Source organism: Miniopterus schreibersii, assembly GCF_964146895.1.
Source record: "Miniopterus schreibersii genome assembly, chromosome: 2".
NCBI lineage: Eukaryota > Metazoa > Chordata > Mammalia > Chiroptera > Miniopteridae > Miniopterus > Miniopterus schreibersii.
In genome coordinates, this window is record NC_138102.1 from 119,724,063 (window position 1) to 119,967,855 (window position 243,793).

A 243,793-nucleotide genomic window follows, 5' to 3' on the forward strand; every position below is an offset into this window, starting at 1 on the left:
GGAAATGTACCAAGATATATACTGAGAATGTTTTTAGATATTAAACTACAGCTTATTTTTCCACCTATTTTGGCTTTCCTATGTTTAACTAAAATTTTGCTTCTTTGTGAAACAAAAACATGAACCTAAATTTCAATCTGAATTATTTTTGAATAAAGAAATGTCAATGAAAAGTAATTCAAACCTAAGTCTCAAACCTAAGTCTTGTGATTATAAAACCTTCGCTCTATTAATTAAACCACACTATGTCTCTCATCTAACTTCCCACCTTCACCTCTCACCAAAACGGCCACACACACAGATACAAATATAACAGAGACATACCTACAAAGATAAATCTAGCATAACTAATAAGATACCATTGAACATAATTTAATATGTTAAGCAAAGTAGACAAAATTTTTATTATGCCTTTTTCCTAGCTTTTTCTCCAAAATAATCTGAGAACAATGTCACAAACTACAATTTTGCTCTCTTTGCCAATCCCTCTATTAGCTACACATCACATTCATAAATAAACCATTTTCCATTAACACTCAGTAATTTGAAAATTGAATACGGTGCAGCCTGCTCAATTATCCAAAGGCCCATTATCTAGCTAATGTTAACCAAGCCCATCAGCTCCTCTTATTCTTTTTTGTTTGTTACTTGTCTTTTCCTCACTTTCTTGTGTGTTAACACATCTAAGAGAAAATGAGAGGCTGCACAAAGGGACAAAATTAAATTTGTTGAGTCTTTTATCTATTAAAGTATTCATTAGTTAGAGAATGGCCACTGCTCACCAAAATGAGAAGCTGTGTGCTCTCGTCACTCACATCTTAACAAAGGTAATTCTGAGCAGAGTTGACTGTAAAATAAAACAAATTTTATTAGCCATATATTCAGAAAATAATAAGCAAATGGTCCATACCACTCATGATTACTCTTCTATTAAATAGGAAAATGAAAGCTATCTTATTACAAGCAAAAACACTTTTTTTTCCTTTAATGTATGACATTGTTCTTCAAAGTTATACACTCTCTGGACTCTCAATCTAGCACCTGGATTAGTGCCTCCTGGATTAGTGCCCAGCTCACAGAAGACATTCAATAAACATTTGCTGAATGAACAAGAGAAAGAAGGAAAGAATGAATGAGGGAACAAATGAGTTAATGGATGAATAAATTCTAGAACCAGAAAACTTCATTTTTATAAATATAACAGGTCAAACACATATACATGTATTATATATATATGTATTATGCAAGCGGCTTGATTTTAAATCTGTAACACTGGTATTATGAGGATAAAACAAGATTAATGAGAGAAGAAATATGACACAATGAGAAGATGATACACTCTAAAGTCTTACAGATCTAGTTTTCATGCCAGATCTGCCACCTGCATGCCAAGTGAACACGAGCAAGTAACTTAACCTTCCCTAAAGTCTTCTTTAAGCAAGGATGTTCTTGAGAAGTTAAAAAACTGTGGTAAGTTATTACTGTAGTTATTACCATAATAATATATTTTGTATCCTGTAACACTGTAACACACACAAACACATACATGTGCACACACACAAATACGCACATATAAGACCATCCTTTAAGACTTAAGAGATTTAATGTAAGAGTATTTAGTAAGAAAAAGAAAATCTTCTTGATTGAAGGTATTTTCACTAATTATAAACTTTTAAATGTATATTAAATATTAAGTAATACATTAATATAAAAATTCATATTAAAATAAACCCTTTTATAAATTAATTTAATTAAGATAAAAGAAAATTTCAGCAAATTAGATTAAGCCTATAATTACAAATCATATTTCAAGCAGCTCTTGAACTATTTAAGTAAATAATGAGATGTTTATAGTAGACATATGTACAAGATCTTGAGCAGTCAGGAGCCAAAATTTTAAGCAGATTAATAAAATAAATTTTATATTTTCTTTTAATTTCAAGCTTTTGTCAGATTAAAGTCAGCTTTTACTCCAAATAACATAGGTATTAAGGTTGTTGTTATTTGTGGCAATACCATAAATGTTTCCTAAAGGAAATAATATTTTTGTTATCTGATTACTAACACTTTTTTCTTTTTTTAAAAATTGAGGTATAATTTTATAACATTATATTAGCTTCACGTGTAAAAGATAATGATTTAATATTTGCATAATTGCTAAATAGTCACCACAATAAGTCTAGTTACCATCCATCACCATACCTAGTTACATGTTTTCTTGTGATGAGGACTTTTAAGATTTAGTTTATCAGCAACTTTCAAATATGCAATACAGTATTATTAACTACAGTCATCATGTTCTATAGTACATTCCCATGACTTATTTGTTTTATAATTAGAAGTTTGAACCTTTCGACCCCCTTCATCCAATTCACCCACCCCAGATCCCTCTTCCCTTCTATCAATCACCAATCAGTTCCCTGTATCTATAAACTTATTTTTTGTTTTGTTTTGCTTTTTTCTGATTTGTTTTAGTTTTTAGATTCCACATATAAGTGAAATCATATGGTATTTGTCTTTCTTTGATTACTTTTAACCAATGATTTTTATTTGGCTAATAAAACTTGATTTGTTTGCTTAACATATTTACTACAAAATGACAATCTAGTAACATAACATTGATCCAACTTTTAAATTGAAATTCTTAGAGTCTGATATGTGCCAAAGAGACAACTTCTCCAGTCTATACTCACATGGGCACTTGGTCTGTACCACAGAAGTAAAGTATCTCTCTCCTTGCAGTATGCATCTCTTTGGCTTAGTGACTAGAAACCCATGTTGATGTAAAATATTCTCTACTACAACTTAATGATAAATGAGCTAAAGAGGAGCAAAGGGATCCAACTGCCTTGTAATGAAATTTAGACCCATGAAGACAAGAGAATTTCCAACCTTAACAAAGATTCATGGATCATTTTGGGTTCTGGTGGGATGGATAATTCAAGTAATATCTAGCTGCAATTTATGTACAAATCCAGATTAAGGAGATGGATTAAGAAGGTTAATCTGCATGTGCTGAAATTTAAAATCAGTTCAATTTTACATACACAGTTATGTGCATTCCACTATCAAGATAACAGAGGTGACTGAGACCTGATCCCTGCCATTCCATTACCTTGTGGTGATTTATTAAATTACTGGTAAGAACAAAGCATTGTGGAGTGTGAGTGTTTATAGTGGATGTACAGTGACAAAATGGAGATGAGTATTGCGCATTCGTTGCCAAACCAGCTTAAAGGGAAATAAGATTAGCCTGGCCAAGTGTGGCTCAGCAGTTGCGCGTCAACCTAGGATACAGGAGATCTCGGTTTCATTCCCGGTCAGGGCACATGCCCAGGTTTCGAGTTCGATCCCCAGCAGGGGGCGTGCAGGAGGCAGCCCATCAATGACTCTCTCATCATTGATGTTTCTCTCTCTCCCTCTCCCTTCCTCTCTCTGAAACTAATAAAGATATATTTTTTAAAAGGGGGGGAATAAGATTCAAGATGATGTTCTCTGTAGGAAAGACTCATTTGTCAAGAAGACATGTGCAAGTTGACTCTGGGAAAACCATGAGGACATATTCCTCTAAAGGAGAGGAGAATGGAAGACACATAGAATCATAGAAAATGAAGAGTAAGGAGGTTACATCTCTGATTTAAAATTTTTAGAATTCTTACATGTGTCTCATTCTTCTGTGCCCTGTAGGTCCGGACATCTAAACGGTCATAGGACAACTGGACAGAAGTTAAAAGTGTAGTTACAACTCAGTACAGAAATTAAGCTATACAATGTGACCCAAGTGGGTTGAAAAATTAAATCCACCACTATTTGACGAGTCAATCTCCCTCTGCTTTAGTTTACACGGTTATAAAAATGCATTTTAACTATACCCACCTCATCAGGTGTTAGAAGAACTGAAAGAAACATGTATATATAGTCTTAGCATAGGGCCTAACCCAAGGCAACTGCTCAGTAATTAGTAACTTCCGTTGTCAATGCCGTGGTTGTTACTGTTTTTGTCATTATCACTATTGAGAGACCAGGCATCAGCTTTAAAGAAAGGAATAATTTAGGCATAAGCTTGAGAATCATCACATACCAATTCCTCCTCAATCTAGTACAGATTCTGCAAATATCCCGAGTTTCATTGTGGCTGACCTCCTAAGCACTCAAAGGAAGCACTGAACATTTTCAGATTACTGGTTCCCCCCAATTTGGCAGCATCTATGGAATAATACAGGAAAGTGAGAGAGCCCACAACTCACTGTCCTTATACTGGATCTCAAAAAATGAGACGTTCATATTCGAACTAAGAAAGCTGGATGCAATAAGATTCCTAAGAAACTCATCTCTGCACTGAACATATGCAGCTCTGTCCACCTGCACTAAGATCAAGATGAAAAGCAGTGAAAGAAAAACATGAAAGAATACTATACACGAATGCATAAAAAAGTAAATAAAATCAACAACTTCCATAATTACAAACATGCAACAGTCCTAGTATTTTCTTTCGTTAAGAGGTTGGAGGAAAGGGAATTTTTCAAATATTCCTAATTAGATGAATTAATTAGGTTATTTATCACCATGTTCTCATAACAATAATACTAAAACATACTGCAAGCAATGAATAATGTGGCCATTAGAGATTTTCCTTAAGCCAGAAAACCAACAGAACATTTTCACAAGAGAAGATTAACATTCCTTTCTACTGTCCAGGAAACTTTTCTAAAGTAGGTAACAATTAATATAAAGCCTTCCTCCCCTCCCCTTTGGGACTATTGTACACATTTTAAACATTTTATGTATAAAATATAGTTTATTTTTTTCATAAAAAACATCAATCTATTATTCTATATCTAATTAAGGATATTTTCCAAATGTTACTGAGATGTAGATATAGATTTTTAAAATTACTTTTAGTGGTTTCAATGAAGAGTAAGAAAAGAAAGAAAAACTAATATTAACTGAGACTATTATTATAAAACAAAATAATGTAGTATTTAGATAGAATATAGATGCTAAATTCAGACAGGGTTCAAATCCTAGATCTGCTACTCAATAGTTTTATAAGTTTAGGCAAGTTTTCCAAAGTCTCTACACCTTCATTTCTACCCCTATTCCATGAGAATAACTGACCCTACCCCACAGGGTTGTTATAAATATTAAATCAATTGAAGCACTTAGTACTGTACCTGGCTCATAGCATGGATACAAATAAAGCTTAGCTGTTTTAACTATATGCTAGACACTACTTACGTCCATTAGCACACTTAATCATTTCAAATATTCTATACAGTTATTATTTTCTTCTCAGTCAATAAGGGCAGGCAGGATTCACTACAAAACTCTTTGTAACTCAAAAACATAAATGTTTATTTCTCACTTACGCAACTTCACTGCGGGTTCAAACGGACTCCTCGAAGCATTGTTATCTGCGCATTTCTGCTCAGCGACCCGACTGCAGTCCTGTCCGGCCTGTGCTTCCACGTGGCTGTGGCAGCCCAGAGGGGACTGAGGGTTGGCACTGACACGCGTGCTCCTCTACCCGCATTAGCCAAAGCTAACCACATAACCACGCTGTGCGGGCAAATCCCATCCTCCCCAGGGCCCAGAAGTAGAGGAGAACAGATATTGCTAAACGATAATACCCACCACAGTCTGCATTGAATAGTTCCCCAATTTTATGATTATTTGAGTCAAAGTAGCATTCAGAGTGGAGCCAACATTTTAACCCAGAAATCAGTTTCTTTTCTTCACAAATAATGATCCTCAACTTTTTTCTTCTACTCACCAAAATAGGGTATCTGACAAACTTCCATTGGTAATAGTGGCAAACTTCATTCAGCCTGATTAAGGGGTGAGCTGCGGGGAAGGCAAAGTCAGGGCATTTGTGGTTTAGAAAAGCACTTAACTCTCAATTGAGAATCAATGAAGTTCTATAAAAATGAGAAAAAGTGTAGAGAAAGCAAAGTGAGCTTAGTGCAAAAGTAGACTTTTCTAAGCTCCAATGCTTTCACTGACAGTTATTTAACTAATAGTCAATAATACTGATTTTATGTCCCTTTGCCTCCTAAACTTGTTTTTTACCAATCTATCATACTAAGGTGTTTGTTTGTTTTTTACAACTATCTATATTGGCCACGTCCACAGTAGATACTTAGCATTCTTTCTTTTTATTAATCTTCCCAAATTTATTTTACTTAACTGATGTATCAATTTAGGAGAGACATTTTTAAAGATTATACTTGGGAAATGTTGTTATTCTAACTTCAAAACCGCCCGGTAGGTGTGGCTCAGTGGTTGAGCATTGACCTATGATCCAGGAGATCCAGGTTCAGGGCACAGGCCCGGGTTGCAGGCTCGATCCCCAGTAGGGGGCACAGAGGAGGCAGCCTGTCAATGACTCATCACTGATGTTTCTCTCTCTCTCTCCCCCTCTCCCTTCCTCTCTCTGAAATCAATAAAAATAAAAAATAAAAAACCATCAAAACCTAAGGAGAAGGTGTTCCTATTGTCCAGAGTTAGCTCTTAAGTCAAATACCTTTTAGTTGCTTTTCTTGCACTTAGAGCAATTCGTGTTTTAAATTAGTAAAATCCACTATTTACTTAAAAGTCGTAAATTAAACTCTATTTAACTTAGAATTTGAAAGAGTTTATTTCTTAGCTATTCTAAGACTGTTGTCCGGACTATTTGAAACTCAAAATTCTTAAACTTCAGTTTTCCTAGATATTATAAGAATAGCAACTCTCCATTCTATGCACTGTCTCTTACCTCATTTAGCCCCAGTGAAGGCAAATATAATGAAATCTTTTATAACAAGTCCTCTATCAACATAGTTTAGATCAAGAATTGAGTTTCACATTCAGATGTGCTTCCTAAAACTGTAATTTTAAGAAGTTATTACAACATTCATATATATTATCACAGAGATACCTTAGTTTCTCACACATGTCTCTTGCAAATGTAACACCACAATGGAAAGTAATGCTCTCCTTCATGAAGTTGCTGCTTGTTGCTTATGAAGGTGAAAACTGTCTTTTTAAGAAGGGGGGGGGGGGAGAGATACTTAAACCGCTGGATTTTTTTCTCAATAACAGTATATGGTATGAACAAAGGAAAAGTAAGTCACCTTCCAGGAGATGCTCAGAGCCTGGCTTTTCCCCCACACCTAGTAGCAGATTGGTAGCAGCTGCTTGAATTTCCTTTGTTCATTGATTGTGCCATTTGTCAGGCAATCCATCCTTGCTTATGTAATTGCAGCATTCCTGTAGTTTCATTCTGTTCTGTCCTGAAGGCTCAGTTGCACAACAGACTGAGAAAATGAGATACAGCGCAGCACCAAGCTGCCGACCTTCAGAAATAAAATAGGGCCTGTCTTTTCAATTGGTCTTTTTGATGAGCTTATTTTGAGGAACCGTATTTCCAACAGACCATTTCATATTTTTTATATTTATAAAAAAATTATCATTTAAATTTAAATATACCTGTACTCTACACAATATTATGAATAAATTCATTTCCTTTGGAGTTTGTCAAAAGGGGACAAATTTTTTATCCTTAGATAAAATTCTCACCTATAAAAGAATTAAATATAACTATATAAAACCTGAGATATATAAAGGAAATTTCACAAATCTTAATAAGGTTTTAAAAAAATATTGAATTTCCCAAACAGTTTAATGTGCCTAAATAATTGTTTGCCAAAGAACCAAATTCAGTAGCGGAATTAAATGACTTCCTGGTTATATAAAATTCACATTATATTTTCCTTATTTGTTTTCCTTTGAAACAATGTCAAACTCATAGAAAAGTTGCTGGTACAAGAGGAAGAATTTATCCCCCTCTGAACAGCTTACCCACATGATGTCTGACAACCCAGAATAATTGAACAAATATCCCTTCTCAACTGTCTCATCTCCCGTCAACCTCACAGTCAAATGTTTAGATATCTAGCTGAACAGTATATAACAGGAACACAGAGATCTGCTGAGTGGCTCTTTATTCCCTCTTTTAAACCTTTTCATCTTGCTTCTTTCTTGAACTTCCAGTATCTAAAGAAAAAAAATAGGCTACACAAAATTCAACATGCGAAAACAGGGAGTCCTGCTGATGAGGAATATGTTTCAAATAAGCAGAGTTCCCTTATCCCCGTTTCACGGATTTCTTCACTTCTGCCTTTAAACCATGGGTTTCTCCTAAAGGGGGCAGAGCGAGGAAAGTGTCCTTCGGGAGCCTGGGCACCTTCCCGTGAGTCTGCCTGTCTCCCCTTCCGCAGGTCAAGCAAATCCGTGGAAGGTGTCTTTCTCTCACCCATTCATTGTGAAGGGTGTTGCTCTGGCTTTGTTCTTCACCTCTCCACTGACATCACATTACTAAAAGTCACTGAGGATTTCTCAGTCAAAACTGATCTTTCAATCCTCAGTAGCCTCAAAGCACCTCTAGAGCCCTAGACCTCTATTGACTCCCTATTTTTATCTCTTCTCTCATACTCCATGACACTAAAATATGCTACTCTTGCCCGGCCGGGCGTGGCTCAGCGGTTGAGCGTCAACCTAGGACCCAGGTGATCGGGGTTCGATTCCTGGTCAGGGCACATGCCCGGGTTGGGGGCTCGATCAATGCCTCTCTCATCATTGATGTTTCCATCTCTCTCTCTCCCTCTCCTTTCCTCTCTCTGAAATCAATAAAGATATATTTTTTTAAAAAATTTAAAAAATATAAAAATAAAATAAAATATGCTACTCTTCCTTCCCCTACTTCTTTAAACAAGTCCCAACCATTCGCACAGTATTTTCCTTTTCTACTTGTCTTTGAAGTTTACTTCTTAGTATTTTTCCTTTCCCTTCTCTCTCTCTTTCTCCCTCCCTTATCTCCCTCCCTCCAGCTCTTTCTCTCCCCCCTTCCTACACTCAGCATTCGCCAGGCTTTAACTCTCATCTCTGCCATTTATAGTCAAATCTATAATTCTACATCAAGCCCTCTCACATTTTCAACCCAATGTCTTTAATTTCACAATCAATTCCTCCACTTGGACATTTGACTCATGTTCTTGCAGTCACCCTGCAACTTTTCTTTCCTGCGCCCCATGGCCAGGCAGTCACTGTGTCTCACTTATTTTGGGTACAGCAGCTGCCCAGTTCCAGCCAAGTGCTGCCATGGAAGAATGCTGACCCACTACTCACAGATATTCTGTTTTTTTTGTGTGTGTTTTTCAGGAGAAGCCCCAAAACTGAATTTTTAAAGGAAATTTAGATTTTATTTTTATTTTTTAAATATGATTTTATTGATTTTAGAGGAGGGTGGAGGGAGAGGGAGAGAGGGAAACATCAGTAAGAGACAACCATCCATCAACTGCCTGCTGCATGCCCCCTACTGGGGATTGAGCCCACAACCTTCGCATGTGCCCTGACTGGGAATCGAACCAGTGACCTCTGTGTGCATAGGACAATGTTCAACCAACTGAGCCACAGTGGCCAGGGCAGGAAATTTAGATTTTAGCTGGAACCTTCCAATGTTTAAATACTGACAACTCATTTTTATAAACAAACCAAAAACACCTAGCACCTGGGTCAAACAAAACCTACCTGAAGTCTTTCAATCAGATTGTGACTTGTAGCCTGAAAAGTAAATGCAAATGCCTTAGCTTGCGATTCCAAGCCTTCTTAAATACTCAGAAACCTAAGCATATACGTTCTTTTTTACAGGCAAAAGAAACCATTATTTGTACATTTGATCCTGGAAAATATATGGAGTTTGTATGATGCTGTCTTTTAAATGCCGTCTTTTAAAGGTTAAACCATTCTGCAACTACCTTCTGAGTTCCAGTACCAGTAATTCAAAATAACCACTACAAGCCAACTGTTCTGCTATACTATCCTCCAAGCACACTTGGTTCTTTCTCACCTCCCTGACTTTGTTATGTTTGTTCCCCACATAAAAAAAAAAAAAAAAATGTTTTCGTAAGTCCCACTTTATGATCCAGTTCAAATGCTACTATTTCTCTGAAAACTTCCAGAACCATATTAGCTTATTAGAACATCTCTCCCACCTGGCCGGGCGTGGCTCAGTGGTTGAGGGTCGACCTAGGATCCAGGTGATCGGGTTCGATTCCCAGTCAGGGCACATGCCCGGGTTACGGGCTCAATCAGTGACTCTCTCATCATTGATGTTTCTGTCTCTCTCTCTCCCTCTCCTTTCCTCTCTCTGAAGTCAATAAAGATATATTTAAAAACAAAAAAACAAAAAAAAACAACAAACCATCTCTCCCATGTGCAAAGACACTCATACTGAGTACTATGTATCAGGCACAGTCCTGGACATTTTATAAGCACCCCACTCCATAATCCTAAGAAACTGATACTACCATTATTCTCATTTTACAAATAAGAATATTGACGTTCGCCCAAGGTAAGTGGGTTGTAACCACACAGAAACTCCATTTCTTTAACATGACCCTTTCTCCTTTCTGACTCCCACTCCCTTCCTTAATCATTAAGACCTTAAGATATCAGATTCTGCTCAGTATCAAACTGTCTTAAGAAGAAAGCCTCAGGTCTGTTGACCACAAAACAGAGTTTCCCCCAAAAAACATCTTTTTTGTTTTTGTTTATTTATTATTGTTCAAATTATTACAGACGTCCCCTCTTCTCTTTATTTATTTATTATTGTTCAAAATATTACTGATGCCCCCTCTTCTCCCCATTGAACCCTTCCACCCTGCACCCACACTCCTCCCTAGTCCCTCACCACACCATTGTCTGTGTCTTTGGGTTATGCATATATGCATATAAATTCTTCGATTAATCTCTCCCCCACAACTATCCACCTTCTGAGATTCGTCAGTCTGATCCATGCTTCCACGTCACTGAATCTATTTTGTTCATCAGTTTATTAAGTTCTTTAGATTCCACATATAAGTGAGATCGTGTGATATTTGTCTTTCTCTGCTGGCTTATTTCGCTTAGCATAATATTCTCCAGGTCCATCCATACTGTTCCAAAGGGTACGAGATCCTTCTTCTTTACAGCTGGGTAGTATTCCATGGTGTAAATGTCCCACAGCTAAGATAGTATCTTGACTTCAATTGAGTTTCAGTCTCAGGCCCAGGAACGCAGAAAGACCTTATCCTAAAAGACTACAGCTCATGAAACCATACAGAACAATGCCATAGCTGACACCAACACCTGATACAATAATCAACTCCTCCCTATGCTGGTCCCAACCAATCAGTAAAGCCCATGACTCCAGCTCCTTTAGCTCCCATGATTAATGATTCTTCCCCTATAATAGCCCATCCCCTGGAAGCCATTGGGGAACCAGACCTTTGAGCATTAGTTTACCTGAGATGCCAAGCTTCTCACCATTTCCTCAACTAATACTTAACTTTCTTGGCTATAAACCCCTGCTTGTGTTTGATTGCACTTTAATGTACTCAGACAAATGAACCCATTTAGTCCGGTAACAGGGTTGAACTAACACCTGTCTTGTTCCAGTGCAAAAAAAGCAGGACACACATGTTTTAATTGCATGTTATATGACATGTGTTACATGGGAAGAAAAAACTGTTCAAGTCCTTAACATGACTCATAAGACCACTCATAGTATGGCTCTCTTCTTCCATATCTTGATAATTTCCCTGCCATTCCTTAAGCCTCAACCACATTAGCCTTCTTTCAGTTTCTACAATTTAATGAACTACTACATAACTCAAGACCATTGCAAATGCTGTTTTTATTGCCTGGAATGGTCCTCCCCTCTTCTCACATCAAATCCTTATTTATTGTGATCTTATTTGAAAGATTCCCTCAAGGCTCCTTTTTTTAGTAGTGTTTGACTGTTAGTAGCGTTAGAATAATGTTATTTGACTAAATAATATCATTCAGTCAAACAACAGTATTATCGAATTTCACTGATTTACAATGTACTGAGTTTTTGAAATTACAAGAACCCTTTGGCAATATTTTTCACTAAAAACATTTTATACACACAATTTTAGAAAATTTAGAGATTAAGAAGAAAAAACAAGTTAGAGAGAAAACCTCCAGGTCTTAAATGTCTATTTGATGGACATTTTGTCTTCCACATTCTCTGCACACCCTGGGCGCTCCTAACCCCAACTAACCCTCCAGCAACCTGTCCTTTCTCCTCCATGTATGTTTTGCCACTACCTTATGTTTGGCCCTCACTGTTTTTTTTTTTTTTTTGTAAATCCTCACCCAAGGATATTTTTTCCATTAATTTTTTTCAAGAGAGTGGAAGGGAGGGGGAGAGAGAGAAACATAGGTGTGAGAGAGACACATCAACTGGTTGCTTCCCACATGTGTCCTAGGGCCAGGACTGAACCTGTAACCCAGGTACATGCCCTTGGCCAGGAATCAAACCCAGGACCCTTTGGTGGGCAGGCCAGCACTCTAGCCACTGAGTCACACTGGCCAGGGCCTACAATGGTTTTTATTTGGAATATCTCAGTGACTTCTTAACTGAGTTCTTTGCACACAGTTTTATGGGAGGGATGGTCACATAAATCATTTCAGTACCAAACTTTATGACAGATATGTAGACAGAGACCTTTGAGAACATACTCTTAGGAGAGGAAATAATTTGTGTTTTAATCTAAGAAACACTAGTAGGGTTTCCTGTTCCTAAAATAATTGTGGTATGAGAGTGGAAAGATAGCTATTCTTCCTCTAACTTTTTTAGGGCCTATTTCATTCAAGACATGGTCTTAATTCTTTACTCAGTTAATCCTCATACTATTTCTACATTTATATATATGAAAATTGAAGCACAGAAAGATTAATTAACATGCTTGTGAACACAAGGCCAGTAACTGTGAAAGCTAGGACTCAAACCCAGTATTCTGGTTTCAGTTCTCAATCATCATGATTCCCAAAAAGCAGGGGTCACATATTACTCATGGGTGTATACCTAGTGCTTGGGTCACTGCCAAGCATGTAAAAGAAGGTGAGTCAAACACTACCAACAGAAAAAGAACTGGCAGAGGAAAGGCACTCAGATCTAAAAGGAAAACCATGTAAACATTCTCAAACAGGACAGGACAGGACATGGTGGCAACACAAATTAGGCTCTGGTTGACTTGCCCTTCTCCATTCCAGGTTCCCTTCCCTCAACAAGGCAGGCATGGTTCAGTGGTTGAGCGTTAACCTATGAACCAGGAGGTCATGATTCAGGTCAGGGCACAAACCTGGGTTGCAGGCTCAATTCCCAGTAGGGGGCCTGGGGGAGGCAGCTGATCAATGACTCTCTCATCATTAATATTTCTCTCCCTCTTTCTTTCTCTCTGAAATCAATAAAACCATATTAGAAAAACAAAAAACACACACACAAAAAACACAGATGCAAACCTGACTGTGTCATTTTCCCCATCTCACTGCTGGGAACTTGAAAATGGGAATGGGAAACCTTATTGCAGTGTTTCTCAAATTTTTACAGGAAACCTTTCTCCCTAATGGCTAGCAGATGTGAGCAACCACAGTCTTAAGGGCCAGGCACATAGCCTAAAAAGCAGCCACAACTCTGAGTTCTCAGAAACTGTGTCTCACCCCTAATATTCTAGCAAGTTTGGCATTTATTTTATATGTCTGCTTGCTGTAATATAAAAACAATGTTTATAACTACTTATAATTGCAACTCTAGGAGAAAAGCCTTTATTCCTACCATGATTTCTAGCACCACCTGGTCTTTATGTGCATTCTCTCTGGGCATCCCCACACTCCAGCTTCATATACAGAACAGGGCCACTGACCTAATCCAAACTACTTGCCATGACACATAAAACCCTTCAGGACCCAGCCTCTGACTGACAGCCCCCTCTCCCACATATCCAGCTAACACAATTATTCACAACCTCAGAAACAACCAAATTTCAACCTGTTTTCCAGCTCCTGGCCTTTAATAATTAGGTCCTCCAGGACTCTGAGAAGACATACCCATCCTCCCAAAACCTACCTACTCGAACTCTTTCCGCTAACCTCTTCTTCCCCAGGTCTACTCAGCAATACGTCCCTAGTTTCATAACCTGCTTACATTGGTTTGCGTGGCTTTCTCCCATACTAGGCTGTGCTGTCCCTGGAGACAGGCCCTTGGCTTAGTTGGCTGAACACCCCAGGGCCAAGCAGAGCCCTGCCGTAGAGGTGAATCTCTGCCTATAAGAAACTGGACTCACAAGAGACAACCGAATCCGCCGAGAAAGCAAGAGAGCGGTGAAATTTAAATTCAACACAAGCTGAAAGATCTGAACACACATCTCCACCTCGATTTGATTCCTGGGGGAACTCCAGGTTCCCCGTGCAGGGGAAGTCGAGGCCAGAGGCCGGGGCTGGCAAAGAAGTCACTCACCAGCTGGTGGACGGGTGTCTGTTCTCCAGCGTTTTGGTCCAGGGCTTGTACCAGCTGATCTGCTCGGCGGCTTTGCCCCAGAACCTCTCGGGGTCGGCCACCGAGGCCGCGAAGTGGGTCTTGTACTCGCCCCCGCCGCCCGAGGACAGCGCTCGGCAGCCCCGGCCCCCGAGAGCGCCCCGCGGCCCGGGGGCCACGTAAGCCCTGCGGGCCGGGCCGGCTCCTCGAGCTGGAGAGGACCCGGGCAGGGGCCCCCCGAGTCCTCCGGCGCCGGTCACTTTGCGGCATTGCAGCCAAGACGGCTTCATCGCTGCCAGCCGCCCAACCCCCGCCGCGTCTGCGACCTGGGGCCCCCGAGTGGCTTCTCCGGCGAAGACTGGGGCGCTGGAGACTTCCTGGGGCCCCGAGGGGAGCAAGCCGGAGGCGGGGGCCAATTGCGCGGTGAGCCCAGAGCCTAGGAGTTTGGAAGGGACTCTAGAGTCGCCGGGAAAAACCGACCTGGAGCGTCGAGGGAAGCAACAGGCTGCAGTTGGGGGGAAGGGAGCGGAGGGGAGGGGAGGGGAGGGGAGGGGAGGGGAGGGGAGGGGAGGGGAGGGGAGGGGAGGGGAGGGGAGGGGAGGGGAGGGGAGGGGAGGGGGGCGGAGGGGGGCGGAGGGGGGCGGAGCGGAGCGTCTCCGCGCCCTAGCGCTGGGTGACTGTGGCCCTGCAAGAAGTTCAGCCCCTCCGTGCATGGCCCACCCCGCGGATCCCAGGAAAAGCGCCCTCAAAGTGCAGAGCGCCCTCCTTTCTCTCACACACAAGAACCCCTAAGACGAGGCCCGGGCAGTTTCCAAGCAAGCAAGTTGTGCGCAGCTTCCCCGCGTAAATCTTTGGAGAGGGGGCCTGCAGCGGAAACCAGCAGCCCCGGGTCCCGCGGCGAGGCCCCTGAAGTGTTCATTTCAGTTTTACGCATTTTTTAAACTCAACTCAATCCCTGATTATTAAAAACACAAGCGGCTCCGGGGCAAAGACGGCTCCGGGATTTCCTGAGAGCTGAGAGTAGGAGGAGTGGAAGGAGGTTTTGTGGGCAGACTTGGGAAATGCTTCCTGGGGGTGACTGACAGGCCTCTGGGGTAAGTAACCCCAGTGAGCGAGAGAAGGGGTTCACCTGCTGGCTGGAGTCCCCACAGGACTAGAGGCAGAAAAAAGAATGGACTTGTTACATTTCCTCCCTACCAATTTGCCTCTTTGGAGTTTCTGTGGACTTTATTTTGATGGGGGGAGGGGGGGTAGCAAACAGAAGAGGTGATGGGATGAGTCAAAAGAGGGAGAGGAAGCTGATGAAAATTAAAAGAGAAGGGCTGTACACATGAGTATCTGGGTTTAACATTCTTCAGGCTCTGTCCCTGGGCTTTATATCTTACTGAAATGCAGCTCCAATCTCCTTTGCCTTAGGAGTATGCCAAACACACTCTATTTTCGTATCTGCGGTTCTAAATGTAAAGATGTGCATTCCCAAACCTGACGTGAGAAACGGTAGGATGCCCCTGGCCCTAACCTGAGATGTTGTAAACAGATTATTGTGAAGGGAAAGAATAGTGTGAAGATAGAGGTTAAGCAGAACAGAGACAAATCTATTGCAAAACAAACAAAATTCTTTAACCACCTGGGCTGTTTCCTTTCAACTGAGAAACAAGGCACTACACTTTCCTGACACCTGCAGCCTACTTTATTCCTTCCAAGGGCCTCAAATCAAATGATTTCCAATAACAAAGACACTTGTCACTGCTGAAATCCAGAGAAAGCTATAAAGCCATTTAACCTCCCGGCTCCCTCCTTCATTCTGCCTAGCAGCTTAATACTGCTCTCTGGAATGCAAGATTCCCTGACCCCAGATTATTCCCCATTGCATTACAATGATGTCCACCTCAGGCATTTGTTTAACAAATATGTGAGCACCTACACAGCCAGGTGTGGTTTGTGGGGGGAGCTATGAAAGAAGGAAGCAGACAGTTATTGACCTACTGTGTGCACACCCTGCTTTCCCACTTTTAAATATGTTAGTCCCTGTGATTCTCAAAGGAGTACCAAGAAGTGGGAACTATAATCCCCATGTTTATAAATTGAGGTTAACCTGCTCAGGGCCATGCTGCTGCAACCAAGCCAAACAGGCAAACTTCACTGATGCTCAGAGCTTGGCTGCCCAACAACTTCGTGAGCCACAGGAGCCATGAGAGGGATCACCACTGCCTCAAGGTGGGGGCCTTGCTCCAGGACAGCCTACTTCAGTCCTATCACTTACCCCAGTGTATTATACAAATATTACCATTTTCTCTCTGTGCCCTGACTTGAATAAATGGGGAAACCATTTTCTCTGGACTCTGTAGTCCACAGGGGATGCCTGAAACCTTGGATGGTACCAAAACATATATGCAGTATTTTTGCTATACACACATACTTTTTTACTTAAAGGAAGCATTTTCTGGTTTCTCTTTGGCTTATCGGAATTGCCAGAATCACTGCTCTTGCACTTTGGGGCCATTATTAAATAAAGTGAGGGTTACTTGAACACAAGCACCAAGATACCAAAATCCTAAATATCAAGATGGCAACTAAATGACTAACGAGCAGGAAGCATATATAGTTTGGATACTCTGGACAAAGAGATGATTCATATCTGAGGCAGGACAGAGCTGGCCCGTATGAGATTTCATCAAAACAGCCCATAATTTAAAACATAATTTGTTCATTTTCCATGTAATGTTTTGGAGCTGACCACAGGTAACAAACTGCAGAAAGCAAAACCATGGATGGGGATGGGTGGCTACTGTCCATTGCCTTGTTTTAAATAATTGTACAAAATAGACTGATAGTGTAAGTTCCATTGCAGGTCCGGGAAGAGCATGAGTGAAGGCACAGTCCAGCCAAGGCCTGGGTGTAGTGTCAGGTAGAGCAGGAGTGGGCAGTAAGCCTAGAAACTTTTACTGGATGTGCAAAAGAGCGTCAAATGCAGTCCAGGGCCTGAGGGTGGGCCCTTGGCCTTTAAATTAACACATTAAAAGCTTGTTGACTAGTCCCTAAGCATATGAAAAGCTTAAAGCCATTATCCATTGAATATCTATTTGAATCCTAGTACCTAGTAAGTGGGAAAACTTGGAAAATATATTAATTTCCTTATACTGGAATTTCAGTATCTGTGTTCTGAGGCTGATACTTATCTCGCAGGATTGTTGCAAGGTGTAAACACCTGTGAACTGTTTAGCATCAGGGCAGTAGCAAACCACGCTAATTTAGGACAGCAGCAAAGCCTGTGAACAACCAATCCAAAAAAATCAACCCAAAAAACCTCCAGCTTTATTACCATACTTAAAATTTTACAATCAGATCATTTGTAAATAAATTAATTTAAACATGCATGTGTATCTGTACTATTTCAAAAAATAAAATTACATTTCTAACTAATTCGGGGGCAGATAATCACACTCTATTCAAAGTTTAAGCACTCTAAAACTCAAGCTTTTTTATACACAATATTTATTGTATTGTAAGTAAATGGTATGTATGAATAAGCTATTCATGATGACATTTTAAACACCTTAAACAAAAATTAATTATCTGAGAAGACATTTCTAGTATATAGAAAAAGCATAATGATGGAGAGGGGTTTAGAGAAAGTGGAGTATAAAATAAAAAGGTTTGAAGCCTACTTAGGAAAGAATGAGAGGAAGGAAGGAACCTGGAGTCAGAATACTCAATGCCTAAGGAAAAGTGCTGGGGGGAAAAAGAGGAGGAAGCCAGAGTGAAATTAAAATTGAAGGGGAAAAAAATAATACAGAAATCCTAAAATTTATTTTTTCTCACTTTACAATTTTTGGCTAGATTTGATCATTCTTAGTATAAGCAAACCTTCTTACCAGAGAGAAAAGAAGTTAGTAAAGAGTACACAATTTAAAAATAATTGTAGATTACCTTGCCATGTGTTTTGCTGTTCATGCAATTCATATTTTCACATAAATTTGTTAAGAGTCAAATGTCTGACTTGGGTAAGTAGATAAATATTAGAGCTACTGAGATTTTGCTTGTAACAAAAACAAGAATGTTCCTATACATCTAATTTCCTGGTTAGTGTGAAAATTTGTCAGGTAAACATGGAAACGTTTGCAAAAATACATTATATCTGCCGCCGAGGCATGCTGAGCTGAATTTCGAGCCTCCAGAAACACTGCACATTTATTCTGATTTAGCAAAGGGTTTCTGGAAACTATGCTGATTTTCATGGCTTAAAAAATATTTTTAAAACTTCTAAAGTGATACGGTGCATAGTAATGTAATTATAAACTATTTTAAAATTTTCTTTTTGCCCACATTGTAACTGCAATAAAGGCAAAGAGAAAGCAGATGAAAGAATTGTTTTAAAACAATCTACTTTCTGATAGATGCTCAGGGTTGCAGAGGTCAGGCTAGAAGCAGGTCTGTGTGCCACTGTAGATGCTCCCAGCTGTAGACTTCAACTTGAACAGCTTAGAAAATGGACTCAAAAAACACATATTCTGAGGAAAATAACGCCAGGCCTTTTTATTGCTTGGAAGGCATGGCCCAGCAGCCTTACCCAAATTTCTGGTACAGAATGCTGCCTATAATCCATTCTCAGTTCCTGTGGCAGGATTCAGAACTGGAAATCTGCATTTGCCATGCTTCTTGGTGCCCGGCCAGCATCCGGGCTTCCTGATGCCTCAGTCCCCATCGCCCGTCGCACCTAATCGAAAACCTATATTCCCTATGCGCTGTCATCCAGCAGGATCCCGGCATTACAGTGGCCACCGGGGAAAGGGGAACCACAAAGACCCAAACTGAACTTCAGCAGGTGCAGCACAAGGGGACTTCACAGAGTTCCTGTGAAAGTAGGGGTGCCCTCGATAACCCTCCAGGGGGTGAAGGCTGATCCCCTGGGACAGTGTATGAAGAGGAGGTGGGAGGAGAGGACAGCTACCCCCAGGGGCTGTGCCCTCCGCTGCCGGGTTGGCCAGGTTTAGTTTAACGAAGTTGGTGAAGCAGGCAGTGTGATACGAGCTGGTGGCAGGACGCAGAGCTCGAGAGGTCCCCTGAGTCACCACCAGAAGGGAGACGAAAGGGAACAGAGAAAAACTGGTGCAGTGTAGGAGCTGGATGAAGAGGAAGTGACAGAGCAGAACAGCTACTCCAAGGAGGCCGTTCTCTCTACTGCCTGGTTGGCCCAGCTTAACAAAGTTGATGAAGGCACCCCTCCCGCATGATAGGAGGTAGTGGCCGGATGCAGAGCTCAGGAAATCCCCTGAGCAAATGCCCTTGGTAAGTGAAGAGTCGGCACCAGACTGCACGACAGAGAAATCGAGGAAAGAGCCCAGGAATTGGAAATTAAACAGAGGTGACCAGGCCCAGAGCGTATTCTTTTTTTTTTTTTTTTTTTTAATATATCTTTATTGATTTCAGAGAAAGGAAAGGAGAGGGAGAGAGAGAAACAGAAACATCAATGATGAGAGAGTCATTGATCGAGCCCACAACCCAGGCCTGTGCCCTGACCGGGAATTGAACCCTGATCGCCTGGATCCCAGGTCAACGCTCAACCTCTGAGCCACACCCGGCCGGCGAGCATATTCTTAAATCGAAAGACTGTATTTGAAGAAAACTGCTGTCTTGAACATTGTGCTTGCCGATGATTCAGTTGATGATGAGTTGGAAGAGGAAGAGTCTGGGGTAGAGTGGCTCTCTGAGGAAGTTAATAGTCTGAGTTCTAAAGAAAGGCTTTATCATGAGTCACACAGGGCAGCTAGGTTGTCAGAGAGCTTTCTTTATCCCCAAGATGTCTGGACCTCCAGAAATAAGAACAACAGTAGAAGTAGGTATGCTGAATAGAAGAACATCCCTTTGATTTGTGTGTTGAAGAGAAGGGAGGACTATGAAATCATTTATATCAAGCTCCGAAAAGAACATACCATGGCCAAACAGGAGACACTGGAATCCAAGAGAGTGACTCAGTCTCAGAAATCATTGGAATGAAACAAATTACTGAGTTCCAGCTACAAAGAAGAGCTAAATTATGTTGCATCATCATGATGGGCTAGAACATGTGATGTTTTGAAGCTGTTATACTAACAAACAAGTTAAGCCTTTGGAATTACAACTTGTAAAAGTAAATAAATTGAATTGCATGTGTGTAAAATTTTTTTTTTAATAAAATAAAACAAATAACATTCCAATTAATGGGAAGACTGTACAACTCCAGTTCATAGCAACCAAATAAAATAAGGCATGGGATTCACCCACCAGATTTATTGTTATTTCTGAAAAAAAGTAACTAAAATTTATTTCTAGTTTTTTAAAAAAGTATTTAGCTGCTTCTATTTGGAAAAAAAACCCAACAACCAACTGGAAAAGAACAACCTAGGCAAAGATTTCCAATCATTTTCAAATGCCTGTGTGTTTTTTTTCTCTCTGCATCTGCATAGCAATTTACCATTAGGGGGAAAATATCTCATCAATGCAGTTGTAATTAAAAAAATCCAATAAAAATTCTAATACTTTAATCAGACCATCAAAATCCTTGAGAGATCACTTTAATTCTTCTGCATAAATAATTCCTAAGAAATTACCCTTTTTCTCTTTCATATTCCTAAACTAAAACCACTATGTGGAATTTAAATATTTGTAATACTACTTCAAGTTTAGCAAATGATCTTCTTATTAGGGAACAAACAATGAAAAATAAAAAGAAATGTTCTTTGTAATAATATTTTTCATAAAGTGTAGTTGATTGTCTAACATTGCCTTAAGTTGCCAATTTTCCTGTGTGTGTGTGTGTGTGTGTGTGTGTGTGTGTGTGTGTGTGGTGAAAGGATATTAAATTAAACTACAAAATGAAACTCAAAGCCAGTTTGACAAAACAAGAGCTGCTTTTATGTAACAAGGAAGTGAGCATTAATTTGGGGGTTTTAAAAACAAAACAAGGACTTCAACTGAAGCACTGTTGTAAAAGTACTATTGGAATAAAACGGGGATAAACACAAGACTTTAAGATGAGTGAATAAAAAAGCTGTGGTACATTTACACCATGGAATACTACGCAGCTATAAAGAAGGATCTCATACCCTTTGGGACAGTATGAATGGACCTGGAGAATATTATGCTAAGCGAAATAAGCCAGGCAGAGAAAGACAAATATCACATGATCTCACTCACATGTGGACTCTAAAGAACATAATAAACATAAACGAAAGAGATTCAGTGACATAGAAGCATGGAACAGACTGATGAATCTCAGAGGGAAAGTGGGGGTGGATGGGGAAAGATTAACCAAGGAGTTTATATGCAAATATGCATAACCCATGGACACAGACAATGGTGTGGTGAAGTCCTGGGGCAGGGAGTGGGTGTGGGGTGGAAGGGGTCAATGGGGGAAAAAGGGGACATCTGTAATATTTTCAACAATAAAGATAAATTTTTTTAAAAAAGACAAAACTTTAGGTAGATCATGTAACCAAGTGTCTCATTTATTTATTGGAAGCACTATAGACAAAAAAAAGAAAAGGCATGGAATATGTGTTGGGTATTTGGACACTTTTTTGCAAATGTTATTTTGAATGATGAGATGCTTAGATGACTCTTGTGGTACCTTCACGTTCTACATATTGATACAATTTCCTATCCGATTTTAGGTTTAAACAAGTACGTTTACACTTGCTTAGGATAGTTATTTTAAAAGAGATTTTTGAACATTTTATCAAGTGCTCCAGAATGTATTCAGAATTTCTGGTAAAGATATTTTGTGTATAGAAAATATTTCAATTGGCATCTCTTCGTTATTTGCTTGTACTTGCACTTTTGTTTAATTCAGATACTCCTATATCTTGATGGGAATATAAAGTTTCTTTCTTTATAGCTATGTACTTATAACTCTGTGCAGATATAGAGTTTCTTTCTGTATAACATTATATTGCTTATTCCCATTGAAACTTACATCAGCCTAGTATAAAGCAATTTATCACATTTTAAAAAGTGAGAAAATTTATTGGTTATTTATTTTTTTGTCTTTCTTTTTAATATTGCTGCTTTGAAACAACAAATTTCAAGTAATATTACTGGGCTCTCCCAAACTATTCCAGCTACTGGAATCTCCTCCTTTGACTTCTGCTTGAGACCTGTGACAACACCAATAGGCAGTACAAAGGTTTAGTTCTTTTGATAGATGGTTACATCTGCAAAATTGTAAATGTGTGTGTAAAATGACTAATTTCTGCTTTCTGATTCTTTAGCATCTCTAAAGTGCATTCCTTTGTCACCTCTCCAGTGAAGTCATATAATGGCCTGCTAACCTAACTCCCTTTCTGCAGGTTCACCTACCTCCTATCGTTCAGTTACTCACAAGTATTTCTGAGTGCCTCTCACCATGCTTAGTAGGTCTCCAGGAACACAAAGGATGGTTTATAAATAACTAAGACTCCGTCTCTGTTTGCAGGAAGCTTACAGTCAAAGCAGGAGAAAAACAAGTCAACGAATACCGTGTAGTCTGTTAGGCTTTTTAGAGGCAGATGAAAATGCAACAGTGGAGGGCCAAGGAATGGAGTGAAAGACACGATATTCAAGGCAAAAGGAATCATTCTAAAGCATAAGTAAAAATCTCTTGCTTAAAATGTATTCATGCCTCCCCACCTCATATAGTGAAAAGTCCAGAGTCCTTAGAATAGACCTTTGGTTTCACTTAGTATCTACACTGCACCCCCGGGGAGCATTTGGAAGTGAGTGGTGCATTCCTGCCTATTCCTGATAAATTACACCCTAATTTAGCAGCTTAAAACAACAAATGTTTTCTGGGGTTTTTTGTTGTTATCTTATATGAGCTGCTGTGGATCAGGAATCAGAATGACTTAGCTGGGTGGTTCTGGCTCTAATGAGAATAGTCAGGCTGTTGGTCAGAACTACTGTCATCTCGTGGGGCTGTTGGCGGGAAGTTGCAGTTCCCCAGGGCTGTTCACAGGACAGGCCAGCTGGCTTTCCCCAGAGTGACATGAGTGGTTGAGCTGTGCGTGTGTGTGTGTGTGTGTGTGTGTGTGTGAGAGAGAGAGAGAGAGAGAGAGAGAGAGAGGGAGAGAAACCAAGACAGACTCCACAATCTTTCATAACCCAGTCTCCGCAGGACAATTTATCATTTCTGCTTTATGCTGTTGGGCACACAGACAAACTCTCATACAATGTAGGAGGAGATTATACAGGGGTGTGGATAGCCAGAGTCTGGAGGATTGGGGACCAGTCATAATGACTGGAGATTGCTACTAGCATGAGCAGGGTCCAAGGATATTCAAGTCTTGCACAATAAAGAACTGCAACCCCTCACCAAGTTACAACAGTGTTGCCAAATAGCTCTTCTATACTTTGTGCACACTATCTTTTCCTGCATGCACACATCTGTGCTCTGTCTGTGTCTAGCTCCTCGCAATTCCCTGTAAAAGGCAATTCCTTTTGATCTCCACAAATCTTCCTTCTGGCTTCAGTGCCTTCCTTGCCTTGGCAACCTTTCAAACACTCTTCAGGATTTTGTGCAAATATCTTCCTCTCCTGGATGCGTTCCCTGGTCACATTAAGCAGATGAGCCCTTGCTTCTCCCTGCTCTATTCAAATCTTTGTTATAGCTCTATTATACTGCTGTGACCACTCACTCTTTTACCAACCCTTCTCCCCCAGGGAGACTGTGAACCCCTGCAGGCCTATATTTTATAATCTTAATTCACTCTCAGTGCCACATATTTTACACGGTCCCTGTACATAGTAAACACTTCTCAATACAAGCTAGTTGAATAAATAATCAAATTAGTGGCGTGCTGTCTGTGTTTGTGAGCATGTGTGTAAAGGATGGTGCCATTTAGGAGAGAGCCGTAGAATGTAAATGCTTGATCGGCTCTGTTTTAACCCAGATCCTGCTTGTTCCATTGTTTCCTGTTGAGGCATAAGTCCGTCTTCACATAACTCACATCTCAGAATAACTTTTTAAAATAAGTGAGTATTTCCTAGCACATTAGAACAGTAGATAAATATCCTTTTATTCTAAGGATGTGGGCTATGATGAAAATTAAACCAAGTAAAGGGGGAGTGAGTAACTTCCCTTAAGAGGTGATATTTAAACGAAGAGCGGAATTATGGGAGGAAATTGCCATGTGAATACCTGGGGGAAGAGAACCTGAGCTAGAGGGAGGGAATGACCAAGAAGTGCAAGGTTTCTGTGGCTGGAACAAGCTTGGCATATATGGGAGTTAGAAAGTTAACAAGTGATGCTGAAGCACATTAAAAGGTTGAGAGATTTAGAATGAGAGACAAGAGGAGCTAAATCATGAAGGACTTTATAGGCTATGGAAAGGAGTTTAGATTTTACTCTAAATGTAGTTGAGAGCACTTGAATGAATCTCAAAAACAGGAGTGATATCTGATTCATGCTTATAAAGTTTTGGAGTTTTGAACCTTTTATTCTGGTCTTTACTATAATCCAGCAATTTTCAAACGGTGTGCCTCAAGAATTTTTAGAACATGAAATACCTGACTATTTTGTCAGGGGCACTGACCTCTTTTCTCTTAGATTGTCAAAGAAAATGACAATAGCCAACAAAACAATAGCCGTCTGGTGTGAATGAATTAAAATTATACCTATTTTTTTGGTCAGATTAGCAAAAGATATATTTTTGGCCTGCTGCAGAATTTTAACAATTAGTTTATGTGTGCCATGAGACGAAAGAGGTTGAAAATCACTGCTATAATCATTAGCTCCTGAATCTGACATCTGTGACAAAAGGTCTTCTAAGCATCCAGATGTAGGGGTGGCTTGGGTTCACTAATGGTGCACTGGCTCTTTTATTTACAGTTTTAACATTTCATGGAACTTCAATATTGACACTTAGCCCATGATCTATGTTTTGCTTAAAGATTTAGCTTAGCCCTAAGCACTTTTGCTCAGTGGTTAGAGTGTCAGCCTGCGGACCTAAGGGTTCTGGGTTCAGTTCCAGCCAAGGGCAGGTATCTCAGTTGCAGGCTCAGTCCCTGCCCTGGTTGGGGCGTGCGTGGATGGCAACCAATCAATGTGTTTTTCTCACATCGATGTTTCTCTTTCTCTCTCTCTCTCCTCCTTCTCTTTCTCCCTTCCACTCTCTCTGAAAAACAATGGAAAAGGTATCCTCAAGTGAGGCTTAAAAAAAGAATAATAATAAATAAAGCTTTGACTTTACCCTGTGGATAGTAAAAATCCAGGGATTCTTTAAAAAAAAAAAAAAAAGTTTAGCTTAAAATGCCAAAATTTTCTTACACACAAACATTCTTGTCAAGATTAGATAAGCACTAATAGAAAAGTGAATAACTTTTGCCCCATATGCTTCTTTATCATCTACTATATGTGCATTGCCCATTGATTTTGACAGTGCTGCACGTTAATAGCGCTCCATAAGGCTTGATAGAAGGAAGATAAATTTAAGCCTCAACATTGTAAATGCATTTCTGATAATTAAAAAGACCAAGGCATTATAATTAAGGTGTAATTAAAATAAGTAACAAAACTCTTAAATTTCTATCAAAGCCAAAATAATTCTTTAGAGCAAAGCAGAGACTATTTTAGTAAAAACTTAATTAAATGTAACCTAGAGATTTGGTTATGTTGTATATAAATAAATAGTTACAAAATTTGATTCATGATTGTTATGATAACCCTCAAGTTGATTTGTGTCTTCACAAAAGTTACTAGAAAATAGTATTTAGGTGACTTCTTTTAATATATTTAAATTAATTAAAAATTAAAAAGCATGTGAATGTTTAATTGAACTGCTGCAGTTTTGCTTTTGGTAATTTGATCAAAATTTTGTACAAGCTCTAGACCTAAGAGAGTTGGGTTTTGTAGGCAATATTCTTCCTTCACCTCTCAGAAAATACATTTAATCAGCTTAGGTTAGAAAGAGAACAATCAGCAAGTTGCCAAGGAAAGGGCACGCACACTTCAAATTTCTCTTTGGAGGTGGAACGCAGGGTTAAAAAAGTGACATAAAAACATACACAATGATTTCATTGTCATACAGTCAAAACAGATTTATTAAGAACAAAAGAGTATGACTATTTCAACTCGACTTGAAACCTATCTATAACCTCACCTCTTATTTAAAAACCTAGCCAAGTGGATTTTTAACCATACTATAGAGTCAAATCAACAAAATTTGAAGTGCACACTTTGAAAATGCATCTGGTCAAAACACATGTGAGAATTAAAGGAAACTTAAGAACATTTAAAGTTGTGTGATTTTCCCCCCCACTCACTATTATAATCTTTCATGTGGACCAAACAAATTGTAAATCCCAGGTCATCAAAAACAAAAGAGAACTTAATAAACTGATGAACAGAAATGATTCAATGACATAGAAGCATGGATCAGACTGACAAATCTCAGAGGGAGGGAGGGGGAGGGAGGGGGAGAGATTAATCAAAGAACTTATATGCATATATGCATAACCCATGGACACAGACAATAGTGTGGGGAGGGGGGTGGGGTGGGATGGAATGGGTCAATGGGGAGAAAAAGGGACATCTGTAGTATTTTGAACAAAAATTTTTAAAAAACACACACAAAAGAGTAAATATAATAGGGAGAACCAGGGAGAAATTATTATAATATAGAGGTTAGGAGTTTAGGCTCTAGAGCCAAACAATCCTTGATTTCAGTCCTTGCTTTGTCTCATATTAGCTGTGTGATTTGGGACAAATCTTTTATCGCAAGATTCAGTTTCTTCATGTGTAAAATGGAAATACTATTGGCGAGCTTAAGTGAGATAATGCACAGTACTTGGCACTGTGCTTAATGCATACTTGGTACTTAACAGGCAGTTATTTTCATTCATTCATTCAACATATACATCAGACACCAGGTATCCCCCAGGAATCCTGCTGGCTAATAGAAGTACAACAAGAACAAGATTCTTGTCATGGAACTGGTAGTTTAGTAAGAAGGAGAGAAAATTAACAATTAATAATTAACTACAAGAAAGTACTTTGGAAAGGGTGGGGAAGGAGGTATGCCAGAGAAAGCTTCTTAGAGGAGATACGTTTTAAGCTTAGAAATGCAAGAATAGACAGGGGTTGGGCAAGAAAGAAGGTAAAAGAGTGTTCCACGCAGAGGAAACAGCATATGAAATGGCTTTAATTTTTTTCAGAGATTCAGATGGGCATATCCTCTTCTTCATTTCTGTGCATTCTCTCCATGCCTGGTTCTCACTCCCCTCTGCTTATACACCTTGTTTTCATTTTGCTGGAGCATTCTTATTTGCTTGGATAATTCCTCTACAGCCTTCAGATTTCTCCTTGCACATTGCATTTCCAGGAAGCTTTTTCTGAGTATAGTAGGCGCCTCTGTATGTTCTGTCACTTCCTTAGCACTTATCATGCTTTACCCTCTGCTTCAACTTGTGAGGGTAAGGACCTGGTTTACCTTTGCATCCAAGATATCTAGCATAGTACTGTTACATAGTAGGTATTTAATAAATATTTGGTGGAGGGATTGAGGAAAAAGAAAAAGAAAGAACTCATTGACAGGGACAATAGTGCAACTGTGTGATCACAGGGTGGAGGTGGAAGGGGAGGTGGGAGAAGGTGTAGGGAGGACAAATGGTAATAGAAAAGGATAAAATAAAAAAGAATAAATAAATATTTGGTGGAGACTGTGTCTGATTTGCCATTTACCTTCACGAGTGAGTGAGTGCATATGACAAAACAGACAGAAAAAAAATCAAAAGAAAAACAAAAAACAAAAACAAAAACACCTCACAAGCATGCATAAAAGAAAGAAAGAAGATAAGGACACTGTGTTAATGCTTTACACATAGTGTTTATAAAGAGTTTACCACTATTGCAACAAAAAAAATAAGGTACTTAGGAATAAATTTAACCATGGAGGTAAAAAACCTATGTTCAAAAAATTAGAGGATACTGAAAAAGAAATTGAGAAAGATACAAATAACTGGAAGCATATACCATGTTCATTGATTGGAAGAATTAACACCATTAAAATGTCCACACTATTCAAAACAAACTATAGATTCAATGCAATTCATATTAAAATACAATTGTCATATTTCACTGATCTAGAACATATAAAACTCTACTACAAGCCCATTGTAATCAAAACAGCCTGATACCGCCATAAGAATAGGCATACAGTTCAATGGAACAGAAAGGAAATCCAGGAATAACTCTAACACCTTTATGGTCAATTAATATTTGACAAAGGAGGCAAGGACATCCAATGGAGTAAAGACAGTCTCTTCAATAAATGGTGTTAGGAAAACTGAATAGGTACATGAAAAAAAAATGAAACTAGACCATACACAAGAATAAACTCAAAATGGATAAAATACTTAAATGTAAGTAGTGAAACCATAAAAATCCTATAAGAAAACAGGCAGTAAAATCTTAGACATCTCTCATAACAATATTTTGCCCATATATCTCCTAGGGTAAAGGAAACAAACAGAAAATGTAAATAATGGGACTACATCAAACCAAAAAGCTTTTGCACAGCAAAACAGACCATCAACAAAATGAAAAGACAACATAAGAGGACATACTTGGCAATGAGACATCTGATAAGGGGTTAATTTCCAAAATATATAAAGAACTCACACAACTCAACACCAAGAAGACAAAAAACCCAATTTAAAAAATGAGCAAAGAGTCTGAATAGATACTTCTCCAAAGAGGACATTCAGATGGCCAATAGACATATGAAAACTTGCTTAATGTCACTAATCATCAGAGAGATGAAAATTAAAACCACAATGAGATATCACCTCATGCCTGTCAGAATGGCTCCCATCAATAAATCAACAAGCAACAAGTGCTGGAGAGGATGTGGAGAAAAGGAGACCCTACTGCAGAGTTGGTGGGAATGCAGACTGGTGGGGCCACTGTAGAAAACAGTGTGGAGTTTCCTTAAAAAATTAAAAATGGAACTCCCTTTTGACTCAGCAATCCCACTTCTGGGAATATATTTTAAGAAACCTAAAACACTAATCCAAAAGCATATATATATATATGTACCCTTATGTTCATTGCAGAGTTATTTACAATAGCTAAGATCTGGAAACTGCCCGAGTGCCCAACAGTAGATGAGTGGATAAAACCTGTGGTACACTTACACAATAGAATGTAACTCAGCCCTAAAAAAGAAAACTTACCTTTTGTAACAGCATGGATAGACCTGGACATTATTATGCTAAGTGACATAAGTCTGTCGGAGAGAGACAAATACCATATGATCTCACTTATATGTGGGATCTAATCAACAAAATAATTTCATAAACAAAATGGATATATAGAACAGACTGATAGTTATCAGAGGGGAAGGGGTTGGAGGGCTGAGTGAAAAAAGGTGAAAAGATTAAGAAAAAAACAAAACAAACCAACAACAAATATATATATATATATATATATATATATATATATATATATATATATATGTATGTGTGTGTGTGTGTGTGTGTGTGTGTGTGTGTGACACATAGACACAGACACTCAGGGACAATAGTATGGTGATAGCCAGAGGAAAAGGAGGGTTTGGGGGAGGTGGAAGTGGGAAGAGTGGGGATAAATGGGGGTAGAGAGAGACTAGACTTTGGGTGGTGAGCATATATGATGCAGTATCCAGATGATGTTTTGTCGAGTTGTACACTTGAGACCTGTTAAGTTTTGTTAACCAATGTAACCCCAGTCAGTAAGTTAGATAAAAAATAAAAATGAAGACAAATAAAAATTTTTAAAAAGAAACTAAAAAATAAATAAATAAAGAGCTTAGCTCTGGCTGGTGTAGCTCAGCTGGCTGGAATGTCATCCCCTACACCAGAAGGTGATGGGTTCCATTCCTTCCGGCCAAGGGCGCATACCTAGGTTGCAGGTTTGGTCTCCAGTTGGGGCACGTATGAGAGGCAACCAGTCGATGTTTCTTTCTCACATTGGTGTTTTTCTCTCTCCTTCCCTCTCTCTCTTTCAAATCAATAAACAATCAATAAAATTAATAATAAAAAAGAGTTTACCACTCATTATTATCATCTTAAGTCTCACAAAACCTTACTAAATCCATATAATTATCCCTGTTTTATAGGCAAGGAATTTAAGTCTTAGAAAAATTAATGTCTTATTGAACACTAAACTGATAGTATATGGAAGAGCTTGGATTAGAACCAAACCAGAAACTGTAAGACTTTGAGGTAGAGTCTTACAAACTCTCTTTGAGGTAGAGAGTAAAGTGCAAATACAGAAATATTTTTGAAGGGCTGTAGAAGAAGATAGATGACTGGATAGACTCACTGGTATTGATATTTGCAGTGAAACAATTATGGGCATCTTTGATGTTAGTAAAAACTTTACTCATGTTCAGCAGTTTTATTGACATGATATAATAATTGCATTTTTTAATGCTTGAAAATTTGGGGGTAAAAGTATTGTCGCCTAACTAATATTTGAATCTCAGGTAAAGCATATGGTTTTCTGCGTGGGACATGTGGTCATGATATATTTCACTTTGGGGAAAGCTGAAAGCTGAAAATTCAGCTCCAGATACCCTGGATCTGCTGATAAGCAAGTATTAGCATTTGGAACAGCAGCCTTTGCACAACCTCTTTCAGAGAAAAATATTATTAGGAGTGAAAATTTAAAAATTTTAATCTCAAATGTTTAACGCAATATCAATTAAAATAAATTGAAAGTGACAAGGCCCAGGTTTGAATAGATAGAATTTTGAGAGAATAAGAAACTTAAAATTTTTGATATGAGTGTTTTGAAAATACAAAGCAATGGGCCAGGCTTTAACATTTGGTAAATAATAGAATAGAAGGTTCGAGAATAATTACAACTCAGGTACATTTGAAGACAATATAATATAACATTAGCAGGGTTTGGGTGATGTTTCTTTCTTGTTAGTTCTTGTCATCATAAGATTTTTATTTTATTACCCATAAAATAATAATTTATTTGTGAAAGATCAATGTGATTTTAGTTTTATGATTGTAGTTTTTATTATTAACCTCAAGATTTTGATGCTTGTTTACTTGGGTGTTATGTAAAACTGTACTTAATCTTTGTGGATTTTGTTTTAGAAAATTGGAATTAAAAGTATTCAAATTTGTCCTGGTGGCAATTATTTAATTGCTTTTGTTGTAATTAACTCCATTTCTTTACAATTGAATTAAGTGACTATGTATACAAGATTGTTCAGTCTCATGGAGTTAGAAATTAATGAATTAATGTCAGTTATGATTAAATAAAAGTGGTATGTGAATCTAACAAAAACATTTGCAAAAATAATGTCATTAACATATCAGCAAGAATTTGTGAATTTGAACCCAGCCTTCTGCATTTCTCTAAAGCATTGGCAGAGCCCAGCCAGTTGTTGACCAATATCTATGTTTTCTTCTTTTTTGGTGCACAGCTAACCTACATTTCCAACTCCTTATGAGGTGGGGGCGAAGGGTCCAAGTTCTGGCCCATTAATGTGGGCCTAAGTGATGTGTGCTGTCCTAGCCCAGACCTTAAACCCTTGGATGAGATACTGCAGATCTTTTTCTCTACTTCTCTGCTATCTGCCTACAGAAAACCCTGTGGAAGACTCCAGGACCTTAGAAGATGGTGGAGCTACATGTCAGGAACAAAGGTCCCTGGTAAACCGTAAAGAGCAGCCTGCCAATTCCTGAGTGAGATGTGATGTGAGTGAGAAATGAATCTCTATTGCCTTAAGCCAGTGAGATTGAGGCATAGTTTGTTACAGTAGACAGTCTAACCTGGATGAGACAGAGGATATGAGAAAATCCCCAAACTTGTCTCATGCTTTCCTCTCTTAAATACCACCCAAGACCCTCCCCCTTCCTGTTTATTAAATTATCATTAATTGTGTACCAACTGGCCTAAATAGAGGTGGTTTTGATCTGGATGTTACTAGGAAATCTGTTTATCAATTGCTTGCAGTATTTTTACAATAAGAAATATGAGTCTAAATTAGAAGTATACCGTGCTTACCACAAAGCCAAAATATGCCCCTTTGTTCCCACAAAACACTAACGCACTTTCATTAATGCTTAGTAGTATTTTCTTTTCCCACATGCTCCATATTTTCTGCTAAGGTATTTCTACTGAAAATTTCCTATCAGTAGAACACTTTGGGCTTCTGGGAGTTTGATTTAATGAAAATCTATATTGGTAGTTAAAACCCATTTTATCAAATCATGTCATGAATTACTCATTCCAATTGGAGTTGATCCTCATCGTATTTCATCTTATAAAATAAATATATTTTTTGCTTTCTACTTAAAAAAAAACCAAAGTTATATTCTAGCCACCAAACTAATTAGTTTATAGCAATATAAAGTTTCTCATTCTTTGAGTGCACAGAAAAATTTTGATCATGATGGCTAACAAAAGTACTGCAATTATTTCTGAAGTATTTTACCTTATTTTTATTTAATTATACCCAGAATCCAAACTTCAGAATTACAAGTAGTCCCTGTTATTCTGAAATAACATTTTTGGCTTACTGATTTTATGGGTGAATGAAGTGTTTCTCTTACTTAATTCAACCTAAGAGCAAGTGAGCATTTTATATTACATTATATTTCTCATTTTACAGATGAGAACATTGGGATTCAGAGAGGGAAAGAAACTGCCTAAGGATCCAGTTAGTAAGTGGGAAGCTGTGATTTGAACCAGATGAGACTGGCCCTGAGGGCCTAAATTTTTATTGTTGTTGTTAATCTTCACCCAAAGGTATTTTTTTTATTGATTTTTAGAGAGAGTGGAAGGGAGGCAAGGAATGGGAGGAATAGAGAGAAAGAGAGGAAGAGAGAGAAACATAGATGTTAGAGAGAAACATTGATTGGCTACCTCCCACATGCGCCCCGACTGGGGCTGGCAACCCAGGTACATGCTCTTGACCAGGAATTGAACCCAAGACCCTTTGGTACGTGGGCCAATGCTCTAACCATTGAGAAACACTGGCCAGGGCTGGTGGCCTACCTCTTAATAATTAAATCTATTCATCGGGTTTTCTCAGACCTGAGAACTTACACACTGTTGAAAATGTTATCTGTGGATCCCTAAGGGTCTATGGACCCTAGATTGAGATGTACTACAATTAATGACTGAACACAGTCTTTTTTTCTTTTTTTTTTTAATATATCTTTACTGATTTCAGAGAGAGGAAAGGAGAGGGAGAGAGAGAGACAGAAACATCAATGATGAGAGAGTCATTGCTCAAGCCCGCAACCCGGGCCTGTGCCCTGACCGGGAATCAAACCCTGATCGCCTGGATCCCAGGTCAACGCTCAACCGCTGAGCCACGCCCGGCCGGGCTGGACACAGTCTTATTAGGTTATATCTTGGTCTGATAAAACCATAAACAAACTGACATAGAAATTACAAGGCATGATTAATTAAATGTTGCATGATGATAAAAGAACGCATTCGATTATTTAAAATGTTTATACACACATGCATATCTCTCTACCCATCTATTCATTCAGTTATCCAATGGTCTGAACTTGGCTGGGTGCAAATAGAGAGTTTCCGTTTTCTCTACACACTGCCTTTACAATACTCTTTGGAGTAGCCTTTAAACCTGGTATGCAAACCATTATAACACCAAGACTTTAAAAGGAATAAAGGAGCAAGGATCGTTTAAAGAGTATCAATTTCCATTTACTCAGTTTCACAGGTGTTCCTCCCTGAGACCCATCTAGCTGAGAGTGAATCTGCCACAGAAGCCTAAAAACAGGCTCCCCCCATCCACCTCCCTCTCTTTTCTATCCTGCTTCAAGAAAGAAAGGTGCACACTTCAAAAATCTCTCCGAACATCAAACAGAGTGACTTCAAAATATTGGTGTAAGAAAACAAATCACTGTCAATAAATAGCCAAGGAAGCGTCAACCATCTTAGGACTTGTGTCTTTGCCTGTCTTACAGAATTTCTGTTAAAGGTCAAAAACTGGCACTTAAGACTGATATTTAGCATTGTGGTTTAAAGGCCTGACCTCTTCCATCTTCCCACTATTGTCAAATAATGCATGAATTTTGAGGGAGTTCCACAAGAGCAAAGCAAATAAAGTATAAGAAATATTGCATACTGAAAACAGATTTTTACATAAATTTAAATATTATTTAAACATAGACAGTTCCTTTCAGCTATTCTTAACACTCATCCTTGGAACTTGTCATTCTCTGGGGGGGGGGGGGGGGAGGCTTTGAAAAGTTGAAGCAGTATAGGTTAATGAATTACGTCCTTTTACTATGACTTTAATATTTTTTGAGCCCACCAAAATTTTTAAGATACGTTGGCGAAAACCTATGGATAGAATTTTTATGATTGTTTTCTGATTTGGTCTATATTATTCAACAAAGTAGTGAAGAAATTTTATCAAGTCATATCATGAAATACTCTAATTAGTCCTCTTATTTCATCTTATAAAATGACTATATTCTCTACTTTTATTAATAAAAATAAAAATAAAAATATATGCTAGCTGCCAGACTGCTCGATTTTGGGGTAAAGAGAGGTTTCTCTTTATTTAGATACAAGAAAAGTTTAATCATCATAGCTAGTAAAATTAATAGAGATCTTTCTGACTTTATACATTATATTAATTTAATTACTCCCAATGACCAAGTGCCAGAGTTTGATGCATGTATGTACACTCATTTAAGAAGAAAATTATTTCTGGGTAAGTAAATAATTTATGATCTGAGTTATGAATTACATGACATTATTAAAAATAAGTAATGAGAAATACCATATTGATTTATAATCTTGCTTTATATTATAAAATTGTATAAATTAATTAGGTCTTGATTAAGAGGATTCATTATATCTTCTTATTAGACATGTTCTATACTGTATTTCTTAGTGGGTTTTGTAATACTTTACAAAATGAATATTAGCATGCTTATTTATATAGAAAAATGAAGTTAGACTTTCCTTGTCAGAAAGTATTTTTGATAATGGCTTTTTGGCTTGACAATAAGAATTGACTTTACCAATTAAATTGCATGGTAATTAAATTTAGATAAATCTGCAGCTCCAAAATTTTTATAAATTAGATTTAAAGCCCATGCCAAGATAACAACATATTATTAAAAATATTATGTTGGCAAATATGTGTTGAAATTGAGAATGTTTTTTATTTTCCAATCCTTTCTGAGTACATTGGGATGGGGAACTTTAATTTAGTAGATAAGAGAACAAATTAGAGAGGCAAGACCTGAATTCAAATTCTGACTTCACCAGTTTCTAGCCAAGAGATTTTAGGCAAGTGACTTAACCTCTCTGTACTTCGATTTTCACCTTTAAAATGGGATATCAACAGGATCCAGCCATAAAGTTGTGACGAGAAATGAGTGGTTAATAGATAGGTTAAACTCTGTGACATTTCTGTGTGCAACCATTTTTGACCTATAGAGAAAGTAGTTTCATATGGTTCAAACTCATATAGAAAGTTCTTAGAACAAGTGGTGCCTGGCATATGGTGAAGACTGTACTGTATAATTCTTAGTTCTTGGTTAGTTAAGCTAGATGCCATTAAGGGGAGTAACAGTTACAGATAATAGTTGCTTAATAAGTCTTGGTAAAGCCATTTCAGGATACTTTCCAGACATGGAGTAAATGACTTTGACCGATAGGTAACAAATTCTTTTGCAAGTTAATGGTTTTTAAATTCTTTGTTCTGACGAAATTGAAGGAAGACTTAATTCAGCTACTAGTAAATAAGTTATTAATAATGCTTTTTGATGATAGATTCCTATGCTTTTACTTATAAAAGAAATAATTCAGCTAATTGAGTTTAAAAAAAAAAAATACTGTCATTCCTATCAAGATATTAATGAAAACAATTTTTTGGTGTGTACAATTCTAAAAATGAAAAATCAAAATAGAGGTAATTCTGAACTTGTTGCATTTTAGCATTAAGTAATATACATCTCTACATATATTAATATTTTTAAATAGTTTAATCTCATTAGGAGATTCATTTCCAATATACTATTTTATATTTCTAATAAAAGTTTACTTTTAGTTTTTTGGAGAACATTTATTGAATAATATTGTTTTTGATGAATTGTATTTCATATTGAAATAACTCAGTTGAGAAAAAATACATATTAAATCTGTAATTATAGGAAATTTTTTAATAAATCGAATTCAATTTATATCCATAATCTAATTCTCTTGCATCTGCACAGACAGACATAAATCAATAAGTATGCTGTGTAAGAAAATGCTCAGCTGGGAAATAAGATACCAGTGTTGACTTCTAATTTCTGGGGGCAGCACTTCCTCGGCCTTCTCTCTCGGATTTGCTGAGCACTATTTCTTTACTCTTAAAGCAAATAAGTGAAAAACCACAGTTTCTTCCCTGTGTTAATAATTTATAAGTTGGATAAATTCTGGGTCTCCCTAGTTCCTAAGTTTCTGCTTAAAAGGACTTGGGGCTGGGACAGATACTAGGACAGTGATCCGGAATGGCCGAGTTGTCTGTCTTGTGATCAACCGTCAGGGAGATCACGGCCTCGTAATTCTTTTCAGCATTCTTTAGAAAGTAGGGGATTGATCTTCCTTTTTTCCTGGTCTTAGGTTTTTAGCTGTTGAACTGAAAACTGTTAATAAGCAAATTGACACTCAGCCCCCAGACACAGAATGAAGCACAGATTTTGTAAAAATGGCAGAAAACATTCTCAAATTGAGGGGGCCGAGAACACAAAAATGAGGTGCTGTAAGCAGTATGCTTTCTAGCTTTTAGACAGGTGCCATCTAAATCCAAGACAGCCTGCCAGCTGGAGATTACATCAGCACCACAGAATGTTAACACTGCACTTCATAAAACCAATTTCACTGAGATCCACTTAAAAAATAAACATATATATTTTTATATTTCTAAAGTATCTGTCGTTTTACTTAGAAACTTCAGAAAAAAATAAAATGAAATTAAGATTGTTACAATCAACATTGTAATAATTAAGAACAATTTTTAGTACTTTAGTATCAATTCTTTAAAACTTTACTACAGAATAATTCTACCAAAACCAGAAGAAAAGACACAAAAGAAGAAACAGAATAATTGTACCAATGAAATTATATTTTTATAAGGACTTCCACCATCTGGATGTAAAGACTATTGCCCCAGTATCCAGATAATCTCTAAAAATGATTACCTAACAACATTGCTTCATTTTTTGTTTCTTTTTGATCACATTCTCTAATTTGCCACTGACCTAATCAAGTCAACATCACTGGGAGCTGGAGAGAGACTTGGAGTACATGAAAACAAATGAATCTTAGAGACAATCTTGGTTCTCTGTAATGTAGATGTAACAAAGTATCGATATAGTCAGCCCAGGAAATATTGGTAAGAATAAAATCACAGATGGCAGTTTGGGATTTTTAATAATAATGTACCTGGATAGTTCCCAACAGAATGCTCACTGATCTTGCAGTTCTCAATCATTGTCTTCTCAGGGTACTATAATTTAGGACCGATTCTGGCCTTACATGTGGAAAGACATCAGATTCTAAAGTTTAGCTGTGACTTTTCCTCTATATTATAACTAAATATAAAAACCACTTAAGGCAATGCTTATACTTGTTAACCTAATAGTATTGCCCAAGAACACAATGCATTATTATCTATGCCATTTGTCCATTGATAATAACATTGATTTTTTTTTTTTCCAGTGGTTAATCGTTTGGCAATTTCAACATCTAACAAATCCGAGGACTGATGATAAATGGAAAAGATTTTGATCCCTTTGAGTATCTAGTATTCTAAGATTCATGGATGTTGTTTATTGGCTAGACCCGTGATTCTACATTAGATGTAATGAATGCAGTTTTCCAACAAGCTTGAGTATCTTATTTCTCGGCCCATATCAACTTAGAAAGAGAAGAACTGAAAGCTTCATTTGAAAATGCATATATTCATTTCACAAGTATTTTTTTAAAAAACTTTCCATGTGCTCAGCGCTGCACTGGCAAACTAAAATGTTTTATAATTAGTACAATAATAGTAAGGGAAGACATAGAAAAATAACCATACTAGAGCCAGGAATAAAATTGATGATCATGAAAATGACTCTAAAGTGTTAAAAGAAGAGCTAAATTATGCTTGATGTTTTCTGTTTCTGAAAGCAAGTAGGTAAATGTGCTTATTTTAGTAGGGTTTTTTGTTTTATTTTTTCTTGAGTAGTATTGTATCTTAAAATAGATATTGTTGAAAATATTATCTTTGATACTTAAAGAAACAATTTATCTGAAATTCATTTATTGAAGCAATGTATTTTATAATAGTAGCAGACATATGGCAATAATAGCAGTCAGTGCCTCTCTGTTTCTTTAGAAACGTTTAGAATTTATTCTCATAAAAATAGTCATCTCTAAAGGCCAGGTCAGCAATTTGATAGGCTGGAGATTAATTATGATTGCATTATGTCTCAGAAAATGGACACTGTGTAATAAGGCACAGCTAGATTCCCCGGAGAAACCACATTGGTTATTTTCAGTTGGCTATTTCTATTAGATACAGGAATAGCAGTGAGAAGCTTTGAAAATTTAATAGTCCCTGTCCTCCCTAGGGGATTAAATCTGTAGATTGAAATAAAATGTTAGGCTGGATTTCAAAATAGAATATTGTGAATTATGTACACAAATTAATATTAGTGGTTAGTCAGAAAAACAATCAAACGTTTGCACATGATAAGCCAGCCATGTATAATGGCATGGGTTCATAAGTTCAAGGGCTTCTTGAGATACTCTTGTGGACAAGCAAACATTTCAATCAAAATTGAAAATAAACCCCTCAGCCCTAGCCGGGTTACTCAGTGGTTAGAGCATCTGCCCACGGACTGAAGGGTCTGGGCTTTGATCCCTGCCAAGGGCTCGATCCCGAGGGCAGCGGGCAACCAGTCCACGTGTCTCTCTCACATTGGTGTTTCTCTCCCTCCCCTTCCACTCTCTCTGAAAAGCAGTGGAAAAAATATCCTTGGGTGAGGGTTTGAAAAAGAAAATAAAACCCTCAGGTCCATGAGTGAACGCACTTCCCGGCCCGTGTTACATGTGCACTATCACATTTTGTTGTCATATAAAATAAGTAGGTTCCAAAAATAAGCACAAATGGTCACCTCCCATCAAGTTATTAACAACCCAGTGAAATTCCATTTGGCTAAAAACCAAAACTGGCAGTCTCCTGTCTGCTCTCCTGCAGATGTGCTTTCTTCCCTGTGCAATCAATCCTGTTCTCACCTATCAACATGCATCGATGCTAATCACTACCCAACGCGGCTCTGTGTGACCATCCATAGATTTTGGAATGTAAAGCTGATTGTTGTTCCTGAGCAAATGTTTCCTATTTTACTTGCCATTTACTGATTTCTGGGCTTTCCCCAGGAATGGCAGTTTTAAGGCAATAATCCTACATTGTCATTGTTATATTTCTATAAAAAGCATTCTGTTAACTGTTCTTCGCACCCCATTTTATGGGATTAGATTTATAAGTGCAAATGAAATAAAAATAAAAATTCTTCCAAATGTTTGATTCATCCATTTGTAAAGCAATTGAATCAAATGAAATCCTGTCATCTGTTCTATTATTCAAAATCCAAATGTTTACAACATGGTCTTTGGTAGCCTTTTAATAGTTATGATTCCAGCCCAGCCAGGCGTGGCTCAGTCGTTGAGTGTCCGCACATGCCCCAGATTCGGGCTCATCCCCGTTGGGGCCATGCAAGAGGCACCTGATCCATGACTCTGTCATCACTGATGTTTCTATCTCTCTCTCTCTCTTCCTTCCTCTCTCTGAAATCAATAAAGATATATTTTTTAAAAAATAGTTATGATTCCAGGAGAAATATATTAAGATAATTTTTGACAGCACTTCTCAAAATATATATTTTGGACTCAGCAACTTTATGGATTTACTATTTTTGATATGTGTTAGTTTTCCTTACTTTTCCATTACAAATCTATGGAGGTGTTTTAAATCATGAAAATAGCTTTTAACATATTTTTTGAATGCTAAAAAGAAATTAAAGAAAAATCTGTTTTCTTTCGCACAATCACAAAAACTCAAAAGAATGATTCTTTAGATGTTTTACAGTTGGGAAAAATAGAGCTTTTTTAATAGTAATATTGTATAAAATCACCAGATGGCATCTCCTAGTCCTTGTAGAAGATTTCTGTTGTCTTGTTAGACAAAACATTTAAAAGAACAAAACAAAATTTTTCTGTACAAAAAAGATGTTTCCAAGTACTAAATGCTTATTTTTGTATTGTATTATTCTCATTTAAGTTAGTCCCTTGCTTCCATTTGAACTAATATTTTAAAAATAAAAATATTTATTGCCTACATGAACTATATGGTTTATGAACAAGGAAAGGCCTAGAAGCAAGCACTAAAATTTTCTTCTTCAAATCTCTTTCCAAGGACATGAAGTCCAGGGTTGTATGTCAAATGTCTGACTGATGCTCATAATATGATAATGAGTCTTCAGATTCAAAGCGGTTTTGCTACAAAAGGCACAGCCCGAAAGGCAAAATTACATGTGCAGTTTCTAAACTGAGCTCGCTGATGGTTCTTGTTTTCCTCCAAGAACCTCAAGCTGTGGCTTACAAACAGTTTTCTTGCAGAATGTGCTGTGAAATAGCAAATGGATTTTAACTTATCTGTTACCTTGGGGCTTTGTTTACTTTCCTAAATGGAGAAACAGCAGGATATAAAGAAAGAATTCCAAAAAAGAATGCCTTCTAAAACTGTTTCCCAAACCCTCTTCTGAAGAAAAATATTGTCGTGGTCAAATGTGTTGTAGAAATAACTGATTAAACAAAGATAAATGTTTTTGTTTATCTGCTTGTTTGAGATGGCGCAGAGCTTTCCTATTCTAATGTGTGGCAAATGCCTCAAAAGGAAATATGGATAGAAGCGGCATACTCTGTTATTTCACCCCAGCATACATATTTTGTTTGTTGATTTCTTATAAAGATTTTATATTCAACCGAATGTACTTTGGGAAATCTTGGCCTAGTAGAAGCTAATGTTAATCAATTGTTTTAAAGCATCAATTATAAAAATTTCAATACCATAATTAATGGTCTATGTGTTTGTTTTGAGTGTTATATTAATCAATAAAGCAGATTTGGGATACTTTTTTATTCACTTTCTATTGGACAATAGTCTGTTCCATTTTAGGTGTGATGCATATCTTCACGCATTTTCCAAAGAAGAATGCCTATATTTTAAAATACCTGAGTAAATGACTGAATTTTTTTACACTTTTACATATGCGATATGTTGATACTAATTGTGGCATGATACAATAGTTTAAATAAATTATTTAAAAATTTCCTGCTGAATCATATAGAATGTTAAAGTATGAAGATGTCAAATGGGATCATTTGATAAATGTACCTCCCTCATTTTAAGGAAATTCCAGCTCAAGGTCGTAAAGTAATATGCTGAAGTTTGAGTATTGGTAAAAAAAAAGGCAAAAATTAAGATAAAACAATAATAAACAAACAGACTACCTGTGGTAGAAATCAGAGACACATTTATTTATCTCTCCCATTAGGAAGCCCAAAATTCCCAGCCGAGGCTCCTGTCTTGCTGACATGCTAAAGGGCTTCCATTCCGAAGGCCACCTCATGGCGCCTTGATAGCTACTGCAGTTTCAGCATTTCCATGCTTGTTCTAACCAGCAACAAGGAGGGAGGGGTGACAAGGATGCTCTTTAAGAGCATTTTTTGGAAGTTGCACACCCTACTGTCCTTATATTCCTTAGCTAAAATTTAGACATACGGTCAAACCTAAAGGCAAGGAAGTTGTGTGCCCAGCTAAAAATTGACAAGAAAGTGCAAATAGTGATTAGGAGCTAATTAGCAGCCTCTGCCACTCAGGAAGCTAGTTAAGCAGAACTTAAAGCTTAATTCAGCTCTTTAGAATTGCTGTCCATTTCTTCTTTATCACATTCCCACTTACTGTGTGAATATTCTCAAGTTCTCCATTACCAAATTTGTCATGCCCTCCTTCAAATCTTCCCTACCTTACACACCTTTTCCTAGCTACCCTACCTCAGAATGATGATTCAGCTCTTTGAATTGTGATGTGTTCAAGTCTAAACCACAAAGTCCAGCTTGCATTGTATTGCGGACACTGACTTCGGTTTGTATGCAGTCTTTCTGCACCTGCGCTGCAGATTTCAGGAGGCCAGAGAGCACAACTTTACTACAGGGTTGTAGCTGGTCCTAGTTTTTGATTTGCTAGATCAAATGGCCTTTGAGACTTCATCCTGGGTTTGCCCTGTATGACCTTGTTACACATTGTTGTTTACAAAAGCTTATCCCACCCTCTTCCTCCTGTGGTACAACACACCAATTGTTCTTATGAGTGCCTACCAACGTATTAGTGTTGGAACACTGTGCAGCCACGACGCACAGGAGAAGAAATCTTGAATTCTTATTCTTTCCTGAGTGTTCAATCATATGCTATTTTTAATACAGTCAAACTTTGCTCACTGTTGGCCTACAGACTGATTCTAGTTTCAGACATATTCTGTTTAGTTCATGCAAGGTCATTAAAAGAGCAATTTAGTAGCCAACATTTAAAAACCAGGAGATGCCATGTTTAAAAAATGAATTTATAGATCCTCTTGAAAAATTCAAAGATCTGGCAACTTGGCCAACATGCCCACATGTCATTAATAGGTATGACTTGAGTATCTGTCATCTGTTTGGAAGAGACAATTATTTCCTTCCTCCCTCCCTCCCTCCTTCCCTCCCTTCCTTCTCTTTTTTTTTGTCTGAGCACACAACCAAGTCACATTTCTCAATCAGTTAAGTATAGGCGTTTGATTGAGTTCAACAAATCAAATATAGTTAAAAGTGAAGTGTGTCACTTCAAGAAATGGCTGCTGAAAAAATTGTCCACATATGATGCTCAATGCTCAAGTTCTTACCTTGTATGTCTGACTGACACAGAGGATACAGTTGGAAGACTTCAAGGCCATAAGAGATGATGGAGGCACTGCATGGAAGAAGCCTGGATCCCTGAACTACTACATGGAGGAGAGTGCCGATGTTAATCTTCACTATAACGTAAACAATAAATAAAACTTTATTGTTTTACAACATAGGAATTTGGGGATTATTGGTTATATCATTTGACCTAACCTGACTAATACACCCACTTTACACAGTGGTAGGCAGTGGAGTTCATCATGACCTCCACCAAACCGAATTTATCTTCCTACTTTGGGTAAGGAGTTGACTTTTTGACTCAAATTATGCATCCAGACTAGTAATGCAGTAAATTTTGAGGACCAAGTTTAAAAGGAATTTGACAAACTGAAACACTTAAAAATTAATTTACCAAGGCCTGGATTACTTGTAATTAAAAAAAAAAATTTGAAGAAATTATGAATATACACCTTAGAAATGGTAGATTTAAAATATATTTTAAGCAATTTTCTAATATTTGAAAGAATTTGTGCAATGGATTTGAGTGTGCTCTGCATTGCTCTGGAGGGCATATTAGGATCAAATGGGTAAAGATACAAACTGAAAAACCATCATTCCAGGAGATTTCAGAGACATTGGGTTAATAGTTTGAACTAGAAGACCTCTGAATTCCAGAAAACTTCTTGGATTTTATTAAGTTGGTGGTATAAAAATTATTCATCTATGTGAGTGGCTTTGCTTTCCTTGAATATAATGTTTGTTTTGTTGTGGTTTGGTTTAGTTTTTACTGTTGCAGTGAGCTTATAATGCTTTGTTTTTTTTAAAATGAGCCTCAGATACTTTACAGATTGATTGGTTATGAATGTAAAATGAAATTGATCTGGTAAAGTAATTAACATTCAATAGGTATTAATTATGCTAACATTTTTACTTTTATAGTTCCTAAAATTGAATATTAGGTACAGGAACTTTTATGTTTTTTTTATTTTATTTGAACCTTTTTTTTTTTTTAATATATCTTTATTGACTTCAGAGAGAGGAAGGGAGAGGGAGAGAGAAACATCAATGGTGAGAGAGTTGCCATTGATCCACTGCCTCCCTCACGCCCCAGACTGGGGATTGAGCCAACAACCTGGGCATGTGCCCCGACTGGGAATCGAACCTCGATCTTCTGAATCCTAGGTCTGTGCTCAACCACTGAGCCACGTCCAGCTGGGCATTTGAACCTTCTTAATTGGTCCAATGACTATTCAATTGATAGCCATCTTTAAATTTTATACAGTTTTTTACAGAATCCCAGTTCATGCTAATATCATTAAAACACATTTAATGAGTTCCCTAAAAATAATTCCTTTACCTAAAAACACCAAGTATTTCATGTTTCTGCCCATCTCTGAACGTTTTTAACCTGTATGACCTAATATGAAATGACTGTGTAAAAGATACAGTTGAAGTCACCTGACTTCCCCCTCCCCAATTTTAACTTTATTATTATTATTTTTTAATCCTCACTCAAGGATATGTTTTTATTGATTTTTAGAGAGAGAGAGAGAGAGAGACATCAGTGTGAAAGAGAAACATCAATAGGTTGCCTCTCACAGGTGCCCCCGCCTGGATGGAACCCGCAACCCAGGTACCCATGTATGTGTCCTGACTAGAAATCAAACCTGCAAATTTTTAATGTACCACATGATCCTCAAACCAGCTGAGTCGCCCAGCCAGAGTCCCTTCCCTAATTCTATTCACCTCTTTCTCTTTTCAGAAATAATCATTAGCCTCAATTTGGAATTTATCATTACTATGCTTTTTTAAAAATTATTACTATATTATTGATGTTTCTGCATTAAAAACATATATGCACCACACAGAATTCAATTTTCTATTTTTATTCAACATTATGTTTTGGTTTGTTTTCAAAAAAGTGAATGTATTTCTAATATGTATTTATTTTCCCCTTTAAGCATTTAAACAATTAACAAATTTGTGAAATAGCTAATCCATTCACATGGCTCCAAAGTCAATAAGTGTAAAACACTACTTACAGAATTTAAAGTGTCCCTCCCACCTCTGTGCTTTAACCACCCAGTTTCCATCCACCCACCTCAGTCACCAAAAATAGGTACCCATGGTTACTAGTTTCTTGTGTATCCTTCCAGAAATGTTTTAAACGTATAAATAAATGGTGGCATGCTAGGCACTGTTCTGCACATCGCTTTTTAAATCTTCTAATAAATTGATTTTCTTTTCATATTACTGCATAAGAAGCATCCTTTATCTTTTCTTAGTGTGGCATCCTGTTCCACTGCACGAGCTGCTGGCTGGAGGCCTTCCTTCCTTTCTCGCCAGATGGGCCTCTCCATAGGGCAGCTTGCAGTATGGCACCTCGCTGCTTCCACAGCCACGGCTCCACGAGAGAGAGAAGGCAGTGTGCATAGAGTGCTACAAAGAATAAGAAATAAAATAATAGATGCACATGCATCGGTGTGAGAGAACACTCACAGATGCTCACTAGAAAGCAACAACCAGAACTGACAGTAGGACAAGTTCGGGCACATTCCAAATGGAAGTAAGTGCAGGGACTTGCAGTAAGGGAGCTTGAAGGACTAGGGACACACTGGCCCCCAAGGAGGCTCAAACCTGACCTGCCAAGGTCGATTCCCAGGGCAGGGTCACAGGGAGTAACTGCTGGTAATGGAATCCAGTTTAGCATGACACAGGTACCAGAAAGGAAGGAAAGGGGGTGTGCGGGCGACGTGCGGGAGAGAGCAGAGCCAGGAATATCAGGACGCACGTTACTATAGGCAGCTGCTAATAGTAGAGAAAGCTCTGTGAAATTAGAGAACACATCTGAATCAAATCCCCCTTTAAAAGCTTAGGAAAACTAATTTCACACCAAAAAAAAAAAAAAAAAAAGCATGAGAAAAATATTAAGGTTGAATCCCATAAGTAAAAAGAGAATAAAGAAAAAAGGCACATCCATACAGTGAAAGGACCTCAGAAGAGGCATGCTCTAAATAGATAGGTAGACAAATAAACAAATATGTATTAAAACCATACCTACTATCTCAAAATGAGATAAAAGGCATCAAGAAAATTACATAAGGAATCAATACATAAAAATACGACATAAGATCAGACTTCAAAAAACTCAGAAATGAGATAACAGAACTAAAAAAAAATGTATTTTATTTTTTAAATGCTCTCATGAATATTTTGTGCCTGTAACTGGGACCATATGTGCTAGAGTTTCACTGAGGTATGTGCCTAGATATAAAATTGCTTCATTGAAGTGTGTGCACATCTTTAAATTTACTAAATATTGCCAAGTTGCTATTTTAAATGGTTATGCTAGTTTACATTCACTCCAATATGTTAAGAGATTCAACAATTCTACTTATGCTTACCCACATCTTTATGGTCAGACTGTTACAATTTTGCCAAACTATTTTGTGTGAAATGGTATCAAAATATTTAAATTTTTATCTCTATGATCACATAATGAGGTTTAGTATTTTAAATATGATTTTTATAATCCTTTCTCTGAATTACCTACTTACATCTTTTACCTATTTCCTTTTGGGTTGTTTTTTTCTTATTAATCATAATAATTTTTTTTTTACCTATTCTATAAAACAGTACTCTGCTATATGCATGTTTAAGTATCTTATTTTAAATTCAAGATATGTCTTTTTAGATTCCAGTGTCTTTTTTTGAAAAAAAAACTTGCCATTTTAATGTAGTATATATTTCAACAAGTTTTTATATATGGCTTGCAGTGTTATGTTTTTGTGTTTTTCTCTCTCCTGTCCCAAAAAGAAAAATAAATGTCCTATACATTCTTCAACATTTTATAAAGTTTTGCTTTTATATTTGAGTCTTTAATCCATGTGGACTAGATTTTTTGAGGTATGATGTAAGGTATGGCTCTTATGATTTTTGTTATATCAATAACCACGTTGAAACCAATTTTTCACTAATACAAATAAGACTGCAAATGGCATCCTTGTGCACATGAGCATGTTTCTCTAAGGTAGCACCTAGGGGTGCAGGGACTGGGGTGAAGAGCATGCTCATTTTTGTATTGATTAGCTATTGCCAAATTATTCTTCGAAGAAAATTTTCCAGTTGATACTATCACCAGTCGAGTATGTGTTCTACTTCCCTACAAATGTCATCAGACATTAATTTGCACCAATCTGATGAACGTTAATTGTTTTATCAGTAGTCATTTTACAAGAACATTTTTTCTTTCATTTTTACTTGGGATATATTACACAATTACTTGTTAAAAGTGGATGACCTATTTTCTGAGTTTGCATGCTTTGTAAATCCCAGATTATTTCTTTCAGAGTGATAATAAGTATCTCCAAAGAACTTATTAAATAATGACCCCTTCCTCCCATTGTTGCCTTGTCTATGAGACATTATCTTAAACATGATCAAGGTAAAGAAATTTACAATTATTCATTTAAATTTTCTCTTTGCCGTGCTTTAAATATTTACAGTACTAATAATATCTTAGATCTGTACGAACATTTGACAATTTTAATTTTAACATGAGCTTCAAAAAGCATTTAAAACTCCGATTACAGTTTCTCATAACTAAACATAATAAAAGTAGTAAAAAAAAATTGTGTCGAGCCACGTTCAGTTTTTAGTTACTATTTAATGTTTCATCAAAAATGCCTGCATATTTATATCAACTTTCTGTTTACCCCATAGATTATTCATGCCTGAGTGGAGTGTCAGCTGCAGAAATAGGAGGTTTAATGGGTTTCATGGGGATACCTCATTCCAAGAACAAAAACTGGAAAAGGAATATAACACAAGTGCCTGCATAGTAATACGGCCCCTTGTTAGAACCAATTTCGGGAGCACAAGATGATAGATAGTCCCCACACAATATACCTCTCCTTTAGAGAGGCTTGTACCTCCTATTTGGTTTACTTTGTATAAATTAATCTACAGACACTGCATGAATGCTAAACATGTAAACGACAGATACCCAAAGGGAGAGGTTGCCATCACTCTACCCTGAATCCTGCCTTACTCTGCACCTGCTCAGGTTTTATTTTAGACCATTGCTTTGCTCTGTTTCTCTTTTCCCTTATTTTTTTTTAAAAGAAACATTGCTATTTGTAATAGAAATTGGATGTCATAACAATAAACATTTAACTTATTAGCATTCTACACAGTCATTCTTTTTCTTTGAAAGAGACCCATAATTTACTTTGGTGAAGATAATGCATTATAAAGTACCTTTTTAAAAACATATTTAATATATGCTATGTAGTGCTAGTCTATTGGGACAGTAAGCAAAGTTAATTTAAAAGAGTGAAATTTAAAGTCGATCTATGAAGCACATGAAAAATGGAGAACAAAAGCAATTATTCATGCTTTTCAGATTAAAAATTCCAATATATGTATAAATAAAAAGAAAGATTTTGAATCTGTATAATTTAGATACATTATTTTGTGTATGGTTTCTGTGTGCATGTGTATGTGTGTGTGCAGCAAATTACAGGAACTATAAGACAATCTAATGTTCATGAAAAATTTGGTCCTTATTTTACAGTAAAAATTAAACAAAGATTTCTGAAGAACCCTATATTTCTTAAGCCAGGTGAAGAGTTTGAAGCAATATTTTCTAACAATATTTAAAAAGACTTCATTAACTTGTCTGAAACATAAGGGAAAATATTGTTTGATTTAATTTTAAATCTCATTTTAAACTATATTCAGCACTTTTGGATGGGTGCTCTCTAAATTTCCTAATTTTCTCAGATTTCAAAGAGAAAAAAATTCAGTCATTAAGGTGGAAAGGTGCTGGTTCCTTCACATACACACAAAAAATGATATTGTGGTGCTCAGGTGACCATAAGGAAGGGTACAGGCAAGAGAGACAAATGGCAATGAACCTTAAAGTATTGACTAATTTATATAGGCACTTATATTATTTATATTATTATTGTGGTTGATGCTATCTTTCGTAGTCCACTCATTTATTTCATTGTTTTTTTAAAAAAGTTCTTTGTTTTTCCCAAATGACGTGCGAGATGTTAACTTTAATCTGCATGGTTACGGTGTCAGGGTCAGGATTTGAACTTTATAATCTCTATGACTACACAGTCAATATCCCGTCCAACACACAATCCATCGAGAAGTAAGCAGGGAATTTTGACTAAGGCTGATAAGATGTGAAAATGTGTCCAATAAAACCATGAGTTTGCTCTTAGTGCTCTTCTGTGTTGTAAAGGAGAAATGAATATATTGCCAACACCATTTATCTAAGGCCTACAACGTTGTTTTTTGTTGCTGTTGTTTTTTAAGTTTATCTTTATTGTTGAAAATATTACAGATGTCCCCTTTTTACCCCCATTAACTCCCTCCACCCTGCATCCATCCCACTCCCAGGCCTTCCCCAGACCAGTGTCTGTGTCCATGGGTTATGCTTATAAACATATAAGTTTTTTTTATTAATCTCTCCCCAATCACTTCCCCCAGCCCACCTTCCCTCTGAGATCCTTTAGTCTGTTCCATGCTTCTATGTCTCTGGGTCCATTTTGTACATCAGTTTTTTTGTTTATTATATTCCATATATAAGTGAGATCATGTGGTACTTGTCTTTCTCTGACTGGCTTATTTCACTTAGCACAATACTTTCTAGTTCCGTCCATGCTGTGCCAAAGGCTAAAAGGTCCTTCCTCTTTACAGCCGCATAGTACTCCATGGTATAAATGTGCCACAGCATTTTTATCCACTCATCTACTGATGGGCACTTGGGCTGTTTCTAGATCTTAGGTATTGTGAATTGTGCTGCTATGAACATAGAGGTGCATAAGTTCTTTGTGATTGGTGTTTGGGGTTCCTTAGGATATATTCCTAGAAGTGAGATCGCTGGGTCAAATGGCAGGCCAATTTTTAATCTTTTGAGGAAACTCCATACTGCTTTCCCTAGTGGTTGCACCAGTCTGCACTCCCACCAGCAGTGTACCAGGCAGGGTTCCCCTTTCTCCACACCCTCGCCAGCACTTGTCATTCAATGATTTGTTGATGGAGCCATTCTGACAGGTGTGAAGTGATACCTCATTGTGGTTTTAATTTGCATCTCTCTGATGATTAGCGACTTTGAGCACTTTTTCATCTGCCTCTTAGCCATCTGTATGTCCTCTTTGGAAAAGTGTCTATTCAGGTCCTTTGTCCATTTTTTAATTGGATTGTTTGTCTTCCTTTTGTTTAGCTGTATGAGTTCCTAAGTTCCTTATATATTTTGGATATTAGCCCTTTATCAGATGTGTCATTGGCAAATCTGTTCTCCCATACAGTGGGCTCCTTTTTCATTTTGTTGATGGTTTCTTTTGCTGTGCAGAAGCTTTTTATTTTGATGCAGTCCCATTTGTTTATTTTCTCCTTCATTTCTCTTGCCCTAGGAGATGTATCAGCAAACATATTGCTACGAGAGATGTCTGAGATTTTGCTGCCTATGTTTTCCTCTAGGATTTTTATGGCTTCATGTCTTACATTTAAGTCTTTTATCCATTTTGAATTTACTTTTGTGTATGGTGTAATTTGGTGGTCTAGTTTCATTTTTTGAACGTACCTGCCCAATTTTCCCAACACCATTTATTGAAGAGACAGTCTTTACTCCATTGTATGTTTTTGCCTCCTTTGTCAAATATTAATCTACCATAATGGCATGGGTCAATTTCTGGGTTCTCTGTTCTGTTCCACTGATCTATATGTCTGTTCTTGTGCTAGTACTAGTCTGTTTTCATTACAGTGGCTTTGTAGTATAACTTGCTATCTGGTATTGTGATCCCTCCAACTTTGTTCTTCTTTCTCAAGATTGCTGTGGTTATTCAGGGTGTTTTTTGGTTCCACATAAATTTTCGAAGTGTTTGTTCTAGATGTGTGAAATATGCTATTGGTATTTTAATAGGGATTGCATTGAATTTATAGATTGCTTTGGGTAGTATGGACATGTTAATTCTTCCAATCCATGAACGTGGCATATTTTTCCATTTGTTTATATCTTCCTCTATTTCTTTTTTCAGTGTCCTGTAGTTTTCTGAGTAAAGGTCTTTTACCTCTTTGGTTAAGTTTATTCCTAGGTATCTTAATTTTTTAGTTGCAATGGTAAATGGGATTGTTTTTTTGGTTTCTCTTTTTGAGAGTTCATTATTGGTGTAAAAAGTGCCATCGATTTCTGGGTATTAATTTTGTATCCTGCTACCTTGCTGAATTCATTTATTAAATCTAGTAGTTTTTTGGTGGAGTCTTTAGGATTTTCTATGCACAATATCATGTCATCTGCAAATAATGACAGTTTTGTTTCCTCCTTTCTAATTTGGATGCCTTTCATGTTTTCTTTTCGTCTGATCGCTGTGGCAAGAACTTCCAGAACTATGTTGAATAAGAGTGGTGAAAGTGTACACTCCTGTCTTGTTCCTGTTCTTAAGGGAAATGGTTTTAGTTTTTGCCCATTGAGTATAATGTTGGCTGTAGGTTTGTCATATATGGCCTTTAATATGTTGAGGTATGATCCCTCTATTCCCACTTTGCTGAGAGTTTTTATCAAAAATGAGTGTTGGATTTTATCAAATGCTTTTTCTGCATCTATTGATATGATCATATGATTTTTGTCTTTCAATTTGTTTATGTGATGTATCACGTTTATTAATTTGCAAATATTGTACCAGCCTTACATCCCTGGGATAAATCCCACTTGGTCATAATGTATGATCTTTTTAATATATTGCTGGATCTGATTTGCTAATATGTTGTTGAGGATTTTATCACCCATGTTCATCAGGGATATTGGCCTGTAATTCTCTTTCTTTGTAGTGTCTTTATCTGGTTTTGGAATTAGGCAAATGCTGGCCTCATAAAAAGCGTTTGAAAGTGTTTCTTCCTCTTGGATTTTTTGAAATAGTTTGAGGAGGGTAGGTGTTAGTTCTTCTTTGAATGTTTGGTAAAACTCTCCTGTGAAGTCATCCAGGCCAGGGTTTTTGTGTGCTGGGAGCCCTTTGATTACTGTTTCAACTTCATCAGCACTTATCAGCCTATTCAGACTTTTTGAATCATCTTGATTGAGTTTGGAAGGTTGCATTTTTCTGGGAATTTATCCATTTCATCAAGGTTGTCTAGCTTGGTGGCATATAGTTGTTCATAGCATTGTCTTACAATCCTTTAAATTTCTGTTGGATCAGTTGTTATTTCACCTCTTTCATTTCTGATTTTGTTTATTTGGGTTCTCTCTCTTTGTTTCTTGATGGAGTCTGGCTGAAGGTTCATCAATCTTGTTTATCTTTTCAGAGAACCAGCTCTTGGTTTCATTGATCTTTTTTGTTGTATTTTTAGTCTCTATGTCATTCATTTCTGCTCTGATCTTTATTATTTCTTTCCTTCTACTTACTCTGGGCTTTTCTTGTTCTTTTTCTAAGTTTTTAAATTGTAGGGTTAGAGAGTCTATGAGAAATTTTTCTTCTTTTTGAGGTAGGCTTGTAGTGCTATGAACTTCCCTCTCAGGACTGCTTTCATTGTGTCCCATAGATTTGGAGTTGTGTGTTCATTTTCATGTTTCCAGAAAGTTTTTTGCTTTTTTCTTGATCTCTTTGGTAACCCATTCATTGTTTAAAAACATGCTTTTCAACCTCCATGTGTTTAAATGTCTTTTAGTGTTTTTATTGTAGTTGATTTCTAATTTCATGCCACTGTAGTCCTCAAAGATGGTTGGTATAATTTCAATCTTCTTGAACTTGTAGGGACTTGTTTTGTGTCCTAACATGTGGTTTATCTTTGAGAATGTCCCATGTGCACTTGAGAAGAATGTGTATTCTGCAGCTTTGGGGTGGATTGTTCTGTAAATGTCAATTAAATCCATCTGATCTAGAGTGTCATTTAGGGTCATTGTTTCCTTGTTGATTTTTTGTCTGGAAGATCTATCCAGTGAAGTCAGTGGGGTGTTAAAGTCCCCGAGTATGACTGTATTGCTGTCGATCTCTCCCTTAAAGTCCTCTAGAAGGTTTTTTATAAATTTAGGTGCTCCTATATTGGGTGCATATATGTTTATCAGGGTTATATCCTTGTGTTGGATTGATCCCTTTAGTATTATATAATGACCTTTCTTGTCTCTCGTTATGGTCTTCATCTTGAAGTATATTTTGTCCCATATGTGTATTGCTACCCCAGCTTTTTTTTCATTTCCATTTGCATGGAAAAATTTTTTCCATCCCTTCACTCTCATCCTGTGTGAGTCTTCGGTTCTGAGGTGGGTCTCTTGTAGACAGTATATATTTGGGTCATGTTTTCTTATCCATTCAGCCACCTTATATCTTTTTATTGGGGTATTTAATCCATTTACATTTAAGGTTATTGTTGAAAGATACTTATCTACTGCCATTTTATTTCTTTATGCCTATGTTTCTCATTCTCTTTATTTCTACTTCTAATTATAGCAGTCCCTTTAACATTTCCTATAATGCTGGTTTTGTAGTGATAAAGTCCTTTAGCCTTTTTTTATCTGGGAAGCTCTTTATTTCACCATCTATCTTGAATGATATCTTACTGGATAGAGTAGTCTTGTTTTCAGATCCTTGTTTTGCATTACCTTGAATACTCATGCCATTCCCTTCTGGCCTTTAGACTTTCTGATGAGAAGTCAGCTGACAGCCTTATGGGGGCTTCTATGTAGGTAACAGATTGCTTTTCTCTAGCTTCCTTTAAGATTCTCTCTTTGTGTTGAATTCTTGGCATTTTAATTATGATGTGTCTGGGTGTGGGCCTCTTTGGATCCTTCTTGCTTGGGACTCTCTGTGCCTCCTGAACTTGTGTGACTTTTTATTTGACCAGGTTAGGGAGGTTTTGTGCCATTATTTCATCAAACAGGTTCTCTTAACCCTTTCTTACTTTTGACCTTCTCTGGCACTCCTGTAATACAAATATTGTTACATTTCATGTTGTCTCACAGCTCCCTTAGACTGTCTTCCTATTTTTTAATTGTTTTTTGTTTTTGGGTCTCTGATTGAGTGATTTTTTTCTACTCTGTCTTCTAATTCACTGATCCTATCCTCAGCTTCCTCTTATCTACTGTTTATTCCTTCTAATGTATTCTTTATTTCTGCTATGTCATTCTTCATTTCTGACTGGTCATTTTTCATAGTTTCCATATCTTTTTTCATGCTGTTGAGCATCTTTACAATCAGTATTCTGAACTCTGTATCTGAGTGATTGCTTATCTCCCTTTCATTTGGCTCTTTTTCTGGAGACTTCTCCTGTTCTTTCATTTGGGGCTTGTTTTTTGGTCTCCCCATTTTGGCTACTTTGTGGGGTTTGTTTCTAAGTACTATGTATATCTGCTAGGACTCTCAGTCTTTTTGGAGGGTCTCTGGTACAGGCCAATGTCAGACACAGTTTGTGACTGGCCCTAAATTCCCTGTTTGTAGCTATCAACAACCCTCTGCTTGACGTCTCCTCTGCTGGGGCTGCGTGCATTTGGACAGGACCAAGCTGCACACCAAAGTCTGCTTTTCTAAGGCCTAGGTCCCAGAGCAGCTTAAGCAAACACTGAAAGCACCCAGAAGTTTACCTCTGCAGGCAAAATGATTAATCTGATTCTCTTAATGAGCCTCAGGCAGTAGAAGCCCCAAAAGGTGTGGCAACTGATTGTTCTCAGTCTCTTAACAAGCCTCAGGTTGTAGAAACACCTCTGGGCTGCTAGAGTGGTTTTCCAGCAGGGTGGAGCAATTACATCCCCCCTCAGGCAAAAGCTGAAAATTCAAAGTTGGAGAAAGATGTCCTCCACAGTCTGGGGGTGATGACGGCACAGGAATCAAAATGGGCATCCCCTGATCTCACTCTCCAGAGCCCACAACCCCAGACTCTCCCCACACAGCTCCAGTCCACTCCACTCCCCCTTCCCCGGAACCCAAGGTAAGTGACTGCTCACAAAACTTTGCGGTGGCTCTTTAAGAGGGTGCCTGCATTTCAAGCCATCTCTCCCTGGCAGACAGAAACCCGGCTGCTTTTCAAGCCAGGTGTTGTATGGGCACCTTTCTCAGTTCTGATGCTCTTGGCTGGGAAGCCCAGCGTGGGGTTTGGGCCCCACAGTCCTCAGTGGGAACCCCCCACAACTGAGATATCCCTCCGGATCTTCAGCTGCTGCCTGTGGGAGCCCAGCCAGCCCTCTCATGTCCGCACTTCCTACCAGTCTCTGTGGGGTCTCCACTTTTCCTCCTTGGTCATGAGGGTGCTGTCTAGCTTGTCTTCAGTTGGTTTTCAGGATGGTTTTTCTATGTTTTAGTTGTAAATTCAGATTGGTCCTGGGGGAGTGTCAGCATAGCTTCCACTCAGTCCATCACCATCTTGGATCCTCCCGGACTACAATGTTTTTAAAAATTAAAACATTGAATATTACTACTATGGGCCCTAAAATGCTACAGAATTTACAAAAGCATTTTATATGATTTAGATATAATTTTTGAGGGATTATTTTCTGCCAGTCATTGTTCTATTTTCACATTTCATCTGTTCAACAAGCCAGCAAGGAAAATATTATTAACCAATTTTTATAGAAGAGGACACTGAGGTTCAAAGACTGACCAACATCACAGAGTCCTTCAGGGACATCCCAAATTTGATAAAAGGTCTCCAAATTTCTAATGCCCTAAATTTTTACTCTTCCCACTATCCCAGGAAGACTGTTCAATACATCAGAGACAAAGGACACTCAAGGGCCCAACAGTGATTTAAAGTTAGAAAAATGGAAAAGTTATCCAAACTTTCAAAATTCCTTTGTTATACAGAGTAATCCAAGTATTTGGATTCCATAGCATCCAAATAATTATCTCATTCTTTTCACTTTGCCCAAAGAAATTTATTGGGGATAAAACTCACCATGAAAATCTTTTCAGTTAGATGAAGAAAAATAAAGAAACACTTTTTAAAAATCCCTTGAATGTGCTGACAGTGAATGCAATGTTCCCATTCATCATTTAGGAAGGCCATCTATCTTACCAGTCAAACACCATGGCTCTGGAGTTCTGACTTCCAGAATTCAAATCCTAGTTCTAGAAAATATTTTCTTAGACAATGATTCAATATTTCTGAATCTAATTTTCCCATGTGATAGAGATAATTATATGCCTAAGAATCATTTAGGATGCTTGACTATAAGTTTCACAAAACTACTCAAAACAAACTTAAAAACCAAAATTTAGTGGCTCACATAAATTAAGAGTTCAGAGGTTTCAGGAATGCTCCATTTTTCTAAGGTTTTGTGCTGCTGTTGGCTTACTTTAGGATAACCAAATGGCTGATTAGTTACAAGCCTCCCATCTCACACTGTTCACTCCAAAGTAAGAGAGCCTTTCTCTTCTCAGAACCATCAAATAAAAGCCCTTCAAGCTTCATCTAGGTTTAATTAGCTTAGGAGCTCATGCCTACCCTTTAAAATTATTTTGTAGCACAAAGAATGGGAAGAAGTGCTCTTACTGATTTAGGCCAATGTGTTGATCTGGAAGTAGGCTCAGCCTTAATCAGACCCCATAATGACTTCACAATGAGGGAAAAAAGCAATACTGGGTGGCGATGCCAGAATCAATGTCTCCTGCAGTCTGCCTTATAGGATGGTTGAAGAATTGAAAGAAACAATCTATGTAACACGCCCACGAGAGCTTCCAACACACAGTAAAAGATACAGAAACATTAGGTAATATTATGCTAATGTTCTTAGTACTTTATTTTCATTTCATTTGGTGATTTTATTAGCAGAAAAAATGAAATATTGAATGCAAGATTACATATAGTGTCTTAGAAATAATTTTTCTAAAATGCAGGACTGGATAAGACCGTTGTTATTTTATGGGATGAATTTGCCTGTACAGAGAGCCAAATCATATAACTTGATTCAAACAGTTCTTTTCTTTTACCCTCCCTCATTTTTTCCATGAAAATATTTATAAATTAAATAAATCTTTCAGCAATGGTTGATTTGGCAACAAAAACTACATTAATTTCATTTACTAGTTCATTGGTCCTCAAGATGCATGTGTTTGTGATACACTTTCAAATGCATCAATTTTGGCTGAATACTTAAAAAGATTAAAAGAAAATGGGTGATTTTTAAGCAACACATTTCATAAAATTGAATAGAATAAAACTCTTCATTGCACAGTTATTCGACTATCCTCTTCAGAACTGAGCCACTGTTAGTTTTATTTTCTATTCTGATAACACTCTCATGAACTCTCAAGACGAAGTTTCCACATATTCTGATAAACTTGCCATTCCTTTTTCTTCCCTTTCCCTTTCCCCATACCTGTCTTTTCACTGTAGGAGATTCTACATCACTTCACCAAATCCAGCTTTTCATAATTATAATAATACGTAAAATTAATTGAGTCATTATTTCCCAGAGACAGTTCTAAATTATTTATATGCGTTAACTTTTTTCATCCTCAAAATGGTGACATTCCTTGTGCAGGACTGTTATGGTCCAATGTGTAGTAGCACATTATGATGAACCCTTGAGTAAGTCTCTTTTATAACAATCTGTATTTCAAGGAGTTATTTTTATAGTTTCAATAAATCACGACAAGAAAGAATGCTTATATTGCCATGCCCCAACACACACACACACACACACACACACACACACACTGCTGTGTGATCAATCTGGAGCTCTTCGACCAGTGTGAGTCTTCATGCGCAGGGACTCTACGGTTCTTGAGTTTACAGCTTCATATTCACGTGCCCACAAAGACTGCCCACCTGTCTCTGAATCATCATTTCACACGCCTGGAAGAGACATGGCCCAGCAAGGGTTCGCTGTGCATAAATGATTCATAGACTGATCAGTGTCTACTATTAGTAATAACTCCCTAATGAAAGGAAACAGCATTATATCAGTGCCTAGTGGGACTGGAGGACATTGGGACATGCAGAGATCAGCAGAGGCTGGACAAAGAAAAAGAAAAGACATTTTACAGACACAGTTCCTTAGTTTTATGTCTAAGGGTCTGAGCAAGTGCTTTAGTGGTGAACATGGAAAATTTATGAATTATTTATAGTCATTTAATTATGTTTAACTGCATAGCACACTTGGTTTTCTCTGTAGTGTGAGTTGAATCACTCTCATTCAATTTTTCATAATTTGAGTCAAAGAAACCTTCCTAATATTATTATGGGAATAAGAACTTCCATCAGAAAGTGCAGTTAAGATTCTTACACCCAGAGAGGGCAGGCCAGATTAATTAGAAGCCTTGCAGAACGCTGCAGCAATAAGGCAGCGCTGTGTAGAAGTATTCTGCCGCTACTCTTTTACAAAACGTTCTTCTACAAGCAAAGAAGTGAAAGCAAACATAGAAACAAAACAAAAGGAAAAACAAGTAAGGGCTCATCCTCAGAGTGCAACGCTCAGGCCCCTGGACGTGATGTCTATAGATGTTTCTTCTCCTGTTTTTCATTAGAGAGTAACTTACACTCTGAGTTCCAGTCAGAAGCTCTCTGGGAGCTCTTTCTCTTCTTGGCATGTTTGATCTTTCCCTCCACTGTACTGGAGAACGCCAGAGTTTTATTCGTTAATGGGAAGAGTCACAGGTTTTCTTTCAAGAAGCTAACTAGTTAATATCTGTAATTTCCACTGTGAATATTAACAGGTAGAGTAAAGGAAGGAATAGAACCCTGCATTATCAATTCAAGCTTAATCTCAAATCAGGAATCTGAATTGTACATTACATGTAGTTTCATAAAGGGAAAATTGTAGGAAGACAGCATTTGGTTTTATCAGGGTTTTAATTTTAACAATTCCAGTTTCTGTGCAATGACTCTTCATTATGGTTTTAATTTGCATTTCATTGATGTCTAATGTTGCTGAACATGTTTTCATGAGTTGTTTTTACCAATTCAATCTTCTCTCTTTTCTGTGCCTTTGTCTTTTCTTCATTTATAAAATTGATATTTATGTTTTTCTTATTGATTGATATTTTTGGTTGATTAGGTATTGAATAATATTCATATTCTGAAGACAAGATGGATGTATCTGAGTTAGTTATCTTGGTCCAGTAACTCACTTATCTTTCCACTCTCATAACTGTGTCCTTTGTGAAATAGCTATTCTTAATTTCATAAAAACAAACTTTTCTTTTATAGTTGCTTTTTGTGAACTGTTTCAGGAATCTTTTCATACCTCAAGCACATAAAGACATTCTCCTATATTTTATCCTGGGACCTTTATTATTTTACCTTTTATATTTGCATCTATGATCCATCTCAAGTTAATTTTCATAGGTGAAGATTCATTTATGCTATTTATAAATATCCTACTGACCCAGTACCATTTATTGAAAAGACCGTTTTGTACCACAAACTCCAGTGTTATTCTTATCACAAAACTGATGAACAAATATGTGTGAATCTATTTCTTAACTCTTTGTTTCCTTAATCTTATATGTCTATCCTTGTGCCAATATGACAAATTCACAATTACTGTACCTTTATAATATGTCTAGTATATAGTAATATAAGTAATCCAGCTTTATTCTTCTTCAATATTCTCTTGACTCATTTAAATCCTTTGCATTTTCTTATAAATTTTAGAATTAACTTGTTAATTTTTGTCTAACATACATGCATAACCCATGGACACAGACAATAGTGTGGTGAAGGCCTGGGGGAGGGGCAAAAGTATGCTGGAATTTTTATTGGGATTTTGTTTAATCTATAGATTAATTTGAATAGAGTATAAAATCTTTAGTGCTTTAGTTTTCTATTGCTGCATAACAAACTGCCACAGACTTCAGGAATTAAAACAACTCATTAATTATCTCATTTTCTGTAGTACCAAGTCTGGGCATGGTTTTGTTCTTGATCTCTCTGCCCAGAGCCAGGGCTCACAAGGTTGCAGTTAAACTTTTGGTGGGGACTGATATCTGATTTGAGGCTCAGGGTCTGCTTCCAAGTATTTGTTCTTTTTTTTTTTTAAACATTTTTTAGCAATAAAGTATTTATTATATATATATATATTAATTTTATTATTGTTTAAAATATTACAGATGTTCCTTTTTCTCCCCAATGACCCGTTCCACCCCATTCCTTGTTCATTTTTTTTTTATTTCTGCATAGATCACTTTGACTAATTGTTGTGAAAATTATGGAAGCATGACAATTTGACTATGCCCTGTTCCAGTTGTAAAATAATTTGGAGGTTAGGAAAAGGGATGTGAGACAGAAAAGGAAAGATGAAGAAACCACTAAATAATCCAAGAGGAGGATGGGAAAGAGGAAAGGAAGTAACAGCAAAAAGAAATAAATAAGCCCTGGAAAAAGCAGCCCTAAATTAAACACTTATAGCAGGTAAAATCTGATGGAGATTTTTTCAAATCTGTATTTGGTAAATCAGGCCTGGAGGGAGGAGTAGTTAAATAACCAGCATTAGACAAACAACCTACCTACCTTCTAAGACAGGAGGGACAAGAAGACTGGTCGGTGGAGGGCTGGAGACGTTGGGAGGAAGGGAGCACCAGGTTCCTCCTGGCTCTTTCTCACCCTCTGGCCTTGTGATGGGTGAGTATGGGCGTGAGCGAGGTAAGTGGGCGATGCATTACAATGTAGTTTTCACTGACAGTTTCATCAACACGGGCTACCCCTTGGGTGGGTCCCGACACACCTAATCCAGCTTGCTCCTCAACCTCACAGTTTGCGCAGGTGAGAAACAGGCCCTAGGTCTGTGCCAGCATCCTGGACAAACTCAAAGATGAAATTCTCCTGTGTCTTAGAGGCTTAGACTGAGCTTTTCTCATTGATTCCTTTAATGCTGCTGAAGCCCTGAGACTGAAGGTAGATTGGGTTGACTGATTGATGCCTGTGGTGAAGTTTGCATAGTGTTTGCCATCTGTGTTGCCACTACAAGTACCTGGGGAAGAGTATTGACTTCCAGGATGGAATATATGACTGGTGGAGCAGCTGGCAGTCTAAGGCCTGGCTGTCACAGGGGCTGACAGGCAGAGGTCAAAGGCATTAACAGGTGTAACTGGATGCAGTCATCAGCACGGCTGTTCTTGAGGAGCTCTGGGGTCTCCTGGACTGTCTGTGCAGGGTGAATCCTGGAGTTGATGGTGGCCTAGACCATTGTGGGTATGACTTTACCTTGGCTCCTCCATTAAACATGGTAAGTGCCATGAAGGTCCTTCCCAGATCATTGGTTATGTGACTTATCTCCAATTACCCTGAGGCCTGGGTCAGAGATCAGAAATCAGCATTTGTTCCCTGACTATGTAGAACTAACGCATAGCAATTTACTTTGTCAAGACCAGGAGGAGAGAGAATCTCTGACTTCTCCCATATTTTGTAGTTTGCTTTAGAACATCTATTGGAAGATTTATTCCTAGGAGTTATAATTTTGCTATTTTATATTTTATTCTAGTGTTTTGTTGTTGTTGTTAATCTTCACCCAAGGATATTTTTTCCATTGATTTTTAGAGAGTGGAAGGGGGAAGAGAGAGAGAAAATAGAGCGAAAGAGAGGAGAAACATCCATGTGCAAGAGACACATTGATTGGTTGCCTCCTGCACACTCCCTGACCAGGGCCAGGGATGGAACCTGCAACCCAGGTACATGCCCTTGACCTGGAATTGAACTGGAGACCCTTCAGTACATGGGCCAGCACTCTAACCACTGAGCCACATAGGCCAGGACTTTAAGTGTTATTTTTTAATTCCTGTTTTAAGCATCTAGAAATAAAATTTACTTTTGCATATTAACTTTGAATTCAGCAATCCTGCTAAATGTACACAGAAACTTTTACTAGTTTGTCAGTAAATATTACTAGATTTTATACATGCACAATCATGTTAGCTAATCCCACCCTCAATTGTTACACCTTTTTTCATACTTATTTTTTGGGAAATACATAGTACAAAGTTTAATAGAAGTGGTAATAGTGGCATTCTTGTCTTGTTCCTGACCTAAGGCACCATTAAGTATGATGGTAACTGTGGGTTTTCTGTAAATATCTTTTATCAGTCAAGTAGGTTACTTCCCTTCCATTGCAATTTGTGAACAGTTTTTGTTTGTTTGTTTGTTCTTTATCATAGTGAGTGTTGAATATTATCAAATGATTTTTCTGCCTATATTGATATGATTATATTTTTATTCTTTATTCTTGTAATGTGGTTAATTATATTGATAACTTTTCTAATATTAAACCAACCATGTTTTCCTGAAAGAAATTACTGTTTATCATGATAATACACTGTATACTTTATATATAACTTTACCTAATTTGTTAATGTTTATTTAAGGGTTTTTGCTTACATGTCATGAGAGATATTGGCTTGTAATGTTTCTTTTTTATATTGTTCTTGTCAGATTTTGATATCAGATTTATTCTGTCCTCATAAAATATATTGGGAGGTATTTCCCTTTTTATATGCCAATAAAGTTTTAGTTTAATTGGTATTAATTCTTCCTAATATGTTTAGAAGAACTCACTAGTAAAGGCTGGTATTTTATGTTTTGTGAAAATTTTAAGTTACAGATTCAATTCCTTCAATAGATATAGAACTGTTCAGACACTATTTTTTTATTGTCATTTTTGATAAACGGGCTTAAAGAATGCTTCTTGTTATTTAATCTTGGGTCTTTGTTTGTTGTATAGTATTCTCAGTCCAGGCTTCCAGACTTTCCACCCCTACTCAACTACCAATGAGAGAGTAAGTTAATTATTGAGATAATTTTTTTGAAGCTGTTAGGTAATTTTACTATAAATTAATTATATATTTGATAATTTTTTATCTTAATCATAACCAATCAACCATAACCAACAATCAAAGATTTCTTGTTTGTATTTTGTGTCTTTTCTAAAAGTTTTTTGTTTCTCCAGATTTTGTTAGTGAAGTCTCACTAACTAAGGTGAGAGAGCTAGTAAAAAAAATTGAAAGGACTGAAGACTCTTTTCTGCATGTTACTCCACCCACTGCAATATAGTCGATGATTGGTTATCTAAACAGCTTCTCAATATGCCATTAATGTGGCATTATGTGGATATACTTTAAAATAAAAATAAAAGTTTTTTCATAACTTTATAATGTTAAAACATCCTAATATAAATCCAAGGAAACATCTGGATTTTGATAGCTTGCTACTTAAAATACATGGTTTTCTGACCATTTTGTTCTTTATGTGGATATGTATTTTTACGTAGTTCTGAAGACACTTCAATATATGGATACTAAGATGTAGCAAATATTACCTCACTTTTGAGAAATATGAAATTTATTACAATAGAGTTAAACACTGCTTATATAAAATACACATGTTGTTTAAACATTTTAGAAAGATATTGGGAGTAATTCATGTATTCCTAAAGTGGTGATACTAGACTAAACAATTGGGAATTTTGACTTTTATTTATTATATTTTCGATAGCTTTTATCTATTACCAACACCTCCAATTTTACCAAAATTTTACTTATTTGAAACTAGCCTTAGAAATACTATATCATCTTTTTGCCTAATTGACCAAAGAGATATTTATTTTATTTAAGTATAAAGAAATAAGGTTTTCACTTTATACCAATCTGTAAAGTGATGAAAAAATGAGGCAAACAAAAACTGTCTCCCTGTTTGTGTTTGTTGGTTGATTGGTGTTTTGCTCTCTTGCCTTGTTTGGGGGACTCTTGGACGGATGTAGGATGTTACTGGAGGGGCTAGTGAGTTGTCAAATGAAGGACATACATGCTCAGACAAGGACTATCTTCCTCAAATATAAGTTGAAGATTCTGAGATATGTTACATCTTGGTAAGCATCACCAGTGTTTAACACACGAGGTATCAAGTGTTCACTCTGAAACCCAATAGAGGGCTGTACCTCGTGCAGTGCCGTGCTTTCCCCTGCTCGGCCTGGGCAGGTCCTGCCTACGCTTGGTTGGCATGGCAGGTTCTTCTTAAGGCCAAGTATCCCTTCGGTGGCCCCCTCTAGACCTCAGTTATCTCATTATCCATAATTTTAACTTATAAAGCATTTATTTTCTTATCCAATGTGAGTGTTAATTTACACCCAAGGAAACAGACCTGTAAGCATTTAATATATGGCCAGCTCTCCCTGGAGGTATCTGCTTGGCGGTCTAGTGAAAGAGAACTTTGCTTAAATATACTATAATATTGAGATTTTATCGTTTAAGTATTCAGTTCTTTGGGTCCTCAATACTAAAATCCATGTATTTTTAGTGGGTAGCATCACGTCTGTGGATAAAAAAAGGGCCACATACTAAACCTGGCAAGCTCAAGGGAGGCCAGCATGATGGGCTCTACAATATTGAGACCCAAAGTAGTCACACAGGATGGTCTGAACATAAACATTCCTAACTAAAAACACGTCATGGTAGATAGTCACCTCCAAGGCCTGTAGCTTCCTTGACTAAGTTTTAATCTTTTTCGTGAGTAATCCTGTCTATTGCCTGTTTGGATCTAAGATAACATGCCTTTGAAATGTCAGAGTAATCTCCTTTTCCAGACCCCTCATGGCACATTCACGGCACCAGAGCACCGAACCCCTGACTGTTATGTTGTTCCTCACATACCATCTCTATGTGCTATAAGTATTAATTATTAACTATCCTGTACCCAACAATGTAAAAAAGGTATGTGTCTCCCTGTTTTATTTTTATTCAATCTCATGGATTTTCCACCTTTGCTTTCTCCAGCCCCTTCAATCTACCACCAAAGGATTTCATGTAACCCTCCCGACATCTCCTCCTTCTACTCTAACGTACAGTATAAAATAAGCTGTAAAACTGTCATTCTCCAGAGCATTTTCTTAATCCATTGAAATTTTGCTTCCTGGCAATTGTTATCATTTTGGTTCAAATAAACGCATAAAAATTCTCTACAAGTTTGGTTGTTTCTTATGCAGACATACTTTAAACTGCTGCCCAATTGCCATACAGGGGAGAATCAGTTGAAAACTAGTCTCAGTATTGGTGGGGAAAACAAATGCCAAGGTTAGAAAAGATACCAGAATAATGGAAGGAGGAGTCCAGCATGAAGATTAAATGTTTGGGATGCAGGAAGATGTCTTATAGATTCTTCAAAGGTTTGCTTATGGTTGATTCTGTAAAAACATTTATTTTGCAAGTGAGATCAACTGAAAAATAAATACTTTGATCAAAGCTAAAGACTATATTTTTAATCAGTTCACATAGGTTATTTAAATGCAGAGAAGAGTTATATCTCCTTTTTGCTATCTTGGGAAGGGCTTGGTAAACTAATATCTCTTCTACGTGTATAAAATATTTTTTTTCTAAACACAAGAGATGTGTACAGACTAAGAGTAAACTACATGTTGATTTTTATTTATTATTTCAGTAATGAAACTGTTATCTATAAAAGAATAATGTTTGAATTAGCATATTAGGGTAATTTTTGAATAAGTATTTTAGACAAAACACATTGTTTTAGTATGATATTTTGTTCAGAAACTGAATAGGTATTTTGTTGATTTTCAAGTCATGCGAAGATACTGAAATAACATTATCAGTATTTAAAAGCATAATAATTTATATGAAATCTAGTCAAAATTCTTCCTTGACTAAGTGGAGTTATCATAGGTAACATGCACACATCATTTGAAATTTTTTTCCTAAAAAAGCACAAACTCAAGCCTTCAAGTGAAAAATAACAGCGTATATTTAATTTGAGTTTAAAATACTAACACTTTTTAAAACATGAAACTTCACTGAAATTTATTCTTTTAAATTGACACAGTGTCTTAATTTTATGCTGTGTTTTCAATATTGAGTGTTCTGCAGTTCTGGTATCCTTCTATTCATGAAATGAATTATCTTGAACAAAGAGCTGACATCTTGAAACATGTTGTTGCATAGAGATTTAAGAAATTTTAATTATTTTTACTTAACAGAATATTTTAGCGCTACACAATAGAGAATTGGAAACCAGCTTAGTCACTTGGAATTTTAAAAGTTACATTAAGTAAAAAGTATGTGGGGGAAATATTATCATATTGTACACAGACTCAGATGTTTGAAATCATTAGATCTATGAAATTATTATATCTGTAAAATTTAATTACAAGAATGTTTATTCGTTAGAGATACTCTGTCTTGAGCAATTTTCTCTCAACCTTCCAACTTCAGAAAATGGAATATATATTAAAAATAAAGTAAATGAAATGAAATAACTATTGTAAAAATTCCTCACTGCTGTTCTTTTAGGTTAGCTGTGTTTTTGGTCACTAATTTCTATGCTCATCTAAAATTGTGGGACCAAATTCTGAGAATCACTGCTTTTTTAAAAATCTTAAATGGATTTTATTTTTATTATGGAAATTTTCAAACACATAAAAATAGAGATGTTGGTATAATGAACCCCATTATATGTCCCCATCACCCAGTGTCCCTAAGTCTCTCCTGCAAATCTGAGACATCTTTAAGTTTAATAACTAAGTTAAAAATAATTTTAACAATAATGTTTATAAATATTTTAGTATGTATCTCTTGGAAGTTTTAAAAAAAATAATCAAAATGGCATTATTGTCCCTACAAATTTAACAATTCCTTAATATTATCAAAAATGCAGTCAGTCAATATTAAAAATTTCCCATTAATTTAAAAATAATTTTTACAATTTCTATAAATCAGATCCAAATAAGGTCCATTCATTGTAATTGTTGCTATTTTTCCTCAAATTTTTGAAATAAATCTTTTGTTTATTTGTTTGAAATTATTTCAAGTTTAGAGAAAAGTTACATGAATAGTACAAAGAACTCCTATGTACTCTTCCTTCATATCCCCCAATTGTTAATAAACTATATTTGTCTTCTTCTCTCTATTTATACATGCATTTTTAAATTTTAAGTTAATTTTCCGTTTTCCATCTATTCATCCCCTCGATGCCCTCTACCACCTCCACCCAACCCTCTCTCCACCCCCGCAGTCACCACACTGTTGTCCCTGTCTATGAGTCCTCGCACTTTTTATTTTCTTTTTTGCTCGATCCCTCCACACCCCACACCCAGCAGTCTCACTGCTTTGAACCACTTGACTCTCCTCTATCTTTTCTTCAGATTACACTTGTGACTTTTTCTAAAGTTTTATTTGATCATCCAGATTGAAAGGTTTCCCCTCTTCTGAACTGAAATATTATTCTGGTACATGGAATATAGGTTTTTATTATCTGCTATTATTTTGAACCATAAAAAATTTCCATTTGGATAATCAAAACCACTAAAACATTGGCAATTTTTCAAATTATCATTTGCCAACCAGTTTGTGTATGCTTTCAAATGTGGGATTAATTTAATTCCCTCATGTACCTGTTATACATCGCATTTTATTATATGTAATTAAATACATATCATTTTCCCATCTAGCTTGTAAACGCCTCAGGAAAAGGAATGTCACATTATTTGTTTCTAATGAAAAGAACACAAGAATATGTGCTGAAGGAATGAGGGAGCAAATGAAAGTAACCAAAGGAAAGGGGCAGATACAGTTATTGCATTAACACTTGTAACATTTCCTAGCTAGAGCATTTTATATAAAACATAGAAAAGAGAAAAGCAATACAAAATTTCTTTAATATATGATATATTTACAGTCCAGAAGCATAGATATTCATTCATTTATTTGTTCATTCAACAGTGTGTGGTTTGTACTTATTACACTAAGTATGAAAGACAAAAATAATATCAAATATTTATTGAGTTATATGCCAGGTACATAAAACCTATGAAATATTATCTACAGTTAACAAATGGTGAAAATGAGACCCAGAGAAGTTAAGTAACATGCTCAAGGGCACACAGCCTATAAATGGTAGAGATGGGCTTCAAACAATGCAATCTAGTTCCAAAGTCCTTCCCCTTAACCAATGTCTAGTACTGTTTCTCAAGATAAAATCCGATACAACACCCACTAAACTCTGAGGCCAGAAATCATTTGTATTGTTTTTATCACTGTATCCTGAGCACCCAAACCAATGCCTGGTATATTTTATGTACAGAGTAGCTGTTATTGAATAAATGAAAGACTGCTCAAGGAGAATTCCTCTGGAGAAGTGATATGCAGAGATAGAATCTGTAATTGAGACTTGAAAAGAAGTATTGTGGAAGGTCTCAGGATGCAGGACCTAACCTCACCTGATGGAATTAGGACAGGTTTTATGAGAAACATGTGAACAGTACGTAAAAGATAGTAGCTATAGAATATTCCTGGTATAGAAAACAGCATTTGCAAAAGCTCCGAGTCTTAAACTGCGTTAGGTTCTACTGCTGGGTGTTAGTAGAGTATAGGAGAAATGAGAAAACTGGGAAGTTCGGCTGGGATGCCGCTGTGAAGGGGAAAGTATCTCAGTCGCAGGAACTTGCATTCAAGCCTATGGGCAAAGGGAAGGCAGCTGGCTTTCTTTTTCTCTCTCTTGCTATTTGAATCTACCTTCTATGTATGAATTCATTAGTGTTTGCTTTTTGTTGCTATTGTCATTATATTTGCTCCCAACAATATCTCAACTAGATTTAGTCAAATATCCTCTATTAAAACAATAAATTTCAGGTGTTATAACTATGTAGCAGTGTTAAACCAAGCCTCCACAAGGTCAAGAAGAATGACCAGCAATTTAACTGTCAGTACAAAAGAAACACTTTCAGAGGAAAATAACAGAATGCACAGTTTCTACAAATTTTGCTCACAGTGTCTAACACATAATAAAAAGTACCAGACTTCAAAGAAGCGGGAACATATGACTCATTGTCAGGACATTTGTTCAATGAGGTTAACAGCAGGTTAGAGACAATAGAAGTGTGTCAGTGAACTTGAACGTATATCAGTTGAATTTATCCAATCTGGGGATAGAGAAAAACTTGTAGAAAATGGTGAGCAGACATTTAGTGAACTGTGATAAAAAAAAAAGAAAAGAAAAAAAGAAGTGGTCTGGCATACATTTAAATGGAGTTCTAGAAAAAGAAGAGAGAGAATAGAACAGAAAATATTTGAAGAATTTTTTTACAAATTTGTTGAATAACAAGAAATCCCGCTAAGTCCTCACAGGAAAAGTGCAAAAAAGTACACTGAGGGACAACACCAGCAAACTGAAAATAAGTCTCAGAGACAAACAGGGGGTCTTAATTAGCAAGAGGGGGAAGAAGATGTATTGCATCCAGAGGAACAGCAATACCAATTAAGTGGACTGATTTCCCACTAGGAAAAAAATGAATAAAGTGGAATGACACCATTAATGTATTAAAAGAAAACTGACCTCTATGTCCTGCAAAAATATTCTTCAACAATAAAGATAAAGTAAAAAACGTTTTTCAGATAAGCCCTAACTGAGATAATTAATCTCAGAGATTTGCATTTCAAGAAATGCTGAAGACAGGTTATAACACGCAATTGGGCAGGCTGTTCTTGCTCCTCTCTGTATCCCTCCCATTGCACGTCACAATACCTTGTACAAGGAAGTGCTCAATAATCTTTTTCCAAATCTATGTTTGTAATTAATTAATATTAAAATGTATGTTTGGGCCAATTGTCTAATCTATCAATACCTCATTCACCAACTTCACTGTTGCAATTTTTCTTTACCTAGTCCTGTTCTGTTTCTCCTGGCAAATGAGGATTCTGACAAAAGATTACCTGTACTCTCCAGAAATTTAACTAAAGTTTGGTCAATATTTAGAGAGGGAATGAGATCTTCTGGTATCCAAACAGAAATTCTGAATAACCAACTATTTTCCTTGAAAGAGTTATGGTTTCCTTTAGTTACTGCCTGCAGCACCCAAGTAATCGCCTTTTGTTGAGAGACATTAAATATGATCACGGCATAACATATTTAAATAGTGCCACCTTCATTTTCCAGACACAATACAATTTACAAAGCATTACCATGCATTCTTCTGGGATATGGTTTAAGCTATGGCCTGCAAGAAGTACTCTGGGGCGGCTATGTGGGTCTTTTTTTTGCAAGGACAAAATTTACTGTAGTCCTAACGTTTCTATTCTGTATTGTAATTATCTTAATTTCCAAAACTAGAATACAAGCTTCTCGTGAATAGAATGAAATTTGGTTCTTTATTGAACCCTTTGGTGCTGTGCTTTCTACCTAGTAGCTGCTTAGCTACTGGTGAGTAAAAGAAGGAATTAATGAATTTTGTAAATAATAGAATCACTATTTGGATGTATAATTTTCTAAATTCTAGTTATTCCAAAGCTGATATTAAAGAAATTGGATTGTTTGCCAGGAGATCTAATTATTTATATGGTAGTAGTCTCACCAACCTCAGATCAAATGTGCTTCATTCTCTCGTCTTCCTTTTCTTTCCACATTCTGCTAAAACTTCATTTCTCAGGGTCGCAATGATTTCCATCTTACTGAAGACTGACTTCCTTTTTACTTTCATCCTATTCCACCCCTTAATACCAACATGGCTTAACCTGATCGATAAACTCTTTTTTTAATCTAGTTTTCTATGATGCCACACTTGTCTCATTTTCCTCCCTAGTTCATCAGCTTCTAGGTATGTAATTTTATTATATACATTTTTGGTCACTTGTTGAAATGGTGGTTGTATTTTTTCTATAATACACTGATGATATATCAGTATATTTCTTAATATTAACATATCCTTGAATTCCCATAACAATGTGGTTGAAGAAGATTATTAGTTTATTATGATTTTTGACCAATTCCAAAGGATATTTAATTCTACATATTCAGAAGCAGGCTTGCATAAAGTTAGAGAGGTCTCTAATAGGTTTTGATCTCAGAAGTATGTGAACTTCAAAATGATAGAAAAACCTTGCCATTTTTTTAATCTGGTGGTAGTTTATATAGTATCAGTTGCATCTGTATTTATAACCATTAAAGGAAGAATGCCTTAACAATTTTAATAAGCTCTTCAATAAATTTAACAATTTATTTTCTTTTTCTTCATGGTTATTAGTTTATTCAGAATTTATATTTTTTACTTTTAAAGTCAATATTGGTAATTTTTCAGAAAATTTCTCATTTCAATAATATTTCCAAGTTTTTAGCAGGTCTATGAAAAGTAGTTTTTGAAAACTAATTAATATTTCAATTGTATCTCTTGTTTTGTGCCTAAAATTAATTTTTCTTTTATTGTATTTGTCAGAAAGTTTATATTTTATTTTATCACACACACCTCATTTCCCCATATTCCACACATATGCAAAACAAAACAAAACAAAATAGAAATCACAATTTTTGGACTTACTCATGAATTATGCTTCCTGTTAAAATTTTATAAATTATCAATTTTCTGCTTTGATCCCATTTACTTTCATTCTGATACATTCTGTGAACTATTTCTATTTCTTCTGTAGTCTTTGTTTGAATATTTATTAATTTCTTTCTTTTAAAATAATGCCTTTTTTGAATGCATGTGCCTTACCTCTGAGTATACATTTGGTTGTATCCCACAAGGATATTCTCATTTTTCTTTTCTTTATATCTAAGAATTTTATTAATGAAAATTTTATTTTCTATTTTAATTAATAGTTACTTAGAGAATTTATTTAAAAAATTAAGCTTTTAAGTTCTTACTCTCCTTCTGAGAAAGATTATTTCCTATCACTGTCTGGTTCTTGGCCATCAGAATGCCCCCGTCTTCCCTGACACTCTGTGAGTGCCCTGTGAGGGCACTTTCTCCTGTAAGTTCCACGGGTCTCACAAGCTTTTGTTATATGTACATAGAGTTTCCAGAGTTTCCATGCTGTCTAGTTTTGTAGAATATATAGTGTGAATTTCCTCTTTCCCCCCTCACTCCCCTTGATTCTTTTTTTTACTAAATATATTTTTATTGTTTTCAGAGAGAAGAAGGGAGAGGGAGAGAGAGGGAGAAACATCAATGATGAGAGAGTCATTGATCGGCTGCCTCCTGCACGCCCCCGACTGGGGATCGAGCCCCCAACCCGGGCATGTGCCCTGACCGGGAATCGACCTGCAATCTCCTGGGTCATAGGTCTGTGCTCAACCGCTGAGCAACACTCGCTGGGACCCTTGATTATTTATATAGTATCTAGGAGAGCAATGAGAAGACAAGTAATAAACCATTGCTCCTTTTTTTGGAGACTGAATTTATAAAATATTTATACGACTTAATAAATCTGCAACGGCAGAAAGGATCTTTTCTCTCCACTAAAGTCTCTGCTCATTAAATATATGAATATACTTTTTATAGCACCTCATCACTACTAAAGTCAATGTTAAATTAAACTTTTTCATCAACGAATCTAACCTTAAGTTAATTAATGTTCAGGTATCCTGTGTCTATTCAAAGAATGGGTAATTAACATTTTAAAAGCTAGATTGCATTTATACCTAGGGAATTGTACCAACAGTGGTAACTGGATTACAAGGTATTTTGTTGAATAATGATAAAAGTAAAATGAATCCAAAGAAAAAATACAGTAAGCTGTCCATTTCAATATCTTCAATATTTAGAAAACTATGTAAATCACTAAAATGATCTATTTTTTTATCATGAAGTTACTCATATGACCTACTGAACTATTCTGTGACCTTTTTTATGAGATTAATCTGATTAAATTGTATGAATGATATTATCAAATAAAAATTGTATATTGGACTCCTTTAGCTTTCAAATATAGTATGAAAGGCTATTCAGTTTTTTTTTTTTTAAATATATCTTTATTGATTTCAGAGAGGAAAGGAGAGGGAGAGAGAGAGATAGAAACATCAATGTTGAGAGAGTCATTGATCAAGCCCACAACCGGGGCATGTGCCCTGACTGGGAATCGACCCCCGATCGCCTGGATCCTAGGTCGAAGCTCAACCGCTGAGCCACGCCCGGCCGGGTGGCTATTCAATTTTTAAAATGAGGAAGGAAATGAATATCTATTAATGTAAGTATAAAGCATCTCAATAAAAAAGTATTGTCAAGTTCCTAATTTTCATGTTTTTGGTAATAAACTGTACATAAAGATCAATATACAAGATCCACTCTTATCCAAGCTGCATGTTAGCTTCTACATCTAAACTTATTACTTATCACAGTTGCATAGTCTCTCCTCTGAACTGTCTCTAAATATTCCAGTGGTAGATTTATATCAGTGAGGACTGACCTGTCTCACAATGCTATACTGCGTGTACATCGCAAGCGATTCTACATCACCACCTTTAAACGTTGCTACCTTCCTTTTGGTTAATTTTGGTTGCCATTTTGAACTCAGCATTTTGTGTGTGTTTTTTACATTTCTATTGCACAGTTTTAATTCAAAGTTCCATTGTTATTTGATAAATAGTTTACAGAGGCTCTATGGAATCTATTTCAAAGAGTAAAAAAAAACCCTTCTGTCAAAAGTATGACAAAAGCATTGTGGTTATTATTTCTGATACCTACAGTAATGCATTTTTATGTAGTTCACCTCCAGTCACACAAACCCACGTCCTTATTAAAAACTTAATTGTGATGCCTACAAAGTGGTATCCTTCTCTTTGTTCAAGCCTTAACTCAAATGTTATCTTATTGGCAAGGCCTTCCCGGTCATCCTGTTTAAAAATATACTTCCAATGTCCCCTGCCCCCAATTTGCCGCATAACATTTATTATCCTCTGATATTTTATATTTCATTACTTTTTATGTCTGCCTCCCCTCTCTATGATTTAAGCTTTATGATGTCAGGGATGCTATATGCCCTTGTTCAGGCTCTAGTCACTGCTACCAGAACAGTTCCTGGAATGTAGTAGGTTCTCAATAAACATCTGTTGAACAAACAAAACCCAGAATAATAAGGACATTGTAAGAGAAGTTATATAGAAAATGTCAGGTATCACAGGGAGTAATGGAGAATGTTTTTGAATAAAGCACTTCTATTATATTATGTAACACGGTATTTAATATTCTTAGTAAGATTTGCCCACAGAAGTCAGTTTATGTGAGTTTCTGTACTGCCTCATGATGTGTATACAGTTGTGTAGAGCCATAACATCTGGCAGAATCTTGAGACAAGAAATAAGACTGAAGTTCTCAGTGCTCTGGATTCATGTTGACAATGAAGATATGAAATGATGAGCCGAGCATATGCTGTGAGGGCTGGGGAGACTGTAGAAGCTAGAAAACGGAATCAGATGTGCTAGTGATAAGTTGCCTCTCCATTTCCCTTCCGATGCCGTGTCTCATTAGCCGTCCTTGCTGTGACTTGCTTTACACACTGCCAAGGACACTCTGCTCGTGAAACAGGAGACACCTCTGTCTCTCGATTCCTTCCCCCGTCTTCTGGCTGGCACATCAGCACTCTGGGGAAGAAACACTCCCAATATAACTGGTTTCTCCACTAGTCAAGGTGCTTCTAAGGGTCTAAGGGAACAAAGTATTCCATAACTGAGTAGCTGTGGGTATCTATCAAAGCAGCTGGAATCATAGCTCATGTTGGCACTGGTGCCTAATGTAGGATGAAGGAAGGAGCAATATGCCAGGTGGAGATAAGTCACTTGCTGCCTGATTACATCAAATTGCTTCCAATACAATCAGCCGGGACGCACTGACCAAACTGGCATTTCAAATCATTATAAAGAAGTTGAATTAATTGCCTAGTTATATGGCTTAATATTTTGTGTTCCAAATGTGCTCATAGAAGGCACTTAATAAAAATGTGAATTAATATATGTGGAGGGAAAAAAAGAACACATAAAACCATAGCTGAATTTACTCGTAATATTAGACTTATCTTTACTTTCTAACCCTGGAATATAGTGTCCGAATCATAAACTCTGCTAGTTATCAATGAACGTTTTTGATTAGCCTAAAATCTGTACTGAGGTAATAGGCTGAGAAAATTAAGGAAAATAAGCTGCAACCTAGAACATTCAGCACTGAATTTGCTTGTGTCATTCTCCTGTTAGAATCAATCAAAATTAGATTACATCTTATTTTTAAATTTCTGCCAGCTCCCGGATAACAATTCAGCTGTGCTGTGTGCTGCACACATTCCTCTTCATTAAGAGGCTCTATTGGTTGGTTTTGATGAGGTTTTACACAGTCCCTTGATCCCAGAGTTCACTGTCTTGCCATTTTCACATTTCATTACATTGAGAAAATGAAACAGGCAAGATCGGGGCATAGTATACATCATTTTTCTAACCTTTGAAATTGATGACATGACAAATGGCAACAAAAATGCATTTTAAATCTCAGTATAGCAATATTAAAATTAATATAAATAGCGAGTTCTGTGACTGTCTTCATCTTCTATTAAAAATGAATGTTGAATACTACTGCCTTGATATCATAATAAAGATTTTTTATGCTTTTTAAAAGCTATTCTCAGAGCTAAGTAATTTCTCTTCTTACGGATTTTAAGACATTGACAACATCAAAATTAAAAGTATAGATTGTTGATGGAGGCTTTTTCTTATCATTTGAAAATAATTTCATCAGAGAAGCCTATAACATTTCACTCCCGGCACAGAAAAACCCTTCAAACTATTAACGATGGCCACCACAGAACAGCTTATGCCTTTTAAAAACAGTTGACTTGTTAAAACCAGAAATGTTACTTTTTGAAATCGAAAGTATTTAACATAAATTTGAACACAAAAGATAATAAACCCTTACTTTCCATAATTTAGTAAGCTCTTAGTTTTTCTTGAGCACATTTATGACAGTCATAAGTTTCTTTGCCACAAACAAGAAAATGCACTTATCCTGGTGTATTTATTCCTGGGTGTTTATGCAGTGGATAGTTGACTTCTGTATGCCACTGCTCGTATCCTACCATTTATTTTCCTACCACCCATCCAGTTTGGGAAGAATTGCCCTGATTCAGCTGATGAGAGAGTTCTGTCGGCTACTTCAGAGGGCAGGGGTCCAGCATCGCCCCTCCCTGACTCCCTGGACAGCCAGCTCACGACCCTGGGTCAGTGAAGTTCCTCAGCTTTGATCTTGAATCTGCAAAGACGCAGATACAGGCGAAAGCTTGAACCGAGCGGTACTGAGAGTCGTGAAGGAGTGCCACGGATGGTACCCTTAGCATAAACTCGACAGCATTCCCTGAGCCCTAACCTTTCAGTGCCTGCTTTTCCTGAAACTTAGCCTCCATCCTTTCTAGACGTTCTTGAACAAATCATCATTCATTCAGGAAAATAATTTGTCCTTAAGTTCTCCAGAGCAGATGTTGTTGCTTACGAGAAAAGCTCTGGTGAAGAAATTGGTATTTGGGAATTGACTGTAGACAGCAGATGCTTGGAGAAATAAGGACTCTTGGATTGGTTATGGTGGAAGGGAAACGAAATCTCCTCTTACTATTCACAGGTAGAAATCTGGCAACAAATGTATACAAGGTATGGGGAATACAACACTTTAGGGTGGGATGACTACTAGTAATTATACTGTAAAGCTTAAAGAAAGAGTGTAAGACCTGTGCTGTTCATTAGGGTACCACTAGCCCCATATAGCTAAATAAACCCTGGATATTAAGAACTTAGTGCTTAAAAAAAGAATTAAAATATCTCATTAATTTTTATGCTCTTTATATGTTAAAATTATAATATATTTGGGTACATTGGGTTAAATAAACTATAAAAATTAATTTCACCTGGTTCTCTTAACTTTTTAAAATGTGGCTACTAGAAAAAAATTAAATTGTATAAGACTCTCTAGCTCACAAGTTATGGCATTGGTTGAAAAAAAGTGACACAATAGGGATGGCTATTTATATGAGATTCAAGAGGACGTGAAATGCCTCGTTCTCCAGTCCCACTAACCTTCTCTTTCCAGATAAAGAAACCCTTTCCCATTTGCTTAAAACACTATAACTTTCTTGCACGAGAGTGTTACAGAGACAATTAAGTGAATTTCCTTCATATCCAGTGGCACATCCTTCCTGGTCTCCAGGCTTCCAATTAGAATACATAACATGATTCCTACAGTCTCAGCAAATTTCAGAACTTGATATTTATGTCTGTAAATGTGTAAGAACATGAGTGAAAATAGATTCTAAGGCTGCTCAACAAAAGAGGGAGTGATATAATTTGAAATTGGGCTGCAGGTGTCGATATGAGAGCACCTCCCATAGATTCCTGATTCAGTGTGTTACCTCAACCGACATGGATTTAATTATTTGCTTTCCTGAAGTTACTTGAGACTAGTTACCCACATAAATTGTCTAGACCTTTCAGGGAATTGGTACAGCAAATCCAGTTAATTCTCAGTATCCCACAGTGTCCCTGCAGTCTGGAGAGTTTCCTGCAGTCAGAAAGCCGGTGGAGTTCTAACCAAGTCTGCCTCTTGGTTGACCCAATGGAAGCCTAATTTGTAGTGATTTTATTTCACAATTCCTGAAATTATTCTATAAATCTCATTTCTGCTAAAGTCAACCAGAGTTCACTTCTATTATTCACAATAGAGGACACTCACTGGTTGACATATATTGATGAAACTTAGTAATGTCTTCCAGTTATTTGAAAGGGTACTGATCTTGATTAGAATATGCCTATTTTTAATTCAGGCTTTGTAACTGAATAAGTGTATGACTTTGAGCATTTGCCCTCTTCACCTGTAAAATTAGGATATTTGACTATCTTTTGGATTAATTCTTTTTATCATAACTGAATCTACATATAGTAAGTGCCTCCAAACTAAATTTATGTTTAACCCAGTGGTTTGACAGTTCTCAGCCCAAATATTAATATGTCAACAGAATTAGAATTATTGACAAAGCCTGCTATGAAACTGAGGTGTTTTGGGTTTTTTCCCTGCTCAGTGATATATCCACCAAAATTCTAAAACATAAAACTATAATCACTAGTTTATCACCTGAAGAAGTGCTTCTTCCTTTTTTCTTTAAACCATGTGGTTATAGCCTTTTATTATTAATTTACAACAATTAAAACTAAGCCAACCTCTTTAGTTTATAATATAACAATCTTCGGGCCAGAGAGGAAGACAACTATAAGAGAAATAATTTGACAAATATATCACCATTGTTTAGTGCCACGAAGTTTAATAGGGTGCTATGAGAACACATAACAAGATACCCGGCACGTTAACTGCCTCTAGAGAAGCAATGTATTTTTCAGAGGTGTGTTAGGGATGGAATCGGGATCTCATTAAGTCTGGCAGCTGATGGGCACAGGGCTGTTCTCTAGCTGATGTGTTTAATGCAGATCAAACCGAAGCACAGGATAAAGTATGATGTGTCAGCCTGCTGACACCAGAATGCTTATTAATCCTTTCTTCTTGGAGTTCTGGAGCCTGAACCCTCAAAGGGCTGGGATCCAGGTTTTCTCCCCTCACCAGTCCAAAGGAGATGTTCATGTCACTTGAGAAAGATACTAATGAAAAGGCAAATAAATGTCTTCTGGTTGCTTCAAAAATCAAAATACCTTCAAAACTGTGCCTTAACATGTATGCAGCCCTTTCTCCTCATTAGTTGCATTTTCTTTTAAACTAAGAGAATAAAAGTTTCAACATGTAGGAAATCAATTCAGAATTCTCCTTGAGAAGCAGAGGCCCATAAAAATCCACTACCCACAAAATAAGAAGTAGATTTTCTTTTAGACTAGTGGCCTCATTTTCTTTGCCACTTTAGTTTAATTTAGGTCCTATGCATGAGTTTATTTTCACAGAGATATTTATAGAGAGAAGAAGAAAAGACAGAGAAGTTTAGAGTTGAATTTCTCCAATGCCTTCAAGATATCAGAACTCTTTATGGAACATGAGTGCATTTCCTTCATAGTGCCAGCTTCCTAAACATGATAGCCCAGTGGCTAAGTGCCAGGCTCTGGAGTGAGTAGGCTACGTCATTATTTATATTGTCACCTACATGGAAAAATCACTTAATCATCTGGGCCCCAACTTTCCAGTCTATACAATGTGAACTATAATAAGATTCTGTTGAGGAGTGGATGAAATACATTGTGAGTGTTTGGCACAGAGCTTGGCCAATATCTGCTCAATAAATGTTAGCTATTATCATAGCCATTGTCATATTTCTAACAAGTAGCCAATACCAGAATAGCAATGGATGTGGGGTTGGTGGGGGAGGCACAGAAAGAGGAGGAAAGAAGCATATTCATGCTACACAGGCAGCCTCTGAAAACATTGTAATTTATATAAAACCTATGCTCACCTACATTGTTCATTTTAACCACTTTTATTGATTATTTATCTTTGAATTGACCTTTATTCATTGCATTACAAAGCCACACATTGCAGTGTTTAAGAATAAAGTCACTGGAGTCAGAATGCCTGGATACAAATGCAGGCAAATACAAATACAACTGCAGACTTTTGAGCTAGGCAATGTAAGGCAAGTTACCTCTCTGAGCTTCTGTTTTTACATCTTTAAAATGGAGTTGAGCAAATTAAGTGAGATAAGATATATAAAGTTCTCAGAACAGAGTCTAGCACAAGGTGAGCATTCAAGAAATATTAGCTTGATATAATTATGTTATACACTATCACAGATTTATGATGTTCTTCCTCCCAAATCAATAGGTTCTTATTCTTATTTCTTATTCGCTAATGCCCATTTAAAAAGATTACTCTGCATGGAAAGAGTTGATCACATTGTCATTGAAAAAGCTCAAGCTAAAATAAGTAGTGTTGCCAAATCTCAAATGTTCATGATTGATTTAAACAATTTCATGGTATCAGTTAGAAATCAGAAAAACAAAGCAATCACTTTGATATTTCAAGCAGGGAGAATTTTAATACAGTGAGCTAGTTTCTTAAACCTATACAGGTAGGGTGAGAGGAATAGCAATTATGGAAAGTACTCACTATTACTCAGTTTTATCACCAACCATGAGAAGATGAAGACATTCCAGGAGTCACAGGAAACTTCCACTAATGAGCTCAGCCTAACACTGCACCAGAGGAACAAGTTCCGTAGGAACAAGGGCATCCATAGGAGCTGCAAAGCATTACGTCTGTTGAAACTCATGAGTTCTCCTTACTGGACAATGAATAATGATTTCTGCTTCTTTCAAATGTTGTGTCCTCTACTTTGTGGACAATAAACCAGAAACCTGCTGGCAAAAAATTTCTGGGAGATACATTTCTTAAACTTCCAGTCACTGTGATGTGAGGACACCCAGAAAAGGGAATACAGGTGCATGCTGATTGCTCTAGAAAAAACAGTATGCAATACAGTCACTCTTTTGGCCATTCAGCATCCATGTACACTGTCTACCTATATTTATTTTCTTTTATTTTTAAATGTATATTTATTGTTGAAAGTACTGTTCCCTTTTTTACCCAAATTGACTCCCTCCACCCTGAACCCCCACCTAGGTATTCACCGCATTACTGTCTACCTACACTGAAATTTAAAAACAACAATAAAAATAACAACATTCTTAAATCTAACACATTGCAATTATTTCTTGCTCAAGTATAGGTGTGATCATTCTCTCCCTATAAAGGAAAAATCCCAAATTCCATTTGTTACGTTATCCAAATCAGGATGATGTTACTTATCTTTCTAATTTTGTCATGTTTTCGATAAACTTTAACCTAAACAATCAATTATAGTTTCCCACCACCAAAGTAATTTATATAAAATAGTAAGAAAAAAATTATGTAAGTTAATATACAGAAACACAGGGTGAGGCAAAAGTAAGTTTACAGCTGTGTGTACAATAAACAGAGTTTACTCTTGTATTTTTATTTATCAATTATTGTATTATTTTTCATACAAATAACTATAAACCCACTTCTGCCCTATCCTGTATATTTATAACAAATTAAGCAAGAAAGTATGTCTGGAGACTATAGTGATTTCTAAACTTAGATAGAAACCAATAATTAAATATCAATAACTTCTTTTTTTTGCTAACTGTTCAATGTCATCTTTGTCCTCAGTTGGCTTGTAATTCTTTACCTGTTAGGGGTCCCTAAACCTTAATGGTCCCACCTGGTTTTGATTTCTGTGGTCCTCCATTAAGGTGTCCTACCGTAGATGGACACAGTAAGAGTTTCCCAGAGAGTCCCTTCTATTTCACACGACACCCCACTGGTTAGCAGAGACCTTATTTGTCTTTAATAATTAAGACCATTCACTCCAAACTGTTCAATAAACCCCTTGCCTGTTGGTTCATTGGAAATCTCAACTTCTAGTTTCATAGAAATTTCATTTTGTCCTTTGGTAGAAGCATTCTTCCCTCAGGAAACAGGGAGCCAAAGCTGTAGGACAGGAACTGGGACATTAGTGATGAGATAAACCGCTCTGGTTCTTTCCAGATGCGTGTGTTCTCACTGTGCTTCTACATGATTGGGTACCTGGTAAGACCAGTGACTCCCGGGGAAATTAGTTTACTCCCTCACTTGTAGCACAGTAACTGAGTTCCTTGGTCAGAAACAATGTTCGGGATCCTATGACAGTAAGTCCAAGGTTGATGCTGCTGGCAAAAGTTTATGGGATTGGGAAGGAAAAATCCATATCCACAGTGTCTGTTACACAGAGCTCAAATTGCTCCCTTTAATAAGATATAAAAATGTAATATATCTATTTGCTACCAAGTGACTAGCTGGTCCTAGGAAATGTTGTCATACTAGGGACTCGGCTTTTATCTCAGCCCTGACAAACTAGGTACACAGCAACAGTGCCTCCTGGCGAGATTCGTCTTGGAGAAACTATACCCATATGGCTTAACTTTTGCATAACTTCCACCTGCACTGCCTTGGACACTTTGTTTTTGAAATCACTGAGCCAACAATGGGGTAATTGTTGAAAGAAACTGATTAACATGCACAGTCAGGCCATCTTGTCTACCTTATTATTGAGGGTCTTTTTTTGCAGTGTATACCTTTTATTGAAGTAGCATACATATGGGATTCAAATATCCTCACACTCAGTGATGATCTTCTGTTGATCTCCCACTCACCTCCTCCTCGGACTCCCTTGTCACTGATGCTCCAGTCAAGTCCCTTCGTGTTCATCACTATTCAGTTAATCCATTGAAATCACCTTCTAATTGGTATATATAATCCTTATATCAGGTCTTCTCCCTTACCAGCAAAGTGAAACAGTATGTGTATGCGCTGCTCAAGGTTCTGCCCACTAAGATTTCTCTTTCCCACTGTCTTCCAGGATCCAAATGGAGTGGAGTGGTCATACTATAATTGGATAGTTTTGACTGGTTGCAAATCTCTTTTTATGTGAAAAACAGCCTTGAAATTTTTCTTCCTCATATAATTGATTATAAGAAACTCCCCATGAGGTCACAGGTATAGACTGAGGAAAAGGTGGCAATGCTTGTTGCCAGTGGAATCTAAAGGGGCTTTTGTCTCCATGGTAGCGGAGTACAAGGTGTAGAAACGCATATTTCACTTTGGAGGGAATATGTGAACATGACATGGGCCACTGGCACTTTAGAAACTTCACTGAAGGTGGGCTCCAGAATTTTCATGGAGATTACTTTTCAGCTTCTTCATATTATGTGACATGCCAAGACATCTAGGATATTTGTCGATTCTTGCCAACCAGATCCAAAGAGGATGTCATCAGGGTAGTAAACTCAAAATCCTATGGGTTGAAGAAATGATTAAGATTCCTGTGGAGAAAAATTAAAATCACTGGTGAGTAAAAGAAAACTTCCACTAGTAATATTCTTTAATAGGTTTAACTTCAAAGACCGGCTGTAAGTTTTTTATTTGTGTGAATTAGTGGTTTAAGAAAACATAAAATTGGGCGAAAAGGAAAATACTTTTATATCTAATAAGCAGACTTATAAAACAAAGCAGATGAATAAAAGCGATTCCTAAGAACAGAATTATTATGTAAAAAGAGCAAGTAATCATATAAGAAGGAGCAAGATGGAGTCATAAGATAGAAGAACTTAAAAATAAATTGTAAGATAATGAAAATGAGGCATGAGTACAGATATATAAAAAAGCAACGATTATATAGAATGCTACAGTGATCCATACATGAGTTATTCTATTTACCTTAATTATTTTTCTTTTTAAATTAACAACTATGAAAAGAAAAATAAGCTAAGTGTTGAAAGCGTTTATGACTGGTGTATAAGCAAAATGACATTTCACAGGAAAATTATAGTTTTTATTTGAATTTAAATGAGCCCAATATTCATCTTTATGTAAATATTTTAAACTTTAAATGCTGATGCATTATTTTCATTTTCTTAGTTGCCATTGTTGTGAAAAAATTATGTATTTCTCTTGAATAATTCATCATTCTTTCCTGGTAAAGTTAGTCACCTTCATGCTGTTATAAATTAGAACGATATTTCTGGTTCTAGAAATAATTTCCTTTGCCTCAGTTGAAACATAATATTTATAAAAATTATACTTATCTCACATTTCTCCCAATTTAACATTATTTAATAATTCTTTTAGCATTTTAAATTTCACATATATTTTATTTTATGGTGATATATATATATATATATAACAGATTTTTAAAAATCAGAATATATTTTCAGATTCTTTAATTTCACTGAATCTAAACTAATAGCATTATACATTTTTAATATTGCAATGCTGGAAGACAACTGATAGAGAAACATTAGTAAAAGTATGTATTAGCCATCAACCATGTATAAAAATTGACATCATGTTACTACAGTGCAAAATGCTCAGTGCCATCTGGTAATTTATAATCTAATTTCACAAACCACTCCAAATACCTCCTGATTTTATACACCTGTGAAGTAAAATTTAATCTCATTTTATTGTTTTATAGTTTGTTTTGTATTTTATAACATTATACTTCTGAGTGTTTGTTAACATAAAAGGTTAAATGCTAACATTCTACTCTTAGGCTTTGGGTGTTTATTTTTGTTTCAAATTTTTGCTCTACATTTATTTATAGTTTTATTGAGATATAATATACATACCATAAAATTTATCCATTTAAAGTGTACATTCACTACTATCTAATTTAAGAATATTTTATTACCCTTAATAACAACCCCTTAGCAATCGTTACTCATTTTTCCTTCACTTCAGCCCTTAGAAATCATTATCTACTTTCTTTCTCTATGGATTTGTTTATTTTGTTCACTTCAGATAAATGGAATCATACAATATGTTCCCTTTGTTATCTAGTTTTATTCATTGTAAATGATATTCTAAAGATTCATCCAAGTTGTAGCATGTACTTTATTCTTTTATGGACAAGCAGGACTGTATGCATATATAGTATTTTTTATCCATCCATCAGTTGATTGACATTTAGGATGTTTCCACAGTTTGGCTATTATAAATAATGCTGCTATAAACATTCACATATAAGTTTTTGCATGGACATAAGTTTTCAGTTATCTTGGGTATATACCTAGGAATGCAATTGCTGTGTCATATGGTGTCTCTATGTTTAACATTTTGAGAAAATGCCAGTGTTTTCCAATGTGGTTGCACAATTTTACAATCTCATTAGCAATGTATGAAGGTTCCTATTTCTCCACATTCTAACCAACACTTGGTATTGTCTGTCTGTTTTGCTTTAGCCATTCCAGTGTGTGTGAAGTGATATCTAATTGTAGTTTGGATTTACATATTCCTAATGACGAACGATTTTGAGCCTCTTTTCATTTGTATATCTTCTTTAGGAATATCTCTATTCAAATCTTTTGCCAATTTTAAAATAAGATCATTTGTCTTTTTATTGTTGAAGTGTAAGAGTTATTTGTATATTCTGAATACAAGGCTCTCAACAGATATACGATTTGCAAACATTTTCTTTTATTCTTTGGTTGACCCTTTTACTTTGTTGATGCTGCCTTTTGAAGCCAAAGGTTTTTAATTTGATGAAGATGAATGTGTCTAATTTTGCTTGTACTTTTGGTGTCATATTTAAGAAACCATTACCTAATCCAAGCTCGTAAAAATTTACTCTTTTGTGTTCTAAGAGTTTTATAGTTTTAATCATTACATTTAGGTCTTGGGTCCATTTTGAATTAATTTTTGTATATGGTGTGTGGTAGGGGTTCACTTCATTCTTTTGATTGTGGATATCCAGTTTTCCCAGCAGTGTTTGTTGAAAAGACTTTCCAAGTTGTTGCTATCTACAACTAGCATTTCTATTTGCTTGTTACTTATGAAACATATCAGTATGAATAAATATACCAAGAGTATCCATATCAAAATAACTAAATTTCATTCTTTAAAAAAACAAACAAAAATATCTAAAAATATTATGAATGTCTGTCTCATTTAGCATTTACTTACTTGAGCCAATATAAAAATTATTTCCCATTATTATCCCTGATTATTGGCAACTTAGCACCATTTCTGAATCATTCCATCCTCTGTTTCCCTTGCCAGCAGGATTATGGCCTAGACTTACCAATGAAAATCACTCATGTGAGAAATGAAGAGCATTACTCCTGGATCAACAGTGAGATATACATAAGCTTCAGCAGATGTGAAGTGTTGCAATAGCCTCTGAGAATTCCTCTGCAAATTATCTGTCCTGGGGCTACAGGTAGCTGTAAACATACGTAAGTGGACCTACATTTCCTGAAATTGCCCGAGTCTCAGAAAGCTAGCAGTTAACCTGAGAGTTACAGCAGTTTTCCCCAATCTTTGCTCTTCCAACGTACTTAATGATTTTTTGAGCTTCTAATTTCCCGTATTAAATCTCTTCCTTCTTGGATTACTTATAATACAGTAGCTTTGTTTTCTCGTATTAAACCTAGCTTATATATTTATGTTGGAGGATATGCCACATACATATTTTCAAGTACTATGGAATCAAAACTGTATTCACACATTTAAGGGATTTTCCTTTGAAACATTAACTATTATAAGCAGCTTGCCCACGCTGCTATCTCCCTTGCCTTGGCTCTGCTGTAGCTCCTCTGGGCTGTCTACAAAAGGCAGCAACTCTCCCACCTGTGCTCCTTGCTGAGAATCACCATCTTAGTGCCTATGGCATAATGGACTCTACTTTCTATCTTTTGCAGAACCACAGCCCACAACATTTTCTTTCTGCTTTCACCAGATGTCTCTTCATGAACAATTGAGGAACCTTCTCTGATTGTTTTTGGGAGGGCGGAGTCTTTGTGAGAGTGCATGGAGAAAACAGAGTTCTAGTTTCTATTTTTAAACTTAGAAAAGGAGTTCCCAGAGTGTTGTTTTCTGTTCATTTTGTTTTCACTCAGTTGTCCATTTTTTAAATAGTGCATCCTGGTTCTATAACCAAGGCATGTAGATAAATAGATTGATAGAGATGTTGATATCTCTAAATACACATGTAAAGACTATCATTTTTCTGATAACCAGCTATGTGTCAGGTACTGTATGATGCATTTTATATGATAATAAGAGCTAACATTTCTTAGTGCATACTATGTTCAAGGCATTAGGTTAAGGAGTTTATAACCATTGTCTTATTAAGTCACTAAACAAGTCTATGAGGTAGGTCCTGCTATCATTTCCATTTCACCATTGAAAAAACAGATTCAGAAAAGGTAAATAATACTCCTATGGTCACAGAGTTGATGGGTAGCAGAGCTAGATGGCAAAGTCAGCTCTGTGTGGCCCTGAAGCCATATTTTTTATACCAATCAATTATGTGACCTATATTTGTGCATATATTAAAGAAGTTTATAGTTCCCTTCTGTGTTATTTCAACCCATCTTCTATTATCACAGGGTGTTGTGTGTTTTTTAATATGAACAAAGAATACAGTCACCTTTTCTCATAATTCTTCGATGATTTCCTACGCTATGGAATCTATACTGCTTAGCATGGCTCAAAAGGCACTTTGTGATTTGATCATTTGAACCTATTGAGCCTTAGTACCTCTACTTCCTTCATATTTTATCTTTATCTAACTTATTTTTCCCTCTACTTGGAATGCTTATATGTCTGGCAAACTCTTAATCATTCTTCAAGTGTTGCCTCCAAACATCGGCAGGTGCGAAGGCTCTATTGACCTGATTTCTTCAGGAAGACCTGGACAGAACTTTGCCTCTACTCTCACAGCTTCTTGCATCGTTGTGTTAGCAAAGTCTGCCTCCACCATAGATGTGTCGTGAAGATTAAATAAGATTGTCCTTGTAAAAGACAACAAAATTCCTAGCACACAGGAAATGCTTATCAAAACGTTAGCTATTATTTTTTACTTGTATTACTAAGCATTATCCAAACTTAGCACTTTGTAATTTTGTTTTATTATAGTTTTCCAGTTTTGATTGCTCTACCTTTTATATTATACATTCTTTACATAGTGTTTTGTGCTTCTAACCAGAGAAAATCCTGGGAATATTCTAGGTTAATATTTACCCGCTGCAGAAGCTGTCTAGTTGGTAAGTGAACAAATTTGAAAGCTTTTAGGCCCCAAAATAATGATAATTTTTATGACCATGTACATGTTGGTTTGTATTTAAATAGTGTGACTGATTGCAAAGAACTGAAGTGAACCAGCTGAGCATCTCTGGTAATGACAGAGAAGAACCATTGCCTCAGTTGCTCAGCTCTTTAGCAGGTGGCAGTACTAGGCTTCCATTCGGGGACAGCTTGATGAAACCACACAAACGCTTTGCCTGCCCCGTGGGCTGCCACCACGTGCTGAGGAGATGCCATCTCTTCACCGACAAGGGGAAGGCGACACAATGGGGACCCCAGGCTGTTAACTATACCTCTCATTCCTATCCCTTCTGTTAGGGGAGCTCACGCAGAGGGACCTCAGTGTGAGCCAACAATGAAGTGGCCTCACGTTCTTAAACCAGCAGTGAGTATATGTGATTGTGTCATGTCCCTGTCATCCTAAGACATAAAAGAACCCCAGACAGGCATGGGGTCAGGCCTCTGACCTGAGTAGCACCCTCTGGCGTTAGCAATGCGCTATCTCTTTATCTTTGTGACCTCAAATTATTAGCAGTATTTCTGTCCCATACCAGACACTGAGTGAAAGATGAAAGGAAAGAAAGAAAAACAGAGGCAGGGGGAAAGGGAGAGAGAGAGAAAGAGAGGAAGGAAGTGAGAACGAAGGCCAGAAAGAAGAAAAGGAGAAGAAAGAAGAAGGAACGGAGGGCTGGAAGTAACGCTTCTCATTTTTACTGACTATACCACACCTATTTTTCGTTTTCCCCCTGCCTGTCCCTCTGGATTGTTTCCTGCTAAAAAGGTTTTTCTCCACAACGTTTTGCATTGCCCTGCAACAACCGGTTTCTACTGTGACCTTTCTTTTATACTCAGAGCTATTACAGGAGACATGACTAAAGCTTTCCTGGATGGACAAGAAAAATCCTCCTAAAGTTAGGAATGCCCGAGTGACTGGCTTTGGGACATTAAATGTGAGCAACAGTAATGCGTGTCTTTGTCTCTTCTGGAGAGAAGCGTTTTGGAGCAGAGAGCAAACGACCACGCTCTCCCTCCCTGCCAAGCAAATGTGCAAGGTCACGTCGAGGGACATGACTTGTAAGCCGGCAGAGTGTCTTTCCGTTTGGGTCCTTGTGTCACCATGCCATGCACAGCTCTCAGGCTAACCCATGTTCACATAGAAGTAAGTAGTAAATGGTATTTTAAGTGGCTAAGATTTTAGTGTTTTTTTTACTACTGCAGTATAACCTTGTATATTCTGAGTTATAGAAGCACACATTTTCTTTATAGACATCACTCATCTTAGTTCAATAAAAGATCTCATTATATCAATTTGACCTCAGAAAGAAAACTTACTAGACATCTTTTTTTCCTATTTTTATCATTAGGTTGATCACTGGGGCTATACAGGTCATTTTCTAAACTGAGTTTCAGTCTGACCTCATAATGTTATTGGTCTGTATCTCAGTGTCTTGGCAGAAATTCTTTATCGACCTCTATACTTGTGAATGAAAAGGAAGAGCTTCCAGGTTGCATGTCCCGTGTGAAACAATAATGTGGAAAATTTCTGGCTTACAATAGATGGCTATGACAAGTAGAGCACCCACTGTTTCTATCTATTGTGACTTTTATACTGATAAAAGATGGATTCTAATGATTCAATTCTTTCCTAGTCTAGCACCCTTCTTCAAATCAGTTCTAAATAATTGCTATTAATAGAATTTTGTTTGGTTCATTATGTTCGTAATTTGACTCAGTTCCAGCCTAAGATCTGACAACAGTCCAGAGTTTTTTTGGTTTTGGTTTAATAGTGCTCATAGATTTTAGGAAATGTAGGAGGCTGGATCATTCTGGTTTCCTTTTTCTTGTTTTAGGGCGTTAAGGGTGATAGGAACAAAACTGTTTCATTATTTCCCAGGGATGCATCTATAGTTCTAAACTAAATTAAACAGGTCAACCTAACAACAATAATTACTTTTCCAAAGAGGAAACCTTTAAAAACTTTAGTATTCTTAATTTATGTATTCATCGAACAAATATTTACTTTATGAAGATAGTAGTTCAGGCAGTTTTCTACATGTGAGATAGTGATAGGGGCTACAAATAAAATTAAACAGGGTGATGGGCTACTCAGTTGCTGGGGAAGAGGCTGGGTCACTTTAGATTAGGCAGTCAGGGGAGACTCCTCATTTTATTAGTGTGAGCATAGTATGCTCTTCCAGATGAGCTCACACTGCCCTAGGTGCTGTGCAAAACAAAAACAAAAGTAGCAGAAAACAGAAAATTGCCCTCAAAGATATTAGTGAATTGGGGAAGGAAGATAGCCAGATTGACTTCAGAGAACCTGATCAACTCCCTCTGTCTTGCAACTCATACCATGACCCACTTCCAATATTCAGGCCTGGTCCAAATCCTGCCAAAGCCTTTCCATCAGAGTAAGATGGGTTTATGAATGTGGTGAGTCACACCACCATCTGACTCTGCACTTGGCTCTGAATGATGCTCCAGGCGTGAAGACACATAGAGCCAATTCATTTCAGATCTGGAAATATCATCACTATTATGTTCAGTAACAGCCTTATTTTTATCACAGTGCTTCTATTGACAGATATGAAAAAGAGAATTATTCTTATCAACACCAAATTTCAAAAAGAGTCAATGAGAAGAAGTCCAAGCGCCAAAGACATTTTGTTCTTTGCTGACAGCAAATGAAATAGTCATTTAGAGAAACTAATAGTGTGTGGTTAAGTGGTCAACAAGACTGAATGCACCGTGGATTTCAGTCTTTCATTGCCGTTTGAAGGGCTGTTATTGAGCCTCAGTGCACAGAAAGCTAAAAATTCTCCCTCTGAGATTTTCACACATGCTCATGCAGAGGCAAAAACCCCCTAAACTGGACAATGGTTTAGCTGCCACCTACAACCTGAAAGGGGAGGGGGAAGAGGTAACAGTTTGACTTAGTGCCTTTGGTGGCTGCTCAGGCAATGGGCTCGCTTCTTTAATGTCTTTGCCCATTCCACGTGCCCTTCATTTCCAATTGGAATACTTCACCAGGGCAATAGCCTCTGCCCTCGATATACACTCTCCAGCTCTGTTCAAGCCATTCTGCAGCATTTGCCACGGTGCAGACGCCCAGGCCACGGCTGCAGGCACAGCTATCAGTACAGGGGAGCAGTGCACGTATCCTCATAAAAGAAGTAAATACAAGCTTATAAATGGCTAAAGGTGCATATTTACTGAATCCCCACCCAGAAACTATATTCAGGAGATGGAGAATCCTATGCTATAACCATATTTGAATTATACATACATAACCTCTTTCATTTAAAGAAAATAGGAAAGAAAGTAAATAAAGGATTCTAACCTCTTGCCTCTGATTTTTTTAAGAAAGCTTTTTATTTGGTAAGATCAGCAAAGAAAAGATAATGTCAATACTGGAAGGAGATGAAAGGAAGAGCCAAATAGTGGAACACAGGTTGAGTGCCTCTGTGGAGTACCCCCTTAGGCTAGAACATAAATTAAACCGTTCCCCAGGGTCGGTGCACAAGAGCAGACTATCTATTAAGGTAAGGTCTAGAGACCTTTGTTGTCTGGGTTTTTGTTGTTCCTTTTTGTAACTAAAGTATATTGGACTTTCCCCTCAAGTTTTTATTTGAACCAAGGTTATAAAAGTGATCCGAATTGTATATTAGCCATTTACATCTTCATAAAATCTCTCAATATGACACATTTGAAAGTGAATGATTACCTGAAGTATATTTAGAATAGTGAAGCCCATACAGGGAAATGTAATTCGCATTTTGGACACTTACTCATAAATTAATCACTCAAGTATTTGTGCATAAGTAGAAATTGTTGGATTTTCTTCATGTATTAATTATTGACCAAAATCTTATTAATGTTTGATACACACCATTCAGGCATTATTTTCTTATGTGGAATATAACTCCAGAAATAAAATATTAGCCTCTAGGGTAATTGAAAAACCACTACATTTTACAATTATCAGATAAAGCCTAAGGTAATAAACACTGCCTTTAAAACACCTGGGAAACCATAATTTTAAAAAATAAATTATAGACTAAACATGGTTTTTCAGGGCTTTGAAGCTAATAATCAATTTATGCCTGCCTCTATTTATTTAACCTATTGTTCCCTCACTTTTCTGTTGCCAAGGAGGTGATAATAATAACCCCTGTACCTCACTGTTCTGAGGATAAGCGGGCTAATATATGTGAGCGTGCTTTGGGCTACTTGAAAGACTATATAGAGACTTGAAAGAATATATATACACATATATATGTAAATTAAAATGTTGCTAACATTGTCTTTGAAGAACTGTATAATAAATATTTAATACTTTAATTCAAATAACATTTCATAAATATATTCTATATATTTTCAATACAAGAGTCAGTGATTTACCACATCCCTTGATTCAGGTGATTTAGAATAAGTGCTATTGATTTTTTTCCTTTTGACTTTATCATTTTTGATCACTCTAGTAACTCCTCATGGGCCAACACTCACTGGCATATTTTCCGGTCTGTTTACTAAACTCAGAAACACACCTACAACTTTCTACCCTGTGTTACAACCATAAACAGTTAAGTAAATGGCTCTCTAGAGTTAAATTATATTCTTCATATTAATTTCTAAAAGCCGTGGGTTATCTTCAATCTTAATTGTGCAATTTTCAATCCACCATTTCATCATAGCTGGAGAGGAGCAATGATGCAAGTTATTAGAAACAACAGATAATCCATTGATCCCTCCAGCCGAATGAGCTGTGTTGTGTGCAGTGGAGACAGTTGTGGTGATTGAAAAAATGTGCCTATAACTGGGTTGAATTTATTCTTCCGGTGGCTTTAGTATATCATAGGAGGAGAGTCCCAGCTGGCTCTCCAGCCCCCCAGTTAAACTGTGGCTATTCAGGGCTTCAAGGTCATCACCAGTCAGAAAGTAAATGTAGATTAATACAGGGAATTGAATTTAATTCTCATTACTCTGGAGAAATAGCTCTGGGAATAGATACAATGCCTGCTTGTCTAATAGATCTTTCTCCTGTGGTCCCAAGGCAACTGGCCTACAGAAATATTTTCACCTGGACAAATAAATAAGCCAAACAATCGCATTTATCCTTTAAAAGACCAAAGGCTTGAATTGTGCACTTTTATCCATTCCAACAACTAGAATAGTGGCTGGAATGGAACAGATCTTACACTGTAAACAATCTTACATCAATAAATGAATGACTTGAAAAAATACTCATTAACCACTTTAGATCTCAGTTTTGAAAAATGTCACCCATATTCTGAGGTCAGAGAAAATTAGAAACTCAGGCTTAGAGAGGAACTTGGGAGAAAATGATGGAATCCAAACAGTCCATTAAAGCACAGCTGCTTTGTTAGAAAAGGGGGAACACCTTATTGGGCTATATAGTTAAACATAAACAAAAGCAAGTGCTCTGCCTCCTCTTCTTTGTCCTTGTAAGAGACTGGGCAATTATTTGGATCTTTTGAGCCATTTCTGAATATTTGTTCCTTTGTCCAAAATCTCCCTCCCTCCCTCCCTCCCTCCCTCCCTCCCTCCCTCCCTCCCTCCCTCTCCCTCTCTCTCTCTCTCCCTCTCTCTCTCTCTCTCTCTCTCTCTCTCTCTCTCTCTCTCTCAATATGGTTACAAAGGATGTCTTGCAATGAGAAGTATTTGCCTTTGTAAAGACTGTGTATTCTTCCTTGGGAAGTTACTCATAAATAAAAAGAGTTGAATCCCAGTCACTCATGATCATGAGTATCTGACCTCTAGTCGGGAATTAAATGGTGGGTGCAGCACTGAGAGGGGTCTACACTCACATGCTGTTAAAGGCAGATACATTAGGGGAGTAAAGGAAACAATGAGATCCTCAAATAAGCAAATTATGGAACCACACCTCTAAGCTCGAGGAGTGCTGAGAAAAAGGTGCTTAAAGATCTTGCTTTGTTTGGGGAAACTTTTGTGGAATTTCTGTATTTCACATATCCAGCATTACACCAAACCGTTATGTTGTTAAATGAAGATAGTCTACAACTCGCCCTAGAAAGCCCAGGTTATTGAGAATTTGTTTAAGCACAGAATTTTTCATTCCTCCTTGGCCAATTCCATAATAGGTCTGAGAATATAATGGAAAGTATATAAATATGAAATTGTGCTTTTAAAATAGTATACAATTTTTATTTTTTTAATATTTTTATATTTTTCAATGTTTATCAATATTTTTTAAATCTGTAATTTTATACAGGTGATACTCAAAATTGTTGTGTATGTGCTTCGCAAAATTAACTATAGAAAATGTTTATCATATATTAAAAATCTCCATGGGGCTGGATGTAACTAATTGGATAGGATATTAAAAATATTTAAATAATCTTTTAAATACCAACAACAAAAAATATAGTCTTTGCCAGAAAAGAAAATCAATTTTGAATTAGTGCTATCTACAGTTGTTTAATATAAACTTTTGCTTGCCATTAATAATGTTAGCAAACACTTAACTGGGTAAACAAAGCTAAGGTCGGATACTTCAATTTTAGGCATTTTAAAATATTCTATGTCAAAATTTGAGAAAATCATTTTTCTAAGTTAAACATATTACATGTAAAAAATGCAACAAACTGAATTTCTAATAACATATGAAGAAATTAAGGAAATAAAATATTTGCATAACTGTAAAGGATATTCACATACAAATAATATGGGAATTAATTTCTATAGAGACTGTTCACTTGCTATTACAAATTCAGGGTATGGCCTTGATCGAATAGACAGTTGAGCAAATTGAATGAGCTATATAATAGTACTTTAAATTTCTTTTATAATATACTAACATTGAAAGAAGTCCAGAAACATGTACGACTCTGGATGGTGCTTTATGAAATGCTAAAATTCTTGGCATAAATAATATAAAATTGTATATTAAAGTAGTCTGTACAACTTCTGTGATGTGCTAACTTTTCAAATATTACACCCATTACAACTTTTGAACATATAACTTTATATAATAATCCATATAAGTAACACATTATAAATTTATAAACAATTCCAGACAATTTTTTAAAAATTGAAGCTCTAAATCAAATAAACCCTATTTAATCACTATGATGATTCAGCAGAGGTTGTCTAATTTGACATTACTGTCAATAGGATACAAATTATATGAAACTTTGATTATAACAAGGTAATGAGTAATTTTGCTGACATGAAGCCTAGAAATAGACATTTGAAATAAATATATAATAATTTATATTTTATGTATGTTTTGCTATACTACTCACACAAATTCTTCTTTTCAATAGAATAACCAAGCATGTGCCATAATAATTAAATTTGCCATTTTTCATATTTTGCTGACAGTCAGTAATAAAAATTACAGAAGCTTAATTTATATTTCTCAGTGTATTCATTATAAGGAGACACTTGTTGAGGTAGAAGGGTAGAATACATTTCATTTAGTAGCTTGTAGTCCTGATTTATAATTTTTATCTTAGTCTTATTATATATGAACCTATATTTGTGATATTTTCCAGCTTCCACAAAATTAGTTGTAAGCCTGGTGGTAAGACTTGCTAAACAAAGTAGACACTTCTATTTTTACTAATCATGTGAAGAAGCCAATCAGAGTATGGAAGTATAATGTTCTAAAAGGTAAAAATAGCCTGGCTGGTGTGGTTCAGAGGTTGAGCGTGGTCCTGTGCATCAAGAGGTCACTGGTTCGATTCCCAGTCAGGGCACATGCCCAGGTTGCAGGCACGATCTCCACCGTGGGTGGGGGGGGGGCGTGCAGGAGGCAGCTGATTGATGTTGAAGTTTCTATCTTACCCATGTTTCTATCTCTCTCTCCCTCTCCCTTCCTCTCTCTCTAAAACCAATAAAAACATAATAAAAATAAATAAATAAAAGTTAAAAATACAACTCATAAAAATGGTACATGTGCTGCCGAAGTAAGAACTCATAAAATATAAAGTAAGCTCATGTTGAAAATCTAACTTAAGGATTAAGCTGGAGGTTAAACTGGTTCAACAGAGTACAGGAAAGGCCAAATCATACATAGGAACAGAAAGAAATAAAATGCTGACATGGCATTGTTAAATGAAATACTAAACTGTTTAATATCTTCCAGGGCCACAAAACATAACCCTTGGGGTTATCTTTTCTATCAGACAGAACTCATTTGTGTCTTAACTAGACAAAAGTCATTTGCAATTTAACAATCTTCTAAAAGTTAACATCTAACTGCCGAGAGAATGAAACTTTATCAATAGTAAATCAAGCAAATTGAATCGTCTTAGAGAATTAGGTAAGCTTTGCACAGACCCGTTGGACAATGCTCAACTATGCTGTGGAAAGGCCATGCAGTTATCCCTCTGCATCCCAAGTTTCGGATATTTTTTCTTAGTAAGGGACAGGAAATAAAATCTTGCAAATTCAGTCTTAAATTTGGGTGAGAGAGAGACTCCTTCTCTAACTGGAGCTTAGGCAGTGGGCCAGGACTCTGATGAATATAGATAGACTCAAAACCATGCCATATGGTAAGAACGACTTGGCCCTGGCCACTTCGAGGCAGGTCAGAAACCAGGCCGGGGTGCGCGGTGACTGGGACTCTTAAGGATGGGCCTGGACCGGTGCACTCCAAAAGCAGCCTCATTTCATTGCAACGTATCCTGTGTTCTGATAGCCTTTATCTCCAGCCTTCACTAAAATCCTGCCAAGGGACGGCCTCATCTTTAGCTGTGCTGTGGGAAATTAAAGAGAGGGGACACTTCACATTTGGGTGAGGTGGTCAGGTTAAGAATGAGAAAAGGAAGGGCCGATGGTTTGCCTCCGGCTGAAGCCAGTATACTGGTAGCAAGAGGGGCGCAAGGGAAGGTGACCTGGCAAGAGAAACTATTTGAAATTATTTATCATTGAGATTGTTGGTTATACAAAGAGGAGGAGCTATATAGATCAAAGTCGGCCAATGCCAGTGGCACATGAAGATCAGGTCATGTTTCAGAAATACTCAGTCAGGGGGCCTCAGAAAAAAAACTAGTTTATTTCTTTTGGACAAACTAATGAGGGTCCGAAGCACCTGTGCTTTTTGATTTGTAGTAGAAGGATTGCAGGTAGAATTATATTACTTAGGTACAAATCTAAATTTCACCTCTCATGTGAATTTGATATTACTTTGCTTCTTTTTGCCTCAGTTTCCTCATTGATGAAATAGGTATAAAGCATACTTACCACACAGGGTTGTTATGAGAATTAAATGAATGATCTAGCTATCTATCTTAAAACACTTAAATTTTGCCTCTCATATCGTATGCATTTTGGTTATTTTCTGTTGGCATAAGCTCTAGGTTTGCCTTTCTATACTCACTTTTGAACTGTAGGAGTGGTGGCCTGAAAACTATATTTTCCTTGCTAGTTGGCTTCAGAAGACTGGAAAGCAAGAGGAAAAGAGGTGCCGTTTTTCCTCGCTTTGGGAGAGGCCTTCAGCAGAAGCGGTAGCAGCAGTGTCAGGTAGGCTCTTTGTGGGAATGTGGCTCCCAGGTTCCCACTCAGTTGCAATAACTCTAGGGACAGAGTCTCCAAGAGAGTCACGGCAAGGACATGTGTCAGCACAGGAATGGCACCAACTCTGGATCAGTGGGTTAGCCCTTGTACTCTTTTGTTCACCCAGCATTTCCAACAACCTTAGAACTCATTCTATGCACAAATCCTTTTGCACTTGAAATGTCTAGAGTGACTTATGTTTTCCTGATTGGTGAATACAGCTATTATTATTTTATTATATTGTATTTTATGATATCATTTCCATTATTATATCAGTAATAGTATTAATATTATTATTAATATTCTCTGAAACATTATCTAGGAACCAAAAAAAGAAATCTAACCGTGTGACCTTCCTTCTCATCTTTTCTAACCCACTACTCCAGTCATTTTCCCACAGACTTTGTCCTTGACCCAGAGGCATACATAAGGAGGGATCAATAGTTATATGAACTGGTGTCTCATTTAAATACACCTCTATAGGTTTATATCTATCAATGATTAATGGCCTAGTGGGAGGAGAAATTTGTTTCATTTGATAGCAGTCTAAGAAAAATCATTGGTATTTTGGAGAACAGATTTTGAACAATTAGAAAAATGTATAATCAATAATAGGAGAGTTTTTATGTCCTGCATAAGGTAAATGCATCTAGAAATATTTTGTGTGATATGCTTTTAATACATTATCTTTCTCCAGCTCTTTATTGATTACTCTGACTTATAACAGTTTGAGGGAATAAATATGCACCACACAGGTAATTTTGTTTCACAGCTGAAGCAAATGTAGTTTTTTTCCCAATAGCTGGACTGCCTTGGCAAGAGGAACTCTGCACCTAGAATTATAAATTCATAGAAGGCCGTGTGAATGTGAGGGCTTAACACTGGAGAATAATTTGAAAAATGGTCTGGAAATAACATAAGATATACAGGGAAAGCGTTTGGCTCAGCAACGAATTTAAAACTTTCTGAGAAATCAATTTGGCTCATATTAGGGTGTCTTCATTTTTCTTTGGTTCTCTTTCTTCCCTTTCTTTGGTGGTTTAAGTCTGTCTTGAAGTTGTCATATCCGTTCTTCCTCATTGTCTTCCTCTGCTAGTCTCTGGAAAAGAGTATTGTTGAATTTGTCATCTTCACATGCTGGTTTTTGGTGGCGAGCAAGAGGCTCCTCATTACACAGTTACACTGACATATAACTGGCCCAAAACCATGTTAGCTGGAAAATGTCTTTGCTTTGAATGACTCTTTCAGCAGCATATTTCAGCAAACAGCTTTGTTGTCTAGGCTGATCTATTTATTAACAACCTAGAGTTTATAACCATACGACATGTGACCAAAAGTAAATAAGATTAACATCCAAGTACAAGATGTAGAACCAACCTCTTTGTTACAGTTACATCGCTTGTGACATCTGATTAGTCTACATGAAACTGTCTACTACTTTCTGAAAGATGGAAGAAGAAAATACAAAGAACTGCAGGGATATAATTCGTAGAGTCAACTGAAAGACAGTAAGATGAAATAAAAATAGCACTGGCTGTATAATCAGACCACTTGAGCTCAATCCCTGACTCTTTCACTCTAAGGATTAATTCACCTAATTCATAGCTGTTTCTCTCTCTCCCTTCCCCCCTTCCTCACTCCCTCCCATACACACAAGTCATACATATATGGCTTATATCAGGGGCCAGCCAAATTTAGTCTGTATTCTATTTTGATAAATAAAGTTTTATTGGTAAGCAGCCATACACATTTGTTTACATACTGTCTATGGCTGCTTTTCACTTCAAAGGCAATTTAGCAGTTGTGACAGAGACCATATATTTGCAAAGTCTAAAATATTTACTCTCACTGGCCAGGCGTGGCTCAGCAGTTGAGCATCGACCTAGGATCCAGACTATTGGGGTTCGATTCCCGGTCAGGGCACATGCCCGGGTTGCGGGCTCGATCCCCAGTTGGGGGCGTGCAGGAGGCGGCCCAACAATGACTCTCTCATCATTGATGTTTCTATCTCTCTCTCTCCCTCTCCCTTCCTCTCTCTGAAATCAATAAAGATATATTAAAAAATAAAAATTAAAAAAATAATAAAATATTTACTCTCTGGCCCTTCACAGAAAACATTTGCCAATCTCTGACTTAGATTATAGTTGAGGCTCAAAAAATATTAGTTCCATCCCTTTAGCTTGAAAAACGTATGACAGGACATCTAGTGTCCAGATCTTAGTTTCTAACACCATTTTCCAGCAAAAGGAACCAGGACTCCTTGGAGAAATGGCTGATTCTAGGGCTGGGGCAGGGAATGTATGGGATGAGCCTGGATCACCTGTAGGGCTAGAAAGTAAAAAAGTGCTAAAAAAAAAAACAGTAACAAAAATACAAAACAAAAATAAAGGTGCTCCCAATGGCTAAAGCTGGAACAATTTGACTAAATAAATAATTGTATTGGATTATAACTCAAAGTCTAAAATAAATCTCCATGAGTCCATACTAATATGCATAACTGATTCAATAAATAAATAACAGGAGAGAATAGAAAAATCTCCAGTAGAGAAGAATTCCAAATAATTTATGCAGATATTCTGTCCTCAAGGAAGTGGAATATACCTGTCCTCTCCTTAAGTAGGGCTGTGCATTGTGACTTCCTTCAAAAAGTACAGTATGAAAAATGGGGGGGGGGGGGGGAAGAGTAACTTTAAAGTGGAGAAACCTGGCAAACACTACCTCTGCCAGGTGACCAAGGTCAACATCAGTAGTGGTAAGTCAGGTTGAGAGTATGTACCGTTGATATGATTGAATGAGAAAACTTCTTTGTGGTCTTCCTCCACAAAATATGTGAACGCAGTCTAATCATGAGAAAAACATTTTGAAAAAAACAAAAAAACAATTGAGAAACATTCTATAAAATATCTGACGAGTAATCCTCAAAATTGTCAAGGTCATCAAAAAACAAGGGAAATCTGAGAAACCATAACAGGCAAAAGGAGGCAAGATATAACCACTAAATAGAAAGTGGTTGCTGGAAGGAATTTTGGAACAAAAAACGGACATTAGGTAAAAACTAAGGAAATATGAATTAACTATGGACTTTAGTCCATGATAATGTATCAATATTGTTGCCACATTAGTTGCAACAAATATGCAAATATAAGTTATTAACAATAGGGGAAACTAGGTTTGGGGTATATATGAACTCTCTGTTCTATTTTAGTAATTTTTCTGTAAGTATATAACTATTCTAAAATATAATGTTTATTTAAAGATTTGGCAGAAAACACTGAAAAAGTTATCATATTTAGATGGCCATATCTTATACATGTAGATGTAGAAATCATTTCACCATATGGATCAAACGAAGTAGAATAAAATGAACAAAAGAGCTCCCAATATATTTATTCTCTTACAGTAATATGCTGTGCTTTTTCTTAAAGAGTTTTGCAGTTTTTGCATTTGCAACTAATGGGCTCTGATCCTAAAAATGGTAGAGAAATAAGAAACTCTATTTCAAGTAGAAAAGACAAAATAGCAGGAAATAACAGTCATGCTCTGAAATATTATAAAGTCATTCAGGTGTTCTATATAACAGCAGTACAAAGGAGAGAAGGGTGCAGTTAAAGGGTAAAATCTACTGGAGACACATTTAATTCAAGCATTGTATTTTGGAAACTACCCAAAAACAGTGAGCTTTTAGCACAGCTTTTGGGAAACTAGAGTGAGTACTACAATAGAATGGCAGTTCATTTGTATACTTAGAGGGAAACTCAGCATACTAAGAAAGAAAACAAGTTTTTCTGACATTCAAAGGAAAAAATTCTCTAAACCACAAGCATATTTCCCAAAGAAATACACTTATCTCTAGGTAGAAAATGTGCAGCTTATAATGTGCAGCTAATACTGCAAGGGCAATTTACACCAAGAAGAAATTAAAATTGACGCACAGCTTATTCTAGAGATTGTTCAAGTTTGAATGCTTTAAAAAGCTAAGCAAAGAAGTCCAAAGCTGTCATCAGAAACATTTTAAACCTGTGACAACATGCTTAGTTATAAAATGATGGTTTTGAGCCAAATTAAGCCACACTGGCAAATCTTTCTGAAAGAGAAACTTCACAAAGGCTGTGTCAGGTCATGTTGGAATAAGTTATCATTGATACACCGGGCCTCTGATGGTACAAGCAAATTAATAAACCCTGATTCAATCCTCAGGAAATACCTTTTCAATCTATTCAAATGTAAGGAAGCAATGAAATCTTTTAGAAGACTGATGATTTTCTCTTCAAAAGACCTATTATTGTGAATGTAGTTAACCACAAATCAATTATTTCAATGGCTTACCCTGATATAATAGAAAAAAAATTAAGAATTGCCCCACCCTTGCCCAGAAACTAATTTTTAAACAGATAGTCCTCAAACAACTCAAGATAATAAAGTAATCAAATCTATTCCATGGTGCTAGATCAGAAAATATCTGTTAAATAGAAAATATTTATTACCTTACTGGTACTCTATGTTAATACTTAAATACCGGAAAGCAATACAATGTGCTATTAAAAACTTCATTGTCAAAATAAATTTCAAAATATGATTATACTAATTAACTCCAAATTGAGTGTATAAATTCTACATATGTTTGCTTTGGCCTGAAGCCCACAGTTTGGATATTTTTTCAAAGCAACTAATATTTCTTTCAATGAAGAGTAAAACATTAAAGTTGAAACAGACAGACAGACTGTTGCCTTTGACTGCTTCGTAGGTTATCCTGTTTAACTTCTTGGCTAAAAGGTACAGAATTAATTTTGCTTTTTTCATTATATCCTTAGCACAGAGCATTTATCAAGATTTATTTATTTAATAAAGCTTGTTGATCACAAAATTTGCATCGGGCATTGTGCTAAAACTCTAGAGAAGTAATGATGGTAAAATCAGAAAGGGTCTCTGTCCTCACAAAACCTATCGGCTGAAAGAAGAGGCAGATATTGAATAATCATATACACGACTGTGAAATTGCTTATGTAGTAATTGCTGCGAAGGACAAGTGTGTGTTATTATGTGATTTAGACGGAGAGTTGTAAACAGCGTCTCTGAGAGTAACACTTGAGATCAGACCTAAAGAGTAAGTAAAGGTTCATTAGACCAAGGGAAGAGGGAGGATTTCCGGGGAGAGGGGAGAATGTGTCCTGCTACCTTATGGTGGAGCATAGTTTGGACTGGGAATGAGCTTTGAAGATCATAGTAAGAATGCTTGCTTTTATCTTAAGAGAGTAGGAAAACATTTGAGGGTTTTAATCAAAAGTGTTGTAACTACTTTTGCATTTAAAACGTGTCATGGGGTCTATTATGTGGATAAATGATCAGATGGGTCTCGACTGGGTACAGGTTGATTAGTTAAAGGGTTTTTAGAAAATCCAGGAGTCAGTTCCTGAGAACTGATGTTTTTTCTAGAGATGCTAAAAGGTGGATAAATCTGAGAGCAATTTAGGAAATAATATGCACTGAACTTGGTGATGGGTTGAATATGGGATAGGAGATTTAAAAAAAAGAAAAAGAAAGAAGAAACAGGTATAAAAATTAGCTCTGGATTTCTGGCTAGTGCAGCCTGAAAGGGGCTACTCACTGAGACAAACTAGAAAAGAAGATTAAAATGTGGAGACAGATTATGTAGAGTAGAATGAGTCCATTTTGGGATGCTGACTTGAAGATATCACTGGAACATACAAGAGAGGATGACCCACGTAGCACTACCAGAATGGCAGAGTGAGACTCTGAAAATCTGCTCCCTATAAAAACAATGAGAACACTGGCAATAATTGTTAAAAATCAACCTTTTTAAACCTGGAAATTAGCCAAAGGCTTGCAACAATTACAAAAGATTTTATGAAAGACCACTGGCTAAATCTCAGCAAGAACTATGAGCTCTGTGGCATTTAACTTGTCTTACTCCTGTTGCCCTTTTCCTAGCTCCATAGTCATATTGAAAACACCCAGGCTCACAACTATACAGCTGTAACAAGCAGCAGCCTAGCAGCCACGAGACAGGACAGAGTGGGTTTGGAGTTTCCTAAAGCCTCACCTCCAGAGAAGTGGATTATTATTTGACCTTCCTGGCAGTTGCTAAAAGTGAAGCCCTGCTTGCCTTTATTTGACCTAACTCAAAACTCCCTCTGTGTGTCTTATCTCTAGTGTGTTTGTGGAAAATAGTTAATGGTAATTGTTCAATACTGCAGCTGCCTGAGGCAGGGATACTAGTTGCACATAATAAGAGGTTGATTAAAAATCTTAGAAAGGTGCCCTACCTGGTTTGGCTCAGTGGATAGAGTGTTGGCCCATGGACTGAAGGGTCCCGGGTTTGATTCCAGCCAAGGGCACATACCTCGGTTGATTCCCTTCCCAGGCTGGGGTGAGTGTGGGAGGCAACCAATTGATGTGTCTCTCTCACATCTCTCTCTCTCTCATATATTCTAGGGTGAGGATTAAAAAATATTGGAAAAATGTTGGAAAGGTTAATAAGAGAGTGAGATACCAGTTGGGGGGTTTGTAAAGGTCTAACTTATTCCTGAAAATCTAGAAGGCCATACTCACACACAGGGCTGTGCATATGCCCTGAAATTCTATGACAAGGCTTAATCTCTCACCTTTGGCTGATGCTGTGCCCAAGTAGAAAGTAAATACTAAGGTGGAGTTTTAACTGTGTACTGGAGCTTCCAAGGCATACCCTAACATTCAAACAGGATTCCTCAGCAAAGACTGGGAGGCTGGGAGACTTATTGGTTCAGAGCTTTTAAGAAAATCTCTCTCTAATCATTAGCTGATCCATAAGTTAACTGAGGAGAGACTTTACTGGCTGCACACAATAAAGAACACACTGAATTAGTCCAAGAAACTCATTTTGCTGGTAAGATTTGAAGTGGTGCAGCCATTTTAGAGAACACTTTAGCAGTCCCTAAAATGGTTAAACATGAATTTACCAGAAGATCTAGCAATTCTATTCCTAGGTACATGCCTAGGAGACATGAAAACCTATGTTCATACAAAAATTCAGGCATGAATGTTTATAACATATATGCATACAAATTCTTTGTTTAATCTCTCCCCACCCACCCACCTGCACCTTCCCTCTGAGATTCCTCAGCCTGTTCTATGCTTTTATGTCACTGAATCTATTTTGTTCATCAGATTATTATCTTCTTTAGAGTCCACATATAAGTGAGATCATGTGATATTTATCTTTCTTTGCCTGGCTTATTTGGCTTAGCATAATTTTCTCCAGGCCCATCCATACTGTCCCCAAAGGGTACAAGATCCTTCTTCTTTACACCTGCGTAGCACTCCATGGTGTATATGTTCCACAGCTTTTTTATCTTCTACTCATCTACTGGTGGGCACTTGGGCTGTTTCCAGATCTTAGCTATTGTAAATTGCACTGCTATGAACATCGGGGTGCATATATTCTTTTGATTAGTGTTTCAGGATTCTTAGGATATATTCCTAGAAGTGGGATCACTGGGTCAAAAGGCAGCTCCATTTTTAATTTTTTGACGAATCTCCATACTGTTTTCCATAGTGGCTGCCCCAGTCTGCATTCCCACCAGCAGTGTACCAGGGCTCCCCTTTCCCCACACCCTCGCCAGCACATGTCCTTTGTTGATTTGTTGATGGAGCCATTCTGACAGGTGTGAAGTGATACCTCATTGTGGTTTTAATTTGCATCTCTCTGGTGATAAAGGACATTGAGCATTTTTTTATATGTCTATTGGCCATCTGTATGTCCTACAGAGTACAAATATAAAAAATAAAGTAGGAGAGAAATGGAGTCTGGGATTCAATGAGGAAATGACTGCAGGGACATCCTAGAGGTATTACATATATATCCGTGGTTTACAGTGGCTTAAAATTCTCATGTTAGAGAACATAAATATGCAAAAGTTACTCTTAAACCAGTCAAGAAATACTATTAAAAGAAAAGCTGCCTCCCTTCCTCTCTCTGAAATCAATAAAGATATATTTAAAAAAAGAAAAAGAAAAGAAAAGCTGTAAGCTAAGAAGATTAAAGCATATGGTCCCTTGCTGTTTCTCAAACTACTAAACATTTCAAAGGCATTTGGATAACAGGACAAAGGATTAAGACAGCAAGAACTAAAGAGAGCCATTCATAGTCATTAAAATAGCCAAATGTAAAAGGCGAATGGTTTTTAAGACTTTGGTTCTGTGCCTTGAGAATGCTTGAAGAAGAGCTAGAGATGGGCACAGTTTATGTGAATGAAGAAAAGGGATTTAAATGAAAAAGGAACATTTTACTCCACAAGTGTGGTCCATTTAAATCACTACTCAATTCTTAGGGCCAATTATATGCATTTGCAAGAAAAGCTAAAACAAACATTTTGGGTCTGTTAGTTTTTGCAAGAAATATATTGTAGCATCAAAGAAATCAATCTCCTCATTGATTCCATTGTTCTATATAATTACAGTCTCTCCATCTTTCTCTGTCCACATTAGAGTCTTATTCAAAGAAGTGATCTTGGCCCAGTGACATTTAAACAAGTGCAAACCTTGAATACTAATATCAGAACTGCCAACAAGGAACAGCCTGGGCTACTGATGGGTGACTTAGCTTTTGAACAGTGGATGAAAAGCTTATATGGTCCATAGTGTGTTCTTTAATGTAGTTTTTTGAGAGGTATGGGTAGGGCAGAGTAAAAGGAAGGTGAGCTTTGAAATCACACTTATGAGAGAGAGTAGTTATGTTCCCTAGCTTCTTTGTGTATTGATTTCCTTATCTGTAAAAATAGAGAGTAATAATATCTTCTTTATAGAGATGAAGGAAAGGTTACATTTTAAAATGTTAGTGTGTACCTGGCACATAATAGGCCCTCAATTACAGTAGCTGTCATTATATTTGTTATTATAGAATTTTACTTTATGTTATAACAGTGAAAAGCATCAGGAAAAAGCAACATTGTTATGACATTATAAAATGTCCAGATATTTATAAATCATTGTAATAAGCTTTGAGGAAAGGTGATAAAAAACCAATAATCTCTACTTAAATATGGTATACAGGAGCAGTGCTTATAAACAGTGTTTTCCTCATTTTCTGATTCAAAATAAAAATGAAAGCTTCACCTCAAATGAGACCATACAGCAACTGTGGTAGAATGAGAAACATGAAGAAAAAATGTCACACTCTTCTGCACCTTCTCTCCTTCACAGATGAAGAGTAGGACAGGAAATAAAACCTGATTGTTTTTCCAATAACTATGCTTGCCACTCAAATACAAATAGTACATATACCTGAATGCTCACTAGTGCTTCGTATTTATGGAGGATGCATTCTGGTCTGGCAATCCTAGAAAGGAAAGTTAGCTACAGAGTTGCATCAGTGACATATATTACAGCAAATGTTCATTAATGTCATTTTCATTCTTTTTTTGCCAACTCTGAAGTGTGGTGGAGTCAGTGTACCCTCTTCACCTATTAGTATCCTAAGTGCACCACACAATCTCTGATATGCTACAATACTGAATAAATATTGCTTGAAGGATTGATACATTCAGACTAGGTATGCCAGGAACCCACCTGCCACTACTTTTCAGTAGGGAAAGATACAAGTTGCCCTCATACAAGCAGAGACAGGTACAACCCCATATCTGGTATCTCTACCAGACGAAAGTTCAATGGAGGGGCTTGTGACAAAGGGTAGAAGTTTAAGTAATTGGGGGCTGTGCGTGTGCGTGTGCGTGTGTGTGTCTTAGGGAAGTGCAGGGTAGATAAAGGAACTAGTGGTTTTAAGGCAGGGCACTTAGAGAAAGCATATTCCTTTGGGAATTCTAGCTCACCTGGGTTGGATATGTGATTGAAACTTGCCTAGGTATAATGGTCAGAGAGGGGTTTTGGCCAATTTTTTTAAATATATGTTTTATTGAATTTTAGAGAGAGATGGAGAGGGAGAGAGAGAAACATTGATGTGAGAGACAAACATCAAATGGTTGCCTCCGGCATGTACCCTAACTGGTGATCGAACATGCAACTCGGACATGTGCCCTGACCCAGAATCAAACCGTGGACCTTTTGGTTCACAGGACGCTGCTCAACCAGCTGAGCCACACCCACCAGGGCCAAAAAAATTTTATGCAGTGTAAGTGAACTGGTAGATCTTAGCACAATGGACTTGTGCTAGATACATTTAACCTTTCAGCTGGATTTAGAACCTAATCTTCATTCAATTTGCAATTAATACTTAAGAACATGAGACTGATCCCTGTCCAGTGGGGCTTCAAAATATACTGACAGACTCCAAAGATAGATGCAGGCAGTCAAGGTCACCGCCATACCTTTCCAAGAATAGTATGCACGTCCATCTAATCGCACACGATTTAGATGAAAATCCAGCACGCATTACCTACTGTGTGCCAGGTGACATTTGATCTCGTTAATTGTTCCCAGGGAACAATTTATTTATATTTATTAAGTTTACGGAAGCTGATTTATTAAAGCAGAATGGAGACAGTCCTTCAGGCAAACAGAAACGTTTTACAATTCTCATCCATCATTTGTTCTCTAGTAGGAACTTTATAGTCAACAAAAAGTCAGGAGGAATGGCAAACGCAATTGCTGTCATTCCAGACACTGTTTCAAACAGGTTACACAGATTCTCTCATTTGATCTTCACAACAACCTATTGCATAGGTACAATTCTAAGCCAATTTTACAGATGTGGAAACAGAGCAAGAGCTATTAAGTGCTTTGGCCAAGGCCACACAGGTAGTAAGCAATGCATCTAGGATTCAATGTCCACAGACTGATTTCAAAGCAGGAACTCTTAACCTCCAAACCATCCTGCCACTGGGCACTGGGTCACTCACTACCAAGGGTTAAGTTTAGCACAGTACTCAAATATTAACACACTTACAAATTACTATATACAAGCATAGACCCTGTATCAAGTTTTGTGAGTGACATGAAGGGTTTCAAGGGCAATTTTGCCTTACTAGATGACTTTAGAACTTAACCCTGCAAAGAAGCGGTCTCATTGTAATTTGCAAAATCACAGGCAACTTGTAAAGCAAATGCAATGTAAGCAGAAGTCAGCCCTCCCTGACGGGGTGCTTGAATGTGCCAAATGCAGATAACATATCTATTCATTAGCGCTCAGAAGTTTTTAGGTATGACTGGTCTGCCTGTTTTATTGCAGTTAGTACACAAAATTAAAATATAAAATAAATACTTAGAAATATAATTTTATTAGTATTGTTGCCTTTTGAGTCAAGCCTTAATCACTTTTCATGGATTTATTTATTTGTTCATTTTCTATTTCCCTTGCTTCTTTCCATCTATTATTTATCCACCACTAATGTGTTAGAGGTGGGGACAAAAAATTAAAATAAAACAACCCCCAAACATGGTCTTGTCCATGTTCAGCTTTTGTCCTTTAAATGAGTAAGGAACTTCTACATTTCCCAGGATTGGTTTAACTCTCAACAACATGCCCAGTATTAGTTAGTGGAACTAGGTGTTTTGCCTAAAACCATAGATAAATTTAAGATGCCTAAAATTATGTCTTGATATTTATATTTTAGAACTCTCATGGATACGATTCGTGCACAAGATGAGGATTATAAAGATCTCATCTGAATTTGGTAATGCATTTGTTTGTAATCATGAAAGTTTAAATCCTCGCAGGAGGACATCCTCAGAGAGAGGAAGGGAGAGAGAGAGGGAGAGAGAGAGAGAGAGAGAGAGAAGCATCATGTGAAAGAGAAACATGAACCTTTGCCTTCTATACTTGCCTGAACACCCCCAACCAGGCATACGCTCTGACTGGGAACTGAACCTGCAACTTTTAGGTGCACAGGATGACTCTCAACCAACTGAGTCACTCTGTCTGGGCATGCTGTTTTTTTACTGCTAGATAAAAGCTAGGGGATCAATTGTAATTGTCTATACTCTATTTTTATATTTCCACATATAAAATTTACTTTAAAGTCATTCCCTGGAATTTAACTTTTAAATAATCCAATGATACAAATAGAATTACACGTAGTTTGATGCCTAAACACTATTGTGTCTAAATGAAAATGTCTAAGTCATGAGTAACAGCAGAATATTATTAAATGAATCCTGTAGGAGGTAGAGATTCTAGGCCAAGAATGAAGAAGCTCAACCTACCTCTCATTCTGAAGTAAGTACATTTATATTCCCTCAGTGCAATAAGGGAATGCCCATTGAGAAGCGTTCATCTGATGGAGAAAAGAATGCTGCCAAGTTTTAGAAAGATATCTTAACATATTTTAATTAGTTTAAATTGTCTAAAAACATGTAATTTGTATATCCAGGAAAATGAATGCATGAGTCATGGGTTTCCATATAGATAATAGGAAAATCACAGCCATCAGTAAGCCTATGAACAACATGATTGTATAATTCTTTCTGCCACAGAATGTACTTGGGTTTATAAAAATTAAAAGACAATCTTAAGTGATTTTAAAAATCAAAATAGGCATTTTCTGTCACAGAATACTTCAATTGTGAGGTAAGCAAGTCAATAACAATTTTAAAGGTTTTTTTTACTTTATTTTTATTGTTTACACTATTACAAATGTCTGCATTACCCCCTTTGCCCGCAATTGTAAACTTGTATGTGATGACAAAAACTTACAAATTTAATTGGTGTTTGTTTCACTAAAATAGTCAATGAAATTTTTTACCTGATGAAGGTTGTTTTCTAGAACTCTCTTTGAAAGATGAAGACCAAAAAAAGCAAAGTTTTGTTTATTCCCCTTTAAAAAGGCTTTTTGCATTTAATAAGCAAGACAATTTACAGCCCACAAAAGGTGGTTTTATATTTCTTTTTGCTACCTTCAGTTCTCTCATAATTTGTGTAAATGCTTTCCAAATTTAGCAAAGGGATATCTCAAAAATTTGGAAAGGCACTATTAATATTGACAAAAGGAGGAAAACAACAGCCAACGCGGAGGTGGGAAATGTGAAGGCAGAGCACGAGGGAAAGACTCTCGGTAGATGGGAAGCAAAATACAGGCGTCCTTTCATTTACACAAACAGCAACTTTCTGAATGAACAAAGTACTGAAAAAGCGTTGGCAGCATTCTGAAGCCTCAAATGCAAAGAGAATTTCAGCCCGGAGTTGCTAATAGTTAGATAGCAGGAACCTGGACACATCACTGGACTATAACCCAGATCTAAATCGCATCGTAAATATGAGGACTCAGGGAGTATAAAAACCAAATGATTGAAGCTGTATATTTGAAGTGAGAGGTTCTTTCCTTACATAGAAAAAACTTCTATAGGCATTGAGTGGGTGGTTCCCAAAGGACTAGAAAACTACTAAAAAAGAAAAATGACCTGTCTGTCAGGTGATAATTAAAATTACCTGCAGGCTTAGCATCGGTGGTGTACCACAATCCCTAGCATGCAATGGAGACATCCAGTAAAATGTCTCTTTCCTCACAAAAATCTATTTTTCAATGAGGTTACTTGGTAATATTTTCCATGGAACTATATTTCTTACTCCGTGTTGAAAATGAATAGATGAATGGTATTTTCTTTATTTTTAAAATGCCTTGGAAGTCAACTTTATAGAATATATTTCTTCAATAACCCAAGGAGTCAGGGGAGGGAAAAAAAAATCAGACATAGAATTAAATAATAGCAAGTGAAGAAAATATAACAAGCAGAGAGATGAAGGAAAATTGGAGGGCAGAAACATAAATGCTGCAATTTTATCTCCACTTTTTCTCCTGAATGATGTTGAATGCAACAATTAACCTGGCACTAACCTCCACCCACACTTTCCATTGACTCAGTGGGAGCTCTTTACAGAGCTACAATTATGAGCTGCACATAACACTAAATTGTTAACTTGCTCATTTATCATCTCTCCTAGTGCCTAAATATTTGATCTCATCTATTAATGTGAAAGTTCCACTAGCATCAAATGAAAATACTTTGTCTTAAGAGCTATAACATTTTTACACAGGCCATATGAACATGCAAGATAAATCTCACATCTATGATTAAAATGTTTTACGCACATATGAATCTTTGTCTTGTATATCCATTAGTCAGAGTAAAAATAACAGTCACTATGTACAAACATATTATGATGCTGACAATGAAGATGTTGTCCACATAAAGACTTGAGGTAAGGAGAGAAAGATTCCTTCCACCTGAGAACACAGGATGGGCAATAGTAGGCTTACAGTTGTAACGAATAAATAATACAATAATTAATAAGCGACAATACAGGAGTAAACTCTGTGTCTCTTGCACTCACAACCGTAAACCTACTTTTGCCAACCCCTGTATAATTTCTGTAGGCTCAGTGACATTTCCCATTTTTTCCCAAACTTCATCTCTAATTTTAAAATTGGTCCTATAGTAATTATGACAGAAATGACTCAGTGCACCACCATTTAAACCTCTGCAGCCACCCTCCTTGTCTAGTTCATTTTCTTTAGAACATTTCAACTGAATTAACAAATCATTATTTCAAAACTCATCTTGGAATGAAGAGGTTGCCTCAATAATTCCCGAAAGCCTCTCCTAATGAACATCTCATCCTTGAAGTAATACCCTTGTTTGTTTATATCCTAGCAACATAAAAATCCCTCATCTTTTCCCCCATTACATCATTGTTGTCCTTTTTATACTAATTAGAGAGACAATAAGCCACTACAATTATTAGTGCAGAAATGAGCAGAGCCATCTGAGGGTATATACATGACATTTTAAGTAAAATGTGGGGTGTTAAGGAAGCTTGAGTCCTCACAATTTCAAACTTCAGTCACCGTATACTTTTTCTTTGTATGCTAACAATTCTTTTACAGACAAAGTCATCAGTCCTCAAAAAAGGAATATGTTTTGCCCTGGCCGGTGTGGCTCAGTTGGTTGAGCATTGTCCTATGCACAGAAGGGTCGCAGGTCGGGGCATATGCCCAGGTTTCAGGTTCGGTCCCCTGTCAGAGTGTGTACAGGAGGCAACCGATCCGTGTTTCTTTCTCATGTCCATATTTCTCTCTCTCTCTCCTTCTCCCTCCCCCTGTCTTTAAAAAAAAAAAAAAATTTAAAAAGTAATGTATTTTTTTCATGTCTACCAAGATAAACATTGAAGAAAATGGTGCCCTCCAACCAATGAACCAAGTCTTTGATGTGACGCCTGTCTCTAGGGCCTCAGAATGGGCCTGTTCTCTTCAGATGTGACTAGAACATCATCAGTTGATATGAATAATTTTGACCTTCTGTTAATATATATTTAAAATTTGTAATCACTTTTCTATAGATTTTAATATCCTACTTCACAAAGAAAACTTGTATCACCTTTCTGCCCGGAAAGCTTGAAAGGTCTTCTGAGTAAACCCTAAACTCCATCAGGCGACTCCCAAAGCCTCCGACAGTATTCGCCAGTCCCCTTCTTTACCAGCTCCTTCTAGTGTTATGTTAACATTTTTTTACTTCCTTCATGTTTTCCGCTTTTCAGTCAAGTGGGCCGTTTCAAAAAGAAAATACAATCCATTGCTTCCTGACTCCATACATTTACACATTCTGTTCAGTTCAGCTGAAATGTCTTTCAATCCTACCTTCCCCTAAAAAATCCTCCTGTTTTCAAAGACACAACAGCATCAATGCCATCTTTTTCATGATGGCCCCCCATTCCACGTAATACTTAGTTCCTAAGTCTGTGTGTCCTGGCATTTATCATGCTCTACCCTGTTTTGCAGATATTTGTTACAGCTATAAATTCCCATAGGGCTGGGTCCACATTTTTTATTTATCCTTTTATTGTAAATCTAAGTAGAATATACAAATAGGCTTGTACAAAGTAAGCAATCAATAAATATAGTTAATTTTCCAATGTAAAATGTGTTTATAATGATATTATCTGCTAGTTAATTATCTGCTAGGTATGGTTCTTTCACTCATTCTTTAATTCATTAATGTTTACGAAACATGAATTATATGCCAGGCAATCAATATACAGTGGCAAACCAAACATTGTCACTCTGCTCATGAAATTCACAATCTCGTGTTATATTGGAGTGTAATATATAAAGCACTGAACTGATTATCAGCTGGGTTTGAGTTTGAGTCCTGTTCCTATATATCTCAATATATATATCAATGCTTTTTTTTAGAATTAAATTTGCTTTCTCTGTGTGCAGACCAAATACAGTAACAGTACAGGTAGGTATTTACTAAGTAACATCAAATAGTCATAAAGAAATAGAAATAAGCTCCAAACAAGTATTTGAGTAGGCATAGTATAATTTACTAAAAGTTCATTTTAAAAATATAGGAATAGCATGTATTGCTTTAGATCAGCGACTTCCAACCTTTTTCATCTCCTGGCACATATAAACTAATTGCTAAAATTCTGTGGCACACCAAAATTATATCACATTTTTTGCTGGTCTGACAAAAAGAATGGGTATAATTTTGATGCATTCGCACCAGAAGCCTATTGTGTTGGCTGTTGTTATTTTTTTATTTAACAATATAAGGGAGAAGACATTACCCCTGACTAAATAGTCAGGTATTGCATGTTTTCACAGTGCTTGTGACACACCAGCTGAAAATCTCTGCTTTGGGGAAATGATGGGCATGTTGGAAAATGCTGCCCAGGGTTCCCCCAGAGTTGTGAGTGCTCTCTCCACCCACGTTTACTCAGTTAGGCCATCATGAGGGACAAGATGGCTTTTCCCAAATCAGTGGAGTGCTCTTGGAAGGAACGGAAGACACTAAGTAATGGCTAAACTATAGAGTGTCACTTTTGCTTTGAGGAATATTAAAGAGAGTTTTTCACAAGGTCACTCAAAGAGTCCATAGTTCAGCATTTAAAGGAGTCCAGAGCAGAAGTTACAAGACCAAAGCACTGTCGATCACCTCAGGAGAACATCCCTGAAAGACTGCCTAAACCTGGACCTTGATCAACTCTATGCAATAGTTATTTTAAAAACTCTACTCTTCTCAGGCATTCTTTGGTCCTAGCACATGTAGGAAATTATCAAAATTATAGACACTTTCTAATGGAATCTCTCTAATCTCTTCACAGATTCTACAAGTCTACCTGGTATCGTGTCTATCATCATATATTCAGGTTCCCAAGAAGAAAGTATCAGCCCGGCCGGGCGTGGCTCAGCGGTTGAGTGTCAACCTAGGATCCAGGCGATCGGGGTTCGATTCCCGGTCAGGGCACATGCCTGGATTGAGGTCTGCAGCCAATCAATGACTCTCATCGCTGATGTTTCTATCTCTCTCTCCATCTTCTTTCCTCTCTCTGAAATCAATAAAGATATATTAAAAAACAAAAAGAAAAAAAAAGAAGAAAGTATCATTCTCTTACCAAGGCCTATCTTGCCACCTATTCTCCAAACCTCTCTTACCCTCACCTATCTTCTTGGTAACCATATGCTGTCTCTTACTGCTTCTACCGTATCTTCAACCCTCCTTCTCTCCTAGCGACTTCTCTCCAGTAGGTAAACATGCTCAAGACTCTGCCTCAACGCTCCACAAATGTCCCATCTTTGGAGTATTTTCTGAATTCCCAGATTAGTTTCAATACCTCAGTTATATGCATCATGTACCTTCCTTAATAGTGTTTATAATGACTTTAATTGAGAAATAATTCCATTAATACCAATAATTGCAGTAGAGTACTGATGGTCTTGAATACTGTTTTATCTTCAGTGCTTAGCAAGCGCAGTACTTGGTTCATAGTAGCCACTTGACCTGAAACCATAGAATGAATGAATGAAATGAATGAATGTAGTATATTCTCTCTCTCTCCTCTGTCTCTCCCTCCCTTCCTCCCCCCACCCGCACAAACTTTTCTGAAACAAATGGCTTTCGTAACTATTGGTAACAAAATTTCCTCCTAAGCTTTAAAAGAAGAAGCAACTGTAAGCTGCTTTCTTATTATTTGGGGAGTGGTGCAGAAAGGGTGGCAGAGAGAAAAAAGAGAGAGCCCGCGATGGTGGTTGCTGTCTCCTATGAGTCGCAGAGCGTGCGCAGCCCCCCTTCTCCTCCTGGGAGGCCTTCACTGTCGTCTACAGGGACGAGGGAAAGCCAGAACCTTACGTGCTGCCACTGCTTGTTAACTAATGAAAAAACGTTATACCTCACATTAAAGATCTACATCCATCTTTTTGCATCATCACTTTATTATGGAACTATTTGCCATAATGCATTGCAACAGTTCATTTGCAGAGTTCAAAACTAGCTTCAGTATTGAAACTCAAGGATGAATATTTGTGTGCACACGCACACACACACATGCATTTAAAGTAGAAGCCAAATAGAAATACAAATAAAATTACTAGTAGTCTTTTGGTAGAGATAATATTCATGGACTCCCTGTAAATAGAAATTGGACATTGATTTAGTTGCAATAAAGATAACACCAGTAGAGAGCACTACATGCACTTTTAAAATATTCTTTCAAGTACTAACCAGCAAACACATTTAATGAAAACTGTTTCTCATTTCAATTTTTACTTATATTTTTCACCAATTAGTAAAAAATGTGTTATTTTTTTAAAATAAAGTACTGAAACATCTCCTTGTGTTTTTGTTGCATTCCTATCTCATTTCACTTGGTGAAAATAAAATATTTAATAAAATATCTAAAAGTAGATTTTTTAGGTTTTTAAAAAATTTTTAACTTTCTTTAGACATATATACTATTGGCTTCCTAGTTGAAAAATACAGTAATCATTATTGACTTACTGGATTGCTGGATAGTATATCATACCACATATTTTAAACAGAACAAAATGGTCTATGGCAACCTGATTTTTTTTTTTTTTAATTACTTTGGCATTTTAGGTTTTAGAAACTCAATCAAATATCACATTTATTTTTTAATGTTTTAATTATGTTTTTATTGATTTCAGAGAGAGGAAGGGAGGAGAGAGAGATAAAAACATCAATGATAAAAGAGAATCATCTATCGATAGGATTGGTTGCCTCCTGCACACTCCCTACTGGGCATCTAGCCCACTACTTAGGCATGTGCCCTGACCAGAAACTGAACAGTGACCTCCAGGTTCATGGATCCAAGCTTAACCACTTAGCCACACCAGCTAGGCTAAATATCACATCTCAATTGGCATATGATAAGAGTGCATAAGATGAAGCAGAGATAAAATGGTCACAGGCATTATAATTTGGAATTATATTATTGGAAATAGTCATATTAGCACTGGGTTATACGGAAGTAAAAGGCTATAATTGAATGGAATTCATGCTTTTAAAGATGATATAAATAAGAAAAAATTTCATTTGCAGCACTATTTGAGTTGGCAAAAACCTAGAAGTCACCTGAAATACATCTGTATGAAACAATTCTGATGGAGTTTTATGAAGTTAAGGATTATTTAATCTATATGTATTGATCTATATGTATCATGAGATAAAGTAATCAAGGTGTAAAATATAGTGTTATAGTAGTGCTATTTGAGTTTTTTAAAAGATGTGTGTGTGTATGTATATGTGTATTTTCTGAAAGAACACACACGAAAAGCACACTATTAACATTAGTTACGTGTGGTGAGTAAGCTTTTGTAATTCCCTTTGTGAATTGTTTTCCATGTGCATTATTTTACACTTAAAATCTCTAAAGAAAAATCCCGTTGAAAAGAGCATAAACTATATAAGGCATTAAATAGAATTATTTACTTGCCTATCCCAGATAAAAATGGCAGAGACTTAATTTTCTCCATTAGATTGAGATGGCTTTGATTTGGGGCTTAGGTAACAATCTGTGTTTGGCTTGATTTACCACTACTGATCTATGCAACATTCCAGGTGATAGGAATCTGAAGATATTCAGGTTAAAACCATCCTCATTTGTCTCAATTTTTCTCATTCTAGTTAAATTCTCAAGAGGCCAAAATAAAGGCATAATTTCATTTATTATGTAAGTAAACGCTTTGAGCAAGAAGTACAATTAAGAAATCTTTGAAGGAGGAAACGTCTCAGAGACAATGTATTTCAGGGAGCGGGCGTACCTTGCGCAGCTGCAGACTTGGGGATGGCATAACAGGATTGTAAGCGTCAGAAGGGTCCACCTGCATGCAAAGGGGTTGAGGACCAGAGGGCAGGGAAGGCAGAGCAGCTCAGAGTGAGGAACTTATTCTAACAGCATAATTTGATACCACTGATAAGTTTTAAGAAAAAGATAATTTGTGCTTCAGGTTGGGGCCCAGCAGATCATATTTAAATGCGAACTAAATTGTAGTAATTTTTGCTTTAAATTAGAGAATTGGATGATATAAATAAGAGTTTGGAAGTCTTTTCTGAATGTGCTGTCCATACTAATGATGCATTTTGCTCTTAAACTTGCTAATTACTGACATGCATGTCCCTCAGCAAAACTAAATTCTGTTACTAGTCTCGATTCCTGTACTGCCTCACAATCTGGGAAGGGTTCAAAGGTGGACCTTTTCATCTATTTCTCCTGAATATTTTTAATTAATTTCATAGTACCAGAATGAGAAATAAGTAAGTTCAGCTGAATTAAAAATATAAAATTCAAGAATTGAGGTGATTTTCAAGAAAAAGCCACATAATCCATATTATAAATGAAGCTAAAGTCCCAAACAAATGAGCAATGACCATCGTTATTGTTTTTTTCAGGGTCAAGGTAACAGAGTTCTCACTTCACCATGTTAAGTTTCTCTAGCAACATAGACACTCAGTTATAATGATCATATCCCTCCTTTTTCCTTAGTTTCTCATGAAATCTCTTCTTAAAAAAATTTATCTTTATTGATGAAAGTATTACAGGTGCCCCCTTTTTTCTCCCATTGACCCTCCCACCCTGTACCTGCTCCCCCCACCTTCCTTTTCCCCCAGCCTACCGCACTATTGGCTGTGTCCACGGGGTTATGCATATGTGCATATAAGTTCTCTGGCTAATCTCTACCCACCCCCCAACTCTAAATAGACACTTCTCCAAAGAGACTCATGAAAAAATGCTCAAAGTCACTAATCATCAATGAGGTATCACCTCACACCTGTCAGAATGGACGTGACAAGTGCTGGCAAGGAGAAAAGGGCCCCCTAGCACACTGCTGGTGGGAGTGCAGACTGGGGCAGCCACTATGGAAAACAGTGTGGAGTTTCCTCAAATAATTAAAAATGGAACTGACATTTGAGCCAGTGATCCCACTTCTAGGAATACATCCTAAGAATCCTGAAACACTGATCAGGAAGAATATATGCACCCCGATGTTCATAACAGTGCAATTTACAATAGCTAAGATCTGGAAACAGCCCAAGTGACCATCAGTTAGATGAGTGGATAAAATGATGTGGCACATCTCACGAAATCTCTCTGAAGGTCTTGGTTCATCTGGTTAGCAACCTTTAGATTCAAAATTGCAAAGAGTAGCCTTCTGCTCAAAGGTTTAATATTTTATTATCTACATGCAGGAAAGAAACATCTCCAAGTTTCTTCTGAAAGTGGACATAAACAGCCTCCAGCAAGCATTCACAGACTCCAGGCTTTCCTTTTTTTCTGTATACCTTTAACACATACAAATTTATAGTGTCACTTATTCTTATTGATACATCATTTTGTAATTAATTCTTTGCCTTTATATTGATGCTTCCGTTTCCTTTCCAAATATTTTATAAACTCCTTAAAAAGGAGTTTTTCTAACTCCATCTCAAGTCCAGCATGTTTGTCAGTATTCCATCAAGTACAGAGGGAGAGAAATAAAAACATCTAAGTGAGAGAGACACATCGATTGGTTGCCTCCCCCACTCGGCCCAACCAGGGTGGCAGACTGAGCCTGCAACCCAGGCAGGTGTCCTTGCCCGGGAATGGGACTCAAGGCTCTTCTGTGTGGGGCTGATGCTCTAACCACTGAGTTACAAGCAAAGGGAATATCTTCAATTCTTAATGTACAATGGTAATAAAAATATTTTTTAAAACCATTAAACTTCGTTAGTGCTAACAGTTTGTAAATACCTCCTGGGTATATGTGAAAAGAATGATGAGTCCAGTATCACTTTTAAAAATCATTTTATTTTCCCTCTTTTGTATCACTTGGGTTTTCCCAATGCTGTCAATATGAAGTTGGGGGTGCATAAAGAAAAAGAAAAAAACTGTAAACTTTAAATTTAAATTTCATTATAAAAAGATCTATCACAACTTCCTACTGTGAAAATAGAAAAATATACATTTCAAATGGAAACAAAACATTTTATATTCTATGAGTTAAATAGGCATAAACAAAACACTAGTATCAGAAAGACTTTGCATTTATTATATGTGCTACTTACTATTTCAGAGTCAGAGTACAAGTTAATTATTATACTTACGATTTGCATGAGAACCGGTAATATAAAATAATGCAAATAAGATCCTATAACTGAGGAATTATTCATATTACAGATTTTCTTCTCTCAAAGTTATTTTCTATTTATTTTGAAATAAATAAAAATTAATTGGAATTGACTTTTAATATTTATATTTCATAGTTAATTTTCTAACATCCCACTCTGAATTAGTAACTCTTCATTTCACTCTGATGTAATTTTTAATACGGACGCTACAACACATTTTTTTCCTCTCAGCCCAGACTGTACTTACACATTTTGTTGTGTGATAGACACAAAGTTATTCATGAAAAGGTTCATTATATTTCTGTTAATGATATTATCTTTCACAGCCCGACTCTCAATGGCTTGTCTTTAGGATTGTTTTTCTTATAGTCCAAATTGAAATGCCTGTTTTACCCAAACATGAGCCATGCCTCCTCTCCTGTCCCTGGCTTTGCTCTCCTGCTCCTGGGAATGCCCTTCTCCTTAGCTCTGTCTTTTGTAATTGTGACATTATTCTAGACCCAATTCAAATGTCAAATTATTCATTCTTTGCATAGTACTTAGTCACTTATTAATCTCTTTCTTGTTTGTTTGTTACTTTGTTTACTGTCTCTTTCTCCCCAGCACAATCATGGCCTTTTCTTCTTCTCCCCTCCCTTCCCCTCCCCTCCCTTCCCCTCCCCTCCCCTCCCCTCCCCTGCCCTCCCTCCCTCCCTCCCTCCCTCCCCTCTTTTCTCTTCTCTTCATCTTTAATCCTCACTGGAGGATATTTTTTCCATTGGTTTTCAGAGAGAGTGGAAGAGAGTGACAGAAACATTGATGAGAGAGAGACAAGGGCCAGGGATGGAGCCTGCAACGGAGGTAGATGCCCTTGACCAGAACAGAACCTGAGACCTTTCAGTCCATGGGCTGATGCTGTAACCACTGATCCAAACTGGCTAGGGCAGGGTCTTTTCTTGTTCACTGAAATCCCAGTGCCTAAAACAGTACACGTATAGTAAATACATTAAGTATCTGTTGAATGAGCAGACAAATTCGTTATCAAACACAAGGAAAAAATAAACTAAGATTCTCTATAGGTAATGATTTTTTTTTTAAAATCCCACAAACATTTATGTTCCAAAGTATAGGTTGGCACTTCAGCTTAAGCTAGTGCTATTTTGACAAAGCTGTGAGAATTAAGGAAGATAACATGATATTTTGAATCAGTCAAAAATAATTTCTAGCACCTAAGGCTGAAAGAATTCCAGTTTGAAGGTGTTATTTTGCTCATATGTAACTGTGCTTATTATACTCCATTTATAATCTAGCTAAACACATTTCCTTGGTATGCTAATGTTTTATGCAAACCTTCTCTTGATTTTGTCACATAATTAAAAAAGATTCAATTAAGTGAAACAAACCTTAATGCAGCTTTGAATGATTTTTTTTAGCAAGAACATATTTTGTATTTCAAAGTAGTCATTTTAATATTAACCCATATTTATATAAAGTGAAACCTGTATATCATAGTTTTTCCCCCCCAGTTTGACTTAAATTTCCTCTATGAATTTTTTTGAGTATATCTCAAACATAACAAAAAAGAGAAAGGATATATTTATATTTATTTTTATATAGCTATATATCTGGTACTCTGAAATACAATGCTGAAATCACTGAATATTATAAAGTACAAAATAAAGTCTTTTTCTTAATGAACAGCACAGGCGCTACTAAACAGGTGTTACTCAACCTCTGAGTTAAATTGCTGAACCTCTGAGTCTCAGTTTGCTTACCTATAAAATGATATCTATATCTACTTTTTCTAGGCTGAACAGAGGAAGGAAAAGAAAACAACCTAGCACCATGCCTGGCACATATAAAGTACTTAGTAAGTATATGTTGAATTAATGAAGTCCATTAAAAACATAGATGCCAATGAACTAAATGACTATATATTGTTTAATGAAAAAATGTAGTGATTGTGTAAGCAAATAGCTAAAAGTATAATCACAGGTGTTTTAACAATTCCCCGATTCAAACACAATCAACAAAGCCACTCGTTTATGAATTGATCAAGTAGATTGACCTTGAAACACTTTGGGTGGCACAGGAGTGGTCCACGCAATTATTCGAGAGACCTAAGTATGCTCACATCCACCCAAGTAAAAGAAGACATTATGGAATTTTCTTTCTGTCTCTGCATGTCTCAAATAAAAATTCACATATGTTATTGGGGAGACAGTAGTTAGTTGTTCATACCTCATTAAAAAAAATTCTAACAGATAATGAATTGTTTATTATCCATGTTCTACACCTGCATAAGCACACGCTAAAGGCACGGAAGTTGCCGCTATTAGAAACAATAATCAATGACTATATGGTATTTTGTGCTTCCTCTTACTTTCTCTTTCAGTCCTTACAAAAACCCTACAGACTCAATGCAGAAAGAATGCTAGAACAAATTTTCAATTAGGGAGCCCAAGGCATAAGTCTGGAAACATGCTATTAAATTTTTGGAGCTGGGGAAACATCAGGAAATAAAAAGACAAAAAGCCTATCTTCGTGGGCCTCACAATCTCAGATTTGTGTGGAAATAGGTACAATTATGGTTTTTAGAGTTATGAATGAAGCTGCTCAAATACATATTCATAATAAAGTATGTTCTTAAAACAACTACATTAGTGGCCAAGGGATTTGTATGTTCTTTTCGTCCTCAATTATTGAATGAGGTTTGATATTTTGTGCAAAGCCTTGGAACATACTCTGCTTTTATGGTGCACAATTCAACCTCCTTCTGTTGTCTGATTTAGGGGCTGCGAGTAATCAAGCAGAATTGTTGCTTCCTCAGTCCCACAGCACTTCCCTTCTGCGGTGCTTAGAGCGAGTACTGCATGAAATTCTCACAGCTTGCTCATTTCTCCCAGCCTGGACCCAGCTCCGTCCAGGGGCAAGGCCACGTCTCATTAATCTCTGCAAGGCCAGTGCCTAGCAGAGTGCTTGCCACACAGTTCAGGTGAGGTGCATGTTTGTTGTATGAATAAGTTTATATATTCCTTGCTGTTTTCAAAGCACATTCAGACCCTCACAAAACTCTGCAAGATTGGAGGGTAGAATTAATTTCCTCATTTTACAGACTCAGTCAGAGTGAAGGTTGTTGCCTTGTTTGACAGATGAGGAAACTGGGGATCCTTGAGAAATTATGTGATTTTCTAAAGAACACATAACTAGGACTTGAATTTCAAGACCGGGTTCTTTCTAAAACGCTCAGTGAAAATATAGGCATATTGAACTACTATTCCAGGAATGTCTTTAGGGTCTGTTGGATGTATGGCCAATCATTTTGTACTTTCTCAAATCATTGGTGAAATCTTACTTTCTTTTTTAAAAATGTAGACCGTAGATGAAAAAGATCTCCAGAAATCATCTGTATTGTCATCAAAAGACAATGGCATAGATCACATACTGATAGTTTGCTGTAAAACAGAATGTACTGCTAGCCAAAACAATTCTGTTCTGTCACAGGGAAGGGAATGGAGACAGCTTTGTCCTTTACAATCCTAGACCCACAGTCATCACCGTTCTGCTCACACAAGATTTCTGTGTACTTCTTAATTTGTTCATCAGGAAATAAGTGTCCCTACAGCAGCAAGATAGTGACAGCAGTTAAAGGGGTCACAGCCGGTATTTGAAGGTTCTAGCAACTGAATTCTGATCAACTGACTCTAAAGCCACTCTTTTAACAGCATCACGTCCCACTAGATCATAAGCTACAGGAAAGCGGGAACTGCAATGAATTCCTAAATCAGGCCATGGCACATGGCACGTAACACTCCTAGCTCCATTCCTGACATCCATGCTAATAAGTGGCAACTCTGAATAACCACTGGCTATATAGACCAACCTGAAAAAGTGCTAGGTACCTGTTTTACAGACTTGGTGATGGACCTTCCCTCTGTGTGTTTTATTTAAAACCATTTTAAAGTTTGCTTTTAAGGTAAGGCATTTTCTAGGCAATATACTCAGGTCCTTAATGGAGACTTAGTGATGGAACCTTGGCCTTAAGTCAGTTATAAATCAACATTCCAAAAAAAAAAAAAAAAACTTTAACAGAAATGAACAGCAACTATATATAAATCCCAGCCTTTCTGAACTGGAAGCATTTTCTCTCCAGGAGATGGGATTACAGCCTTGACAATATCTCTTAATCTGAAAAAGACTCACCTCTCTCCCCCTCCCTCCCCCATGTCCCCTTTCCGTCGTCTCCCTCCCCCCAGATGCACCTATACTCTGACCGTCTTATTGGACTGGAAAGTTGAAAGGAAGCAGCCCACGCGCTGCCCCGCGCGGCGCCCCGCGGGGGAGCAGCCAAGTTCCCGGGCTGCGCCCTCCCGCCCGAGCCCGCGCCGCCGTCGCGCCGCGGTACCTGCTCAGCCTCGCGCCGCAGCTGAAGGTCCGTCCGCAGCGAGACGGTCGCGTCTCCATCTGGCTGCCACGCCGCCCGAGCTTCCTTCTCCTGCACCAGCACCACCTCCCCCCCCCTTTCCGTCTTCCCTCTCCACCCCCGCCCCCAGTCTCCTCCTCTTTTTCTCACTACAAGCGGTTGCTGCTGCCGAAGCCGAGCGTCACTTCGGCTCCCACGGCAGACATGGCGACATTGACGGTGGTCCAGCCGCTCACTCTGGACAGAGGTAAGGGAGCGACTCGCCCGGCGGGCCGTTGCGCCCCCTTCCCCTCCCCTTCTGTCCCCGCCAACTGCCACCGGGACGGGCGGCCACGCGCGGGCTGGGGGCTCGGAGCGAGCGAGGACGAGCGAAGGCGGCGAGGCGTTCGCGCCCACCGCCCGGTACTTTCTTCCCCCTCCCGCGCCCGCGCGTCCCCGCCGCGTCCCCGCCGCGCTCGCCGGGCCGAGGGGCGCCCTCGCCGGGCTCCGGCGCCCCCGCCGCCACTCCCAGCCCCTCGCCGGGTCGCCTGCGGGCCGCCGGCTTTGTTGGAGCGGATGCTCGGCCACCGCTAGGCACCCGGAGCTCGAGGTTGCGGAGGGGCCGGGAGGAAGCTCCGGGTGCCGGGCGGGGGCGCCTGCGGCCGGGGCCCGGGGAAGCGCGGCGGGGGGGAGGGGGGCAGGAAGGAGGAAGTTTGTCCCGGCGCCCGGCGCGGCGGTGGGTCCAGCCGCGGGGGCCCAGGCAGCCGCCCGCGGGCGGGCGAGGCGCACCCCGGGGCAGCGGTGCCGGGGCGCACGGCGGCGGGGAGCTGCTCTCGGCCAAAAGGGCGACGCGGGGCGCGCGCGGGTCGGTGCCCCGGCCGGGGGAGCGTCGTCGCGGCAGCCGAGGCCGGTTCTTCCCGGCTTCGCGCTCGGAAGGCGGAGGGGGTCGCGTGTGTCCCCGCGGCCGGGTGCTCCCCGGCTGGAGCAGCCCCCCGTTTCCCTCGCCCCGGCCAGCGTCGTCCCCTCCCGCCCGCTGCCGCCGCGACGCCCGGGCTGCGGACCGCGCTGGGGCGCGGCGCGGGCGAGGCCGAAATTCAACTTCTGACCCGCGACCCCGCGCGCCCTGCCCTCCGACTGGATGGGGAAGCGGCCCCGCTTGCTCCCCGAGCCCGAGGATGAAGTCCTCCGCTGCCGCCGGTGACGGCGTGCACCGGCCCCCTGCGGCCGGGCTTTTCGCTCTGGCTCCCGATGTCCAGTTGGGAAGGCGCTCGAGTCCCACGACCCTGCGGCGGAGGACACCTGCTTGTCCCTGTCCGCAGCGGCCGGATTTAGGACCCTGGGCGGCCATTTGGAAATGGTGTGTTTAGACGAAAATGATTTAGTCCGATGTGCCTCTAAAAATATTCTTTTTAAAGGATTAAACTGGACTGTGGGGCACGGCAAAAGAGCATCCTGCAGCGAGTACAGTAAAAAAAAGCCAGTGAGGTTTTTAATTTGGAAAGATTGTGGGTGACTCTAACGCAGTCTGTTGGCGCCAGAACTGATGGTACGTGGTGCTCATAGCAACCTTACTTGGGAGTAAAAGTTGAACAACAACAAAAAAAGGTTTTATGTTGGGAAATGTTGACTTGCAAACTAGTATATTAATAACAGTAGTTAAAGAACTCAGAATTCCATTGTGTAATCCATGACTTCACCCCAATATCATCATCTGCACTAAGCAGGATAAATCCATTGCCACTAAAAGCCAGCCAGATGGCAAGCTAGGAGAACTTATGGACTTCCTAAGTATTTCTGTTTTAATATAATGAGCTCTTACATGATCTCATTACTAAATCAGTCTTTAAATATCTCAAGCAATACTACTACACTAGGAGAAAAAAACAAACAAAACACAACGACAACATAACTCCAAGAAAATTACATAACCAAGCAATTTCATGTACTACTACTTACTGCTGAAAATATTTCACTCCTGGGTTTTCCCTTAGCCCTCAGTTGTGGGGAGGAAATGCAGTCTGACCAAGATCTATTCTTAAAGTTTGTTCTTGTTCACAGCCAGACTATACCTGTCCTTCCCTGTGTGATTAGTTTCGCGCAGTAAGTAGCTCAAGAGTCAAGCTGGGAGAGACAGTGGTTGTATCTGAATAAATTCACCAGCAGCTCAGTGCAAAGTCTGTAATTTACTGATGATGGGTTATGGGCAGCATTGCTGTGCATAAAATCAATATATAAAAGTATTTTTCTCTCTCTGTTATTAAAATATAACTAGTTGGTTAATTGCATCCTTAAACTGATAAAGAATTCTGAAAAATTGCCTACAAGAAAAAAAAAAGTAGTATTGGGCTTCTCTTAAAAGACAAAGCCCAATACTACTTATCTGGGTCCTAGTTATGACTCTGACACTCACTTTGGATGAGTCAGTCTCTTTAGGCATCGAGTTTCCTCTGTGCAACATCAGGCATTTGGCTTTGATGATTCGGACACTGTGAAGCTTTAATTTGATTCATTAAAATTAGGACTCCGTTTCTGGTCACCCACTGGAAGGTTTTCAAGTTCACCCCAGTTTCCCAGGTTGTTTTGATTCCCTCTGATGTGCTCTGAGGTCACCTGCTGCTTTGGCCCCATCAAAATGTTTCTCACACTCTGTTGCCTCTGTCTCCTCCTTGCATAGAGCTTCTTGAGGGAAGAGACTGTTTCTAAACTCATCTTTATATTCTCAGTGCCTGACATAGTCCCTGACTACAGTAGAAAAATCACAAATTAATGTAAGTTAGTGTAAGTGAACTAAGGACGGCAGTAACTTAAGCACTCTTACAATATAGGGATTCCGTAGTGAACTGAGGTACGGTTTATAGACTCACAACATTTTGGCCCTGGGAAGGATGGCAGGGAGAATGCGGGCCAGGGGTTGTTAACCTTTCTTTTTCCCTACATACTTGACGATTCCCATGTTACCATAGCTCACCAAGCCTGTGATTATTAATCAAGGGGGATTGTAGAAGCTGGGAAAGGAGAGGGAAGAAAGAAGGTGTTCGACAAAACCTCCCAAGGACATCTCAGCAAACCTGAATCCATAATCCATAATTTGAGAGCCAGTTCTTTTTTAGCATCTTCATTTTTCAAGTGAAAAACATGAAAGCAAGGATGGGACGATAAGAGATGCTTTCAAGGTTACTATTCTAGGTATTGGGAGATTTTATGCTACAATCTAATTTTTCGTACTTGATGCCCTTTGGCACCATAAATGGATTTATCTGGAATCATTGTGGCAAAGGTTTTAAGCAAACAAATCTAAGCTGTGGGTTGAAATTAATATTCACTCCTCCCAGAATTCAGAATGTATTATCTTAAAGGAAGACGCTCAGAAGTATGTGTTAGCTTCTTAGGGCTTGTCTCGGAAGCCCTTGCCAAGACCAGGCTGGGCCCTGAAAGGATAAACAGGGTTGCTTAAGGTTTTCACTGCTCTGTGCATGTCCTAAACTCTTTTCCATCTGCCTTTAAGGCCTCAGATTAACCTTGTGGAGACCTCTGGGTGGCTATTGGCTGAGGAGGTTCTTATTCATTCTGGTCTCAGTCCTGGGATTTTTCATTTATTTATTGCATGCCTGCTATGTGCAAGACCCTCCTGTGGATTGGCCTACATTGGTGAGCTAAACAGACATAATTCTAGTCTTTGTCGTAAGTAGAGTTACCTGGAAAGATATCTCTCTCTCTCTCTCTCTCTCTCATCTCTATCTCTATCTCTATCTCTATCTCTATCTCTATCTCTATCTCTATCTCTATCTCTATCTCTATCTCTATCTCTATCTATCTCTATCTCTATCTCTATCTATCTATCTATCTCTATCTCTATCTCACACACGCGCGCGCGCGCGCAAACCACTCATTAATTCATTATTTATCACCTACTATATACAAGATGCTATAGGAATATCAGAAACAGTGTTCCATGCCTGCTTTTATGATCCTTAAGAGTCTAGAGGGAGAAACAGGTAATAAGCAAGGAATTAATTCAACAAATAAGTGCTGAGTGACAGCCTATGGTGAGCACCGTTTTAAGCAACGTGGCAGCACTAATGGACAAAATAGATAAAGTCTACCTATGAGTACATGCTAACGAGAGAGTCCCACACTGAACTCATACACATACAACTCTAAGTGCCAGTGAGAAAAATAAGACTGCATCCAGGAAAGCAACGGGGGCTGCCGTTTGAGATATGATAGTCAAGAAAGGCCCTGTGGGTTGGTGAAATTGGAGGAGAGACCTGAAGAAGCTTAGGATGCAGACTTTGCAGAGGTGGTCAGGAGAAGAACCTCCCGTGTGCAGCCCGGGGCCATCAGGAAATTGGCAAGAAGACATGAGCACAGGGGAGAGTCGTAGAAACTGGGATGTGTGAAGTGGATAGCCAGGGGCTAGAGGATGTAACTTATACATAGGATTTTAGATTAGTTGAAAATATGAAGTGTTCGCAGGACAAGGAACAGGACTTGAGGATAGAGGAAAATAGGGAAGGACCTGTTCTGATAGTGTTGGTCAAGGAAGGCTCACTGAGAGAGCAAAATTTAAACAGCTCTGATGTTTTAATAAGATTCTTAGGAAAAAAGTGTTCTGGAAAGAGGGAGGAATACATGGAAAGGCAGCTTCCCATGTACAGCTCAGCTACCATCCCGTTAACACATCCATAACTAAACAAATGATTGGAAAAAAGAACACCAAGAAATAACAACACTCTTATGTATCCTGCGGTAGAAATTTGTTTATGCCAACAAAATCAACAAATCAGCTTTTTGCTTCCTTTCCCTAGGCTAAAACATCGTACCTTATTCTTAGATTTTTTTCAAATGTAATTTACATAGATATCACTATACATAAATTTACTTGTTGAATCCAAGTGGTCAGAATATGAGATATATTCATTTTCAATTTACTATTTCATATTAGACAGTGAGGTAGAAAGTAGCACTTGAAAGTTACCCTTGTGGCAAAGAGAAGATGCTGATAAGGAGATTAGTGTAGATCTTCTCTTCCAGAATTTAAAGCATTCCCAGCAATGCTCCCCTACAGCAGAGGTTAGTTTGCCCAGGTTTTTGTCTGTAAAATCAGAAGTGACCTTCAGTTAAACTCAAGGGAACAAAGCAGGATGCAGTCCATGACACTGAGCACCTTCATAACAAAGAGCATGGGAACACTTCACTAGGTAAAAGACCTCATGGGCTTAGGCACTTTCATAAGTCCAGTAGCTCCAATACTCCTTCACTTTTTATCTCAAGGTCAGAAACAGGTAATACAGTAGATGTTTTCAAAAATTTCACTCCTGCTAACATTTCCTTCTACATTTAAGCAGAATGGATTTTTTAAAATTACTGGCTTATAAAGAAATGATACAAAACCAATTCTTGGTGAGGAAAGGATAATTGAAATAATTTCTAGGAGTAATTAATATTGTGCTATCTTAAATATTTGAGACTTTGTTTATGAAACAATCAGTAGCTTAGACTCTGCATTTGATGCTTATGTAAAAGAAAATGTTGGTGTCAACAGTCATCTAACTTTTCTGTAAATTAAATTCAACTTGGATAATTTGCATAAATGTAAATGGAAATCTTGATTTCTTGGCTTCTAAAATGTCATTAAAATATTGATTAAACAACTCTTGATGTGTTTCCCTTTTTAAAAAATATAACTTTTGTCCTTTAAAAATTCTAATCTAAAACCAAGAGATTTTATTTTGTAGATTTCAACCTTATGAAAAAAACACACATGAGAGCAAAAATTGAATGCAAATGAAAATCCCATGGCTCCACACTTTTCATAGAATTTGTGATACATTAAAATTTTTCTCTCTTCCTTTCACTTTTCAAGACATGCCGAGCTTATTACTTTATGTATCTCTGAATTCAAGCCTTGGGGCTGCCCATAGCTTTTCTAATAAGCTGTATTCACCAGGTTTTATAAAATCTGTATTTGCCTGAAAATTGCTTTTGCTCACAGTCCAAAAGGGCTCGCTCGCCCCTTCTCTACTTCTCTCTCTCTCTCCTTGTGATTATATATATATATATATATATATATATATACACACACACACACACATATATATGAAGAAAGAAAGTAAAAATTAAGCTAGTTCTTCTGTTGTTTTAAATATGTATCCCCTGGTCATTGTGATGGGGCAGGAAAGAGAGAGGGCCTGATTATAGTTTATGGTTCTTGTCCTAAAGCTTTCTCACCTCAGCAGTCAGGTATGTTTTAGTCTACAAACATAAAGTGTTTTTTTTCCTGCTTTCTGTCTCCTGTTTTCTGTAGGCTCCACTAAACATTAAAAATAGTTACTGAACTTTTTTTATTTTTTGCAAATCAGTATTTGAGTGCTGCTTTTTGCACTGTATAGTTCCAGAACGTTTCCCAGGAGTCAGAATTCTGTCACATTTACCTTTTCTTTTCTTTGATAATAAAAAGTTGGAAAGAGAAGGACTCGAATTTCCACAGTGTTTTGATTATTAGAAAAAAGGTATTTTACATTTAATGAGAGTCTCATCCACACAACTTTGAAATTGAAAAGAAATTGAGAAATTAATGACAGAGCTTCCAGAAAAAGAGAAGGAAATCTGAGCACCTTCTAATTTGGTGAGTCAGCTATCTAAGACCTGAGATGGATTTTGTGTGTGTTCTGGTCATTTAGGAAATTAATGCTTTTGCTTTTGGAGTGTTTTTTCAGGAATCACAACTAGGGCTTAACTTTTTAGAAGGGAAAGGGGACCATTTAGAGGGCAGTGTCAGTTGAGAAGCTGTATATTGGATATTAAGGACTGTATTATAGGTGCAAAGCCAATACCTCTTAGAGAGAGGTTTTATTTTGTTTTGTTTGTTTTTTAAGCCTTGACATCTTTCTGTTAGGATATAGTTTTCATCAGGTCAGAGATGTAAAGCCCAACACCTTGTTTGGCATGTAGTTATATAGTTGGCACATTCAGCATTTGTTCATCGGTTGAATGAATGAATGAAATTGATTTAGATGGATCCATTAACCTGAGAGTCATTCTTAATGAAAAAAAAAAAAGCTTTCCAACCTATAATAATGTAAAAGCAATGGCTATCTTAGGTAATCATTTTCCCGTGTGTGTGTGTGTGTGTGTGTGTGTGTGTGTGTAGCAGACTCCTAAAAGTGGAAAGCTTTCCAGGGCCAAGAAAAGAGGTGAAGTGCTGGTGTTGGTATTTGTATTTCTACTTCCATTGCTTGAATGCACATGCTGTCTTAACTTGATAATTCAATCAGGCAAATTAAAGCCAGAGTACAACTGAAAAGGTTAAAAAAAAAGTGGGTAGGTGGGGCCCCAGCAGTATTCCCTCCCACACACACAAGCACACGCACACACTACCACACTACACTGCCTCATTTTATTTATTTTTAACTACAAATGGATGAATGATAAAGTTGTGTCTTGATGAAAAAAAGTTAATGTGGATTTAATCTGAAATCACTCTGTGTTTGCAAATGTGAGCATAACCTCAAAGTCATAGTGATCACATCAATGCTTTACAATTGAGCTTTTCTAAGTAACATGCTAGCTGAATTTGAAGACTGCCTAATAAAGATAAATATGGTCAAAGATGACTTGGAAATTACATTGATTGAAAATTATTTTGCAGTTATACTTAGATAGTTATTTGTCTTGGACAGAAAACTAGGACTTCTAATTTAAACTGATGGTAATTTCCCCTTAAAAACACGGTAGCTATTTCAAGTCCAACTGGTTATGCTATTTTTGTTTACTTGCTCAGCGTGGTAATAGTTAAGATATTTCAGTATAAAATCTGTGGGATTTTTTTCCTAACAGAAAATTGTCTTTAACCAAAAAAAGACAGAATAATGAGAATCATAGAATTGCAATAAGATTTAAACCCCCAAGTTAGATGGGGGAAAAGTCAAATTACAGCTGAGTTTTAGAGAATATGGCTGAGAGACTGCTGCTGCTGAAAGTGATTTTTGAGGAATATTGGAGAAGAGCAGTAATTGCTGGTAGACAAATATTTTGGCTTCCAAAAAAGGCGAGAAAGTTGTTTTAGGATATTGTAGTCCAATCAACCTGGCAAAAAAAATCTAAGGCACATTAGTAGAAGAGTGGGCTATTGGCACTTAGAAAGAAAGTGGTAAACCCACAGAACCTACATGGGATCACTAAGAATTGGTCTTGTCAGATTTTAAGCATGTCCCATAGGCATGCTCTCATGACATCACAACTCTCATAGAAGCCTTGTGGAAAATGTGGAGGTCTGTGAAGGGGATGGTTGCACTCTTGGGCTTCAAGTGGTTGAAACACTACACCAAGGAATTTCATTCTTTGTCTTATTCAACACTATTACCAACATCTTGTACGAGGGTAATGGATGTTTACAGGTGACCTAGAACTAGAAGGAGAATAGCAAATGCTCTGACCAGCCATATCAGTATTCTAAAATCATACCTAGCTTGAATGACAGTGTTAATGAACAAAATTCGATCAGGTACATTTAAATATCTAATTGGCTTTATTGAGAGATTCATGAATCTAGCAGCATCCCATGTAGCAGCTAGAAAGGCACGCTTATGAGTTGTACAAAATGGAAGGTTTTTATAAGCAGGAAGAGGGTGACTAAGAAGTTAAAACTGGATTTTAGGCAGGGAAAGCTTCCCTTAAGGGAAGGGTGGGGGTTTAACCACCCTAGTATTGATCAGGAAATTCCAGACTGATTGGTTTAAAGTTCCAGTCCTGAGAGAGGCCGGAACTGTAATTAGGTTAGCTATTAAGTTTTTGTTTGGTGACATAGTTTAGCAAAAGTGCCTCTACTTTGGCCTTTTTTGGGGGGAGGGGGGGAACAACGTGTTACAATAAAAGAGATAAAATTTAATAGAAATGAGTATGGTCTTCATTCATCAGGAAAAGGGAGCCAGCCTTGGCTATTCACTTTTCTTGTTTGTACTGCCCAGTGAACACTGCGCCAGAGGACTCTCCTCAAGCACCTGGGAAACCTCAGACAGGCCCTGGACCTAGGTCAGGCCATGGGGATCCAGTCCTGGGCTGGGGCAGGAGTGGCTTAGAATGGCAAACATGCACTCTGGAGCCAGCCTGCCTGGGTTGGAATCACTGAGTCCCCATTTACTAGTTCTGCAACTTCTAACTTACTAGACTGTTTTCGGATCTGTTTTCCTATTTGTAAAATGGGAAATGACAAATATAGGAGAGACCTCATAGGAAGTTGGCTTTAAATAAATTAATATGTATAAAGCACTTAGAGCAGGCTAGACGGAGTAACTACTCTACAGTGAAAATTGTTTCTTCCTTGAGTTCTAGAAGTCGCTGTACTCCCAGCCTACTGCCAGAGGGCAGGGGAGATAATGCTTGTTACCTTCAGACATACTAAGAGGCGGGGAATCTGTTTATTTTCATATTCTCAGGAAGCATTTGGAGATGCTTGGTGGTCAAAACAAAAAGTTTCCTGTATAAACACCAAATTTGCCAACCCACTCATTCCCAAAATCACTTACTTCTTGATGCTCCAGTAATACTTTTTTTCATAATTCTAGGAGAGCACTTACTACACAAGATTAATTTTTTTTTTTTTTTTTTACACTGCTGTCACTCAATCACCGTAAGTTATTTATACTCATCTTTGTGTACCCATGGCCTATCACAGTGCCTGAAATTTAACTGCTCACATGTGTGCTGAATATTTTAGTGGTTTGTCTCCAAATATTGCATCATTTCGGGGTTAAAACTAGGTAAGTGGGCAGAAGATACAAGATGACAGATTTTTATTCAAGAAAAATTCTCTACATTTATTCTCTTCAAAGTTTGAATGAGTGCCTTCCGGGAATTAGTGAGCTTGCCATTACTGGATCACTGGAAACGTATAGGCAAAAGTTAAATGACAAATTGGGAAAGTTGTTACAGACAGATTTTAAGATTCAGTAGTTGTTCAGGACAGGGATTAGAATTTATGTAGATACTCAGTGTTTTTACTTGATTTATATGCAGATATCAAAGGTGCACTAAATAGTTGACTGGGAAAAATATAACCAAAGGAACTTTTTGACTCCTTTTTAGTTTAATTATAAAACATCAGGAGATGCTGAAATAGGCAGACACGTGACAGTCAGAGGCGTGAGCTCTGGATCCAGACATCTGGGTTCAAAGCCTACCTACCCTGCCTCTTCCTGGCTATTTAACCTTGACCCGTTACTATCTTCTCTGTACTTTTCATTTTCAGCTGTAAAACTGAATGTAATAATGGCCTCTACCTCTTCAGGTTGCTGTAAAAGTTAACTGAGGAAACATATGCAAGTGCTTAGGAGCACTGCCAGGTCCACAGTAAGCGCTCGGTAATGAGTGATTATCCTCACTGCTTCTCCCCAGAGCGTGCCCTGTTCCCAGCGCAATAAACCGAAAGTGCAATAGACAGACGTGGATTTGAACTGCAGTTCTGCCGCTGACTGTCTATGGAAGCTTCGAGTATTGCTTACTCTCTCCACATTTTATTTCATTCTTATTATGGGAATAAAGACTCCCACTTTGCACGGTGATACGCTCCTTTGATTCTTCCTTCAATTAGCCGTTCAAGGAAAAGTAAATGAGAATCTACTATGCGCCAGGTCCCAAATCAAGGGCTAGGGGCAGCCTGCAGCCTGGGGAAGACAGACATTAACCAGATAGTGTACGATAACATAGCCTGAGTATTTTAGCAACAAGCTCATGCGTAATGAGCATTTACGACATGCCAGGCATTGTGCTTGGTGCTTTTCATGTTTCATTTCAATTAGTCCTCACAACAGTCCTTTGAGGCAGATGCCGTGAGTATTTTGAAGATGTGGGAATTGAGGCAGAAAGAGGCCAAACAGAGCAACTGAAGCAATCGGAGCTCAGGTTGGTTGATTCTTGAGGCCCTGGGCTTAATCTCCATACTACGCTGTGGAGAGCAAGTTCATTGGTCTGTAACAGGGTCTGTAACGAGGTCCGGGGACATTGAACTTGTAAGGGCAACAGATACAAAAGTGCTTGCAAAGGCTTCAAAGGACAGGGAGATGGAGGGGGAACACCAGGCCAGCATGCTGCCAAGGACAAAAGGCAGTGAACTTTGTCCAATGCTTATGAAAAAAGGAATGTATATTAAATGGTGGTAAAGCTTAATTTAAGTGATGTATTTGAAAAGTCTAGCAGAATTCTTTAGAAAATAGCAGGCGTTTAATAAGTGGTTGTGCTTATTATTCATGGCAGTTATTCATTTCTTAGTACTAAAAATCAAAATGCCCATAGAATTATAAGAAAGTACTAGCAATATTTTGTTCCTTCTTCCCCATCCTGTGCCAGTGACCCAACAGGTAATGGCTGTGACATTCAGATTACCTTTCAGTGATCTGTAATGCATAGATAGGCAGAAACTCTTCACAGACCTGGACTTTTGACAGGGTCACGTAAGGAATGAAAAAGTGATAATAGTGCCCCAGATTCCCTTTCCCTACAGTCTTTGCATTCATTTGGGGTAAATGAGAAGGATTTGGGTCTATAGCAGAACTTGAACATCAGGCAGGAAGAGACATTTGCGGCTTCTTGTCTCCCTTCAAGATTGGCTCTCGCCCTGACCGGTGACTCACTTGGATGGAGCACCATCCTGTGCACCAAAAGGCTGCAGGTTTGATTTCTGGTCAGGGCACATTCCTAGGTTGTGGGTTGGATCCTGGTTGGGGTGGGTACCAGGGACAACCAATCGATGTTTCTCTCTCACATTGTTGTTCCTCCCTCCCTCTCTCCCTTCCCTCTCTCTCTGAAAGTTAATAAAAACATATTCTTGGATGAAGATTAAAAAAATTAGCTCAAAATGTCTTGAAGGGCATAAGCTCTCTTTGCTTACCCATTGTCATTAAAATATATGCCTTGAGGTTTTAATATAGATTTCAGTGGACCGAGTAATGCCATATTTGTCTAGCATTAAATGTAGAAGAGGTGTTCCACTTAAGTAAAACTTACAGATAACTAAAGCTGACTCCTTTAAGCCCAAAGTTATTAATTTTTTAACATTTTAACCTAAAAATAGAGAATTCATAGAGGATTCATTTTCTTCTTTGGTACGGCATATGTTGTCTAGAAAATGGGGTTTTATAAAGGAATAGTGGACGTTAAAACAAGCAGTAAAACTTAGTGCATATTACTGAAGGAATGCTGAGATATTTATTTTGATTGCTCGAAAGAAAATTCTGCATCGCTGCAGCTTCTCGGACCTGTTTTAGTTTGTTGAGGTTAACAGGTACATGCTTCTGGATAAGTGACGTGTTCTTTCACCATGCAGACACTTGTTTCTTCTGGCGTCACATATTTTCTACGTACTGCCAGCTTGGCATCCAAATGATAACTGGGAATAGCAAAGTATTAAGACTGGGTGTATGTTAGGGACTGAAAGTTTGTCTCTCCTTCCACCTTTCCCCTCCAAAGTGCATATATTGAAGTCCCAAGTTCCGATGTGATAGAGTTGGGAGGTTAGGAGTTTGGGATAAGGTCATGAGGATGGGCCCTTAGGATGAGATTAGGGTCCTTAGAGAAGAAACCAGAATGAACTGTCTCTCCATCACGTCAAGGCACCTCCAGAAAGCAGAAGCCTACAATTCAGGGCAGGGTTATCCCCAGAAACTGAATCTACCGGCTCCTTAACCTTGGACTTCCGAGCTTCCAGAACTGAGAGAAATAAACGGCTGCTTTTTAAGCCACTTAGCGTATGGTATTCAGTTATAGCAGTCATCGCGTGCCCTTGGCCATTGCAGTCCTGTCTCTTCCCTAGCTGAACAAATTAGCCGTCGGCAAGATGAGTTGTGCACGGGTGTGCATTAAGGTACACCTAATTCCCTGCTTCCTCACTAGGATGGGTCTCCATTATTTTTAGAGCTCTAAAAGAAAATACATTTAATTTTGTTCTTAAAATTTTTTCTTGAATATTTTTCGAGGTGACATTTCCTTTCTGTGAATCATCATGTAAAGGAACGCTAACTGATTGATACTCAGATACTCTTCTAATATTGATGTAGAACTTTTCTAAGCTTGCTATGCCTTTTTTTAATTGTTTGTATTGGTGGCCTTAGGGTTGACAGTATGTATATATGTTTAATTTATCACAGTCTTCCTTCAAATAATATTATTTATACCCAACAATTAACTTCCACTTGAGGAACTGCGTGCTCAGCTTTCAGTCTTCCTTGATTACTGGTGTCCCAGGTGGGGCTCTCCCGTTGCTCTCTACCTTCCCCCAGGGGTAGACTGTTGTTGCTTATTACTTGGTACTTACTAGCCTGGTAGTGGGGGACAAAGTGGCCTCTCTGTTGTCCTGTCCCAGCCTCAGTCTCAGGAACGCCCTGTGCCTGAGACACAAGGATGGGACTTTCTCAGTGATCCTGCCTATCTTTGGTTTACTAGACTAAACTCTGTCCTCATGGCTGGAGCGTCTTGTGTGGGAGTGTTCTCTCACCAGGTGTAGGTGACCTCTAATAGAATTGGTATAGGATCCTGGAAATAGATCTTTTTTCTGCATCCCCCTTCCTTCCCCATGGGACAGACGGTTTTTCCTTTTATTTTCTCCCAGTTGTAATGGGTCTTCATCTCTAGTCTTCCCCCTGATCCATTCTTCCTTATGAGCCTCCAGCAAAAGACTGTGGAAAAAAGCCTATAAGTGCTACTCGCAGAAGTTCTATACTCTCATGCTAGCTCACATTTGGACTTTCATAAATTTGTTCAAAATTTTAGCTGAAGTCTTCTTACTGACTTGTATGGCACCTCATGTCTCTTCTAAGCCCACGCTCGGCCACGTGCTAGCTGAGTAAACCCTTCACTATTACTGTTTTGCAAAATTAACTCATCCTGTGTGAGCTATATAATTCACACTAGCATAGTTGAGTAAGAAATTTTATTCCCAGTTGGGAAGACAGACTTTGAAAGCATTTTTGCAGCCTGGCCAATTTTCGCTACTTATTTGCACATCTGAGCAACTATTTGGTCAGGCAAACTGTCTTTATGTTGTTGCTCATATTTCAAATTAAATTCCAATTTAGAGTCTAATTTGAGTGAATGTGTAGCATGGCAGGCTGAGCTAACACAGAACCTCTCTCATTCCAAACATAAAGATGTGCTAGGTAAAATTTAACAATGAGAAAACTATCTATAGCTTTAGATTGCAAATGAAAAAGTGTAATCTCCAGGTGTCAGAAATGAAAAGGGGAAGTGAAGACTGGAATGGTAGTGGTAGTGAGCTGACACCTTGGTAGAAGTGGAGGGAAGGAGATAAAAAGGGTGCCAAATGGTCCCAGACTTAGAAATAGCTGATGGCTGGGGGCAGTGCAGGAGCAGGGGGTGAGATCTGCACTATCACCACACCTCAAACTGCAGTCCTTAGCTGGGAGTCTGAATATATGCCACAGTTGGTTCAGGGAAATTTCTCTCAAGAAACTTTCATAGAGTGAATCCTAAGCTAGGATAGACTAAGGGAAGTAAAATGAAAGAAAGCACTCTTCAGAAACATCTAACTGCATTGGTTTCTCACAGAATATACAATCCCTGACAAAGGCATGCTCATAATTAATTACACATTAGAAACAGAAAGAGGCAGAACACTGGAGTGGTCACAACAGACTAGAGTGTAAATGAGCCTTGTGTTTCTAGCAGAGGGAAGAGAAATTCAGAGAGAAGGGGTTATGTCTGAAAAACTAAAAATTCTTGACACGGAAGAAATCAGAAAAAGACTATAAAATAAGCATATTTATAATTATTAAAAATAAATTTGAAGAGACTAGAAACTATAAGAAAAGAGCATGACACAAAATTTTTAAAAGATTATTGAAAAATATGGGAGAAGAATTCTAAAGGCAATTTTTTTTTAAATGACATTCAATTATATTAAGGTTTTGAAAAATTTGAAAACTTCTTTTTACAAGATCATTACATCCAGGGTAAAAATCACTTAAATAGCACCGTTTTCACTTTATCTGATGCTGTCGGCTTACACTAGAAATGATGTTGAACCTGAAAGGAAGCTATTGTGGGTTAAGTATTAAAATATCCAGGAACTGGTCATGAGGCTTATGTTTGGTTTTGATTTTTCTGAGATATTAATCTGATCCTGCCATTCAGTGCATTAAGCTCTTCATTGTCCAACATTCTTAATATGGCTGGCCTGCTGGCTTTTCTAGAGTGGGATTTTAGAGTTTTCCCATCCAGCCTCTCTCTTACACCTCTGTATGGCCAGTGTTTTAGAGTTCCTTCCATTTATAAACATACCTCCCTGAATTTGCTATTTCTTTGCCTGGGATGCTTTTTCCTCAGATAATAACTCATCCTGAACTTCTCTGCCCAAACTTTACCTCCTTGGAAACGTTATTCACCATAGTTGAATAGTCCTCTTTCCCTACGCCCATCAGTTTTATTCTCTATCCTAGATTTTTTTTTTTTAAATTAATTAATTTTAATCAAATTTATTGGAGTGACGTTGGTTAATAAGATCATTTAGGCCCAGATTTGTTTTTATAGCATTTTTATTAACTGACCATATACCTGATATTTATTTGTATGTGGCCTCTTTCCTTTACTCCTTATGTTGGAAATGCCTAGAACACAGCCTGGTACACTGTAGATGTTTAATAAATATTTGCTGAGTGAACATATAAACAGAGTCTTGGCAATGTTGTTCTCTTTGTGAAGAAGCTCTTCACTCCCTCCTCTTCTCTTTTCCTGGCAAACTCCTGCTTGTCTTCTTAGCATTCAGGTTTCTGATTCCTTAAGAAATCTTTTCTTGTTCCCTCGGCCTAGGTTGGATCCCTTTGTTTCATGCTTCTGTAGCACAGTATAGTGCCCTTTTGAAACTTCATTCAGTCATTTACTCAACAAATATTTACTGAGTGCCTACTATGTTCCAACCCCTGTTCCCGGCCCTGGGGATGCAGTAGTGAGCACAACGGACATAATCTCTACTCTCATGAAGCTTATATTCTAGTGGGGCAGGGGTGGAGGGCAGACAAGAAATAAATAAATGAGTAAGCAGTAGTACTTCACATAATCATAGGTAGTGTAAGAAAACAGGAAGCAGGATTGCGGGATAAGAGAGCCAAGAAACTAAGAGGTCGCCCTTTTACATGGAGGATCAGGGAAGTTGTCACATATTAAATGTTTTAAAAGAGAAACTGTAAGGAAAGAAAAGGTTGGCCCGATGATAACTGGGAAAAAGTGGCCCAGAGAGAGGAAACAGCAAGTGTGACTGTCAGAGTCAATAAACCTCTAAAAGTGTTGTAGGAACAGGAATGGACCCAGTGTGGCTGGAGCAGAGTGAACAAGGAAATGGTAGGTACTAACAGATGAAGTCAAAGAGAGACATTTTTAAAACCTGTTTTTTTTGACAAGTGATGTCATTTTAGTTTTCACAGTTATCACTGGGATGAGCAGAGGGAGAGGGGAAGAGGCAGGTTGCAGGCTTAGGCAGGTTGGTCCTAGGAGCCCCGGGTGCTGTGGGTGCAGCCCCAGGGACAGCTGGGAGGTGGCACCAGGCTGCAGGGCAGCTTCCAGGAGTGAGGTCCAGGGCTGGCAGCTGGGTCCAGCCCAGACACCCTGGCAAAAGGTCAGCACCTAGCTCTTTTCCACACTGCTGGGGTGATCTGCACAGGGAGGGCTCCCTGCAGTGAGGTCACCACACAAAAGCCGTGGGTAACCTGCCTCTAGAAGTTTTGACTGCAGCTGCTGAGGGCCACCTCAGGGCCTCCTGGAAGGTGGAGTGGACTTTCTTGTGGAGCTGAACGGGGCACTTAAGATAGACCACTACGCCCAGGTACTGGATGAAGCTGGGGCTTGCTATTTTAAGGACTTTGGCTTTTATGCTAAGATATTAAAGCCACAAGAGGGGTTTTAGTTTGAGCTGACTCTCTCTGCTATGTTGACCAAGGGGTAAATGATAGACAGGGAGATTAGTTAGAAAGTAATGAAAAGAATATAGATCAGAGGTGAAGGTGGTTGGGATCTGGGTAGTAGTTGCAGGAAAGGCAGTGATAGGTGGCCTAATTCTGGATACAGTTGAAAGACTTAGCCAGCAGGATTTGATGAAAGATTGAATGTAGGATTTGAGGGAAACAAAGCAGTTGATGATGAATCAGGTGTCTGGCCTGAGTAGCTGAAAAGGTGAAGCTTCACTTGATAGATTGGGAAGATTATAGAAGAGCATAGGAGGCAGGGGTTAGTCTAGGAGGATTATAGGTTTTGGTCATGCTAAGATATCAGACACCCACAGAAAGAGTTTGAGTTGGCAGCTGTAGATAAAATTCTGGAACTCAAGAGAAAAGTCCAGGACGGAGATATAAATAGGGGAATTATCAGCATATAGATGGCATTTAAAACCATCTGGAGAATGAAAAGACATGATGTTTGATGACTCAGCTCCGGGTAATTCTAACACCTAAAGATAGAGAAGATGAGGAAGCACCAGCCAGGGAGAGAAACCAAAGGAGCCTTTTAAGAAGATGGGAAAGATTATCTGGGTGAAGTGCTAATAGTGAGGTTAGATGTCATCTGGGAATTGACCATGGTGCCTAGCAGTGTGGAGGTCCTTGGAGTTCCCAACACTTTGCTGAAATAGCAGGTGAAAGCTTCACTGGAGTAAGTTCAACAGGGGAGAGAAACAGGTATTTTAGAGGCAGCATGAACAACTTTTTCAGGAACTTTTGCTTTCAAAGGGACTATAGAAATAGTATAGTATCTGGAGGGAGATATAATTCTCAACATGCTTGAAACCCCTGTGTCTGTAAGAATAGTAAGAACTGTATGCTGTGGTAACAACTCTTTCTGTCTTGTCCACTGCTTTTTGCTGAGTATAACGTTTGACCCAAAGCAGATGAGCAAGGAATATTTCTTAAATAAGTACCATTTCTGTTAAAATTATAACACAAAATTTGTTATGGTTTAGAAATATTCTCAATAAATGTTACTTTTTAAAAAAATTCAACAATAATTTGTATTTTGACACTGGTAAAAGCATGAAGTGCTTGCAGGTAATACGATCAGTCCACATCTACTCACCAGTTCCCCAGCTGACTCAATTATGCTCAGCACCACATACCACCTTTACTTCAGAAAAAACATGCAATATGACAAACTAATTTGCTAAAAATATTCAGTGCAGTTAGCTTTAATTATTTATAGCAGAGTTTTTCAAACAATGGAGAAAGTAAATATATTTTTCTTCAGCAAAGTAGACTTTGATTTAAGTTTGGCGAGCATCTCTTTAAGTATTTAGAAAGATGCTTATAGTACCCTAGTTGTGTGTGAAAGATTGATTCGTTGCTAAGTGAGGTACACATTTATTTGATGCAGCACGGTTGTTTGATCTGGAGATGAGCAGTTGTAGTACAACAGATCCTAAGCTTGACATCTGGCTAACTACAGAGATGAAGTCGTGAAAGAGAAGATGAAACACGTAGCTTGCAGATAGATAGGGAGAAATAGCTTTGTTTGATGGGTAATTGAGAGGGTTTGAAAATTTTGAGCAGAAAACTGAAATGATCTGAGTTGTACATCTATTAACTAACATGAAAATTGGTTACAGAATTGAATGGATGGGGCAGATCAGTGTTTTACAAACATTACTCTGGGGTATTTTATAGGGTGCTCCTTGAAAAAGGCTCCATGGTAGCACTGGCTCATGGGGTCAGTGGTTAGAGCATCTTGGGTTCCATTCTGGGTCAAGGGCACATACTTGGGTTGCAGGTTTGATCCCCCGCCTCCCAGCCAGGGCGCATGTGGGAGGCAACCAATCGATGCGTCTCTCTCACATTGATGTTTCTCTCTCTCTCTCTTTCTCTCTCTCTCTCTCTCTCTCTCTCTTTCTCTCTCTCTTTCTCTTTCTCTCTCTCCCCTTCCTTCCCTCCCTCCTTCCATTCTCTCTAGAAATCAATGGAAAAAATATCCTCAAGTGAGGATTAACAACAACAAAAACATTCCATGGTAAATGAAGTAGAAAATACTGGGTTTCCCAACATTGGGTTAAACAGACTTATGGATGTTCCTTTACTGTAGCCTACCATATACTTTGTGAATCTCCAAGTCCTGTGGAATGTGGAACTCATTGTTCAAGGAACCTTATTATTCTTTGGAACAGTTTGACAATTTTGTATTGTATTATTGTTGTAACCTGGACTTGAGGAGTAGTTGGAATAGAAAGGGAGGAAGGGATGACAATAGGCATGCCTTATTGACTAATAGGTGGGGAAATACGGAAAGAAAAAAGTTAAAGGGGAAATACCTCGCTTCAAGGAGCTGATGAGTTTAGCTTAGCATTTAATGAGCTTTAGGATGCTGGGAAGATGAGCAGGTAAAAATTGGGGGGCTTTGTTCTGGGAGCAGTATTTAAGGCTGGAAACAAGTTTCAGAAGCACAGACACTATATAGTAGACAGTGCCGGACAATAATCTTGAAATGATTAGAGCATGAATTGGGGATATTGAAGATGTAATAGCTACAGATATTTTTTTGATTAAAAATGCAAGATCGAACTAAAGACTAGTTTTAGAAAAGACATGGCAACCAGTACTTGAAGATAAGTACTTTTTTGTTAGTGTGAGGAGCATAATTTTCCGTATTCAGGCTGAGATGTAAAAAGAAAACTGATGTTAAAAAATGTTTTTCTGCTCAGCATATTAATTCGCCATGGCAGGAAACTGTGCACATCCTTCAGAAATTCTGACACACTCAGGACACTTGGGCAATCAGTGTTCTGTGACAAGCCAGTGATTCCTCCCTGCTTTAGCTTTGTCTTGCCTCCTGTGAGTAGTGCTTCATGAAGATCCGTTGTGTCCACATCAAGACTATAATCCTAGGTACCCATCTCCTCTCCTTGACATTCTCAGAGGTTCTACATTCTGGGCCTTCTTGGGAACCCCCATTCTCAGAGAAGCCTTTGTCTCTGAGAACTGTGCTTGTCAGTGCTTGCAGGTGTAGCATGGAAAGTGTAAGAATTTTCAGAACAGCTGAAAGGCTGAAAAGGCATCACCACCGGAAACAAAACCTTTAGAAAAAATCAGCAAACTGAGATTAAATAAAATACAACACAATATGCCCATCCTTGTATTAATATTCTTTGCATAATTAGGTCTATATGCATTTATGTTTATAAGGAAATGCACGTAACAGAACATGTACATGCATTTTCAAGGTCAGAATGTGGAGTTTGGAAGATAAATATGGAGCAGACGGTAAACTCATAGGAAAATGATGTCAGCCAGCTCTCCCCAGATGGTCACCTTTATACTGTTTTTTATGGCTTATGAACTAGGCACCTGCGTTTTCTTCAGCTCACTCCTGCCATGTGAATTCTTGCATTTGACATTTTAATTGCAAATAAAAACAATAAATCTTGATTTTTTTTTTTTTTCTTTCACAAAAATACTTATTTTTTTAGTCTTATTTTTTTCTTGGAATGCAATAACACATTCACATTTGGGAATTTTTAAAATGCTTATTTGAATTTTACAACTTATTGGCTGGTGTGATAATGGAAATGCAAATATAGTGGTTCAGTTCACAAAGGATTTCTTTTTACACTTTTAAGGACACTGGCATAGTTTTTAAGATTTGCTTAATTTTAAAATATGGGTATTACAAATTTTCTAAAATGTAGTTTTGAAAGATCTGTGATTCATGAGAAGAATAGTCATATTGATTTCATAACTAATTCGGTTTCAAATGTTCCTTGAAGGTAATAGTAGCATGTTAGGTACATCACTGACCCTCATACATGAGAAGAACAATGATTTTCAGGTAAACACTGTGCTTTTCACACCCTGCTTTTGAATTTCTGTGGCATTTGAACTGCCCTCTATTCTTGAAGTGTTAGAAAAAATAGTAAGGCTATCTCAATCAGTGCTTAATAAGTCAGCACAGTCATTTCTTCTTTCTTCTGCATTGTTTATATTCATTAATAAGTATTGACATTGTGATACATGCAGAAGAAAAGGGATTCCTTAGAGAGACATGCTAATTTTTTTCTATATCTGTTAGGGATACCCTTGATAAATGTGACAGAAAATAAATGTGTTTAAATTATGAATGAAATGTGATGAAGTACTTGCACCTGAGATAAGGTATTCAGTGAATGTATAATTAAAGATAAGATAAAACTAGTCAGTACATTTTGGCAGGAGTGGTTTATGTTAATACCACTTGAAAAATAATGCCTTTCAAATTAAACTTGTTTATGTATGAGTAGTTTGTCTTGCATTAAAAAATGTGAATTTATACTCAGATTTAAGCATTTGGATCTTGCTTCTCATGTTAAAAAAATAAAACAAAGCTAAGCTTATTATATTTAATCTTCTGTAAGATGTAACAAAACCAAACCATTTACTATGAATTCAAGACCTTGTTGAACCAGTCATTTCAAGTTTATTGCATTTGCTTGTTTATTTTGAATCAATTAGATCTTAATGGCTCATGAACTAGAAAAGGTACAGGTATAATTTTAAGGACATCTAGTGGTCCATGGGATTAAAATTTTTTTATCTGACAAGAAAATACAAAACTATTTTAAAATCTAGTATGAGGTTATAGTATCTGCATTTACCCAAATAAATGTTTTATTTGTGAATTTTAAAATTAACTCCTCATGCTTAGAGTCTGCAAGTCAACCTCTAAACTTCATCTCCTAGAACTTTTAAAAAATTTCATTCAAAAAATCTTTCTGATAGATTTTTATGTACAGAGATTGAATTATGATTATAAAATTAGTGAATAATCATTTGAGCAGTGTGTGCTGAATAGCGTTGAGCCAGCCAACTCTACCTCAAAATATTTCCTTCATCTTCTGGGTTGGTATTTTCTTTTGGCTCATTATTTATTCAATAAATATTTAATGAGTACCTGCCTTGTTACAGGCCTTCAGCTGGGTATAGACATCAAAGGAGAACAAAAAAATTATCATGATCTGTTCTCATGAAGTTTACAATCTACAGGAGAGACAATGGTCAAATAATCATGGAGATAAAGGTAAAATTACAATAATGAGAAATACTAGGAAGCAAAGATAGAGAGGGTACTAGGAAAGAACCATGGCACATAGTAGGCATTTAGTAGTAAGCAGTTAGTATTTGATGGCTAGATTAGTGAAAAATCATAACAAAGAGGATAACATGGAGAATTGGTCTACAGAAAACTTCCCTTGACCTGCGATGTGAAGCATGAATAAGCATTCACTTGGTAAAGAGTGTAGGAAAATGTTCTCAAACAAAAGTGAAAAACAAGGCTTTATGTCAAGATAGACCATGACAGAAAAAATGAGGGAGCTTGTAATAAGAGTTCAAAGTAGAACTTGGTGTCAGGGGAAGCTGGAGTGGTTTATCTTTATTTGCAGAATGATTGTCTACGTAGAAAACCCTACAAAATATGCCAAAAAAGCTACTAAAACTAATAAGTGACTTTGGTAAGGTGAGAAGATAAAAGGTTAACATAAAAATATCAAGTGTATTTCTATATAATAGCAATGAACAATTGGAAACTAAAGTAAAAAACAGCAGTGTTTGCAATAGCATCAAAATCATGAAATATTTATAGTCAAATTTTGCACAGGATGGGTACAAGAATTGTATATGAAGAACTACAAAACATTGCAGAGAGAAATTAAAGATTTAAATAAATGGAATAGTATACTATACTCATGAGACTGGAAGACTAAATATTGTAAAGATATATTTTCCCAAATTGTTACCTAGGGTCAACACAGTCTCAGTTAAAAAGTCAGCAGCCTTTTTTTTTTTTTTTAATTGACAAGTTAATTGTAAAATTTACATGAAAATGCAGAGGATATAGAATAGCAACATTGAAAAACAAGAACATAGTTGGAGGGTTTACAGTACTATATTTCAAAACTTACTATAAACATAGTAATCAAGAAAGTGTGATATTAGTATATTGACATACAGATGAACGAAATAGAGTTCAGAAATAGGCCCATTAATATGTAGCCAATTGATATTCAACAATTGTGTTGAGGATACTCAATGGAGAAAGGCTAGTCCTTTCAATAAATAGTACTATAAAAATTGGATACTCATATGCAAAAAAAAAAACATAAATTGAACCTCAATCCTTCACAGAATACTCAAAAATCAACTCAAAATGGGCCATAAATCTAAATGTAAGATCTAAAAGTATATTTTTTTAAAAGAAAGTACCTATATACAAGAAAATATTTGAGACCTTGGGTTAATCTAAGATTTTTTAGATTGAATATAAAAAGCAAGGAACATAATAGAAAATGATCATAAATTTAAAATTACTGGTCTTTGAAAGGTATTGTTAAGAAAGTTGAAGACAACCCAGAGACTAGGAGAAAGTATTTGCAAAACATGTCTGATAAACGATTTGTATCTAGAATATATAAAGAACTCATAAAACTCAATAATTAAGCAAAACAAGTGACCCAATTAAAAAAATAAAAGATTTGAATAGGTACTCCGTCAAAGAAATGTACAGATTATAAATAGTCATAAGAGAAGATATTCAATACCATTAATATTTATGGAAAAGCAAATTAAAAATACACCACGATACCTTTATTAGAATGTTTTTTAAAGGCCTCATGATTTTTTAAAAGCCAAAGTTTATTCTGCAACCTTATTGTCTCAAGTATAGAACAGAACAGTATAGAAATGGCTCTTTTCTCATTCAAGATTTTTTACTTTGTCTCAGTGCCTTCATTCTTCTCTTTCCAGTAATTAATTTTCATTTGATAATACACGTTCATCTTCCCCATATTATCTCTATGATCAAAATCTAAGGCAAATCCTATGATGTCCTTTGTCCTCAGCTTTTCCCTATACTTAGAAAATGGAAGCAGAAACACAAAGTCCCTTCCAATTCTGTGGTACTAGTCACTCTCCTAGATGCAAAATTAGCATCTTTCACTTAAGTTTGACCTATCTATTGCACCAAGAGATGCATACAGATGTCTGTCCTGGTGAGGCATACTCCGCATACAATTGTGCGGATTAAAACTATAGCATTTATTTTGATAATTTTCATGACTTTTTCTCCTTGAACCAGAATTTTTATTGTAACTCTTATTATCTACTGCTATACCTGAATTTCATAAAAAATAAGCATTGATGTAGTGTACATGTGAATGTTGATTTTTAATATGGTGGAATCATAATTGGTACACATTTGTGCATACAGCAAGCTATTTTTAATTAGGACCAAAAGACAAAAGCAAGTCTGAACAATTTCAATTAAACATTGAGTTAGTGTAGTGGAAAAAGACCTGGCCTGTGATCCAGAGTATCTTAGCCCTAGTTCTGACTTCATCACTGACATCTCAGACTACTAAGGAATGTTCAAGACCGGGAGTGACTGAACCATCTCCCCAGTGGCCAGCCATCTCTTTGTCCCTCCTTACTGCAGGGGCTCTTCCCCTTCCACTTGCACGCCTCCTGGTCTCGGAAATAGGCTCTTACCATTAGAAACTGTCCTCACGGACAGCTGGGTGGGAGTACCTATTAGATTATGGAAGCGTACAGTTAATCTCAATCTTTAAGTATAAATATTAAATAAGAACAAAAATACCACCAACTTTTTGAGACTGAACATCTTTTTAAAGGTACCTATCTCAAAAAATTATCACAGAGAAAATAGTATTAATGAAGCAAACAGAATACATACTTTGATGCCCTGGCCAGCTGGCTCGGTTGGTTGAAGCATGGTCCCATACACCAAAAGGTTTTGGGTTTGGCTGCTGGTCAGAGCACATACCTAGGTTGCAGGTTCGATTCCTGGTTGGGGAACATACGGAAGGGAACCGATCGATATTTCTCTCTCACATCGATGTTTCTCTCTCTCCTTCTCTCTCTGTTTCTCTCTCTCTTTAAAATCAATAAAAACATATCATTGGTGAGGATCAAAAAAGAAATACATGCTTTGAAAAATAAATGTCAAAGAAAATCAAGAAACTAATAAGGTGTTATGAAAAAGAGACAGTTATAAAGATAAATAGATGAAATGCCAGGAAAAAGTGAGTTCAAAAATATAACAGGACAGTATTAAAGTATCAGTCAAAGTAGAATTCAGTCCAAAATTAAATGTGACAAGAGGTGATATTTAACAGAGAAAAATCATTAAGAATCTATTAGGATCCTAAACCTTTTTGTACCTAGCGTGACAGTTCAGAAATATATGTGTATGAGGCAAAAACTGCTAGTGGGGAAAATTAGCAATTCACACAATTTCTCGGAGAGTGACAGCTCAAATAGACAATAAAAATTAAGACTAAGATTTTTAATTAACCACTTAACAAGCTTGAACACACATATCATATGTTTTTATCTATTATCTATTATTTTCAAACATCTATGGAATGTTTACCATGTATGACTCCAAAAATAATGTTAAAGTCAAAATGAGAAATCCCATAAATAATTTTTTCTAATCAAACAGTATAGAAATAAAGTATAATCCCCTTAAAACCACTGCCTTGGAATTTTTTTCTCTCTAAATAACATTTACTTTACGAAACAAAAAATTAAGTAGTTGACTAGAGAGAAACGATCTACTAGATGTAGCTACAGTGGGATTCTGAGGAAAATGTAGGGTCATTTACACCACATAAACCTAAGCAAACTATAAAGAAGAAAGTAATATGGATAAAAGCAGGTACTAGTAAATAAACTACCATGAAGTAAACTTGTGTCATGGTCATGAAACAAAATATATATCCTAAAACTAAATGCTGGGCCTTTGAAAAGACCAATGAAAGGAATAAAATGTTTTCATATTTGATTAAGAAAAAGAACACTGATAAAAGTAAACAACTTTGAAATGAGAACTAGAAGAGGGTTTTTTAAAGCATAAAGCACTATATACTGCTTTAGAGCAAAAAAGAAAATTGATATGAAACTTACATTCTAAGACCACAGAAATTGTTAAAATTGACTCTGAGCCCTGGCTGGTGTAGCTCAGTCGGCCGGGTGTTGTCTTGTGCACCAAAAGGTTGCAGGTTGGATTCCTGTTCAGGGCACATGCCTGGGTTGCGGGCTGAATCGAAAGCAAAGGACTGGGACTCATACTTACCCTATAAACTCACCAAGATGGAATTTATTTTCTAATTAAAAAAAAAAAAAGTACTTGTTTGTTTTTGATGATTTTTAAATTTATTCAATCCACCATATAACTATACTTATGACTAAATAACACTCATTAGTTACTAATAGTTGGCTATGAAAATTTCTTTTCCTCCTTTCTTTTTTAATCCGCACCCAAGGATATGTTTTTACTGATTTAAGAGGAAGAGAGAGAGAGAGAAACATCAACCTGAGAGCTAATCTTAGATTGTTGCTCCCCCGCCCCCTTACTTGCCCTGACCAGGGATTGAACCCGAAAGCTGGGTTTGTGCTCTGACTGGGAATGGAACCCTCCACCTTCTGGTGTACGCTCTAATCAACTGAGCCAGACCTGCCAGGGCTTTCCTCCTTTTTGATTTGTAAAAGAAACATCAATAGAGAGTCTGAGAAAACAGCCCTTAGGAATCTAACATAAAGAGGAGAAACTCATTATTTCATGATTTGAACTTGGAATTTTAAATTATCTTTTATTCAGCTTGATAGTAATCATGTTCTCAACAAAATACATAAACTATTCACCATAACAATTTATGCAAACACCAACGCTCAGATTTTCCTCAGCATCTTTTAGAGATGTAGATAGCACCGCACCAACGTCACCATACAGTTCTCCAGGTAACTAAGAAACTGGATGACAGTATGATATAGCAGAGATAAGGTAAGAGAGGAAACATATTAGTAAGTAGTTTGATAGCAGAATAATGTATCAAAGTGTCAGTTTAGATAAAAACATTCATCCGTTTTCTAGTATAGGAGATATTTGAGGACATGAAAAGTTAAATTTGTAAGGTTTATTTTACAGCAAGCTCTCTGAAAACACCCAACTTGATTGGGTGTCTCTCCAGCAATTTCCTGATAAAGCCCTTTCCTTCCAATTTCCCGAACACTATGGAAAAGGGAATTGGGATTTACTAATAATAATTACAAGGAAAAACTCCCAATTTTGTGATATGCACAGGTGGGATCACTACCAGTATAAAAGCTTGGTTGTTTTACAGCTAAGGAAATACTACAAGTCATAGAGCCTAAATGTATGCTTTCATATATATATATATATATATTTTAAAATACACATACATACATATATATGTATGTATGTGTATTTTATTGATTTCAGAGAGAGGAAAGGAGAGGGAGAGAGAGATAAAAACATCAGTGATGAGAGAGCCATTGATTGGCTGCCCCCTCTGGGGATCGAGCCTGCAACCAGGCATGTGCCCTGACTGGCAATTGAACCTCGATGTCTCGGATCATCGGTTGATTCCCAACCACTGAGCCATGCAGACCTGGCAAAGGTATGCACTTTTTTATGTCTAGTATTTTAAGATGTCCAACAATAATTATTTAACTAACCTTAAGTGAGAAGTCATTAGATAGGGAGTTATGGAAGGAAAGGTAAAATACATAGACTTCAGTTGAAACTGTAAGCTCTGTGTAAGGTGTTCTGTTTTTTTATCCACCTGCATCTAAAATCAAGTGAGGTCATACATGAAGTGTAAACAAGGAATAGTGTGGATAGACAGGCTGTGTAGCTGGTGGTGGTCTGTTGCGGTATCTGTCATATTGCTAGTCTGTACGTGACAGTTTTATTGTATTTCTACAGAAATACCTCCAGTGTACTTAATTAGCTAATGCGTAAGTGCTCATTATATGCATCCCCCCCCCCAAGAAACTTCAGAAACAATTTGTGTACAAATTTTAGTTTAGACAGTGTACTTTAAAGTAGATGCCAGAGAGCTTAAAAAAAGACTTCCCTAAAAATATTCATGAGTGCTAAAATGACCTCTGATCTCTGATCCACTTTCACATCATACCAATTAGTTCTTCTTCCATTTGTAGATAAAATTTGATCATTACAGAAAGATGGAGTCTAGTCCCTTAAATTCTCATTTTCTCAGAATTCACACTTTATAAGAAACCTAAATCTTGTCAAACAGGGGTTAACAGAAATAATGTTGCAGCACTGTATACAATACTAAGATCTGGAAACAGCCCAAGTGCCCATCAGTAGATGAGTGGATGAAAAAGCTGTGGGACATTCACACCATGGAATACTACACAGCTGTAAAAAAAGAAGGATCTCGTACCCTTTGGGACAGCCTGGAGGGACCTGGAGAATATTATGCTAAGTGAAATAAGCCAGTCAGAGAAAAACAAATGTGATGAACATGATCTCACTTATATGTTGATCTAAGGAACAAAATAAATTGACGAACAAGATAGGACCACAGACACGGAAGCATGGAACAGACTGACAGATCTCAGAGGGAAGGTGGGAAGGAGGCCGGAAAGAGATTAACTAAAGAATTTATAAGCATATATGCATAGCCCAGGGACACAGACAATAGACAGGTAAAGACCTGGGGAGGGGTGAGAGATGGATGGAGAGGGACAAGGGGGGGGGGAAGTGGGGGACATCTCTAATACTCTCAATGATAAAATAAATTTAAAAATATAATATGGCAATAAATAAATAAAGTCAATGACAGAAAAGTAATAGGACACAGGTATTCTAGTATTTAGCAAAAAAAAAAAAAAAAGTGACAGTATGTTGTTCAGCTTCTTTCAGACATGCAAAGGTCTAATTCCTCACAGACTGGCCAGGCTTAATTCCTCATAGACTCCCCAAACACAGTCAATTTGCATGGATGCTGTGAATGCTGGGCACAAGAGAAAATGAAATGAGCTAACTTGACTGTGATTAGGAAGATTATAGTTGGCTAACATGATATAAAGACATGGGTGCAAGATTAAATAGAAAAGTGAGGTGAAACTATAGAAGAAAATGAAAGACATCAAATATAATAGAGAAAGCTCATACAAAAATGAAGGCAAAACTTTTGGTTTCCTGAGGTCTCAAGCAATAGTAGGCAAATCAAGTTTCAATTTTAGCTGCTTGGGAAAATTAGATGATTTTTTTTTTTTTTTTTAAATAGGAAGGAAGAAAAAGAAAAGAAAAATAACGAAATACTGAATAGAGTTCCTAGAAAAACTAGGAACAAATTACTCATTCCAATTACATAACAGGAATTGTTTAACAAAGAAAGCCAGAGCTTAAGCTTTGTATACCTAAAGGTTGGTTTATTGTGTAAGTATCACTTTCAAATGAAATAGCTGCCTTCCATTTGAGAGAATCTCTTAGCTGCTACAACCTTTCATTTTGTAGTTTGAATGGTTCCCCTGGTTGCTGTGGGTTTGGGAAAGACTGAGCAGAGCCTGGATTTTGTCATTCTGTACATTTATGGTTTAAAAATTCTAGTATTGTCAAATTTTTGTGTGATATACATCGGTGTCTTCCCATATCCCATGAAGGAAAGGTCACTCAGCTTTTGATAAGTATAAATTGGGATAATTTTAGCAGCATAATGAGTAAAGTTTCTTAACTTGAGCACATTTAAACTGAGCCATTCCTCTTAGGGTTTACCAGTTATTCCGCATTTAAGGACCATGGCAAGTTGTTGTTATATCAAAGCAGAGATGAGTGTCTGATGAGAGGGACATGCTGGTTGTTATGTCTCATTAGGAACCTGTAAATTGACAGAGCTCCCTTTCATATCACAGCAGTGGAAGTGCAAAACATTATTGGCCATTTATTTTATTTTGTTGATACACCCTCTGTTGTGCAGCATTAGATTTTTAAACTGAGCATTCTTTGGCTTTATTTTTAGATATACCAAAAAGCTAGTAGTAAATCAATATTTCATATACACTATTTAAACTGTAATCTCAAAAATGGCTTCTATAATACTATACATGAAATCCTGACTGAAGGCTAGATTTAGAGTTTATAGCCATTTTACTTAAACTTTGGTTGATGGACCTAGAGGGTATTATGCTAAGTGAAATAAGCCAGTCAGGGAAAGACAAATACCATATGATTTCACTTATATGTGAAATCTAAAGAATAATAAAAACAAACAAAACAGAAACAGACTTATACATACAGAGAACAGACTGATGGTTGCCAGAGGGAAGAGAGGTTGAAGGACTGGGTGAAAAAAGTGAAGGGATTGAGAAGTACAGATTGGTAGTTACAAAATAGTCATGGGAATGCAAAGTACAACATAGGAGATATAGTCAATAATATTGTAATAACTCTGTATAATGCCAGTTGGGTATACTGAAAATATCAGGGAGAACACTTTGTAAAGTATATGATTGTCCAATCACTATGCTGTGCAATACAAAATAATATTGAATGTAAACTGTAATTGAAAAAATATTTTTAAGAGTATGTTTTTTATTTTTATTTATAAAAAAATTAAAAAATAAGAGTATGTTTTTAACAAGAGGACATTTGGTCACCTTATCAAAAGAAGTTTGTGTAGCATAATTTCCTTTCTATAATTTTACGTTTCCTCTTCAGACATTGTCACAAAGAGAACAAGAATTAAGCACTCACAGGAAGAAAGGTTTAGGAGAAAAGATGACATAGGTCTTATATGTAGATCATATGCCAGACATTCTATTAAAATCTCATTAAAACTACATTCACATTTAGACCTCACAGTGACTGTATAAAGTCAGCGTTGCCACATTTCATTTCCCAGGCCTCTTTGACTTTCAGGTTTACACCCATATTCTCCGACTACTTGGTGCAGTGACAAAACATTTTATATAATCCCTTATTGACCCTGAATTAATGGATTTTATTAATTAATAAAGAGAATAACGGGCAAGTGCCAACCTCTTATTATTTTTTTAAAATAATTTTGTCTTCAGGGCAGTGATTATTCTTGCTACTTATTAAATTTAGCTGAAGAACATACATGCATAACCCAGAGACACAGACAACGGTGTGGTGATGGCCAGAAGGAAGGGGGTGGCTGGGGCTGGAGAAAATGGAGACATCTGCAATAGTGTCAACAATAAAAATAAAGTTAAAAATAAATTTGTTGACACCATTTGCGTATAACTAAAAGCAGAAGCCACGATTATTGATGAAACACTAAAGTATGCGACTATGTTACTAACAAACCCTTTTCTGCTGAAGAAGCATCCTGTTGAGACCTCATCGTTCAGCTGTGCACCCCCAAGGGGGAGGACTCCTCTGCCCACCTGTGCTGGTCATGTCCTGCCCTCCCCACTGCCACCATTCCAGTCTAAGCGTCCACCACCTTTTGCCAAGGCCGGTGTAACAGCCTTCTTCCTAACTGGTTTCTTATATATACCTTTGGTTCACTGTAATTAACATTCCAAACAACAGTCATGATGATATTTATAAAATGTGAATCAGATCATCTTTCTTCCAAAAAATCTCCAGTGGCTTTCTTTAGCAATTGTACTAAAATATAACCTTCTTATGAAATATTTGCACAAAATCTGGCCCTTGTTTACTTCTCAAACTTTGTCTTCTATCTAGTGGTGTGCTGGGACTGGTACCTTCTGGTTTATAAGAGCTGATCACTAAATAGTCAAGAATTTTGCAAGCCAGTGATATTATGTTGGTAGCTTGTTGGAAACAGAACATGCTGGGAGTGTTTACACTATAGAAATCAGCAAATACTACAAATCAAGGTGCTTTTTTGGTATTTATTTAGGAGAGCTGGTTGTTAATTATTTACCAGCACACCACTATTGCTATTGCTCTCTGCCTTACTCACCATGTTCCACTGACCCTGGTTTTGTCTATTTTCTTCTAACATCTGGCCTCACTCCTCTCACTGTGGGGTCTTCGCCCTCGCCATGCTCTGGATCGTTCTCCTTTGGACTTTCCTACGACTCTGGCTCCTTTTTACCTTTCAGGTCTAAGTCCAAATGTCACCTTCTCAAGAGGCTTCCCATGACTACCTTAATAAAAGGACCACCATTTGTGACTCCTGTTTCTCTATAGCATCAATTTTATCCCTGCAGCCTAGAGTAGTGCCTTTAAAGTCATGGGCTCTTGTGTCAGCTTGCATTTGGTTGCAAGCCACAAAAAGCAAATAGTAAAGCATGTGTTAGTCTCATAGACAAGAATCATGGGGTTGCACAGTTCAAGGCTAGTACAGCAGCTCAGTGATAACATCAAGGGCCAGGTCTCTTCCTTCTTCCTGCTCCACTTTTCTTAGCATGGAACTGTCATTGTCATAACCACAGAAAAGGCTCTTTCTCCTCTGGACACTTTAAGGTGTTGTAGCTGACAAAAGAATAGAGAAACAGGAAAGGTGCAAAGACCAAAATGCTGAAGGCATATGCCAGCAGTTTGTCCAACTGAAAAGCTTTCCTGGAAGGAGATTTGACTTGGGGCGGTGAACACACAGCAATATACAGATGATTGTACACCTGAAACCTATGTAATTTTATTAACTAATGTCACCCCAATAAGTTCAATAAAAAAAGAAAAAGAAAAAAAAGAAAAAGCTTTCCTGGAAGCCACACCCAGTGACGTTTTACACTTGCAACAACTTGGCCAAATTGCAAAAGAGTCTGGAAAGAGAAGTGTGTTTGCTTTCTAGCTTTTGCAGCAGAAGAAAGCAAGGAATTACTGTGGTTTTAGATGGCTTTGGGTCAAGTAATTTATATTGTTGACCCCCAAAAATATATTTTTTAATTTATATTGTTTGCCAATAAATTTTTATGAAATTAGTGAACAATATGCTTTAAGTGACCCAGCTTTAAAAAAAAATCTTTCCAAAATATGTTACCTTACCATCATAGGCAATTGATGATGATTTGACCTTTTTTTCAATGTTATCAATATAAACACACTGATTATACCATAATGTATTGAAGGATTACTTTCTGGGACTTTGGGCACTGTTATGACTATTTGCTCCAGCTTACAATGGTCTATGATGCTATATTTAAAAAATAAATTTGCCATTTATTGTTTTATTTCGAATCTGATTTCTGAAACAGGATAGAGAAATTAGTGGGAACACGGGCATTGGTATCAAACACATCTGGTTTTAAATCCTGGCCCTACTATTTACTAGTTGTATAGCTTTGGGCCAGATAACTCATCTTTCTGAGCCTTAGTTGTTTTTATTTTTTTACTTTAACTATATAATGGAAACAGTAGTAATCCTTTTATATACTTGTGAGAATTTTATAAGATGACCTACATAAGGCAGGTAAGCACTGAATAAATAATGGCCATCAACTTACTTTGTTCTGGGTCGCATATTGAACTGTCAGTACCCTGTAAAGTGCACCTGTGAGCCACTCCCTGTATCAGAACCACCTGAGATGCCTAGTAAAAGAGCAGATTTTAAGGCTCCACCCTCAGCTTCCTCTTTTTCTTTTTAATCTTCACCAGGGGATACGTTTATTGATTTTAGAGAAAGAGGAAAGGAGAGAGAGAGAAACATCGATGTGAGAAACATTGATTGGTGCCCCAATCGGAGACCAAACCCACAAACAACCCAAAAACTTTCAGTGTGCGAGATGATGCTCCAACCAACTGAGCCACCCTGGCCAGGGCTGCTGCTTACTTTTTTAAAAATCTCAACTTTTAATAAATGGTCCAGGGTTAAATTTTTATGTTGACTAAACTTTGAGAACCATTACTTTCAGCCTTCAAGCAAGGATTTGTTGGTCAGATGAGCTTAATCTCTGTGAACAACCTTGGAGAAACAGGTACTGGGAATGATTTTAAGAATATGGGTTCCCGAGTTGCACCTCAAATGTAGCTCAGATTCTAGAGCCACAATACCAAGATTCAGATCCCATCTGTGTAACTTACTCTTTCCTTGGAGAAGTCATTTGAACTCCATGGGTCTCATTTTCCTTTTGTATAAAATGGGGATAATAATAGTACTTACTTCGTGGCCGTTGAGAAGGAACATGTTTAGCTCAACGCCATATAGTAAACACTACGTGTGACAGCAATTAGTATTATGAGTACATTGTTACTGGAATCTCTGGGAGCTCTGAAGATTCCAGTGTTCAGGCCATACCCTGGAATGATGAAATCAGAAATATGTGTGGGAAGGACCTACGTATCTGTTTTTATTTTCCCAGTGCTCCAAGGTTATTCCAGTGGATAGGCAAGGCTGAGAGCCATTCTTCCATGGCCTTTAAAAGCTCTCTAGGTGATTCTGATGGTCAGGGAGCACTACCTGAGAGAGGTATACAGATATCCTTTGTTTTCTTGCACTTCACTTTATTGCACCTAAAGATATTGGCATCTTTACAAACTGAAGGCAAGGCCCTCCACCAGCAAAAAGATTATGACTCACTTTATTGTGACACTCATTTTATTGCAGTTTCTGGAACCTAACCCACAATATCTGGGAGGTATGCCTGTACCGGTAAATGGAATAGTGGTTAATCTTTATTGAGGGAAGACAGATTAAGAGCTCAGTCTCTGACCAAGAAAGCCTACAGAGCACAGAACTATTATAAAATTACTGAAAGTCTAAGGAAAAAGCTGCTAAAAGAAAAGCTGTGATTGGAATAAAAGTAAAAGGTACAGGATTTAGAATCACTTAGATTCAGATTCAAAACCTAGATCTCCTATTTGTTAATGAGATACTTAATTCACTATAAGCTTCAATTTTTTTCATTGCATAATGTGGATTTTTACTACCTCATTAAGGTTGTTACAAGGATAAAATGGGTTAAAAGATGTAAAACTTTTAGCATACAATGACCCCTGCTTCATAGACATTAAATGAGCACTTATTGTTATTGTTGCTTTTAGAAGTGAGGGTTAATGGAATGCAGAGTGTATGAAAGAGTGAGGAGTCAAGGGTAATATCCAAGTATTTTGCTTAGTGGGATAGGTGGTAGAGGTATGAACCTGAGAGCTGGCAGGCAAGAGGAGTTGGTTTCTGAGATCTTCAGGCTTTTGTTGTGTTTGTAAATCAGCCTCCCCAGTCCTTATCTAATGTTCCTTTTCATTTGAGCTGTACTAGTAAACCCAGACTTATATATTAGTAACAAAATTTGGTAGTTTCATAAAATAAGTGTAAGAAAGTTCTGAGTAAGAACCTCAAGGGAACTGACAAACTACACATACTTTATTGCAATCATTTTAAGAACAAGTATTTTGCTGTCTCAAAGTCTTTTTTTGCCGCCTTCCAGATCCAGACCTGGCAGGTTTCTGGCACTTTCAGAGCTAATGGGAATCAGAATTCCATTTAAAACTGCCTCTCACATCCAGTTTATCACTCACCACCTCTTGGTTTGCAGCACCAGTCAGGTCTGGGCTGGAGGGACCTAATAGTCACTTTTGGTTCTTAGACTTCTTTTGGCTTTTTATCAACTGCTGTATATCCCATAACCTCCCAGTGCTAGATTCTCTTGGGTGGGTATGAGCAAGCTGGTTCAGGCCCAGGTGGCCACTGCTCTTCAGTTCTGTGCCTCTGATCAGACAGGCAGAGAGGGCAGGCAGGTCAAGTTCATTGCCTGTGCTACCAGGAAAGAGATTCTTGTCTCTTTTCTTGCAGGCACTCCCAATGGCTACAATTGGTTCTGGTGGAACACTTCTCATTTAGTAGATAGAAGGAAAGCAAAAGACCTCGTACACTGTCCCAAGTTAATGACTTAGCAATTCCCCGTGAATTTTCTTTCATCTCACAATTATGTGTTAATAAGGATTAGAAAAGGCCTATGGTATAATGTAACAGGGCTGGCCCAGCTTTTAATAAGTCTTAATGGGGTGCATCTGGTTTCCTTGATGGCTCTTTTGTGAACAATATTTCTCAACTTTGGATGGTCATAAGAATCATCTGGAAGCTTTTAAAAAACACACACAACAAACTGATGACTAGATTGCACTTTTAGGAATTTTGATTTAATTGGTCTAGAGTAGCAGGTTGGTTTAAAAATTCCACAGGCCATTCTACTGAGCAGCCTTGGCTAAGGAATGCTGGATTAGAATGTGGGTGGTAACTAACACTAATTACTTGTATTTATGGCTTTTAATTACTGTCCTGGAAGAATCCCATTCAGTATCCTTTTACACAGTGTATTAAAGAAATAGCAGAAAATGTAAGAGTTCCTGTAATGCTGGGGCTGAAAGAAACCTGAAAGATCATCCTGTTTACTTTCTCTCCAAATGGGGCCTGTGAACCAACAACTTCAGAATCATCAAGCACTTGTTATGAGCCTTATTCTCACACCTCCTGAATCAGTCTCTCTAAAGTGGGGCTGAGGCATCAGGAGCCTTAATAAGTTCACCTAGATTATTCTTGGGCACATTCATGATTTAGAACCATCAATCTGTACCAGAGTTTCTCAACCCCGACTGCGCATTAGAATCACATAGAGGTTATAAAAATAGCCATGCCAACTAGGCCAGTGGTCCTCAACCTTGGCTGAACTTTAGTATCACATGGAGGGCTTTAGAAAGCCTCGTGCCCAGACCCCACCCTGTGCCAATCACATCAGACTCTGTGGCTTTTAAAGCTCCCCAAGTGATACCGATCTGTAGCCAGGGCGGAGAACCACTGTTCTGAATATTCTGGTTCAGTTTGCTTGGGGTGGGTCTTAGGCATTAATCATTTTTAAATGCACTCTAGATCATTTGAATGTGCAGCCAAGGTGAAAAACTGATGAATATCAGGTTTCCAGCCTTTCTGAACTTCCCCTAGTGTAGTTACTCAGTACCCTTTAACCTACAGATTCAGGCTTGCCCTGCACCAGACCCAAGCCAGTTTTGACCTAAGCTGATAGGCCTGGTCTCATGAGAAGTTATATGTCCACCTAGACATAAATCTCTAACCTCTGCCTTTCTGAGCCAGTCTCATTAATTAATCTATCGTTCATTCAACAAATATGTATTAAACACCTAATATTTGTTAAGTATTATTCCTGATACCTCAAGAAGCTTATAGACTTGCTAGACTATCTTTTTTTTTTTTCCAAACAGGTATTGCAGAAAGTAGCTATTACAATGGATGAGTGAACAAAAACTGTAGGAATACAGATATGATAGCAACTAAATCTGCCTTGGAGAAACAGAGAAGACAAGTCTAAGGAGATGCTATTTTAGCCAAGTCTTCCCAATATGACCTAAAACACCCTCCAGTATGTGATTTCTCTCTACTTCATCTCTTGCTATTCTTGCCTTGACTTCAACTTCAGCCATACTGAGCTCCTCTCAGTTCTTTAAATGCTCACACTCTCTTGACAAGACTTCAATCTGCATTTATTTTCCTGGAACATTCTTCCCTTTTTCCCCATCTGCATCTCCTCCCTAGACCCTGCTTAGCTGTTGTTTCTGCCACAAAGAGGTCTTCTCTGACCTCATGGATGATGATAAATGTCTTTGTTATACATCCATGTACTAACTTGTAGTACTTCTTTTATAGCTCACACCCACTTTATTGCATGTCTATGACCCCTCAAGTCTGTAAATTCCACGAAAGCAAGAGCAACCATCTGTCTTTACCACGGTGTGTCCCTTGCACAGCACAGTTCCTGCCACTCCTAGATGAATGAATGAATTGCATTCTAGGAACGGGTGATATGGACAGAGCCATAGGGCATGGAATTCTGTGGCATATCCTAGAATAGCAAAAATGTTGATGGCCAAAGTATAAAATGGGCAAGAGGAGGTTTCTAGAGACCAGTCAGAAGAGGCCTGTTGTTAAGGACCTTGTATGTAATCCTAAGTGGTCTGAACTTCACCCTGTAGGTAGTGGGAAGCCAGAGAAGGTTTATGTGGGGGAGTATACTAATGAGGTTTACCATTCAGAACAATCATTCTGGAAGCAGTGCAGAGGATGGACTGAAAAAGAAAAGATTAATTCAAAGGGCAGTTAGAAGACGTTTCAGTATTACTGGTAAAAAATAATAAAGGCTTCCCTGAAGTCATGAATCAAAGGGGCTCCATTCAAAAAGCATTTTTGAGATAAAATCAAAATCCCTTGCTGATCAACTGCTTGTGGGGGTGAATGTGAAAGATGATGTTATGGCCTAGCTTGGAAGACAGGCCAGGGATGCTATAATGGAAATATGGAGAACAGGAAGAGAAGAGCTAAAAAAACAAAACAAAAGACAAATGAAAAAAGCTCATTTTTAAACATGTCAGGAGTTTTACATATCTGGGGACATCTAGGTGTAGAGTCTTTTGTGCAGTTAGAAATGTGTAAAATTCTTAGCTTGGTACCTTATTGATTGTGGTTGTGGCTGGTATTGTCCAATTAACTATGTTGACTTCCAGTTTATGTGCAAAAAGACAAACTTGAAAATGGCAATGTCGTATTGATTTCATGATCTGTGCTTCTTTGAGCCACGACTGGCAATCAGTTTGGCAATACGTCAAGGGAAAGTCTTCATTTAAGTTACTTACTGGCTATATTCTTTGGTTAGATACATACACCTATGAAAACCCTGCCTGAATTCTGAGGTGGTAATGGTTTTATTTTGGGTGGCTATGCTGTAATATCCTTTTCTCATTTGATAGCAAGCTTGGAAAGGAAGTGCCTTATTCTTCTTGTTAAATAAGTGCCACATCTGATAGGAACACAAATTGGTGAATGGATGGATGGATGAATTTATAATCTAATGGCAAGGATGTGGAATACTTTCTGGAACTAATCACTTAGGAGTTGAAAACCTCTATTCTACACATAAATGCTTATGTGACTTTTCAGTGAGCTATTGACTACATATAGCAGCAGAGGTAGAAGAGATCACCATAGGCATTATTAAAATGGCCTTGCATCCTTTCATCACATCACTTTCTCTCTTTTTTGGCAATGCAAAACCAACCTGGGAGTTTTAAAGCTATGGCTATAAAAGGTTGTGTTTCTCGATCCATTAACCTTTGATACTGTCGAGTGAAAGAGAAGCAATTAAATTAAATTGTTATTAAAAACTATTTTGCTTGGTACTGTCCTAGAAGCTGGTAGGTTGGTACACGATCAGATTTTTATTTTAGGAAGGTAACATTGTGAACCATATGAAGAGACTGGAGAAGAAAAAAATGATTCCAGTTGGACAGAAGAGAGATGATGGTGAGGGCCTGGAATAACTCGATGGCAGTTAAGTGGAGAGAGCCATTAATTAATTAATTCATTATCAAATATTTATTTACTGTATTATACCAGACTATAGGTATGCATTGATAACCAAACCAGATAAATTTTTACCCTCCAGGAGTTCATAGACAAGTTTAAGAGATGCACATTAAGCAAATCATTATACTAATAAAGGTAAAATTGCAGATGTGATAAATGTGGTATGGTTAAGGAAAAGTTAAACAGAATAAAAACCTGTCAGGAGTGAAATTCACAGAACTCATTTGGTTATTGGGGTATCAGAGTAAATAAAAGACAAGTCTCCTGCCCTTTTTCTGAAAGAATATTCAAACTGATTTGTGCGACAAGTATTATACATTAAATTACACCAAAGAAGATGTATTCGGTGACGAATTGTGTGGAACAGATTAAAATGACTTTTTAACCAGAAGATTAGATCAATAAGCTGTGAATTGTAAATTCTGATTTTGCAGTTAATTCCACTTAATTTTCATCATCGCCATTCAGTTGGAATGATGGTACTTTGCTGATGAGACACAGTTTATTCTAGATCTTTCCTTTTTTTTTTTTTTCATTCAGATGTTGCCAGAGCGATTGAATTACTGGAAAAACTACAAGAATCTGGAGAAGTACCAGTGCACAAGCTACAATCCCTTAAAAAAGTACTTCAGAGTGAGTTTTGTACTGCCATTCGAGAGGTATGACACTAAGATTCTGACTATAGCTATGTTCAGCCATATGTCTTCTGAATGGAAAACATGTCTTTTCCACACAAACAGTTGAAATAGTTAACATTGGTACTCCATCTTTGCCTTCTGTTTTTAGCTCTTTGGACAGATGATAAAATATAATTTAGTCTGCTAAATTCTTAAATTAGATTCAGTCAGAATTTATACGTTCATATAAAACCCAGTGTTCATCTTATGGTACCAATAAAGTGACTGCTTTAGCAAATAACTGTTACATGTAGTTTAAACTATTTAGTGGTCAGATGAAGTCATCTGGAAATTCAGTTAGAAGTGATCATAATTAATGAGGGCTGAGACTTTCTTAAAAGAACATTCAACTAAATCTTTCACAGGCAAGTCTGAAAGAGTAAGCTAGTGACTAAAGTTATAGTTTATCCAAACATTGGTATCTAGTGCAGTGATTTTTCAACCTTTTTCATCTCCTGGCACACATTAACTAACTACTACAATTCTGCATCACATTGAAAAATATTTTTTTTCCCAATCTGACAAAAAATAGGTATAATTTTAATGGATTTATAAAAATAATAGTAATTATCTACCTTTTTTTGCTCCAAAGTAACTTTTTTAAAAGTCACGTTCCTCTACTTGTATATAAGAATTTCTTGTACCAAGAATTAACCAATCAAACACAATCAACCTTACTATGTGAGGTGACCAATAAGATGCAACTTATATGACCTATATATTTATGGTTCAAGACAGGGCATTCATACCAGATGGCTATTGTTGTGTTGGCTGTTGTCATTATTTTGTTTGACAATCTAAGGGAAAAAGAGGTCAGTGCCCCTGACTAGATAATCAGGTATTGCATGTCTTAAAAATTCTTGTGGGACATCAGATGAAAATTGCTGGTCTAGTGTGATAATGAAAACTCTCTGAACAAGCTGGCATGGTCTTCTCACAAATCTTTGTAATGCTCTCCTGGCTAATGATTTTAAATGATTCCTAAAGTGAAAAAAAGTGCGTAGTGATAACTATTTGAATTTTGTATTGATTTGTGGTGGAATTGACTTGCCAATGAATGAATTTAATTGTTTACAGGTAAGTTCACTTGAGAGATATATGCTATATTGCTTTTTGAATAAAATAATATTCAGTAAGCCCATCACCCCTTTCCCTTCAGGTACTAAGTAATAATTTCTTAATTAGAACCTAAAGTCCATAAATCTAGAAATCTGCCTTGCTAGAAGTCCCTAACAATGAATTACCTACCATCATCGTCTCCAAAAAGTTGAACCCAATGACTACCTGGAGAGTTTGTTGTAGCAGAGGGATACCTCTCAAGGAATGCTTATAAAAACCACCCTCTTTACAACTCTGCTGTGGTTAATGTGCTTTCTTTTATTTTTATTTATGTATTTTTTACTCCTCACCCGAGGATATGTTTTCATTGATTTTTAGAGAGAGAGAAAGGGGGGAGAGAGACAGAGACCGAGAGACAGAGAGAGAGAAACATCAATTGACTGCCTCCTGCATGCCCCCCCCCCCCCAGGGATGGAAGCCACAGCCTTTTGGTGTAGGGGATGATGCTTCAGCCAACTGAGCCACCCAGCTAGGGCCGTGAACATTCTTTTACTGCACCAATGTTAGTTTATGTGTAATCACTAGGTGGGAAAGACCCAGGTGACTAAGGCAGAGACATACACCACCTTTCTCACTGTAGATTTAAACGGTAGCGTACCCAGTGTAGCTGCATTTGGATTTTGCTGAGCTTTGATTTAGACTGTACTTGTGCTAAATCTTTATCATATGAAGTTGATGATTATTTAATTTTTGTTTATAATGAACACAGCTTGAGTAAATAACCATAATTGTATCTCCAAGTTTTAACATATAAATTTGACCAAAGGCTGCAGGGAAATTTCTCAGTGCATGAATTCTCAACCACCATCTGATCAGTGGGAAAAGTAAAAGATATGTGGAAACCCCATGGGCCTCTTCTTGGTTAAACTCTTGTAGTCACTCTGTAGACCAAGGTTAAATCCCCTATACACTCTTTTCTTCTTTCACAGAGTGCTACTTCCCTGAGATTTGGTGGCCAACTTTTCATTTTTAGACATTCTATCACTTCTTTTACTTTCTATTGGACTAACTAAAAGCTGGGGCACATCAAATATATATCTCTGCTCACTGGGAATTTGGCTTGTGATTAATGCAAAATCTCTACCTTCATGGAACTTATATTCCAGTGAGAAAATGATGATTAATAAATATGCAGTGTGATGTCAAAGAGTGACAGAACTATAAAGATAAATAAAGCAGGATTAAGGGAGTAGGATTAAGGCACTATTAAGTTAGGACGGTGAGAAAATAACCTGCTTGAAGTAATGGAAGGAGTCACAAATATCAGGGAGTATAGCGTTTGGAGCACAGGAAACCACAACTGCAAAACCCAGAGGCAGGAATGGTCTCAGTCCATGGAAGGAGCATTCCAAAGGTCAGAATGTCTGTAGTGAAATAAGCAAGGTAGGCTTCCTGGAAGCAGCTGGAGAGCAGATCATGTAAGGCCTGGCAGGTTATGGTAAGAACATTGGATTTCATTCTAACCATGATGAGAGACCCTCAGAGAGTTTTCACCTGACATGATTAGATTTTAAAAGATCTCTGACTACAGTGAAAATACAAATGTTTGTGCAGGAGTAGAAATAAGGGAATATGGTAATAAAGGAATGAGTAGATCAAGTGAGAGATGAGAGACTGGCAACTTGGATGAAGGTGGCAGCAGTGCAAGTAGTGGGAAGTTGTCAGATTCAATATATATTTTTTGAGAGTAAAGACAGCAGAAATTGTTGATGTATTGGTTCTAAGGATGAGAGAATTCTTAACTGGTTCTTAGGTTTGGGCTTGAACAACTGGATACATAGTGATACAACAGGTGGGATTATTAGTGAGGACCAGGTTTGGAGAAGATGATCCAAGAGTTCTGTTGGGACATAGTAAATTGATGCTTTTCAAACTTCCAAGTGAAGATGTCTAGCAGGCACCTGAGTCTTACACTTGGGGGAGAAGTTGGGCCTGGCGATGTAATTGTGTTATAGATATCTGTTCAAATCAACACACAGGCCTTTTTCTTTATAGAGTTTGCTAAGGGAAATGAGAACAAAAGTAAAGGAAAATAAATATGGAGACATTATGGAGGAGCTATAGATATACCTTACAAACACTGTCTGTGTTAAAGTGTGCTATGTACATCATTAGTGATCAGTGGAAATATATAACAACTATAGGCAGCCCAACAACTTCAGAAGAAAGATGACACAGTTTATCTAACATTTTAAAAAGTTGAACTAGTAAGATTAATTTTATGTTCAGTGAAATGTCCTTATAATAATTTTGTTCTTAAAGGCAAAGCATGTTATATAGAAATCATTTTTGTGACTTCATCTTGGCTAACATTTCACAAGAGTTATTTGGTATTGTTTATATTCATTAAGTCTGGAATTTTCTTCATTATTCTTCCTGTGTCACTTTACATTAACTCTGAGAAGTAATGGTAAAAATAGCAATATGTATACAACAGTTATGAATCAAAGTAATACTGTGAATCAATCTAGTCAAAAGTTTTTCAATTTAAACATAAAATATGAATACACGTTGTCAAGCAGGTGAATCCACAGGCCAGTAAAGAAAAGTGCACCCATAGCCAACATCATACTCAATGGGCAGAAACTAAGTGTTTCCCCTAGAGATCAAGGATGTCCACTTTCAGCACTCTTATTCAACATAGTACTAGGAGTCCTTGCCACAGCTACCAGACAAGAAGAAGAAATAAAAGGCATTCGAATTGGAAAGGAGGAAGTAAACATGTCACTATTTGCAGATGACATGATACTTTATATAGAGAACGCTAAACATACCACACACAAAAATTTGTAGAACTAATAAATGAATTCGGTGAAGTAGCAGTATACAAAATAAATATCCAAAAAATAAGTTGCATTTTTATACACCAACAATAATCTGTCAGAAAGGGAGACTAAGAAAACAATCCTATTTACAATTGCATCAAAAAATACCTAGGAATAAATTTAACCAAGGATGTAAAAGACCTGTACTCAGAGAATTATAAGACATTGAAGAAATAAATGGGAGAAGATACAAACAAGTAGAAGCATATACCATGTCCATGGACAGGAAGAATTAACATCATTAAAATGTCCATACCGCCAATGCAATATTTAGATTCAGTGTAATTCATATCAAGATACGAATGGTATATTTCACAGAACTAGAACAAATATTCCAAAAATTTATCTGGAACCACAAAAGACCCTGAATAGCTGCAGCAGTCTTGAGAAAGAAGAACAAAGTTGGAAGAATCAAACACTACTGTCTGATATCAAACACTACTACAAGGCCATAGTAATCAAAACATCATGGTACTGGCATAAAAACAGACATATAGATCAATGGAAAAGAACAGAGAGCCCAGAGATAAACCCACGCCTGTATGGTCAATTAATTTTGACAAAGGAGGCAAAGACAGTCTATTCAATAAATGATATTGGGAATATTGGACAGGTACATGCAAAAAAATGAAACTAGACCACCTTTTTGTACCATACAGAAGAACAAACTCAAAATGTATTAAAGACTTAAATGTAAGACTTGAAACTGGAAAAATTCTTGAAGAAAACATAGGCAGTAAAATCTCAGTCATTTCTTGCAGCAATGTTTTTTCTGAAATATCTCCCCGAGCAAGGGAAACACAAGAAAAAAATAAATAAATGGGACTACATTAAACTAAAAAGTTTTTGCACAGCAAAGGAAACCATCAACAAAATGAAAAAGACAACTCACTGAATGGGAGAACATATTCACCATTGATACATCTGATAAGAGATTAATATCAAAAATTTATAAAGAACTTATACAACTCAACAACAATAAAAAACAATCAATCGATTAAAGACGGGCAAAGGACCTGAATAGACATTTCTCCAAAGAGAGTATACAGGTGGCCATTAGACATATGAAAACATTCTCAGCATCACTAATCATCAGAGAGATGCAAATTAAAACCACAATGAGATATTACCTCACATCTGTCAGAATGGTTATCATCAATAAATCAACAAACAACAAGTATAGGTGAGGATGTGGAGAAAAGGGAACGCTTGTGCACTGTTGGTAGGAATGCAGATTAGAATAGCCACTGTGGAAAGTAGTATGGAATTTCCTCAAAAAATTAAATATGGAACTACCTTATGACCCAGCAGCAATTCCACTTTTGGGAATATATGTGAAGAAACCCAGAACACTAATTTGAAAGAATATATGCACCCCTATGTTCATTGCAGCATTATTTGCAATAGCCAAGATTTCAAAGCACTCAAGTGCCCATCAGTAGATGAGTGGATAAAAGAGCTGTGGTATATTTGCACAATGAAATACTACTTGGCCACAGAAAAGAAGAAAGTTTTATGTTTTGTGACAGTATGGATCGACCTGGAGAGTATTATGCTAAGTGAAATAAGCCAGTCAGTGAAAGAGAAATACCATATGATTTTCCTTCTTTTTGGAATCTAATGAACACAATAAACTAACAAACAAAATAGAAACAGACTCATAGGTACTGAGAACAGACTGACAGCTCTTAGAGGGGAGAGGATTGGAGGACTTGTGATTACCAGAGGGAAAGGGGGTTGAGGGCAGGTAGAGGAGGGTAAAGATGGATAAATGATAACCGAAGGAGATTTGACTTTGGGTGGTGAACACACGATATGATATACAGATGATTTATTTTAGAACTGTGCACTTGAAACCTATATAATTTTATTAACCAATGTTCACCCCAATAAATTTAAACAAAATTTAAAAATAAAAAGGAAAAGTACAGGCAGGAAGTACGATGATGTACAATGGTGAATATCTGAAAATTAAATTTTATTGACCCAAGAATCCCTTCATTCTTGGTCTTTTAGATACTGACGGCTGTGCTGGCATGCAACCTTTGAAGGCTTGGTTTCTTATTCAAATAGTGCCCAGAATATTTGTGGTGAAATTATCTGAGTTTTTCAGAAATATCTGCTAACTAATACTTTCTAGTGTCAGAGTTACGAATTTTTTCATGACAGGTGGAGAAGAGAGCAAGAACTACAGCAGCATTATTCTTAGTTGCATTTGCCAGAGCAAAAACTGGTATGCCACTGCCAACAAGACTGTAAAATCCAAATAATGCTCAAAAAGCAAGTAGGGCAATAAATGCCAATTTTTTAATTGCCTTACACAAGCATAACAGTAGTTATTGTTACATGTTGAAGCAATCCCATATTTTGCTTTTACATTTTGATGAAACCACTTAATCAGCTCTTGGCATATGTGCAGCTCTCACAGGGGAAGAATAGTTTAATGACTTTTGTTTTTGTTTTTGTTTTTTGCTGAAAATGGATGATTAAAAGAGATTAGATGTTTTCTCTCAACTATTTTTCTGTAATCTGCAATAAAGACTGAAAACATTTTGTGGAGATCAGTACTGAAGCAGGACCATCTATGCATATAACTGAGAAAGGCATTGATTTATTAATAAATTCTTCGCACTTGAATGCCAATCCACACACAGCTTTATTCATAGAATACAGGTAATAGTAGGCAGTACCTACCTTGCTTGTGTTTTATTGCTGAAGGAGCTCGAAAGGACCTGATTAATAATTTAAATGCACCCATTCTGTGCAAGTAATTTCAGAGGACATGGCCGATAAATGGGCTGACACACAATGCTACTTTTCTGCAGTGAGAGGTACTGACTGTCAAGAGAAAGTTCACACAAATTTTTGAATGAAAGATAAAATAAAAAAAATTTATTGTACTGTCCTGGCTGCTGTGGCTCAGTTGGTTGGAGCATCCTCCTGTACACCAAAAGGTTGCAGGCTCGATTCCCAATCAGGAAACATACCTGGGTTGCAGGTTCAATCTCCTGTTGTGGCGAGTATGGGAGGCAACCGATGGATGTTTCTGTCTCACATCAACGTTTCTCCCTCCCCCTCCCCCCCTCTCCCTCCCCCTCCCCCAAATCAATGAACATATCCTTGGTGAGGATTAAAAAAAAATGATGGTATTGATAGTCCCAGAGAAGACCATTTTTGTGATTTTAAGTGGCTTCCTTGAGTTTTTGTTCATCACTGTGTTAATTTGCTTGAATGATCTAAACTTACTTATACATTAAATATAAGGGAGTTTAAGGGTTGAAATATACAGGTTATAAAATGTTGATTTTGGATAAAAGAATTTCTTATGGGAATTGAGTTGCTGTTCACATAGCTTGATTGCCAAGAGGTGGACTTTCCCTTGACATTTTCTATTCCTTGGGCCTCAGACAAAAAAGAAATCAGTAGTATATGAGTGGTCCTATTTTCTGAAGCCACAGAATACAAAGAAGTTCTTTCTGAAACTAAAATAATCAAAACACAACTAACAATCTATTCATTATCATCATCGTCCAACTTTTAAAACATCCAGGCTTCCTGCTTTCCCGGGTATGTGCTCATTGATCTGGTGTGTGAGGTGCTACTGTGAGTGGACTGTGGTGAGGACTGACTCCCACACTTATGACGGTCATAGGCACGTTTGACCCAGAAACGCAGAACTGAGTCACAGTCACCAAAAACTGCTTTCCTTGGACAATGACCAAATGTTGTATGTTAGTATTTTCTAATAGTAGAGCTGAAGAATAAGAAAATAAACCGACTGCATATGGAACCTGTCGTTCTGTGATAGTAGCGTTGTTGAAAAACATTCCAGTTCTCTTCTCACCACATATTACAGTTGGATTTCCCCGTCTTCCTTAAAAGCCAGATGTGGCTGTGACGATGGCTTTTGCTAAGGAAATGTGAGTGGGAGTGATCTGTGCCACTTTCTCATAGATGCCTTTGAATCAGTTCTTGATGTGCTATGTCTTTCCCTTTGCCACGTGACTAGTGATGTTTTATAAGATAAATATCTATCAGCCTGGGGTGCAGAGTATGGAAATGAGAACTGCAGGATTTAGCCAACTTTTCACTTACATGTCGCCTGAGCAAGAAGTAAATCTTTGTTAATCTGATCCTGTGAGATATCGGGGTTATCGTACCAGAGCATAACCCGAGTGATTCTGACTGATAATACACAACCATTGAGCCAAATTTGCCTTGGATAAAGGTTATAAGCAGTATCAACTCTTTAACTGTTGTAACACAAAATTAATTTTTAAAATCTATGTTGTATGTTTACTAAGCTGTTATAAATCTTTTTAAAACTATATGAAATTGGTAACCAATGTAAATACCCATGCCCATTAGGTGGTTCATGAATTTTTAAAATTTTGAGACACTTGAATCATAGATTTTGTTTGCTTCTAGATTACCTCGCATTTGTTCCTAATCTTATTTTTTTCTTCTTCCTGACTTTAAGAATCTGGAAGCCTGTCATGAAATGAGAAATTAAGGACTTGGTGATATTTAGCCACAAAAAGAGAAAAATAGTGTTTAATATGATACTTGTCATTTGTTATTTGGTAGGATAAAAGAAAATGGAAGTAACCATGCTAGGCCACTGGATGACAAATAGAAGAATGCAGGTAACTAAAGATAACTACCAGTCCCCAGCAGTGGCCTCACTTGTAATGTGGGAAGTTCCTATAACAACAGTAGAGGTTAGATCGTTGTATTGCAGATCATTTTAGAGCAAGAGTTGTTGTTTTTTACATTTTATTTTTTGACTAAATTTATTGGGGTGACAATGGTTAATAAGATTATATAGGTTTCAAGTGTCCATTTATATGATACGTGAACTGTATATAGTATTGTGGGCCCACCACCCACAGACAAATCATCTTCTGTCAACATGTATTTGACTCCCTTTGCTCTTCCTTTACCGTTCTAACCACCCTTCCCTTCTAGTAACCACCGTACGATTGTCTATGTCTGTTTTTATTTGTTTTCCTTGTTTGATCATTTGTTGCTTTCAGTTTCATATCCCACATATGAGTGAAATCATATGGTTCTTAACTTTTCTGACTTATTTCACTTAGCATGATATTCTCAAGTCTATCCATATTGTTCCAAATGCAGTATTTCATCTTTTCTTATGGCTGAGTGGTATTGCATTGTCTTTACCCGCTCATCTAGCAAAAGACGATTCAGTTGTTTCCATGTGAATAATGCTGCAGTGGCCATAAAGGTGCGTATATCTTTGCAAATAAATGTTTTCAAATTTTTCAGCTAGATATCCACAAGAGGGTTGCTGGTAACTCTATTCTTAATTTTTGGAGGACTCCCCGTACTGTTTTCAGTCGTGGCTGTACCAGTTCACATTCTCATCATCAGTGAACGAGGGTTCCTTCTTCTCCACACCCTTCCCAGCACTTGCTATTGCCTGTCTTGTTGATAACAGGCATTCCTAACAGGTGTGAGGTGGTATCGCACTGAAGTTTTGATTTGCATTTACCTTATAGCTAGTGAAGCTGGGCATCTTTTCATATATCTCTTAGCCAATTGTATGTCTTCTTGGGAGAAGTGTCTCTTCAGGTTCTTTGCCCATTTTTTAAATGGATTGTTTGCTTGTTTGGTGTTGAGTTGTATGAGTTCTTTATATATTTTGGATATTAACCGCTTGTTGGAGCTGTTGTTTGCAAATATCTTCTCCCATTTGGTTGGTTGCCTTTTTGTTTTGCTGTTGGTTTCTTTTGCTCGGCAGAAGCTTTATAGTTTGATGTAGTCCCATTCATTTATTTTTACCTTCTCTTGCCTTTGGGGTCACATTCATAAAATCACAAGTTTAGTACCTATGTTTTCTTTTATGTAATTTATTGTTTCAGATCTTATATTTAGGTATCCGTTTTGAGTTTATTTTTTGTATGTGGGGACAAACAGTAGTCTAGTTCAGCAATTTTCAACCTTTTTCATCTCTTGGCACACATAAACTAATTACTAAAATTGTGGCACAGCAAAAAATATATTTTTTGCTGATCTGACCGAAAAAGGGTATAATTTTGATTCATTTAAACTCTATGGCTATTGTTATGTTGGCTGTTGTCATTTTTAAAATTTGACAGTCTAAGGGAAAAGGGTCAGTGCCCCTGATTAAATAGTCAGGTATTGCATGTTTTAAAAATTCTTGTGGCACGGCAGTGTGCTCTGCACACCAGTTGAAAATCACTGGTCTAGTTTCATTCTTTTGCTTGTGGCTTTACAGTTTTACCAGCACCATTTATTGAAGAGGCCTTTTGTCCTTTATTGTATATTTTTGGCTCTTTTTTTTAAAATTATTTGCCCATATACATGTGGGTTTATTTCTAGGTTCTCAATTCTGTCCCATTGGCCTGTGTACCTTTTCTGCCAATACCATGCTGTTTTGATTGTCGCTTTGTAGCATAATTTGAAGTAGAGAGTCAGGCAGTGTGATACCTCCAACTTTGTTCTTTTTTCTCAGGACTGCTTTGACTATTAAGGTTTTTTTGTGTGTGTTTCCATACAAATTGATGGGGTTTTTTTGTTCTATTTCTTTTTTAAAATGTCATTGGGATCTGGGTGGGATTGCATTAAATCTGTATATTGCTTTGGGTAATATGGATATTTTAACTATGGTTATTCTTCCAATCTGTGAACACAGAATCTTTCCATTTCATTGTGTATCTTATTCAATCTATTTTAATAATGCTTTGTAGTTTTTAGTATATAGGCCCTCACATCCTTTCTTAAGTTTATTCCTAGGTATTTTATTCTTTTTGTTGCAATTGCAAAAGGAATTTTTTTCCCATTTCTTTTTCTGAAGTTTCGTTGTTAATATATAGAAAGGCAGTGGATTTTTGTACATTGATTTTCTGTCCGCAGCATTACTGTATTTGTTTATAGTTTCTAATGGTTTTTTGGTGGAGTCTTTAGGATTTTCTATGTACAGAATCATGTTGCCCACAAAAAGTGACAGTTTTACTTCTTCCTTCCCTATTTGGATGCCTTTTATCTCTTTCTCTTGCCTGATTGCTCTGGCTAGGACTTCCAGAACTATGTTGAATAAGAGTGGTGAGAGTGGCCATCCTTTCCTTGTTCTTGATCTTAGAGGAAAAGCTCTCAGTTTTTCACCATTGGGTATATTAACTGAGGGTTTGTCACATATGGCCTTTATTATGTTCAGGTACTTTCCTTCTCTACCCATTTTATGGATGTTGTAGTCTATCAAATAATTTTTCTGCATCTATTGATGTCATATCATTTTTAGCCTTTTTTTTTTAAACATATCTTTATTGATTTCAGAGAGAGGAAAGGGAAGAGAGAGAGATAGAAACATCAGTGATGAGAGAGAGTCATTGATCGGCTGCCTCCCGTCGGCCCCGACTGGGGATCGAGCCCGCAGCCCGGGCAGGTGCCCTGACCGGGAATTGAACCCCGATGGCCTGGATCCTATGTCAATGTTCAACCGCTGAGCCACGGCTGGCCGGGCTAGCCTTTATTTTGTTAATGTGGTATATTACATTGATCAGTTTACATATGTTGAGCCATCCTTGTTCCCCTGGAATGAATCCCACTTGATTGTGATATATTATTTTTTAAATGTACTGTTGTATTCGATTTGCTAGTATTTCGTTTTAGGACATTTGCATCTGTATTCATCAGAGATATTGGTCTTTAGTTTTATTTTTGTGTGTTATGTTATCCTTGTCAGGTTTTGGTATCAGGGTTATGTTGGCCTCATAAAATGTCTTAAGAAGTATTGCCTCTTCTTCAGTTTTTTGGAGGAGTTTGAGAAAGATTGGTATCAACTTTTCTTTGAATGATTGGTAGATTTCACTAGTGAAACCATCTAACCTTGTACTTTTATTTGTTGGGAGGTTTTTGTCTATTGTTTCCATTTCCTCACGGTTGATCAGTCTATTTAGGTTTTCCAGTCCTTCATGGTTCAGTATAGAAAGGTCATATATTTCTAAAAACTTATCCATTTCTTCTAGATTATTAAATTTGGTGGCATATAGTCTTTCATAGTATTCTAGTGTGATCCTTTGTGTTTCTGTGATGTCTATGGTGATTTCTTTTTTTTATTCCTGATTTTGTTTTCCTTTCTTTCTCTTTTTTCTTCAGTGAATCTAGCCAAAGGTTTGTGAATTTTATTAATCTTTTCAAAGCACCAGCCGTCTGTTGCGTTAATTTTATGTATAGCCTTTATGTTCTCTGTTTCATTTAATTTTGCTCTAATTTTTTTTTATTTCCTTTTTTCTGACTTTAGGCTGCTTTTGTCTTCTTTTTCTAGTTCTTTGAGATGTAATGTTAGGTTGTTTACTTGGGATTTTTCTTTTTTCTTGAGACAGGCCTGTAATAATATAAACTTCCCTCTTATTACTGCTCATGTTGCATCCCAGAAGTTTTGATATGTTGTATTGTCATTCTCATTTGTCTCTCTATATCTTTTAATCTCATCTTTTATTTCTTTTTTGACCCAGTCGTCTTTTTAGTGGCATGTTGTGTAATCTCCACATTTTTGTGGCCTATTTTGCTTCCTTTTTGCAGTTGATTTCTAATTTCAAAGCATTGTGGTTGAAGAATATGCTTGATGTGCTGTCAGTCTTAAATTTGTTGATGCTAGTTCTGTGACCCAACATATGGTCTGTCCTTGAGAATGTTCCATGTGCACTGGAGAAAAATGTATAATCTGATGTTCTAGGACAAAAGGCTCTGTACATGTCAATTATGCCCATTTGGTCTGAAGTGTGATTCAAGACCGATATTTCTTTCTTGATTTTCTGTTTGGATGATCTATCTAGAGCTGTCAATGGAGTCTTTAGATCCCCTACTGTGATTGTGTTTTTGCCAGTTTCTCCCTTTAGTTCTGTTAGTAGTTGTTTTATATATTTTGGTGCTCCCTGGTTGGGAGCATATATATTGAGAAGTGTTATGTCTTCCTGATGCAGTGTCCCCTTTATCATTATAAAATGTCAATCTTTGTCTCTTATTATCTGTGTTATCTTGAAATCTATTTTGTCAGATTATAAGTATGGCTACACCCACTCTTTTGTGGATGCCATTTGATTAGAGAATTGTTTTCCATCCTTTCACTTTGAGTCTATATTTGTCTTTGCAACTTAGATGTGTCTCCTGAAGGAGGCATGTGGTGAGTGTTGTTTTTTGATTCAGTCTGCTACTCTTTGCCTTTTTATTGGTCAGTTCAGTCCATTTACATTTAGGGTAAGTATTGATGTATGAGGATTTCCTGTAGCCATTTTCTCTTTTGTTTTCGGGTAGCTCTGTGCCTCGATTGGTTCTTTTCTTTCTTGTTTTTGTCCATTGTTTTAGTTTGATGGTATTCTATACTTTTTTCCTCTGCTTCCTCTTATTTTAAGTTATGTGTCTCAGTTTGGGTTTTTTTGTGTGTGTGTAGTTACCATTAGGTTTATGGAAAAGAAAGTTTCACATATCCAGTAGTTTTTTCCTTCTGAATACATCTAATCTTCATCCCCCTTGGCAAATTCAGACCTTTACTCCCTCTCCTTTTATGTTTTTGTTTTCAGAAATTATCCCTATTTACTCAGTGAGTTCATTTCTGAATTGCAGTAGGTATTGTCTTGTTCCACTTTTTCAATGCTATTAAGTAACTCCTGTAATCTTTATGCAATATTAAGTGTATAGTACCTATCCTTAAAAAAAGAGGTGTAATATCCTTGCTCCTGTTACAGTTTTGTGACCTTTTGTTCCTTTTTTCAGGTAGAATAACCCCCTAAAAGCAAGAGTTTTTAACTTCAGGTCATATGTGGGCTTCATATTGTAGGTGAAGTATGAACAAATATAGGTTTTTGTCAGAGCAAATATATATGTGTGTGTATATGTGTATATATATGTATATATATAAAGCAGATATACATTTGCTTTATTTTTGTTTTTTCCTTTTGTGTACAAAAATTTTTATGGCAAAATATGTTTTTAATGTTTTACTTTAAACATGAATAGAGTGGCATAATTCCATTATGTAATATTACCATCCTTGTTATATAATGACATCTGGAAGAGCACTGCAGTCATTGGAATTAACAGTAATGTATCAGGCATTATGTTTATGTACACTGCTTTTTACTCATCTTGAACTTAGCTTAAGTTGGGAGGTGACAAAGAAAAGAAAGCTTGCTGACTCTCATATTTCCTTCGATTTTATTTGTGTTGTTAAATGTGATTGGACACAAAAGCCAGACTGTTTTCTTGTGGGCTAAGTTTCCTGCCAACAAGAAGTCAAAAAAGCTTACTTCTGAGGATCCTGAAAATGTATCACACAATATAGAATTTTTATTTTTGGAGGGAAAAGTCCAATTTTAAAAGAGTAGAAATTTTCCACAACTTACATTTGCTCCAACATGTCTTGAGATATTTCCAAGCAAAAAGTACCATAAAGAACTGGAGAAAATTGTTTAAATCATGTACCCTAGAAATGTTTGAACTGGTTGGTTGTTCAGAACAATAAAACAAAAATAAAAGAGTGCCTCTGTTCACTTGATACAACCTACTTCTGAACTCTGACATTTTGATAATGTTTTGAAGCCAGTTATGGTCAAAAGAACAGCTCTGCCATTCCCACTTGGCTTGCAATTTGATGAAAAATATGATTGTTTCAGTAAAACTCTGATTTTTATCTATCATGTGAATGCTGATGTCTACTGTGTGCGTGTGTGTCAGAGAGAGAGAGACTCCATGGATACTTTAAGGGCCAAGTTATTCCAAAAGTGAATTTTTTTTTTGGTCAAGCAAAACTCCTAATTGAAGAATAATAATAATCCTGATACCATATGTACATGTGAGATGAATATGGAGTTTCTGAGTTCAACATCTAGCCTGAGCACTCCGGTGAAGACAGAGGTTCTACTTTTCATAGAGACTCATTACTTTCAGCAAGCATAGTGGCAAAGACTCTGAAAATTATCCCAAAAGATACCTTGCCTGCTCCGTGAAAAGTGGTCCAGTAATTTTACGGCCAGAGCCTGGAACCTATCAGTTCAAAGTTTTAGTTAGAAATGGAGAGCAAAATGTGTTCTTTTTATTGTCATTTGTTTCTTGGCTTTCCAAGAGAATGTGTTAATGGGCCTGGTTGAACTTAGGTCAGAAATCTACTTTAATTATTTATTTTTTAAGCAAAGGATTGCTGTATATCTTAGAACAGTCTGAGAACAGGATGGTAGAGAAGTTTATAAGTGACTTGACTGTTTTGTAGATGTTAGGAGGCTAGTGGTTAGATTCCAGATTTGCTGATCCTGTGTGGCTGCTGCTGGAAACACCTGCCAGTTTGGAGGGAGAGATTAGAGCCCCAAATGTGAGACCTTTCCCCCCTGAGAGATGGCTCCCTGCGAGGGAAAGGGAGGTGAGGAGGAGAAGCCTTATAGTTTATCCGAGGGGAATAGCTACCGCTGGAAAGACTGGAAAACTCTTTAAATGTTACTTCTGCTTAGATGGTTTAAAATTGAAAAAAGGATTCAAATGTCTTTCCTTGCTGACACAGGCTGCATTGTTGATGCCATCCTTCCCCAAAATAACTTCATTTCACTTTTTGTAGAATCTCAGTTCAACCCGAAGTGTCTTGGAGAAAGCGCAGGTATCCTGGCACAAGTCTACTCTGCTCTGATAGGGGATTTAATTCTGTTTGTCACTGAAAGCAATGTGAGCTGCAACTGCGAACTCTTGCTGTTATTAAAATAGACTCAAAATTGATTGAGCACAAAAAATGACATTAATATTTCCATGTAAAATATAACTCCAAAATTTAATTTCTTCCAAACCAAATAAAACAGCCTTCTTCTTGAAATATATTTTAAGCTGACCCGGAGTTTTCTTTTTATATGGTTTAGTTAATTTGGATTTATTTTTTCCATGAAGCAGCCATTAATTTTTACTAAAAAAGTCATAGAATTTGTTACAATGTGTGTAATAACTCAATGTTCAAGGGAAAAAAAGTCATGAATATTTAGACATGAGTGTATTTTTCTTGGGATAACACTATAACTTTATTAGATTCTCAAGAGTCCCTGATATCGTCTCCCATCCCCACCCCAACCCCCAAAATGAAGACTACTGCCTAATAAGAGATTCTGGTATCAGTTGAGAAAGATTACTTGAATAGTTGGTTTCTATGAATCTATAGTTACATAGCAAGTAAACTATTTTTTTATTGTATTTTTTTTTCATGTAGATTACATGGCATTATGTAAGACTGGGCATGTATGGATGGTAGGAATATGTGAGACTGTATGAATGGGACGGGAAGGCAGATACTATGAGTGTTTTTAAACTGATAAAAATAATAACAAATAAGTGTAGTCATTTTATTGAGCTTTTGGAGAATGTAATCTATAATTTTATGACAAGAAACTGCAAAAACAAAATGACTAACTACATTACTCAAAACAGAATTTTTATACTATAGTTATAGTTCTATTTCTGCAGCTTTTTGGGAGAAAAGACACATTTTTATAATTTGAGGCATGTTTATATCATCAATATGTTACTTCTGGTAGCAAGAACAGGGCCTGGTGGCAGGAACCATCCTAGACTATAATTGCACTAATGGGTCATTGATCTTAAAGATATGTAAGCAGACCTTCACAAATAGTCTTAATGACTCTGAAGGCTGTTAGCATCACTGTTGGGTGAATACTCCACTCAAGTTTTTCGATTTGCTATTACAAATGATAAAATAAACAGTACATCTTTCCAGAAGCTTGTAATTACATGCACTTACATAGTAGTTTGACATAATAGCGTTCACAGAGAAGTTGGATTTTATATTAGTCAGATAAAGTGAATGGAAATCAGAACTTCTATTTTTAGCACATGCATGAAAACTTTTGCCTCCCCCAGTGAATAAGTAATTTAACCTTTTCTTGCTCCAGTATTGCCAACATATGTGGAGACAAGTTCGTTTGTACAAGCCCTCTAAAATGAATCTTAAGTTACAAACAGGCATTTTTAACAAGCTTGCTGTTATCCCTCAGTGTGATCTGCACATAGGAAAGAAAATGAAATTAGTATCACTCATAATTCAAATATATGTAAGGCATTTATTAACTTTCTACCTTCCTCCATTTCTTCCTTCCCTCTTTTCTTCCTTCCTTTTTTCTTTCATATAAGATTTAGGGCTGAAAACTAACCCCTACATGTGTATTCGTCATTTCCTTGCTTTTTGTATACTCTGTGTGCTTGTATATTTTCTTCAAATATGCTATTTTAGTTTAATTTGTTTAGAACGTTATACAGAGGTATCATGCTGATGAAATCTTTGGGGATATGCTTTTTCATTTAATGTCATACTGCTAAGATTAAATCATGTTTGGGTTTTTTTTGCATTTCTCTAGTTCATTTGTTTAGACTGTTGGGTGATATTCCATTGTGTAAATATACTACACTATTAATTCATTCTCCCACTGATAAGCATTTGAGTTGTTTCTAGGCTTTCACTATGATCATCAGAGCTGTTATTAAAATCCATGCATTTCTTGTTAGATGACTGAGTCTTCTCTTGGGTATTCTAAATGTGGAATTTCTGGATCATTAGGTGTAAAAATGTTCAGCTTTAAGAGATACTGTCAAATAGTTTTGAAACTTCACCATTCCATTTTATGTTCAACAAGCAATATAGAAGTTGTGTATCCACATGACCTCTAACACTTGGCATATTTGACATTTAATCATGTACCAATTGAAATTACTAAATGGTATCTTATTGCAGATATCATTTACATTTAATTGATCACTAAATTGTTGAATATCTTGTAATTATTGTTTGTATATGTTTCTTTTTCTGTAAAATATCTGTTCATAAATTTTTCTACTGGTTTGTGCTTTTACATGTACTTTTATATTTCTTTTATATATTCTTGTTACTAATTCTTTACTGGTGGTATACTAAATATATTCTCCTACTTTGTAACCTGCTTTTAAAGTGTCTTTCATGAATATAATTCTTAATTTTAAATATTCACATTGTTCATTTCTTAAATCAGTGTTGTTTTGGTATATCACTTAAGAAATATTTTTCTACTCCAATGTCTAAAAGATATTCATCGATATTTTTTACTAAAAGTAAAAACTTTATTTTGGATAGTTCTATCCTTAATTCACTTAGAGTTGATTTTTGTACGTAGTGTGAAGTAGGGATTCAATTTTGACTCTTATGTATAAGGGCAACTATTTCCAGCTCTATTTACTGAATAACCCACAATTTCCTCCCTGACCTGTCCCTGTCACATTATACACCAAAGACTATTCACATGGATCTGTTCCAGAGTTTTCTGATAAATTGGTCAATTTATGTATTTCTTCATTATTGCCCTATTTATATCATTTGTGAGAGCCTAGGCAATGAGTTTTGAGTGGAGCAGGGCATAGTTTTAATCCTAGCTAGTTGTGATCCTAGCTTTTGTTTCATTAGGAGGTTTGTATTTATTTTATGTGTGTGTGTCTGCGTGTGTAAAAATAAATTAATAAAAGCAAGCCATCTATAAATTAATGGACAGTGATGAGTATGTGCCATAAACTAAAGATTATGATAACTCCAATTCTGTTTTTTGCACCTGAGGTCCAATGGGGGAAGAATAAAAAAGAACATAGTCTAATGTTCTCAAACAGGGAATAGTTCCGCATTCATGGTTTGTGGGTCTCTCAATTTCTTTCTTCAAGGTTGATTAATGTTCTAAGTAAAGTCATCTATCTTACTTGACTGAAGGCAGAGAGTGTTTCAATCATCACAGCAAAATTAGCACCTAGCATAGTATCAGCCAAATGAGTATTTAATAAATATTTGTTGGATGCATGAAGAAATTCATTAAGATGGCTCATTCTCACTAGCAGACAAAAAATATTTTTTTATAAGCCTTGAATTTTAAATGGTACTCTGAGCTCATACAAGTCCCAGACAAAACATGATAATACCTCTAGTTCAGAATAAGGTTTTACATACATTAAAATGGATTTTAACCTTGAAAGGTGATAAGTAATTATAATCAAAATTTTATTACATTTAAAAGTTACAATGTAAAAAAAATGTAAAGGAGAGGGGAGTGAGGGGGACTCAACTAAAGAAGGTGAAGAGATTAGTCCAAGAACATATATGTATAACCCATAGACACAGACAACAGTGAGGTGATGGCCAGAGGGAGGAGGGGCTGGGGCTGGGTAGAAGTGAGCCAAGTGGGGGAAAATGGGGACATCTGTAAGGACATCTGTAATAGTGTCAACAATAAAAATAAAGTTTAAATATAAAAAATAAAAATTGTTCCTGACCTTGACAACTGACCTAAGTTAGAATAAAAATTTCAAGGTTTTTATGTATTTGCATACATTGGTATGAATGTGCAAATATGTAACACATGGGTTTTTATGTGGTAAATGTATGAATATTGTGTTTGACATAAAATTTCGTAATGCTTAAAGAGTGAAATAAGAACCTTAGAAAGCACCTAGTCCTGTGGTCCTTAGCCTTTAGGGACTTCTTTGTCAATCTAATGATTATGAGTCAGGTTAAATTATGGTCTATTTTCCCTGGAATATGTCTATTTTTCCTGGAATTTTTAATTTTTTTAAAAAATTTAGGCAGTTAGTGAATCCTCCAAAACTGGTCCATTTGACATCTTGACCTATTATAACCTCTTAATTTTACAGATGAGAAAATAAGATCCAGAAAGTGTAAGTTGTCTTTCAGCCTCGTGAGTACCTGAGTTAGTTCCGGAACAAAGTCTCCTGAATCTTGATCTAGTTCTAGTTGCACTTGCTATGGACAGTGGCAAAAACAGAGCATTTTAAAATGTGGAAACAATGAAACATTATTTCACTACTTATCAGTAATGAGCTAATAATTGGAAAATTGCATCATGACTCCCATTTCATAATTCCTGTCCATATCAGTGTCCCACGTGTACCAACAGCATTATTTTGAATTTTTGCCCTCTAGTTCTTTCTTTGCCTCATTTAACACAAGACGATGTATTGTGTTTTAGTGATATATTCTCTCATATATTTGTTATTCAAATTTCCAGGAGGCAATGTAAAAAGTTGGTTACTAATTATTGTATAATTGGCATTATATCTTCAAAACAAGTTATGACAGTTCCAGGAAATTTCAGCCCCTTCTGGAATATCTAGTATTTTTAAGACCAAACTTTAGCAAGTGTGTTTCAGGATCTATCACAAATATGCATGTCTATTCAAAAGTACCCATAGTCCTTTTCTTAGTAAGTTAGTACTAGAGCCAAGGAATGTTTTTTAAAACCTATAACCACAATGTTAGGGAGAAGGCCAGCTCTCCTAGATAAAAACAAAAGAGACATGTTATATAGGTAACCTCTTCCTCTCAAACTACCTCATCCTTCCATGTCTACCTATTGGAGATAAAAGGAACCCCAAATATTTACTAAGGCTGATACTTGGAAACTTTTTAATTTACCTTTATTGTTGAAAGAATTCCAGATGTCCCCCTTTTTGCCCCATTGGCCCCTTCTACCCTGCACCCACCCCTCAACTTGGAAACTTTCTGAACATTTTCTCCATGCTGTTGTTTCCCTAAGTCAGCAGTGGTTCATCCCAGACTTGTCTTACTCCCTAAAGTTCAGCCCCAAATTACTTTGCTGTCTACTCCCCATTTTCCAGCACCTGGAGGTGCACGCAGAGCACCTAGACCTACCAGTTGATAGGCAAGAGACAGCAGTCATTTTGGAAGGCATCTTTCCAAGTTTTTCAAGGACTCTGTAAAGAAAAAGGCAAATAGAAAAATCAAAGAACCACCCAAGCAACAAGAGAAATAACACAATGAACCATTTACCTTAGAGTCACTGAATTGAGGGATTAGGGACCAACAGAGACACATACTCCTCCTTTCCTTGGTCGTGCTTCTGGAAGGATGGGGCCAGTGGCCAGGGACACCAGTGACAAAGATAGCATGGAGGACTGGATAGTCAACAGAAGCATCACCTTGGTGACAATGGGCAGGTGTGTATTTTCCATGTTAACTGCAATAATGTTCCTTTTTCTTTAAGGCCAGGAAAAGAGAGGGAAATTAATCTTTTGGGAACACCCAATAGAATAGACTATTTTTCTTTTTCTGACTTCCTTGACGTCATTTTCTTTTCATACTTTTCTAAACAACTTTCAGGTCCTACCCTGAATATCAACAGACACGCAGCCATATAAGAATGACAATGCCACACACATTTCTAAAGAATTTTCAGGGCTAACTATTCTGAGGAATATAAACCCATATGGAGTCAATGTGGGAAAGGTTGCTGACAATGTAACAATATTAAAGAATCTTATCTCCTAGCGTTTCCGATAGAAAAGATATTCCCTTCAGTTTCCTGGATGACACCTGCTTGACTGCCAGATATTTGTGACATTTGCTAAGTAAATTAGACATTCCTAAACAAACTATAAAATATGTACTTCCTACTGATATGACAAAGATTTGTGTCCATTTTATTTCAATAAAAAATTAAAATAACCAAATAATATTGGAAAAAAAATTCAGGGTCTTAGAAAATTATAAAGACACCATGGTAGTTCAAAAGAACTTTTCAAAAATAAATGTTTTAAATGTTTGAAGATAGTTCCATGAGAGGACAATAATTTATTAATTATTATGGCTGCAGATTTTATAATTATGAGTATGATTCAAGTCACATTGTTGATAGTTCATGCAAAATACCTTGTCAAGCATAGGCAATTACTCCAACAATGGTTCAGAGGAAGAGAGTCATTTAGAATGTTCGTTTGCTCTAATTAATTTTGGCACACTATTACAGTGGAGGGAGAAATGCTCAAGATCTCCATGACTTATGGACTGAAAGTAATAGAACCACTGAATCATACTTAATACTCAGATTTTCATTTTAGGAAGGATAAACTTGGGTAATGAAGAGTCCGTTTAAAATATTGATTCACCCAGCCAGAGTGGCTCAGCAGTTGAGCATCGACCTACAGTCCAGGAGATCACGGTTCAATTCCCGGTCAGAGCACATGCCCGGGTTGCGGGCTCCATCCCCAGCGGGGTTGCAAGCAGGAGGCAGCCGACCAATGACTCTCTCATCATTGATCTTTCTATCTCTCTCCCCCTCTCCTTCCTCTCTCTGAAATCAATAAAGACATATTAAAATGTATATATATATACATATATATATATTGATTTAATCATCATGGTATAAAAGTAAAAACAAATGAAATTGACTGTTATTATAATTATGGCTTTCAAGTACAAAAACAAATTGAAGTATATACATATTTGAAAATGTGACTATGCAGATAAATTTTTCTCAAATTGAATTTCTATTTAATGAAAATTGGGTCCTGTTAAGTTATAGCTTAATAAAAAAACTTAGAACATTTATCCTGTTTTTAGTTTAGTTAGCTAAATAGTTATACTGATCTACTAATGAGAAAAATAAATATTGAATAATAGATATTTTTCAAAACATTTTCATTTTGTAAAAGATAAAATAACTTTCTCTTACTCAATTCCCAATGATAAAAAGGTTTACATTTGTTGATTTATTAAAATATTCTAGAAAGTTTTTGACCATCAAATTTTGAAAGATGTTTTGCAGTGATGGTTAATTAAATATGAGTTTACAAGGAAAATATTCATAAGTTAATCATCTATCTGGCTATTTTTAATTGTTAGAAAAACACGCTCATTGAGCTATATTTCATTGTATTTGGTATTGATATACATATTGACAGCAAGAAAAGCATAAAAGGAGAGATTTTCCTCAATACAATAGCTAATTAGACTATATAAAACTATTTCATTGGACTTAAAAGCAGTTGCATTGTCATTAAACTTGTTGACTTGCTGTGCTAATAGACATATAAACTTTTACAGATGCCATTTCAGGCACTGCGATTCAATATATATAATTTTTTTTTTAATGTAGTAAGTCATTTAGGAAATAAATTCACTCAACGTTGTGTGCTAACTCTGAGAGACATTGCCTGTTTCCCATTCCTCTCCATTACCTTCTCTTTCATGTGGCTGTTAAAAACCAAGTAACCACCAATATATTCTCTTTACCTTTTCTCATCCCACTGCCTTTATTTTCTGATGTGTCTGGAAGGAGAAGGAGATGTATACATTTACAGCCACTGTTTTTAGCCTAAGATGCCTTAATTCTGTGTATGATATTGATTCTTTTAAAAATGTAGCAGTTACTAGTTAAGTGACCTTGGGGCTTAGATTGTTTCTATGTGAATGCTTTTTTCATAGCAGAATTTTCCATTGGCCTTTCCTAAGATGTGTGTGTGTGTGTACATACAGAGAGAGAGAGAGATTAACTTTTTAGAATCCTGTTGGCTGCTAAAGATAATACAAACATATTACAGTTATAGTCTTTATGTAGAATGGTAAGTTAGGTCCCAAATTAGTGAATCTGAATGTGCCTATGATAGTGCAACAAAAATATTTTTCCTTATGCAAAGAAATGCTAATTTTCAATTGGCAGCTAAGGAGCCCTTTGGGAAGTGCATGACTCTGATGATATACACAGTCTGGCCCAAGTCTTGACTCAACAACTTTCTCCTCTTAATGTCTAGTTACAAGAGACGTGGTCTTCCTTTGTGATCTCCCAGTAAGCCACAGACGATGCTTCCAAACACCTCCTAAGTGCATCTTTGGGACATTTCCTCAGTCCTCTATGCCTGTTGTGCCCCCCACTTCTGTTTATTTCTCAGCAGCAGCTTGTCCTCCTCCTTCTGCCCAGGACCTGTCCAGTATTTGTATGTAGCATCACTTCTCATCACCTGGACTGGCAGGATTTGCCTTCCTTTTTATTGAAGAGGAGCATATGCTTACTCTAGGAACTGCTCAATGACACCAAGCAAGACTGCGCACTGCACACTTTGGGGACACCATTTATTTCCATGGTCATCTGGATTTGAATATTTATCATTACTATTTCCTGACAGATGGTTGTATCTTGAGGAAGGGCCAGCTTTTTCTAACATGCACAGAGGCACCAGTTGTGCTAAGTACAGGACTGGGTTTCCATAGCATATTCTTTGTCATTTGGTATGTTTATAATTGAGGGGCAATGCTTTATACATTGAAATTCTAAGAGAGATCCCAAATCTCTTAGGAGTCAGCAGAAGTTCCCAGAGCCTTACATACAAGTTAGCAAGTCTCCTCTCGCTAACTCACTCTTTCTCCTATCCTTAAATTTCCTTCATGCTGGGTGGTTTCCCATTCTTTCAGTCATCTGGTTACCTCTTAACAAATCCCAAAGTTCATGAGAAATGCTTATTGAAAATATTTGATTCTGTCATTTTATACTTTATAATATTGGTCTACATGAAATACTGTTATATGGTTCAGGTCCACTTACTCTCAGCACCCCATGGACCAGATTTGAGAGCATTCAAGTGTAGCCTCCTCTTAGACTGAAAAGAAGACAACTTGCAAAAAAAGTATTACCTGAGACATAATTCAGTTAAGTTATGCTTTTAGTAGCTAATTTAAATGACTATAATTTACACTTCTAATGATATAGGTATATGATTGTATGGCCATCTACATCTTAGAATTTTCAAAAATGTATGTTATTTAATGAAATGATTTCCAACACTTTTTAAATTAAGGATATGTCTATTTGAAGTATACCTGCAATGCGATAAAAAAATAAAAAAAAAATCAGAGGGTCCAGTGGTCATTGTTTTCAGCCCAAGCTTCTGGGGATTTTTGCCCACAGTGCTCTGGTGGGGTGCAGTCCCCTTTGCTCGAGGACCACATCACACGCAAGCAACCAAGCAGCTACCCAAGCAGTGTGAATCGGGAGGGAGGGACAGATATATCTGGGTGTCCACAGAATGACCCCCACTGAGGACTTCTCTAATTCAGGTTGAAATTTTCTATTTATATGTGACCAGAAAACATACGCATCTTAAATACTAAAGTCATTTCCCATGAAGCCTTCGGGTGAGCTTCATGGGCTTTTGCTCATTTGTCTCATAAACCACATGACATTTCTTTCTTTGTAAGGTTTAACATACCTTGGCTTAAATTGCTAAATGCCAATGACTTTTCTCCGTCTAAGCCAAAACCTGGGTCACGTTAACTCCACTTTGTGCTTCATTTTACAGCTTCTTGCTGGCAATTGTGTCATTAGATTGGGTATCACATCGTTACCCATGTTCCTTAAGAGTCGAGTGCAGAGCAGTTGCGATGCAGTGGGTGTGGCTTTTGAGACTGAACCGTCGTCCCTGCTCTAGGATTTCCTCAAGGGTGAGCCTCAGGGAACCCCTTGTGAAACCAGCCCAGAGGCAAGTACTGGCTCCCAGTGATCTTATCCAATCGCTGGTGTATGCTCACTTAGTTCCTTAAAGCTGAGCAATAGGCCTGCTGAGCAGCCTGGCACGCAGCATTTCAGGCCTATAATTCAGGGACAGTTAAATGAGATACTCACCACTTCCTGGTTTCTGAATTAATTAGTTTCCAACACTTTCACCTAAATTATACCAGAAGACAAATAACACATAGCTGTGAAGAAAGGTATAACCCCTGTCAGTTTCTTTCCTCTCTTACCAGCGGGGCTGATGTCTCTTTATCCTCGAGTTGGCAAACACTGACAAGTTGGAGAAACTTCATGAGTGATTACTTGGTGCTAGGCAGGTGGCCTCCGTAATTGCTGTTCCACTGTCCTGGGGCAGCTTCAGCACTACCAGAGAGAAGGAGCTCAACCAAGGTGCAGCCGGGTTGCTGACCATCCATTATTTTGCTGCGGGAGGCCTACAATAGCTGCTTCCAGCTCTCCTTTTGCTTTGCTGCCAGTGTAGTAACACTTCAGGGATAAGTATCTTTATGTGGACTGTAAATCTGAAGTGTACTTAAATGTAAATAGAAATACTACAGATATGTTAAATTGGAAATATAAAACACAGAAGAAAAATTTTTTGCACACTTCTGGACCTGCGGGATGTGGGTTACAAGTACTAGCAAACTGTAAATTAAAAACAATCAAAATTTACCAGAAGCCCTTACCACTAAGGAGACAAGCTTGGAGAATGGGGTGGTTTTCAGCTGATACACCTCTCAGTCCTGACATCGTCATGATTTCTCATTTTTATGGAGCATGATGTTCATATGGAGACAGGAGTGTAAGAAAAAACGTTCACGGAAGCCTCGCATAAGAGGAAACCTATCCAAATAGATGGCAAGCGATGGAATGGAGCAGAATGTGGAGGAAAGGGTAGAGCACATAATACTCCAGATTCCCTACCAAACAGCTTCTTTTCTTTCTTCCTAACAGGGAAAAATATGATTTTATTCAGGTGCCTACATCCCCTGCTGCTTCATCCCTGCACTCCACATGACTCAGGGAAGGGTGACCCTAACCTCGGCTAAATCTGATGGGTTTAATAAGGCAGGTGTCACAATGTCATTCCCCTGGCGAGTGATTAGTTTACAGCGTGGGGGGAAATGACCCTGATCTTGCCAATGTAGCAGGAGTGAACGTCTCAAAGGCAAGTCTCTGAGAAATAGATGATAGCCATTTAAAAGAGACATGGAAACAGATAATTCCTTCTTTCTACTGGATGTTGTCCTGTCCAGATGTCACTTTTGGAACTATAACAGGCTTTGAGGGCCGCAGGGAAAACAAGCCTCCAAAGACAAAGCTGACTTTCTGAGCATGTCAGAGGAGGAAAAACCTGGGTCCTTGATGACAAGATGAAGTCCCTAAACTAATTCTCTTTATCCACTTTACCTTGAATTTTCTTATTACTAGCTATTCTCAGCGCTTGAGCCACTGGTTCCCAAACTTTATTGCACCTAAGAGAGCTCTTAAAATCCTGATGCCCAGCTCTCACCCATTTGCAATTTGATCAGAATGTTGGGTGGGAGCCAGACATCAGTATATTTGAAGGATCCCCAGGTGATTCCATTATGCAGAAGCATTTGTGAACCATCTGGTATGAGCCATTTTGAATTTTATCTTTTGTTATTTCCATTTGAGTGCTTCCCTTCTGAAACAACAGAATTTGAAGTAAAAAAAAACACCAAAAAAACTTAAACCATTATTTGTATGGGTAGCTACACTGGATTTTAAAAAAAAGAGACAAAGAGTTAGAGAAATGTTTTAATAGTTTTCGGAAGGAACTCTAAGTCAGCTACTTAACAATCTAAGTGAACCATATTGAAATACAATCAAATACCTACTACTCTTGGTAGTCTTACTGATTCTTTCCTTTTATAAAGCTTTGTATCTGTTTAATAACCTGAATTTTAATTTATGTATAATAATTAAAAGTGAAACAATCCTTCCTTTATAAAATTTTTTCTTTGACTAATATGTCAACGAATATAAACAAATATTGGTTTCTATTATACATAATATCAAGAAAGGAAGATTTATTATCCTTGTCAGCTGCTGCAAATCCCCCAAACACACACACACACACACACACACACACACACACACACACACACACACACAGTTTTTTTAAATCACTGGTGAATCCTAGATTAAAGACCCTATGATGTCTTAACTTCTTGCCTGGTCCATGATTATTGTAATATTGAATTTAAGAAAGCATCTAAGATGGTGATTTTCAACCTTTTTCATCTCACAGCAAAACTAATTATTAAAATTCTGCCGCACACCAAAAAATATGTTTTTTGCTTGACCAAAAAAAAAGTAGGTGTAATTTTGATTCATTCACCCCAGATGGCTGTTGTTGTGTTGGCTGTTGTCATTTTTTTATTCGACAGTCTAAGGGTGAAAAGGTTGATGTGCCTGACTAAATAGTCAGGTATTGCATGTTTTAAAAATTCTCGTGGCACACCTGTTGAAAACGGCTGATCTAAGACATGGTCCATAACAACTTTATACTCCACATGGGGAGACACAGGCAACAAACCTAATAGCTCACCATGAACCCTGACAACAATTCTATGGCTCAATCAGTTTACAGAGGAAACATTTTCTGTTTTTATTTTGAGAAGGGGATTTTCTCTCCATCTGCTTCTCAGGGTAGTCATCACAGAGCAGTATCTCACCAGTTCGTCCCCTTACCTAAGATCCAGAGAGCAGTGGCCTGTTTTTCTTGTCACACTTTCATAAAATATAATGCAGTGGACTCCGGATCTTGCTGAAAATCTCAGTGTCACCTCACAGTCCAAGTAAGGAATATTTTGGTACCCTAAGTCCTGATGCTGTTTGTGATCACACTACATCATGATCTAATATGATAGCTGCCAGCGAAAACTTTCCAGTTTGGGGGGAAATTGTCTCGACGTCGCACAGCTCTCGCTTACCCCATTCCTCTGCTCCACTGCTCAGTTGTTGGCCTGGGACTTTGATTTCCTACTTTGTCTTCAAGTGAGATGATAAAAGCTGGATAGATGCTACATAAGTAGGCATCCCTAGTTTCATAGACAGCAGGACAGGCCACTCAGTTTAAAAAACAAGCCTGGGAAATGATAGATGAATGGGCCTTGCATTTCATTGGTCATACCATGTAGAATTTCCTCAGTATTATAATACAGAGAGATAATTTGCTTAACAGATGAGAAAAGTGACTACCCAACCTGTTCTTTAAATAAAATACTTTAAAAATGTGCATTTACATAGGCACTAAGAATATAAAGGGTATGCTATAGACTTAGAAAGAGGCATGGAATCAGAAGACTGTTTCTTTTTAATGCTGAGTTATGCCAACAATTATCTCTGATAAAAATGAGTGGGCAAGCCCGGCCAGTGTGGTTCATTGGTTGAGCATTGACCTATGAACCACGAGGCCACAGTTCGATTCCCGATCAGGGCACATGCCCGGGTTGCAGGCTCTATCCCCAGTTGGGGGCATGCAGGAGGCAGCTGGTCAATGACTCTCTCATCATTGATGTTTCTCTCTCTCTCTCCCTTCCTCTCCCTCTCTATCTCTGAAATCAATAAAAACATATTTAAAAAAAAAAAAAGAATGGACAGTGTGACAGGTATAATCATTGGCTGAGAGAGAGAGAGGTTCTTTGCATCAGTTTGAATTGATAGCATTTACCTGACTGAGAGGAGGTGATAATGAAACACTTCAACCTAATTAAAAGGTTCCGAGCTCCCCTCCCCCACCTTCAGAACTTAGGTTCTTAAAAGATTGAATTTGAAGGGCATGGAAACGGAAAGACAGGCCTTTGTCAGGCTGCAGGACAGGTTAATAATACATTCAGGTTCCCATTATCATCCTTGTTGATAAACCTGACCTACTTTTTCTTCCAGAGAGAACATGTCATGTGAAGTATTTTCATATAAAAATACTGCATCTTTGCTGCTTCACTTCTTACATTTTATAATTAAACCTAGCATATCGCTTTCAAAAGTTAAGTGAAGTTTATTCAGTTCATTTTCAGGGCTGGGCTTCTTAATGAGCTAGCATCTCCGCTGCCTGAGACAAGCGGCATTTTCAGCGTAGCGTGCCTGATCACTTTTCTGACAGTTGTGATAATGATGCAGATGTTTTTCCTTGTGGGGATCTCCCAACAATATCCCTAATGAAAACACAAGCCGGTTTACTGGCAAATAAAAAAAAATCATTCTTGAAAACAAAAAAATTCAAATGCTTTCATCCTAAGATGGCAAATGTAAACAGTCCATTATTTTCTCCACATCATTTTGGCCGTTGTCTGTTACAGCAGTGAAGTGATCTTTTTTTTTTTTCTGACCTTGATGTAAAGCCAACTTGGATCTTAAGCAGGTCCAAACAGGGCTGGGATAGTCAGAGCAGTGGGGTTATAATTAGAGCAGAGGGGTCAAGCCTTATGAAGTGACCCTTGAAATTGATTTGCCATGTCGTCTTGAATCTTATGTCTAGGGAAGCTGAATTGGTTCCAACAAAGAAATAAATACAGTTGCTCTAAGTATTATGTCCTTAAACTTATGAATGTATTTTTTTTTTTTTGTCTTTTGAGATTTCCATAGTTGGAAATAATGAAATACCTGTATAAATAATACTTAACAAATCATTTCATTAATGTGAAACCTTGCAAAAATGCAGCTGAGGTTTTTGCAAAACCAAACTCTAGTTCTATTTTGGGGTTTAAGAGAATGTTGGCTTAGTGTATTCCAAAAACAAGCCTTTCATCAGTTAGCTTTTACAAAAGAATTTCTAGTTGATATGAGCAAGAGATGTACTTACCCTAATCTTTAGTATAGTGTAGCAAGAACACTTAACACGAGATATAATTTTTAAGTGTACAGTTTTGTACAGCAGAGCTCTAGAACCACTGTTTGGTAAATGCACAGGTCCCTGTTCCCCCAGCTCCTAGCAACCAGCATTCTACTCTTTGATTCTATTAGTTTGATTATCTTAGATACCTCATGTAAGTGGAATCATGCAGTGTTTGTCTTTCTGTGACTGGCTTATTTCATTTAGTATAAACAAATGACAAGTGTTGGCGAGGATGTGGAGAAGTTGGAACCATTGCACACTGTTGGTGGGAATGCAAAATGGGGCAGCTGCTATGGAAAACAGTATGGAGTTTCCGAAATTTGAGGAAACTTCTGGGTATTTATCCAAAAGAATTGAAATCAGGGTCTTGAAGAAATATTAGCACTTACCCTATGCTGCTGCTGCTTTTTTTTTTTTTTTTACTTCCAATACTATTTTGTGTTGGTTTCAGGTGTACAGCATACTGGTTAGACAATCATGTATTTTACAAAGTGTTCCCCCCAATATTTTCAGTACCCACTTGGCACCATACGTATTTATCACAAAATTATTGACTCTATTCCCTATGCTGTACTTTATATCCTCGCCTGACCCACACCACCAGAGGGGTACAGAATGGTGTGGGGATGAGGGATGTGCCTTGTACCCACTACTTGGTTGCAAAATGGTAGTGTTTTAAATTTACTTGTTTGTGTTAAGAGGACAAGTCAAATGCCACATCGGATGGGGCACATCAAAATATTCTCATTTTCAAAACTTACTGACCCCTCTGGGCATTATTATGAGCCTCTGTTCTCTCCTTCTTGAGTGTTAAGACATATAAGTAAAGAGCTCATCAAAATAGAAGGGGAAGGGACCTGAGCAATCTGGATAATTCAAGCCAAAGGAGCTCTGTCATTAGGAGCAGTTTGGTTAAGTTTGTGTTCATTCATGGAGAGGCGATTTTGTTCTGTCCCGTATCTTTCGGAGGATACATTGACTGCCCTTTTGTAGGACCAACCTTAGAACATTTTTAGGCCTTACCTTGATAAACAAAGTACGTTTAATTATGCTTATTTACTTGTTCTACTTCAGTTACCTTTTTAATCCTAAGAGAATGGAGAACAAAGTCATTATTTCTGAGTGTGTGTTTAGCCCTTGAATGAATGGACTTGAACTAGAAAGCTAACACAAGTCTGCCTTACGCCAGCAGTTTTAAAATCCCCTTCCTTTTCTCCGTCTTTCTTTTTATCAAACCTGCACATTTTAAAAGCCAAGGGTCATCTTTGATCACAAATTAGAACTTAGTGATTGTTTTATAGTCATAACATACACTTTATGAGATTCATTATACAGAGCCAAGCCTGATGCCTTGAACATAAGTTGAATTTAACAGAACACATGAGAAAAGATGAAATGGGAAACCCCTTTCCATAAAGAGTATAGTCTGGTGTTTTCATCATTTTGAGCCAGGACAGTGTCAGGAAAGGCTAGCCCATTCTGCTATTCTTCATTCTGTAGCCTCTTAAATGAATTATCCTTATATGATCACTTCTCATTATTCATGGATTCTGTATTTGTGAATTCACCCACTTACTAAAAATGTTGTGGTCATTCTTTAATATGTTCAGAGTTGTGAAAAATTTGAGTCACCCAGTGAGCACCCTCATTTCTCAGTCACTTTTCATAAATTCATTAATGGCACATTTATGAGATTAAATATAAGGGCACAATTAAAATAATGTAGAAGAGTATTTAATACCTGGGGGAAATATTCCCAATATTTAAGTGAAAAATCAGATTATAAAAAGTATGTAATGACTGACTTGATAGTGATTTTTAAAAAAAAATCAATACATAAAACAGACTAAGAATAAATCCCCCAAAATGTGAACAGTGGTTGCATGCTGGTATGGAATTATAAATTTCTTGCTTGTATAGTTCTATATTATACAAATTTTCTGTATTGTATATGAATTACTTTTACTCTCAAATTACTTAAAAATTTTATTTCTCTCTATTCCCTTTCTCCTGAGTACATTTCATTTAAAGAGGAGTATATGTGAGTTATTTAAATTTTAAAAATATGCCCTAGCTCTATAGGTTAAATGTAAGACTAAGGCTCCTCCCATAAATTACATAAATAGATGTTGGAGCCCATCAAGAACCTCTCCTCTCACTCTAAATTTCTCCTAGAGGACAACATATACAAAAAGGCTTCATTTGCCAACTAAATAGATAACTCACAAATTGTATCTTGCAGCCTATATTCTTCTGATCTTCAGACCTATGTATTTAGCTGAATACTGAACATCTCTTGGATATCACAAGACAACCCAAACAGCATCACTTAAAGTCAAACTTATGATCTCCCATCTCTGCTCACATGACCAAACTGAAAGTCTTCCCATCTGTTCTCACCCTCAGCTTACCACCACCAAATTCTGTTCAGTTTACTCCTTAATTGAATTCACTATTCTGCTCTGAATTGTATCCAGCCTCGCTTTCCCACCAAACTGAAATAGTCTCCCTTCAATCATAATCTATTCATGGTGTCCCAAATATTGTGTGGGACATATTTAAACTAAAAATTTATCATTGTCTGAAATTCAAATTTAATTACGCATCTTGTGTTTTTACTGCTACCTCTGGCAACCTTATTATTAGCAATAATAATTTTAATTCAATCGGTGGAGCATTCAGGTTGGTTCTTAATGAGTGAACTAAAGTTTTTCTTTAGTGTCCATTATTTGGCTGATATGACCAATATGACAATGACATTATACATCTAATTGACCCAAAATGATTAATTCATTTTCCAGATAAAGACTTATTTTAAGAAGTAGAAGCTGGTTTTACAACTCTTGCAAACTTTTAACTACACTGGTCATCTCAGCCCTCTGAGCCAACATCCTAGCGCACTGGGATCCTTCAAGAGAACTTCCAATCTTTTAATCCAGTCAGTAAAATAAAGTCAGATTTAGTACTCTAACTTTGTTTGAATTTTACCCAAAATAAACAAATACAGGTAATCTGGTCCCTTTGAATGGTGCTATACTAATTGGAAATGACATCTTTCCAAAAATTTGCTCAGGCATTTCCTGTCACAGGGGACTCTGGCTGTGTAACAAGGACAGGACTAGAACAGCTGCCTTAAGGGAATTCTTTTTTAAGCAACCATAAGGAAAGAGATTTCTCCCCGGTGGGTTGGCCACCTGCCACGTGGACCCTGTGGAAATGCTCTGTTATTTGTGATCTCACTTTTTCCTTGCAGTTATTAAATGATTTTCACAAAATATTTAGTTTGTACTACCTTATGAAAGTTATATATGTTAACTCACTAGGTAATATAAACCAATTACTAAAATAAGTAGAGAACTTAATGCTTAATGGCGCAGTTTTAAAAATTATAGCCATTCTTCAGTTTTATAGCTTCACAATGAATTATTTTGCTTTTATATAATAGAATAACTAGTTGTAAAACTATAAAACTGAACAAAATATTTTCTGTTTCCTTTGGAAAATTAAGTACATAGCATAGCCATTTTAATTCATTTAAAACAAGTGATATAAATAACTTCTGGAAATTTCAAAATTGATAGGAATTCTGAGGACAGTGTTATGTTACATATCAATAGTCCTAGTGCACTTCCCTACTGAGTGCCTACATAACCAAAAACAAGTTAATGGTGGAGGTGGGCAAAGGTGGGAGGTAGGGGACATCTCTAGCAGTGCCAACAATAAAAAGATAAAAATAAAAAACTGTGTAGTTACTGTCATTCAGGAGGGGCATTAAATCCACTTTATTAAGTGATTCCTGAAGACCTTCCTTAAAAGCTCCTGTCATCACTCACATCATTTAGCAGGTACAATAATAAAGAACTTTCTTAATGTGCCCCTTTCATTAGAGTTAACCTATAAACAGCACTTCAGAAAGAGTCCCAGTTCCTCTGTAACTTGGCTGGGCAGGTGGGTAGATATTTAAAGGCATCACTGTGTCCAAAATGTTCTTCATCTTCATTTAAATCTAACCATTGGAGATCACTTGCAATTTGAGACTATATTTTCCTTCAGTCTAGTAATACCATTTTCACATAAATTCATTTGAAGACACAAGAGTAGTAAAAAATTACAGACCTTTTCAATTCAACTTTTCAACTGCCGTACTCTACTTAATATCCTTTAAAGAAAATAGTAAGTGGCATTTATCATATTGCAGCAGAAAGTCTGATTCATGTAGTTGATCTTGGAAGTACAGGAGTGGACTGTGCAAGGTAGATTGAGGTTGCAGTGCTACTGAGACGGTATGGAAGGACCAGTTGTTTCCATGTCTTGGCCACCATGAATAATGCTGCAGTGAACATAGGGGTGCACATGTCTTTGCAAATAAATGTTTTCAATTTTTTTTTGGTAGATACCCACAAGAGGGGTTGCTGGGTCATATGGAAAGTCTATTCTTAATTTTTTGAGAAGCTTCCATACTGTTTTCCATAGAGGTTGTACCAGTTTACATTCTCAGCAGCAGTGAATGAGGGAAGGTGCCTTTTTCCCCGCACCCTCTCCAGCACTTGTTATTACCTGTCTTGTCAATAACAGCCCTTCTAACAGGTGTGAGGCGGTATCTCATTGTAGTTTTCATTTGCATTTCCCTAGTAGCTAGTGAAACTGAACATCTTTTCATATATCTATTGACCATTTGTATTTATTCTTGGGAGAAGTGTCTATTCAGGTCCTCTGCCCACTTTTTTAAATTGGCTTGTTTGTTTGTTTGGTGTTGAGTTGTATGAGTTCTTTATGTATTTTGGATATTAACCCTTTGTCAGAGCTGTAGTTTGCAAATATCTTCTCCCATTCAGTCGGTTGCCTTTTTGTTTTGTTCAGTTTCTTTTGCTGTGCAAAAGCTTTTTAGTTTGATATAATTCCATTCATTTATTTTTGCCTTTACTTTCCTTGCCTTTGGGGTCAAATTCATAAATGTTCTCTATGACCAGGGTCCATAAGTTTACTACCTATGTTTTCTTTTGTGTAAGTTATTGTTTCAGGTCTTTGATCCATTTTGAATTTATTTTTGTATATGGGGACAGACTGTAGTCTGGTTTCATTCTTTTGCATGTGGCTTTCCAATGTTCCCAGCACCATTTACCAAAGAGGCTTTCTTTTCTCCACTGTATGTTTTTGGCTCTTTTATTGAAAATTATTTGCCGGTACACATGTTAGTTTTTTCCTGGGCTCTCCATTCTGTTCTGTTGTCTGTGTGTCTGTTTTTCTGCCCATAACATGCTGTTATTTTTATTATTGTTACTTTGTAGTATAATTTGTAGTCAAGGACTGTGATACCTCTTGCTTTGTTCTTTTTTCTCAGGATCGCTTTGGGTATTTAGTGTCTTTTGCAGTTCCATACAAATCTGATAATTTTTTGTTTTATTCCTTTCAAATATGTCATTGGGATTTAGGTGATTAGATAAAGAAGATGTGGTACATATATGCAATGAAAGTATTGCATATATGTCAGCCATAACAAAGGATGAAATACTGCCATTTGCAGCAACATGGATGGGCTTGAGAATACCATGCTAAGCGAAATAAAGTTACACAGAAAAAGTTAAGAACCATATGATTTCACTAATCTTTGGGATATAAAACTGAAAGCAAGCAATGAACAAACAAGAAAAACAAATAAAAACTTGGAGACACAGACAGCAGTGTGGTGGTTATCAGAGGGAAAGACAGTGGGGGGCTTAGTAGAGGGTAAAGGGGATCGAATACATGGTGAGGAAGATGATCTGGCTTTGGGTGGTGGCACACAAGGCAGCATGAGGTGTCCTAGAAATGTACACTTGAAACATATGTAGTCTTATTAACCAATGTCACCCCAATAAATCTAATAAAAAGAAATAAAAACAAAGTTGGATCATAGCCAGAGGTCCAGGAGTACTCAAACCCTCTCCCTTCCCTCTTCCTTCTCGGGAAGTTACCAACCAAGAAAGCTTGGTGAAAGGACCATAGCCAAATAGGAAACAAATGGCCACTTTGATATTGGCATGGGAAGCACCCACATCCTGTCTGCTTCAACTTTCTCTGGTCAGTATAGATTAGAGAACGAAGTCTGGGCTCAGATGCCTAAGTGAACCCACACCCTTTTTCCTGCAGTCTAAATCTGAGATGTTAGTTTGGCCTATGAAGGTGGAATATAAAATGGGAGGACCAGCTACACCTGCTCCAAAGCAGGTAACCCCCACCTGAGCTCTCATGACATGATGCAGAAAGAGAAGAAAGGTGTGTATCCTGGCTGCTAACCTTTTGGAGACACTATTACTAGTAAACTGTGGCCTAATACAGCTCCTGGGTGCTGACCGTGGGGGTATTGGTGCCATAGGAAAGCGCGTGTGCAGAGGCTAACGTGTGAGAGGAAGAGCCAGAAATGTCTAGTTCCAGCAGGTCACATCTGTTTCAGTCTTCAAATTCAGTGGTGTTTTTTGTTTGTTTGTTTTTAGTTATAAATAATGCCATGCTCTGAATGGGTAACAAAACAAGGCCCTTACATATGCTGTCTACAAGAGACACTTCAGATCGAAGGACACACACAGACTGAAAGTAAAGGGATGGAAAAAGATATTTCATGAGAATGGAAACAAACAAATGAACAAAAAGCTGGAGTAGCAGTACTTATACAAGCAAAGTAGACTTTAAAACAAAGGCTATAACAAGAGACAGAAAAGGACCCAGCAATTCCACTTCTGGGTGTTTATCCAAGGAAACCCAAAACACTAAATTGAAAACACATATACATCCACGTGTTCATTGCAGCATTATTTACAATAGCCAAGATATGGAAGCAACCTAAATGTCTACTCATAGATGAATGGATAAAGAAGTGACCCATATAGTCAATGAAATATGACTCAGCCATAAAAAAAAAAATAAAATTTTAAATTTTGCCATCTGCAACAACATGGATGGACCTAGAGTGAAATTATGCTGAGTGAAATAAGTCAGACCGAGGAAGATAGATTTCATATGATTTCACTTACATGTGGAATCTAATAAAACTGATAAATAATATTGTAATAACTATGTATGGTGCCAGATGGGTACTAGCTTTATCAGGGTGATCACTTAGTAAGATATATAAATGTCCAATCACTGGGTTATACACCTGAAACTAATATTGTATGTGAACTGTAATTGAAAATAAAAAAATTATTTAAAGTAAAAAGAATAAATTAAAAAAATAAAACAAAAAATAAATAATGCCATTTTATTGTGATGACTTGATTGTCAGATGTATTCTTTCTGTATACAGTTGAAATAGAAGACTGTAGTAAGGCCGAATTTATTTCTTGAAGACAGTACTTGTAACAACAAGTATTAACTGAGGTTTCTTCTTTGGTGCTAAAAGGAAATTCTTTCTGGTCAAAGGCATTTATTCTGCATGAGCATGGTTGAAAATAACAGTATTGAAGTAATGAAACAAACTGCGGAAAAGAAGGTCTTTTGGGTGCTTAGTCCTTTTGTCTTTCCCCTCCGAGTCTGAGGACATAAAGAGTACTTTGCGTGGCACAGTTGTCCTGAACAAAGAAGGAATGCTTCCTCTTCAAGTCCATGGCCCACTTCTGGAAGGAACGATTTTGTCAGTAATATCATTAGATGTCTGCTTTAATGACTGAATTATCTTTTAAAAATTATTTCAACCTAGTTGAGATGTATTGTCCTTTGTTTCTTTATACCCATCAGTATTTTTCTTGTCCAGTGGGTGGCATGTTGTTATCAAAGTTGACGGCCATATAAATAGATGTAGAAAAAGATATTACTCTGGAAATTTTACCTTCTTTGATTTTCACAGGATTGATTTAATCCTTGATGGTCTTACTGTAGCAGACATGACTTGTAACCAGTATGTGCCATTTAAAATTTTATTTTTTTTTTACAAATGATAGTTGGTTTGAGACATTAAATTTCATATCCTAAACTACTTAGTTTATAGGAATTCTAACACTGCAATTTTGAACAGAATTTTTCCACAGTCACAAAAGCATATAAAAATATATATGATAAATACATGGATAGTTATAGCTTTAAATATTTTAATTTCTTATGGCTGCTATTTTTCCAAAATGGAAGAAAACCTCAAGGCAAAAATTAGGTGTTTTTGAAATATATCTCTCTTAATAGATGAACCAATTTTTAATTGATCTGAAATTATTTTTACAAAACCTAAAATAAGTAGGCCAATATTCAGTGACCTAAGCTCTATTTCTATTTTATTCTGGTCATATCAAGTGCAGTAGTCACATCACATCAGGGCACTCCATTTTTGCATGACTGATCTTCACTAAATGCAATGATATTTAGAGCCGCAGAGTCATTTTAGGTACCTTCCTTGCCGTAAAATCTGCTTTCAGAAAAGTTGCCATGCTTTTATTACATTATGATTTAAAAAAACATTGTAGCATAATATTGTGAACATTATTTGACCACTCTGGTTGACTATAATTATAAAAGGATGACTGGGGAGCTCAATCTTAACTTTAGTTATGAATATATTTAAATATTTTAAGGTCAGATACTCCATCAAATAAGTTTTCTTTGACTCTTTCCCAAGTTTCCAAATCTGAAAAACAAGAAATCCATTAAAAATTGTATGTCAAGATAGATACAAATATCAGTCTTAATACTTACATTGTTTTCTCTATTAACACAAAGTACATTTTTGCCATAGCCGGGTGGTTCAGTTGGTTGGAGAGTCCTCCCGTGCTCCAAAAGGTTGTGGTTCGATTCCCAGTCAGGGCACATACCTGGGTTTCGGGTTTGATCCCCAATCGGGGTGAGCACAAAGCAAACGATCAATGTCTCTCTCTCTCCTCTCTCACCCCCCCCCTTTCCTCTCTCTCTAAAATCAGTTAAAAAATGTATCTTAGAGCGAGGATTTTTTTTAAAGTACATTTTTGCTTACTTTTTAAAAAATTATTCACTGACTTGAGGGGGCGGGGGAAAGGAGAGAGAGACAGACAGACAGACATCGATTTGTTGTTTCACCCATTTCATGCATTCACTTGTATGTGCCCTGACCAGGATCAAACCCGAAATGCCGATGCATTGGAACAGCATTCCAACCAAGACACCCTGCCAGGGCTTGCTTGCTTTTTAATAAAATCCATCCATTTAACAAGCCTTAGTGAACACTGTAATGTGGTAGGATTTGGACCATATCAGTTTTCCCATTTGGACTTTATTTTTTATTCGTTTTCTCTAATAATTTTGATCTTTTTTTTCTCTCTACCTTTTTTCTCTCGAGGTTACCTGGTCTAATGTCATTTTCACTTTTCACAGTGTTGCTGAAAGGTTTACTACTTTTTACCAGTTGCTGATATAGAGGGATTTATTTAATCCTAATTGTAATTCTGTTGACATTTTAGCAGCCAGCTTATTCATAATGAAGCACCACAAAATCTCTGGAGCATCCTATGTGTGAAAGAGCTATTACCACCCATTAAAGTATATCTGTTGCTTTGCACATGTACAGACATTTTGGATAGAAGGTCAATGTCATCTTTTTATTATATTAAGCACTTTCTTAAATATATGTAGGCCTTTGTGTTTCAAAGCCCTTATTTTTAGTTTCCAAAATCATGATTAAGTTTATGAATATTTCCATTTCTTAAAAAATATCTTCTGCTTTTTAAAAAATCAGGTTTATTGAAGTATAATTTACATAGAGTAGTATTTCCCTTTTTCAGTGTATAGTTCTAGCAGTTCTATTAATCACACACAGCCATGCAGCCATCACCATTATTAAGATATGGAACAGTTCCAACACCCCCCAAAATTCCCCTATTCATGGTAATCAACTCATCCCCACCCCCAACTTCTGGCAACCTTTGACCTGTTTTCTGTCTCTATTTTTTGCCTTTTTCAGGGTGTCATGAAAATGAAATCATAGAGTACGGTGTGTGTTTTTTTGCTTAGCAATGTGTGTTTGAGATTCGTCCGCGCTGCTGCAGATATGAGTAGTTTGTTTCTTTTTATTGCCTAGCACTATTATTCCATTGTATTGATTGATACACTTCCATTCGATTATTCATTCACAGCTGAAAGCTATTTGAGTTGTTTCCAGTGTGTGGCAATTATAAATAAAGCTGCTATAAGTGTTTACATCTCATTTTTTTATGAACATCCATTTGTATTTCTCTTGGATAAGTAGCTAGAAGTAGGTTAAGTGAATCCTATAATAAGCGTAGGTTTAACTTTGTAGAAAACTAAGTTATCTTGTTTTCTCAAGTGGCTGGGCCATTTTCCATTCCAACCAGCAATATATGAGGATTCCAGCTGTTCAACATTTTTACCCTCACTAGGTATTGTCAGTATTTTTTAAAATTAAAATCTAGACATTCTAATAAGTGTGTAGATGTACAATATGCTTTTAATTTTTCCCTAGTGACTATGTTGAGTGCTTTTTCATATTTGCCACTCATATATCTTCCTTAATGACATACCTATTCACACACTTTATCCGATTTTTAGTCGGGTTGTTTTCTTATTATTGACTTTTGAGAGTTCTTTATATGTTCTGGATATGAGGCCTTTATCAGATATGTGTTTTGCAGATATTTTCTCTTAGTCAGCTTGTCTTTTCATTTTCTTACCAGTATTTTTCAGAGTTAGTCTCTCCCCCACCTTTTTTAAAACTACAGTTTGAGTCTGTCCTCCTTCTGTTTCTAAGCCCTTACGTTAACAAATTTGCACCAATTCCTAATGAACAAATTGCAATATAACTTTTGGAATTTGATGGGACTGGAAGATAATCGATTTTAAAGATAGCATGGTTCTATATAACATTTACTTGAATATTATAACAATTAGGAATTCTCTTGGCTGAAAGTAGCAAAAAATTCAACTTTTGTGGCTTAAACAAATAGGACTGTTTTTCCTTATTACAAGTTGAGAGAAAGGCAGCTACTTGCCAGGATTCATTACATCCACACTTAGGACAAAAAGGAGGGAAGGAGAAAGAACAGAACTTGCACCAAGAGAGCAACACTTTTCCAGAAGCTTCTCAGCCACTTTCAATTGAATTCTCATTGGACACGCCTGGGTCATAGGGCCAGGCAGTGCTCAGCAGAGCAGGTTGGGTTAGGAGGGTCTACTAGCTTCTGCCTTGCACAGCAATTTTAAAGTAACATCAACATAGGAAAGGTAATAAAACTGTGTAAGAGCAGAAAACATAACAATCAAAATCTAGTTTTAAACTCAAGGGTTTCCTTCCACACTTTGCTGGCCAAACAGCTAAATTCTAAAGGCATCATTCCAACTGCATCTTAGGCATGAATATAAAAGTAATAATAGAAATATAGTAGCTGTTGTAATAAGAGTGATGGGTTATCACTTATGAGGCCACATACTTTATCTTCTTTGACTGCTTCTTGAAGGTAGGTTTTTACATAGCAGAAAAGTAAGATGCATAGATAGTAGGTCCCTTAGAGTCACCTAGAAAAGGAATCCAGGACAACAAGCTCATGATATAGATTTGTCATGCCTTACCTCCCTTTTTGAAGCAATCGGCATTTTCAAAATCAAGAATGATTTAATGTAAAGTTTATATTGTAACATTCTACATAACCTGCATATACATGTATAAATGAAATCTCAAAATAAAAAATCCTCTTGCACTAGAATTTTAACTGTTTGTCTTAAATTCTATCAGACTGGGAATTCTGTTGTAAACTTGGTAAATAAATTGAAGTTAAAGCAAAGCTTTTACTTTATTAGCGTTTGTTAATCTGTCAGTGACAAAATTTCCATCCAGCAAAAGGAGTCTATTTGCTTTTGAATATAAAGAAAATAAAATTTAAATAATTCATTTTTGAGAATTTACAATACCCCTTCTATAACGAACATTAATGTTTATTCAAAGTTTTAGAAGTATTCTTTCATATTTTAGCCCAAGTGCCTAACATCTTGACTAGAATATTAGCAAAACAAATGAGTAAGTGAACCTTCTGAACCAACTCACTGCAATTCCATTGCCTTCACGGAGTTAATCTATATTTGTAACTTTTCAGTGGCTTGAAATATGTTCTAAACATGCAAAATGCTATTGAATCTGTGATCATTATTCAAGGTTAGGAAATTACACCAAAATGTAATAGAACTCTACAAGAGTTTCTATCAGTTGTTTGACTTTCACTAAGAATTAAACTCACCTTGACCAGTGGAATGTGCTTAGAAATGCCGTCACTGAAGATTGCCAGAAGTTTGGGAACCCATTGTCCCTTGTTGGAAGCTCATGTAATCATTTTTAGTTTTCTCTTTAAGAAATCTTTCAGGGTATCTGGTAAGATACTTCAGTTTCCCATAACAGTTTTCTTCAATTGTTTACAAATACCTTCACAATTATCCTTGAAAAATAAGATAGGCAAAGATTCATTTAATCCCTTAGGAAATGAAAGGTTAGGAAACTTTCATAAGGTGAGACAACTAATAGAAATAGAATTAATATCTCTAGGTTTTGGCTTGACTCTAAAACCAGACGTCCTCTTCAGCCCATCTTTGAAAATCAACTAATCAGAATCTACTTTTTCATTGAAAAAAAAAAAGACTGGCAGTAATATTGGAACTATTTCGCTTAGTATATTATAATCATAAAGGAGAATTAAAATGCCACTTCAGCCCGGCCGGGCGTGGCTCAGCGGTTGAGCGTCGACCTAGGATCCAGGCGATCGGGGTTCGATTCCCGGTCAGGGCGCATGCCCGGGTTGCGGGCTCGATCAATGACTCTCATCATTGATGTTTCTGTCTCTCTCTCCTGTTCTCTCTCCGAAATCAATAAAGATATATTTAAAAAATAATAATAAAATAAAATGCCACTTTACTTTCATTTGGAGTGATGAATTTGTAGTTCTCAGAATTGTTGTATTGTGCATTTATAGCCACCATTTCTATAATGGTAGCTACCATGTGAAACCTAGACACCTTTATTCAAAATATAAATAAATACTTGTGGCATCTGCAAGGTTTCGTTTTTACACATGCTCTCAAAAAAATAGTGTTCTGATGCTTTCTTAATAGAAGAAAACTTGATGTGGTTGAAAGAGGACAGATTTTGGAGTCAGGTATGAATCTCTGTACTAAATCTGCCACGAACTAGCCGTGTGATCATAGAAGGTGTGTTACCATCTCCATGGCTGTTTCCTTGGGTGTACAGTGCCTGAGTCATAAGTTGTGAGAATTGAATGAGCTCATAGATATAAAATGCTTAGCAATATACTTGGCTTAGAGTAAGCCTTCATTAAATGCACACCAGAATCATGATAATTTACTCTAAAAATTATTTATGGAACATTTCCAAGACCCTTTACTGAGTGCTATGCAAGTGTGTTTTTCTGGCTTACTAATTATCGCAAATAAGAAGGGAAGATATAGCCTGATTCCTTAGCTCAGGGTTTCTCAGTCTCAACACTATTAACATTTTGGCTGATAATTCTTTGTTGAGGGCGGCTACCCTGAGCATTGTAGGATTATTAGCAGCGTCTGGGCCTCTGCGTGCTAGATGCTGGTAGCGCTATCTTTTTCCCTGCTTGTGACAACACAGAATGTTCCCAGACATTGCCATATGTCTCTGGTGGGGGGGCGGGATTTTGCTCCCAGTTGAGAACTACAGTTTTCTATCAATTCTTCGTAAAAAGTGTCGATGAACTTATAGTCCTAGGAGATTACTTCCCCCAAAATCTGGGTCAAATAATGTAGGAAACATTAAATAATTAATAATAATAATAATTCTAATTATATTAATGTAAGGCTCAAACTTAGGCCCATTGGTCAGCGTAAACTTTGTGCTTTCTACATCATTCCGGGGTCCAGATTTTACCCCCATTCTTACTCTTTCGTCTAAATGTTAACATGAACCCATAGTTGATATGTTACTGTGTTATTAGTTTTAAGAATCTCTTATTTTACTGTTTTTGTTCCTGAATATATTTTATCTATGAATTACGAGTGTGTCATGAACAATTACATACCCAAAAACATGCAAAGAAAATATAGTTACCCTGTTTTTGTGGACTATTAATTTAGAAAACTATTTTTAAAGTGTTTCCTAGGTTCAAGAGGTAACTACATTTATCATTTTTTATCATATATTTGACAGAGAGCTATATATAATGGTAAAAATTTTTACCAACAAAGTCGTTTTTATAATATACATAAGAAAAACAAATGAGTTTCTACAATTGATAAACATGGTTAGTCAAATTGAAAACTTATAAATAAAAGTGGTTGCCTTCTCTGCCCTAACCTCCCCCTTCAAAAAAAAAAAAGGATTTTTTAACCCAAGTCATCAGGATAATTGATTCAGACCCATTTCATTTTGCAGTGGGGAACTTTTGTATTGTGATGAAAATGTCTTGTCTTATCTGCAATGAAAGAATTAATGTTCTTAATGTTCTTACACATTATTTTTTTTTTATGTGAACATTTTAGGTGTATCAATACATGCATGAAACGATAACTGTTAATGGCTGTCCCGAATTCCGTGCCAGGGCCACAGCAAAGGTAAGGCTTGAGTAACTTTAAAAATATACTTAACCCCAGTGATCTAGTAATTGATTGTGCGCGTGTGTGTTTCAGGTATTCTCGTGTGTACACTGTAAGAGAATTTAGACATCAGTGGCAGCCCAGAGTCTAGAACCAGTACTACTTCCCAGGTAAAAATCCTAATGGAAAATTGAACGTTTCTGCTGCTTCTGTAGCTTAAGAAAGGAGAATGATTTCATTAAACTCACTAAATGTCCATTTGGCACAAGCAAATCTACTGATTCATTGTATGAAATACTACTTGGTTTTCTGACACATTCCTCTGATCCAAAAGAACCTGTTCCCTATTTAGTGCATGAAGATTTATTGTCACAAGTCTAAAGATTAGACTCAAGTTAATCATTAAGATAACTCACCCGACGCCCAGTGACGTAGGATTCTTCCATGCTTTCAGCTGAGCACTGGGCGGCTGAAAGAATGTGGCGCTGGCCTAAAAGGAAGGCCTGTCACCTTTTGTGGTAGCGACCACATTTGCTCTTTAAAAACTTAAATCCAGATATGGCAGAGACCCTACTAATGGAAATGTTACAGTGATAGGATCAGGAAATTGTCTGGAAAATAGACCATTAGGAAATAATAGTTTTAAACTAAAGTCGCTAATGCAGTTCTTATTTTACAAATACAGAGATATCATAACACGCACACACTTGATTTTTAAAAGCTTTCCTGTTTTTAATAATGTATAAGAAATAAGAACTGGTGAAAATAATCAGAATTTTTCATTTAAACCTTTTTGTGTTACATCACCTCCTGTTTTGTCTCCCTCCTGATTTCTTAGTTTTCGTCTTGTAACTGAACCCTATAGATTTGTAAGTTTGTGTTGTTTTTTTAACCCAAGCAAGAAGAGGGTATTGCTATCATTACATCACGCTTTGCTTGTACTGAAGTGGAACACACAAAGAAAAAATGATCCCTACATGGTTTAATTAAGGGGAAAGTGAATTATGTAGTGTTTTACCATTCTCATTTCTTATTCATGTAGAACAGCAGGATAGCAGCATAATGTTGCAATAGCACAATATTTTCTGGTTGTTTCTGGGCTGTCTGCATTGCATCCATGTCAGCCATTAAAGTCTATGCATGACGACAGGGTTTGCATGAGCAAATAAGTGCATGTAGCTGAACACGAGCCATTATTTCCATGTCATTCACTATCTTTCACTAAATGCAGACAGTAGCATAATGCTGAATTGATGCGATCATGCCGTGTGTGGGAAAGAATGTACAGTAGTTGGTAATCAATATTTTTATAGTGTTGAGTAAATCACTTTATAGTAGGCATCTAATCAGCTGTGCTTAAGAAAGGGTAATGGAGGTGGAAAATAAGAAGCAGGCAGCAAAACTTTTCTTGATAGAAGCTACTTGAAAGCTGTTAATTTATTTCCATGAGGGGTGGGAACTAATGGTAAGTTGTTTCCTTCAACTTATTTTTTAAAATTAATATTTGAATTTTAAAATACGTCCATACTAAATGATATTTTGTACGTCTAGGTATAAAACTATAGACTGCTTATTGTGCCTGCATCGCTACGGCAGTTGAAACATTAATGTAAAATGTTGGGGGGGGGTGTCCTGTGCCAGAGAAAGTATCTCTCTAAATAATATGGAATATTGATATGAAGTAACAATCTGTTTGAATCTATTATTTTATTATAGCTTTTATTTTCTTTTAGGCATCCTCAAAAAAAACAAAAAGAACTAAATTTGCTAAGCCAGTAGTCTGGCGATAGCAAAATTAGAGATGTATTTACCAGCATATATACATATAAGTGTTTCTTGGTGTATTGAATAAATATTTATGAAGATTTGTGTGCGAGCACCAGGTTAGACTGCATGTCATACAAAAAGTGTAAGCCACAGACTCTACCCTTCAGGTGCCCATAGTCACCGTACATACATAATAATTCTAGTACGTGTGCCATGTGTAGTTGCATATGGACCAAACCTATTTGTTCAGTGCAAGCACAGGAGGAATTCCATCTGCCTGAGGTAACTGGGAAAGAATTTTTTGTAGAAAGGAAACTCATCATAGAGGATAAGGCCTGGAAAGCTGGAAATAGCCAGGCTGAGCTTTGCCCAAGGAAGGGAGTCAGAGCCGGCATCTAATGAAGAGCACCCCCCCACTGTCGTCCTTCCTTCACAGGATGTGCTATGAGAGAGGAGGACTTGCACGCTTTCCCCGCCGCAAAGCATATGCTCAGCCTGAATTCCCTTGTTTTATTACCAAACGACCATCTTTTCTTTCAGGCAACAGTTGCAGCTTTTGCTGCTAGTGAAGGCCACTCCCACCCTCGGGTAGTCGAACTGCCAAAGACTGATGAAGGCCTTGGCTTTAACGTGATGGGAGGAAAGGAGCAGAATTCCCCCATTTATATCTCTCGCATCATTCCTGGAGGGGTGGCCGAAAGGCACGGAGGCCTCAAAAGAGGAGACCAGCTGCTGTCAGTGAACGGAGTGGTATGTTCATCAGATCACCAGGGTTTTGTTTTTACCTTAAGCACATTCTCCCCCCCCCCCCGACCCCCCGCTGTTACTAAAGTCAGTATTGAAATCCTGGAACCAATCATAATTTTGTGTCCAATGTTTAGAAACATTGGTGGATAGTAAATCAGCAAAAGCAGTAATTTTACAGTTTTTATGTCTCATTTCATCTTGTTCAGATATGATATGTATGAGCTGGTTAGAAAATCATCCCAGATTGTAGAATTTCTCCCATATATACTTTAAGCGAGTTAATGGTGAGAAGAACATAATAATGTCCAGGCACTCTTTATTCAAAGTTACTATAAGCAAGTACATTTTAAAAGTATAGATAAAACTCTTCACCCTATATTTTCTATTGTAATTAAAGAGGAAGAATAATTTTAATATACGTAATAATATCTATGGAAAAGAATAGTGCACAGATAGTCCTTTAAGCCAAGCGTGCAGCTGTAATATAATAAAAATGTCAGCCTCGCCAACAAAAATGTTTGATTACATTATCTAGTATTTAAAATATATATATTTTTAAATTTTCACATGAAGTTAAAGTAAACTGAAATATATGATATTTTAAAGTAAAAGCAGAAACATACTTTTTTTTCATATCCTCGTATTCATTGAATGTCATTACCTCCACATGTAATAGTGAGTTGCTAAAGAAATAGCTTACTCTAAAATGAATAATTTCCTCCCCATAACTATTGCATACATCAAAAAATAAGTAACCTAAAAGTACACATTTTAGAAGTATAAATAGGAACATTTAGATGATTACCTTTCTATTAATCTAAGATCTTTTTACTAAGAACTTAAGATTTTAATAAACAAACTAGATTTGGGTTTTTGTGTGGACATATGATTTCTGCTTAGACTAAAATAAAATTCATTTAAAAATGTAATATTTTATTGGTAACTATGGAGGAAATTGTTCTGTATTTATATCTTGCATTTTATTTCTTTTTACTTTTAGCCTGACTAGTAGTTTTATAGAACCCAAAACTCAACTCTGCTGAGCTGATGTACTTCAAAATCATCAACCCATGAATATTTTATATCATTTCAGCACTTCGATTCTAAAATTACCATTTCATTTACTTTTCTCTATGTAACAGTGCTTCCAGATGAGCTCTTTATTGACCTTTAGATAACTATGACTTTTTCAAAGCATGTTTCAACTGATAATTTCAGAGTCGAACTTTCTAGTAGATTGCTCTAGAGCTTGATCATGTAATTATGCCACAAAGTAATTAATCTGTGACTTAGTGTATGGATTTACAATTTTTCTAAATATATTGGGTAAATCAAAAGAAAGCATACATTTTAAAACATGAAAAGTACAAAAAGGAACCAAAAATATATTAATAGAATAGTAATTATACAAAGCAACAATAAATGTATATGAAATCACTTTAATAGGCAGTTGACTTTTAACTATCTGTCGAGGTGAGCTAAAGAGCCTTTATTTCACCCATACATTTTCAGGGAACACAGCTGTAAGCATTTAATAACTACTCATCCATTCCTTGCAATGGCCATGTTGGGAGTCTTTTAGTGGTGGTGTTGCAAGTATTGGAGCAATAAAATCAGACACATAGTAAGACTCTACCACCCAATGCCCACATGATTATGGATTAATATCCCCTAAACTTGAATCTCCTAATCTGGATAAGAAGAGTAGTAGCTTGAAGGGTGCTGATGGAGATTGAAATAAGGCAAAATGTCTGTTGAGAGTTGGTCCACACATCTTTGATAGGTAAGGGTGGTTATTAAAGCAGGTTGAAGAGAGTTAACAATCCTCCTATGATGGTGCTAATTATGTTTAAAGTAAGTTATAAAGCAACTTCTGCTACACTTACAAGCATATTTTACCAAACATTTATTAGCAAAAACTCATTAATAGATTCATGCAACCTTTTCCATAAGTTTGGTGAAATCATAGTTCTCTGTCCATTCAGATGTTCCAATCATTGCCTTAGAAAGAAGGTTTACTTGAGGCAGATAAAACAACATTTCAAGAGCAGGATTTTGGTGCTTCTATATTCAGCATCAGACAACCAGAAATTCTGTTAAACTGACTTGGAAATAGGAAGGTTCAGTGATCAAACTTATGCCACTAACCCTATGGTACGGACCACGGGCCTCTTTATGATTTTTGTACCCTGGTCATGTAAAGGTGGGGAATGTCTCCAAAAGTCTTTAATGTTCCACATACATTAAGGAGAATATTAATTAAGTTTCATTTAGCATGCTTATTAATGAGTCACTGATTTCACCAATGAGAATCCACTTCTGTCATATTTTTGCTAATAAGCAAAGCATTATTTGTTCATTGAAATAAGTATAACAAATGCTTTTATAGTGGTCAACCTCTAAAGTGTTGCCTTTCTGATATAATGCTTGCTGACAACTTTGGATTTATTTAAAAAGCTCCTAAATTTGATGTTTAAAATATTGCACATCCATACAATCAAACAATAAATTATAAATGACTTATTTTAAAATATTTAAAAATAAGTTATGTGCATTTTAACAGTGTCTAATATTTATCAGATGTTCATCAAGAGGTAGTTTTCCTTCTGTAAATGGGACACTGCATGACCCAGTGGGTTTCCCGTGGTCACACAAAGAGTGGTTAATCCAAGGCAAAGACCCTGAGCTTCTAACACCCAATCCAGAAGTCTTTTTAGTATAGTTAAGTCCAGTCAGACAGAAGTATTTAATGAAAAATACCACTCTGTAATGAAAGGACCAAAAAAAGAAAATATTAGCAAGTGATCAAATTATTACTATGTATACTTAAAGTACTATTTTGGGAAATTAATATGGAAGATTTTCAGAACATGCTATTCTAAACTAAGAACAAATTTTGGAAGCACATGATTTGTAGGGCTGACACAAACCTTAAGTACTTTAGTACTTTAGGGAAGAATTCCTAAGGCCCTACTGAGAAAGTAAATAAATTATTCCATGGACCTTTAAGCACCTGAAAAGATACAGCAGCTTAGAAGTCTAGAAGAAGGAAACTCATACCAGCTCAGCTATCTTTGGGAGAACATTTTTTCTTTTCTCTTCTTGAGCTCCAAGAAAATTTCCTATGGGAGTTTTACTAATGAGACATTGAATCACCTAATGCAATTGTATAGAAAATACAGAGGCCTTTTGTGTGTGGCTGCTTCTCAAGCCAACCCTCAGTAAAAACGTAGAGCTGAATTCTCAGTAAAAATTTAACATTAACAGGAAGTCAAAATGCTACAGATAGAATTTATAGCTATGGATAGAATTTATAGCTAATGATCTTTAATGCCCAAAGTGTTTCATCAACAATTTTGAGAAAAGACTGAAGGACTCTTTATAAAGGCAACAGCCGAGGTAGACCCAGCAGGGGCAGTAAATACATTTAGTGCTAGAGCCCAGATATGTAAAATCTCAACAGGATTGCACAATAGGCTCAATTTAATAAGAAGCAACATGAAGTCCTGCTCCTACACCCAGAAAACTAGCTACCTATGTGCAGAATTTGAGAGGAATGCCTAAACATCAAAACCAGGAAAAAAGCCTGGAGGATTTCTGTTGATTTCAAGAGGAATATGAGGCAAGTTGGGAAAAATGAAAACAAAAATATGTTAATGTGATGGTAGCTTCCATGAGTACGAATATGTGCACAGATATGGAAGGAGACCGATTAGTCCAGCTCTTGAACGTGCCCTTCAGCTCACAGCCCATTGTGGTGCCTGATCCTGGCTCTGCCTTATAAAGAACACTGAGCTAGTTCAGAGATGGGCAGTCTTGCACACAATGAACATGTTAAAGAAGGACTTGAGCTGTTTGGGACAGAGAAGAAAACGTGAGGGGAATGATGGCTGTCTTCAACCTTCCTCCATTGTGTGAGGCACCAGATGGCAGAGCCAAGACCGGTGGGTAAAAGTCACAAGGAAGGCAGATTTCAGTTTATTGTAGCAAAGAGCTTTTAAACACTTAGAGCTCTATAAATAGGGAAAGACTGAATCGTGAAATAGTATGTGTCCATGGTTTGAGGTTTTAATCAGATTAGAAGATGGCCTGCAAGGATATTTCAAAATCTATACTGTGTAGAGCTGGAACAATTGGCCCAAGGTCCTTCTAACTCTGTCACTCTGGATCTTCAAATGAGATTTTGATGAGACTGCCATAGACACACACACACACACACACGCCTCCTCATACAGGTAAGTAGGATCCACCTGGTCTCTGTGCACACTGCTGAGACTTTTTCCTGAACAGAAAGAGTATATATATACCACAATATAATACCTATAATACTTTTTATTTATTTAGTATTTTATAGTTTATGGAAAGTATTCACATGAGATTCTCCCATTTGTTCTCAGAATTATTTCACGTAGCTGGTAGGGCCACGGTCGTCTGTTCCTTCTCTCTCTCTCTCTCTCTCTCTCTCACACGCACATGTGCGCGCGCGCACACACACACACAAATGGATACACATAATGTGCACACAGACCCACACACAACTATATACACGAAGTAAATTTCAACCTTTACATTATCACAACTGATGCTTACCAAATGTAATAATTTATTATTTAAAAAGTTAATCCCACTGAAATCTATAAACTCTGTGGATTGTGCCAAGGTCAATTTTCTGGTTTTAATATTAAACAATAGTTTTACAAAATGTTCTTGGGAGAAGCTGTGTAAAGGGTGCTTGGTACCTCTCTATATATTTATTTCCAACTTACTGTATGTCTATAATTATTTCCTGATGTTTTTTTAAAGGGAAAAAGCCTAAAAGAATCAAACCTGAAAGACGAAATCCTACTGGTACTAATGGGAGAGAGGGCAGTTGGGAAGCTAGAAGCAGAGGACAGAAAGATAAAACAAAATCACAAGAACTTTAAAAATATGTCATTGAGAAAAGAGGCCTTCATTAGCATCTGAAATCCAAGCATAGTTTTAGAGCATCGTTGGTGGGAAGATTGCAGTTAAATTCACCCAGCTCTGTAGTTAATCCTAAATAAAGCTGTCGATACAGTGTGTGCACAGTGCTAATTGATTTTTAAGCATAACAGATGAAAGAGTAAAAACTTAGGGACAGAACAGAATAAATTGTTTTCCTGGATTCTGGCCTTTTTCCATTTTATAAATATCTATGCCAAGTTAAGGGTGAGTACTCACAGCCCAAATTATTTGTGCAAAAAGACTGTCAGGTGTGGAATGAACTTGAAATATGAGCGCTATGAAGCTACAGCATGCCAGAGAGGAAATGTGTATTAATATCTTGTTTATCTGTTATCTTAACAAAGAGAAAACACAAATAAAATTTTTTTTAAATTACTCTGAAATATACTGTAAGATTTCCATGAAAATTTAAACTCCACTTTAAAATGCGTGTCCCACTGACAGCAGCAATTTTTTGTTCATTGCCTTGTCTTCAGTCTTAGAACAGTCCCTTTACATGGTTGAAGCTCTATACACATTTTTTAACTCCAGGCACCACTGTAATCACTTTACATAATGAATTTGTTATTTTCCCATAATGATTGGTAGGTGCCATTATTAGCCCTCTCATTTTACAAATGAGGAAACTGAGAAAGAGGGAGGTCAGGAGCTGTGTGACCTTGGGCAAGGTCGCACAGCTCAGCTCCTGAATGACAAAGCTGGAAATTCTAACCCAGGCAGTCTGGCCTTATTTATCTGGTCCTTATTAAAGGTAAATGAGTATCTTAGCCATTAGGAAATTAGTATTTTCATGTACGGTGTAGAAAAGATCAAGATCTCTTCACCTTTATGGGTTTGCTTAAGAGCATTTTTGGTGGGGAGAGAGTCTGTTGTCTTTCTTAAATTCTCATAAGAGGCTTTGACCTTTAGAAAGTTGAGAACTAGTCTCAAATATAGCAATGTCTTAAAAAAAAAAGAGATCACTTGAATCCAGACGGCTCAGAATGCGGAGGGGGCAGGAAGAGCTTGGTTTGAGCGCGTCGGAATTTTCCACGTTCCTTATTCATCACCGCACAGTGCGCTGGGGCCCCGCGTGTGGCCCGGCCCACGCTCGCTCCCCAGGCCCGCTTGACTTTGGGGGAGCACAGCCGTGAAGGGGGCAGGCACAGCCTCGGCCTTCGGGCGCCCCCGAGGCCTGGGGCGGGCAGCCCCCCTCAGCTCTAGGCTGGGGCCTCGAGTAAAGCAACTCTCCTCTCATTCTCTCTCTGCCTAGGACTCATTTCCAGATTCTTTACCTCTCTTGGCATCTGAGTGGGTGATTGTTTGGGTTATAATTAAATAGAAGTGAAAACTGGAATTTCAGTTAAATGCTGAACATTTTTGTTCACTGAATGGCATCATGTGACACTCCATTCACAACTGTGAAGAAGCCAAGACAAGGACAATTAGGTGGTTTTATTCACCGTCGGAATGGCACAAGCAAGGCAGTGGAATCTAGTATATTCCGCGACACTGAGCAGGTGGCATTGAGTCTCCTTCATTCTGAGTTGGCTCCTGATAAGAGTTCTTTTATTTAAAAAGTGGAACAGGGAGATACTGTGCTATCCTAATAGAACAAGTAACAGTGGCTCACCGGCCAGAAGTGCTACATTCTCGCCCTGTGAGTTCAGCCATCAGGAATGGGCACCAGGTATATTAGCTCTCAGACATTGCTAGACCAACTTGAGCTTTGAGCAATACACTGAGATTGTTTCGATAAAATTGCCTGAAAATATGCCACTGCCAGAACACATTCACATTTAGCCAGTGTTAAAGTATAGATCTCCAGATGCTAGAGAGCATTCCCACACATGGGGTCAGACTGTCCTAAATCCCCATTTAGATGCTGATAATGGATATTTGACTACTCAATTTAGTTGCTGGTACAGTCTTTTTCATAGTTATTACCATCATTTTCTTACCATTTGTTGTTTGTGTTTTCCTCATTTTGCACTGTTCTCACAATGCTTTTTTGTTCATTCAACAATTATTTGTAGAACAATTATTATGTGACAGCTGCTGAGCTAAGCCCTGAGTATAGATGGTGAACAAAACCGAAAAGGCTATAAGCCTCTTGGAACTTTTTGCCTGGTCGAGAGTGAGAAAATGATGATGGTAATAATAAATCTATGCACATAAATGTATATGTAACTGGTGATATAGCCATCCTGTTTCCCACCCTAAACAAAATTCCCCCAGTGATTCAATTCAGTTTTACATTGGTCGAAGTAATGAGACTTTCACTCTATGTGTGTATTAGTTTCTTATGGCTGTGTGTTAATAAATTACCACAAACTTACTGGCTTAAAAAATAAAAATGTATTCTCTCTCGGTTCTGAAGGCCAGAAGTCAGAAATCAGTTTGAATGACCCAAACCCAAGGTGTAAGCAGGACTGTGCTCCCTCAAGAGGCTCTGGAGGAGAATTCCTTTCTTGCTGCTTCTAGTGGCTGGTGGCTGCCTGCAGTCCTTGACTTGTGGTCGCCTCACTCAAATCTCTGCTTCCACGAGAACATCACCACCTTCTCTCCTATGTCAAATCTTCCTCTACTTCCCTCTTGTAAGGACCCTTGCGATTGCATTTAGGGCCCACCAAGATAATGCAGAATAATCTCCTCAAAATCCTTAACTTAATCACATTGGCAAAGATCCTTTTTCCACATAAGGCAACATTTACAGGTTTCAGGGAATAAGACTTGATATCTTTCAGGGCCATTATCTAGCCCCCTACTATGTGTTAATATCCTAAATCCAGAGGGCTTACAAGTGTCCAGGACAAGGAATGGGACCAGTTGCCCACAGACCATGGACACATTGCTTTTCCACTCTAAGGACAGCGTGTGCTGAGTATTCCCACCCTACTCCAGGTACTGACAATACAAGTTCCTTCTTCCTCTCCCACTTTGGGTACTTTTCTCCTTTTACAGTCAGTGAAGCCCCTCAGCCTCTTCTTCCTCCTTCCCACAGCCCCAACCCTGTCTAGTCTTTGGATGGTGGAAAAAATGCAAACATCTCTTTCTACCTTGCAGGCAAAGGCTTTCGACTAATTTTGAGTCCTTGTTTTTGCCTTAACCAGAGTTTCTCAGCCTTGGATAATTCTTTCTGGAGGAGGCTGTTCTGTGCATTGGAGGATGCTGAGCAGTATACCTGGCCAATAACACTCCCCACACCAGTGGTGACCATCAGAAATGTCTCCAGACATTGTCAACTGTCCTCTGAGGGGGAAAAAATCATGCCTGTTTGAGAACCATTACCTTAAACTGAATTAGTCCAATTTCATGAAGGCTGATACAAACCAAACAGGAGCTGCACTATTAAAATCTGAATAGCATACGTTACACACTGTGTGGTGTATGTGAATAGAATGGACTTCTACCAAATCATAGCATGTAGGGAATTCCACAGACAGGCCATTCTGGGAAAGACTTCATCCAAAGCTTGTCTCTGAACTGAGGGGTCTGTGAAGAAGAGCCCCGCAGTTGACCTTGATTACCATGGATGACAAAGGCAAAGAGATTGACAGCTCACCATTACTGAATCTATCTCTACAGGCAGACGACATTTTAAGAATATAATCTTAAAGGCTTTAATCAGACCGCCAATAAACGATTATCAATGTGCCATGTGCCTGGCACTGAGAAGGAACAATTTAAGCAAAACACAGGTCATATGCTAACGGGGCTTAGTTTCATCTAATTCTCCCAGAAATATCAAGTTAAGTGTTTCATAAATAGAAATGGCTGCATTACTCATAATTTGACTTAGCTCTAGCTTTGGGTGATTTGTAGAAATATATGGCCAGTGTCATAAACAGAAACATGCTATGGCCTTACCATTTTTCTCTTCTGCTTCAGCACAGAAGGCATAGTATCTCTTTGGCCACTTACAGTCCGTAACTGGAGTCCACAGGGAACCGGAGAACTCTGTGAGTTTTAGAGATGGATCTGAAATGAGGCCGGCCAACAGGATAGATGGGGGACAGTTGTTAATCCTGAAATTCTCTTTATTTTTTGTGTCCATGATCTGTTCAAAGTTTTTAAGGTTAGTATTAAATGATCACTATTTGTTGCTATTCACTGTTAAACAGTATCAGAAGCAACTTTAACTAGCACTGCCCATGCTATAGCAATTTAGACGGAGCCAATTACCAAAAGAACTCAGTGCACACTCCATTTCCCACAGGTCCTGTTTTATTCATTGGTAGGAGGGACAATGCAAGACTGTATGATGCTAGTTATCAGATCACACATTAATCATTTTATGGTATCAATTTTGGCAGGTGTTAAAAATATGACTTCCTCCGGTTATATTGAATATAGTTTTACACATATTTGGAGTGTTACACAAAGAAACTCGATCACTTTAAACCTAGGTGGACTTTAATAAATTTATGTATTTACTTAAGAAAATCATCAAGCATTTAATTACACACAACTTTTAGTAGGCATGTTTTATTATTTTGTGAATAAAACAAATGAAATAAATTCCTGTGATGCACTTTCAGTTGTTATAGGAATGTGGGGACGTGAGTCAGACTTGAAGCTTGAGTGCTCTTTGCTGGATTACTTATCCTCTGCTTTCTCTACTAGATTAGCTGGCTGCTCGGTTATTCCACCAAACCTTAGTTGGAGGGATATTAAATAGGGCAGTAAGTTGACGAAGTATACTTAAATGCCCTGTGTCTAGAGTATGTATGTGGCCAAACAAGTTTATATGACATTTCCTGGACATAGTCTTAATATTCATTTATTCATTCAAAAAGTATTTATTAAGCATCTATAGTGTACCAGGCACTCTTTGAAGCAGTCAGGATTCTTTGATAGATAAAAATAAAAGAGAGAAAGATTCTTTCCTTCGTGGAGTTTATATTCCAGTAGGATAGAGAGACAGTAAACAAAACAAGTAAATAAACTCAATGTTAGATGGTGGCAAATACTAAAGAAAAAAAAGAAGAGAGAAATCAGTAGAATGAAAGGAGGACAGGAAGTGCCAAGGTATGAAAAGGGAGGGTGTGGTTCTGGGCAGAGTAGCCTCAGTGAGCAGGTGATATTTGAGGAGAGATCAAAGCAGGTAAGGGGGTGAGCCACATGAGTAGCTAGGGAAGAACATTCCACCCAGAGGAAAGAGTCAGAGTCCCTAAGATGGAGAAGCAAAAGGAAGCTAGACAGGACTTCAGCGGTAGTAGCTCTTTTTTTTTTTTAATTGTTAAAATTTTTGCTAATTAAAAAATTGCAGCTTTTAAAAATGTACCTTCTGAAAATGGTATTTAAAAATCCCCATACCCTAGGTTTAGAAATAAAGCAGGCAGCCCCCCCAAGTGTAGTAACAAAATTGATAACAAAAGTAACAGGAAAGGTTTATTTTGAGAGCTAACAGGCCTGGCATTTGCTAAGTATTCTAAGTGCACCTGGCCATTTAATTCTCACAGACTAATTCATTGTAATTTATGGCGTTGGAGGAGTAATTTGGTAACTTCTTTAATCTTAAGTTTCCAAGTTGCTAAGAGATGATATTATTGGCTGCCTCATTTTTATGGTAGAACATAGTGCCTAACACATAGTGAGTACTAAATTTGTTAGTTGTGATAATTGTTACTACTTCATAATTAAGGCATCAGCCATTGGTTTAAGTAAGAAATCGCTGTTTTCTCAGAGAAGTGACAATATAGTTAAGTTACAAGTTTGTGAACAAACAGTAACCAATCCATGAAACTTAGGTATTTATTTATTCATTCATTTGGCAAAATATTATCGGGCCTGGCATTGTCTTAATCATTGATGAAATAAAAAATAAATGCCCCTGATTTCATGCTTATAGGTATTGGGAGAAAATAGACAAGGGAGAAGATCATCTTTGCAACATGTTATTTTTATAAATAATGATTAGTATGGGGTTTCCTCAGAGATCATAGAAGGGGCAGCTACCCCAGGTATGGGAGAGCCAGAGATGGTTCCTCCTGTGGAGAAAACTCATAGGCAAGTAGGTGCTGGGTAGGTGATTGGAGGTGGCGAGGGAGGTGAAAGCCACAGCAAGAGGGAACAATACCAGAGTCCAGACACTAGAGAAAATTGCAAATTCTTCTGTTTGGAGACTTAAAGAGTTGGCAAAGGAGGCTGAAAATATAAGCTGGGGCCAGATTGTAATGAGGCCCACCGGGCTGAAGACTGTGAGCTCTATCTGAGCAAGGTTGGAACTCAGAAGGATTTTAAGCAAGAGAGTGACATGATCAGTTTGCATTTTAGAATGATTCCTGTGATTGCAATGTGAAGAGTGGTTCAGAGGGGGCCAGAATTAGAGGCAGGGCAACCAGGGGTAGATATAACTTAATGTTTAGTGAGGGAGGAAACAGGTCTCATTAGTAGGGAATAGCTGTTTCTTTGTTTGTTACAACACACTTATTTGAGGGAAAGGAAGGAGAGGATCAATAATAATCATAGCAAAGGAGAAATATAAAGCCAACTCGTTTCATTTTCAAAAACATTTCTAGGTTGATTGATTTGTAACTCTCTCTGGGACCTCACATCTATCAAGCTCGAAGTCACTGCCGTTTTTCATCTTAGGAGCCATTAGATGAAAAGCAAAAATTTAAACATGCAGTATTTCAAAATTATTTTCCTCCATTTCTCAGTCAAACATCATTCCCTGAAAGCCTGGATTTTATAGCACTCACACTGAAGCATGAATGATCCGCCAGGCCGTATCACTGAAAAGCTGGCATGGATAAATAAACAACCGAGAGGAAATGGAGGAAAGAAGTCAGGCTTCAACAAATTGAGGAAACCAGGAGAACAAGTGTTCAGCCAGGATCGTTCCGACAGATTTCGGTGGCATTCCCTGATAATTGGGGTTTTGAAGCCTCCACAGACCACACTTCTACATTCATAATTTCAGAGGTAATGCAGCTAAAAATCCCTTCATTTCACCTAAATTACCCAGGCAATTACAGTTATAACTGATTTTTGCTCAAATCACTTCAAAGCTGTGCCTCAAAGCACTTTTCAAAGAAAATTACCCTTTGCCCCACCTTCTCCAATTTGTTCTCAGATGACTTTCCCTCTCATTTTCCTCATGGTGATACCGTGCTATTGTATTAAAACAAATTATACAAGAAATATGGGACTGTGTCCTTATAAAATTTATAAATAATTAATTGTAATAAAGACTGGAATCAAATTAAAAAGAAAAGTCCCTTTGACCACTTGCTTCTCCTCTCCATTGAAAATGAAATATATTTCAATAAACACTGCCTTTATAATTATTCAAAGTGTGTCTATACATTTTGGGGGGGACACCCTATATTTTGATAATTCGAAAATAAATAGAAGCATACCTGAAAGGAAATACTCAAAGAATGTTACTAGTTGTTATCATTATTATTATTATTATTATTATTTTAAGTAAGATCTAAAAAAGTACACTGATATTTTCATACACTTATTCTATGACTTGCTCTCCCAGTTAGGAGAATGTCTTGGATATTGTGCCTTGTCAGCACTTACTTAGGTTTTGCAGTCCCATAGTTTGTGAGTGCCATCGTTAGTTTAACCATTCTCCTGCTCTTGGGCATTCAGTTTGTTACCCAATTGGTTTTTTGTTGTGTTTTGTTATTGTGAACACCGCTTCAGTGAAAAGCTTTATGTATATGAGTAACTATTTTTCTGGCGTGAATACTGGCATGTGGCAAGGCTGGTTAAGAGGATATGGGCATACTATATTTTAATAGATGCTGGAAAATCTACCTCCAATTTCTATTTCCATAGTGCATGATTATATAAATTTCACCAACCTTTGGCAATACATTATCCTTTTTTAAAATGTACTTATTTTCTTTATCTCATTCTGGATTTAATCTGAACCCTCCTAACTAAGTAAAGTTGCACGCCTTTTACCTGAGAACTTTATGAGAGGGAGCTAGTGTAAAATTCTGGCAGGAATGACCTAGGCTTGTACATTACCAAAAACAACAACAACAAAACCCTCCGGTATGATATTGGGCATGAATGAGAGGGAAAGCCTCTGGAAGTAAGGTTGGAGAGGCCAGCTGGGAGTGGAAAGTGAAAGTCGTGAAGGTCCTTGCAAGCCATTGCAAGGTGTTAGCACTTCATTTTCAGCAAGAAAATGACAAACTAGAGAATGTGTGCCATTTGGAATGGACTTTGACTGGTGGGGGAGGTTTACTAAAGAGAATGGAGGAAGGACCTTCTAGGCTGAGAGAATAAAACTGAGAAATTATGGAAACATGAATATAGGTGGTAAAATCAAAAACATGTGTTGCTCATATATTGAAGATGAATGTAAAGAAATACAGTTGGACCTGCCCCTTTGTGGGAAGCGCTTTGCACGCTACAGGACATTTGAATCTTCATGTCTGGAAGCTGTGGAAATATTCCAGGGGCAAAGGAACCTGCATTTATTGGGTGCATTCTGTGAACCAGGTTTAGTACTTGGCAGTTTACGTGGATATTCCATTAAATCTTAAAGGACATCTTTGAAGAATATGTTGCTCCACTGTTTTGCACGTGTGGGAACCGAGGCTCAGGGAGATGAAATAACTCGCCCTAAATCATACAGCTGGTAATCTTTGGGCCTAGGCCTCAACTCCAGCTCTCCCCCGATTAAGTAAGTAAATGTTGGGAGGGTGCTGTGCACTGTGCTGGATCCTGGGGAGAAGCAGTCATGGTAGCTCAGCCCCCCCCTCAAGAACAGAGTCCCCAGGGCTCTGCTCTTCCTGCTCTTCACTGGATTAGAAGCCCGGGCATGGAAAGACCAAGTGACCGTGACCAAAGTCTGGAGGAAAGGTTAGAAAAGAGAGAAGCTAGAGGATATTTTAAAATCCAGAAGAGAAATTATAAGAAACAGAAAGGAGAAGGGGATGAGATGGTAAATGGGAATGAACATCAATCTGTAATTGTGGTTAATTGGCTGTGGGCTGAGGGGAGAGTTACAGATGTCCCCAGGGTGCTGAGTTTGGGGTGGCTGCATGGCTAGTGAGAGCAGGAACCAGAGAGCAGGGGTGACAATCTTTGGAGGCTAGATCCAGTTAGCGCATTTAAAATAAGCAAGCTTTATTTTGTAGACCTACCTGAAAATTTTAGAATTAAGTCGCTGGTGACAAATCCCAAGAATATTCTGTGGGCGTGCTTTTAATTGGAAAAGTCATTTATATGCAGAGCTAGAGAGATATTGGACAGTAAACCTGAATTTTTTTTTTTTAAGTTTTTACTTCTCCTGCAAGAAGGCATCTGTAATGTTGAGTCTCTGCAATTTAATTAAATGTTATAGCTATTATTAACGTTTTTTACTTATGGCACACAGTGACATAAAGGCCCCTGCTGCTTTACACTTCACAGCAAACACACTTGACAGCTCTCGACTCAAGACAGCTTCCACCTAGATTGGTGGGGTTTCTCCCATATGCTCTGTATTAATTGCCTGAGCATCTAGGATTCTGAAACAGGTTAAGTAATAGAGTGTATCCTTTGAAGGGTTTGGTTGAATAATTTCAGGAACCTCTTTTGTCTCTCTGACACCCCTTAGAAAACGATGGTCTCCATGAGATCACTAGAAGAAGATGCTGAAGGGGGAAAAAAGCACACCAACTATTCTGGTTCCCGCAGCATAATACACGCTGTCATCTAGGGAGAGGAGAAAGGATGACGAATTCCGTGCTTATTAGTAAAATAAGGTTTCCCACAAACTTCTTAGCTAAGTGTGTTTTTTGCAAATTGAAGAATGTCATAGCACCTTCCAGCATTAGCCCTGTCCCTACCACAGTAACAGCCCCCCTGTCGTAAAAACCAGTGGGACTGTTTGAAGGGTGGGCTTTGGTATTTGTCCTCAGGGATTTCAGGGAGTGTCCGGGTGTGAGGCACTGGCTCATAAACATTTAAAAGCCCTCACCTAAGTGTGGGCACTTCTTATAAACTAGCTTTGTCATTTTAAGCCCAGCTCTCTCACCCCTGGGTCCTGCAGTGGCAGGAGATGCTGCTCCACGGTACCAGGTCTGCCTTTAGGGTCTTGGCAAAATTGCAGTGAGCAAAAGTGATGAGGGTGCCCTCGAAGCCACTCTCAAACCTTTCTCTTAACTCAGGCCTCCCCTTGCCCTCGCCTTCCTCATGCTGCCCTTTGGTGTTCAACAGACTCGTCCTTCTTGTTTATTTTTTATTGACTGTAGAGGGGGAGGAGAAACGTTGATGTGAGAGAGACATTGATCGGTTGCCTCCCCTGTGTGCCTCTACCGGGGATCGGACCCGCAACCCAGGTATGTGCCCTGGCCCAGAATCAAACCCTCCACCTTCCGGTGCCCAGGACGATGCCCGAACCAGCTGAGCCACACCAGCCAGGGCCCATCCTTCTCTGATAAAATTGCTTCCCCTCATGTCTGCTGAAAATTCAGATTCCACAAGGGCTGCTGATTTTAAAAAAACAGCCACCCCAAAACAAATATTTATTGAAGAAATATCATGTCCCAGGCACTACTCTGTGTCTTAATAGGTGACCCGGTGTCTCAGTTTGTCCGGGACTGAGGCATTTCCTGGGACTCCCAGTGCTAAAGCGGCACTGTCTCTGTCTGAGAACCGAGGCACAAATGCAGAGGTCATGCTCCAGAGCCACACTCTTCCTCAGTGATTTTTCTGCTATTCCCACTCGAGCTCCCAACCGCAATCCCTGGCCTTTCTGCCCTGTCACTCTGGCCGTACTTAGGGTCAGTTTGATGATAGATTTGATTTAGGAGTGACATTAAATTTTAGTGACTGAGATGTATTTGCATGTTTCAGTGGAGCTGTAAAACTGACAAGTGTGAGAGATGTAGTTGTCTGTGGGCATGGGGGGATGACGGTTATCACCCCGCACAGCGCCACCCTTGTGCCAGAGCGGACATCCCTGCTTCTGAACATTTGCAGGAGCCTTTGCTCCTTGGGGATATGGTGTCATCAAGTGCCTAGGCTGGAAGAGTGTGGGCAGGCACAGCAGGCATTTTAGAGGCACAGATCAGCGTGAATTGTGATTGGGAGGAGTTCCTCTAATCTCAATTCCTGGGTGAAACCTACCACTCAGAAATTGACGGACTGATTTAAAGATCTCATTTGCTAGGAATATTTTCCCACACAGCTTTGCTCTGTTTTCAAATCTCGAGTGCTCACATGTGTACTACTGACAGTGGTTGTGTGTGTGTATGTATGTACGTGTATATGTAAGTGCATGCATGTATACATAATATGCATGTGTGTGCATATACATACATGTGTGGATGTGTGTTTAGTGTGTGTGTGTGTGTGTTTGCATATACTTGTGTGTGTATGTATGTGTGTTTAATCTTCATCCCAACAGCCATCAGGAATTGCTTTTCATTCTTTTGGTGCTAGAACATCTGGAGTTGAGCAGTTACTGAAAAGCATTAAAGCTGAGATGTAGTAGCTGCATCTGTTTCCAATTTCAGTCTCCCGATCTGAAAGGTGGGCTGAGACCCACCCAATGTAAAATCTGTGATTTCTGGCACTGATTTTTTTTAAAGCTTTTGCTCCCTTCAAGTTTTTTGCCCCTGGGCCTGCTACTCTTCGCTTTCATGTTTCAGATTTTTTATATTTATAACTACTCTCACAGGATAAAAATATGTGTAATTATATACGCTTTCCCCCCCATTAACCTCTTTGCACTTTTGCAGTGTTTGGTTATTTGGTTATTCTGCATGATCTATCATGTGACTCTCCTGCACATGCCCCCTTCCTAAACTTAGTGTGACACTGGAGAGAGTGAAGGGAACAGCTTTTTTATGAACAAATAATGATCATTTGTAATTAGCATATCAATTGTATGTATGGAAATTATGCTTCTAAGTTACTGGACTGTGATTAGAAGCAGTTGATTTACCTAAGTAGTTTTAAACATTCTTCCAGTGAACTTCATACACTATTAATTAATTTCGTAAACGTTTGCTCCCTAGATAATATAAAGGAAGGTTCTGCCTACTGCAAAGGCAAATTATACTTTGTAGTTGCTGTTGTCCTTAAGCACCTGGAGCCCTGCAGCAAGATTATCACAGAGGAAATTGCTCAAAAGAGTTAGCATTTGTTGGACCCCTTTTAAGGGTCAGATGCTCTTCCAAAGTGCTTTGTGTATTTGTGAATATTAAGTTTGATGCCCATAATGATCCTGTTAAGTAGATATTCTGTGATACCCATTTTACAAATGAGAAAATTGAGGCTTGAAGATGCTAAGCACCTTGTCTGACTCACAAAGCTGATAAGTGAAGCAGCTCAAATTCAAACGCAGTACTTGCTACTTAGCTATATACATACATACATACATACATATATATATATATATAGAGAGAGAGAGAGAGAGAGATGGTTTATTCATTGACTATTTACTGAGCACACAATAATAGAGCTCATCCTGCCCTTGGATAGTCTAGTGACAGTAGAGTGATTATAAACTGCTAAACTGCTGTGCACTGAAATAGATATTAATATTTAGGCAGGAGTGAAGTATGATGGAGAGTTAGCATGTTTTTTCCAAGGGATAAATGTGATATTTTTTATACACTTGCCATTTTTCTTCAGCAAAAGGTAATACAGTACATTCAGAAAAGGAAATTAACATATTTGAGAAAGGGGAAAGATCAGAGTCATAAAGGTGGTGGTTTTTTTAATGTATCCTGGAGCTTGTGCAGAGATACTTCATTCTTAATTAAACACCCAATTAATATAAGGTTTTTTAAATGACCCAAAATGCTGACTATAGGGCTACACTAAGGCAAAATTATAAGATTTCTTACCTACCCAGCTCTCTCTCTGCTCTCAAAAAAACATGAATAGGGGAAGCCACCATATGATGTTTACTTTCTCTTTATTGTCTTGCTTAAGACTATGGGTTGGTAGGTAAGAGCCTAGTCTCCAGTTCAGTTCCCTCTGTTCTACTTACTACCTGGGGCCCCAGGATAAATTTCTTAAGTTCCCCATTACGTTTCTCATAGAGTTCTTATGAGGATTAGATATAATGCACACATGGCAGCTGGCAGTGCCTAGCACTTAGTAAGCACCCAGTAAACATTAGGGCACATACACATGTATACACACACACAAACATTTGTATGTTTAGACACACATACTTAAAATAGTATCAGAATACCTTAATGGACGAAAAGCAAAACTATCATAAGAACAAAGTAATCCATCACCATTACCTCTGTGGGCAAGAGGTAGGTCTGTCTTTGGGCCTTTACGAAGCCGAGAGTCATAACCCACTAAGAGTGAGCCCTTCGTGTAGCCTCACGCTGCTCTTTCACTGGCCAACTCGTACTGTTTAGAGCTAGAGGTTGACAGATCTTGTCCTCGTCATTAGTTCTTCTTCCACATCGGGCAAAAAAACGACCTACCATGGTCTAGATTAGTTCATCTAGAAAGAGCAGAATGCGGTAGTTGAAAGGGCAGTCATCAAGAATCGTGAGTTCTAATCCAGCCCTGCAGCTAACGAATTTATAAAGTGGACCAGGCCACAGACATTCTTGGTCTTTGTTTCTTTATACATTAAGTTGTAAGGAGATAAGATTGTTTCTAAGGGCCTTTACAAGTATAATGTTCTGAGTTTCTAAGCTACTTATTTGTGCTAAGATATGTCATAAATGCAATACCCTTGATGACGTTTTTTCCCTGATAACACCATTTGACTTTTAATCCAAAGGAATAACTAGGGTCATCTAGAAGCCTATGCAGAAACCTAGATTAGATATGCTTAGAATAACTGATAAGTATAGCCAACTCTTGGTTATTCAACAAAGTGTTTAAGCAGTTTATTTATCAGCAAGCTGGGTCAAGATTATGTTCATGCAATCCCCACAGAGAAAGACCTGCATATAGACCAGGACATCATGGTCCACTGTGCAGTGATTGTGCACAGAGAACAATATTCCTCCCCAGGGCAGGCATCTCTTCCATCTGAGGTCTAGCAAGGGTCAAAATTTAACAACTATCAAAGGGGAGAGAGCCCATATCATGAGCAAATTCCCATATGCAGTACAACCCCAAATTCTCTTATTAGAGAGGACTTGTAATCAACCAGAAAATTGGGCGTACCAAGAAATGCCATCCATTTTGATATCTCACAATGTATGGAGATAGAAAAATGACTGAAAGATCAGAATGCAGCAGTGTTTAATTTATCAGCCACTGATTTGCTAAACTTCCTTCAAGTTAGCTGACTTTAAAGCTCCCTAGGTTTACTACTGCATGGGATTGCTAATGGAACAAGTATGCATCTGGTTATTTACTGAGCTATTTTTTTCCCACAGCTTCCTGAATGAAAATATATTCCTTTATATAGTATCGTTACAGATGATTCAGTTCTTATGGTTTTACATCAGTTTAGTATTTTATTAGCTTATATTTATGCATTTGGAAATGGTAATAAAATTATTTGAATTCTCCTTCCCATATTGATTTCTATGTGTGTGGTTTTTTTATTTAGCTGGAAAAGATAGAAATATTTTCAGGATAAGAATATCTATTCTTCTTAGTGTATTTTAATGTATTTTAGTGAATGCTCATGGGCAGACTAGGCACAACTGTGGAGGTGGTAATATTTCTCTTTAGGGGCTTTTCTTTTTCAGGACCACACTGCTCTTTGGTCTAAATATTTGCTGGGTACCTAGCATATTCCCATGCCTCCTTCACCAGCCCTTACCTCCTTAATAACATCCAACTTTGACCAGATGCCTATTGGAAAGTCTTGTTAAATCAATCCATGCCATTGACTTCCTCAAATTGCAATCTGTACAACAAAACTCTAAAAGCAAAGGGAATGAAATGTAAAAGTGCAAGATTTCTTTTAGAAAGTAGAAAACTTTCTTAAAGAAAGTATAGACTTTCAGGTTTTAAATCGAGGAAGGATTTTCACTTTAAAATTGGAAGCCCTTCTAGGTCTCCTCAGATCCCTAAGGACCACGTTTCCATCCCCTGTGAGAGGCCAGTGCTGACGCTGATCTACTTGTGATCAAGGACAGTTCCTGAATCTGGAGGAGATACATATATCTAGAGAGAGAGAAAGAAAGAAAGAGAGAGAGATGTGATAGAAATAGCTTAACTGTTTACAAATACACTGTTATATTTCAATGCTTTTATTAAGAGTGAAAAATAGACTAAGTCAAAAGTAGGAATAAATGATAAACTTTCAGGGCTCAAGGAATTCCTGTTAACAAGTGTTTGTGTATCCGTGTGGATATCCTAACTGAGCACATAGTTTGGCCTCTTTTGATGCATGGACCATGAACTCTGTGGGAAGGTAGTCTGCTTTTTGTTCTTACCTTAAAAGGGAAAGAAAGAATAGAGAAAACTGTCTTATTCTTACCAAAAAGTTAAATCGAGGGACTAAAGCACTCCAGAGGTCAATAATAGGTTGAGACAGACAGACGTGCATTCAAAAATATCCGTAACATAGGCAAAGTCGGTAAACAAAAAAAAGAGCAAGCCACCCAGAACAATTTTTGAGACAAGAGTTAAGAAATTTTTCAGGAAACAATTAAAAAACAAATTTAAAGGGTGTTTGAAATAATACAGTCTACAAATATGCTTGTATTCAGATGTTTCTGTAAGAGACACCTCTTAGTTTCTATTATACTGTTCAATCATGTATTTATTAACTTCCATTTATTAACTTTCACTAATAATAACTTCCATTATTTCAGCAAGGCATTCTTAGTAGTAGAAATGAAGAAGTATGACACTCTGCCCAGATCTTAGGCAGTGCTTCTGTGCACTGGCAAAGGAGACAGAGTTTATAAAAGATAGATTAAGCCAGAAGGCCAGTTAAGTCCGCTGAGCTGGATAGAATCTGAGTCATCGTCAAAATCAGAGATAGAGCATCAAGGCAGAAGTTTTGGATTCAAAGACCATGGAGCCTGCTGTTCGTGAACTGCTGACTGTGTGGGACAGCGGAGCTGGGTGGGAGCAGGTCCCCCGACAGTGCTGCAGGGCTCAGGAGGTGCACCAGCCGGATGTCTCTCAGCTCTTCACAGTGGTGAGAGCCTAATGGGCCCAGGTACGGGTGCCACGGCCCTCCTGTGGCAACTCTGAATTGCAGGCATGGTGCCTAAACTGGGATAATGGGCCTCTACAGGTCTGGCCTAGAATTTCCAGCCCTTCTATATGAAAGCAAATAGAACAAAAGCCAAAAGGAAACCTTGGGATTAATCATCAGGCCTAGAAAATGATGAACCATTGTTACAGAAACATAAACACCTAAGTTTTAATATTAAAAAAGAAATGAGAGAAGGGACTGGACAACCAAATCACCCAGTTTTCCTTTTAAATGAGAATTCCAAGCATTAACGAGACATGTTGAGGCAAATTACAAAGAAATTGCATGCACACTGAAAACAGAGTTTATACTATACAAAGTCTCTCCTGTCTTTTGTGTTCTTCCAAAGAACTATAAATATAACTAGTAAAAGAAATGCTTAATAAACATCTCTTGAGTGACCAAGTCGGTGACGGAGTGAGTAATGAGAAGAATGGATTCATCATTGACCAAGCCGCTTTTCCTAGGCTTCAGCCACAGATTAAAATTCATTTTCCCATCAGCTATTTATAACCCCTTGCTCTCTGTGTAACCCAGATTTGGCAAGGGAATGGTTATATAAGTTGCCTCCAGGGCTCACAGTGGTCATTTCTTAAACTCTTAATATCTGCCTGTTTCCTGACAAATGTCTGAAGCAGTGCTCTTAAGGGCCCCCAGTGCCTGCCTCATTGCTAAATGCAGACTTTTTTTATCTCAGTCCAAATCCACCTTGCTGAAGCAGACCGCAGAATGGAACACAGCCTCTTAAATCTTCAAATCTGATCTGTATAATAATAGGAGTATGAACCTCAAGATGTAATTGGAGTGTGCTTGAAATGCAAATTATTTTTTTGTAACTCAATATGATATTCCTTTTTAGTTCCCCTTCTTACTTGGGTTGTGAAAATGTAATCTCAACCGGGTTGGGGTGGCCTTCTCTGCCCCTTCAGTGCCACTCTCAGGTGTGTTGGCAGTCTTTAATCCCGTCTCAGTGCCTGTTCACCCCATTGCAAAGATGTTTTTTCTCTGAGCTTTATCCAGGCAGCAAGTCAGAAAGGCCTTTGTATTTCCATCCTGTAAATTGGGGGTTAGGTCCCCTGCCCTGGGGAATAGCTGAGAGGGAAGGACATTGTCTCCTTTTCTTAAGGTCCTAAACTGGCCGATTATAATTTTCCTTGGTCTTGCTTCTGCCTAATTCCAACCTGGAGAAGCATTAGAAGGTTTGGGAGAAGTCTCTCTCTGTTTACTTAGCATAAAAATAGTTTCCGCAGCTATTGTCTGTGCCATTGTGTTCAAATGATTATTTTGAAATTCAAAAGCCAGGATTTGATTTTTTTTTTTTTTTTTGCTTTCTGTTATAACTGCTTTATAGGTATGTGTGCATCTTTGATTATATCCTTCATAAATTTCTCTGAAAGTAAAACTATTTATTATAGAAGGTTTATTCAATGCATAACAATAGCGCCTTCCAACAAATTATGCCAATTTTTGTTAAATTATTATCAGTGTGTGAAAGTTCCATTTTCCTACATTCTTGTCAGTACACTATATTTGAAAATACATATTTACCATTTTTAGATTAAAAATGAAATATTTTGTGTTTATATTTGATTACTAGGGAACTTCAACATTTTTTCATAGGTTTATTGAACATATAGGTTTTGTAAATTATTATTTATCCATGAGTTCACTTGCCCATTTTGCTTAGATCTTTATTGACTTGTAAGAGCTTTTCATTTGAAGAATATTAACAAACTGACGGTCACATATTGAAAATATGTTTTTCTGGTTTGTTTTTGACCTTTTATAGCATGTGAGAAATAGAAACTTAACATCTTAAAATCTGATTTTGTGATTTTTATTTATCTTTGGTACTTTTACCTATGAATTACTTTTTCATTGAGAGATGATGACTGTTCACCTATGTTGTGTTTTAGTTGTTTTATGGTTTTATTTTTACATTTAAAATTTTAATCAACCTGTTATATTTAGCATTGGCTATGAGATTAGGATCATTTAATTATTGTTTGTTCCAGCATCATTATTTAATAATCTTTTTCCCCTTTGATCTAAATTCCAAATTTATCAGATAATAAAATTTCCATATAATGGATCTGCTTCTGGGCTCTCTGTTCTGTCTCTCGCTACACCAATAAAACTCATAAATATTAATATTTGATAGAAAAGTCATCTTTTATTACTCCTTTTTTCAAAATTTTTTTGCCTAGTACATTTATTCTTCCAGATAAAATTTAGAAAACACATTCTGAATGTTAGCATTCTATTTTAGGTCTTCACTATTTCTCACTCTCTTAACTTGAAGCCCCACTCAATCCATTCTGTACCCTAGTAAATCCTAACCTGATTATAGTTCAACTGCAAAACTACTAAGTAATAATAATGATGGCAATAGATTCTATTTCCCATGCCTTCATAAAATTTCAAACTCTGGGATTTTAATGTGACACTAGTTTCAGATTTGTCGCTCTGGAAAGGGAACACGGAAGCTCTCCCCTTTAAGAAGTGCCACTGTCTTTTCAGAGTGTGGAAGGTGAACACCATGAGAAAGCTGTGGAGCTACTCAAGGCTGCTAAGGACAGCGTCAAGCTGGTGGTGCGGTACACCCCGAAAGTCCTTGAGGAAATGGAGGCTCGCTTTGAGAAGCTGCGGACAGCCCGGCGTCGGCAGCAGCAGCAATTACTAATTCAGCAGCAGCAACAGCAGCAGCAGCAACAGACACAGCAAAACCACATGTCATAGGTGAGGAGCTCCTTCTGTACAGGGAAAGTCTATTACATATTCCATTGTTTTTTTAATATAGTTTTTTAGCTGGAACACAATGATCAGATTTAATAATCCAAAAAAAAAAACACAATCAAATAAAAAGTATAATCCCAGAAAATGTAAACAATGATAGATGCTTGCTTTATGTGTCATTTGGCCATATTCCTTGCAAATGTAAGATACTTTGGAAAATAGTATACTTTGAGAGGGCCAGGTACAGACTATTGGATGCCTTTATACAAATTAGGGAAATGCAGCTTCTGTGCAAACCCAGATTCTCAGGTGCAAAGCTAGATGACCAGAGTTGGGTCTGAAATCCAGCTCCCCTCTCACTCCCTTGGCCAGTTGCCTTGGCACAGTGTACAGGTTAAACAACCATAGAGTGCTGATCCCCAGAAGATTTCCCCTAGAATACTGAAATACAGTTCATAGAAAGCTGCTTCACCGAAAAGAATGAAGTGGATACCTGTCAGTGTCCACGCTGGGAGAGATTTTGAAATTCTCAATGAATGTTCACTTAGAATGTGTCTAAGATGCACCTTGCCTTTTTCTAAATTCTACTTGTGGCAAAGAATACTAGACCAGATTTTGCTATATATCTTAAGAAAATTCAAGAAACAATCTTAAGAGTAAGAATCACCACCTTTGAAGTGTCTGCTATGTGCTAGGCCCTTCTCACATGCTATCCCTCATCCATAGAAGAACCCTTCAAGGTAAGTACTGTATCATTAAAACCCTATGTTTTAGATGAAGCTGCAGTAACTTTGGTAGATTCCCCTCAACCATGCTTACAAGTAGCACATAATTATTTTCCCTCTTACTCTATTAGGTATTTCGTCTGCCAACATCAGCTATTCTGGAGCCATATACATTTTTCTTGCTATCTTTTGGAAGCCACAGTTTATATCTTTAGATATCTCTATGATGTCTGCAAATATGTGTTTGAAATGAGGTTCAAATGTTCTTAGAAAACTGACAATGGATAGTGGTGATTTTAATTCATTCAATGTCGTATTATTATTTGCACAACCAGAAACATTGGCTATGACATGAGACTTTCCATTTTTTGTGACACTTATGAAAAGCAGAAGCTACATGGAGAAGTCAAGAGTATAGGATTTGTCCTCAGAGAGTCTTGGGAATTCAACAATCTATCTTTTATAGCCTGCTAGTCTTATTATATATAACCTTACTTTGGTGTCTTTATCTAAAACTCCATTCCATTCTAAAAACTACATTTATCTAACAATAAATATTTATTTAGCACTGCGATGGGCCAGGTACGGTGCAACAGGTTGCAGAACCAGCATGAGCTGAGCAAAGTCCTTGCTCTCATGGTGCTGACAGTCTGGTTAGAGGAGAGAGCTAATCAACACGTAAATAGGAATATCCTATAGGGACCAGTACTTTTCGGAGTTAAAATAGAGTGCTTTGATAGGAACTGGTTAGATTAGGACTTTCATTTAGGTGATCGGGAGAAACTTCTCACAGGAGGTGACGTTGAAGTGAAGATTGAGTGATTAAGAGAAGCCAGGAAATGATCAGAAGAGGAGGAAAAGGCAGTGCAGTGGCTCCAAGGCTGACACGAGCCACTTGATGTTTGAGGAGCAGAAAGCAGGCGAGGGTGGTTAGGGAATAATGAGAAGGCAGTGAAATAGACGGGCGCCAGGTCGCAGAAAGCTTTTTAAACCACTGAGGGAAGTTAGATTTAATTGCAATGGAAGCCACTCAAGGTATTTAAGCAGGAGAGTGACATGATCTGATTTAGGTATTAAAAAAAGATCACTCTGGATGCTGCCGGGAGCATAGATTATTGCAGGGTGAGAGTGGAAACAGAGACCACTTAGGAGGCTGTCATCTAGCAACGGGCTAGAGATGCGGCGCTTCAGAAAGGAAGATCCCACCGAGAGGGAATGCTGAGCGCTTACGGACAAGTCCTTTCGTCCGTGGCCTCTCTCATCCATTCCGAACGCAAAGATACTTTATGTTTGTACTTTCAGATCCTTTCAAAGGTCTTTTAGCTAATAATAACAATTCAGTATTTTTTAGTGAGATATTGACACTCATTCCACTAACCCATTTCTTCTTCCATCCTCAGTATTACAGACTGGTACCAGTTCTGCTCATTGATATGTCACTGGCCCACAGTAATATTTTTATGAGGTATTTTGAAAGAAATATGTTGCCATTCTGCCTTCTGAGGTCTTACTAAAAACTTACAACATTATGCTCACTCAGTCGTCTTTGGAAGTATACAGCTTGGCAGTAAATATCTGCTGGGCCATATACACAATTCCATTTCTCTGCTCCATCAGCCTTCATTAAATCACTTCAGAATTTCTTATTGTCTCACCACCAAAGACTAACATTTTGAATGAAAGGCATTTACAAACTATGTTGTTTTCTAGCACAGGACATGGTAAAGCTCTATTTAAATGAACATTGAATTTATATTTATGCCCGCCACGGCAACACTTTCAATCAACAGTCGTGGCCCCTTGAGATAAAATTGTGGTGACCATTTCAAGTACAGGCAGAATACAGCCAAGTCATGTCACACCCATGGATTTTATGGTGAATTTGTAGTCAAAGAGAACCTACATTAGCTCGTGTTCAACTTTTAATTAATTAAGCTTTTTAAGGATTAAATGAGATTTGCTACACTTGGTAACTCATGCTATGGTTGCTTTTGCAAAGATGTTTGAAGCTAATTTTACATATTTACTTTGAACAGATCTCTGCTTTTTTTTTTTTTTTTTTTTTTTTAAAAGTATATGACAAGTCAAGCAAAGACCAGGTAAAGCAAAATACTTGTCAGATATTATCTTATTGTTTATCACGCAAAATATAATTTTATTCTCTAAATCAGAAATACCTTTTAAAAATATCTGAGATGGTATAAATTATGAAGTAATTAGCAATGATAACTGCTGGATAAAAATGGAAAAATACGTTGAGTGTGGGTAGTATGTGGAGAACATCTCTTATACCTACTTCTAATGTTCCAGTCTATTGAAGTAAAATGCAGTTGTTTTTTCTCCAACTTCCATGTTTGATAAGAATAGCTTACATTTTCTAAAATGTAGAAGATATGATCATTACACAATTATATTACAGAAATTTAAACAGAGAATATAAATACAGGTTTTTTATGCTATACCCACTTTTTAAAATTTCATTTTTCAATTACAGTTTACATTAAATATTATTTTGTATTAGCTTCATGTATACAGCATACTAGTTACGATCATATACTTTACAAAGTGGTCCCTCTAATATTTCAAGTACCCACCTGGCACTATAGGTAGTTATTAACTACATTCCCTACGCTGTACCTTACATCCCATGACTATTCTGTAACTACCAATTTGTACTTCTTAACCCCTTCACTTTTTTCCCCTCAGTCCCCCAACGCTCCTCTCCTCTGGTAACCATCAGTCCATTCTGTCTGCCTGTGAGTCTGTTTTTATTTTATTTGTTCATTTAGTTTGCTCTTTAGATTACACATATAAATGAAATCATATGGTATTTGTCTTTCTTTGTCTGACTTATTTCGCTTAGTAGAATACTCTCCAGGTCCATCCAAGCTGTCACAAATTGTCACATTTCATTTTCTTTTGTGGCCGAGTAATATTCCATTGTATATGTGTACCACAGCTTTTTTATCCAGTGCTCCATTAATGGGACTTGGGTTGCTTCCGTGTCTTGGCTGTTGTAAATATCACTGCAATAAGCATACAGGTGTATATATTCTTTCAAATTAGTGTTTTTGGAGTATTACATTTATTCAACTTTAAGCATCTCAGTTTTTAAAGGCTGACTTTATATACATCCATAAAATATGGAAATACATATATACCTTATATTTTACCTAGATTCACATAGAATAAAAGTAGAAAGAAAGAGGAATACTTCTTGAGATGTCAGCATTCCGCAAGCCTTTTTCCTTTCTTTGACCTCCTGTTGGGGGAACAGGGATGGAGAATTCATTCACATTCAGAGCCAGGCAGGACCTTAGCAGATGTGCGCAGCAGCTGGCGTTTGCCCGAGGCCTCGCCGACTGCGTTTCCCTCCTGCTCTTCAGGCCTCACTTTCCCTGTTTTGTCCACTGCTTCCTGTTCTGTGCTTTCCCCCGCCGCGGCCGCAGCCACCGCCGGGTGCTCCGACCCAGGGAGCACTGCCGGAGCTGCCAGTCAGTCGCTGGGACGACCAGGTCCCAGAGGATGGCTCTGATGACACAGAATCCAGGGCACCCGGGGTCACCAAGCAGAAAACTGGACCAGACGTAATCATCAGAATGCTGGATACAGTGTATTAAACAGGCTGTGCCAAGAACTCTTTTTAAGAACTTCATATATATTAAGTTGCTTAATCTTCACAGTAATCCTGTGAATATTAGGTGCTATTTTGAATCTCATTTTAAAGAAGGAAAGCGAGTCGTGTAGGATTTTTGAAAGGTGACAGCGTTTCTCAGCTAGTAAGTGACAGGGCCGTGCTTCATACCCACAAACACTGTCTCAGAGCCCGTTTCTCGGCACTGCTGCTCGGCCCCTTCTGCAGCGGCCCTGCCCTCACGCGCTCTGTCCCCCTCCAGGTGCGTCCTCAGGAGCCTTCCAGAGATTCGTTCTCCCGCTGCTTAGTGTGGGGTCACCCAGCCCCCCGCACCGCTTACTTCCAAAGCAGTGCCCATAGTTCAAAGTACTTCCATTAGTTTCCCATAGCTGCCCTAAAAAATCACCACAAATGTTGTTACTTAAAAGAACACAAGTCCTAATTCTTGTAATCCTGTAGGACAGAAGTCCCGCATAATCTCACTGGGCTTTCGGAGGCTCTAGGGGGAAATCGTTCCCTCGCCTTTTCCAGTTCCCAGAGGCTGCTCGCATTGCGTGCCTTGTGGTCCCATCATCCATCTTCCAAACCAGCAGTGGTGGCCGAGTCCCCCCACGGCATTGCGCTGACCTCTGCGTGCATCAGGCCACCCCGTTCCCTGGTTCTTCTCGCTCTCTCCCACTTCTCACTACACTGGGCCCACCTGGACAATCCAGGGTAACCTCCCTATTTTAACCCCAGCTGTTTAGCAACCTTCATTCCACCTACAACTTCAAGTTCCCTTTCCCATAGGATCTAACATATTTACTGGTCTTGGGGATCAGGATGTAGACATATTTGGGGTCCCTTATTCTGCCTATCACAATGGCTCATTTAAAAGTTAGCAGAGCAATTTGATCAATAAAATTTACACCAATATGGAAAAAAGTCTTTTGTTTAAACACACACACTCACACTGACCTGTTGAATTATAAATCATGGGATTGAGGAAAATATGAGACCACGTGGGGAAGATGGTTCTCCGTGGGTGTTGCAGTGGCCCACGTCACACTGCGGGCGCTCTCTCAGCTGCTGGCCTTCCCACAGCCAACTCCCCCTCTTGGTGCATGAGGAGACCCAACTCTTCCTAAAATTTACTTGTTCTGAGACTGACTCCCTTAGGACATGTAAATGTATGTATGAAAAATGAATTTATTAAAAACAATCTCTAAATCTGTCACTTGAGACTAATAGTTATTTAATCTAAAGTTCAGTAAAACAGTCTGTTGTGGAGATTAAATAATAAAACATGTAAAACTCTTAAAATATGTGGCACTTAGGGAACACTCAGTAGCAGGCACGTCTAGATGGCATGGCAGCTGGAGAGTGCAAATGCCCCACACACTCGCTTTCACATCAACCAGAACAGTTTGTTAAAATCTGTTTCGTATATGCGCTCTGCACTCATTGAAATCAAAATATCCGCAGCTTTAAAATCAAAGATCGAAAACCACTGTTCTCTCTGAAAGAAACGACTCCATCATGGTGGAAGAGAGACAGATCTTGGAGGAGTGCTTGGGGAGGCTGCTCCCCCAAATCTGACCAAAGGGGCAGCTGCTTGCTCTGTTCTAATTGATGTCAGGCTGAGCTTGTGAGAGAAGAAAGAATATCGGTGCTTCCTGCTGGGCGGAGAGAGGCTTTGCTGGCTGTACCTCTACCAGAGCACTAACGGCCCTAAGAGTGATGGAAAGGTTACCTATTCTTTGCCTTCATGAAGAAAAACAGAGTTACCTGGAATTGGGAGGAAGAAATGTTTTGCATTGAAAATGTTTCCAAACTGCTGTTCTTTATTTCATCTCCGGGAATAACTGGTGTCTTTTCCATCCTCCCTCAGTAACTACTTCCTTTGCAAACATCAAGCAGCTTTTTTTCATATGTGGAAGATTGTGTGTGAATGATCTCGCCCAAAATAATCCTTGCTGTTCTCACCGAGCACATGCTCTTTTGATATTTTTAGCAAATTGTAGTTGACAAATGAATGCTAATCACCGATTTCTCCCCACTCTTTTCCCCGTTCAGGTCCTTGAAGAAAAGCTACTTGAGCAAACATCTGATAGTCACAAATTTGAAACCGTGCTTCTGAATCCCAGCACATAGTAAAATGAAAAGACAACACTGATAATTATACCTGTCAAGAAGCTGTGACCATGTGGTGTATCAATTCTTTACCAAGGCAACTCGACACCTGCTTTCTCGGGGGCCGAACCCCTGCTGCTCTGTGTGCTCTTTACACACGCAGACCTTCCATCCACTGCAGTGGGAATTCTCCGTGTGCCCATGGAGAGGTTTTCCAGTCTGCAGACTGACACAGGCTAAGAATAAAGTCCGTGACTTTCAGATAAATCACCAGGGCCAGGATTAAGTAAATCTTGGGTCTATGGCTTTTCCAGAGATTAACAAATCCCTCATTAGGCTAAAGTTCAAACTGCATCAGTTCAATATTGTCACCACTTAAACCCACACATTGCCCCTCACCCTGACCTGTTTCACATCCATATTGCTGAGCTGTCAGAATTAGAAATTCGGTTAATTGCAAAGTCAACGTCTTTTCCCCTCTTGAAAACAAGTAATTATACTATATTTATACTCTTTTTCAGGTTCTCAAAGCAATTGGCTTTTTATTTTCTGTTCATGAATTTTATTATGCATTAATAGAGTGGGGCGATATAACTCAACTTTAAGTTTGCTAGAAGCAAGGATAGAGAACTCTAGTACTGTATTTTTTTTAATTTAAGTATTGCTTGTATCTATTATTAATTCTAACAGAATGTAATGTATATTTATTCCACAAAATATATATTATGAGAGTGTATTTGTTACAAACTTAGGCTTTTTCTGAGCAAGTGTTATGAATCTGGTAAGAGAGACAATTAGCAAAGGACCTAGTTTCATGAACTGATCCTCGTATGATACTTATGTATAACCCTGCTCTCAATATTTTTTTTAAGTTTTATATTTTTGATTGATAAGCTCTAGAGAAATCTAATCTCTTTCTCCCTACACTGATGTGCTGCCATAGACAACTAAATTATAATATGTGTGTATATACAAATATGTATGTCATACAAAGTTTAGGTCAGTTTTCCCAATATAAAATGGATATTTTTGGCAATCTAAGATCCAAAGTATTATCCCTTTTAAAATCAAGTGTATGTGAACCAGTGATAATAATATTGTGAATGAAAAGATACTGCTGCTTCTAGAAGATAAAGATGCCTCCTTCATTACATGATTCATGTAGGTCAATAGACAATGATATGTTAGGGCCACATACACAGATTATAACTTTTGACTTACAGTAAATCTAGGCACGTAAGTCTAGTTTTACTCTATGGAATGAGTAGGAAGCAATAATTATTTGGGCACTTAAATACTTTAAGCACACAAGTGTACCTGAAAAAAGAATAAAGGTCCAGTTGAAACATTCCAAATGCATCATTAAAACTGAAGCAAGTATTCGACTATTCCCTTTCCTCAAATGCAGAAATTGATTCCTTGAGATAGAATAAATTTCACATTTCAGACGGTCCTCCAAATTAAACATTTAGAAAGCTCAATTTAGGAACTGTTTTCTTGAAAGTCAACTAATCAGAATTACCCAACACCTTTTAATTTTGCCCTGTCAGGTGATATTGTCAAGGCCAAGTTCTGCCTACTCTTCATAGTCCATCACCCAACAAACGGCAAGGGAAGTAAGAGATACACCAATTTCAGCAAGGTCCTGCCGTGGTAACAGATTCTCATACTTGAAAACCTATCATTTTGTACTAGATAGAGCTGGGGGGAGGGCCAGGGGGAGGACCCTGAATGTTATGTAAAATAGGTTTGCAAACGAGATAAGCATGACTAAAGGGAACGAATGGAGACTGCTTGAGTATTATTCAGTTTGAAAGAGGTAGTTTTCATTTTTATAAGAAAAATTTAATAAAACATATATTTTAGTTATCATTTAACAAAGAAGTATTAAAGCTATTCAGGCAATGCCACTGATTCTCAGAAAGGGAAATCATTGAACCCTTATAATGAGAAAAGGGTCATTTTGACACATTTTAATACAGTGTATAAATTTGGAACTTAAGGTGAGTATGTTTTTATTTGACTATGTTTGGTTAATGTTAAATTATCACATTTTAACATCAATATAAATATTGTCATGGAATTACAGAACAATTATCAAATGAGCAGATATCTTACATTTGTGTTTTCTAGAAGTCTTTGTATTTTTGTGCTGCATTTGCATAATGTTAAGTGCTAATAAATGTATGTCAGGCCGTTTGTCACAGTGAAGGGACAATCCATCACACCTAAGGCAGCTAAGGACAGATTAAATGTCACAGTGGTCCTGCCTACAAGTGACCAGTCAAATGGCCAGTTTTTTTAGTAAATTTGTTGTTGAAGTGCAAGTCTTCCCCTAAAGTTTTAATCAAAAGTAACAGTTCCTAAGACTTGGGATGCCTGTGGTTCTCTAAAGTTTCCTTGAACCCAAAGGGAATGGAAAAAAGGACAACTTGTCTTAATGCTCTTTATTATTAATGATCATATTAGAGCTACTCACATGTCCAAAATCATGTTAAAGACATATCAGTAGCTTTTACATGAAGCTCAGTCTTTAATATAATAAACAAATTAGATATTAAAAAATGGGGGAAATATGTTATTACTATTCAGCAGTGATCCTGGTGAATTTTA

The 243,793-nt window shown here is 37.3% G+C and overlaps 2 protein-coding genes across 3 annotated transcripts in view; one reads left to right on the forward strand and one right to left on the reverse strand.

Moving 5' to 3' along the window:
• Positions 1–14,862, reverse strand: part of ACSS3 (acyl-CoA synthetase short chain family member 3) — a 144,315-nt gene extending 129,453 nt beyond the window's left edge. Inside the window, exon 1 of the mRNA XM_081127258.1 lies at positions 14,342–14,862. Within this exon, the coding sequence (XP_080983384.1) occupies positions 14,342–14,649 (308 nt within the window). The 5' untranslated portion in view covers positions 14,650–14,862. The remainder of the gene's footprint in view (positions 1–14,341) is intronic.
• A 108,950-nt stretch (positions 14,863–123,812) lies between these two features.
• LIN7A (lin-7 homolog A, crumbs cell polarity complex component) lies at positions 123,813–243,383 on the forward strand. Of its 2 annotated transcripts, XM_081129822.1 has the most exons (7): positions 124,142–124,193; positions 163,572–163,690; positions 208,330–208,401; positions 208,477–208,553; positions 210,691–210,900; positions 234,494–234,712; positions 241,124–242,530. In XM_081129822.1, the coding sequence occupies exons 5-6, from the start codon at positions 210,784–210,786 to the stop codon at positions 234,710–234,712; spliced, it is 336 nt and encodes a 111-aa protein (XP_080985948.1). In that variant the 5' UTR covers positions 124,142–124,193; positions 163,572–163,690; positions 208,330–208,401; positions 208,477–208,553; positions 210,691–210,783; the 3' UTR covers positions 241,124–242,530. The 2 variants fall into 2 exon arrangements, with proteins under 2 accessions (XP_080985947.1, XP_080985948.1); XM_081129821.1 differs by lacking the exon at positions 208,477–208,553 and having other exon boundaries at positions 123,813–124,193; positions 241,124–243,383.
• Positions 243,384–243,793: the final 410 nt, after the last annotated feature.

Excerpts from the sequence above, each read along its gene's own strand:
- LIN7A (XM_081129821.1), top strand. The coding sequence starts at position 124,151 with ATGGCGACATTGACGGTGGTCCAGCCGCTCACTCTGGACAGAG. Across the intron at positions 208,402-210,690 it reads GTGCCAGGGCCACAGCAAAG|GCAACAGTTGCAGCTTTTGC; the intron begins GTAAGGCTTGAG and ends CTTTTCTTTCAG. Across the intron at positions 210,901-234,493 it reads TGCTGTCAGTGAACGGAGTG|AGTGTGGAAGGTGAACACCA; the intron begins GTATGTTCATCA and ends CTGTCTTTTCAG.